At 37.1% G+C, this 288,358-nt stretch overlaps 1 protein-coding gene across 1 annotated transcript; it reads left to right on the top strand.

Moving 5' to 3' along the window:
- Nucleotides 1-112,712: 112,712 nt before the first annotated feature.
- Nucleotides 112,713-251,989, top strand: HS3ST2 (heparan sulfate-glucosamine 3-sulfotransferase 2). Its single transcript, XM_031945333.1, has 2 exons — nucleotides 112,713-113,222; nucleotides 249,448-251,989. The coding sequence occupies exons 1-2, from the start codon at nucleotides 112,732-112,734 to the stop codon at nucleotides 250,064-250,066; spliced, it is 1,110 nt and encodes a 369-aa protein (XP_031801193.1). The 5' UTR covers nucleotides 112,713-112,731; the 3' UTR covers nucleotides 250,067-251,989.
- The last annotated feature ends 36,369 nt before the right edge of the window (nucleotides 251,990-288,358 follow it).

Raw genomic sequence — 288,358 nt, 5'->3', positions numbered from 1 at the left:
CTCTTGGCTTATTCTCACTGATTTAGCTACCTCTCACCAAATTCTAGTAATACAAAAGATCAATCAGAAAATCTCTTTATCAAAGCAAGCAGTCTTGGAGATTTGATTATACCAAAAAATACATGAGAATAAAAGTGAGATAAAATCTTGACCTTAGCAAGAATAGAAAGAATAATAAGGACTTGAAGTGTGTGTGTGTGTGTGTGTGTGTGTGTGTGAGAGAGAGAGAGAGAGAGAGAGAGAGAGAGAGAGAGAGAGAGAGCGCCACAGAAATAAGGAAGCTGAGGAGAGTGGTAGTTGGGAGGAGAGAGAATAATTTCTGTTATGGACATGTTGAAAATCGGCAAGATTTGAACCCAGCTCTCCATCTGCTTGTCATGTTGCCTTTCAAAATGTCATGGGAAATAGAAATACTATCAATGATTATAAATGCATCACATGGGATAAAATCATTCACTTTGTAGCACACATTAAGGATGTAGTGAATGTTGAATTGAATTGCTTTGTGGCAAAAAAAATCACCAACAAAGGAAAATGAAATGGAGTAGTGGGAAGAACGGGTGAATCTAAGACCCCAGAGAATCAGAATGCTGGAGGGGGGATATGATGTTTCACATCACACCAAACACAGACATCTCGCCCCAGGAGCTCCAATTTGTTTCTTTCAGACTCCCCAGAAATGGGTCCAGGCCCCTTGGGCATGGCTAGTCTAGTTTCACTTGTTACCCTGGGATAATTGGTTTAAAACTGATTACTGGGTCACTAATTATGGTGCCTATTGACAGTACATTTCTGCTCAGGGATACAATTAAAAAGTTCACCCTAATTAATCAAGGGTAATTAACAGACCTTAAATTTCTATGAGAGATTAATTATCAGGCGGTCCAGAACAAATCAATGTGGACACTGGGACTGGGATCGGATACTGAGCATTCGGCTTTTGGGGCCATGTGAGAGCTTAGCTTTGCCCAGGGAGCTCCAGGGGACTTTTCAGTTGCTGACCTACATCTGAATGAAGAGTAGTGTATGCTGCAGCTGGGAATGTCCTCAAACAGGGAGACCTCTTCAAAAAAGAGCCTTTTTTCTGTGGGCACAGGGTTGGTTAGATAGAAGCAAAAAAGCCCTCTGGCACTTTTCAAAATGCCAGTTTTCTGATGGACAGAACAAGGAAAGGGAAAAATAAAATGCAATAAAAAATATTGTTGTTAGAGAGACAGTTTGTTCTATTGGAAAAGCACTAGACGATGTCAAACAATTTGGATTCGAATCCCACTCTATTTATTAGCTTGGGCAAATCTCAATCTATTTGAGCTTTAGTTTTCTCTCTCCCCCTCTCCCTTTCCCTTTCTCCCTCTCCTTCTCTCTATCTCCCTTTCCCCCTCCCCCTGCCTCTCTCCCTTCTCTCTCTCTCTCTCTCTCTCTCTCTCTCTCTCTCTCTCTCTCTCTGTCTCTGTGTTTCTCTCTCTCTGTGTCTATCTCTTTCTGTCACTATCTGCCTATCTCTTTCTGTATCTCTGCCCCTCTCTGTCTCTTCCTCCCTCTGTGTATCTGTCTCTTTGTCTCCTCTATCTGTCTTTCTCTTTGTCTCTCTATTCCTTTCTGTTTCTGTCTCCCTCCATGTGTCACTTTGCCTATCTCTCTGTTTCTCTGTCTGTCTGTCTCTATCCCTCTCTATATATACATATCTTTCCATATCCATTAAAAAGGATAATATTATTTGCTTGCTCACCTGAATCAATAAATCAATCAATGAGCATTTATGAAGTTTCTACTATATATATATGCCAGGCACTGTGTTAAGCAATAAGAGATAAAAAAATGAAACAGCCCCTGCCCTCAGGTTTATACTTCACGATCAAATAAGAAACTGCATTGCAAAAAATTTTGTAAACTGTGAGGCACTATGCAAAAATAAGTTAACTTTTCTGGAGTAGCTAGAGAAGACCAGAATTTAAGTTCTGGCTTTGTCGTGGACTGACTGCATGACTCTGAGAAAGTTACTCAAAGCTAGTTCCCTAGATAAGTAAGACCACAAATTGGGACTAGCTGACCTGCATTGGTAGAGAAAATTCTCTCAAGAAACTCCCATAATCAGCAAAATTTCAGGTCCAGTCTCTATCCTTTTTATCTTTAATGATATCTTAGCAATTTGAGTTGAGTAGCAAAAATAACAAAAATGATATCTATTTAAGGCATGTAGAAGTATAGTGCTTTTTATCATTGATTTTTCAGTTATTTCAGTCTTGTTTGACTCTTTATGACTCAGTTGGGGTTTTCTTGAGAAAGATACTGGTCTTGCTTGTCATTTCCTTCCCAGTCCATTTTGCAGGTGTGGAAACTGAGACAGAGAAGGATAAACAAGGATCACAAAAGTAGTATGTGTATGTGGCCACATTTGAATTCAGGTCTTTCTGACTCAAGGATAGATGTTCTATTCATTTCATCATCTAATTGACTCACCATCCTTAGTAGAAATGATGAACAAAAAGTCCCCATTTTCCCTTGCACTAATCCCAGGCTTATTATGTAAAGCTCTCAGTAGTATAATATGACAAAAGATTTTTCTTTTTTTACTTTAGATAGTGAAAGGAATTCAATGAGTGGCATTTGGGGCAGAATAAAAGCACTCCAAAAGCCAGACAATTCCTAAGGAATTCTAGCTTTCTGGCCATGGATTTGAATCAGAGAAGAGATGAACTGGCTCTCAGGACCTGAAGTTAAAAGTGCTAAGACTCCCTACCACTCAGGATCTATTTGGGAAATAGCTACAAATCATTGACAAACTGGCAAAGAATAGCTTATTAGAAATGCCAGCACATGGTAATTGTAGCTGAGAGAATAGAACAGCAGAGGACCCCTCTATCTACCCCAAACAGCATGGTATATCTATCTATCTATCTATCATCTATATATCTAAAATAAAAGTCTATTAAGGAATGCTCAAGCTTTTCACTCATCTGAGGGAAAGAAGAAGTTCCTGAAATGAATTTTTCCCTCAGAAACTGCATGAATGTGGTCATGTAAAGCCCTTAACTATAACACTCTCATTAACTGTTGGGAAGCATCAGGGAGCACATTTCACTGTTTCCATGTTCCTCTCTCTTAATTTCTCTGCGTGTGAAAAAAAACCAAAAACTGGAGATACCCATAAATGGGACTCTCCAGGAAAACTGGTGGCCACTACCACTATCTGTAACTGGCTTTGAGATTATCTGGATGCAAAGGTAATCGTATGATAGAAAATCATTACATATGGAATATCATTGTGCTATAAAAATGATGAGCAATATGCTCTCAGAAAAACTTGGAAAGACTTCCATGAGGTAAAGCAAAGTGAAACGTGCTGTGTACAAAGTAACAGCAATACTGTAAGATGATCAGCTGTGAATGACTTCACTGTTTTCAGCAATACAATGATCTAAGACAAATCTAAAGGACTTATGATGAAAAATGCATCCATGGCCAGAGAAAGGACTAATGGTGTCTGAATGAAGATTGAAGCATGCTTATTTTTTACTTTATTTTTTGAGGGGGGCATGGAAGTCTATGTTTTCTTTTACAACATGGCTATTATGGAAATGTTTTGCATGACTACACATGTATAACTTATATTCTTTTGCTTTGTTCTAGTCAGGAAAACTTCATAGGGATGGAAAGTCAGTATGGACTTTTGGTGTCACTTCTTGCAGATTCAGTCTTGAAAAACAAATCACCTCCTAAAATCAACTCTAACTATTTAGGTACACTGCCACCAGATGGTGCCATGGTCACCAGGTTCAAGAAGTTAAGCACAAGTTATATTTAACTGAGGTTTTATTATGTTTTTCTCTTTTTTATTGTCAAAATAAATTTTTTAATGAAAATTGTTTAACTTATTAACCAGTGTAAAATAGTTTTCATAGAAATTCTTAAAAAAAGCAAATCCGTTGAAGTGTTAAGATTTAAAAAGTGTTTTACTTACACTATTTAGTTCCAGCCTCCAAACAATCCAAGGAAATAGGTACTACAGGTTTTGTTTCCATTTTACAGATGAAGAAACTGAGGCCAGAAATGTTAGTGATTTACTAATGATCATGAAATTGGCCTTTCTCATTGATACTAAGAGCTTCCTTTTTAATTAATTAATCAACAAACTTTTAAGTGTCTACTATGTGCTCAAAGTACTGGATCTTAGGAAGACATCTCTTCCTGAGTTCAAAACCAGCCTCAGATACTTAATAGCTATGTGGTGCTGGGCAAGTCACTTAAACCTGTTTGCCTTAGTTCCTCATTTCTAAAATGAGCTGGAGAAGGAAAAGTCAAACCACTCTAGTATATTCACCAAAACAAAACAAAACAAAACAACCCAAATAGGGGAATGAAGAGTCAGAAATAACAACAACAAAAAACATGCCAGACACTGGGCTGAGGAGGGTTTTTTCAGCTCACTGTGAATCATAAATTGGAGTTAAATGTCCTATCAGGGTCTTTGCTCTTATTCTTCAGACTGGCTTTTAACAGAATACTTGGGATTGTGTATATAATTAAGAGATTTGGAGGCTTGAGTACTGTGCCTAAAGTCACAGAGACTCCCTTACTCCTTACCAACCCTAATCCATCTGCTTGCTCAGGTAATCCCATTCCATCCCATCTTCTCCAACAGTTTGCCCCCTCTATCACTCCTGAACTATCATTTTCTTTCAATCACTTCTCATCTAAACATTCATTCTCTACTGCCTATATACATGCCTATTTCCCCCATACTGGGAAAAAAAAAACCTTCACTTGGTTCTTTTCTTTTTTTGTATGACTACAATCTTTTTTAAAAAATATAATAACTTTATTTTCAAAACACATGCAAATATTGTTTTCAACATTCACCCTTGCAAAACCTTGCATTCCAAATTTTTCTCCCTCCATTCCCCCCACTTCCCTTCCCTAGACAGTAAATAATCCAATATTCTTCTAAACATTTTTCCACATTCATCATGCTGCACGAGAAAAATCAGGTTAAAAAGGAAAAAAATGAGAAAAAATTAAGTGAACAACAACAAAAAAGGTGAAAATACTGTACTGTGATTTACACTCAGTCCCCACAGTCTTCTTTCTGGATGCATATGGTTCTCTCCAACTTGATCCTTTTTTTCAGCTAACTATCATTTTATATCTCTTCTGCCCTTTTAAAACTAAACTTCTCAAAAAGGCCATCTACAATAGGTACCTCCACTTTCTTTTCTCCCATTCTCTTCTTAACTCCTTCCAGTCTAGCTTCCAACCTTATCCATTGAACCAAACTACTTTCTTGAAAGCAATTCAGTTATTTTTCAGTCATGTTCAGCTCTTTGTGATTCTATTAAGGTTTTCTTTTGTAATGCCGGAGAAACTGAGGCAAGATAGAGATTAGAAAGTATTTAATATTTTATTTGAAAGGGAGAGATTTACTGGGACCAAATGGATCCATGGTTTGGTCCCAGGCCTGAATGAGACTATCATCTCCAAGAATCCAGCAAATAATATGAGTTCTCAATGACATATATATATATATATATATATATATATCAGAAACAGGGGGTAGACTGAGGCAGGGGCGGAGTCAGAGCATTGAGAGCAGAAACTAACAATCCAGTTCTGACAGGGTGAGGGAAGGCATGGGAGATATCTGATAATTGGGATTACAGAATGGGGAGAGGTACCCAACATTCTGATGATCCTTGAATAGAGGGGGTGACAGAATCAGACTTAAACTTTGGAAAAATTACTTTGGTCTTGAATAAAGGAAGGATTAGAACTAGGAAAGACTTTAGGCAGACAGAACCACCAGAAGGCTATTGTAATAGTCCAGGGATATGATGATAGAAGCTGAATTAGAATGGTAGCAATGTCAGAGGAGAGAAAGGAAGGTCTTTTTCTAAAATAAAGGGTCTAAAATAGAAGGTCTTTTTCCTTATCTGGATCATCATGATTAAAAGGGAAAGGTAATTGAGAAGAATAATTAGAAACCTAGGCAGAACAATTCAGGGAAACTGAGGCATGACAATTAGGGAAACTGAGTCAGGACAATAAAAGAGAACTGTGGCACAACACTTTGTAGAGACACTGGAGTAGTCTGCAATTTCTTTCTCTGACTCATCTTGCAGATGAGGAAACAGACAAACATGTGAAATTACTTGCCCAGGGTCACACAACTAGTAAGTGTCTGGGGCCAGATTTGAGCTCAGGAAAATAAGTTTTCCTGATTCCAACACTCTATCCATTATATCATCTAACTGCCCTTCCAAAGTTGCCATTGATGTTTTAGTGACTAAATCCAGTCTTCCTTCTCCTTGACCTTTTTGTTACATAATTGACTGAATTCTCTTCCTTGATACTCTCTTCCCTCTAAGGTTTCAGGACATCATTCTCTCCTGAGTCTCTTCCTACCTAACTGATGATTCTTTCTCAGTCTCCTTTGCTAGATGCTCATCAAGGTCAAAACCAGAGGTGTCCCTCAGGCTTTGCTCTGAGCCCTTTTCTCTTTTCCCTCTATATCACTTTACTTGATGATGCCATCAACTCCTATGGATTTAATTGCCATCTCTACATGGAAAATTCTCAGATCTACCTATCTTGTCTCAACCTCTTGAGTGACCTCCAATCTTGCATCTCCAGTTTCCTTTTAGATATCTCCAACTAGATGTCTGGTAGACTTCTTAAATTCATCATTAATCAAACTGTCCTCATCTTTCCCCTAACCTGCTACCACACTTTCTTCATTATTGTTGAAGGCAATATCATCATCCTAATCCCTCAGAATCATAACATAGAAGTCATTTGGATTTCTCACTATCTCTTACCACCTCACCCCTTATCCAATCTGTTCTAAGGCTGTCAATTTCCCTTTTGTAATATCTGTTAAATACACTTCCTTTCTCTCCTCTGACAGTGCTACCATTCTAATTCAGCTTCTATCATCATATCCCTGGACTATTACAATAGCCTTCTGGTGGTTCTGTCTGCCTAAAGTCTCTCCTAGTTCTAATCATTCCTCTATTCAAGACCAAAGTAATTTTTCCAAAGTTTAAGTCTGATTCTGTCACCCCCTCTATTCAATAATTCCAAATGTTTCTTATTACTTCCAGGATCCAATACAAAACACTCTGTTTGGCATTCAAAGTCCCTTATTATTTAACTCCCTACTGTCTTTCTATTCTTCTGACATCTTACTGCTCAACAAATACTCTTTGATTTAATGACATTGGCCTCTTTGGATTTCATCAAAAAGATCCCTCATTTCTCAGTTCTAACCACCTTCTCTGGCTATTCTCATGCCTAGAACACTTTCTTCTGTTCTACTTGCTGTAGAAGCCAGAATTCTAATTAGCTCATCTGCCTCTGTTGCCAGTAACTCTAATCCATCCATCAGGTCTCCATTGTCAAAAAGATAGGTCAAACTCTAACCCTGTCTTGAGTAGTATGTCTTCAGACAAGTCTGTCATGTTGACAGGTTCTTCCTTGATCTCTCCTTGGTTTCTTTTCCTACCTCCTCTCCAATTCTTCCCTGGTTCCTTGCCTTATTCCCCAGATCCTACCCTTGTTCCTCCTCTTCTCTGAGAATTTAAAAGTCCCCTTATCTGGAAGTATGCAACTTAATCATCTATGATTCTGTCTGCCTTATTCATGTTTGCTTAAGATCAAGAACTATTTCATGTAATAAATGCCAAATCTTTGTGACCTGTGATAAGTGTCTCACTTGATTTCTTCATGTCCCAAATCATTATTCTCTCCCACAAAAGTATTGTCTTAATATTATACTACTTCATATTGACTATAGACTACTTTTGTTTCATTTAAGTACCAAGAAAAATACCATCTTCTGAAGAAAGCCTTTCCTTAACCTTTCTCAATTTTAGTGCCTTTTCTCTGTTAATTTTATCTATTTATCCTGCCTAAACATTCTTTGTGTATATATTTGCATGTTATCTCACCTATTAGACTGTAAGTTCCTTGAGGGTAGGCGTTATCTTTTGCATCTTTTTGTATCCCCAAAGTTTAGCACAGTACCTGGCACATAGTAGACATTTAATAAGAGTTTGTTGATTAATTTATAAATCTGGCCTCAGTAGCTTAAAAACTATCTAATTTTAAGTGACCCTGGGCAGGTTACTTAAAGTCTATCTACCTCAGTTTACTCAACCCTAAAATATGGATAATAATAGTGCTTGTGTCCCAGGGTTATTAAAAGGATCAAATGAGATAAGGTATATGAAGCACTTAGCACAGTTTCTGGCACACAGTAGATGCCTTATAAATGCTTGTTCACCCTATGCATTAGTAACTATCATTCATCAAGTAAAAGGAAAGGGTAATACGACTAATAATACAGTGGTATCTCAGAAACAAGTGCTGGGATATGCAAAAACTAAGGAACATAGTGCTGAAGTACTGTAGGTTTCTTGAGGTCCACAGGCTGAAGGCATGCCTTAAATCCATATCACTGTGACTCTCATTGATTAGTCAACAAGAAGTCTCAAGCCAAACCCCAACTGGTTATTGTTTGGGTCCTGACTGACTCAGAGTGAATGTAAATAGCAGTCATTTTTGTTGTGTCCCCAAACCCTGGGGATCTTCCCCTCCCAGATTTTTTGACTATGTGAAAGAGGACATTCTTTGTCTCAGTGGCAACCTAGACTTAATCACTGACAGGGTGCTGCCACAGTCAAACTGAGATCTGTTAAATACTTTAACTTAAAAAGGCAAAGGTCTCCCATAGCGTCCAGGACTATCTCCAGTCGTCCTGATCTATATCTGGCCACTGGACCCAGATGACTCTAGAGGGAAAGTGAGGCAGGTGATCTTGCACAGCCCTCCCTCACTTAAATCCAATTCATTAGCATGTCATAGCATCATTCCCTGATGTAATGGTACTCTTCAAGAATGAAGGACAAATAACAACTACAGTCCTACAAATAGCCTGTGATATTGCTTCATGACCAACATTTCATTTAAGTCCTTCCTAGGTTTGTCACCTTGATGGGGTAGAACAAAGCTTCTTAAATTATGGGCTGGACGCCATATGGGGTCATGTACCTAAATGTCGAGGTTGAGAAAAATTTAACAATAGTAGAAGGTTTCTGAATAAAATGACCTAAAAATAATAATAATAATAAAAAAAACAAATGGGCCAGGAATCCTGTAAAACAGGAATAAAGATATTTGCACTGCCTGCTTCACAATATTATTAACCAATCAGAATTGATTGTCACACTCAGGAACACCCCTGTTCCAAGGGCATATAAGCCATGAGTCTGTTGCCATAATTGTTTTTGACATTCTGGCAGCATTTGTCCATGTTGTATCCTCTCCATTGTAGCCTTGGTTGTGAACATAGAACATAAGCACTTTGCGCTGTAAATGCATAAATACTGCCAGAAACAACTCAACTCAGATTCAAGAGAGGGTCATGTAAAGATTTCACTGGTGAAAAGGGATTGCAAATGGAAAAAGTTTAAGATTGCCCTAGTCCAATTGACTAGTAGTCTCAGTCTCTCTCTCTCTCTCTCTCTCTCTCTCTCTCTTTCTCTCTCTCTCTCTCTCTCTGTCTTTCTCTGTCTCTGTCTTTGTGTCTCTCTCTTTCTGTCTCTGTCTCCCTTTTTCTCTCTGTATGTCTCTTTGTCTCTGCCTTTCTATCTCTTTCTCTTTCTGTCTCTCTATCTTTCCATCTGTCTCTCATTTGTTCTAACCTTGAGGTATATGTATGTGTGAGCATGTGTATACAACATTCCTCTAAATATGATAATAATAATTCATATTTCTATAGTACTAGCAGCTAGCAGTAGCTGACATATATAGAGAACCTTTTCTCTCAGTCTCTCTGTCTCTGTTTTTCTGTCTCTTTTCTCTGTCATTCTCTTTCTGTCTGTCTGATTGTCTCTTTCTCTCTCTCGTTTGTTCTTATCCTGAGGTATATGTGTATGTGAGCATTATTCTCAATATAATTTAAAAATTATTCATATTTCTATAGCAGCAGTATCTAGAAGTAGCTAACATTTATATAGAACCTTTCTCTGTTTGTCTGTTTCCCTCTGTCTTTCTCATTTGTTCTTACCTTGAGGTGTGTATATGTGTGAACATGTGCATGTAACATTCCTTTCACTATAATGATAATAACCATTCATATTTCTATAGTAGCAACAGTTAGCAGTAGCTAACATTTATAAAGAACTTCCTGTGTGCCAGGCACTGTGCTAAGTGTTTTCCAAATATCATTTCATTTGATCCTCACAACAACCTTGAAGATAGGAGTTATTATTATATCTACTTTACAAATGAGGAAATGGAGGCAAAGAGAGGTTAAGTGACTTGGCCAGGATCACTCAGCTAATAAGTGACTGAGGGTCAATTTGAACTCAGATCTTTTTGACTCCAGGCCTAGAGGTCTATTCACTATGCCACAATATTGTTTTCCCTTGGATAATAATTTTATGAAGAATGGTAGAATTTTAATAAAAGGTCAGTGATACTCTGAAATGCCAAAGACAATTATGGCAGCAGACTCATAGCTTGTATGTCCTTGGAACAAGGGTGTTCTTGAGTGTGACAATCAATTGTATTATTGATTAATAATGTTGTGAGGCAGGCAGTGCAAAGATCTTTATTCCTGTTTTACAGATGTGAAAACTGAGGGATGGGAAGTTACTCACATAGTAACTTCACACAACTGGTAAGTATTAGATCCCTAATTCCATTATTAGTGTTTTCCCATTACACACTACACTGGCAGGCCTCCTGTATCTTCACTTCTGACTCAGGTATTATGGAGAACTTGTACGCTATCCTTTTGGCACTGTGAGGTTGATCCCCTTTCCTTATGCAGAGTATCTGAATTACTTATCTGGCAAGTCTCATTCTAGTACTCACTGCTCACTACTGTCTTTCACCCCTCATTCTTAAGAAATGACAGGGAGAATTTCTAGGAGGGAGGATAGGGAGGAGGAGCTGGCTATATTTTCTCTGTCTCAGCCTTAGGTGGTCTATTCATCCTGCCAAGAAAAAACCTCAGTCTGCCTTTTCAACCTCCCGGTAGTTTGTGCTCTTGCCTTCTTTTTCCACATATTGTAGAAGAAAAACAGAAAGAAAAAAGTACCTCGGGCAGCTTTCTGATGAGAATATCAAACCTTCACTGCCTTGTTTTTCCACTTGGAGGGAGGTGCTTTCCACTTTTTCAGATTTTCTCCTCCTATTAGCTATTTAAAAAATCCAAACAAATAACCTTGAACTAGGTATAATTTAATTTGCATTCAATGTTTGTTTATTTCTCAGCAGCCAGCTATTACTATTCTAGTTTTGATAATGAATTAGCAAGACCAGAAAAGTTTTTCCAAAACTATTTTCTTGGAGAGTTAGTATTCCTTAGGCAGTAAGAAGTACATGAAGAAAATTTTTTGTTTTGTTTTTTATTTATTTAACATACATTAATTTTTTTTGAATTCCAAATTCTCTTCTTCCCCCCACCTATTGAGAAGACAAGTAATATGATATGCAAGCAATATGATGTCACTTAAGCATGTGAAGTCATGCAAAACTTATTTCCATGTTAGCCATATTGCAAACAAAACAAAAATCCAGAAATATAAAAAAAATTAAAATATGTTTCAGTTTGCACTCAGAGTTTATCAGTTCTTTCTCTGGATAGGATTTTTCATCATGAGTCCTTTGGAGTTGCCTTAGATAACCATATTGATTAGAATAGCTAAGACTTTCACAGGTAATCATCATTATAATACTGCTATTTCAGTGTACAATTATCTCCTGATTCTACTCACTTAACTATAATTCATAAAAATCGTCACAAGTTTTTTGAAAATATCCCACTTGCCACTTCTTACATCACAATAGTATTCTAATACAATCACACAACACAACTTGTTCAGTTATTCTATAATTCATGGACATCCCTTAGGTTTCTAGTTCTTTGCACCACAAAGAGAGCAGCTATAAATATTATTGTACTTATAGGTCTTCTTTTTCTTTTGATGGCTTTAGGATACAGATTTAGTGATGGTATTTCTAGGTCAAAAGGTATGCACAGTTTTATAGCTTTTATTTTCCAGAATGGATAGACTAGATAAACCAAAATTTTTAAAAGACTCTGATTATCTTTAAAGTAACCTCCTTCCCATGACCAGTCCCTGGTTTGACCCTGCCTCCTTCCTGCATTTGGCCATTTCCCAGATCTACAATTCCAGCCCCTGTCCTGATGAACAACACATCTTCTCTTTCTTTTCCTCTTCAATATCTAACTTGAATTGAACTGAATTGAACTAAAATGAAAAATTGCATGCAAGAACGTAACAACCTTTTCTAGTATCTGGGAGAATTAGATAGGAATCCTCAAATTTCTACTTAGTATCCTCCTCCTCCAGTTCAGTGTTGCTATAAAGGTTCATTAAAAAGCTGTGAAGACTATTTACCAACTTGTTTATTGAAGAGTCTTTAAAAGTCAATCAAAATAACTCCTCTCTATTTACAGCAACTGTGTCAAACTAGTTTCTTTTTTTAAAATAACCTCTTTCTGTCAAATACATCAGTATATTATAACATCAGTATAATTTCAATATGAATAAAATAGGATACATAATGAATAATGATATAAATAATAGATTGAGAAGTAGTATGGAACAATGGATAGTGAGCTGGCCATGGAGTTTGGAAGACCTGGCTTCAAGGTCTGCTTCCCATATAGACTGGATATGTGACCAGGACAGGTAGTACCTACAGCAACTCTCTCTACAGCAGACTGGGAGCATCCTGTACTAATGAAATAATGTTTGACATATATATATATGTATGTGTATATATATGTATACACAATGCAATATAAAATAATACATATATTATATATAATAATAATGCATAATATTATTAATTAATTATTAATAATGCATAATAATAAAATAATGCATATATGTGTACTTACACAGATGTACATGCATGCATGTACATTGGCAGCTAGGTAGAGTAGTGGAGAGAGCACTAAACTTGGAATCAAGAAGACTCACTAATTAAAATCCAGCCTTCAACACTTACTAACCATGTGACCCTGGGAAAGCCACTTAACACTGTTTATTTCAGTTTCTCATCTGTAAAAATATGCTAGAGAAGCAAATTGCAAACCTTTTCCAATATCTTTGCCAAGAAAACCTCAAGTGGGGTTACCAGAGTAGAACATGGCTGAAATGACTGAACAACAACAATATTTGTATGTAATGTACTATTTATACACATCCATATAAATACATACATACATGTGTATTTTACATATATATATTTCATAACATTTTATTTTGAGTAAGATATTTCATATGTTTCAAAATCCCTTAAACTTATTATCTTTTTTAATCCTCATAACAATTCTATAAGATCAGAAAGATAAGATATTAACACCCAAGGAAAATTGATGCTCAGAAAAGTTAGTGACTTGTTGAAAATTATACAACAAAATATATGAATTGGACACAGAAGTTTGCCTTTTTGCTCCCAGGCAAGTACATTTTTTAAACATTTTTTGAATGATTAAACAGTACAGTTTTCTGTTTTTTTAATTTTTAAAGCTTTTTGTTTTCAAAACATATATATATATACATAGCACAGATAATTTGACATTGACCCTTGCATAGCCTTGTGTTTCAGATTTTCTCCTCCTTCCTCCCACCCCCTCCCCTATATGGCAAACAATCCAACATATGTTAAACATGTTAAAATATATGTTAAATCCAATATACAATTCTCTTGCTGCACAAGAAAAATCAGATTAAAAAAAAAGAAAGTAAATGGTTAAGAAAACAAAATGCAAGCAAACAACAACAAAAAGAGTGAGAATGTTATGTTACCTTCAGTTACCACAGTTCTCTCTCTGGATGTAGATGGTTCTCTTTATCACAAGATCATTGGAACTGGCATCAGTTATCTCATTATTGAAAAGAGTTACATTAACCAGAATTGATTGTCATATAATGTTGTTGTTGCCATGTAGAATGATCTTCTGGTTCTGCTCATTTCCCTTGGCATCAGTTCATGTAGGTGTCTCCAGGACTCTCTAAAATCATCCTCCTGATCATTTCTTATAGAACAATAATATTCCATAGCATTCATATACCATAACTTATTCAGCCATTCTCCAATTGATGGGCATCCACTCAGTTTCCAGTTTCTAGCCATTACAAAGAGGGCTGCCACAAACATTTTTGCACTTGTGGGTTCCTTTCCCTACTTTAAGTTCTCTTTGGGATATAAGCCTAGTAGAAACACTGCTGGATCAAAGAGTATGTATGCACAGTTTGATAACTTTTTTAACATAGTTCCAAATTGCTCTCCAGAATGGCTGGATCCATTCACAGTTCTACCAACAATGTATCAGTGTCCCAGTTTTCCCACATTCCCTCCAACATTTGTCATTTTCTTTTCCTGTCATCTTAGTCAATCTGAGAGGTGTGGAGTTGTATCTCAGAGTTGCATTTCTCTGATCAATAGTGATTTAGAGCACCTTCTCATATGATTGGAAATTTCATTTGAAAATTGTCTGTTCATATCTTTTGACCATTTATCAACTGGAGAATGGCTTGAGTTCTTATAAATTTGAGTCCATTCTTTATATATTTTAGAAATGAGGTCTTTTTCAGAACCTTTAAATGTAAAAATGTTTTCCCAGTTTATTGCTTCCCTTCTAATCTTGTCTGCATTAGTTTTGTTTGTTCAAAAACTTTTTAACTTAATATAATCAAAATTATATATCTGATGTTCAATTATGAGTTCCAGTTCTTCTTTGGAAACAAATTGAATGGTACAATTCTCTACACATCCCCTAACTCCCCACTTTGACCTCTTCAACTTGATATCCTCCAGCTTAAACCCATTCATAATATTTAAAGCCAGCCACAATCTTGCTCCCATCTATTTTCCAGTCATTTCACATTATTGCATGTTCTTTGCTCCAGCTATACTAGCTTTTACCATTTAATCTCCTGCCTCCTTAACTTTGCTTGTCCTCCATACCTGGAATCCCTCTCATGTGTCTTAGAATCTCTAGCTCAGATGCTACCTCCAAAGTGAAGTTTTTCTTAATTCTCTCACTTGATGCTATCTTTCCAGTAATAGTATCTACCTTACAGGATTGTTGTGAGGATCAAATGAGATAATATTTTCAAAGTGCTTAGCACTTTGATTGATGCATAGTAATAACAATTAATGCTTATTCCCCTTTCTCTCCCCTCCAGTAGAATTTAAGCTTCTTAAGAGCTATTTCCTTTATGTTTTGTTCCATGCTTCGGTTCCTGCCCACCCCCTAGCACAGTCTCTTCAATATAGTAGGGATATAATAAGAATTTGTTGAATTGAATTATTAAGCTGCAATCTTCCCAACATTCTCCTAACTCTGATATACTCAACTCTAATACCGCCTCCTAACCAACAACCATCATTCTGAGCTGAGGGGTGAACAAAAGGGGGAAATAGCTGCCTGGGCTGGGAAATGGAATACATCAGAGCTTCTAAATCTGGTAAACAGACTGAACTTCATCTTCAGACCTTTGAACTCCCACCCCATGTATAAACAATTGCTAAATCATGCTGATTTCATGTCCATAAAATCTCTCCAATTATTTTTCTCTCCATCCAATCAGTCAATCAATAATCATTGATTAAACATCTACTACATGCCAGGATCTGAGAATAGAACTAGAGAAAATTAAGCAATTTCTAATCTCAAAGACTTTACATTTTATGTGAAAGACAACATAGATTCATGTGTGTACACACACACACACATAAACAAAACAAATGTCAAACAAATACAACATGGTGAAATGCAGGGGAATTAGTGAAAATAGGTGGTGGAAGTGAGGAGGATGAGAAGCTGAGCCTTGAAGAAAGAGAAGACAATAAGGAGACAATGGATTTCATCCATGAGACAGGAAGACAAAAAAAAATGAAATGGAATGTTCTGTATGAACAGAAGAAAGGCCAGTTCAGATGGACCACAGAGTATAGGATGAAGAGTAATATAATATTGAGACTGGAAACATAGGAAGACATCAGGTGCTAAAAGGCTTTAAATGACAAAAAAAAAAACCCAGTTTATATTTGATTCTAGTGACAATAAGGAACAACTTAAGTTTATAAGAAGGAGAGCGACATGGTCACATAGGGAACTGAGGAAAAAAATCTCTTCAGCAATTATGTGGAAGATAGATTGAAGCAAGAAAGACATGAGACATAGAAATCATTTAGGAACCCATTGGAACAATGTAAATGAGAGGAGATGAATACTCGAGCTAGGGAACTATGGCTATGAAAAAAAAAAGGTCAGACATGTGGGATAAGGAAAACTGAGGAGTTTAGCATAAGCCTGAGGTTAAGAATCTGGGAAACAGCAAGAATTCTAGTGCTTTTGACAGAAATAGGGAAGTCTGGAAAAGGCAGAAATCTGGGAAAAAAGGTGATTTCTGATTTTGGACATGTTGGACTTAAGATGACTCTGGAACATATGGTTTGAAATATCTAGTAAACAGTTTGTGATACAAAACTTAGAAGAGAAATTGGAGCTTTTGAATTTATAGACCTATAGGTCATTTGTAGCTAGATAGTGCAGTGAATCAGGAAGAAATGACTTTTTGAGCTCTTCTGGCCTCAGGCACTTTCCAGCTGTGTGACACTAGTCTAGTTATTTAACTGTTAGCCTCAGTTTCTTCATCAGGTAAAGATCACTTTAGTCTCTTTGATAAAATCCCAAATAGGGTCATAGAGAGTCGAATACAAAATGATTAAACAACAACAAAGGTTATATGCATCTAGGTGGTAATTAGGAGCTCATGAGGTCCCTGAGAGAGAATGTAAAAAGAGAGAGTGATATAAGAATCAGGATGGCATCCTGGCTAGGTGGTATGATATGAATAATGAGTTAACAAAAAAGAGTGAGAAACATGAAGATAGGTAGGAAGTAGTGTCACAAAACCCCAAAGTGGAGAGTGTATCTAAGAGTAATGGATAGAATGATGTCAAATGCAGCAGAGAGGTTAAAAAGGATGACAAATACATATTTTCCAATTAAGAAATCATTAGCAAATTTGAATATATTAATAATAATGGCTAATATTTATATATAATTTTTATGTTTACAACACATTTTACAAATATTTTTCTCATTTTATTTTCAGAACAGTTGTGGGATACCAGTATTACCATTATCCTCAATTTACAGATGAGGCAGTTTGGGTTTAAGTGACTTGTCCAGGGTCACACAGACAATAGATATCTGAGGCTGGATTTGAACTCAGGTTTTGTTCACTCCAGATCCAGTGCTTTACCTTTTGTATCATCTAGCTGGTAATTTCAGTTAAATGATGAGCCCAGAAGCCAGTTTGTCAAAGTCAAGGATTGAATAAGGAGATATAGTGAAGCAAAAAAGTAAAAGCAGTGTTTTCAAGATCCATTTACAACATTCTCATTTGCTCATGACTTTTCTATGGCTGTAGCCTTTCCTTCTTTCTAATCTATATTGATATGAATTGATATAAATACAATAGGCTTCAGACCAAAGGATATAGGCAAATTGGTCTATTTACTGTCCCCAAAGTTGTTGTTGTTATCCAGTTGTTTTTCAATTGTGCCCGATTCTTTGGGATTCCATTTGGGGTTTTCTTGGCAAAGTTACTGGATTTACCATTTTCATCTCCAGTCCATTTTACAGATGAGGAAACTGAGGCAAATGGTGTTAAATGACTTGCCCAGGTTCACATAGTTAGTAAGTATCTGAGGTACTATATCTAATACAAGATTTTAAAGTCCAAATCATAAAATTTTGTCATCTCAAGGGCTCTAAATACCAAGAAGAAGATATATTGCTATTACTAGAGCAGTAATTTTATCTGCCCTGACACAAATCTCTCCCTCCCTCTCTCTGTGTGTCTCTCTCTGTCTCTGTCTCTCTGTCTCTGTCTCTATCTCTGTGTGTATGTGTGTGTCTTTTTCTCTGTGTCTCTCTCTGTAATTTATTCTTTCTCTCTGTCTCTTTTGCTCTGTCTCTTTCATTGTCTTTCTCTGTGTCTGTGTCTGTGTCTGTGTCTGTGTCTTTCTCTATATGTGTGTGTATGTGTGTGTGTCTGTCTCTGTCTCTCTCTTTCTTAGGTACAACATATTTGTTGGCTGTCTGTCCTCATTGAGGCTCTGGGCCAATGGAAGTCAATGAATATTCTGGGAAAATCTAATAACCAGATGGTACACACTCATGCTGTTTTGTGTATATGTGTGGAGAAAAGCAATACTTTGATTTGGGCCTTGGAATAAACAAAGTGTCATTTGATATTTGGTTTTCCTTGCCTTGTTTTTGTCTCTACCTCTGTGCTTCCAGTTTTTTCTGTATCTGCCTTGGTATCTGCTTCTGCTTCTCTTTTCACCTACCTCTACCTTGGGAGTTAATATGGAGAGAACTTTCCCTTTGAACACAGCTTGTATTGTAGAAGAATGGGGCTCCACCATTGTCTGGAAACTTTAGATAGGCAAACAGGAATGAATCTTGTTTGAAAAGGGTTTCTGCCTCAGATACTTTAGTTGTTAGGGAAGAAAAATGAGATAGATTGAAAAGAGGAGAAAACTTGTAATTGCTCAGAAGCTATTCTTTGTGTTAATCGGATGGTATAGGAAGCCTTGATCCAAGGATCTCAGGGGTTATTTCTGAGGAAGAACTTCCATATACATCCTAAACATAGGCAAGGATTTTTCTCTTCTCCCCAGAAAGGTTGGGCATCCTATGTCCCAATCCCTCATTCTGCTATGATTTTCTCTGGGCTCTGACTTTTCCTCTTAGAAATTTTCTAGGATTCACATTGCTTGACATCTCCCTCTCCCTTCCACCTCCACTTGTACCTTCAAACAGAGAGAACGATTAATTAAACCATTATGATCCATGACTCAATGGTCACATTTGATTTCTCTCAATGTCACTGAGCATTTCTTCTCCCTTCCATTTGGTGACTCCACTTGGGGAAAATCAGATGGCTCTCCTTTACCTCCTCATCACAGTAAATAGCAACAGTTGTTTACCTACCTTATTTCTTCAGGAGGGGAGTAATGGTTCATTTGGGGTAATAGTAACTGACATGGGAAGGAAACTGGGAGAAAAAACTAGGAAATGCTTTGAATGATAAGAATAAGAGAAACTAGGTGATGTGTTGAGAGTAATATTAGATAAGATTGGTAAAGGAATAGGGACTGAGATTAAGGGAGAACTGACAGTGACATTGTAGTATAACTTTGAAAGAGAAGAATACTGAGAAGCACATGGATTCTACAACATCTCTCTCATCTATTCCCTTCTTTCTACTCACATCACATCCTCATCACCTGTAACAGCCTAGAAGCAGTAGCATTCTATTTGGTATCCCTTCCTCTGCTCTCTCCTCCCCACAATCCATCATTCACACAGCTACCAAATTGATTTTCCTAAAGCAAATCTGACCATAACTTATTTGCTATTACTCAAACATGACACTCCATTTCTCCTCTTCATCCCTCTGCCCTGACTATGTCCCATGTTTGCAATGCTCTTGTTCCTGACTTTGATCTCTTAGTTTCTTTGCTTTCTTTAAGAGTCAGTTCAAAGTCCATCTTTTGCAGGATGTCTTTTTTAGTCTCTTTACTTATTGTAATTCTTTTCATATTACATTCATTTATTCTGTATATATCTTTTATGTACCAATGTCTCCCTCATTAGAAAGTGAACTCCTTTAAGACAGGGACTGTTTTGTGTGTGTGTGTGTGTGTGTGTGTGTGTGTGTGTTGTTTTGGTTTTGCTTTCCTTTGTTTCTTGCTTTGCTTTCCTTTGGAACCCCAGAATTTTGCAGAATGCTTGATACATAATAATCATTTAATAATTATTAAGTGACTAAATGAATGACCAATTTCTAACTAAAAAATATTAAACTACATTTTCCTCTAGGTTAAAATACAAAAATCTTTCACAATTTTGCCTTATTCTATTTTTCCAAACTGATTTCACATTATTCCCTCTCACTACTACTTATATATTATAACCAAGATGGTCTAATGTTCCTTTATATGATATTCCAACTTTTCACAGGTTGTCCTCTGTGCCTACAAAACTTGCCCTACTCACTTCTGCTTTTTTGGAATACTCCCTTCCTTACAAAGTCCAGAATCACTTCCTTAAGAAGCCTATCCTGATCCAGTTTCCCCTTCCCTATCTATTAATGATTCCTAACTTTCTTGCAAAAATCACATTGCATTTATTCAATATTTATTTATTTTTGTTCCCTCAAATGAATATAAACTGCTTAAAGGCAAGGATTTTTTGTCTTTGTACTCTCTGCACATTCTAAATGCCTGGTACATAGGTAGCTAATTCCTCAGCATGGCTTGATGAATTGAATTGAACTGATTAGATTTCATTTCTGAATCAAAGGACATTATCCCAAGTGAAGAAACTATCTCAACTAAGTCAACAATATTATATCCCTAGCTCATCTCTAGTTGACTCTGGAGAATTATCCAACTTTGGTCCCTTGGGGGCAGCTCTAGGATTCCTACAGATAACAGGTAGGTTGTCTTTCCTAAGCCACTGGATAACAGTAACCCTTTACCCTTTAAATGCAAACATGTTTTAAAAAACTTGTTCAAACTAATGCATCTAAACTGCTTGGGGGAAATGGGTAAAAAGAGAAGCTTCTTGGAAGATTGGCAGATAACTTCTGGGGTACAGAATGAAGTGATGCTTTAGGGTGAATAAGCTCTTAGATTCTATTGTGCAGTGTTAGTACTACTGTGCTAAATAAATGGAATGTATACTTTAAAAAAACTCTGTACATGATACTCAGTTTCATATATAAACTTTATTTGTATATGGAAATGTTCATATTTGCTGATATTTCTAAGTTCATAATAAAAAAGAAAGAAAATGTGGGGAAGAAAATCTCCATTTGCCAAAGGATAATTAGCTTTGTGTTTTGTAAAACAGTTACTTTTCTTTATCCCTAGCTTTCATTCCTGGCACCTATTTTTCCCATGTTTCAGAGAATTTAGTGAATATTTATAATTTATTTCCCACACAGATTATTGAGGAGAATTGATAAAACTTTTTGGAGAGGCAGTTGGTGTTCAGAGTAGGGTATAAGAAGAGAGATGTCTATGATTTGGGCCACCTTTTTATCCATTTTATATTTATTAATAGCAATAATAATTCATTTTATGTAGGGTTTTGAAATGCAAAAAAATTCTTCCCAACAACTAGAAAGACAAAGTATTATCAACACTTTTTTATTTTTATTTTTTTGCAAATCAGGGAAGAGAAGCCCAGATTATATATAGACTATTATGATCTAGGATTTTAGATTAGTTTCCTGATTCTAATTTTAGTACAGAGGCTTGCCAGGCTCTGCTAGGCTGAGGCCATCAATGCTAGTGGCTGTTGCCAATCTCCATCCTTTATCTGCCCTCATAGTTTGTCCTGGCTTCATTGCTCTGTGATAAAGTAGTTCTTTAGTATTGAAAATTAAATGTACCCCAAGCTCAGATTCTTGAGAAATAATTCTACTTTTGGCTCTAGCCTATGAGGACTCTTCCATAGAGCAAGGGTCATGAGTAGGAGAGCAGAAGAAAGAAGTAAAAAAAGTATTAGATATTAATACCTTTAGATTATTAGAATTAGATAAAGAATAGATGATTTATTCCCACATAGAAAAAGAACAGTAAGCAATAAAGAGGTATAGAGGGATTACATTTGATTAAGACACAAACTTTACTGGGGCATGTGTAGCACAGCTACTTTGCTATTGTATTTTGTAACCTCTACAGATACACCCTCATCAATGCTGACTGTGTTCTTTTCTTCCAGGTAGTTTCTCTCTCTGATCTGTCACTATTTCTGCCACCATCACTCTTGATGCTGTAATTGATCTCTTAGCCAATGCCCCATTGCTTTCTAGGATGAGAGGAGATGCTAGTTGCTGCTGCCTTTCTAGATCTCACAAAGTTCTATTTCAAAGGAAAGAAAATGCAAAGAAGATAACTTCATTCCAATCACAATTGTGTCCAGAATTCTTGCTCTCACAAGTTACCTGATTGGAAGAAAGGTACCCTATGCCCTCCGTCAGTTCTCTGGAGTTCATAGAATCTTACATTTCATGGCCAGCAGGAAGGAGAATCTGAGGGATTGGTCCATTAGCAAATTCTCAGAGTTGTAGAACAGCAACCAGTTAAATGAGTTTTCATGGTCAACTAGATGGGTCCTTCCATCATATATCTCTAAGGGAGTGCTATGCAAAAATAACATTATTCTCTTATGCCATAAGGAAATATAAACTGAGAGCTGGAACTGGAAACTCTCTTCACAGTAACTCAAGAACAAGATTGTTTGAAGCTGGGCTAGTGGGATGGTCTTTTGGGAAAAACATTTCTTTTTAAACATCTGGGATTTGTCATCTTTTTCTTCATACTTTCTCACTTCTGACTGGGCTTAAAGGCTAAAGATCCATGCACTTAAAATCTAGCCTAAAAGGCTAGCTCTCAGAACTTTTCATAGGACTTCAACTCTCCCTCATAGCTATCAATATCTTTCAATAGATCTTTTATTTTTGGACATAAGTTCCTTCCTTGTCCTCTGATTTGTGTCTCCTAAATAGTTTTCCTGTATCCTCCTTCCAATCTATCCTTCACACAGTTACCAAAATAATCTAGCTAATGCACTAGTTTGATCAAGACACTTCCCTGCACAGGGCTTTCTGTTGCCTACAAGATAATATATAACACTCTCATTTTGTCATTTAAGACAATCCACAGTGTTCTTTTGCAGTACTTTCCTTTTTATGCCCTGTATTCTAGACACAGTGGGCTACTTCCTTCTTCCCTTCTTTTTCTCTGAAATTTCCCTTCTGAACAAGGGCAAAAATTTGTTCCCTGTACCTGGAACAGAATCCCACCAGTGCCTCTATCCAGTGAAATCTTTCTCTAATGTTTAGAAGACAAATCCTCTTTCATTAATTTTCCCAGTCCCTCCTATCTAGGAGTCACCCTCCTTGAATCTGATGATTCTATTTGGCATAGATCTGATCATATTCTAACTTTTATTTTGGCTATGTGTGCCCATGTCTTATTCCTCTTCCCACCACCCTCCACCGGACAGGAAGCTCAGAAGGTAGGGGCTGTATTGTTTTTCAACTTGGAAAAATAGTAAGGGGTCAGAGAGTAAAGAGCTTTAAATGACAAAGGGAGGGATTTTTATTTGATCCTGGAGAGGTTAGGAAGTCACTAGAGTTTATTGAGTGTAGAGGAGTGAGTGTCCAGGAGGGAAAGGTGATCAATAGTGTCAAATGCTGCAAAGAGGTCAAGAAGGATGAGGATAGAAAAGGTCATTAGATTTAGCGGTTAGGAGATCATTGGAATTTCAGCTGAGTGATGAGTTTGGAAGACTGAAGAGGGTTTAGAAAAGAGTTGACAAGCATTTCTTCTTAAAGCACTTAGTATAATGCTGGAACATACTAGGTGCTTAGTAAATGTTGTTCACTTGACTTGAATAGAAAGTGATACTGGGGTTAAGTGATCTCTTCCTGGTCCCTGGAAGCTTTGATTTGTTTCTAATGGCACAAATCCATGACCTTCTATCAACATTATCTAGCAAGTTTTAGGATTGATGTTTCAGGAATGGACTGGACAAAGTGACCTCTAACATCTCTTTCTAGAAGCAGAGAGTCTTGGAGATGAAAGGCTCTTAGACACCAAGTGCAATTCACCCTTGAAACCTGTCTCCTGAAGCAGATTTCCTGGGTGATTCCATTAGATACCTAGAGGGAGTGCAGGGGAGAAGCCCCATCTGATATATAGGTTTGGGTTTTGCTGGCACCAAAGCTGCCTGCGGGCTGAATAGTCTGCCTGGATAGATGCACATTCTCTTCCTTTAATAGCAGGTCAATTACAGCAAAATTACATCCCATTAAATACTATTTATTGCCTAATATATGTAGTATGGACACTTTAACCTTTTAAGTCTTTTTTATTTAGAATTCATTATGAAGCAACCAAAAGGACTTTAGAAGCCTCACTATTAGGTAAAACTAGACAATTTGATGTCAGAGACTGGCATGATTTCTACCCAGATGCTACATAAGGAAGTTAAATGTCTTTTGCTGTCAATCCTGGCACCATTGTTACTTCTAGACTATCATCAATAGATTCAGATAAAGATAGAAGATATCTCATCGGGCAGCTTAGCTTCTGAATGATGGAACAAAGGAAGAAGACACATTGAGGAAGTAGTTGTTTCTGCTCTATTTGTCCTTAGAGTTGGGATAGCTGTGTGGTGTGATGCATAGAATACTAGACTTGGACTCAAATTCTGCTTCAAATTCTGAGTATTAGCCTTTCTGAGTGTCAGTTTCTTTATCTGAAAAATAGATGAGTTGGATTAGATAGTCTTTATGGTCCTTTCTAGCTCTACATCTAGGTATTGATCCTATTCCATACAGGGTACAGTTATGGTATTCTGGAGGTACCCGTGGAGATTTGCAAGGAGGAGATGGTCCTTTGCTATTTTAGCTGTAATTTGTTCTCTGCTTCCCACATTAAGGTAGGCCATCTGAAGAAATTATATATACCAAACTACTCTTCCTTACTTTATAGCTCCAGGGAAGTATAGTCAGAATATTATAATTTCCCTTCATTTCCTCCCAGGACCTTGAGGTAACGAGAACCCATCCAGACTCCTTGATTGCTCAGACGACTTTTATGAAATGGGAGTCATCAACTCTATTCTTTCTAGTAAGAAAATCTCACCATTTGTCCTAGTATTATTGTGTTGTAAGGCACAATAGGATTTACTAGATTCCCTGTCTCTCTGCCCTCTAGACTCCAGCTTTGTCATCTTACCTATCGATATCCTAGGTGACCACCCCCCCACCCCAGGTCTTCCCATTGACTCTTCCATTGCCTCCTGAGGCCATCTACTCTATCCCTGTCTCTAGAGGCTATATGCTCTACTATTGCCTCCTAAAGACTTCTAGACTTTTCCATCCATCCTATAGATGAATTTTCTTTTAGGTGTTTTCTTCCCTTTAGCTCCTTGTTAATAGGAATTGTTTCCCTTTTTCTCTTTGACTCTCTAGTGCTTAGTATAGTGTCTGACATTACTATGATAAAGTACTTAATGAATGCTTTTTCACTAATTAATTAATTAAGCCTTTGACACAGGAAAGTGTTCAAGAGGTTCTATCAAGTTTGTACCTGTTGCTGAATCTATGAAGGAATCATCATTCATTCTTAAAATTCTTTCATCTCTGATCCCAAGATATAAGGCATCTTTTAACAGCCTGACACACAAAAATTTCTCAGAAATACATAAAATGCAAGTAAAACCTCTAAGAATTTTACCTTCCTTAGGGCTATAGTGCTTTGCTGCAAGGAGATCATAGTTCAGAACTACTAAAGAAACCTCCGAGGTCATCTAAACCTATTCTCTCCCATTTTACAGATGCGGAAATTTAGGGCTAGGAAAGTTGTGACTTGTCTAATATCACACAGGTGGCAATCATTAAGGCTAAGGGCTGAATCAACTCCTTCAAAAGCAAGTGCTCTTTTCATGGTACCATTCTGCTTTCTAAAAGGTCTCACGTAATTCTCCTGTTCTTTGTCCTTTCAAGACAATCTGCTTTTCAAGTTGCATGTAAAACCCTTAGCCCACAAGCTTTGGGTCTCCTTGCTTTTATCTGCTAAAAATAGCTGATTCCCTCACAAGGGCTGTTCCTGCCTTCCTACCTCTGCCAGTCAGATACTTTTTGCTAGCAAACAATAACAAAAGGTGAAAATACTATGTTGTGATCCGCACTGACTCTGGGTACAGATGACTCTCTCCATCACAAGACCATTGGAATCTGCCTGAATCACTTCGTTGTTCAAAAGAGCCACGTCCATCAAAACTGATCATCATGTAATCTTGTTGCTGCTGTGTACAGTAGTCTCTTGGTTCTACTCATTTTACTTAGCATCAGTTCACATAAATCTCTCCAGGACTTTTTGAAATTATCCTGCTGATCTTTTCTTATAGAACAATAATGTTGCATTACATTCATATACTATAACTTATTCAGCCATTCTCCAACTGATGGGCATCCACTCAGTTTCCAGTTCCTTGCTACTACAAAAAGGGCTGCCACAAACATTTTTGCACATGTGGGTCCTTTCCATTTTTTATGATCTCTTTGGAATTCAGACCCAGTAGAGACACTGCTAGATCAAAGGGTATGCAGTTTGATAGTCCTTTGGACATAGTTCCATATTGTTCTTAAGAATGGTTGGATCAGTTCACAACTCCACCAACAATTAGATACCTTGACTTCTTGATGCTCATAATAATTTGGTGTTTTCAGAAGGGTAAAAAACTAGAATCTGAAAAGAAGCTTTAAAAGAGACATATACAGAATGATATGCACCTAAGCAATTCTGGCACCAATTACAGAATCCTCAAAAGGGTAGAGGGAATAATTTACATGCTCTCCTCTACTTGGATCTTTCAGGAAGTGAGCCAAGGCTTACTGAGTTTAAAGGAAATCTGAGATCTATAGTCAATATAGGTGACTGACTTGAATGATCACAATCCTTCCATAGAGGAGAATGAAGAAGACAAAACCATAGAAAGCAAAAACAAACAAAACCAAAAACAAACAAAAAAACTCAAAGGGATTTCACAATGAGAAGATGCTACTTCCTTTTCTTTTCTCCTCCCCCTCCTCACATCTTGAAAGCTTAACATGTTTCTAAAGAAACCAATCAGAAATATGGGTTTGAGACTTGTTTCTGCTATTTACCTGTATGGCCTCTGACAAATTATTAAATCTCTATGAGCTTCATTCTTTTTTCCCCTGTAAAATGAAGTTAATATTTCTTTATAACACATAATTATACTTGTAATTACTTGTTTTATGGGGTTATTGTGAGATTCAAATGGTATGTTGTGTGTATAGGGCTTTATAATCCTAATGAGTTATATAAAGGTGAGTTATTCAGTCAGTTAACAAAAATTTATTCTTATTATTAGCATGGTCATTTTTTCCTCCTAGCTCTATTGGCCTTTGGGATCATTTTGAATGGTTTTCCCCCAACTCTGTGAACATCAATGTGAAGAGTGTAACTAAGTGAAGAATGTTCACCATGTGCTAGAGAAGAAATAATCTCTTACAAACCTACTTAACCTGCCTAGCAGAAAGCAGCTGTATATTTATTCACATGCACACTCAACTTAAAATTGATATTTGGCTTGCAGATGTTTGGCAGATGTGTGCTGCTGCTGAGGGAACCATTAGCAGCTTGGGAGGCTCCTTGCATCCAAAATAAGTGGCCTTCATTTCAGTTTTGCTAGTAATCACCATGGTGGTTATTACCAGCTAATTGCATTTCAGATTTGGAATAAATGGATTTCATTTTTTTCCCTCCATGCATCTTTCTCTATTACTTGAAGATTAACATTTTCTCTGGTTTTTAACTAAAATGTATGCATGACAACTTGTCATGCATATATTAGCCCTGATGTACTTCCACATACAAGTACCTTTTTTTTTTCCTACTTCCAACTTTCTCTTGTAAACACAAAAGGTTCAAGAGTATCCTCTAAGGAAGAATTATCAAATATAGTAGGGAAGAAGTGGGTCTAAGAAACTTCTAGATTGTAGCAATGTGTTGATTTCCAATGCCTCATCCTGTATGTGTATCTCAGAATATCTAAATAGCTCAGGATTATGTATTTCCATTGAGTGAAGGAGTCTCCACCTTCATATATCACAGTTAAAGTGATATAATCTTTAATTTTAACTTATCATGATATAATCTTTAATCTTCTGGTTTCTGCAATTAAAACATACATAAGAGATCATCTAGTCCAACTCCCTTCATATACAAGGTCATATAGATAGTAATCATCTGAATCCAAGTCTTCTGACTCCAGAGATAGTGTTCATTCGACTATTAATTCCTGATACCCAAGAAGTCTTCTTGAGAAGTCTTTCTCTAGTATAGCTGTCTTTGGAAAAATGGAAGAGGTAAGCAATAGTGAGTGAAGACAAAGGCAGATATTCTTTCATTGGAATTGATTGACACAGGGAGTTTTTGCTCTCTAGGAGCTTATTCTGTTATCAAAACATATGACATCACATTATGCATAGGTCCTGGAGTTTGTTCAGGTTGCTGTGCATAGACTTGGGCACTCTAACAAACTTTCCCTACTCTGCTTTATTATGCCTGACAGAGTTACATGTTCTTTATGTCTATGCTAAATGACTATATCTTATGTGTGGATGGGTAAACAAGTATGGAAAACCTTGAAAGTTCAACTCTAAGGCCACTTTATCCAGAAGGTTTTCCCTGATATCTTTAGATGACAATAAAAATGTATTCCTTAGATATAACATTTTGATTTGCACATGTAACCTTGTATTTATAATTAACTCACAGCACTTTTGAGCTGGAACAGAGCTCAGAGATTATCCAGCCCAATTTATAAGTGAAGAAGAATTCTCTTTACAAGATAACTGATCAGATATTGGATCCCATTACAACATAACTAATTATAAGTTCTTTGCTTGAAGACCTCCACTGAAGGACAACTCATTACCTTTCCGTAGCGTGGTCTTCTTTTGAATAGCTCTAATTGTTAGAAAATAATTTTTTTAAAAAAATATAAAGTTTAAATTTTCTCTTTGCAACTTTCATTTAGAGGTTTTAGTTTTTTTTCCTGTCTGTGTCTTATTCTCTACCAGCATTAGCTTCATAAGAACAAGGACTACTGCTTCTCTTTTGTAAACGTTAAATCTCATCTATCACCCACTTAGCCATCAATTTACATTCATAGAATGGTATTTCTAGTATAGATATACACCCACAAAAGTAGCAATCATATATGGCAAAAATATGAGATTATAGTGATATTTAACATTTTTAAAAAACCATATTTGAAGATTTACAGAATACATTTGTTATGAAAACCCTGTAAAGTACATGGCACAAACTTTATTGTCCTTATTTATCAGAATAGGAAAATGAGGCTATGGGAACCATGGTGGATTTATAGCATACAAATAGAAATTCAATTCCGTAAGCACTTATTCAATTCCTGTCTAGGTCTTGTAGGAAATGCAAAGATAAGTAAGGCATCGTGTCTATCCTCAAGGGAATTACATTCTATTAATAAAATTATAGCCCAAATCCAGGTTTTTGATTCTTTGTTCCTTTTCCATTAGAGTATATTACCATTATAATGAGTACTATTTCTTAGCAGTAGAGCTAAAATGAGTTCCTTTTTATATGCAGAGTTATTTTCTGAAATTCCATAGGGGTAGAATTAGTTTGTACATTCATTTGTATATTCATTCATCCATCTTTTTCATCTGTCCAAACACCTATAATGCCCAATAAACTCAAGAACCATTGCACTAAGTGAAAAATAGCTGACTGCTATAGGAAATGATAATAGCTAGCACCTATATTATCTCATTTGATCCTCACAATAACCCTGGTAGTTTGATGTTATTATTATTCCCGTATTCAGTTGGGGAAACTGAAGCAGAGAAAGGTTAATTTCTGATGACCTCTGAGGTTGGATTTGAATTCAGATCTTTCTGAATTCACTATCCATTGTACCACTTGGCTGCAGATAAATAAGACATAATCCTTTTTCTCAAGAAACTTGAAAGTGATGAAGAGGACAAGAGACAAAGATAGATGTGAAACAAACTAAAATATTATAAGTGTATGAGTACAAGGAGTAAGACTGAGGCTTTCTGACATAGTACAGTAGAAAGAGAGTTGGAAGTTAGAGTCTGGGTTTGAATTCAAGTTGTGCCATTACATAGCTCCTTAAGCCTTGTTTCCTTATCTATGAAATGAAGAAGTTAAGTTCTAAAGTCCTTTGCAGCCCCAAAGCTATGTCCTACATACTATGAACCTATGATCTAATGAACATAATCTGAGAGAATCTATGAAGAATTCATGGAGGATGTGGTTTTTGAATTTAAATGAGGGGTTAGAATTTCAAGGGAGAAACAGCCTTTCATGAAGGCTAAACTAGTTTCTTCATAATGTCATAAGGAAACCACCTCAGACACTTGATTGATTGGGAAAAGTGGCTTCTGGGTTGCCCAGAGCATCCTAGCCCATGAGGACTGCTCTTCAGGATGGATAGAATCTCCACTGCCTAGTGAGTCAGAGTATTTTTCTGAACAAGGGTTGCCCCTCATAATTAATGGGAAGGTGGAGAGAGCTGTATATATCTAAATCAGTACCATATCTTTATTGAGTCTCCTTTTTATCATTGAGTAAATTATTTGGGGATAGTATATGGCCCATGAGTGTTTTGTGACATTCCAATTCTGAATCTGAACCAATGGATTGACCTGAGTTAGGTCTGAACCAGATCAGCTGTCAGCAGGCATTCATCTTAGAAGGCCTTCTCAGAGAAGGTGAGGGTTTAGTCATGTTTTATGGAATGGCAAAAGCATAACTTGGCCAAGGGTAATGGCGGGGCGTTCTAAGAGTCAGGGACACCCAATATAATGAAGAAAGAAAGAGGAGGCTTCTTGTCCCACTGGCCCCCAGGGTCCTCAATGGATGGAGAGAGTCAGATAGAGCTATTGGGCTCCTGATTTAGATAGAGGTAGCAGGGTATCATGCCGTGTTCCTGTCATTGATTAATATGGAGATTGAGCAGAGAACCACAAGGTTGAGAGGCCAGCTCACCATCCAGTAAAGGCCTGTCTCATAAATAAACGAACATGTATTAATACGGAAATGTTTTTAGCATAATTGGTTGCAAAGAAAACCAGGGTCATAAATGGAAGCAGATTCATCATTTCAGTGACAGGTTGCAGGTGGAGCTTCCTTTAAAATAGGCACATGAGGCTAGTCCTGTCTTTTAGACTTGCTGTGATTTCCTGATTCCAGGAAGGGGACATCTTAAGACCTCTCACACCCTGAGAGCACCCTCCATCTAGGTATGGGGGTTCACACAGTAGAACAGTATTTTTGTTAACAATGCTGCCATTTCTTTCTCTGCACTCATTTATCTAATAATAACTTAATTTACTTTTGAGGATTCTCAAACACTTCCTTCACAATTCCATGAGATAAGTGTTGTTTTTTGCTTTTGGTCTAGAACTGTGTTCCCATTACTATGGGGAAGTCCTTGGTGAAGAAAATATTTTTATAATTCATATTAGGACCTGTTCTGCACTTTATACTTATACTTACTTATATGCTTATATTTATATATGAGGGTTGCCTGGAGGAACAGGGATTAAATGACTTACTTGTTCAAGATCACACTAGATGGCATCTGGACCCAGCTCTTCCTGCCTGAAGTTAACACTATTTGATGTGCTGTGTGGATTATTATTTCCATTTTACAGGTGAAGAAACAGAGGATTACAGAAATAGATAGGATCCTAGCTTTAGAGCTAGAAGGAATTTTAGAGGTCATCTACTACTATCCCCATTATTTTACATATGCAAAAATTGAGGTCTGTTTAAGTGAGTTGATTTGCTCAGCATCACAGGTAGTAAAAGATAGAACTGGGATTTAAATCTAGGTTCACTGTCACCAGGACTCCTAACTTCCTTCCTATTCCCTCAGCAATGGGGCTGAGGAGGATAGTTTTCCCCAGATGGAAAGAAGTACTGAGTGATCATGGGCACAGGAACTTTTGCCCTTGGGAGGGGTCCAGGACTGACTTGTACCAGTGATGAGCAGATGGCAAGGAAGTATATTTCTACCTCAAATTTAATACAATCACAGACATTTAGAGCTTTGTCTGGCTCCCTGACCCAATCAAGAAATGATCAGCCTGCACAGAATTTGCTGTTTGCTGGGATACGACTGTTTGCCATGCTGTCAGAGAGGGTAAAGTCTCCATTCACTCTTTCCAGACTCATCACTGCCTGGTCAACTGGATTTGCTACCCTCTGGAGTTTTATGCTTTATTTAAACCTTACTTATTTGCTATCTATGTGCTTCTCCTTTCCTATAACCTGCTGGACTGTGAGCTCATCCTCAAATATTACTCCCATAGATAGGAAGAAGGTCTTGGTTTTGGTGGATTCTTGGCATGAGAAGGTCTTGAATTTACAGCGTCCTACAGTAGAGAAGGGCACAGACCCCCTAAGCTATTCCAAAAAAATTGTCTCCTGCCTCTGGGGAATAAGGAAAGTGACGGAGGTTGGATCTAGATGGAATCTAGAAAGTCTCCTTTACTTGCTTGAACAAGTTACTCCACCCTCAACTCTTGGCTTTTCCCTTGACTGTCCCTCAAACCTAAAATCCTTGCCTCCTCACTCTGCTTCCTGATTTCCCTGGCTCTCAACCAAAACCTCTCAACCATTCTACAGGAACAGCGCCTCCCCTCTGTTTATTATTTCCAATTTATCATGTACATAGCTTGTTGGTAAAGAGTTGTTTGCATATTATCTCTCTCATTATACTGAACTCCTTGAAAGCAAGGGCTGTCTTATGCTTTTCTTTCTCTCCCCAGCATTTAGCAGAGTCTAGCACATGATAGGCACTTAATAAATGTTAATTGACTGACTGACAAGCACAGGCCAACTGATCCTAAAATACATCCTCAGCAGCCTACTATCATGCCTGAAATTCCATCTTTAGAGATTCATTCTTTGGAGGGCACACATTATCCCTAGTTAGAAAGCAAATACTTTCAGAGGAATAAACAGTTAAGCTATTTTTAGTCATTAACATTTTAGCTCAGATTAGTTTAAGTAATTTAAGAATATAAAAAACACCACAGTATATCAGAACCATATTCCATCTAGCATCATATTCTTTCCCTGATGGAGTCCATCTAGAGATGGGTCCCAATATCTATTTACCATTCATCATGTTTTCCTAAAGATTAATTTAATTTATTTTCATTCAAAATCAGATAGCTTCCTAGTGAATAACATTTATTAACTGCCTACTGTGTGTACTGTGTTAATCACTAAGAATACAGAGGGAAAAACCAAAACACTTCCTGCCATCAAGGGATTCACATTCTATTGGAGGAAACATGCAAACACAGAGAAGAAAATGTGAAATATATAGAAGTAAATAAAAGGTAATATGCAGGGGCATAAAAAAGAAGAGGCTTAGAATAGACTTTCTGTGGGAGGTAGCTCTTGAACTAAACTTTGAAGGAGACTCAGGGTTCTTCTCTGAGATAAAAGTCAGGAGAGAACATATTACAGGTACAGAGGATAACCTGTACAGGTGCACGATAACTTGCCTTCACAACTGGCTGTTTGCCTGGAAGGCAGTGATGCTAAATATTCCTGGGAAGGAAGATTGAATCAGATAGCCAAACAGGAGCTCCATTTAGTGACCTCCTTTAAGTCCCAACAAAAACCATTTGTTTTCCTGGAAGCCTTTCCCAATGTCTCTTAATTCTAGTGCCTTCCCTCAGTACATTTTTTTCCTCTTTAACCTGTATATAGCTTGTTTTGTATATATGTGTTCATGTGCTGTCTCCTCCATTCGATTGTAAGCTCCTTGAGGGCAGGGACTATCTTTGTCCTCTTTTTTATATCTCCAGGATTTAGCACAGTTCTGGCACATTATAGTTGCTTAATAGATTGATTCATTAATTGTATTTTATTCTATTATAAAGGGGGGAGATACGGAAGCTTCTTTTGAGCAGGAAAATGGCATGTTTAGAACTGTGCTTTGGAAATATCAGTTTGACAGCTGAGTGAAGGATGGGGAGAAACTGAAGAAGGGAGTGAGTTGCATTAAATGTGCCACAGTAGATCAGAACTGTATTTCATCTAGCCTCGTACCCTTTTCCTGACAGAGGCAGTTAGATATGAGCCCTATTATTTATCTACCACTCATAATTTTTCCTCAAACATAACACAGTCTATTTTCATACAAGACTAGGCTACTCCTTTAAGAATAATATTTATTAAGTAAGTACCTTTGGTATGAGGGAACAATTGCTTCTCTCCCCCCCCCCATTTTAAAGTTACTCTACTCAAGATACAATGTAACTTTTTATCATAGCTCCAAAATTTGGAAAGCAAATATGACCCTCTCTATCTCTCTCATAATGTAAAATAAGTGATTGATATATTTTGTTTTTACATCACTTTCAGCAATAAACCTATCCCTCTTTCTTTCCCTGCCCAGTGAATCCCCCCTTTTAACAAAGAATAAAATGGGAAAAAAGCAGGTGAACAAAACCAATGAACACTTCAATTAAGAGTGGGAATATGTAATGTCTTATAACAGAGGGTTTAGACTCTTTTACCTCTGCAAAGAGGGGAGGGAAGATGCAATTTCTCATCATGATGAATTTTTAAAGACTCATGTTTTTTTCTTTTTCTCCATCCTCATAGCCTCTGTCTGTTTGAATTAAAGAACCATCATGGCATGGTGAAAAGAGCACTGTGTCAGGAGTAAGAATACTAAAAATTCAAAATAATTAATACTAAAAATAGCTCTCATTTATATAGATTTTTATGGTTTACAAAGCAGTTTGCTCAGCACAATCCTGTGAAATACACAGTTCAAGTAATTATTGGTCCTATTTTAGAGATAAGGAAACTGAGACTCAGTTTAAAACAGAGACCTCAGAAAGGTGAAAAGACCCTTGGAATCATGAAATCCTTTTATAATATCCTTGACAAATGGCCATCTAGTTTCTGATTAAAAAGAATTCATTACCTTGCTCACAAGCAGCCATCCATACCTTTTAGATCATTTCCAAATCATGTCACCAGCATTCTAACAGTCCTTCTCAATCACCTCCCATGAACACCTGGACCATGCCTTTGAGGTCCTGGACTTCAATAGATGACTTTTGCCTTATAATGGCAGATGTTTAATGAATGTTTTTAAAAATCCATTTGTTCATCCATCCATCCATCCATTCATTCAATTCCTAGGACCTCCTATTTCACTTTTAGACAACTATTTGGAATTTATACTGAATTGAAATCTTCCTCTATGTAACTTTCCCTGATCATTCTAGCTTTGTATTCTGAGGCCAAAGTAAATGAGTCTAAACTTTCTTTCACAAGGCAACCCTTCACCTAGAGGAGTTTGAAGATTACTATCAAGGACCCATTAAGTCTTCTGTTCTTCCAGATTAAACCTCTTCAGTATAAAGATCAATGAAATAATGGTTGTGAAAGTGTTTTTATAAACTGTAAAGCACTATCTGGATGTAAGGTATTATTATCTTTATAATCTCTCCTCACATAGCAGCCCCCTCCCATGCCTATGTTCAGGCATTCTTCAACTCTATTATTTCTCTTCTGAGATGCAGGGTCAGAGTTATATGTGGAGGCCATGGACTACCAAAAGCAGAAAATGGTAGAAGGAAGTTTATTATTCCAGTTACCTTCCTGATGACTTTGCCAGCTTTTTTATCCATATAGTATACATGCACCATGGATCTACACTGATTCTCTGACCTCTTTCCTGGCGTGTCATGGTGATATTTTCATCCTGTGTAGCTATAGCTTGGGCTATTGTTAGAGACAAAGATTAGAAATAGATTAGGTTAGAACTAGATTATAATAGATATCTCATTCAAACTTTTCATTTTACAGATGAAGGAACTAAGGCTGAGAGTGATTAGCTGATTTGCCCAAGTTCATATAGGTAATAAGTAGCAGAATCAGATTTGAAACCAAATCCTGAATTCAAACTCAATACTCTTTCCATACTACTGAACCACACTACTTGTCCACTCTGACAGTTCAAGGGTAAGTTCCTGACTTTTTTTTCTCCTTCTACAACTGGAGTTTTTAATTCCTTTTGATCAGCTTAGTGAAATCTATAGACCCTTTCACAGAAAAATACTTTTAAATATGTAAGATAAAACACATCAGAGTACAAAGCAAACCTATTACATTGACACACAGTCGTCAAAATATTAAAAAAAAAAACAAGTTCGTGGACTCCAGATAAAGAACCCTTGATCTACACTCTCTTATACTTTTTTTTTCTTGATATGATCATTCATTTCCTTAGCTCCAAATCTTAACTTCTGTGTGGCCAGTTCCTAAATATCTAACACCAGACTTGGTCTTTTTCCTGAGCAACAAAGCTGCATTTCTAGCTTCCTGAGAGATCTTTCCACCTGGATATTGTGCCAATATCACCAAATAACTTCGTCATTTCCCTGCCCCTTCTCCAAAATAACTTGGCTCCACAGTCCAAAACTCAAACTTGTCAGCAGTGCCATCATTCTCTCAGTTTGAAACCTTGGTGTCATCTTTGACTCATTTCTCTCCTTCATTCCTTATATTAAGTCCTATAGGTTTTTACCTTCAAAATGTCTCTTAGATCCATCTCAGCTGCCAGATTAATCTTTCATCATGTCAAAAATAAAAATAAAAAATTTTCAATCGTTCTTCATTCCTAATAGGAAAAAGCCCAAACAATTTTGCTTGGCAATCAAACTCCCCTCTCCTCAATCTAGTCCTCTTCTGTTTATCCAAACAAATTTCCTCCTACTATCTTACATGTGTTCTTCATGGGTTCCACATATTAAATTCTCCCTCATGTGTGGCCTCCCTCTATTAGAATGTAAACTTCTTGGGATCTGTTCACTGCTTTCCTATTTGTAGTCCCAGTACATAGCACAGTGTTTTGCATATAATAAATGCCTAATAAATGTTTTTTTTCTACCCATTAATTCATTATTCCTTTTTTGTTAGTTCATTCTTCCATCCACTTCAACCAGGCTGATTGCACTCTTTATAGTCTACTTATTATAGTATTGTATTATATATAATAGACTATTTGTTTACTTATATAGACAAAGAAAGCCCCATGTGTATAATAAGGCTCATCTGTACGTAGGATTTTGACTTTGTGAGCTTGAAGGGAGACAGAATAAACATCCTTAGACTCTTCTCCAAGGAAGACTTTTATTTCTGCCAGGAGGGGAAACAGGAGGTTAGGGTTAGAGACTACTCTTCTTTCCTTAGAGAGAAGAGTACCAGACTAGAAGTCTATCTATCTGCTCTCTTTAATATCGTTAGTCTATGGGGATATTATCAGGTTCCATTTATTTAACTTTTGATCACTTTTTAATTTCTGGGAGTAAGGGGGACCCCATATCTATATCCAAGGCTTCTTCCTTTTCTCACGCAATACCAGTTTAATAATGAATATATGAAGATAATACCAAAGAAATCCATTTATTGAAGTTATAGAAAAACAAAAATCAGAGAAGATTTACATAGGAAAATATATACCAGTTAATATAGAGTGAAGAAGCTCTCTCCTTAGAAGAAAGATAATTTAACTCAACAAAACAGATTGTCCTTAATCTCACCCAAGGGAAATAATCCTTGAACTCTCCAGAGTAGGAAGCTGGAGATGGGTTCATTATGGAGACAACCAGATTCTCTCATGTCTTCCCAGAGTCTTTTCCTTCAGAACATATAGTGGAGTTAGCCTCTTCCATCTTCTCTCTTACAGCAAGAATCTAGAAAAATCTAAATGATAAGTCCTCAAAGCAGAATTGATTGAGAACTGGAGCTCTTGTCTATTGCCAATTTTACCCCTTCCCTCACAGAGATCAAGGCCTTCATCCTCATCAATAAAGAGAGTCCCATGCCAATGGGCTTTGTAACAGGGTTTACATTTACCTTATTTTCTTTGTTCATGCTGGTTTTCCTTCCTTCAAACATTCTTCCTCTTTGCAAAGTTTATACATCCTTCAAAGCTCAATATAAATGCCACTTCTTTGGTGAAACTTGACCTCTCCAGCCCATAACAATATCTCTCTCCTGATATCTAATAGTTCTTACTATTTATACTGCTCATATTCACATTCAAATACTATTTTATATTGTTATTTAAATGTATTATGTGTATCTTGTCTGATTAATAAGAATATATAATTATCCCTTCCACATCATGACTTTTCTCATTGTGGTTTTGATATATCATAGGTCAGCATAAGAAATTAAATGAGAATTTTTGGAGGATTGTGTGGAAATTGCAGATGTCACACAAAGTTTAGAAATTCAGAAATACACAGATTATATGTATAATATTGTATAATATCAACATATTTTATCTTATCAGACTTCTTCCCCGGAACAAAAGTGAGACAAAAAATTTTAATATGGATTTTCCATTGCAAGGATGCTGCACTCTTACTCCCACCCCATTACCCCAAAGTGGAAGAGATAACTGTAATTTTCTTTTAAGGCAAAGGGGACAAAACAGTATTGGAAGAAAGGTTATGAGACCAAAAATAGCAGTCTCTCCCATCAAAGTGCTTCTGGTTAACTGATGATAGAGATGGAAGTGAAGGGGTTATACCCTGAATACAGATTACTGTGATGCAGAGTAGAATATGATGATGGCAAAGGAGAGAAATGGGCAAGGTCCTCTAATAAATTCAAAGAGGAAGCATTTACTTTCAACTGATCAGGGAAGACTCTATCAAAGAAGTGGAATCCAGTCTGGGCCCTATAACCCTCTAGTATGGAATTGAATTGAAATCAATACCAAACCTAATGATGCACAAGGATATTTAATGTAAAGTCATTGAGTATTCATTCAAAAAATTTATTGAGCATCTATTCTATGCAGGGCATAACTCATAGAGCAATCATATAGGATTTCAGCTTTCATCCATATAAGTTTCCTTAGCTCAAAGCAAAGATGAAACACAATTCATCATGAGTTAAATACATCCAGTTCTATAGCAAGATGAGGCAGTTAAGTGGTGCAGTGGATAAAGTACTAGGCCTTCAGGAAGGAAGATTTGAGTTCAAATCTGACCTCTGATACTTACTATGTGACCCTAGACAAATTATGTAATCCTATTTGTCCCACTTTCCTCATCTGTAAAACCAATTGGAAAAGGAAATGGCAAACCATCCCAGTATCTTTGCCAAGAAAATCCCAAATAGAATTATGAAGAATTAGCCATGACTGAAAAATAACTGAATAACAATTCATGTCCTTAGCATCTAGAAGGCACATAAAAAATGCTTGTTGAATATTTGATATCGTTAAGATCAAAATCAGGGCTGTATTAACAGAGGTATAGCTACAGATCATTAGAATCACTGAAAAAAATCAGTCTAAGGGGGAGAAACCCCTTCCTTGTGTCTATCTAATTAAATGGCTGAGACAGGAATCCACACCAGGCTAGTCAGTGGCAGGACTGAGAACTGACAGGACCCAAAGGAGTGCTACAGGATGCTGACTGTATCCTCTCATTTTCTTTCTTCTCATTTCACTCAAGGAGAAGGGCTGGGCAATTAGAAGATAATCTAAAGTACCTACTATTGATACTTGTAAATTTCCAGGCAAAACATAGTGGGAAGGAAAGGAAAGGAAAGAACACCCCAAATGAGGTCATGAAGAATTGGACATGACTGAAATGACTGAACAAGTCTGCAACTAGCACATCTAGCTTCAATTTTCACCCCCCAGATAGGGGACTAAAGATAAATTTCTTCCTTTCTCTGAGCCTCAGTTTCTTCATCCATAAAATGTGACAATTACATTCAGGTTATCTAGCTTACAGTGATGTTGTTGAACAAAGTTACTTAGAAAACTAGAAGTAAGAAATTTGCAATTGGAACATAAATGTGATTTGCTATCCTATGTAAATTTTGTAATTAAAATAATTAGCCAGAAGCTATTACTTTACTTGGTTGGTCTCTATAACTCTAGAGAGGCATTTAGATGATATATACATAAGGGTCCTGGATTTGGAAACAGGAAATATTTACCCTAGAAATTACTTGCTTGAACTGAACAGAATCAAGAACCATTGTACACAGTGATATCAATATCATTCAAAGAAGAATTATGAAGAACCAAATTATTTTGAGTACTATAAATACTTAAATCAAGTATAAATGATCTTTGAAGCAAAATACTGTCCATATCCAGAGAAAGAATTGATGGTGTTACATATATTTATAAATCTCTGTCAAATTCTGGTCTTCTTTAATGCCAGGTATGAAGATAGTTCAAAAGTTAAAATGTAACAAAAATTTTTAAACTAAAAAGAAAACAAATTAACATTAAAAAAGAGAAATATGCTAGCTTTATGAAGATCTAGTAAACTGGAAAAGTTGCTTAATTTCTTCCAGTCTTAGCTATGCAAGCTGTAAAATGAATAATAATAGTACCTACTTCATAGGATTCTTATGATTATCCAGTATAAAATGATTTGTAAATCTTAAAGTACTATGTAAAATGTTAATTTTTTAAAAAAATGTTATTTAAAAAGAAATTAGCCTTAGGATTTTGATTATTGATAAAATGTGGTCACTTCATTCGATGAATAGTCTAAACAAACTTCCAAAATGACATTAAAGATGTATTTCAGTTAGTCCTTTTTTCCAGTTGATGCCAATTCAGTGTTAGAGTTTCTGGAGTGGGCAATGGCTAAGTGGTCATTTAAGTTCTGGGCCTCCCTCTGTTATTCATTGGTTTGTTATATGACCTTGACCATGTTATTTCTTGTTCCTTATCTATAAAGTGAAGGGAGGTTGAACTAGATGGTCTCTAAGGAACCTGTCTGCCTTATGATTCTAAGTCCAATTGTTTTGAGTGCTTAAGGGAAGAAGAATGTTTTAGGCCAATATTCTTGGTTCCAGCTTCCAACAGTTGGAGGGTTTGCATTTTCCTGAGTTAAAATTTTTGCCTTGGGCATTTAATGAGTGGCATGATTTCAGCTTTTAAGTCTAGGACCAATGGCTTCTTTGACTCCTTATAGCTGTTCAGCACGCTGGAAGTAGCTAGTCACTTTGAAATTCTGAGCATGAAGGTGCAGGATTAATTCAACTGGGTAGAGCTGTTGAAGAGCCATCAGACCCCTGATTACCCCTCCTCTCTGCCCCATGATAGTTAAAGTTTCTCTTCCAAACCCATTCTGGGTCAAAGTCTTTCTTAGAAGAATATCAACCAAAAATTTCACCTTTTAAACCCAAAGGCATATAAATATATATTCTCTCCTTCTTTTCCTCCTCCCTCCCTTCACCTTTTTTTTTCTCTTCTTCAGAAGCAGAAAGGAAGGCTAAGTTCATGCTTTTTAAATAATTGAAGGAAATAATACATTTCAATGAGAAGTTAGTGAAATTCAGTTTAAGATTAGAAATACAGATGTAATTTTCGAAAACTTTAGAAAGAACTACAATCCTGCCAAGCTTGTTAGACTTTGTATTAATGAGACTGCAACACATCTACTTTAATGAGAGTTAAAAAAATTTTTCCACCCAGGAATTTTTATTATCAGTGGATTATTGGTTTTCTGACAGATTGAACCCCACAAAATAAACACCACAATTTTGATTTTAAAAAATGGAGATATATTTATGGGAATAAGAAAGATGACTTGTTTCACATTTTTCAGCTTTTTTTTACATCCTTAAAACTTACCACAATACGAGTATGTTGTAGGCATTTAATAAATCTGCATTTCTTGATTTATCATCTAAATCAAGGGTTTTTAACCTGAGATGCAGAGTTCCAAAGTGTCTGTGGATAGAATTAAGGGGGTCTGTGAACTTGAATGAAAAAAATATTTTTCTACTAATTTCTATGTGAAAGCTACTATTTCCTTCAATTATTTAAAAATCATTAATATATGATTCTGGGTGGGAGGGGCAAAGCCAAGATGATGGAGTAAAGGCAGGGACTTATCTGAGGTCTTTCCCAAACCCCTCCAAAGATCTTTAAATAATGACTCAAAACAAATTCTAGAATACAGCACCCACAAAAAGATGGAGTGAAACAATTTTCTAGCCCAAGATAACTTAGATCAGCAGGACCAGAGCATATTGAACCAGGGGAGAATGGAGTGTAGTGTGGGCCAGCATAGTTTAGCCCCAGCCAACTAGGAGTGGGCCTCAGTGACTGAATCAGTGGCAGCAGTGGGAGTTTCCAGACTTCTCAGCCCATAGATGTCAAAGACAACTTAGAAGGTCAGTGAGAAAGATTTGTTACACCTGGGTGAGAATAGAACACAGGCTGTTCCAGCACAACCCTAGCCTAGCAAACCAGGGAGGGTGGAGTCAAGATGGAGGAGGGGATGGACACACGTTTCTTTCTGACCTTCTCCCACTACCTCACACTAATTACCAAATGCAGCTTCTGAATTAGCTCTGGGCTTGCAGAATCCACGAATATTGGGAGTGCAATAAATCACCAGCAGAAGATAATTTCAAAGATCACCAGAAAAGGTCTGTTTCAATTGGGCATGAAGAGAAGTGGTCCAAGTGCAAGCAGGCTGAACATAGATGCCAGTGAAGGCAGTGCAAAACAGGAACAAACCTTGAGAACTGCTGAATCAGCAATAACAATGGCTACTTCCAGAAGATAGTGCATATATAACCAGTAAGGGTGTTAAGTGGCTGATTACAAGGATATTGTGGAGATTGCTTTGCCAGCACTGAGGCAAGATTTGTTGCCTTGCATATACTCAGATTCAGGTTGCAGTTCTGTATGGCAGTGCTAGGATGAGGAGGAACATTAGCATACCAGAGCTTGCAGCTGTAGTGGAACGAGGACTCTCCTCACAGTTCTAGGATAGAAAAGAATGCTTATAAATCATACACAGGCCAGGAGATCATACTACCTTGGGAGTTATATTCTTTTCCCATTCCTTTTTAAAAATATCTCATTTCATTTCTCCATTTTTCTTCTAACCCATTTTTCAGATTCCTTTATCCAAGAAAGCCTTGTGAAATAGAGACCAGCTCATATCTCCCTTTGGGGTTTCATTTGAAGTTGATTTGCCTTTAGGAACTTGAGGATTTGAGGTCTGTTCTTCTCTTTTTCCATAAAAACTATCTATTGCAAGAGATCTTTTTGGTTTTTTTTGCTCATTTGGTAAAGTCTTTTGATCTGCTCTTAAAGAAAAGGAGCAATAGCTACTTTAGTTTGCCTTGGGGTAGTTCTGCTGATTGGTTTCCAGTGCTGAGTAATCGCAGAGGTCCTGCATTCTTCCAGGGCTCAGTGGTTTACAATTTGCCTTTTGTAGCAAATCTACCAAACCACCTGCTTGCAACCAGGGCAGAGTAGCCTAAGAGGTTTACGGATAATTTCCAGGTGCATGGAAACTGCAACACTCTGACTGCCCACCCCAGGTTCTTGCCTCATCTCCCTGTGCTGTGGTCTGGACTCTGCAGACTGCCCCCTTGCCTGTTTAAAACAGATCTGTTCTAAAGTTCTTCCAAAGTATCTTCTTCTGGAAATGGGCTGTACTCCAAATATTTGTGGGTTCTTTGACTCCAAAACCAGTTTAGAGGCTTAATCTGCTGTTGGTTTGAGAGAAGGTCAGAGGAGGTCACAGAAAGTCAAGTCTGCTCTCTGCCATCTTGGCTTTACCCCCCCCCCCCCATCATATCACCTTGGAAGAAATAAAAAATTACAGGTCCCTAGAAGTATCTCAGAAAATAAGTGCACAAACTCCTGAAGCTTGGTACAATGCAAATTCTACCTTGGAAGCAGAGTCTTACTTTAACAAATAGCTTTAAGTCAAGTAATGGCCTGGGAAAATGAGCAAACAATAGAAAAAGATTCTGTCCACTATAGTGACAAGGAAGATCAAAGCACATACTCAAAAGCTAACAAAGTCAAAGGTCCTATATCCAAAGTGTCTAAGAAAAAATATGGGTTGGTCTCAGGTCATATAAGACTCCAAAAAGATTTTTAAAATAAAGTAAGAGAGATAGAGGAAAAATTGGGAAGAAAAATGAAAGTGATACAAAAAAATCATGAAAAAACAGTCAACAACTTCTAAAGAAGACAAAATTGTTGAAGAAAATAACACTTTAAAAATCAGATTAGATCAAATAGTAAAGAAAGTACAAAAGGCCAATGAGGAGGAAAAATGTCATAAAAAACAGAATTGACCAAATGGAAAGAGAGGCATAACAATTTGCTGAAGGAAAAAAAATTCCTTAAAAATAGAATTGGCTTAATGGGAAAAAATCCACTGGGCGATGGGAATGGGAAGAAAACAATTGCTTTAAAAGTAGAATTGGACAAAAGCAAAAGGATGTACAAAAGTTCACTGAAAAAATAATTCTTTAAAAATTAGAATTGTGTAGTGGAAGCTATATGGGAAATCAAAACACGATAAAACAAAATCAAAAGAATGAAAAAATAGAAGACAATGGAAAATATGTCATTGAAAAAAACAAATGATCTGGAAAATAGATCCAGGACAGATCATTTAAAAATTATTGGTTTACTTGAAAGTCATGATCAAGAAAGAGCCTACATATTAATAAATTGGCAGCGATTACCTCCTGAAAGAGATCTCAAAATAAAAACTTCCAGAAATATTATAACAAAATCCCAGAACTCTCAGATCAGAGAGAAAATATTATAAGTAGCCATAAAGAAACAGTTCAAGTATGGAGCCACAGTCAGAATTACATCAGATTTAGCAACTTCTTCTTTAAAGAATAAGAGGGCTTGGAATATAAATCTAGAGGGCAAAAGAGCTAAGATTACAACCAAGATTCACTTACTCAACCAAAATAAGTATAATTTTTCAGAGGAAAAGATGGATATTCAATAGTTTCAAACATTCTTGATGAAAAGACTAGAGCTAAATAAAAAATGACTTTTAAATACTAGATTTAAGAGAAGCATAAAAAGGTAAACAGGAAATGTAAATTATAAGGGACTAATTAATAAGATTTTATTGTTTACATTTCTACATGGGAAGATGATATTTGTAACTCATAAGAACTTTCTCATTATTAAGGCAATTGGAAGGAGTGTATATAGACAAAGGACATAGGTGTTAGTTGCATGGGAAGGGATGATATCTTTTTAAAAAAATAATATAATAATAACATAATATAATAACATAATATACTATATAATACAACATATATATAATATAATAATAATATAATAAAGTAATAGATAAGAGAGAGATGTAAGAGTGGGAAGAGAGAGATAGAATGAAATAAATTATCACATATAAAAGAGGCCAAAAAAAAAAAGAAAAAGCTTTTATAGTGGAGGGGAGGAGGGAAGATGTTAAAGGAGAGTGAGTAAATCTTACTCTCATAAGAATTGTCTCAAAGAAGGAAAAATATACATACTCAATTGGGTATGGAAATTTATTTTACTTATAGTATAGAAGGAAGGGAAGATATGGGTGATGATAGAAGGGAGGGCAAATTGGGGGAATAATACTCAGAAGCAAAACACTTTTAGAAAGGCTCAGGGTGAAAGGAAAGAGAGAATAGAATAAATAGAGAAATACAGTTAGCAATAGTAATTATAAATAAAAATTTAAAGAAAGTTTCTCTGATAAAGGCCTCATTTCTCAAACACGTAGACAACTGAATCAAATTTATAAAACTAAGAGGCATTCCCCAATTGATAAATGATAAAAGATATGAAGTTTATCATAGCTATCTCCAGCTATTTGATGAATGATAAATGTTGGAGGGGATGTGGCAAAACTGGGAAACTAATACATTCTTTGTGAAGTTGTGAACTGCTCCAACAATTTTGTAGAGTAATTTGGAACTATGTCCAAAGAGCTATAAAATCATGAACACTTTTTGATTTAGCAATATCACTATCAAGTCTGTATCCCAAGAGATAAAAAAGGAAAAGACCTATATGCAGAAAAAATATTTATAGCATCTCTTTCTTGGGGGCAAAGAATTGGGAATTGAGGTGATACTCATTAACTGAGAAATGGCTGAATAAATTGTGACATATGATTGTGATGGAAGAGTACTGTGCTATAAAAATGAACAGTCATTCTGTTGATCAATAGTTAAAGGAAACAGACAATTTTCAGATGAAGAAATGGAAACTATTTGTAGTCATATGAAAAGGTTCTCCAAATCACTATTGATCAGAGAAATGCAAATTAAGACAACTCTGAGATACCACTACACACCTCTCAGATTGGCTAAGATGACAGGAAAAGATAATGACAAATGTTGGAAGGGATGTCAGAAAAATGGGACATTGCTACTTGTTGGTGGTACTGTGAATGCCTTTTGACCCAGAAGCGTTTCTAGTGGGCTTATATACCAAAGAGACCTTAAAAGTCTTAAAGGAGGGAAAGGGACCTACATGTGCAAAAATGTTTGTGGCAGCCCCCTTTGTACTGGCAAGAAACTGGAAATTGAGTGGATACCCATCAATTGAAGAATGGCTGAATAATTATGGTATATGAATGCTATGGAATCTTATTGTTTTGTAGGAAATGACCAATAGGATGAATACAGAGAGGCCTGGAGAGACTTACATGAACTGATGTTAAATGAAATGAGCAGAACCAGGGGATCATTGTACATGGCAACAATAGATTATACAACAATCAGTTCTAATGGGTATGATTATCTTCAACATGAGATGATTCAAATCAGTGCCACTTGGTCAATGATGAAGAGAGCCACCTACACTCAGAGAAAGAACCATGGGAACCAAGTGTGGACCATAGCATAGCATTCTCACTCTCTCTGTTGTTGTTTGCTTGCATTTTGTTTTCTTTCTCAGTTTTTTTCTTCCTTCTTGATCTGATTTATCTTGTGCAGCAAGATAACTGCATAAATATGTATACATATATTGCATTTAACATATATTTTAATATATTTAACATCTATTGAATTACCTGCCATCTAGGGGAGGAAGTGGGGGGGAAGGAGGGGAAAATTTGGAACAAAAGATTTTGCAAGGGTCAATGTTGAAAAATCATCCATACATATGTTTTGTAAAAGAAATGATGAGCAAGATTCTCTCAGAAAAATTGGGAAAGACTTCCATGAACTGATGCAAAGTGAAATGTAGTGTGTAAAAAATAACAATAATATTGTAAGATGATTGTCTGTGAATGTTATAACTATTCTCAGCAATACAATGAGCCAAGACAACTCTGAAGGACTTATGATGAAGAATGCTATCCATCTCTAGAGAAAGACGGTGTCTGAATACAGATTGAAGCATATTCTTTTTACTTTATTTTTCTTGAGGGTTTCTTCCTTGATCCCTCTCTCCCTGCCTCCTTGTTTCTCTGTCTCCCTATCTCCCTGCATCCCTCCCTTCTTTCCATCCTCCCTCCCTTCCTCCCTTTCTTTTTCTTTCTTTCTTTCTTTCTTTCTTTCTTTCTTTCTTTCTTTCTTTCTTTCTTTCTTTCTTTCTTTCTTTCTTTCTTTCTTTCTTTCTTTCTTTCTTTCTTTCTCTTCCCCCTTTTCTCTTTTTCTTTCTTATCTATGTTTTCTTTCACAACAACATAACTACAATCAAAGTATCTTGCACAGGCATAACATATCAATTGCTTGCATTCTAATGAGGGAGAGGTGGGAAGGAAGAAGGGGAGAATCTGGAACTCACACTTTGAAAAACAAATGTTAAAAATTGTTTTTACATACAACTGGGGGAAAATAAAATACTAAGTTAAAAAAAGACATGATCCTGAATAAAGATCCATATGTTTCACCAGACTGTCAAAGGGCTATATCACACACACACACACACACACACACACACACACAAAGATTAAGAATCTCTGATTTAAATAAAGCTTAAACAGACATTAAGGAAATGATTATGAATGATAGAGATGAATGCTTTCCTAATTTTCATGCCTCCTCAACATGTGAAAGGGAAGTAGAAAAAAATTGGCTTTAAAAAATAATAATTGCTTTTTATTTTTCTCAGTACATGCAAAGATAGTTTTTAACATTCCCCCTTGCAAAACTTCATGTTCCAAAATTTTCTCTCTACCTATCCCTCTTTCTCTACACAGCAAGCAATCCAATATAGGTTATAAAAAACAAAAACAAAAAAGATGAAAATACTATGCTTCAACCCACATTCAGACTCCATAGTTATCTCTCTGGATATGGATGGCATTTTCCATCTCAAGATCATTGGAATAGCCTTGACTCATAACATTGTTGAGAAGAGCCAAGTCCATAACAGTTGTTAATAATCTTGTTACTGTGCACAGTGTTCTCTTGGTTCTACTCATTTCATTTACCATCAGTTCATGTAAGTCTCTCCAGGCCTTTCTGAAATCAGACTGCTCATCATTTACTTTAGAACAATAATATTGCATTACATTTATATACCATAACTTATTTAGTCATTCTCTAACTGATGGGCATCCACTCAGTTTCCAATTCCTTGACACTACAAAAAGGGCTGCTACAAACACTTTTTCAATGTAGGCCCTTTTCCCTTTCTTAATAATCTCTTTGCTATATAGACCCAGTAGAACGGACACTGCTGGATGAAAGGATATACAGTTTGATAGTCTTTTGGGGCATAGTTCCAAATTGCTCTCCAGAATGTTTGGATCAGTTCACAACTCCATCAACAATGCATCAGTTTTCTCACAACCCCTCCAATATTTATCATTATCTTTTCCTGTCATCTTAGCCAATCTGAGAGTTATGAAGTGCTATCTTTCCTCTGCCTTTTTTCTTCACCATTATGACCTTCATTATTTCCCAGGGTTGTATTCCCCCATCTTTTTTTGGTAGAAAATCAATTTCTTCATTGATAGCGGGTAAGTACACATGTCTAAGTATTCATTAAGTCAGCACTCCAGAGCATCTGCTTCTTGGTAGCAATTGACCCTTAACCAGAAAGATGATCTGAACTGCCTTCTCTTTCCATTGAGCAGGAGTCACATTCCCTCCAGAAGTACAGTAAGGTATTAAGACCTGATGGGAATGTTTCCATGGACCAAGAGTTGGGAAAACCTAGCAACTTTTTCCTACTCTTGGTTCTGCCAGAGCTGGAATATGTGTGAAGATTATCACAGTGATTGTAGAGTAGTATTCCTTTCCTTTAGCTTTTTCAATTAGTGAAGCAGAAGTGCTGGGCTAGCTTATCAGTTTCTTTTTCCTCACCACTGGTTCTCCTGATTTCATTCATGCTTTGGCCTGTTTAAGAAGGCTAAGCTTCCCTCTTATTCATTTAAATCTAATCCTGAGCCTTGCTCTCATGCTAACTATAACCAAGCTTTCCCTAGGTTTCATCTATTTCCCCCTTCAAATTCTAAACGGAGGAGGGGAAGAAAGAGAACAATCCCAGAAATGAGGAACAGCCTGGGCAAAAGCGTAGAGAGAGGAAAGGGGATTTACCATACATGAGGAATAGCAAGAAAGCCTATTTTTTTTACTAGATTATAGAATTCATGAAGGAGAATAATCTATAATAAGATTGGAAAGCTAGATTGGAGCAAGATTTTAAATGTTTTTAAATGTCAAAGAATGAAGTGTTTATTTGGTTTTAAAGGTAATAGTGAATCATTGGAGCTTTGTGGATTTCTTCAATATAGAGATAAGAGAGTTAATATGTAACATTCCTTCCTCATTCATATATAAAAAGTTAAAAAAGAAAACAATTTTGATTTATCACAGCTATTACCATATAGTCAAAGAGTAAGAAATTTGTTGGGTGACTAGCCGTTGGTATGGTTTTGGGACCCTTCTATGTTGCCTACCATTTCTATAATATGCTTTCTTCTCACTTCTATCTCCTCTACCACCTTCTACCTCACCTTTAACTTCTTCTACCATCATTAATGCCCTTTAGTTGGTTAGTGGGTAACTTTATTTAATAAGAGATTTCCATGTGAAGGGCACTGTGCTGCTAATTAGCACTGAAAGCAAAAACATGGTCCTTGTCCACTAGGAGTTTAGAATTCCAATAGGAAAAATAATATGAAAATAATTATACATTTTAAATTGTTTGTCATTTGTTCTCAAAGAGGACCATGACATCAAGGACAGGATGCCATGAAATGGAAGTGAATTGGATTTAAGTGAGGGAAGGCTGAGCAAGTCACTTGCCTCACTCCTCTCCAAAGCCATCTGCACCAGTGGCCAGATATAGATCAGAATGACTGGAGAGAACCTTCAGGCTTCACCTATTCAGTAATAGGTAGCATTAATGCAAAGAATCTCCTCTTTCACCTAGATCCAATTTGTAATTTGCAATAATCCTTGATTTTTCCCTCTCCTTTATTCTCTCATCCAATTCGCTTCCACAATATCTCTTGCCTTTTTCCCTTCCTTCCATTCATGTCGCCACCACTCTTATTCAATTCTTACCAGGTCTATAGTGAAGACTTCTTATTTGATCTTTTCTCTTCTAATCCATTCTCCACAGAGTTGTTAGAATAATCTTTCTAAGACACAGGTCTGATTATATCATTCCCTTGTTCAAAAAGCTGTTAGCAATTTCTCATTGTTACAAAGATTAAAAAACAACAACAACAACAAATTTTTTCCTCTGGCATTTAAGCTCTAGCCATTCATCCCTAGTGGTTCTCACCCAGATTTCTAGTCTTACTGGAGGTATATTATAATCTTTCCCATATTTTATGTGCCTTTAGGCTACACACAATTTCCAATTGTGACCTTATTTCTCTTGCCTCCATGTGTTCATGCAAACAGTACTGAGGCTTGAAATACACTTACTCCCTAATTCCATTTTTCTGAATTTGTCTTTCAAGGCTTCACTCAAGTGCTGCCTCCTCCAAATTTTCTGATTTATACAGTAGAAATGGAAGGTCACATCAGAAATAAGCTGATACTAGTGAAGGGTCTCTTGCAGGAGGTAGAATATGAGCTGAATTTGGAAGGAAGTCAGGTAAAGAGGGAGAGAATTCTAGGCATGGGGGACAGCAAGGGAGTATGGAAATGGAGTATCATCTTCTAGGACTATCAAGGACAATATCCCTGTATTATAGAATATATAGAAAAAAAGCTCAAATGCCACCACTTCTAAGAAGTCTTTTCTGATTTTTTCAACTGTTGATACTCTCTATTATCCCCACTAAAATTATTTTATGGTTATTTATACATATGTTGGCAGAAGCCTGCACTTATCTGTGTACATGTGGTTTTCCTCTGAGAAAATATAAGGTCCTTGAGAGTAGGAATTGTTTAGTATTTTTATCTTTATATATTCAGAGTCTAACATACAGTATATGCCTAAGAAATGATTGTTGAATGGATTTCAGTTGAATAGCATAGTTTAAGCATTCATTTATATTTAAAGATGAAATTAATTTCATATTATTGTCTAGCCAACATAGACAGTCAGAGTGAAATGATGGAGTGTGTATTGAAAAGGAAATCAGAAGACATTCATTCTAGAATTTCTTCAGTTATAAATTCATTATATGAACTTAGATAAACTTTTTTATGAGCCTCAGTTTCTCTATGCAATGAGGAGTTTGGACTCATTGATTTCTGAGATCCCTTCCAACTCTAACATTTTATGAGTCATCTATTTGATGGGGACAAAAATAATTGAAAAGAAATTAATGTGACAGGAGATTTTAATAGTTGATTGGGATTGTACCTCCATAAAATTACTTTTAAAATCAACTAACCAAAAAGCCATAAGTATTATGATTGTCCAGATCTATCTTTAGATAAAAGGCCTGACTAGTCAGCCAGACAGAGTTAAATTCAATTGATTAATCAACAAGCGTTTAATATTTTTTTTTCTGTGTGTCAAGGAGAATGTGCTAAATGCTGGGGATTCCAAGAATAGAAAATGCACAGTCCTTGACCTCAAAACATTTCCATTCTAGTGAGGGAAACAACATGCAAATAATTATATACAAATAAGATATATACAGAGTAAATGGAAGGCAATTTTGAAGGAAAGGCAATGGAAGTGAAGAGAAGTATTGAAAGTTTCCTGAAGAAGGTGGGATTATAAACTGAGTCTTGGCAGAAGCAAGGAGAGTCAAAAGTCAAAGGTGAGAAGGTGAAATGGAAGGCCTGGCATCTAACCAATAAAAGCTATGTTAGGAGATGAATTGTTGTGTTTGAAGAATTTTTAAAAGGCTACTATCTCTGAAAGATAGAATCAGTTCAGTCATTTCAGTAGTGTCCAACTCTCTGTGACCCCATTTGGGGTTTTGTTGGCAAAAGTACTGGAGTGGTTTGCCATTATCTTCTCCAGCTCATTTTATGGATGAGAAAACTGGGGCAAATGGGGTTAAGTGACTTGTCCAGGGTCATACAGCTTGTACGGGTCTGAAGCTAGATTTGAACTCATGAAAATGAGTTTTCCTGATTCCAAACTCAGTGCTCTATACACTGAGTGTCACCTAGCTGCCATATGGGATCATTAGAGGGGGAAAAAATTTTAGAAGACTAGAAAAGTAGGTTTGATCCAGACTTGAAGATCTTTAAATGCCAAAAGCAAGTCTTTCCATTTTATCCCAAATATAATAGGGAAATAATGGAGTTTATTGAGTGGGAGAATGAGGATGTGGAGAGAGCCATCTGGCTATCATATCTTTTCCCAGAAGTGACTCAGCCCCCTTCAATTTGCCCTGCTTGCTCTTATTGGGTCTGTCAAAAGTGAGTAAAAAGCTTTATTTGGGATAAACAAACTTCCAAATGTCATTTCCCATAGATACTCATAGAAAACAGAAAACACGTAGTCATGTTATATCCATAACTGGCCAACCACTGACCTTGGGGCAATTAATCTGCTAGGCTGTCATTGGCTTTAAAGATCCAAGAGAGGATGGATCTAGTTTGTCTCTTTGGTTGATATGCACAAGAACTGGAGGTAGAGAATGTAGGGGTGAGATGAGACTTTCTATTTATACTATTTATAGTATATATAAATAGAATTATTTTATTTATACATGAAATGAAGAGTGTCTAAAATAGTACTGCTCTTAGCAAAAAAGGGAAAGATAGGCACTCCCCATTGCTCCAGTTTCCTCACCTATTTCAGGCCTTTGGCCTATAAAGAAACTTCATAATATTTTCATATAATTAACCATCAAAGATCATAGGTGGGAGAGTTTTAAGTTCCATACATTGTGTTGTGGCCTTGGTGAAGGTTCTCAATTCAAGTGTCCTCATGTGGAATCAAAGAATCAGAGATCCAGGACTGGAAGATATCTCAAAGGCCATCAAGTCCAACCTCTTCATGTGACTGATTAGAAAACTGAAACTAAAAGATGTTAAGTAGCATGCCCCAAATCACACAGATATAGACCTTAAAGGTAAAATTTTAACACAAATCACCTGATTGCAAATCAGTTTTCTCTCTCTCTCTCTCTCTCTCTCTCTCTCTCTCTCTCTCTCTCTCTCTCTCTCTTTTTTTTTTGCTATATTAGACCCCAAAGTCCAAGTGGAGTTTCTATGTGATCTTTAGCCAGGATGGGACTTATGAAGAAGCCTGTCAAATGAAGCTACCTGTAAGAGTTCCATTGTTGGTAAAGCCAATTAAAGTTGGACATAACTATCAAGTTTTATATTTCCATTAAATTACTATTATTTAATAACTATTAAATTACTAAACCAATCAGAAGAGTGGAAAACAAATCTGGGATGCCCTGTCTTCCCACAGGAATATTAATATCTTTTTTTTCACATGGTACTTCTCAGTCTATATAATCTTTTCAGTTCATTGTCTCATTTGTTTCTCACAATATGCTCTTGAGATAGCTAGGGCAGGTGTCAGTGTAGCCATATTACAGGGGGATGACGCTGAGAAATTTAGCGGATTGTCCAATGTCATGTGAAAAATAAGTGATAAAACTGAGACTAGAACCCAGAATCCATGATTTCTAGCCCTGTGTTTCCCCCAATCATGTAGATTCCTGCTAGATTTCCAGAGGAGTTGCAGATTTTTCAGGCATAAACAAGAATGGAAGAGATTTGTCATCTTGGCGGAGAATTATGAAGATGCCAACACATTCTCCCCTTATGACAAATCTACAGTTCATTTCTTTTTTATTTTTTTCTTTTCTCTCTCTCTCCTTCTCTTCTTTAGCAACTTCAGAATTTTTATGAGGTGAGAAAGAAATGTAGCATGATGTTAGCCAGGGTTAATATAAAGCAATTCTAGAAATCTGGGCCTGCAAATGTCACCAGCATGTGTTAAGTGGAAAATCCTTGGAGTTAAAAACACACATTCTTGAAATGTGTGGAGGTAAAAAGAGAATTTTCAATTTCAAGATGAAAAATCACCCTGATATAGAATATGTAACTTTGGCCATGAGGAGATTGGAAGTTTGTCATAATTTATGTTATTACCATGATATCAGTGAATGAAATGTTATCTCCCTTTATCATATTTCTGCACCATCATCATACTCAACAGCAGCTGCTAAAAGCACTATTAGCTACCTTTTATAGAATAAATGTGTGTTCTAGATTTTAATAACCCTATGGTTTGTCCTCTCCAATGAGCTAGATGTAATCTTCCTTAAAAGCTTAAGGAGAATTACATTACTTTTTAGGTGCTGTCCTTTTCTGAATATTTTAGGAACAAAGCAACATAAAGTCCCGGTCTTGTTAAACTTAATTTCACTAAACAGTCTTCTCATGAATCAAATATCAATGGACCTGGGAATTTTACTCAATTAGTGATAAAAAAAAAACATGACCTAGTGAAAAGAGTTTTGGATTTGGAGTCAGGGAAACTTAAGTTCAAACTCTGTCTCAGACAGTAGCTCTGTGAGTCTAGGTAAATAAGTAAATTATTTTCTCTTACTCTAATTTCCTTATCTGTAAAACTGGCAAACTAGTGGTCTACCTCACAGAAGATCCAGGGAGATACTGTTGCCAATCTGAAAGTGCTATGTAAATGTTAGTCATTCATTATTAAAATGGTAATCTAACCTGTACTGCAACAAAATATCACCAATCAACCTTGCCAGATTCCGAAGAGAATTTGTTGAAGACCTTGTAAAGGAATGAAAAAACTTCTGACATCAGTAAGGTTGGGATGGGAGGAATGTTTAATAGCAATGATATTGTTTGATTCTACTCAATCAGGGACCAAGTGAATGTGCAAAGGAGTAAGTGTACCTCCTTGTTTGGGAAGTAAAGCAATGTATCTCGATACCTTTGACATACCTCTTTAGTGAATTTGATTTTTATTGGTTAATTCATGTTGGAAAGATGTAAGCTGGTTAAATGATGTTTAGGAACCAACTAAATGAAGGTTCATGAGCAACAGGAGTAAGTCAAACTTCCTAGCCCCTCAGTGTTACCCTTGGATCTCTCTCCAAAAGGAGAAATAGCAGTCATTCTTTGGGAATGCAACTAGGCAATGTGAGCAGTGGATAGGAGAGTAAGGTCAGAATATGCACTACATATGTATTTAGTATTCACTTCTGCTTGAACATATTATTTCTCCGATAGAAGGTAAGCTTTTTGAAGGCAGAGATTTTTTTTTCTGTTTCTAGAGTATGTAGAATGTAACACTTAATGTTAGAAAATGTATACATCTTCCTCTGTATAATAGCCACCTAATGGATATAATTCTGCCAGAATGCCTAGCATTGGTCTAAGTATGCTCCACTTTAGACTTTTCTAGGCTAAATATCTCCAGTTAGATTGTGGAATTGTGGAAAAGCAGAATCTCAGAACCAGAAAGAACTCCAGTTGATCATCAGATCCACTTATCTGAGCATAAGTTTCCCCTATTCAAGTCTGGATATGTATTCATCTAGTTCCTGTTTAAAACTCAGAGAACTTGTGACTTCTCAATGAAGCCCATTTCACTTTGCATCAGATATCCCAGTTTGGAATTTTTTAATATTTAATCCAAATACACTCCTCCCTCTGTTATTCCTTTTGGGACAAGTAAAAATTATATAACTGTTCTTCATGATAGCTTTTCTAGTCCTTGAAGACTTGAGATAGATGTTTCACTCTTTCCCCCTCTAAATGTCTTCTCCAAACTAAATGTCTCCAATTTCTTCAGGTTTTACTTTTAATTTGCATACCATCCTGGAATCTTCTGGATATTCTCAAACTTGTTAATGTCCTTTTAAAAGGATATTAACCCCCAAAACAAACTCAAAACTCCTTTAGATGTGGTATCCCCGACTCCCAAGAAACTATTTTAATGACCTAGAAAAAATAACAACAAAATTCATCTGGAAGAACAAAAGGTCAAGAATTTCAAGAGAACTAATGAAAAAAAAAATCAGATGAAGGTGGCCTAGCTCTACTTAATCTAAAATTATATTATAAAGCAGCAGTCACCAAAACAATTTGGTACTGGCTAAGAAATAGAGAAGTTGATCAGTGGAATAGGTTAGGTTCACAGGACAAAATAGTCGATAAGTATAACAATCTAGTGTTTGAGAAACCCAAAGATCCCAATTTTTGGAATAAGAATTCACTATTTGACAAAAACTGCTGGAAAATTTGAAATTATTATGGCAGAAATTAGGCATTGACCCACACTTAATACCATACACCAAGATAACATCAAAATGGGTTCATGATTTAGGTGTAAAGAATGAGATTATAAATAAGTTAAATGAACATAGGATAATTTACCTCTCAGACCTGTGAAGGAGGAAGGAACTTGTGACCAAAGAAAAACTAGAGATCATTATTAATCACAAAACAGAAAATTTTGATTATATCAAGTTAAAAATCTTTTATATAAACAAAACTAAGGCAGACAAGATTAAAAGGGAATTTCCCAATAAACTGGGAAAATATTTTTACAGTTAAAGGTTCTAATAAAGGTCTCATTTCCAAAATATATAGAGAATTGACTAATTTATAGAAATCAAGCCATTCTCCAATTGATAAATGGTCAAAGGATATGAACAGACAATTTTCAGATGATGAAATGGAAACTATTTCTACTCATATGAAAAGATGTTACAAATCATTATTGATCAGAGAAATGCAAATTAAAACAGTTTTGAGATACCACTACATACCAGTCAGATTGGCTAAGATGACAGGAAAAGATAATGGTGAATGTGGAGGGAATGTGGGAAAACTGGGCCACTGATGCATTTTTGGTGGATCTGTGAACAAATTCAACCCTTCTGGAAAACAATTTGGAATTATGCCCAAAAAGTTATAAAATTGTGCATACCCAGTGTTAGATACAGCAGTATTACTACTGGGTTTATATCCCAAAGATATACTAAAGAATGGAAAGGAGCCTGTATGCGCCAGCATGTTTGTGGCAGCCCTTTTTGTAGTGGCTAGAAACTGGAAATTGAATGGATGCCCATCAATTGGAGAATGGCTGAGTAAATTGTGGTATATGAATGCTGTGGAATATTATTGTTCTGTAAGAAATGACCAACAGGATGAAAACAGAGAGATTTGGAGATACTTACATGAACTGATGCTAAATGAAGTGAGCAGAACCAGGAGATCATTGTATACTTCCAACAACAATACTATACGAGGATCAATTCTGATGGAAGTGGCTATCTTTGGCAATGAGAGGATACAAATCAGTTCCAATTGATCAGTGATGAACAGAACCAGCTACACCCAGCAAAAGAACACTAGGAAATGAGTGTGGACCACAACGTAGCATTTCCTCTCTTTCTGTTATTGTTTGCTTGCATTTTTGTTTTTCTTCACAAGTTATTTTTACCTTTTTCTAAATCCAATTTTTCTTGTGCAACAAGATAACTGTATAAATATGTATACATATATTGTATTTAACATATGCTTTAACATGTTAACATGTATGGGACTATCTGCCATCTAGAGGAGGAGGTGGAGGAAAGGAGAGGAAAAGTTTTTGCAAGGGTCAGTGTTAAAAAATTACCCATGCAAATGTTTTGTCAATAAAAAACTATAATAATAAAAAACATGTGGTATCCCCAGGTAAGAGTAAAACAGGACTTTAGCTTCCCTCCTTCTAGAAATGGAAACCATTGATGTAGCTCAAGATCATATAGCCTTTTTAGTGGCCATGTCACACCATTGACCCATACTAAGCTTGTAATTAAACAAAATGCACAGATCTTTTTCATGTGACATCAAGCAAGGAATTTATCAGGAAAATATATTTGATCCCAAATGTGGGCTTTTACATTGATACTTACACTGAAATAAGTATTTCTTACAATAGCACAGAACTTAGCCCCTTTCTGCCTTTTCACTCTAGGGACAGTTCTTTGGCCATTTTCTTCTGTTGATCTTTCAGAAGATGTTTTTAACATTTTAGAGAACTTTTACATGATATGAGTACCAATGTAGAACTTGGACTACTTATTTTGATATAATAGCCTCTCTTTTCTAATTGTAGGTTTCTTCTATTTTATATCTCATGCCATTTCATGCCTGCAGGTCATTCTTGAAAATATGTTGAAGCCTGCATATATGCATCATGCCTCTGAATTTACTTGAAGTTTGGATTTTTTTTTTAGTAATTGTGTATTCAAAGATTCAAAATGATATGTCAAAGAAATAATATTTGTGTTAGAGATTTGGGTTTTTGCATTGTGGAGCAGCTTGAGGATCACTGAAATCACTGTGAAACTTTCCAAATGTAATTTAGTTTCATCTTCTGTTCAGTCTTAGGTCCAACTTATCGTCCTTCTGTAGTGGCTGTCCCACATATGTGTCCTGATGTACTAATTTGGTGGTTTGTTCATCCAACCACATGCCATCATCTGGATAATATGCACCCCCTTTTTTCCTGTTTGTATTTTCTGGCTGATCTTTCTTAAATTATCAGGAATCTCACTGAGGAGGAGCTGAACTGGGTTAAAGGCAAACATCACAATGATACCTACAGAGAGAAACACCTGAGATGCTCACAAGTTATATAGGCTATAGCTTTCCTATTCTGATCTTTCATAACATATTCTTTATAGTGGTGATGATAATCATTAGTGAGAACACATCTCCCTGTTTTGTGCCTGATTTGACTAAAACAGTTTCAGGGTCATTGAACAATTATGTCTGTTGTGAAGTATTTCAAAAATTTTAGTATCATATTGGTATATAAATGTCCTCCTTTTTTGGAGGAATGCCTTCTTATACATTTTTCTACTGAGTTAAATGGTTTCATATATATATATATATATATATATATATGTATATAAATACTATGCACACACACATATACATACATATAAAACCATACATGTAGTAGGTTTGTATTCATCTTGACTTTTAGTCACTTGTGTGACAGTAAAGATGTAGTCAACTCAATTCAACAAACAGTTCATAAGCATCTCCTACATTCAATGCATTACCACTATAAATGCAAATAAAAATATTCCATGTCCTCATGGAGCTAAAATTCTATTTCAAAAATGTTTCATAGGGGCAGCTAGTGGCACAGTGGATAGATAGAGCACCAGCCCTGAAGTCAGGAAGACCCGAGTTGAAATCTGGCTTCAGACATTTAACACTTCCTGGCTATGTGACCCTGAGCAAGTCACTTAACCCCAATTGCCTCAGGGGGAAAAATGTTTCATGTACAAAAATAGGAAATGTTAAGTTATTTTGATATGCTACATGAAATCATTTGTTATCTTTTTATATTTTCTTCAAAGATTTGTATCCATATGTCTATATTTATATCTATCTGTCTATCATCTATCAAGCTAATGTATAGCTAATGTTTATATAGTATTTACTATGTACTAGGCATTACTTTATTTGATTCTCATAATATCCCCGGGGAGGTAGGAGCCAGTCATGTCTGATTCTTTGTGACCCAATCTGATGTTTTCTTAGCAAAGATGCTAGAATGGTTTTCCATTTCCTTCTCCAGCTTATTTTACAACTGAGGAAATAAATAAGTAGGGTTAATTCACCTGCCCAAAGTCATAGAGCCAGTAAATGTCTTCCTGACTCTGGGTCCATAACTCTATTCTTTGCATCACCTGATTTCCCCCAACTTAGGTGAATATTCTGTGTCTGTTTCCAAATAACCATTTATGGAGATTTTATGAATCTACTTTTAGCCTTTTGTGATAAAGAATGGGTCCCATGTGTGACAAAGAGTCTTCTGGTTATCTGTAGAGCCAGAAGGATTCTTGAGTTATGAATTACTAAGCTGGAATTGAGTGTGCATACAAAAAGAATAGTCTGACTCTCCACTGGCCCTTTTGCTCTTTTTCTTCCTGGTGGCAACTGAGGCAAAACATGCTCCGAGTTGGGTGTTAAGGAGTGGCAGGAAGCTTCAGTATCTCACCTGGCTGCCATATATCCATGTGCACATGGACCTTTCTTTCTTTTGTGTTTATTCATTCTTGTTCTCAGATGAGCCACTATTTAGAGATGGAATTTGACCACATTATGGCTTGGGGAGTTTAAAAGGTTGTAAAAAACCACCAAAGGAACTCTGAGGAATTGGAGTTATCAACAAAGTGCACAAGAAGCAGAAACAGTGGCTGGCAATGGAAGGAAAAGCCTATAGATGAATACGGAAAGTCAACAACCTGACCATGGCAGCAATTTCAAGAACTGTGAAGGGATCTTGACCTTGAAGAAATCTGGCCAGCTATGGATTCTAGGTACTGACCTTTGTGTATTAGCAGAGAATTACACTGAGGGAAAGCATGGGAATTCCAAAAAGGGGGGAAAATACCTCAGACTTCCAGGGCCAAAAGTCATGATTGATTCCATGACTATGCCTGTTCTCTATATATGTTGATCACTGTCTTTTCATTTTTAGTTTAAGCTCACTCTCCTCAGAGCCTTTGTATCTGTAAAGGAAAAGAGTATTTCCAAACAACTTGTTTTTCCTTTTCTAAAAGCTAATAGAGTTCTCTTGGTTGACAGAATGGAGAACATAGTACATTGGGGCTCAGGAGCTATAATGTTAAGAACTTTTAACTTTTCATAGTTATCCATTGAATTCTGGGCAAGTAGTAGTCATTCACTGTCTGGGAACTTAACTTGTCAGAGTAAATGGGAATTAGGAATTACTGACAATGACTTTTTATTTCCTTTCTTGAGTAATAATATCCTTATTTTTTTCAATTCTTTTAGTATCTTTCCTTCCCCAAATATCTTTTAAAATTACCTCTCTCAATGTTTTCAAGAATGTGATTCCTCCAACATGAATTTCTTTGGTATGTATTTATTTTGATCCACTTGATCTTTCTACTTTTATGTCACTTCCATTTTCTCATTCATCATATCAGGGACTATGGTGTTCAAATTCAAAAAACCAAGTTCATTGTAGGTGACATACCAAGTGAATAAATCCATGAGGAATATGCTAAATAGGAAAGCAAAATGGATCCAAGAGGGTGAGGGCACAGTTATTGGTTATTTTTAGAATTAATACATTCCTCTAAACTTCAGACATGGATTCTTGGAGCACCAAGGACATATGGGACATATTTGAATATATATAATTGGAAGTGAGCTGCCATAACAAGTTTCCAATGCTATCTGGTTGCTCTCTATAGATGTGGAATCTCAGGCAGCTACTTTAAGACTTATGCCTTTGGTACCAGAAGAAAATCATTGTTTAGCTTTTCTTGGCTCAGAATGAGTATAATAAACAGCAATTGTTTCTGTTCCAATCAAAAACTTGAAAGCCTTCTCTTCTCAGATTGATTTTTTTTAGAACAGGTAAATTTTTGACCTCTTTTCTTACTTATCCTTAATAACTGAATAGGAGTTGCCCCAGACAGACTGGGACCTGGAAAAGGACTTAGCTTAAAAAGGTTGTCCATATTTTGTATTGCCACTAGATCCAAATGGTTCTGGAGGAGAGAGTGAAGCTGGTGACTCTGAACAACTAATCTCATTGAAATCCAATTCCCTTGTAAGCCAAGACATCATGTTTCAGTTGTCATTGGCACTCTTTTAGAGTGAAGGACAAACAACAACACCCTTTGAGACCCAAATTGTTCTGTGTTGGAACAAAAGTGTTTCCTATATAACAAAGTGAATTTTGTAGCATGTAATGGTAACAAAAATAAAATAAAACAAAATAAAAACCAGATACAAAATGAGGACCATCAATTAAGAACTAGATGAACAAGGTAGGTTTAAGTATAAGAAACTATTATTATTCCATAAGAAACAACAGATATGAGGAATTTAAAGAAAGATGATATTTGTATGACTGATACAGTATGAAGAAAACAGAACCAAGAGAAAAATATACACAAAACTAGAGTAATGTAAATATTAACAATACTAAAGAGAATTGATAAGGAAATGTACTTTTTTCTCCTCAAAAGAGAGTAAAGGACTAGGAATGTGAAATGTGGTTAGTACTATCAGATGCAGTTCCTATTTTGAATTTATTTAAATATTTTCCTTTTTTTTAAAATGTCAGACAAATCACCTTTCTTTGGCTGCTGCTATTCTTTCTGCATGTGCTTCCTTTTCTTGTTAGACTGTAAGTTCTTTGTGGGAAGGGACTGTCTCACTCTCATGCTTGTAACTCCAATACTTAGCACAATACAATATAAATATTTTCCGGGGAGCAAGGCTAAAAGAGAAATGATTAAGAGGCAAAAACAAAAGGCTATATTACTTTTAAGGAAAGACATGTACAGAGATTCAAGCAAGGGTAAGTAACAAGGGATAGATAAAAAAAATATGGCATTCCTCTCCAGACTGTACTTCTGACCTTTCAGAAGACTTGGTCCACCATCCTGTAGAAATCTCTTCATCCTAGAATTTTTCCCACCCTAATCACATTGGAAGTATCATTTATTTCTGTCACCTCTTCTTCTGATTGTGTGATTACTCCCAGAACTTCCATCTTAAGGAAAAAGTCCAGGTTAACAATGTCTTTATTTCTCTTCAACCTATCCTCTTGATTCTCCACAAGACTTTGTCTACTGCATCCTTGCTCCCAGTATCTCCACACTCTGTCCTTGTTCAGTTCCTTTTTATGAGTTGTCCTGTTAGAATATAAACTGTCTTTATTTCTGCTTGCATTTGTATATCTTATGCTTAGCAAAGTACCTGAAACCTAGTAAATGCATAATAAATGCTTATTACTTGCTTGCTTTGTTTTTCAAAGGTTGAGTGAGGAGGGGGAAAAAATGCTCAAAATTATTTGAGAATGGCAAAAAAGAATCTAAAGTTAACCAAACTGTAGATTTGGTAGAGCTATTGAACGCTAATATTACTTCTCTTTTCACCACTAAGGAGAATGACTTTTGACATGGAGAGGAGAAAAAATAGCTAATAGGGAGTAAAAACTCGAGAAAAATTGAAAGATAATTAAGAGAGTACCTAATTGTCTTTGATGAGTTCAAGAGAAGAGAGCCAGAATTGCTACATCCAGATTTCTGAGAGAAATAAAAGGTATGTTTTCTGAGCCAGCATTGGACACATGTCTCTATTTTCAAGAGTAGAGCATGCATAAAGTCCACTGAGCTTCAATTCAATTTCAAATAACATCAGGTAAGATTTTAAATGTTATGTTGAACATCAATGTCCTGGAACATAACTCAGGGGAATTCCAATATGAAGAGTCTCTATTGTTGGCAATGTTTTCTGTATTCTTTTGTTCATACATCTAACATTGTATGGATTGTATCAAGTCCCAGAACATTGTAAGATTTCTTTTGTAAAGTACATTTACAGCACTGAAAAACCATTCTATCAACTTTAGAAAAATAGATTGGACAAAAATATATATTACCCAGAGTATATAGCTAAGTGGGCAGCCTTTTGAGTTAGTCCATGACTATGTGTATATGTATTTATTATACATGTGTTTATATCGTATTATATGTGCATACACATATATTTGTTCCTCTATATTTCTATATGATTTACATGTAAGAGGGATGTGAGATGGATTCAGAATTGGGTAGAAAAAGGTACATTTATATAATTCCAAAAAAATAAACATCTCAATAACCTATCTGTTTAATATAATGTTTTTCTGCTGTTGTTATATGACTGCAAAACACATAAAAACACGGACCATGAACTTGTAAGAGTTTAGGATTGCAAATGTCCCTAATGACAGTGGGGAGACACTTGAAGGTTAGAGGTCATCTAAACCTCACTTTTAATTTCCTTGCTTTTCAGATGAGGAAACTGGGACCACAGAAGTAAAGCGATTTGCCTGATGTCACACAGGCATGAAGGGCAGAACTAGGATTAAAATCCAGGTATTTAGATGCCATATGTAGGGGTCTTCTCACTCTATGATGTTGCCACCCCATATTATCAATAACAATATGTCAAACAAATGCCATAAAAGACTATTGAAGATATATGTTTAGGAAAGATAATAGAAAACAAATGGGAAATCTGGGACAATGGCACCCCTAGGTTCTATAAGAACTAGAAAGTCTTCAGTCTTCAGTATATTTTATGAATTCTTTGAGATTGCCCTCTATCTACTGTATATGTATCTACGCCTATAGAATTTCTTGAGGACAGGGAAAGTGTTTGTGTCTCTTTGTATTCTTGTTTCTTGGCACAGTATCTAATACATAGTAAGTATTGAATTTTTGTTGACTGATTGATATTGCATAGAAGAATATAGACAAGAATACAAGGGAAGATATGAAGAAGGATAAGATCTTTACTAGTAAGGAAAATGACCCTATGCTACCAGATTACCATGATGGTCCTTGCATGATGGCTCCAGCAAAAGGAATTGCCCAGCTTATACATTGTGCATTCCTCACACAGATGGTTCTCTTTGAAGATTAGAAGTTCATTTGGGTGACATATGACCATGAAAGCATGCTGAACTCATGGATAGATTGCCTACACATGTACTTAAAAGGAAAGAGACTATAAATCATGCACTCATTTCAAAGTCATATTTTAATACCACTATAATAATACTAATATATTTATAGTTACAGAAGATCTTAGAGGTCATTTATTTAACCCCTTCAATTATAAGATGAGGAAAATAAGACCCATGAAAGTTACATGACTTATCTGAGGTCATGTATAATAGAAGGGAGAGAGACAAGATTTAAATTGAGATTCTCTGATTTTAACTCTAGTGCTTGTTCCACTGTGCCATACTAATTATTTTCTATACTTAACACCGAAATGATACTCTTGACCTAACACTGGGAAGGCATATCTTTTTAAGACATCTTCCCCCAGTAATAATTTCATACTCCTCTTATGACACATATTTTTGAACCAGTCATGTATTCCTGATCTAAATCCCACTTGGTAATATCGTATCATCCAAGGGTTAAATTGCAATAATCTCTTTGCTAATTTTTTATTTAAAATTTTTGCATTGATATTCATTAGGGAAATTGGTGTACACTTTTCTTTCTCTGCTTTGGCTTTTCCTGGTTTAGCTATTATCATCATATTTGTGTCATAAAAGGAATTTGGTAGGATTCCATCTTCACCTATTTTTCCAAATAGCTTATATTATCCTGGGACTAGTTGTTTTTTTAAAGATTTGGTAGAATTCACTTGTGAATTCATCTGGCCTTGGATATTTGTTCTTAGAGAGTTCAATTATGGCTTGTTTAATGGCTTTTTTCTAAAATAGAATTATTTAAATATTTTATTTCCCACTTTGCTAATCTATATTTATATTTTATAGCTATTCATCTATTTCATGTAGATTATTAAATTTATTGACATACATTTGGAAACAATAGCTTCTAATTATTACTCTAATTTTCTCTTCATTGATGGCAAATTTACCCTTTTCATTTTTAATAATGGCAATTTTGTTTTCTTCTTTCTTTTTTAAATCAAAGTAACCAAAGATTTATCTATTTTATTATGCTTTTTCATAAAACCAGCTTATTATTTATTAGTTCAATAGTTTTGTTACTTTCAACTTTATTTATCTTTTGACTTTTAGAATTTCTAATTTGTTGTTTAATTGGGGATTTTAATTTATTCTTTTTCTACTTTTTTAAGTTGCATGCCCTATTCATTGATCTGCTTTTTTGTTATTTTATTTAGAAATATAAAATTTCCAGTAAATACTACTGTGACTGTATCTCATATATTTTGGTTTGTTATCTCATTATTGTGCATCTTTTTGATGAATTTGTTGATTGTTTCCATAATTTATTGTTTGAGCCACTCATTTTTAGGATTAGATTATTTAGTTTTCAATTAATTTTAATCTATATTTTCCTGGCCCTTTCTTACATTATTTTTATTGCATCATGATCTGATAAGAATGTATTTGATATTTCTGCCTTTCAGCATTTGATTATGATGTTTTTATACCCCACCATATGCTCAGTTTTTAATGTAGGTATATTTACTGCTGAGAAAAAGGTATATTCCTTTCTGTCCCCCTTCAATTTTTTTTCCCAGAGCTATCCCATATCTAACTTTTTTTAAAAAAGGGATCCACCTTCCTAACTTTTTTCTTGTTTATCTTGTGGTTAGATTTATTTAATTCTAAAATAATAATAATTTTTAAAAACGATTTATCTAGTGCTGAAATGGGGAAGTATAGTTTTGCTGTCTATTTCTTCTTGTAACTCATTTAACTTCTCTAAGAATTTGGATGATATGCTTGCTTGGTGCATATATGATTAGTGTTGATATTGCTTCATGTCTATAGTACTTTTTAGCAGGATGAAGTTTCTTTCCTTATCTTTTTAAATTAGGTCTATTTTTGCTTTTGCTTTATCAGAGATCAGTATTGATAGTCTTTTTTTTTTTTTTTAACTTCAGCTGAAGCTGAAAAATATATTCTCCAGCCTTTTAGCTTTACTCATTGTATCTCTGCTTCAAATGTGTTTCTTGTAAACAGCATATTGTAGAATTTGATTCATTCTGTCATCTGTTTCTATGTTATGAGAGTTCCAGTTAGGATAACTAACTATATATTCCCCTTCAATCTATTTCCCCCCAATTTATACTTTTCTCTTTCTTTCCTTTCACCTTGTCCCTCCTCACCTGTGCTTTGCTTCTGACTAGAGCCTCTCTCAATCTGCCATCTCCTCTACCAACTCTCCTCTTTCTTTTCTCCTTTCTCTCCTACTTCCCTACAGGGTAACATAAATTTCTTTACCCAACTAAATGTGTATGTTATTCTGCCTTTGAGCCAAATCCAATGATAGTAAGATTCAAACAGTGATCAATCCTTTTCTTTCCCTCTACTGTAATAGGTCTGCCAAACCTCTTCATCTAAGATAATTTATGTGATTCTGCATCCCCCTTTCTTTTCCCAGGACAATCCCTTTTTAACCTCTTAATTTTTTGAAAACTCATCACATTAAAGTCAATTTATACTCAAGATACAATAAAGCAAAACAAAAAAATATGAAACATCCCATTGAAAGAACAACTGATCTGGAAAATAATATATTTTTGAAAATCAAATTTTCCATTCAACTCTGGTCTTTTCATACTGAATGCTTAAAAATCCTCTGTTTCATATCACCTTTTCTTCTGAAGGATTATACTCAGTTTTATTGGATGGGTGATTCTTAATTGCAATTCTAACTCCATTGCTCTCCAGAATATCATATTCCAAGCCCTCCTGTCCTTTATGTAGAAGCTGCTAAATCTTATGTTATCCTAACTGTAGGTCCACTATATTTGAATTGGTTCTTTCTGAATGCTTTCAATATTTTCTCCTTGATCTGGGAATTCTGGAATTTGGCTATAATATTCCTAGAAGTTTTTATTTTGGGATCTCTTTCAGGAGATGGTCAGTGTATTCTTTTGATTTCTATTTTGCCCTCTGGTTCTAGAATATTAGAACAGTTTTCCTTGATAATTTTTTGAAAGATGATGTCCAGGATCTTTTTTTAATCGTTTCTTTCAGTTCAATAATTTTTTATTAAAGCTTTTTATTTACAAAATATATGCATAGGTAATTTTTAACATTGACTCTTGCAAAACTTTCTGTTCCAAATTTTCCTCTCCTTCCTTCCACCCACTCCCTTAGATGACAGATAGTCCAATATATGTTAAATATGTTAAAATATATGTTAAATCCAATATATGTGTACATAGTTATACACTTATCTTTCTACACAAGAAAAATTGGATCTAGAAAGAAAACAAAACCTGAGAAGGAAAACAAAATGCAAACAACAACGCAAAGAATTACAATGCTATATTGTGCTCCACACTCAGTTTCCACAATCCTCTCTCTGTCTAGATGGCTCTCTTCATCACAAGATCATTGGAATTGGTTTGAATCATCTCATTATTGAAAAGAGCCATGTCCCTCAGAATTGATCATCATATGGTCTTGTTGTTGCCATGTATAATGATCTGCTGGTTCTGCTCATTTCACTTAGCATCAATTCATGTAGGTTTCTCCAAGCCTCTCTGAAATCATCCTGCTGGTTGTTTCTTACAGAACAATAATATTCCATAACATTCATATACTATAATTTATTCAACCATTCTCCAATTGATGGGCATACATTCAATTTCCAGTTTCTTGCCACTATAAAAGGGGCTGCTACAAATGTTTTTGCACATGTGGGTCCCTTTCCCTCCTTTAAGATATCTTTGGGATATAAGCCCAGTAGAAACATTGCTGGGCCAAAGTGTATGCACAGTTTGATAACTTTTTGTTCCAAACTACTCTCCAGAATGCTTGGATTTATTCATAATTCCACCAACAATGTATTAGTGTCCCAGTTTTCCCTCATCCCCTCCAACATTCATCATTATCTTTTCCTTGACCAATACTTTTTAAATTATCTCTCCTGGATCTATTTTCCAGGTCAGTTCTTTTTCCACTGAGACATTTCACATTTTTTCCCAATTTTTTCCATATTTTGGTTTTGTTTTATTTTTAATCTTGATTTCTCATAAAGTCATTTGCTTCCATTTGCTCAATTCTGTTTTTTAAGGAATTATTTTTCTCAGTGAGCTTTTGAACCTCCTTTTCCAATTGACCAATTTTGCTTTTTAGGGCATTCTTCTCCTCATTAGCTTTTTATAGTTCCTTTTGCACTTCTCTCAATTCTTTCCCTAATTTATATTCTAATTCTGCTGAGCTTCTAAATTGCCTTTGTCTGGAAAATGTTCTACTCCATCTTTTGGAGTTTTCTGATACTCTAAAATTTGTTTAGAGTCATTATTTAAAAGAATTTTGAGCAGTTTGAGGGAGAATTTGAGCAAGTTCCTGCCTTTACTTTGCCATCTTGGTTCTGCTCCCATTTGACTGATTCTTGATGTCTCATAGTCATTAACTTCCACTTGCCCAATTCTAATTTTTAGTAATTATTTTCTCCAGTTATCTTTTGTACTTCCTTTTCCATTTCACCAATTCTACTTTTAAAGTACTGGTTTTCCTCAGTGGATTTTTTTCCCCATTTGGCCAATTCTATTTTTTAAAGAATTGTTTTCTTCATTCAACTTTTGTACTTCCTTTTTCATCTGTCAAATCATTTTTTCACAATTCTCTTGCATAACTCTCATTTCTTTCCTCAACTTTTCTTCTACTTCTCTTAATTAATTTTTAAAATTCTTTTTGAGTTCTTCCAAGAGAACTTTTTGGACTTGGGACCAATTCTCTTTTGAGGTTTTCCATGTAAGCATTTTCATATTGTTGTCCTCTTTTGAGTCTGTGTTTTGATCTTTCCTTTCACCATAGTAGCTCTCTATGATCAGGACTCTTTTTTGCTTTTAGCTCATTTTAGAAAGGTGAGTTATGCTCTTAGATTACAATCAGCTTTTCCCCAAACTTCTTGCACTTAAGACCAGGGGGTCTGATCACTGGCTTTCTGACTTGGGGTTTCTGAAGCTGACAGCTTGCCCATTGCATTAGGGTGGCCTGGCCTAGTTGCAAACATTCTATGCTAGGGGTTTGGGGCTGAAAGTTTGCCTTTTGCCCTGGGGTTGGGAGGTCTCACAGGTGCTCTGCTGTGCTATTGACCTGCAGGACTTCTGTTGCTGATCTGTAGTGTGGCTAGGAGCCTCCTGAACGCTGCCTATGTGCTGGCCTCTGCTTCCTAATAAAACATACCTTTCCTGAAATCCTTCTAAGTTATCTTGGGCTGGAAAATTATGTCACCCCTTCTTTTTGTTGATTCTGTCATTCCAGAATTCTTTTAGAGATTTGGTTTAACCTGAGAGAAACTGGGGAGTTCTCAAGGCAACTTCCTGACTTCTCTCCACCATCTTGTTCCACCAATGACTTTTTGAAGGAGTCCCATTAGCATTGAACAGCAGAATATGGTCATTGTTTAGGGTTATAGTCCATGGCCTGCAGAATTAGGGGGCCAATCTGCAGCTGGGGCAACAGTTTATTTTGTAATCAGTTTCTTGCCTGTCAGTCAATCAAATATTTATTAAGTGTGCCGTACACTGAACTAAGTCCTGGAGATAGAAAGGCAAAAATCAATCCCCACTCTCAAGGAACTTACAGTCTAATAGAAGAAACAATCTGAAAATAACTATTTGCAAGAAGCTATTGATAAGACAAATAGGGAAGAATCAACAGAAGGAAGACACTAGGTAGGACAAAGGGTCAGTGACCAATGTTAGTAGTAAAGTGCAAGGCTAAGATTAGTCCATTTTTGCAGTTAGAGATCAGCCTCTGGTCACAGAGAGGGGCCACACCTAGATCAAGGAATCAATCCATAGCTAGTGTGGGTGGGGACAATCATTTATTAAAGCTAAGCTAACCGTTTTGCATGGGAATTGAACACATCACGTTGGTCTCAGTGACATTATGTTCTGCTCAGCTGAGGTAAGCCAACAAAAGCAAAGAGAATGACACTATCTTAATATCAAGGGCAAAGGTTGGAATTCCAGATGATCATCTCATCCAAAGTTCCAGTGGAGAGAGAGAAAGACAGATAATTGTCCTCATAAATTGTATAATCATTGAGTTTTGGAAAGAAAGGGCCTTCAAGTACTCTTACTTGAATCCTCTGTATAACATCCCTGATAAGTGCTCATCCTCTCTCCCTTTGAATACTTCCAGGAAATAAGGGAACTCTTCATCTTGTTATCAGACTTTTATAACTCTGGAGGTGAGACTGAGGTTGACAACTTTGTGAAATTCTTAAACACTTAAATCTAATTTATGTAGAAATCAAGACATGATATCATTAGTCTTCTTAAAGAATGATGAACAAAAACAAGCAAACACTACTACTGGAACCCATTCCACTTGGGGGTAATTCTAGTTGTCTAGAAAATCTTCAAGCTAAATTCTGCTTCTCAACCATTCCCATCCTGTGCTTCTAGTTTTCTCCTTAAGAGTCAGGTAGAATATATCAAACCCTTCTTCCGTAGGACAGCCTTTCAAATCCTTGAAGACAGATGTCGTTGACCTCCCTCACTTCCAACCAAGTTTTCTAAAGTATTGAGCTTACCAAACATTTAAGTCAAGATTGAGTTAAAACTTCAATTTCTATCCTTTTGTGATAACCATTAATTTCTTTCCTTGGAGGTACTTCTGTACCTCCTTTAAATGGAGGTGGAATGGGGGTTAGGGAAAGTAAATAAAATAGTGAAAATGTTGAATTTGAAGTTAGAAGCCTGAATTTAAAGACAGGCTCTGCCTCTTATTACTCATGTGCCTTTGAACAAAACATTCCACTGTGTTGTACCTCAGTTTCCACATCTGTGAGATCCCTTATATCCAGGAATGTGCTGATGAATATTTAACAATCAGATCTTTTGGGAAAAAATACATGTGACACACTTTTAAGTTTATTCTGCATCATTGGAATTTTCTATATCACTTTCACAAATCTAGGCAATCATCAAAAATAATAATTCAAGCCCTGGTTTGTAGCTTTTTTCTGATTTCTGAAGTGTAAATGTCACAATGAAAATTTAACAATAGAGTCTGGTGAGTTAGTTCAAGTAGGTTCCAGGTTGCTTTCAACTCTAAATCTTTTTAGTAGCACCTTGATTTGGCCAGGATTGATCACATCACATGGAGATGAATTTGAAGCCAGGGGGACAAGGGTAGAAGCAAGCAAATAGAGGCTCCTTTTCATCCCTTTGCCCTTTTAGTAGGGACAGTATGCTAAGCTTTGGCAGAAAAAAAGCAATGGTGATAATAATAGAGGATCTGGACATAAATATTGCCTTTCTTGCAGAATAATTTAGGGTAATCAATCTACAAGCATTTATTCAATTCCTTTTCTGATCCAGGCACCAAGTTAGGTGCTGGGATTATGAGAACAAAGATGAAACAATTTTGGCTCTCAAGACATTCATGTTCTATCACTATCACTTAACCTTTCTAGGCCTTTTTCTTCATCTGTAAAATGAAAGGTTACTAGATGGTTCCCACTCTCCAACTATGAACTTGTGAAACTGTCTCTCTCCTGCGCTAAAACCTGGCCAGGAAGAGAATAGAGATGTAGCCACAAAACTTTCTTGGAGTAAAGGGTACATGGCTCAAAAAGCAATGAGACCAGATAAACAAGGGTGTTGAATTAAGCTACAGTGCTTCAAGCAATCAAATCAAAGAGTCTAGAAAGAGATTGGGAAATAAATTTTGTAGAAATTGTCCAAACTTAGGAAATTCAGGCAGGAGCCACAGTGAACCTAGTATGAGGGACAAGATCTGTGTTTGATGGTTTGTATCATGCAATGTTTTCACCTGGGACAGTGTGTTCTAAAGCAATGACATTCTAGTCATACACCCTACTTGTTTTATGGGATCCCTGGAATCCCCAATAAGATGAAAGGAGAAGCAGAATAAACAACAGATAATATCTCTAAAGTCAGAAGCAGCATAGGGTTGAGGGATGGAGAGGTTTCCTGAAAGAGACATAACTAGGACAAGACCAATAGAGCTTTGACTCAGAATGGGGACATGAAGGAGGGGCCCTTCTTTCTCATGCTAATTCTCCATTCAGGGGAATGGAGGAAGATTCCAGGTTGTTGGCAAGTTGTACTTGGGATAAGATTGGTAATAAGAACCACTAGAGGAAAGCTGATCCTATAGACCAGGTATGGCCTAGAGCAAGCAATACCCAAATTCTAGGGCAAACTGAAGACCAGTTGCACACTGGAAAGTAGTTCCCTCAATACCTTCTTCTTTGACTGAAGGGGTTCCTACTTTAGAGGAGCAAGTGCTGGGCAGCTAGCAAGGGATTTTCTTCCCCATACATTTCAGTTGAATGAGAAGGATAACATAGTTGCTTCTTTGCAGGACTGCTAGGAGCCACAGTCTGGAGTCAGGAAGACTCATCTTTCCGAATCAAAATCTGGCCTCAGATATCTATTAGCTATATGACCCTGGGAAAGTCACTTAACCCTGTTTGCCTCAGTTTCCTTATCTGTAAAATGAATTGTAGAAGGAAATGGCAAACCACTCTAGTATCCTTGCCAAGAAAACTCCAAATGGGGTCACCAAGAATTGGACATGACTGAAACAACTGCACAATGTTGCTACAGGGTTAACATTAGTCTGGGAAGTGATGGCCCAGACTACAATCCCAGATCTCTTTAACTTAATTGAACTAAGATATTAGAATTACTAGTTATATCTCTGGTCCCTGAATTCTATTGGCATATACTGCTAGCACCTGTTTGCAGAGCAGTCCAACAGAGAATCTCTCCCCTTTAACATGTACTGATGTTGCCCACTAGTTGGCTATTCACATTTGATGAAAAAACCTGGATGAACAAGGGTCCACCCCAATACCATCCCACCCTCCAATCCTAAATGCTCTGCCCCTGTTCTGGATAGGAGCACCTGCAGATCTCTTTTCCCATCTGCCTCTTGTACACACTTTGGGAGGCGGTGCAGTCCAAAACCTCCCATTGTTGTTTTTAAGTCATTTTTCAGTTGTGTCCAGCTCTCTGGAACCCCATTTGGGGTTTTCTTCGCACAGATAATGGAGTGGCTAGCCATTTTTTTCTCCAGCTCATTTTACAGATGAGCAAACCAAGGAAAACAAGGTTAAGTGATTTATCCAGAGTCACAGAGCTAGTTATTGTTTGAGGCCAGCTTTTAATTCAGAAAGATGAATCTACCTGACTCCAGCACTTTATTTACTGCACATCCAGCTGTTCAGAATCCCCTAGACCCAAGAGAACATATGACCCATTTCTGAGAAGACATTGTGGGTCCAGCAGAAATATCTCTGGACTGTGTTTGGAAGATGTAGATTCCATCTTTGCTTGGAATTCTTGCTTTTCTTCATCTGCAAAATGAAACGGGTTTGTACAATCTTCCAGTTCCCTCCTTATTCTTAAGATTCTAGGATTCCATCATAGTTGGATTTTCTATTTGTCACAATTGCATGTCTATTTGATCCCTACCACTGTGTGTGCTTGATCCCCATCATTCACTTTGACAATTTTACAAATGCCACCAGTCAACCCTTGTCAAGTCTGTGCCATTTTAGGGGAAAAAAAGGCAACAACTAAAAATAGTTTTATTTCCTATTTTTCAATAAAATGAAAAGCCTTTTTTCAAAAACAAACCTCATCGTAATTTTATTTTCAAAGTGGGTTAAATGGAGATTAAAGTTGAGGGGATGTTATGAATCAGTTAATACACCCCTGGACATAGGCTGCCTGCCTAAATGAAACCAGAAGGGCAAGTGATTCTGTGCTGACTCCCTTTTGCTCCTCCCACCCAAAGACAATGACCCCAAGGGGCTTCATCACAACTCCAGGCCCAGCCCTTCTCTTCCCCCCCCTCCATATTATCTATGTAATGCAAAGCATGGGGTGAGTGAATGTACCCCCCCTTCTGTTCTGTTCTTTGCAGTGTCAGTGACAGATCTACAAGGATTAGATAGAGGCAATCTTTGTAATCTACTTGTTAAGATCAAAATCTTTTCCCCTTCATCCTGAGGCTCTGGGAGTACTGATTAAATGGAGGGAAGGAGGCCAGAGATGCAGAACTGTGGCGTTTGAGGTTCTTAGCTGCATTCCACTCCACCCTATTTAAAAATATATTTTTAGAACCCACTCAGTCATTTCTCTGGGTCTAGGTTACCTGTTAGAATATTCCAAGCCTTCCCAATAAGGCCCCAAAACTTTGAGAACAGCACGCTGAATTGCCAGCCAGAAACTCTTGCCTTATAAGGTGGACTTGGTACTTGAAAGGAGCTAATGAAGTGGAGAGAAGCTCCCTTTGTGTTCAAGACATTCTTGGGGGGAGGATTCACTTTTTCAGAGTACTTTTTGACAAGAACCTATTTATCTCCAGATTTGGGGATTTTTAAGCCCCTGACATTTAGAACTAATCAACAAGCTGATTTGTTTTGCATGTGGTCAGATCACTAATTAAGTTGCCTGGCGGAAGATAGAACAGGCTGGTAAAAGCCTGGAGCTAACCATGCAGAAAATTTGCCTCTCATTGGCAACAGAAAATGCCTGAAAATCAGCAAACTCCCTTCCTCTGTCATGGTAGTAGACTGGCTTGCTGGCACTGCCTGGGAAGAAGGATCCAACAGAAAAGAATGAAGGGGACCCAAGTTTTGCTAGACTCATGGGAGAAGGCATTCAACAAATGTTTGGTCTCTATCTTGCACATTTAGCCATTTGGCAGAGATGCAATTTCAGGCCGGCTCCTACCCATTTTGGAAAGCTTTTCTCCAAGAATAAGAAGGAATGTATCTGGAAAAACTGAAAATCTTTCTTCAGTCAATAGAGTATATCATTAAACACTTCAAGGTCAAACACTATGACCTCCCTGACACGTATTATTTATCCCCTCAACACATCCCCAACAACTGCTTTTACTTGAACACTTCCAGTGCAGAGTTCTCACTACTTTACAAAGCCCACTGCCTAAAACTAGAAGAGCTCTAAGTGTTGGAATATTTATTCTTATATAGAGCCCAAATCTGTCTTCACATAACTTTTCCCCATGGTACCCACAGTGTTTCTTCTAGCATCTTTGAGTCCATTCTTTCTTTCATGGAAGCCTTTCAAATATTTGTAGATAGTAATTATGCATTTGCTTGCTTGTGAATGTGTTTTCATCTTTCTAGTAGAATGAAAGTTTTAGGGATTGTTTCATTTTTCTCTTTGTATTCATCCCCAGAGCTCAGCACAGTACCTTGCCTACAGTAGTCATTTGCTATTTATACATAAAATTGAGTCACACAATAATTCTATGAGATAGATATTACTATTATCTACATTTTACAGATGAGGAAACTGAAGCTCAAAAGAATTAAATAATTTGCTGATAGTCACACAACTAATAAGAAAGAGTTGAGTTCAGATCTCCTAGATTGCAATCTAGCATTCTATTCATTATATTATAGAGCAAGGGAAGCTTGCCTGAGACATAATGACAAACTTTGCATCAGGTGGGTCAAAATTGATTTCAAAAGGGCCATGTGGAAAAGGCTCTATCTGTGTAATGTAGTAAAAGAAAAATGATCAGGACAACAGAAGAAACCAAAAAGCAAAGCATCAAGTGATAGGACAAGAAATTTAAGGCCGGGGGGACCGTAGGGATTTCACAGAAGAGAAAATGAATGTCTGGAGAAGTGGTAACTGAACTATGAACTTTTAGTAAGACAACAATGTCAGGGTCAAGGCAATTGAGAATAGGGTTTGGAGCTTTGTCAGGTTATGACACTCAGTTCAAAGTGTCTGTGGGCTTAAGAACTGGAGCCTGAAGAATTAGTTCCATGTCACTGATGGAGCTCTGCTGCAGGCAGTCATAATTAACATGAGCCAACTGAGGGTGTTCTGAGGTGCCAACATCTGGTGGAGTTTACTTCTTTCTCCCATGGTTGTTGACTATGTCACCTTTTCATACTCCATCAGCAGCACTGTCCCGGGGCAGGACTGTTCATTCATCATCTCGAGGTCCCTTTTCCAAGGCTTTCCTTCCTCCTACCTCACATCCCCCCTACCTCACATCCCCTCCCCTTCCTTTGGAGGAAGGGCCACACCCCCCTTGGTATGATAATTCTGGGAGTCAGAATGTCTGTATTGACATAATCTTTTTTTTCTTGTTGATTTTTACCATTTATTTAATATTTTATTTTTCCCAGTTACATGTAGAACATTTTTTTTTACATTTGTCTTTAAAACTTTGAGTTCCAGATTCTCTTCTTTCCTCCCTCCCCATCTCTCCTCATTGAGAAGGCACATATGAAGTTATATAAAACATTTCCATAAAAGTCATGATGAGAAAGAAAACATAGATCCCCAATGCTCCCCCCCCCAAAAAAAAAACAAGAAAAATAGAGTAAAAAAAAAAGCATACTTCAGTCTGTATTCAGACAAAACCATTTCCCCCCTCTGGGAATGGATAACACCCTTCATCATAAGTCCTTCAGAGTAGTCTTAGATCATTGTATAACTGAGAATAGCTACATCAGTCATGGCTGATCATCTCACAATGTTGCTACTACTTTGTATACTGTATATCTCACTTTGCATGAGCTCATGGAAGACTTCTGAGGTTTTTCTTTTTTCTTTTTTTTAATGACTTTATTGACAGAACCCATGCCAGGGTAATTTTTTTACAACATTATCCCTTGCACTCACTTCTGTTCCGATTTTTCCCCTCCCTCCCTCCACCCTCTCCCCCAGATGGCAAGCAGTCCTATACATGTTAAATAGATTACAGTAGATCTTGGATACAATATATGTGTGCAGAACCAAACAGTTCTCTTGTTGCTCAGGGAGAATTGGATTTAGAAGGTATAAATAACCTGGGAAGAAGAATAAAAATGCAAGCAGCTTACATTCATTTCCTAGTGTTCTTTCTTTGGGTGTAGCTGCTTCTGTCCATCCTTGATCAATTGAAACTAAGTTAGATCTTGTCTTTGTTGAAGAAATCCACTTCCTTCAGAATACATCCTCATACAGTATCGCTGTTGAGGTATATAATGATTTCCTGGTTCTGCTCATTTTGCTCAGCATCAGTTCATGTAAGTCTCGCCAATCCTTTCTGTATTCATCCTGCTAGTCATTTCTTACAGAACAATAATATTCCATAACATTCATATACCACAATTTACTCAACCATTCTCCAATTGATGGGCATCCACTCATTTTCCAGCTTCTGGCCACTACAAACAGGGCTGCCACAAACATTTTTGCACATACAGGTCCCTTTCCCTTTTTTAGTATCTCTTTGGGGTATAAGCCCAGTCGATTTGGAACTATGACCAAAAAGTTATCAAACTGGTATGCACAGTTTGATAACTTTTTGGGCATAGTTCCAAATTGCTCTCCAGAATGGCTGGATGTGTTCACAATTCCACCAACAATGTATCAGTGTCCCTGTTTTCCCACATCCCTTCCAACATTCTGCATTATCTTTCCCTGTCATTCTGGACAATCTGACAGGTGTATAGTGGTATCTCAGAGTTGTCTTAACTTGCATTTCTCTGATCAATAGTGATTTGGAACACTCTTTCATATGAGTAGTAACAGTGTTAATTTCATTACTTAATTAAATTAAGTTAATTAAATTCATCATCTGAGAATTATCTGTTCATATCCTTTGACCATTTATCAATTGGAGAATGGCTTGATTTCTTATAAATTAGAATCAATTCTCTATATATTTTGGAAATGAGGCCTTTATCAGAACCTTTGACTGTAAAAATGTTTTCCCAGTTTATTGTTTCCCTTCTAATCTTGTCTGTATTAGTTTTGTTTGTACAAAAACTTTTCAATTTGATATAATCAAAATTTTCAATTTTGTAGTCAATAGTGATCTCTAGTTCTTCTTTGGTCATAAATTCCTTCCTCTTCCACAGGTCTGAGAGGTAAACTATCCTATGCTCTTCCAATTTATTTATAATCTTATTCTTTATGCCTAGGTCATGAACCCATTTTGACCTTATCTTGGTGTACGGTGTTAAGTGTGGGTCAATGCCTAGTTTCTGCCTGTATTGACATAATCTTGCCCCTTTCCCTTGCTGGTCAACTGAATTTTCCCTAGGCTCAAGAATCTCTAGTTACTTCTCTGGATTCAGATAATAACTGCTCTCCTTTTTCTTCTTTCATACAAAGGAAACTATTAGGGCCAGTGGTGGATTGTCACCCAGACTACTTGGAAGTTTCTTCTCCAACCTTCTTCCTAGGCCATGTTTGAAGTGTGTGTGTGTGTGTGTGTGTGTGTGTGTGTGTGCATTTTGCACTCCTTAGCATGTATGGGGTATTTATGGGGGAGTGCCTTGATGGTCTTCTGGTCCCATTCCCCTCACTGAATGGTGCTTTGAGTTTTTCCCCCCAGTTGGTCCAAGTGAGACTCACAGTTGTTAGGATAAATAACTATGTATTGAGCTTCTAAAACATGGCATAGGTTGATGTGGTTAGGAAGCTACATTCCCTATGTGAACTACAACTCTTAAAGGCTGTTTCTCCCCTGATTGGTGTTCTGTTATTGAGAGGGGATTCTGACTCATTGTTCCTGTGGTTATTCCATTGCAGAGAAGGGTGAGTGAAATCAGATGACCTATCACGCAAAAGAAGCTTGCCACACTCGTGCCATTTGGGAGCTCTATTTTTTATACTTTTACTTGGCCATAACTTTGTTCCGCATTTATGTCTCTTATCACTTCTCATTATCACTTTTTGTGCTGCCCCACCAGGCTCAGGCCTCCATAATCTGTGTAGAAAGAGATGGACAGAATAAGGGAGGGTTGTAAGAAACTAACAATCTACAAGTTATCCTTTTTAAATTTTTTATCTCATTTTAACTGGACTAGTGATTTCATTGACTTTAGGGAACACTTAGTGAAGAATGCCTTCTATCAATGTGAGTCAACTTTCAGCAACTTGAAAGGTTAAATGACTTGCCCAGGATCACTCAGCCATTATGTGTTATAGGTAGGATTTTTACCATTATTCCTGATGTGGAGGACAGCTCTATCTACTCTGCAATACTATCTCTCTTATGCTCTCATAATCAATTTTTAAAAACACTTTTGAAAAAAAGTTAATTGGTCATAGGCTGTTGGTGGTCATTAATGAATGAAATGGTATTGGGTTCTGTCACGCAGAAGCCAATTTCAATGTGTGTTAACAGTGTATTAATATATCTCTAAAGAGAATTTCTTTAAATTAGCTAACATTTAGCTTATGGAAGCTTGCAAAAATGATGAGTTATGAATTTTTGTATTCCAGGGACAGATTGATTGGACATAAGGAAAAAAATTTTCTAAAATCTGAGCTTTTCCAAAATATGGTAAGTTAAATAATTTTATAATAGGAATTGTTCAAATAGAAGCTGGATGACCAATTGTGTGTGTGTGTGTGTGTGTGATTTGAAGACTCTTCCAATTCTGAGCTATTAAGATTCTCTGATTCTGATAATCTACTAACTCTTTCTTTGGGCAGCATTAATCCTCGTTGGCTTTTGTCTATAATAGGGACTGAATGTGGGTATGTTCTGAGACACATTAAGCAAGTCACCAGGGATAATCAGTGCATGCCATTAGTAACTGTCATTAGTAACTTGTTTTTCACTAATTGGTAGCCTGCTCAGTCACTGGACTTGTAATATACACATTGCTCTCGGTCTTGCTGAGTTGGGGGTAAGGAATGGTCCCCGGAATAGGCAGCAGCAGGGTGCTTTTTCCTAAGGGTACTCCTTTCATAAGTATAATCAGCTCTGAATTTCCCCTTTGCCTCCTGGCAGCAGGAATCATTTGCTTAGGCATAGGGAGGAGGGAGAGGGCTGTCAGGAAAGCAGACAATCTTGCAATGCCCTCGTGGAGAAGCTCTGCATGAGAGTTTCTGGTCTTAATTCTTTAATTAGAAGCTTATTGGAGGCAGGGGAATGAATCCATGAGCCAGAGCTATTTTGAACTTTTCATTCCATTATTAAAAAGGGGGATGGGAGCAAATGTGGCTCAGGAGATAGTATAATGACTGTAGTCAGTGAAGAGATGAATGTGAGTGGGGAGCACTTCTAGAATTAGGGAAAAGGGCCACAGGGCATCTTCATGTGAGCTGTAGCTTATGTTTTGTAAATGTGTGACTGATGAAACTATTAAAGCTTTTCTCCAATCTCATAAAGGAGAAAAAAATGTAAGATGAGTAAATCCTGCTCTAATTAATTATGTGGTTACTCCCTGTGTGACCTTGGCCAATCTCCTTGGATCTCAGTTTCCTCACCTGCAAAATGATAGGATTAGACTAGATGACTTCAGCTCTGTGAACCTGTCATCTGATGATTTTATGATGCTCTCTTTTTATGTCTGAGGTCCTCCATTGAAGTCCTGTGATCATGTTTTATCGTGGTGTAGCAATGAGCATGGTTTCTCAAAGGCCATGTATGTCTTTATTTCATCTTTTGTAATCCATAACCTTATCTGAGACTCAGCCCAAATAACACCTTCTATCTAAAGCCTTTCCTGACCCTATAGCCCCAACAAATATTCATGCTTTTCTTTCTTAATAACAACTCATATGATGCTTTGAGGTTTGGAAAGTACTTTACAACTAATATCTCATTTTATCCTTACAACAACCCTAGAAGGTAGATGTTATTATCTCCACTTTATAGTGAGAAAACTGAGGCAGCTAGAGTGACTTGTACAGGGTTACATACCTAGTAAATTTCTGTGGTAGGATTTGAACTCAGCTTTCCTAACTCTAGGTTCAGTGCTCTATGTAATTACCTTGAAAACATTTTGTATGTATTTTGTATTTTCTTACTACAATATGTGAACTTAGGTTCTCCCAATAGAATGCAAGAATTCAAGGTCTGGAATTATTTTAATTTTTGGTGTTTTTTTGTTCTTAGTATCTAGCACAGTGTCTGAAATATTGTTGTTGTTCAGTCCCTTCTGTTATGTCCAATTCTCTCAGACCTCGTTTGGAATTTTTTTGGCAAAGACATTGGAGTGGTTTGACATTTCCTTTTCCAGCTTGTTGTACAGTTGGAAGAACTGAGATAAACAGGGTTAAATGACTTGCTCACAGAGCTAGTATTTAAGGCCAGATTTGCACTCCAGGCTTGGCACCCCACTGTGTCGCCTAGCTGCCCTGCTTGAAATATAGTAGGGGTTTGATCAGTTCTTGTATGATTCCTGGAAACTACAAGCTCTAGAAGGACCTGACAACCCACTGTGCATTGATCATCTGAGTACAAGTCAGGTTAAGTAGAGAATGACTTTTAAGAATGCTGGATACTGTGTAATTGATTTGTTTTAGTTCTTTTTTTTTTAACCATAACATTTTTTGAAGATAATCCACTAAGGAAAAGATGGCTGTGATCCGGTCCATATTCAGCTATCAAACCATACTCAGTTTAGCTTAAGTCTGACCTGACCACATTACTTCTCTATTCAAGAAATGCCAGTAATTCCCAATCACCTCAAGGATCAAATATAAAATACTCTGTTTGGCATTCAAAGCCCTGTGTAGCATGGCCCCCTCCTTTTGTTTCAGTCCTATGCCTTCTATATACTCTATGATCTAGTGACTTTGGCCCTTTGCTGTTCCTCCAAGAATCCATTCATTCTCTGCCTTTTCACCAATTGTTCCCTATGTTATGGGATTTTCTTTCTCCTCATCTCCATCCTTGACTTCTCTGGCTTTCTTCAGGGTCCAGGTAAATTCTCAGCTTCTTTAAGAAAACTTTTTCAGTCCTCCTTAATAGCAGTGCCTTCTCTCTAAGATTAGCTCCAATTTATTCCATAGATATCTTATTTGTACATAGTCATTTGCATTGTGTCTCCCTTTAGGGGGTCACTCTTGAGAGCAAAGACTATTTTCTCCCTTTCTTTGGATCCTTGGTTTAGTGCCTGCTACATAGTAGGTTGTGGACATGGCTTGACTTGTTTTGCTCAAAGTCAAAAAATAGGAAAGTAAGTAGTAGAGTCTTCGAATCAAGGTCCAATGATCAAAGGATGTTGATGGTCATTAGTGAATGAACTTGTATTTGATTCTCATACCATATTTGGTTCTACTGCATGAAGCTGTCAACCCAGAACAGGGAAGGGGGGGGGAAAGCAATTCATCAGGTTATCACAATTTGATGGAAAGAATATCAAAATCCCATTCTTCTAACTCTGAATTTATTGAGCATGCTTCTGAGCTGCAATTTAGTCTTTTGAGTGAACCTGCTCATAAGGAAGGAGTGTCCTGTACAAAAACTAAAAAAAACCCAAACAAACTAAAAACAATCTACTTCCAGTAATCCTACAAGATATATATATATATATATATATATATATATATATATATATATATATGTTGGCATTCTCAAATGTTGGTGAAATGGGTTAGAATTATTTTAAAAATCTGATAACTCGTGGCTGAATGATGAAACTAGGTGGGGAAAGGTTCACTTAGAAAATTAAGGCTCAGAACCTGAACCTTTAATAATGAGATCAGCAGCTGCTGGGGTTTGTAGCTCAGAGGAAGGCACTACCATGATAGGGATGCCTGCAGCAAGCAAATAAAGCAAGGGGAAACAGGGTTTACATTGCTGGTATTTATGAGACTGACCCTAAGGCTATTACTCATGTTGGTCTTGGAAGATAGATGGAGTGAGAGACAGACAGGATTTGGCTGCAGTGGAACAATGTCCCTGAGAGCTTGTCCATGGGATGGACTTGTCCAAGTGACTTTTTTGTTGTACTTGTAGGTGTTTTCCCGTTGTGGTGTGATTATTCCTCTGATAAATGGTCTTGGATATCACTCTTTGATCCTGAACTGTCCAACATCTTGACCTTAGAGAATATCAAAGAGAACTGTTATGATAAATCTGTGCCACAAAATCAGCAAAGGCGTCATTCTTTGACAGCTCTTTCTGAGATGTTTCCTCTCCTTTGGGACAATCTATATTAAAGATTGTTAGTATTGCTGGCCCTAAATAACTGATCCTATCATATACCTTTGAGTAGCAATCTAGCAATCTGATTCACCTCTGTCTGTTTTTTCTGTCTCTCAGGTTTTCCCTTCCCTCTCTCTTTTCTTTCTCTTTTCTCTGTCTTATATATCTGCCTATATATCTTCCCCTTTCTACTCTCCCAACTCTACTATTTAATATTGAGCCACATTTTCCCCCTTTCTACTCCTATTGGCTAAAATTTCACCTCCTCCAGGTGAATAAGGGAGGAAAAATATCTCCAGTGATCAGTTTTTATCAGGAATAGGTCCAATTTTTCTGTCTTAAGGTAAACCAATAAAAGGTTTTTCTATATGGTGATATGCTTCACCTATGTGTTGTAATCTCTGCTCAACTGATTTGGAACACCAGGATTCACAGCCCAATCTAGCTTTCTTCTTGCTCTTGGAGAATGATCAAATATAATCTAAAGAAGAGAAGGTATACTAGTAGTTTACTACTTAATTTTATGCCAGTGGCTTAATGCATTTTTATTATCTGTAAAATATATCTTAGATAAGTTCTATAAGGATAGGGATCAAGTCATATATATTCTTTTTTGATGAAAGAAAGACAAAATCTTATGTAATATGTATATCATGTATATTATATGTAATAACATAATGTCAAATACATATCATGAAATATGTTATATTATATATATATTTAAAAGATCATGTCTTTTTATATTCATCAATATATGACACAGGGCTGGGAACATGGCAGTCTCCTAATTGGTCTCTTCGACTTTACACTTTATTTATTTATTTTGTTAAGATTAGGTCTTCCTATCTCTTCTAGGCTGGAAGAACAGGGAAACTTAGGACCTGGTCCCACTCTGATTGGCATAGGAGCTTTCATGGACTCTATTTTCTGATCTCTGTTTATTCTTTCCCTCTTAGTCAATCTATTCTTATTCCTGAGGGCTCATCACATTGATGCCAAATTTAGTATGGATACTAGATTAATTTAGTTTAGTTTAGTGCAGTTTAGAATTCCTAAATTCAACAGTTTTGCTAACCTTGGGCTCCTCAGAAATAGGAATTTCCGGTGTATATTACCCCACTGGCTTAAAATTATTTTCCTAAAGTACAGATCTGACCATGTCACTTTTTTGCTCAAAAAAACCTCTTATTACCTCTGGGATCAAATATAGACTCCTCTGTTTAGCATTTAAAGCCCTTTGAAATTTGACTTCAACCCATTCTTCTAGCTTTTATATACATTATTCTCCTTCATACATTTTTGGATCAATCAAACTGGCCTTCTCCATGTTCATCACATATGACAGGCCATTTCTCATAAATACATTCCCTCTGATTCTTAGAATTTATATTTTCTTTCAAAATTCAATTCTTATTAAATGTTTTCCTTATGCCTTTACTTGCTAGTGTTTGCCATTGAAAATTATCTCATTTTCATATATTTATGTGTATATCTGTTGCTTTCTCCAATAGAATATTTGCTCCTTGAAGGCAGAGACTTATCACATTTGTCTTTGTATCCCCAGGACCTAGCATAGGGGCTGACACATTTTAGGTACTTAAAAAATACTTATTGGTTAATTGTTCATTTATAGGCATCATTTAAATATGCTTGTTGAAGGACTGATTGATTCATAGCTAGATGTAATGATGGTAAGATCTTCTAGGAAAAAAAAAACTGGAATCTCAAAACTAGTTTTATCCAAGATTTACCACTTCTAGATCTATGATATGGAGTGTCTCACCTTTCCTAGCTTCAATGTTCCCATGTGTCATATGGGAATAATAATATCTACACCAATTTCCTAAACAAAACCATCAAGGGGATCAAATTGGATCATACGGGCAGAACATATTGTAATTTTAAATTACTACATAAATGTCAGTTATTCTGATTGGATGTGAGCTTGATTTTCCCTTTTGCAAAAGTTCCTATGTAAGCTACTTCATTTTATCTTTGGCAATTCTGTGTGGTCTCTGTTTTGCAGACGCCATAACTATTTGCAGGAAAAGAGAAAATCAAACTCATCTGCTACTCCCTTGCTCCAGTTCACAAAATAAGAGAATAGCAGATAAAGTTTTAGGGAAAAAGGTCTCTTTATTCCAAGGACTCTTTCCATTAGACCAAGTTGCCTTTGGGCTATGAACTTACATAAGTGTTTGCAAATATGGAGTCTCACTCAAATATATATCAACTCATTCCATTAATAATGTATGATCAGTAACACCGTTTTACAATGCAATAATATAGGATGAGTCATTCATTTTCCCTTTACAATTTTAAATAAAGCTTGTCTTTTCCATCAGACACATGATGTGAGTAGAGGAGGAAAAGCAGACTTGTGCAGTATAAAGAAGACTGAATTGGGATTTAGCAGCTCGGGCTTCTTTGCTCACTTGGTCACCAATTAGATAGGTGACTTGGACTTAGTTTATCACCATTGCTATGAAGTGAAAAGGTTGGACCAGTTAATTGCTAAAGATTCTAAATTCTAAAGTCCTTCCCTGATCTAATATTCATATTCTGCATTACAAAGTTCCTTCTAGCCCCAACATTCTAGGTTCTAAAATCCTATCTGAACTGAGAATTCTACAGATCTGTCCTAAAGCTCTTTGCAGCCTATTAATCAATGGATCTGTGATCTTATTGATGTTGGTATTCCTTATAATGATACCAATTACAGCTCATTCATGCCTACTCAGCCTAAATCTGCAGTTAAATTATAAACAAACTAACATGGAAATAGCTGCAATCTATTCTTTTTATATTCATCATTTTCAAAAATCTTGGTCTCCTCACCCTTTCTTGCCATTTAAAACTATTTCAGGAAGTTGCATTGGCCAAATTGGCAACATGGCTGCTGGGCATTTATGCCATTGCTTTTGTCTTTGTAACTGGTGGTCTCTATTCAGACTGCTCTCTACCATTGAAATAAATATAATAAATAATAATAGATAATATTTATATAGTGTTTGCTATATGTCAGGTACTGTGCTAAGAATCTTACAATTATATTCTTATTTGAACCTCACAACAACACTGAGAGGTAGCTGTTATCATTGTCCCCATTTTGTTTATGAGAAATATAGAGGCATATAGAAGTTATGACTTTTCTAAGATCATACCTAACTAACGACTATCCTAGCTAGATTTGAACTCAGGTCTTCCTGACTCCAAACCTAGCATTTTGTCTACGATAGCATCTAATTTTCCCTTTCCCCTTACTACCAGTTGCTCTTTTTACTGAAATTGATAAATCACTGCTTACTGCAATAACTCTCTCATCGCTAATCTATTTAAAGAACTAAATTCTATTTCCCCTTTTTCTCTCCCCCTCCCCATTCTCCACAGTACTTTGAACCAAATGCCAATGAGTCACTACTCCTCGTGTCTTACTCCCAAGATAACATGGGGCTGATGCAGCTAACAGAACCTTCTTCAGTAGAAGACCTTTGGCAGAAAAATTAAGTCCTACAGAGTGGATGATTTTGGAACATGGATTCTGGCACTTGACACCCTCTGCATGCCAGTTGTGAGAATGACATTTAGGATATAGCCAGGAATGTGAAAACTGAATTCCCACAATCGGTCATACAATCATGGCAAGTGAACAGGAGAAAATCCCTTTTCTGTCCAGGTTTGCAACTTCAGGAGCATCCGTAGCTCTAGAGCAGAAATTCTTGGTGCAAGATCAACCTTTTTCTAAACAGTTCTGGCATTTTGGAGTCCTCATCTGGGAATATTTAATTGATGCTCTTTGAACCTCCCCCATGTACTATATTTGATACACTAAATCATGGAACCTAGGGTCAAAAAGCTTTGTAAAAGGTCATTTGGCCAATCCTTCTGTCTCTGATAGAACTCTAGGTGACTTATTGCTGATAGATGGATATCTTGTTTTTTGGGTGTCTTACAGATTAAGATAGATTGTCTGTGGCTGAATCTATTGGATGCCAGCAAAATAGACCACATCCTGGTCTAAACAATCCATGTGTTTTGAAGCTATGTTGACCTGATCAATACAGATTGGCCTCCAGTGGCTCCAGCAGAAATAAAATGTTACAGGGAAATCACATCATCACATGATGACGACAATGATGATGACAAAGTGAAGATGATGACAGCTCACATTGATAAAGTGATTTAAGATTTGTAAAGCACTTTTCATACATTATCTCATTTAATAATCAATATAACAATCCTATCTAGTAGGTGCTTGTGGTTATTCCCATTTTACAGATGAGGTAACTGAGACTCAAAATAGCAAAGTGAATTATCCAGCTGGTAAGAGTCTGAAGCAGCATTTGAACCTGGGTTTTCTTGGCTCCAAATACAGTGCTCTCTTTAGTTACTAATGTATCATGTTGAAATTCTTAGATATTTAATTGTATCATGGAGAGATTTTTCGGAATTTATCATGGTCTTACTGGTAAATTGACTATCCATGGTAGAGATCATCAGAGTCAATCCTGTATCATACAAAGGAAGAAATGAAAACTAGACAAAGTAAGGAAGCACCAAATGCTACAACAGAGTAGTGGTTGACTATGACTAGAACCTAGGTCTCAAGAGTCATTCCAGTGATCATATATTCAATTCAATGAGCCTTTATTAAGTACTTCCATACACTAAGGGCTGTGCTAGAGGCTGGGTCAAAAAAGAAAAATGAACCTGTGCTTGTTCTCAAAGGGTTTTTGTTCTACTTAGGGATTCTATATGCATACAGGTTACGTAAAAATAAAGGCTTCCCCACCACCAAAAAACCCCCTACATTATGAGTCATTTGAGGCAATAGTCTAAAACAAAAGAATGTGGATGAAGCTCATTTAGCTGAAAACGTCAAGGAAGAGCTGACCTGCTCTGTGTGCATGGACTATTTCAAACACCCAGTAACAACTGAGGTATGGCCATAGCTTTTGCCATATCTGCTTCTTCAGGAGTTGGGGAGAAGATGGCAAGCCCTGCTCTTGTCCTTTATGCAGGACACCCTTCCACATGAGAGACATAGAGCCTCAACCATTTCCTAGGGAAGCTGGCCAGAATAGACAAAACCTTGAGACCCTATTTATTACAATTAAAAGAGGAGAAAGTCACATGTGAGAAAAGCTAGGAGGAGAAAACTCTTTTTTGGCAAGGTAAAGCTGCTAAATGTTTAATAACCAATTCTCTGGAGGGAAAAATGCACATTCAATTTTATTTGTGTCATTAACATTTTCTTCATTCCTTTCTTAAGTCTGGGCAATCAATAACAACAACAGAAATAACAAAAAGCACAACGAAAATCAAGCCCTGATTTCTGGCATTTACTTTTGATGAAAATTTAACAACTGGCTCCCATCATTATGAGCATTTATATGTCAGAAATCAGCAAGTGCTAGAACAGCCAATATTTGTCAGAGGTAGATAGGACCTGAGCTATTCTTACTGACATTGAGGCAAGATCTACATCTACTCTACCATGTTGAGTCTCTATAAAAAGTTTAAACAAAGTAATTTCTAGAGGGAGAGAATAATAACAATTGGGAGGTTCAAGAAATGCTTTCTTTGGTTACCTATGCTTTAAAGTAGAAGTAAAGAGAGAACACTTTCCATGCATGGAGAACCAACTGTGCAAAAAGAAATACAGGGGTGACATGTTATGAATAGGGAAGAGCTAGCCTGCCAGTCTGGTTGAGTCCAAGGAGGCTGTTATTCTCAGACCACATAAGTGACAAAGCTTCTGGGCTGATTCAGGTACACAACGTCTGATTCATTCTCCTTATGTAGTTGGTGAGATTGGCCACATGGTTCAATTCTTGCAGGATTAAAAAACATAGTGGCAGTTTGCAGGCTACAGAATCAAAACGTGCTGAATGACATACACATTAGAAATAGAAAATTGGATTAGCAGTGACATTTTGGCCCTGAGGCTTTTTTTAGGCTGTGGAAATAAATTCTAACCTTGATCTATTCTACTCTGAACCTGACGAAGACATCAAGGCTAAAATATTGCCTCTAATCTTGTTTGTTATTTCCAACATGTATTTTATTGGCTCCTTTTCCTCCTCTAGGACAGGACTGTGTTGTATCTCTTGACAGACATTTTCTGCTGTTTCTATCACAACACCACATCTAAAGCTTTACTATGTACTTGTGTGAGCTGACTCCAAGTGCATTGTGGGTGGCAGTAGACAAATGTGATTGCTTAATGGAGAAGTTTGCCTCAGTTTTTTTGTTATCTTGTCCCATTCTAGGGCCAGAAGAAGGGCTTTTACATGAATGGAATGACAGGAGTTCAAATTAACAGGTGAATAGCCAGATAGGAGGAGCTTCAAATGGGGGCTCAGACATCTATGAATGGACCAATGCCTCAATATAACCTAGTGGTTATTCACTTATCATTCTTTGCCTTAACTTCAATTCAACCTGCCTATCCCAAAGACAAGCATATTACTTTAATACTGTTTTTACTGGGAAATAAAGAAATTCTACCTAGCACTGTCTCTTAGTATCTTTTGCTTCCTTCAGGACTCAGATGGTGGTGCCAAATAAGGGCTAAAAGAAATTAGGGCTAAAAGAAGACTTCAAAGAGAAGTTAAATGAATGCTACATAGTGTCATCCAACAAGCATTTATTAAACATCTATTGTGTGCAGAGAGCTCTGTGCCAGGCTAGTGGTGAGATACAAAGTTTACATACTCACGAAGACTATACACTGAGGCAGCCTGACATAGTGAATAGTTTTTTGGGGATTTGAATTCAGGAATTTCTTTCTTTGTTATTGAGTTGTCTCAGTTGTGTCTGACTATTCCTGACCCCATTTGGGATTTTCTTGGCACAGAAGCTAGAGTGGTTGCCATTTTCTTCTCCAGTTCATTTTACAGATGAGGAAACAGAGGTAAATAAGATTAAGTGACTATTTCTCAGGGTCACACAGCTAGTAAGTGACTGAAGCTGGATTCGAACTCATAAACATGAGTTTTCCTGATTCTAAGCTAAATGTTCTTTCCACTATGCCACCTGAAATTCTGCTTTGGACACAACTGTGTGAACCTGGGCAAATCATTGATCATCTTTGAGCCTCAGTTTCCTCATCTGTCAAATGAGGAGGTTAGACTTAATAGCCTCTTTCTGGTTCTAAACTTTCTAATCCTGTGGTCTCATAATTTATATTACTTGATAAAGACATTTGAAAAACTAAAAAAAACTTTAAAATTTGAAAAGGATGGTTATTACAGGAAAGAGAGCTTAGATGTTGCTTCATAAAGGGTAACATTTAATTCTACTGTTTCTCAAGAGAAAAAAACTGAGACCTTTGGGACCTCAAATCCTCTTTGATTTCTAAATTTCTCTATCCTGGTCCATATTTTATTATTCAAAAATGAGTGTGTCCTATAAGGATCAAGAACATTTGAATAATCTCCTCTATCCCACAGCCCTTTTAAGGTGTCATAACTACTTCTTCTCATTTTCTTCCCAAATCCTACATCAAATGACCCTTCCATACTTCTGTGCTATATATATATGTTATGAAGAAACAGAATCATAACAAGAGAGTAAAAGAACATTATCTGCATTCTGGCTCTGGCCCCTAAGTTGAACCTTATATGCTGTGTTATGTATGTAGGCACTATTGGGAGGCACTATTCTAGAATACAGTTTGAAAGGATATTCCATGGATAAGTCTATCTGCTAGAATGTCACATTTGATAGTCTTCAGCACCATAGCTCTAAAGCAGAAACATGTCCACAGACATGGATGCACTCTGGGCTAAACATTGTCAGGACCGTAGAAGACATCACCAGACTGTGAGCTCCATGAGGGCAGAGAACATGTCTTAAATAAACTTTGTTTCTCTTTCAGTATCTAGGTGCAGAATAAAAGTTTACCGATTTTAAAGAATATAGAACTCTGATCAATTTAATGATAAACTATTAATCCAGAAGACTGAAGATGAAACATGTCATTCACCTCCTACCACAAAGGTTATTAACTTAAAAGACAGAAAGTCATATACTTTGGGGTATACCCAATATGGGGATTGTGTTTTGTTGGACTGTGTATATTTGTAATGAGGTTTTCTTCTACATTTTGTGGTTGTTGCTGAATCAGGAAGGGGCAGTAGTGGAGAGGCAAATAAAATTAATAAAAATAATTTTAAATAAATGTTTTTTTAATTAAATAAAGGATCCTTTCCCTTAAGGACCTTGTAATGTGGTGGAGGAGACAAGATGTAAGTGTACAAACAATGAGAAAACTAGACAAGATTTTTTATGACCAAATGATAGCTAAAGTGCTAAGGGAATTAACAAAATAGAAGATTCATTAAGTCTGAGTGACAACAGTAATTTACATTGACTTAGCACTTTGTGGTTATCAGGTACTTTTGTATAGTAACCTATTTGATCTTTCTAACAATTCTGAGTTTGAACACAAGTATTTTACAGGAGAGGAAGCCAAGGTTAAATGGATTACATAAGGATTCATCGCAAATCACTTGCAAAGCTCAAACTTGTATCTAAAGCTTTTGACTTTACTACTTTTGCCATCACCCCCATATTACTTCTGTCCCATACTATCTGAGGAGCCAGAGAAGGCTTCTTAGAGAAGGTAGCACTTAAGCTGGATTTGAAAGATATATAGAGAGAACTTGGGATTGGACATCATAATTCTCAATTTCTACTTTAGGAAAATCAGGATTTAAAGGAAATTACAAGTTAATGCTTTTTGTTTAGATTCTGTGAAGAGGTTAATGCTGAAGTTTAAGTTGGGGTGAGGACTAAGAGTTGGTTTGAAGTCTCCTTAGTTGAATGTTGTTTAGTTAGGTTGAATTTTCCTTCCCTTTGTGTTTTATTGGTGCTCTACATAAGGAAAATAATTCTTTAAGGTGCACCTCTGCCTTAAGTTTAATAAGGGGGAGAAGTGAGGTTATCTGGTACCAAAGTTAGCCGGTAAAGGGAAAATCACAAATATTCATTTCTTCTTGAAGTATGTCAGCTGTCAGTATCCTGCTGTTGCTTCTCCCTTTCTCTGGCATGCTCTCTCTCTCTTCCCTTCTTCTACCTATGGGAGAAGGTCTAGGTTGGGGTGGTGGTGGTGCTGCAAGACCAGAAGGCAGCCAGCAGCCTTTCTTAATTGATAACCCCCCGTCAGAGAAATTGTAGGGATGGTTTATGGAAGCTTCATAGCCCACCTAACATGGCTGGCTGGTTGAGTATTCAACCCTAGGTAATCATACTTTTATACATGGAAGGGAAGTTTAAGGCTATCTATTCTCACCCCTCATTTTATAAAAGAAGAAGTTACAGCCCAGAGAAAGCAAGTGATTTGCTTGAGGCTAAACAGCTTGTTAATAGCAAAGACAGAATTTCAGGTCTTTCAAAACAAGCACTCTCTTTACTGCATCGGAGGGCCTTTCTAATATATATGCACATTTCTCTTTGGCTCAGTTTCTTTGCAGAGCAAGTCTAGTTGAATTCACACAAGTTAAAAACACATATGATAGAATTCCACTGTATCTATAATTCTCCACTCTTATTAGTGAGAAAGAAAGCATGGCATAGTGAACAGAAAGCTGGTCTCAAAGCCAAGAAGACCTGGGTTGAATTGTCATATGTAATACTTGTTCAGTCAACTCTGCAGGGTAGGCAAGGTTACTAAAATGGCAGGGGTATTCTGTCAACATATTTTACCCATATTTTTACAAAACATTTGATAAAGTCTCTCATGCTATTTTTATGAAAAAATTATCTACTTGACATTAACTATGGGATCTTGGACAAATCACTTAATTTCTGTTTGCCCCAACTGTATAATGGAAAGTTCCACCCAGCCAGCCAGCCAGCCATTGTCTATCTGTCTGCCTGCCTATCACAATTGTTAAGCTCTTGTTTTGTGCCAGGTGCTAGAAATATAAAAAAGTGAGCAAAGGGGCAGCTAGATGATGCAGTGGATAGAGCACCAGCCCTGAAATCAGGAGGACCCAAGTTCCAATATGACCTCAGACACTTAATGTTTCCTAGCTATATGACCTTAGGTAAGTCACTTAACCTCAGTTGCCTCCGGAAAAAAAAGTAAGCAAAAAGAAAGTCAATTCCTGCTCTCAAGAAAGTTACCTTCTAGTGCAATTTTACAAATTGCGTTTTTTAAAATTGCATTTTACACAATGTGTAAAAGGGAGCTGAAAATGGAGGGGTGGAGGAAAACCTAGAAGAATAGTCTAAAAGCCCAGAGAGTTAGGAGCAAAGCTAGGTTAGAAAATGAACATAATTGGCTAAGACACTTGCTCAAATGAAGGATTTGATTAGGAACTCACTCAGACAAAGGAACTGCAAGAGTAGATATAGGCAAGTTGATAATACAATTATCACTTAATTATTAATAATGATGAAAATGTTTTATAAGTAGTTAATTAAATTATTAATGATTATTAAGTTGTCATTTAATCATGTAATAATACAGTTGTTAGATTCAGAACTGGCTAATGCCTGAAGAAAAGAGAGGTTCAATGTCATCTTAGAAGGAGAGTGTCAATGGGGAGCATCAAGGTCTGTGCTTGGGACCATGCAATTTAAGTTTTTAATCTATGACTTATGTAAAGATGTTTATCAAACTGACAAATTACAAAAAGCTAGGAGGGTTAACTAAAGTGCCAGGTAAAAGTTCCAGGGATGAAAAGGGTCTGGACAGAAAGAACATTGAACTGAATTGAATAAGTTGAATTTTCCTCAAAATGTTCATACAAATGAATTATCTCATTGTTATGGATTCAGCTGCTCTCCTCAATGATGGAGCTTATTCTCATCCCTTCCCCTTCTCCCCCAAGCCTGCTTAATTGTCTAACTCTCTCCCTTGTCCTCTCTCAGTTCCCCACAGGAGGTCTGGCCGGTGTATTATGGTTGGGGGAGGTGTGCCTTCTTGAATTTCTCTTTAGATGTGAAATATTGCAATGTGACACATGCATCCATTGGTTATTCCTCATTTTCATCTTCAGACCAATCTGTCTTTTTTTTTACTCACATATTTATTTGATAATAAAATTGATATCTAGCATTTATATAGGGCTTTGTGATTTGCAAAGAATTGTACATATTTATTATTTCCTTTGGCTTTGAACTTGGTGCTAGTATGATCCTAATTTTTCAGACATGGAAACAATCTGGCAAAAGTTAAGTGACTTGCTCAAGGTCACATAGTATATAAGGCATGATTTGAATAAGGTCTTCTTGACTGAGTCCAGTGTTCTAGCCAATCAACATTTTCTTGGAAGCTCTTTGTTTTTATGGAGTATAGCCTGCTCACATTTGTACACATCTTTATGTGATAGAGGATGAAGCTGGGGTTAACATTAAGATCCTTTCGTACTTTGAAGTCTATTATTTTATGGTTCTATGATTATAAGACTATGTGATACAGTGGTAGAAATTCTAGTTTCATTCTGATAATGGGTAGTCTATGAAACAATGTAAAATTTAGTGCTTTGAATAGAACTTGGGGTTCCAAAAGAGTTAATGTAGCTTTGAATGGTGCCCACCATAGGCACTAGGCTGGAGTGAGGTCTAGGGAGATTCTAAAATTGTGTACACACCTCTTAGATTGGCTGAGATGACAGGAAAAGATAATGACAAATGTTGCAGGGATATGGGAAAACTGGGACACTGATACATTGTTGGTGGAATTGTGAATATATCCAGCCATTCTGGAGAGCGATTTGGAACTATGCCGTGCATACCCTTTGACCCAGCAGTGTTCCTACTGGGATTACATCCCAAAGAGATCCTAAAGGACCCTAAAAAAGGGACCCACATATGCAAAAATGTTTGTGGCAGCCCTTTTTATAGTGGCTAGAAACTGGAAAATGAGTGAATGCCCATCAGTTGGAGAATCAACTGCTGAATAAATTATGGTACATGAATGTTATGGAATATTATTGTTCTGTAAGAAATGACCAGTAGGATCAATACAGAGAGACTTACATGAACTGATGCTAAGTGAAATGAGCAGAACCAAGAGATCATTGTACACGGCAATAACAAGAGTATTCTGATGGGTGTGACTCTCTTCAACAATGAGATGATTCAAACCAGTTTCAATTGTTTAGTGATGAAGAAAGTCATCTTCATCCAGAGAAAGGACTGTGGGAACTGAATGTGGTTCACAACATAGCATTCTCACTCTTTTTGTTGTTCTTTGCTTACATTTTATTTTGCTTCTCTCGGTTTGTTTTTGTTTTTGCTTTTTTTTTTTTTGTTTTTTATTGGTATGATTTGATTTTTCTTGTGCGGCACAATAATTATATAAATATGTATACATGTATTGCATTTAACATATATTTCTACAGTGTTTAACACGTATTACCCTACTTCTCATTTAGGAGAGGGCATGGAGGAAGAGGAGAAAATAGGAAAACACAAAATTTTACAAGGTTTTAATGTTGAAGAATTGCCCACGCATTTGTTTGAAAAAATAAAAAGCTTAAATAAAAAATAATAAATAAATAAATAAAATTGTGTACAACATGGAAATACTAGAAACTGTTATGAAAGTAAAGCATGGAGTTAGTCAGCATAAGGCTCACATAATTCTGCTTTTAATTGCTGTTTCCTTCTTGAACTACAATGTAAAGGAATTGGCTTTTCTGGGCAAAGTACAATTGATTGATACATGAGATTTTTCACCTTAATTCAAGACTAACAGAATTCTGATCTTGTCTCAGAGTATGAAAACTCATCTCCTGAGTTTGCAACTTTCCCTTCCCCCACATCCCAATCCTAAACAGAAGTTTGTCTTTTCTGCCCTCCTTTCTCCCTCCCCCCAAACAGCCATATGTGTTCTACTCCAGTCCTCATGGGGAACTGGATTCCATTCTATTGTAGGCTTTATAATAGATTTGAGACTTGAGCTAAGATTGAACCTAAAGAATAGGCAGGGTTTGGCTCAGTAGAAAGGAGGAACAGATGAAGGGAAAAACATGAGCAAATCTATAGTGATTATTTTAAATTATGTGTGAGCATGATTTATAACAAATTGGTAGGTAAACTGAAGTACTGGTAAATTGAAATATTATCTATACAGTCATTCACGCCTTTTGGAAAATCAGTGCTATGGAAACCTGAACAGACATTGTAGCAATATGGTTATAAGCAAATATTAAAGGAAACCAAAGAACTGGCAAGTAAAGGGGCCCATCAATGAGCAGTTCATTCTCATTTCTCAGTCTAATGACACTTGCCAAGGCCAATTCATTAAATAAGGACTCTTTAGCAAAGATGGCTCAAAGATCATTTAACAATTCAGAGAATCATGGGATGTTAGAGCTGGGCAGGCACTTTAAAAATCATCTTGTCCAGCCTCCTCATTTTATAGGGAAAGGGAAAAAACCCCAAAGAGAAGAAATGTTTCAACTAAGATCAAGCAGCAATAGCTAATGACAAGTCCAGGACCAGAACCCATCTCCAAAATCTTACTGCAGAGTTTTCGGAAGTCACCATGCTTTTCTGGGTCCTCATTGTTTGTACTTGAAGGGATCTTGGTAGATAGTATTTCCCCATCCAATAGTTCAAAGCATCAAAACATCTATTCCATTTTTACTATGTTTCTGGAAATTTAGTAAGAAAGTACTCCCCCGTTGTACAGACATTGTCACCAGCATGTTAAGAGTTGCAATAATTCCTCTTTTGCCAAAGTTATGGCTTTCCCTGAACAGATTAGAAGCTGGTACTTGACATCCTGCAGACAGACAAACTATGAACTCTGGACACAACCCACTGCTCCCTCCTCTGTCCTTCTCTCCTTTCAGCTGACACTTACCCAGGGGGAAAAATTATAGATTTCATCACGTCTCCTCCATTGGCAAGTTAATAAATTCCCTGAAATGAGCTATGACCTTTCAGCTAATCATATCCTGAGAAAGGAGCTGGGGGTGGGGGAGAGAGATGGATTAGGGAGGAGGCAGAAGCTGATGGAAGTAAATTATCATGTTTTTCCCCCAGTAGCAGCGTTTCCCTGCAATGGTGCCAGCCTCCTATTAGCACCACGGCCAAGGCCCAACAGTACCATGTGAGCAGGGAAGTGCTAGAAAGCTGTTGTTTGTGTGAAATGGGGTGTAAACTGCAAACATGTTAGTGAGGTGGAGGCGGGGAGGAGGGAGAAAGGGAGGGGGAGAGCCAAAAGCAAAGGACAGAAGGCAAACCGACCCATTTAGGCAGAATTCTTCCCTCTGCAAGTGGGAAACTCTGGAGGAGTTTCTCCATCTTTATTTATACAATATCAGCTAATGTTGCCAATCGCATGCCATGTGTTTGCTGCCGAGGCTCTGTCAGCACATGGAGGTAATAAAGTGGCTGAAAATGGAAAAACCCGCTTGTCTGTGGCTTGGCTTTGGCAGTCTGTCACTGCACAGGCTGGATGCTCATGACTGATGAGACTGTTTCCTTTTTTCCCAACACCTTTCCCATCAGTGGAGATGATAAGTAGAGAGAGATGAACTGCAGAGTCATTCTTTTTTTCCCCGCCAGTAAAGACAAAATGCCAGGGTGGTCACCAAGCATTCCAAGGAATGTTAGGAGGAGAAAGTGCTATGGGCCACATTGGTGAGGGAAAAACTCCATCGACCCTCCTTGACTTGCCTGTCTCCCTGCTAGTGTGCCTGTCTGCATGACTTCCTATCTTGCCTATCTTCTGCTTGTCTTTCAGATGTTCTGTCTGTTTCTTTGCCTGACTTCCAGGCTAACTGCTAATTTACCTGACTACCTGTCTACTTGTCTGATATTTTGCCTGACATGTTGGCTTTCTGAATAGATTCTAGCCTAACTGTCCACCTGATCTATTTATTTTGTCTATCTGCTCTTCTGCCTGATTTCCTGTTTATCTCCCTGTCCTGCTATCCCTCTTCCCAACAATCCATCTGCTTGATTTCCTATTTGCCTTGACTGTCTGACTACCTAACTACCTATTTACTTGCCTGTCTGAAATGCTGTCTACCTGCCTGCCTCCTGCCTTCCTGTCTACCTGCCTGCCTCCTGCTTTCCCTGCATCTACCTACCTGCTTTATGTCTTCCTGTTTATCTGCTTCCTGGCTACCTGTTTACCTTACTTGTCATGTCAGACTAATTGTGTGATTTATTTAATGCCTATCTGCTTTCCTAAATGCCCACTTGCTTTTCTGCCTATCTGGCCAAATAATTATGGGAAGGTCTAATTGACTTGTGCTGACTAATTGCTTCCTTGTCTGCCCTTCTTTCAATCATGACTATACATATGGGTTCCTCTGCATGGTAGACCCAGGCCTCAGAAGTAGTGTTAAGAAATAGAGATTTCAGCTTTAAGGAGAAAATCTCAAGTGAGCACTTGGGTTCCCTGAAAGAACTTTTCTCTCTAGAGTTCTATAGACTGATACTGATCTGTAAAAGCTCAATGTGAATGCTACCTACAAGAATGAAGAAAGAAACAGGCCAGCATGAGGAGACAGACTCCATGTGGGAGGACTCTACATCTAAATCCTGAATTTGGAAGATATTAAATTCCCTCAAATGGTGATTCCATTTTGGGAACTCTATAAAATACTCTGTGTCCTTGGAATATAGCTAACATTCCTGGAGCATTGACTTAAAAAGATGGTTTTGAGGGTTAAAAACAGGCACAGGAAGGGTGCTACAAAATACACATGGATGTGTTCACACGTACTTAGTGAGACAGAATTACCTTTCCCCAAAAATGCAAAATGAAGTCTGGATAGCAAAGTAATCTGGATGATTCTCTCTGGATAGCAAAAAACTTGCTGTTATTTCCTGTGTCCTTATTCATATATTTAAAATAAAACAACTTTTTAAGAAAATAGATCAAAATCAGGGTGCAATAAATGTTTTCAGAAAAGACCTTGAAAATCATCAGACTTAGAATCAGAAGTGACCTAAGATATGATCCAGTTCACCCCGCTTAATTTTACCAATCAAAAAACTGAATCATAGGGAGTTTTAGTGGTTTGCTAAATTTTAGTGATAATATATGTATATATGTGAATTTTATATTGTAGAATACTTGGATATATATTATTTTAATAGCTGCAAGGGCTGGGTCTAGAATTTGAGAGTGACAAGTAAAATATTATTAGGTATTTAGGTATATCGATGTGTGTATATATTCACATGGTTAAATATGCAAGTGCACGTATTCCTTCTTGTGTGTATGTAAATATTCCTATCTATTTATATGGTTTGGCTAATATCTGTAATTTTCATTAGCCAAAAGAGAGATTGATCAAGAGATTTTCCCATCCTGAATGATAATGGCCAAACTCTGTACTCAGAGTGAGAAATCTCACCTGAATTTAACTATTTTAGATTCTGATCAACCACAATCATAAAAAAAAAAGACTTGAAGAACACAGTAAAAATGTGTCCATATTGGGCAACTAAAGACTTCTTTCATCATCTTTGCATTTTCCTTCTAAGATAAAAGATAAAAAGATCCTTTACTGGAAGTATCAATCATGGTAAACAAGGTCCCTCTCATTTGTACTTTCCAGAATGGAGATAGTAGCAATACCATATAATTTTGATGGCCATAGCTGGTATTTTGGATTCCACCAAGGGAAGGCAGGATGCAAAAAATGAGATATGAACTATTACTACTTCTAGTTAGGTAATGCCAAAACTGGCCAGTACCATAACTGATAATCTTAGATATATCTATAAACTGTTAGAACTATGAAATTAGATGCGCCATGTCCCCCAAAATTATTTTTCTTTCTTAGTAGGGATCACATGATTTTATTCCTTCAATAAGCATTTATTAAACACCTGTTGGGTAGCCAATACTATGAGAGTCACAAAGTCCCTGTGACTGAGTAGTTTGTAATTTCCTTATAGAAATGAAAATAGCACACAAGAGTTAAAAAGTAACACCATGCAGGAATTAGGCACTATTTTGAGGGCCAAGAATTTTTAGGAGGAAGCAGATAATATGAGTTGTAGTGGTCAAAGAAGTCTTCATGGAAGAAGCAGGATAGAAACATGGTTCTGCAAAGTAACAAATGAAATAAAATGAATGCATTTTTTCCTCCACTATTTTTCAATATATCACAATACGATCTGGTCCCTGGGATCAAGTGTCCACATAATTGATATTTAGATATTGTGAAAAATACTGAAAAATTAATTTTCCACAGAATATTGCAAGCTTCAAGATAGCATAAGAAAATAAGTATCACTGACCAATGAGTTTTCAGAAGGAAAAAGTAACAGCTACAAAATTCTGATAAAGAGGTCTAGCCTAGAAACTGGCTTAAACCAGCAAGGGTCAAAGAGCAGGAGAAGATCTTTCTTTATTGCACTTGCTTAATGAACCTCATGCATATAAGCCCACACACCCCATATAAAATTAGAGCTTCATTAACAGAACATGGGATGTATGACTAGGGAGGAGGAACATGTCTATGAGCAACATGTTAAGGGGTGATATAACCTGAAAGGGAAGGGACTACTATGAAGAACTAATAGTGTAAAGCTTGTCTTGTTTCTGTACCCAGTGATCCCTCTTCCTAGAGAGGAGTGGAACGTGATTCTGGCCAGAAACTTCTCTGTAATAAATTTTCCGTGATATATGACTTTCAGTGTCAAACTTTTTTCTAACAGACATAGAATGTGGACCATCTCATCTGATTTTCCAAAACATGAAGGAATACTGTGATCATTATGATTTGTCATTAGTGACCTTAGAAATTATTTTACCTCAGAAATTATTTAATCTAATTTAACCTAATACTCATTTCACCAATGAGGAAATTGAAGTCCAGGAAGGCTTTGTGATTTATCTGGGATTAAATGGCCATTCTAGATGCTAGTCCTGGAAGGAGCTAAGCCGCTTGATTTGCAGATTCTTTTTACTTGCCTCCCTCCCCAAAGCTTTCCATTTTTACTCTCAGAACTGTAATAAGATCAATACTACCATTTCCTTTAGAAGGGTAGGTCAAGGAGATGCCCTATTGTTCAATTTTGTTTTTCAATTGTTTTCAGTTGAGTGTACTCTTTATCATCTCATTTGTGGTTTTCTTGGCAAAGATACTTATGAGGTTCGCATCATTTTACAGATGAGGAAACTGAGGCAAACAGAATTAAATGACTTGCCCAGGATTACACAGATACTTGACACACACTTAATTGACTGAAAAATTGATTATATGACTTAGTTCTTGATCTCTTCACATTCTTAGATATTTTCTCCTGGGCTTTTTTCTAACTTACCAAATTCTCTCCTATTATTTAGTGACCAGAATATTAAACTACAATTCTGACATAAGTCAAACAGAGAAAAATATGTGTTTATCATTTGTTCCTACCTTAAATTCCTTTCTAGACAATCATTACCCTAATATAAGTAGGCTCCACAATAAAAATTGTAAACTCTGTATTTGGATTCTCAGTTCCTAGCACAGTGCTAAGTAAACATTTAATAAATGCTTCTCAATCTAACTGTAAATCCAATGATTTACAGTAACAATATTGTTACATATTTTGCCACAAAATGTTTTCTTATCCCTCCTCTAAACTCTGTGCAACACAGTTCATATACATGTATATGCACACACACAAACACTTACACACATCTCCAAAAACTCATGAGGAGAGGAGAGGAAACCACCTTTTAGTTTACAATAGCCCACTGCTTAGACATGGCCAGTCTGAAGTACAACCTTTGGTACTTTCATCTGGCTGCCATCCATTGTATAGCAGGACATTCCAAACCTCAAGTATGACATTGTAAAGATTATTGTTTTTTAACTTCAAAATGTCTGGCTAATACTAATGTTGACCAGAACATAGGTTTATGGATTTGGATTAGATGGATAGACAAATGTGAAAGATTAAAAACAATGTGTAACCCTAAGGAAATTAGCATAATTTTAACTATGTCTTCCATCTCCAGATCTTTGTGCTGGATGTCTCCCATTTTTGGAATGCTCTGACTGACTTATTTCTGCCTGATTTCCTGCAAGGATTAGTTCATATCTCACATTGTGCTAGAAGTCTTTCCCAATGATGAGATCTTGAGTAACTAGATGGGGTTGGCAGAGAGAGCCTGAAGTATATCACAGAGGTCATGAGTAGCCTTACTTTGCTATGCCCAGTCAGAAATCCAAGTTATATCAAACTTTTCAAGTTAAAACTCCCATATAAATCTGCCCATGGCTCACATCATCTTTGTTGAGTCCCATTTGGGTCAGTCTGCCACAATTTTGCTAAGTGGTCTTTCCTTTCCCCTCTCCCATGTCATGTGGTATATTTCCTCTTACTCCCCCATCATGTTTCATAGTGTATTTCTCCTTCTTATAGCTAACTTTTTTAAGGTGCTAAACTCCTCTATGGATTTAGTTTGTCAGTTAAGGGCAAACTTCCATCTCATGGAATATACCTTTTCTCCTAGTTAATTGTGAGTTCCACTACAAAACTTATCCTTTCCATTGTTAATTGTCAAAAACCCCTTTCCTTGCTAAGTATATGCTCTGCCACTCTATTTCACATTTACCATTTCTGGTGTCTATTGTATTTCTTCATTTTGTCTGTAATCTCTTCTCTTAAATAAACCTATCTTTTGCCAAAGAGAATGGCCATTGTGAATTCTTCTCGTGACAAACCCCAACATTTGGTGTCTATATCAGTCACATCACCAGGATTCCCTATCCCTACCCACCTCAAACTGCTAATGCCTTTGCCTTTTAACAACTTTCATCTTGTTGTTTGTCCTTTATTCTCAAAGAGGTTCGTGACATTGGGGAAATGATGCCATGACATGCAAGTGAACTGAAGTGAGAAAAGCTTGTTCAAGGTCATCTGCTTCACTTTCCCCTCCAGAGCTATGTGCCTTCATCTACTCTGTATATATCTCCTATGTACTTAATTATTTACATGGTTTCTCCCTTTTTTGAACGCTGTTTTTTGCTTTACTTTAAATACTTAGCATTTACTCCAGGGTCTATAACATAGTAAGCATTTAATAAATGCTTGCTGACTGCTATAAACACACAGCAAATATGAGATAAAATTTTGTGAATTGAAGCTTTCTAAATTAATATATGTTTAAAGCACTCTGTTCTATAGGGTCCTGATTCTAGGAGATGAATATATTGGATATGACTGTTTTGAAAGTGATTTTCCTTATTTAGGTCCATGATGCTGATGAAAAGAAGAGAGGGACAGGTACCAAGTCAGGTTTATAGAATAATGGCATGAGAAAGTGGATTAAGGGATTTTCTTGGGCTTACAAATAATCTACAATAGGTAGATAATATTAGCAATGGACTTTTTTGGAGATATATAGTAAAAATGAAACAACAAAAATTGAATAATACATCAAAGAAGTCAGGAATAAAAGATAAAAATAAATAATTTAATAGTAGGGAAAAATTAATCAATCAAAACAAACATTTTTATTAACAGTCAGGCATTACACTAAGCACTGGTTATATAAAGCAGAAAAAAATTGGTCTTGCTTGAAAGGTACTTATATTCTAATGATGGTAACAACATATGCATGTGTGTGTATATACATTACATATAATAAATAGCTACAAGGATGGGAAAAGTCAAGTCAAGTGACCAAGCATTTCTTAACTTATTTTGTGCCATGAACTGTGCTAAGCACTAGAATACAATTGTAAATTCCAGGTTAACTCCCTGGAGACCTCATGATCAGCCAGAGTCAGGATAAGCAAAAGTCCTTGGTCTTTAGGGGGAGAAATGAAGGAGATGGACAAAACTGCCACAAGCTCTCCACCAACCTCCCTTCTCCTGGTCCTGCTGCAAAGTGCTGGCTTGTCTCACACCACCTTCTAATCTCTCCTGTGATTATCTGTATATACCAAACATCAAACCAGCACAGAACAGTGAGAAGGGCCATTTTTCCAAACATATGCTAATAGTCATTGTCCAATAGGTAATTAGCCTTAAGTGCTGATTCAAGCACACCTTTTAAGAGTTTCATCCCTTTACATACAATTACAAGCATAAAGATATTTCCTGCTTCTAAGGAAAACCATCCTAATGGGGTAAGACATTACATGAAAGGTGTCTAAAAGGGGGATGGGAGCTTGAAAATGCCCTGGGGATATGGTAGAGAAAGTATTGTGATTCAGCAGGTTGACCTGGGACTCTTCCTTAAAGATGGAAAGTTTAGGGGAAATTAGTCAATCAAAGTAGTCTTGTAGGAGTTGAGGGTACTTTCAATCTGAGAAGTGGAGTGCAATGATCTTGGCATGGTAGAGGAAGTCTCCTGGAGTGGATCTAATTTTAAAGGAAGTGATACAATCAATAAGATAGTGATTAGGAGGGAGAGCATTCTAGGAAGGAGGCACCATCAGGAAAAAGTCACAGTGATGGGAGACAGAACATTGAATGGGAAAAGTTTATCAGTATGGTAGGATTATAGAGAAGGAAGCAAATTAGGTGTCCATTGATGGCTAAGAAAATAAAAGTACTATTACTTATTTAGGAGCTATTACTATTGTTTGTCATTTGTTATTGAAGAGGACTCAAGAGTTTTGGAGGTGGATGTCTTTATTTGCAAGTGAATTGGATTTAAATGAGGTGGAGCTATGCAAAGTTATCAGTCTCAGTTCTCTGGAATCATAGTAGTCTAGTGACAAGACTTAGATCAGGATGACTGGTGATGGCCCTGAATCAGTTGCCTATATAAAAAGGATCGAAAAACAAAGGGTTCTCACTGACAGCTCAGTACTCAGATGAAGAATTTGAAAACCAAATAATAGTGAGTGTGTGTGTGTGTGTGTGTGTGTGTGTGTAAAGAGAGAGATATCTGTCACTGTGTCACTGGGAATGATTTCATATGTTTAACTTTGTAATTTTAACAACCAAAAGGAGACTGAAAAAATAACATGCTCATGATGCACAAATTGTTGAATGAGTATGTTAGAACTTCTCTCAAAACCTTTGGATCATTGGTCCTTTAGCACTTCTTCACCACTTTGTTGAATGAATTTCATTGCTATGGGAAGGTACCATATTGTAAGTGTGAGGACCTATCATCTAGTCCTCCAACCAGATAGAGAGACGAACTCTATCTTAGGGCCAAGTCTGGAATCTGGAAGACATAGAATGCTGTGACACTGAGAGTAAATGACAAAGTTTCTAGTATACTTCAGGGTAAGGGGAGTAGCTAACCCCAAGCATAGTCATGGCCCATTTCTACACTATGGCCCTCCATGGATGGGTGTTTTTCACAGGATGAGAAGGTTATAGATCTTGAGTTACCAATGAGGTCATTTACTCTTCTCATAGATGTTGAAATTGAAGCCTAGGGAAGTTAAATCACTTATCCAAAGTCACACACATAGTAATTGCTAAAGATAAGATTTAAACTTATTGGCATTTAACCTTTTTTAAAATTATTGTTATTTGTTTTCCACTTGGACAATGAGGATCCACCGAAAATTCTGATTCAGGGGAACAATCTGGTCAGCTTTTGAAAATTATCCTGGTACTTATCATGTATTTTCCCAGAATGATGGTACTACTTTGTTGTCAGGAAAACTTGATTCAATATGATTCAGTTCAATAAGAATTTACTAAGCAACTACTATGTGCTAAGAAGTATGCTCAGGGTTATATTTTCACTCAGTTCTATGTGATATCATTTTATGATGATATTAAGAGGCAATGTTGACATAGTGGCCAGAGCAGTGGAATTTGAATTAGAACTCAGACATGAGTTCCACAGTCCTCAAATTTTTTTATCTATAAAATAATCTGGTTGGACTTGATGATCTCTAAAGTTCGGTCTGACTCATGCATGACCTTGTGATCTTGAGAAAAATATGTCAGTCAAGAGGACCTCTGCACTATGGAACCTGGTCAGTTGTCTCAGCTGTTAATATTTTTGATGCTCTGCCTGCATTTCTAAATTTCTAACCAGTTTCTGTTGGGAATCCCTGCCCTTAAGATTATAGTTCTATTTAGCTTTGTTGACTTACTACCTATCTAACCCACTTAAATCTGCCTCATGCCATCCTCATTCAATAATACCCTCTTCTGATGTTCCCCTTTAGCTTACTTTTTTTATTACAGCTCTCTACTAATGTCTCGCCATAGTTCTTGGTAATCCTATAAATGTGAGCTGCAGCAAATACCCCAGCAATTCATTGAGGCTACTGCTGCCCTCTGCTGGTTTTGCTATGTCCTGCTAACCTACAACACTGTCACCCATCACATAGTCTACAGGTAGCCCCATGTGCTTCAGTCTCCATGTTTTAGTCACCAGTCGTAGGGCATTAAAGAATTCCTTATTAGTTATTTCAGCCACAAAATAAATAGTTTCTTAAGTATACTGAAGGTTGATGTCAGATTCATATCTAGCTTAACTAACAACAGACTAGCCATTTCTTCTCTTACTGATTGAATAATTATATCTCAAACTTACTTTTGTATATTTAGATTTCCATTGAGAAGTCATATCACCAGCATGAATTAAAATCACAAAAGGATAAAATAGGAACCTTTTGGTTGTTAAAAATTTATTATGAACTTATGCAAACAAATCTATAGTGATCATATAAATAAATATATACTCTACATCATAGTCTTTTCAATAATGCCTAAGTGTGCAGGAAATTACTTTAATCAGTGTCAATACCAAGCACAAATGAGAATTATAAATATGGTCAAATTGTCAGTAAACCTTTGTTTTCCGTAGATAAGTTGAATTCCTTAATACATATTTAATAATACTAGTTTATGCTGAAATGAAAACGAGACTGGCCTAATTATCATCTTCAAAATCCATTCCCTGATATCTGTTGAATATGTGACATAGTAATCTATAGATATGGAATTGCTAGTGTCTATGAACAAATCTATACAATACACCTATGGCTTCTGTTACTCTATAGTTACATCTCTCCTGTATATCTCTTACCACTATCTAAATTTATTTCTTAGATTCTATTTAATACTTTTTTTTTCAGCCTTTTCTTCTATCTTTATATATATCCATTGATTATGCCTATTATTTCAATGGTTACCTTTGTAATCCTTGTCCCAATGTCTATCCCAGGGTATGGGATACCCTTCTTATTAGTGGAGAATTAGGGTGAATGCACTTCCCTGCATTAGGGATAAGATAGAATTGAAAGAGGTCAACAATCCTGGGAAGACACGATGAAGGCTGCTAGCCCATCTCATTTCTTCCCAAAATCTTTTCTTTCAACCCTCTGAAGTAGAGTTAGCCTGTTCCATTCTCTCTGAAAGCTGGAAGCCAGACAAGATCAAAATGATTCCTTGAAAAAGATTTGAAAGTTCAAAAATCCCAAATATGACTGAAGAAAGTTGGGGCTCTGTCTCAAGACTCAGAAAAAGTAGGGTATTCCTCTCCACCAATAAGAGGCTCTCCACCAATACTGGGACAGGTATTACACCATTATAAGATTGACTCATAAATCTAAATATCTTGCCCTACTATTTCTTCTCACCATGTTAGCAGTAATAGAGTTTTTTTTAAAGTCCTATTCACCCCCCTTCTGCTTTTCTTTCCATATGTAGTCACCAAGTCTGTTGATTCTAACTCGAATGTCTTTTATATTCACCATCCTGAAACTTTATTTTTTTCTAGCTACTTCTGCCTGAAAATGGAAAGACTATAATATATTAGTTCCTGAGGCATCTGGGTGTTACAATATATAGAGCTCTGAGTCTTGAGTGAGGCAAACCTGAGATAAAAACCAGCCCCAAACAAATACTGGTTGTGTGACCCTAAGTAAGCCACTTAACTTTTGTCTGTTTCCGTTTCCTCAATAGTAAAATGGGGACCATAATAGCTCACTACTCAGGGTAGTTGTGAGGATGAAATGAAGTAATATTTGTAAAGGTACCTTAGTACAAAGTACATGCTTAATAAGTGCTTATTTCTCCCCTTTCCCTTTCCCCTTCCACTCTAGCCTGAATTCAAACGTTGGCTTTGACCAGGTCTATCTGATTCAGGTTTCTTCCCTTGCTCTAAGCCTCCAAGTTAAGCACTTATTCCATTGCAAACTTTCCTGTCTCTGTATCCTCCTCATATAATTTTACCCTTCAGCCTATTTTCTTCCTCTAGGAATCTTATCCCCACCTTCAAGACTATATCTCTGGCTGTGATCTCTGTCTTTTTTTGGACTCCTATTGTACTTGGTTTGTATGATGCTCTTTATAATTAAAGAAGCCAATGCACTATAACAATCATCAGGCTGACCAATAGAAAAGAATGGAATTACTTTCAAATCTCAGCTCTTCCTTTTTCTAACTATGTAACTTGAGGCAAGAGTCTATGAGCCTCAGGCTTCTCATCTGTAAAATAAATGTTGTTGTGACAACTGAATGAGAAAATATGGGATCTGATACAAAAAGTACATTAGAAGTTATCTAATTCCTGAGCATGAATCAACTCTCTAGTATCTCTAATCTTTCTTCATTTCAAAGATGAAACCCAGGGAGGTAAGAGATTAAGTAAATTATTCAAGATCATGGATAGTTGGTGACAGAACCAGAATTTGTATTGAAGCCCTCCAGTGTTAAAATCAATGTTCTTTCCAATGTTCCAACTATTTTTGATAAAGGAAATAAAGTATTTTGGAAGCAGAAACTACATATACATACATATATATATATATATATATATACACATTTGTAACATAATCATTTGTGTAAACATGTTACCTCTCCTACTAGATTGTAAACTTCTTGAAGAGAATAACTAAATCTTTGAATCTCCTGAACTAAACATAGTGCTTTACACATAGGCATTTAATGATGAAATGATCATAGTAATAGCTAACATTTTTATAGCATTTCAAGGTTTGCAAAAGACTTTACAAATATGAACTGATTCTATTGTTAGAACAGTTTTGAGAGATAGGCGCCATTATTATCCCCTTTTATACAGAGAAGGTAGTCAAAAGCCAAATGACTTATTCAAAGTCACACAGATAATGAGTGTCTTAGGCATGATGTGAATGCAAGCCTTATTCCAGGCTAAAAGCTATCTGTTTCATTGTCTAGCGGGAGTAAGAAAGATGTCAGACTGATATACTAGAAAGAAGCAATTAGGTTAGTCATTGCACTGTAACAGTCACTGGAGTGGTCAACAGAATTGAATTGAATTGAATTGCTTTCAAAACCCCGTTCTTCCCTCCACTAGCTACATAACTTAAGGGAAGACACTTCAGATCTTGGAGTTAACATAGGAAACCTAAATACAAATTCTTTCTCTGCAAGCTTTCTAATTGTATGGTTTGGGATGTCATTTAACTTTCTTTTACCTCTATTTCCTAATCTGTAAAGTGAGTGGGCTCTACTAGATGGTCTCTGAGGTCTTTTCTACCTCTGCATTAGAGTAACTTTTGTTTTCTCATGTCAGTCAACAAGCATTTATTCACTAATTACTTTCTGTGTTCAGGCATTGTGCTAACCATTGGGAATAAAAATACAAGCAGAAAAACAAGTCTCCAATATCAAGAAGCTTACATTCTAATGGGGGAAGACAATATATAAAAAGGAAGCTGAAAAGGATGGGGGTATATAATACAAAGATATACAAGGCATTATATAGAAAATTAGGGTGCCCTCATTAAATGATAGTTCTAGGAGGAACCATTCAATGGGGGAAAGGTGAGGAAAAAGGGTACTTCCAACGTGTGAGTTCTAGGGCTGGCGTGAGCTTCTGGGATGTTGAGGTTTCTGAGTGATGGCTGGGAAAATTTCAAGTGAAGCCTGGAGAGGAATGAAAACTTGATTGTCTTGTGTGTTCTCCTCAAACGGAGGTTCAGAGAGTATCTGTATGTGTTTCATAGACTCCTTTAGCAGTCTGGTGAAGCATATGGACCTCTTCCCAGAATCATGCTTTTATGCATTAAAATAAAACACATAGGATCACTAAGAAAACCAAATTATATTGGATTACATTGAAATACAGTTAACAAAATATTTAGCAAACAAGTCCATCGGCCTCAGGTTAAGAGAACCTGTGCTAGATCTGTTTCTGTAAAGAAAGGAAGGGATGTGATGCACAGGATGTGCTTTTGTCCTATGGCTCTTGTTTTAGTATTGAATTTTTTTTTGACCAGGTATATTGTCTTGCATGTTTCTAGATTGAATATAAATTAATTTCAAAAGCATTTCTGAGATTTCAGCATCCTCTTGAATTATGGTTTTATCTTTGTGGGCATTGGCACCCATCCTAATTTGCTTTCATTGTAAAATGTAGATGTCTTCCCTTCCCCCAAGGGAGACCAAAATTCCCAGTGGCTGTAGTTACTTGTTTGGCCTCCAGCCCCACTGTCTCAGTAAAGAAAAAATGTACCTTCCTGGACCTAGCTAATAGAACGGTGGAGGCTATCATGCAGAAGGAAGAACAGACTCTGCTGCACTCAGGGAAGGCTGTAAGGAAGCATGGTTTTATTTGGTGGCCGCGGTAATTTGCTTTCATTCTGCAAACCTCTTAGAACATACCGTCCTCCTCGGAATTCCTCCCCGCAGCACCCTGACCCACGATGGATCCCCCAGATCACCACCAAAACACGAGAGAAGAACCCGCACCTGACGTTTCTAAGCATGAGAACCGGTTCCTCGCAATCCGTACCCGCCGCCAGAGGGCTCCCCTCTGAAACAAACTAGGCAAGCTTTTATTTTGTCAGTTTTGGGGGACAGGCAGGGGAACAGTGGCTGGGACCTCTAATCTTCTCGGTTCAGTAGGGAGAGGGGGTAAAGTTGTGTATGAATGAGTGAGAGAACGTTAGGGCCTCCGCGTGAGGCTGACAGCGTGAGTGTGGACGTCATAGCGTGTGAGAGACAGTCCCGAGTGCGTGTGTGCGCGCCCGCGTGTATGAGTGTGTGACTCACTGTCTGAGAGTTGGTGTGTCTCAGAGGTTCGCACAGGAAACTGATCCTCATTAATTAATGATCTCCGAGCTTCCCCGTGTACCCTTATCCAGACTCACTAAAAACCACCTAACAGGGTAGTGCTGGGTGTGTTGGATGGGGCGTGCTTCTGTCCCTGGAGGGTTTGTCTGTGGGTCTGTCCCGGGAACGCGTCCTCGTGAGAGGGCTGCGTGTCTTCTCCGAGTGTGTTAGACTCAAGTGTGTGCGTTTCCCTGCTCTGCCTGTCCTGTTTCCTATGTCAGGTGTGTGTGTGTGTGTGTGTGTGTTGTGTGTGCGCTGGAGCATTAGAACGTGTGTAACCTTAGGGTGTGTGATAGTTAAGTAGGTGTGTAGGTGAGTAGGCGTATATGCTACTTGGGTGTTTATTTGTCTACATCCCTGTCGGAGTGTGTGGGTGTCTGTTCTGGGCGTGTACCTCGTTGAGGGGTGTGTGTGTGTGTGTGTGTGTGTGTGTGTGCTTGTGTGATGTTCGTTTTTTAGCTTGCGGGACGAGGGTGGGGAGGAGTAGGAGGGAATGGAACCTCCTTGCGGGGGTGGCTGTCCCATCTCGGGAGGGCAGGCTGGGTTTGTGGGCTGGTTCCATGTGTGCGTGCATAGCTGCCGGCCCCTTCCCTCCGCCCTTCCCGACCCAGCCCCGCCCATGGATCCTGGGGAGCAAGGGGCGGGGAAGGGCTCCCCTCGGAGCGCACGGTCAAGCAGGGATTTCCGTTGGGGCGCACTGAGGAGCTCCAGGCACCTACGGGCATTTCGTGTGGGGGTGGAGGGTGAAGGGGAACAGGGTTGCTCGTGGTCCCCCAGAAAAGTCCAGGCTTTATAAAAGAAGGGGCCCGGGTCCCTGTTGGCGGGGCGCGGGCTCCAGGGACCCGGGCCGCTGACGTCAGGCGGCCCCTTTAAATAGAGCCAGCAGCGCGTTCAGCTCGGCATTTCCCGGGGAGTCAGTGAGCCGGCGCCGCCGCAGCCGGTGGCCGCCAGCAGCTGCCGCCAGCGCCGGGGTTTTACGCCCCTATCCGACCCGAGATTACCGGTTTGTGCTTCCCGGGCCCCTGGCCGCCTCAAGCACAGAAGGATATAGAGGCTTGCTCTAGGTTGGGGGCGGGTCCTGGGCAACGCGGGACTGGGATGCCTGCGCCGGGACACTCTGGGAGCCTCCTCAACTCCCCATAGCCTCTTCTCTTACGACTAGGAGATGCGGGAAGAGCCGCCGCCTGGTCCCAGAGCTGCCGCCGCCGCCGGGAGTCCCGGGCAGCCGGGCATGGTGGGCGCGCAGGCTGGCATCGCCCCGCGAAGAGGGCGGCCCCGACGCCCAGCCCGCAACTGTTGCTCCCCTGCTGGGGTCGCGCCCCCCATGCCCCAACAGGTCCGGAGCAGTCCCGCCGGCACCCCCCAGGAAACCATGCCCCCTGCTCCGGGCCCATGGAGACATGGCCTGTAGAGTGCTCGGCTGGGCAGTGCCACCTCCCCCCCGGCTGACGCGCAGGTTCCTCTTCATCTTCACGCTCTCTCTGTCCTGCACTTACCTGTGTTACAGCCTTCTCTTCTGCTGCGACAGCCTCATGCAAAGCCGTGGCCTCGGGGAGCACCGCTGCCTTCTCATCCAGAACGTGGGCGGCAAGAAACTTCTCCAGAAGTCCCCTTACTGCAGCCTAGAGGGGCCCGCGCCCAGCGCTGCTTCCCCCGGGGCCCCCGCCCTCAGTTCCGCGCCCGCACCCGCTCCCCGCCTGGCCACCACCAACCATTCTGGAACCCCGAAACTGGGCACGAAGCGGCTACCCCAGGCCATCATCGTAGGTGTGAAGAAGGGGGGCACCCGGGCGGTGCTGGAGTTTATCCGCGTACACCCAGACGTACGGGCTGTGGGTACTGAGCCCCACTTCTTTGATCGGAACTACGACCGGGGTCTGGACTGGTACAGGTAAGAAGACATTAATTCCTTCCCTTAGGGCTTCCTAGAGATGGGACTGGCTCAGCAGGAGGGAGCTCTGCAACCCACAGCCTTTGGGGCCCAGTAAACTACGGTCTCGGTCCCTGCGTGCCTTGTGTCCCCCATCTCTCCTCCACTGAGAGGGAACCGCCCTCCCTGGTTTATGTGCGCTCTGGAGAGTCGAGATACTTGGTAGTCTCTGCTCCCATCTGGATGGAGTATTTTCATCTGCGCCCCGCCAGTGGCAGACGGAATTGAGTGGGCCCGGTTGAGGGGAAAGGGAAGAAAGTGGCAGCCGGGTGTTGAATTGCAAGAGGCACAGACGTGGGTTTTTTGCCGCCTCTGCAGTAAGGGAAGCAGCCAAGATTGGGATCTCTGCAGAATATTAAGGGTTAATGTTATTAGCCATGGACTGAAATTCCAGGGCTTTGGTGGCTTCCACATTGAATTGTAGGCTTTGTGGTATCCTTCCACCCCATCTCCTATCGGCAGTCTCCTTCTCTGTGTTTCTAGGCAGTCCAGAGAGGTTTGCAAGTTCATTTCTATACCCATCAACCTTCCCTATCCGGTTCCCTAGGGCTGGATCTCACTCCTCCCAGAAGACAGGACTCTACTTTTAATTATGGTGGCAGCCCTCCCAGGAGAAATTCATGGGATAGCTGGGGCTTTTGTTAGCCTTTGGGTTTTGAACACAGGAGGCTTTTTGTTCTTTTTCTTTTTTCTGAACTTCATATGCTAGTGGAGAGTCTATAAAAGACTCACTGGAGCCAACTTCTTTGAGAAGAGTCTCTGAGGGAGCTCATTAAGGTGATTTGGAAACTTCACTATTAAAATGGAAGTGCACCACATACTCCTAGAAATTCAGAGTAATGTTGCTGGGAGGGTACCGAGTGAGATTCCTGTGACTAAGGAGTTTGGGGAGAGTGGAAAAGAGATTTGAGGCTTCCTTAGACTTGCCTCTTAGGAAACCTCAGTGGATTGAAATTGAACAAACTCTCTGGATTCAAGAGGAAGATAGTTTTCCCAGGCTGGGTTAGTAGAAGCTGAAATATTTAAAATTGGGGTTTCCTGGGGTTGGCCCCAGGGAAATGGGTAACTACAAACTGGCAGCAATCCTTTTCATGGTACACCCCAAAAAATAAAATCAGGTTTACTTTCCTTAAATCCCAACTATACATATCCCTATATCTACCAGAAAGAGACAAACCAAAATGAAAACTGATTTGGTAGCCTATAAACTTCATTTTGAACTCATAATGTCAAATGGGCTCTCAGCCATGGATGTCAACTAGTGAGATCAAGGATAGATGAGAATACTAGAATTGAAGGAGAACTTCAGAGATCATCTACTCTAACACATTTTAAAGTAGGAATCCCCTTCTTCATACCCTTGATCTAGGTTTTGGCTGGAAGACTTGCAGTGATGGATAATTCACTATTTCTATCTCTTCCATTCTACTTCTGGACAGCTCCAATTGTTAGGAAGTTTTTTCCTCATGTTTAGTTAGGCAGCAGCTCTCCAAGGTGGCATTGACAGCCCTGCAGAGTTCCATCTGGTGTTCCCAGGAATCTGCCCATCTGCCTGAACAATTAAGAACCTTCCTTCAGACTCTGTGGTGCTAGTCACTGCCTTCTATTTTGCTAAAGTAAAGGTTCAGGCTCCTAGTGTCTTTTAGGGAGGTTTCTGGCTCTTATCTTCAGGAACTCTAAGAATCAGAACTTATCAAACTTCCCTCCTTATCTCCTCTTTCAACCAGCCACTAAGTATATGGATTCTCTATATTCTAAAGAGTATTTCTAAAGGCTTATTCTGAAGGAAAGTCCTGCAACTTCTAAGACTTTTTTTTCTTGGTTCCAAGGTTTATTTCATATTCTTGAACATATTGTTCTACCAAAGGTTATCAGACTAATGTTAAATCAGTTTATCTCATGAGGTTTGAATTCTAGCCATTAAAATCACTCCTCTGTCATTTTTCTGGAGATATGTGAATTGTACCTGGCTTTAATTATTAATTTTGCTAGAAGAAATATTAGCAGGTAGAAGTTTATATGTATTGCTCACTATGGGCAGAGAGAAAGGGCCCAGGATTGATGTAGAAATCTGTATTGTAGACAAATGTTGTGCATAGTCCTGGAGATATAGTAGAAAGCATGCTGGGCCAAATGACAAGAGATATAAGTTTTTAGTCCTATCCCACAGCTAACTAGCATTATGTCCTTAGATATAAACTTCACCTCTCTAGAACTCATGATATCATAGAATAACACAGTAGGCAATTAATAAATATTTGTTGAATAACATTAAATATAATTTAAGTTCAATGAGGGCAGGGATTATTTGTTTTTGTCTTCAAATCCCTAGCAACTAGAATAGTGATAACTTTAATAATGAATTAATAGATTGAATAGAATATTAGAACTGACAGAGGACCTGACTTAGTCCAATTGTTTTGTTTTCACATATGTGGAATGGTGAGCTTCAGAGAGCTCAAGTGACTTTGTCCAGGCCTACATAGCCAGTTAGAAATAGAGCCAGAAAAAGAATCTGGTGCCCTATTTCCCTATGTCTATCCTTACTCAGTTTCTTCATTTGCTGAAAGAAGAATTGAGGCTAGATAGTCTTTTCAGTGTCTAATAGATATTCCATGATTCTATAAGGACATTGGATATGAGAATGAGGAAATTTGTTAGCATTGGGTTTGCCAAAAAAAAAAAAAAAAAAAAAAAAAAAACCCAGCTTTGCCAACTTTGATATTTAGTTGTACAATTACTGATACTAGACTTTTCTCTGTTCTCTGAAGGAAAAAAAAAACCCAAACATTTCTGCCTGGAGCTAGATAAAAATAAGGAAGTTGTAGAAGAGATTTCTGCACAAGTTGGGAAATATTTGGACCAGATAACCCCTAGGATCCATTGCAATTCTGAGATTCTGTAATTTGAACTAAAGACCAAAATGGCACAACTCTCCCTGACCCCTCCCCCACCCCCCACCCCTGGACAAAACATACCTTACTCCCTTTCCAAAACAGAGTATGGAGAATGAGAGCAATCACGATATTAGAGTAAGATTTCAAGATTAGTGGAAATTCTAATCAGAGGCAAAAACTGATAAGCAAAGGGGAAGGGCTACCAGATTGTAACTCCTAGCTAGGTTGTTTCTACTTAATTTTGGGGCAGTACAAACAATACCCAAATCTGGGAGAGAGATTGGATTGGCCGCTAGTGCTCCTTCCTATGGCTATAACCCAGTTCCCTGATAGAGGCTAGCGCTTCCTTGATGGAACAACTAATAAATGGTTGTGAAGCATGCTGCAAATGTAAAATAACAATAATCAATTATCCCTGTACTTTCAGATTAACACCCCTTATCCCAAACATTGATCCTCCTAAGACCCATACCATATCCATATACTAAGTGAAAAGGAAATGAGGTTTCTTTTCCACCTTCCAACCAGAAATCCCTCTCTTCCTTTTTTCTCCCTCTTTCTCTACCTCTTTTCCTCCTTTTCTTTCTTTCCTTCCCTCCTTTCCTCTTTTTCCTCCCTCCCTCTCTTTCCTTTCCTTTCCTTCCCTCCCTCCTTCTTCCCTCCCTCTTTTCTCCTTCCTTCCCTCCTTCTCTCCCCCCTCCCTCCCTTCTCCTTTCCCTTCCCACTCCCTCCCCTTTTCCCTTCCCCTCTTCCTTCCTCCCCTTCTTCCTTCCTTCCTCCCCTCCTTCCTTCCTCCTTACCTTCCTTTCTCCCTCCCTCCCTTCCTCTCTCCCTCTCTTCTTTTTTCCCTCCCTCCCTCCCTTCTTTCCTTCCGATCATTTTTATTTTTAACATTGGCATGTGTGAGTTTTAGCCTCCTATCTGTGAACCTTGGCTATGGGGGCAGTGTAAGTTTCCCCCCCCCCCAAAAAAAAAATTGCATTTTAATTCTGCTAAAATCTCAGCTGATTAAGAACTATAGTGGTGGTGGTTGCTATTTCTTTCCTGCCTCCTTCCTTTCTCTCTTGGGTATTAATTTTTCCCACCCACCAAATGATTCTCAATAGAAAAGATCAGGCAAACTCAGCTCCTACTAGAGAAACCTTTGTAGCAAACTGACCCCACACATACCTAGATGATGAATGTCAGGCGGGCCAGACACCCTGGGATCATACTTTCTGAGAAAAAGAATAACAATAGCTCGTTACTGACTTTCAGTTCTTTCAATTTCAGACTTAAACTTCTCAAACTATAGGTTGTAGTTGTGAAAATAATGTTTCAACATGCAATAATACCTAAGATATCTAAGATTATTTACTATTTTCAAGATACTTTGCCAATTATCTCATTAATTCAACAACTCTAAGGGAAATCTTTCCCTGACTGCAAATTGGTAGCTCAACTAAGACTAGGTCCAGGTTTCATTTCTGATATTTACTGTTTGTGTGACCCTAGGCAAATCACTTGGCTTGTTTAAGCTCCACTAGCCTCTTCTATAAAATGGGAATACTTTATACTCAAGGGAAGCTTATTGTGAGGAAATCACTATGTAAATCTTTAATTATTATATTAATGTGATTAATTATATATTAATGTGATTAGTCTTAATACTTTCCAAACTTCGGTATACATAACATCTTTTTATTTATTCTCTTTACATTTATTCTGTTTGTGCTTATATATTCTGTTATCTTCCCTGTTAGAATATAAAGCTCTAGAAGAGGAGGGATTGTTTTATTATATGTATTATGAGGTAGTCTAGCACAGGCCTAGCATTTAGTAAGTAGGTACTTAATAAGCGGCTGTTGATTGATTAGATGACTTTAACCATCTGGGGAAAGTTGGGTAGGGAAATCTATGAAATCAAGGGAAATTTTCACTTTTAGCACAATAGAAAAATTTCTCTATTCTCTGAATAATCAGACATTCCTAAAGTTTGGACATGAAATTGAAATAAGGTTTAGGAATTAGTGAAAATCCTATTCAGAGACCAAGATTGATAAACGGAGGGGAAGGGACTATGAGACTGTAATCCTTACATAGTCTGCTTCTACTTAGCCATGTGTATATATGGACATGAACAATACCCAAGTATCAGTCATTTGCCCTGAATCTAAAAGCACTGAGATTCCTTCAGAACTTTCTATCATCCATAGATCCAAATTCTTGGAGATCCTGAAGGGAGCAGCAGGCAGAGCCTTTTTTTTTTTTTTTTTTTTTTTTTTAACACTCAATCCTGTGGGATGTGATGTTCCCCTTCTTGGAACAAGAAATATTTCAGATTTTCAAAGAATCACAGACTTGGAAAATTGTAACCTTGGCAAAAGGGATCTTTCATGTCTTGAATTCCACTCCTTCTTCCCCAATTTGACAGACAATGTGAATCAATCTTAGAGAGATGAACAGATTTGCCTAAGGTCAAGTAGGCAGTAAAATAAAAAGTAGGGATTTGAATCCAAGTCCTCTGATTTTACATTAAAAAGAATTCTCTTCAGCTTTTCAGTGTCCCATTGACAAGAGTTTTCCAGAAAAGCTACCTGGCATTTCTCCCTTAGGTGGAAATTTACAGGTTTTTCTTTTTTTGGTGGGTGGTGGTGGAGGTGGTGAGTAGGATTATCATTGTAAAGGGCAGCTAGGTGATATAGTGAATAGAGCACCGGGCCTAAAGTCAGAAACTCCGGAGTTCAAATGTGACCTCAGACACACACTTAACACTTCCTGGCTCTGTGACCCTGGCAAGTCACTTAACCCCAAATGCCTCGGGGGAAAAAAAGAAGTAAATAAATGAATTCAAGTTGGAGAGGGGAAAAGGTATATGAGAGAATTCTGGAATGGGGAAAAGATTTGCTGGTATTAGACAAATAGCACTCTTAGTTCCTATCTTCATGTCACTTCCTTTTTTATTTATTTGGAGTCAGCTGTATTCTATCAGTAGACTATAAACTTTTGGGGAGCATGCACAATTTCATTTTTGTCTTTGCATTTTTAATATCTCGCATAGTGCCTTGTATGTAGTAGGCATTTAATAAACACTTAGTGAATCTCTACATCTATATCAATTCAAGGCAAGATAGAGATTGGAGTAGAAAATCCCATAATAAAGTCTGTCTAGGAAAGAAACAGTAGAGTATAATGGTATGAAAAAGGGATTTGGATTATTTGGAGAATTCAAGTTCAAATTCTACTTCAGCCAAATGATTATCACCTCTGTGATCTTAGCTAAGTCATGTAACATTTTCCTCATCTTTAACATAAAGAGATTGGACTAGATTGACCCCCCCTAATGTCCCTTCCGGCTCTACATTTATGATTCATGAGCCTATGATAAGCATCATGAATACTGAAAATGACACTGTTCTGGGAGTCCCAAGACTCAAGTTCTAATCTTCACTCTGTTCTTATTGTACAACCAAAACTGTTTCCTCACCTGTCATACAAAAATAATGTCCCACCACTGTGAAGATGAAATGACAGAATAGGTATAAAAGTGCTTTGAAAAGCTTTCATGCTATGTATAAATATCTCTGTCAAAGTAAAGGTTGCCCAGGGTCTCTGATGGGGTGAGCTGTGTACCACTCTGTAGTTTTAAGGATCTTAAGAAGCCTATCAAACTTAGACTACTCAAATTACTTACAAAAGATTTGACTTATTTTCATGGAGAATTTCACCTCTGATGACATTTTGCTCAACAAGATTATAATATACAAATGAGATAAAGATAATGGATGAAAATTGCGCACCTTGGTATGATGTCACCATATCAAAGGATGACTATGTTCTGTAACTCTTGGAATCTGGCTTTACTATTCAGGTTATTTATTATTTGTTGAGCACCACTGGTGTTCTTGGGGCTGCATAAAATGTCGAAGACACAGTCCCTGCCCCAAGGGCCTACAGTCTAAGTAAGAGAGACAATAAAAGGCGCAATAAAAGGTCCATTACATTATCCAGCTTGTTTAAATCAAGAAATCAAACTGTAAAAACATGGCTGGTCTTCTGTAAATCAAAACTTTACCCAATAATAAACCCAGAGGCAGAAGAAAAGAGGACCATCTGCATGGAGGCTTTAATGCAAAACACTTTTCTCATAATTTTTTTTATGCACTATTAAATATCTGAAACTCAGAGACTGAGCCAGGCCTGCTGTGCACAGATGTGCACGCAAGTATATACAATTACAGATGTGGGCACATATGTGGACGTGTAGTCTTATAGAGATACACCTAGACTTTTTTTCCCTGACCCTTGTCTCTCTTGACTCAGAATGAAATGACCGAGTTCATAAATCCACTATCAGCCTTGTAAGCTCTCAGTCACCCAGGCAGCATCCAGGAGATGTGACAGTTACTTCCAGCATGTGTACAGTCATTGTAATGCAATGTGGAAAATTAATTATGGGTGAGCAGAGCTGTCATAGCCCAGGGAGGCTTCCTTGAAGGGTGAGCTTGGCTGCCTTTTCTGCCTTCTTGAGTGGCCAGTGCTGAATCCCTGATAGGAAGGGTTAGAGAGCTATAATTCAGGAGTATGAGAGATGAAGGATGTGTTCTTTAATAGATGTTGGTGTTTGATGTAAGAGTGAAGCCTATTTGTCTTGCAGGAGAGCCCTGAAGGTGTGCTTTCCAGAAATAAGGTCAGGTCTAAGGAGAATGAAGACCTAACCATAGCCATGGGAAGAATTCAGAGTGATTTTCTTTCTAGGTTTTTCCGCTTGCTGGGATCTGACAAATCCTCCTGGGTACAGCCGTACCCCTGCCCTTCTTCATAGGTACAACCTTGGGCAAACCATTTAACTTGGTCCCAGTTTCCTGATCTGTGAAACTGGGGGGGATGGACCAGATAATTTCTGTAGTTCTTTTTTGGTTCTAAATTAATGATTGTGTGAACAATCAGTCAGTTAGTAAACATTTATTAAGTGTCTACTCTGTACCCGTCACTATGTTGGGAATACAAAGAACGACCAGCAACAGTCCCTGTTCTCAATAAGCTCACAGTCTAATAGAGAGATAACATGCAAACAGCCATTTACAGTTTAGTCATTTACAGGATCAGCTGGATGTAATCAGCAGAGGGAAGGCACTGGTATAAAGGCGATCAGAAAAAAGGTTTTTCTATCAGATGAGATTTTAGTTGGAATACAAAGGAAGTCAAGGCATTTAAGAGATGGAACTAAGGAGGGAAAGAATTTCATTCCCCTATCTCAGGGAATTCTTTCCCCACCTTCTTTTTCAATTGTAGGCTATTTGTTAGTGTTTAACGGAGGGCATAACACACAGAGACATTTGATCTCTTGTTGACTTGTAGACATATTCACTTTTAAAAATTTAATTTTGGTTGAGAGAAGTGGGAATTATTAATTTTTTGACTCTTGGTCCTATGACTTAGACAGGGATTATGTTGGTACTGGGTGCCACAGTAATTAGAATTCCCCCAGGGTAACCACCAAATTTCTGGTCACTCCAGAAGAGTCCATTTAAAGTTAAGCATCTTATTGTTGGTGGAGTTGTGAACGAATCCAACCATTTTGGAGAGTAGTTTGGAACTATGCTCAAAAAGTTATCAAACTGTGCATACCCTTTGATCCAGCAGTGTTACTACTGGGATTATATCCCAAAGAGATTATAAAGAAGGGAAAGGGACCTGTATGTGCACGAATGTTTGTGGCAGCCCTTTTTGTAGTGGCTAAAAACTGGAAACTGAATGGATGTCCATCAGTTGGAGAATGGCTGAATAAATTATGGTATATGAATATTATGGAATATTACTGTTCTGTAAGAAATGACCAACAGGATGATTTCAGAAAGGCCTGGAGAGACTTACACGAACTGATGCTGAGTGAAATGAGCAGGACCAGGAGATCATTATATACTTCAACAACAATACTAGATGATGACCAGTTCTGATGGATCAGGCCATCCTCAGCAACGAGATCAACCAAATCATTTCTAATGGAGCAGTAATGAACTGAACTAGCTATACCCAGAAAAAGAACTCTGGGAGATGACTAAAAACCATTACATTGAATTCCCAATCCCTATATTTATGCACACCTGCATTTTTGATTTCCTTCACAAGCTAATTGTACAATATTTCAGAGTCTGATTCTTTTTGTAAGCAAAATAACGTTTTGGTCATGTATACTTATTGTGTATCTAATTTATATTTTAATATATTTAACATCTACTGGTCATCCTGCCATCTAGGGGAGGGGGTGGGGGGGTGAGAGGTGAAAAATTGGAACAAGAGGTTTGGCAATTGTTAATGCTGTAAAGTTACCCATGCATATATCCTGTAAATAAAAGGCTATTAAAAAATAATAAATAAAATAAAGTTAAGCATCTTTAGGGTGGATTGTCCCTACTCTGGAGGACATGATGTCTTTCTCTCTTCTCTAGAGACAACTTTTACTGAAGATCCTGTTCAGCTGCCATGATATCCTGATGGACTGAACTAATGGTTTAATGGGGTCTGTAGTCTGAAGGCAGTTTGGATAGGTGGGGGAAAGCCATCAGCAAGTTAGAAATACCATTATGCTTCATAACTAATTTTTATCTGTCTAAGCTGCAGAGGCCTGGAATGTGTTTAACATTACACTGGTAGGGTCTGCTTTGGCAGATTGACAGGAAAGAGGATGAGGTAAAGTATTTTCAGTCAGTTTGTTGAGAGGGAATCAGACTAGCAGCACTTCCTGGGCGGACTTGGAGCTTAGAATCACTATGGATTTTTCAAATCATGGATTATTCTTTTTTTATGCTTAAAAATTAAATAATCACCCTTCTACCTAAGTCCTACTCTTAATAATCACCACTTCCCCACACTGGGCAATTGAACCCCATGTTTGGGTTTGTAAAATATAAGAAGTCCTTGACCAAGACCTTGAAGATGGGCCTGAATATTTAAAAGCTATGGCAATGGAATAAAAGTTCTTAAAGATCTTAGCAACCTAAAAAATCTTCCAGTTCAAGGATGGAAGGGACCATAGAGAATATTTAGTCTTGTTCCTTTATTTTATAAATTCAAAAATTGAGGCCTAGAGGAGTAAATCAATTTGTCCAAAATGACATGGAGAATGACATAGTTACAATTTGAGCCTATGTTGTCTGATGCTAAATTGAGAGCTTTTCATCTAAACCAGCGGTTCTTAACCTGGGATCTGAGAACTTACTGTAATTTTTTCTTTAAATCAACAAGTATATTTCAATTTAATTTGTTGGAAATTTTGAGCATTTTATTTTATTCATTTGAAAACATTACTCTGACAAGGTGTTTACAGGCTTCTCCATACTGCCAAAGAGGGTCCACGATATATAAAAGTTAGACTCTCTATTCAAGAGCATTGGAATGTATCCTTGAAGACTGGAAATATTTTAAATACTTTCTTCTTTTGTATTTCAAAAATTTTACATTTATTATTCCATTTCATCCTCACAAATGCCCTGTGAAATAGTGAATTTATTTTGTATTTCAAAAATTTTACATTTATTATTCCATTTCATCCTCACAAATGCTCTGTGAAATAGGAGTTTATTATCATTATCTTATTCAATATGAAGAATGTGAAAATGTAGCTAAATGGTACAGAGTGCTGGACCCCAAGTCAGGAAGATCTGATACCACTTTGAGCAAGTCACTTAAACTCTGTTTACCTTAGTTTCCTCAAGTGTAAAAGAGTGGTAATAATAGCATTCATCTTACAAGGTTGTTGCCAAAATCAAATGAAATAATATTTGTAAAGTGCTTTTCAACTCTTCAAGTGATAGCTAAAGGCTATTGATGAACAAATGTGTTAGGTGACTTGATGAAGGTCATACAACTAAGAAGTAGTAGAACCTGAGAACACTCATATTCAGGTCTTCTGAATCCAAAGTAGTATGGTACAGGCATTTTTCGATTTTTAAAAAATATATTACTATATCACATAGATATCAATACATGTCACATATTAATAATATATATATATATATATAATATATGAGCTTAAATTACAGGGGTCCTCAAACTTTTTAAATAGGGGGCCAGTTCCCGGTCCCTCAGACTGTTGGAGGGCCGGACTATAGTAAAAACAAAAACTTTGTTTTGTGGGCCTTTAAATAAAGAAACTTCATAGCCCTGGGTGAGGGGGATAATCGTCCTCAGCTGCCGCATCTGGCCCGCGGACCATAGTTTGAGGACCCCCTGAATTATTGATATATTTCCTAATATATCAATATATAATAAAGCTTAAAGATATTCACTGAGAAAAGTTAGCCTCTAAACCCTTAGAAAAAACAGCAGATGATTTTTTTCCTATGTAACTTCATTCATTTTCCAAATACTTATTAACTCCTCCTCCCTCTTCTCCCTCCCTCCCCTACCTCCCCCCCACCCCCAATATACCAGGCATTATGCTAAAGGACTGGAGATCCCAAGATAAAAAGAAAATAGTCCCTTTCCTGAGGGAGGAAACAGCATATATGAGTACATGCAATCTCACTTCTTGTGATCAGGGTGAGCAGTAGCGACCGAAGAAACCAGAATAGTCATCCCCTTGGGAAGGTAGTACTTAAACTAAGCCTTGAGATAATTTAGGTTTTTTAAGAGACAGAAATGGGGAAGGCGTGTGTGGCCGGGAGAACAGATTATGCGAAGATGCGGAGAGACGGTCTTACCACCTTTGCTGCTACTTCTCGCTCATTTCAGATCTTAGAAGCTCTGAATCCCCTTTGTCAAGCAAGGGTTTGCACGTTTGCAAGGACAATCAGAGCAGGTTCATAGTAGATGCATTGCATCTAATGAGCAGTAGGGGGAGCTTTGTTTCCACCTTCCTTTGGGGTTTTCCCAGGTAACACCATTTAAATAAATACAATTGTGTATTTTCAGCTCCTCAGATTCTTTTTTAATACTGTAATTAATGGGAAGGATGCTTTGATACCGTTGAACTGGGAGGAGAAGCTGATGTTTTTCTCTTGTAAGTCCCTTACTTGAAATGATGTTGGCAAGGTAAATGAGCTCTCCATTCAAAAGCAGTGACTCCCCTGCTTTCCACCTTCTTTTAATTGAAGCAAAGCAGTGGGTGTCTGCAATTGCAGAATATCGTCGTGCTAATCAAAACTGATAGTGATCTAATTGAGTTCCAGCTCTGAATGACTATCCTGGGCCTGTTTAGGTATCAGTGGTAGAGCCCAGTAAGTCCCAGATAAAAGCTGAGGTGTGGGGTTCCTCAGGCTGCCTAAAACTGGCGCCGCTGCTGTTGTCACTGCTGCTACTACTTCTGCCATAGAAGTTCTAATTATAGAGCTGGAGGTAATGAAACAGAATCCTGGGATGAGGGAGCTTTGGTGAGCAAGGGAAGGAACGAAGGTGTTCCTTGGAGGGTAACCGGGAGAGCAGAAAGGTTATGATGGAGCAAACCTGCAAATCAAAAATGATAAAGAGAGAGAGAAAGAAAGGGAAGAGAGAAGGATGGAGGGAGAGGATAAAGGAGGAAAAGAGAGATAAAGAGAAAGAAGACAGAAGAGGAGAAAGGGAGAAGGGGAAGGAGGGAAGGATGGAGGGAGAGAGAGAAGAGAGAAAGGGAAAGAGGTATGAGGGAGAGAGAGAGAAGAAGGGAGAGAGGGAAGAAGAGAAAGACAGAGGGAGTGAGAGAGGGTGGAAAGGAGAGAGAGAGAGAGAAAGAAAGAGGGAGGAGAAAGGAGAGAGAGAAGGGGGGATAAAGAGGAAGGAGGAGGGAGAGAGGGAGGGAGGGAGGAAGGGAGAGAAAGAGGAGAGAGAGAGAGAATGAGAATATGTGAATGCCAGGGAAATGCTCTGCATAGAAAGAATAAGAAAGTAAGAAAAATAGGTAGTTAATAGTTCATACTCTTTCATATATTGGTAGGTGTTTGGCCAGGTGAGTTCAATATTTAGGGGACATGGTAAAGTGACCATGGTCAAAGAAAAAAGGCAAGTTCTAGATCCAAAGACTAAACTTTTTTTTTTAATCAGCCACTATTCATATGGATCACTAGGGATATTGTTTTGAGAGTAAGAACGCTTCATCATAAACAAGCACCATTATTGGAAAAATGTTCTTCCTTCTAACTTTTGTCTTATAGAATCCCTGACTTCCTTTAAGAACTGCTCAAACCCCACCTTCCTAGAGGAGGCCTTTTCCAACATACTCCCAATTGTTGATGTCTTCCCCATAAGTCATCTATTCTACAGGGTATCCCAAAAGACTTTTTGTTCAGTCATTTCAGTTATGTCTGACTCTTCATAATTTCATTTGGAATTTTCTTGGCAAAGATATTGGAGTAGATTTTGTTTCCTATTCTAGCTCATGAGGAAATGGAGGCAAACAGATTACATGATTTGCCCAAGTAAGTATCTGAGGCCAGATTTGAATTCAGGGAGAGGAGTCTTCTTGACCAGGTTCGATACTCTAGCTGCTGTGTCAGTAAAAATTAAACTTTACCAAGACTTTTGGGACATCAAAATCATTACCACTTGAGCTTAAAACTGCAGTGAGACTTTTGGGATACCCTGTATATTTATCTTGTATGTAACTGAAGGGGATACAGATTCTAGGGGAAATATAGCTCTGAGGTCTCCTGACCTTAGAGTGCTATTGTTCTAACAATCTGTCTGTCCATGATCCTAAAATCTCCTGGCTTTAGGAATACTAGAGTAGAGTTTTAGAAACTTTGCTGATTGCCAGATAACAATCTGTTGGTCAGTGATAAAAAGGTTTCTGAGACAAATGGTGAGGTGCATGCCAAACCATTTCTCAGTTCTAACATAAAATTAGTGTATCAGTGACATGAAGAACCAAATCTCTCTATCTTTTCCTACAAATTTGTCTTCTTGCTCCTAATTCTTTGCTAAATCCTTTTGGAACTTAGCCTGCTTCAATTGGTGTTACAATTACAACAAATTTTGCTCCTTGACTTGGAGATGTATTCAAGCCTGCAAATTCTTTTGAGACACCACATAACACCAGTTTGCAACCCCAACCTTTTAGGGTCTTCTTTTGAACCTCAACATAACAATTTATGTATTGTTTATCTTCTGTGCTAGCAATGTAAACTCCTTGAGGACAGAATTAGTTTTTCTTGTATTCCCCTGCATTTAGCAAAGTGCCTGGTAAATAGTAAATGTTTAATAAATTAAAGTGAAGATAAATCAGGGAAGTCTTTATGCTCAAATACTCAACTGGATCTGTGATCTGATCATCGTAGGTTATTGCTTCCAAAATGCAGATCATAACCCAGCCATGCTTATTCAGCTTTTGCATCTCTTGTTCAAGTCATCCCTTTGATCAGTCACAGGAGGTCTATTGTGATACTGGGTGACTTCTTTACTTCCTTTGGAATATGCAGTCTAACATATGACAGACATCCATTGCATATAACAAGGAAGGTTTCTTCATGAATGGCTTTAGACCGTGTAAGAAGTATTAGACTGTCTTGCAACCAAGAGGCTTTTAGACTGGTTCATTTGAGGAAGATGAGCGAGTTGCCTTCTCTAGAGATATCTAATGGTCAGATACCTTCTTGTCTTGGATGAGTCAGGCAAGTTCTCTATGCTCTCTCTCCCTTTCACTCTCATAAGACTAAATATGAAGGTGCCCGAATTGAAGACATTATTTCAAAAGAGCTATTTGGTTATTACTTTTTTTCCTTCTAAACAATAGTAACTCTTGTTCACCAACCTTTCTTTTTTCTGAGATAATCTGGCCCCAAATATTTTCATATTCCCCAATGCTACTGCCGAGAGCCAGGAAAGACATTGTGCTGTGGTGGCATTTTTATTTTTATTATATTTTTTGCATCATGTTTCTGCTTTGATGGTTCTAATGCAGATATGAAATCATCTAACAACTTACATTTTGCCTGAGTGAGGTTGCTAAAGTGGAGGCAGCAGCATTTCCCAGGATCAATCCCCATCTCAGAAGTGGTTGGTTAAGCCCTCTGTCGGCTCTTGCTGCTTCCAGCTGAAACAGTGTGGGATCTGAATTATTAATTCCATGACAAATGAGTTAAGTCATTGCAAAGCCCTGTAGCTGCAGAACTCCTCATTTAGCTTGTTTTCCCCCCAAACTTTCTAAGCTAAATGGCAGCTCAAACATCTCCATTAACCTGAAATTCACCACTAAAATGTCCGAATCTCTGGATGCCACTAAGTCATTATACTTGGGGTGGGGAGTGCAGGTAGGAGATAAAGGGAGAGAGAAGCATAGGAAATGGTAGCCTCAATGAATGCCCCGTCTCCCAAGGACCAGAGGTGAAACTTAAATGAACCCAGGAGGGATTCATGTGGGGTTTATTGTATAGAGAGCATGAATTAGGACTATAGATTTAGGATTGGATGAATTGTAGAGGTCATATCACTTTTGGTTTAATGATAAAGAAATTGAGAGTCATAAACTTAGTTGACTGGCCCAAAGTCATACAGATGAGGAGGGACAGAATCACAAGAGTAATAAATAAGATCAAAGTTGGAAGCATTTAAGAGAGAGGAAAAGTGTGGGCAGAGAATTGTTCCCAGAACTTAGGTCTTCTTTCTTCTTAGAGAAGGAAGTCCTCTGTTTCAGTGACCACACTTTAAGATTTCCTCCATCTTGCAAGATATACTGATCTCACACTTATATCAAACAATGACATTGATTAAGAAACACAGTCAAACTAGACTTCTGTGTTCTTCAGATGCAGAAGGGAGAAATTTTGCTATTTGGTCCTTTAAATGAACACATTGTGATCTAAATGTGGAAATTTTTTAAAAGCACAACCCTCTCCCCCAGCTTTCATCTCCCAAACTCCAGAATTATAGATATAAAGACAGACAAACAGGTAGGTAGAGAGAAAGCTAGATGGATAGTTGAAAGATTTAACAGCATGCTCCATGCCAGGCACTATGTCAAACTCTATAGATATAAATATAAACTTACCCTCCAAGAGCTGTATTCTAGTGGGAGAAGACAGCATATATAGGTGTGCTAGAAAAGGAGGGGCTCCAGCCTTTCTTATCAGGGACTTACCCAGAGTCCACTCCGAAATACAGAGAAGAAAACAGCTAAGTAATTTTTCAAAGATCTTCTTCATGGACTATGATAGTTCTGCTTGCCTATGAATAATTAGTTCATAATGTTTAATTCAGTATATAAGCTAGCAAGCTTAGGGATAGGAGTTGAACATTAGTGTCCTCTGCCCCTGGTCAGGGACATCAGTGCTCCTGGCTGAAGGGAGAGCTATTAGAAGGGCCCAGGAAAGTATGGAGAACTTCTAAAGTTTATAGGTATTCTAAATCTGGTTCCTTTGAAAGACTGGAGACAACATCAACAACGGAGATTATCCTTTGTCTTCTTTTCTAATTAGCTGTAAGGGAAGCTTGGTCACCTTGGAATTGTTGAAGTTTGCCCTAAAGTCAGTAAGGCCTTCATCTGTTCAGTTTTCTCCCTATCTCTGTCTCTGTCTCTCTGATACTCTATCTGTGAGTAAGTAAAGTAAAAAAGGAGACGTAGAGAGAGACAGAAAGAAAGACTTTCTTTCTGTCTCTCTCTACGTCTCCTTTTTTTCTCTTTAAAAAAATAATAGCTTTTTATTTTCAAAATACATGCAAAGATAGTTTTTAACTTTCACCCTTGCAAATTTTTCTTTCCCTTCCTTTCCCTTCCTCTCACCCCCTCCCCTAGATAGCAAGTAATTCAATATATGCTAAACATGTACAATTTTTCTATACACATTTCCATATTTATTGTGCTGCACAAGAAAAATCAGATAAAAATGAAAAATGAGAAAGAAAATAAAAAGCAAGCAAACAACAACAAAAAAGGTGAAAATACTGTGTTGTGATCCACATTCAGTCCCCGTAGTCCTCTTTCTGGAAGCAGATGGGTCTCTCCATCACAAGTCTACTAGAAATGGCCTGAATCACTTTATTGTTGAAAAGCGCTACCTCCATTAGAGTTGATCATCACATAATCTTCTTGTTGCTATGTACAATGTTCTCTAGGCTCTACTCATTTCGCTCAGTATCAGTTCAGGTAAGTCGTGTCAGGCCTTTCTGAAATCATCCTGCTGATCATTTTTTATAAAACAATAATATTCCATTATATTCAGATATCAAAATGTATTCAGCCATTTCCCAGCTGATGGGCATCCTCTCAGTTTCCAGTTCCTTGCCATTACAAAAAAGACTGCTACACATATCTTTGCACATTCAAGTCCTTTTCCCCCTTTTTTATGATCTCTTTGGGATGCAGACCCAGTAGAGACACTACTGAATCTAATGGTTTGTATAGTTTGATAGCCCTTTGGGTATAGATCCCTATCGTTCTCCAGAATGATTGGATCAGTTCACAAGTCCATTAATAATTTATTAGTGTCCCAGTTTTCTCACATCTCCTCCAATATTTATCATTATCTTTTCCTTTCATCTTAACCAGTCTGAAAGGTGTGTAGTGGTACCTTAGAAATGTCTTAATTTGCATTTCTCTGATCAGTTGTGATTTAGAACAATTTTTCATATGACTAGAAATGGTTTTAATTTCTTCATCTGAAAATCATCAGTTCATATCCTTTGACCATTTATCAATTGGAGAATGGCTTGTAGTTTTATAAATTTGAGTCAATTCCCTATATATTTAGAAATGAGGCCTTTATCAGAACCCTTGGATATAAAATTTTTCTTCCCATTTTCTGCTTTCCTTCTAATCTTGTCTGCATTGGTTTTGTTTGTGCAAAAAGTTTTTAATTTAATAAAATTATCCATTTTGCATTTTATAATGTACTTTAGTTCTCCTTTGGACATAATTTCCTTCTCCATAAATCTGAGTAGACTATCTTTTGTTCTAATTTGCTTATAGTCTCACTCTTCCCCACCTCTTATTTCTCATAAAAATTCTTCCATCCCTAATTCTAGCTAAGTTGAGGGACTCCAGAAGCAGCTTTTCTTCTCCCTTCTCATTCTGATCTTATTATTTTCTGTACTATGAATCATTCTTATAAAATTTACTGGCTGCATAACCCTGGCAAAGTCACTTAATTCCTCTGTGCCTTATTTTCCTCATCTGTAAAATGTCAGGGGTAGACTAATAACTTATATGTTCCATTTTACCTCTAAATCTATTATCTATGAAGAATGTTCATGATAGTTTGGAAGAAAAGTTCTGACTAGACAATACTGGGTTGAAGTTCCCCCTTTTGGGTATCTGTGAGGAGATAGAATGGTTTCCTAAAACTCACCCCATTTTCTGCAAATGAACTTTCTGGGACTGCCTCCCTCTTAAGCCATTTTGGTATCATTGATCCTGTGTTGGTAGTGTGGTAAAGCCTATGGACTCATTCTCAAAATAATTCCTTTTAATAGCTATCATTTATATAGTAACTTAGGGTTTGTGAAGTATTTTACAAATATCTCATTTTATTTTTACAGCAACTCAGGGAGGTAAGTGCTTTTATTATTCCCATTTGTAAATGAGGAAACTGAGGCAATAAACTTGCCAGAGTTGCATAGCTAAAGTAGTTTAAAACTAGATTTGAACTTTGGTCTTCCTCACTTGACTCCAGATCTGTAATCTATTCCTTAAACTCATAATATGTGGAATAATGAAAAAGAAAAAAAAACTGTACTAGAATAGAGATACTTCAAAGTGAATTCATAAATAATTGAAAGAAGGGGCAGCTAGGTGGTGCAGTAGATAGACCACTAGCCCTGAAGTCAGGAAGACCTGAGTTCAAATCTAGTCTCAAACACTTAGCTATGACCCTGGGCAAGTCACTTAAGCCCAATTGCCTCAACAAATAACAACAACAACAATAATTGAAAGAAATATTAGATTTCAGTTAGAGATTGGTGGAACATAAAGATGTCATTCTGCCCTCATTCAAGTTCATAGAATTTCTCTGGGGTCCTGCATCCCAGGTTAAGGAACCCTCCCTCTAATCTTTAAAACTAGGGTTACTTAACATCCAATTTCACATTGGAACCCAGCCTTGCCTACATCTGGGATGGGGAAATGTAAGGAGTCCTAAGCCTCTGATTCAACAGCTCTGCCTTTGTGACTCACTCAGCTTTGACTTTGGACACTGATATCTGACCTTCTGCAAAGTGACTAAGTAACCCAGTCTTAGACTCCAGTTCCAATAACTAGGTTCTTTTCTTGTCTCCCAGTGCCTAAATCCCTGTCTTGTTTTCATATGGAGTCAGAGTACTTGCATTGTCCCTTACTGCCTATGGGCGTTTACATAAATCACTTAACCTCTTTGTGGCTCAGTTTCCTCATTTATAAAATAAGGGTCTTGGATTCTACCTCTAAGGTCTCTTCCAGATCCAAATCTATTCTGCTCAGATCTTAGTTCTCCAAGAGTGTGATCTTGCTTTTCCCTACCAGTTTCCTTGATTTTAACCTTAAACCCCAATTCTCTTCTCTGGATTCCCATTATTTGTTGCAAGTCTTTCCTAATTCTGACCACCAAAGCATCTTCCTTGTCCCACTATTTTGGGAGTTTGTAAGCAAGTTTTTTTTTCACATTCTCCATCTGTGTTCTTTATGATTTTAGAATTTCATTGTGTCCTTTATTAGCTTTTCTCTTTTCAGAATGAAGAATCCTAATCTTTTCTTTGGACCCTTGTTCTATTATCTGCTGTAGGGCCTCTTATAACCTCTTGATCAAGTTTCAGATTGTCTGGTATTCAGACTTCAGCCATCTCTCTACTGGTTGTTCCCACTACTATCTAAGCCTTAGTTATTCTCCTTTCCTTCCTTACACTCCACATCCTCTCTTCTACCAACCCATGGAAAGATATTTCCCTTTTAATGGCTTTCATTGAGCATTCAGAAGGAGCTGAACTACAGCAAAGCTTCCTAAAGTGTGAATCACAACCCCATATAAGGGGTTACATAACTGAATGTGGGAATCATGAAATTATGATTTATTATCAGTAAATGTTTGGTTTGCAAATCTATTTTATATACCTATATATCCAGATTGAAGTAAAATTTTTTCAGGCAAAAAGGGGTAGAAAGTAGAAAAAGTTTAAGAGGTCTGCGCTACAGCATGGGTCTACATGCTGACCTGAGTCCCCAGCTCTTGCCAGGACTGTAAGTTTAGGATTAAGTTAAATAATAGTCATTAATGAACAATACCACATAATGAGCCTTGCTCTGGATGGTCATGATGTATGTGTACATACATTTCTGTGTAGAATACACATGTTCTTAGGTGCTCATGCTAAAAGTATGGGAGGAGAAGGGTGCCCTGCTCCCAGTCCATCATGTACACAGACTCAAAGCACTGTGGGAAGACCTGACTGTCCTCCACGTCCTCAGCTTTTAAAGGTCAAGTGTATATCAGCTTCTCTCAGGAGTTGTTTATGATTCTGTCCTTCATAAATCTGTCCAAACTCTTTTAAAATCAATTTATATTTCCTGCCATGTCACCTCTTATAGTAATGAGTGCCATGGGTTTATCACCTGCTATATGAAGGAGCACTTCCTGTCATTTTTCCTGAGCTGACCTTCCTCACCTTTCTAAGGGTGCCCTTTGGCCTTTTACTATTTGGAGATGCTCTAAACAAGTGGTTATTCATCTTCTGGATGAATACGGGCTCTTCCCTATTATGTTTTCATAGAGTTTGATCATGGTTGCTCTCAATTTTCAACTTTTCAGGGAAAAAGTTCTAATTTTTAAAGTCTACCCTCATATAGCAGGACACCCCTCCCCCAGCCTATCCTCTTGAAGAAATGTTATTTTAAGGGAAATATTTTAAATTATATATTTTATTTGAAGAATATCAACAACTGAAAATATATTTAAAGGAGAGTGACTAAACTGATGTAGGCTTTGAAAAACACATGAAAAACATTTGTAGTAACTGGAATATTTAACCTAAAAAAATAATATTGGGAAGGGAACATCATTGTTGTCTTTAAATATTTGCTAGACTTTACTTATGTTGGAAAGAGTAGATATTTTCTGTTGCTCCAAGGACTAGAACAAGGACCAGTAATTAGTGTTTTCCTCCTTAACCCAGCTTCCTCAAATTATTTTGTAAATACTTTCTATTTCATTGACTTATCTGTATACACATTTTCTTTTGATAGAATATAGACTCCTTGAGGGCAAGCACTATTTTAGTAGCCCCCCCAGTACCTGGCAGAGTGCTTGGCATAGTGAACATTAAAAAAATGTTTGCTGCTTGTTAGAAGACCTGGGATCAAATCCTGCTTCAAACACCCAAAAGCTGTGAATATGGACAAGTCACAATCTCTATGACCCTCAGTTTTCTCAAATCTAAAATGATGATACTACTTCTACTGCTGCTGCTGCTCCTGCTGCTGTTACTACTCTGGCTATTACACCTGCAGTGCCAGTCTTTAAAGCTGTGAAAATTAAATGAGATGGATATGTGTTACGAAGTGATATATAAAGTGTTACATCTTTTTTTTTAGCTTATAAAGTACTTTATTATTTAAATAAAGTACTTTATAAGCTAAAAAAAGAAAGGAAGGAAGAGGAAATAAGGAAGGAAAGAAGGAAGGAAGAAAGGAAGAAAGAAGGATGAAAGGAAGGAAGGACAGAAGGAAGGAGAGATGGAGGAGAGAGGGAGGAACGAAGGAAGAGAAAGAAGAAGTAAAGAAAGAAAGGTAAGAATGAACTTTTCTAAAATGGAGCAGGTTGCCCTGCAAGTTAGTCAACTCCCTATCACTGGAAGTACTCAATGAGAGTTTAGAAAACCATTAAGAATGTGATCACTTGCTGAGGAGTTCTGAATTTAGAAGAGAGATTGGACTAAATGATCTTCTAGAGCTCCTTCAATCAAGCAAAGGACAGCATTCATTATGCATCTACTATGTGTTAGATGCTAGGGATACAAAGACAGAAATGAAATAGTTCCTGCCACTAGAAGCTGGAGGGAGTCAGGACAGTCTTTAGGACTTCTCATGTCCTTTACAAATGTGAGATTCTTTGATTCTATAATTCTGCCTTCCAACAACTCAATCTTTGGATAAATAACTATATTAAGGTTCTTCCTTCCTTCCAAGTACAAAAATTTTTCTTAGTGAATTATTTAAACTTCTGTTATGAATATAGATGTGTTTATTTAACCTTTTCTGTTTATGTTTTTTCCTCTCCTCTCCTCTCTTCTCTTACCCTTCTCTTTCTCCCTTATTTTCCTTCCCCACTCCTCTCTCTTTCTGTATCTGTCTTTCTGTCTTTGTGTCTCTGTCTCTCTGTGTGTATCTCTGTCCCTGTCTCTTCCTTTTTCAAAATAGGATGGAAGGGATTTTAGAAGTCTAAACATCTCATTTTATAGATAATTAGAGAGAAGAACTTATTTAGCCCAAAGCCACACAGCTAATAAGTGGTGGAGCTGGGGATTTGAAGGAGCTTCTGACTTTGAATCCAAGATCCAGAGCTCTTCTTCCTTGTGATTGACCTCCGTTCTACTTGAGTGTTACTTCCTTAGAATTGGGACTCTTTTCCCATTTTAGTCTTTCAATTACCCCTTGACACAACTTAGAGACAAGGGTGAGTGGGTTTTGGATTGAATGCATGAAATTTATTAAAGACTTGTTGTGTACAAAGAAGGCATTATGCTAAGTGATAGGGATACAAATAGAGAAATCATATAATCCCTGCCTTCCAAGGGCTCCAATTCTAATGGGAATGACGATTCTCCTTGTGATTGGTTTCAGATATAAATGAGATGGAAAGGCTTTCTAAATTTTAGGGTGTAGTGACAAAGCTGATGACAATGCCTTTCCTTTAATGTTAAGAATAATTTCCATTTCTGAGACTGAAGCATTTGCCATTTCCAGTATCTCTGATAGTGAGAATAGTCTTTTGTAGGTGTTCAGGGCTGTCTTAGAATAGCAGAAGCAATTTCTAAGATCCATCTCTCTATTCTCTCAAGTATGAGGACTGGCCTGGAAGCAGGACCAGTGGTCCAGGAGGAAATGGTATTGATGCTTGGGCTCTTGGGCTTACCTGCCCATTGGAACCAAGTCAGTCAGCAGTTGGTATTAGGGATGGCAACACTCTGACTATTCCCTTAAAATATGATTGGTGTGGGACAAATTTCAAAGGTGAAACTGCTATTCCCAAGGCTCTTGTTTTGGCTTCAGGTTCTGGCTATCTTCAGTGAGGTCTCAAGGGAGATGGTGGTGGTGGTCTGACTTTCCCAATAAATACTATCTTATATCTTTCTGTCAGGATACCTAGTTGCTTCAGATTTGATGAGCCAGAATCTGGCTGGTTTCCACAGTGGGGTTGGTTAGAGTATCTGAAGCTGGACAGAGCCCATAAATTGTTAATATGGAACTATGGGTCAAAGTGACTAGAAATTAAACCTATATTCTCAGAAGTACTAGAGAGCAAAGGGCTTGCAACCATGTGGGCATTGGGCTTAAGGAAGCATGTTATAGTGGAAAGAACATTGAATTTGGGGCCAGAGAACTTGGTTCAAATTCCAGTTCTGCTCCTTGCTAACTCTGTGGCCTTAGGTAAATCATAAGGAATCTCAGCCTCAATTTCCTCATCAATAAAATGAAGGAGCTGGACTAAATAATCCAAAGTTCCTTCCAGCTGGAAATAGGAAATCCCATACTGACAATGTGAAGATATGCAGAACAGAGTTATTGAGTCTGGAAGCCTAAGATGCTATATTACCCTCATTATCCATCTGCTTGACTGTCCCAGCTGTCCTTTCTGAGCTGGGCCTGGGGTCCCTAGCTCTCTCCTCTATGTCTGGGGAGCTTCTGGCTGTCCTTAGGCAGACTTAATTCATTCATGCCTTTTTTCTTTTGAAGCATGATTTTGCTCTCTGAGGTCAAGGAGATCTCTTTCTTGAATGCATGCATAGGAACTCTCTGCAATTGGTCTCTGCAATTGGTAGGGAGGCTCCCCCAGGATCGCTCAGGAAGATCACTAGGTCACAGAGCGTGAGATTGGACCCACCCCATTCCTTTGTGGTTCCTATGGAAACCAGGCTCTGGCCCCAGCATGGTGGTCTGGGCCTGTGCTCAGATCAATGTGTAGAGATCAGCGGGTAGCACCATGTTTAATTAGTACAGATAAAACAGCTCAATGCCACTTTCTCTCCATAACCTTGCTTGGGTGCCAAGTTATAAGAGCAGAGGGCATGAAAATATAAAATGCTGAATTGATTTTAGTCTCCTAAAGTGGTGCAATTAAACAACGCTGTTGGATGAGTTTTGTAACCTCAGCAGCGTGATGAGCTCCCATTTTCTTTGCCCACAGACCCCCAGAAGTCAATACAAAATTTGGTGTTGACAACCATATCCCAGAAAGCAATTGTGAGACCTGGACAGCCAGCATCTTTTATTTCCTTCATTTATAGACCCATCAAAAACTAGAGGGAGTTTAGGGATTTGGGAGAGGGATGGATGCTCCCAAGGGCATAGCTGCCTGGACCAGGATGAATTTTTGTAAATTCTTCCATTTTGATCTTCCTGTAACATGCTTTTGACCACATCACTCCCTTGCTCAAGAAGTTTAGGTTTTTTTCCCCACTTTCTCTAGAAAACAAGATAATTTGTGGAAAATAAGCACTACTTGGCATCTCAAGTCTTTTGCAGAATAGTATCAGGCTACTTTTTTTTTTTTCTTTTGCACTTTCTGTGCTCTTCATATACTCTTTTGTTCTAATCAAGCTGCTCTATTTGCTTTTCCACTCCACATCACTTTCCACTCCCTGGTTCTGTGTTCTTGTATAGGTTCTCTGTCCTTTCATGTTTAGGATGAACTAATCGCTTACTTCCACCTCTCAGAATCTTTAACTCAAGTGCCAAGTCCTCCATGAGATCTTTCCTGCCCCCCTCCAACTATCAGTTCCCTCTTTTTGGAAATTAATTAAAGTGTGTGTGTGTGTGTGTGTGTGTGTGTGTGTGTGTGTGTATGTGTGTGTGTAAATGGCAGTCATTTCTATTTTGGCCAGAAACCCTGAGAGTCTTTCCCTCTAGACTCATTCATTTATTTCTTTAGTTTTCTTGGACCAGGTAAAAGAGGAGATTCTTTGCTTCAGTTTGCTCCCTAGCCTTAATCATTGAATAGGTGCAGTTTCAATCAACTGAGACCTACTGAAGACTTTAGCTTAAAAAGGCTAAGGTCTCTTATTTCATCTACGACCATCTCCAGTTTTCCTGATCTCTCTCAGACTCCTGGACCCAGAGGGCTCTGGAGGAGAAAGTGAGGTAGGTGACCTAGCACAGCCCTCCCTCCCTTAAATCCAATTCACTTGCATCATGATCCTCTTCAAAAACAAAGGACAAACAACAGCCCTTCCCAGTAGAGTGTAAGCTCCTCGAGGACAGGAAGTGTTTTGCTTCTGTCTACATATCACCAGTGCCTAATATAGAATATGACTCATAATAAGTGCTTAATTAAATGAATAAATTTGCTTAGGAAAAAAGGAAATTTGGAGGAAAATATCTTTAATGAGTTTTCCATGAGGTTTGTAGATATGGGGTTCCTGTTTCAGGGACAATCAAACTGACAGTCTGGTAGTCATGTGAGCTGTTGAATCCATTAAAAAAATATGGCATTTAACAGAGCATCTAGCAAAGTAACTAACCATAGATTGAGCCTACAGTGACTATCTACTTTTGATAATCCTTGTCAAAGGATTGTAGTTGCCCTTGAGGTTTGTCCTGGAGTCATGTTTTTGTTGTTGTTGTTGGTGGTGGTGGTTTTTGTTTTGTTGTTGTTGTTTTGCCTCAGGATTACCTCTCTCCTCAATGGGGAACTAGGATTCCCAGTGCTTTCTTTTAACCCCACCTCAAATGGCTGAGGAATAATTCTATTTTTGGTTCTAGTCTAAAAGGTCCTACCCAACAAAGAGGAAGGAAATAAAAATTTTAAAAGTATCCTTAGTACAAATCTGAATCAAATATGGAACAAAGAGTTTTATTCCCACTCAGAAAAGAGAATGCTAAACAATAAAGAATCATAGAATAATAGCAGTCAGTTGAGAAGCTAGTCTTTAAGCCTCATTGGGACATGTAACAGGGTGGCTAACAGCTATTTTTCACATTTTACCTTCATTGAGAATAGCTCACTTGGTCAAATCTTTCCAATGGGTGGATTCTCTCTTCCTTTTTATCTTTCCTCTCCTTTAAATTCCCTCTCTTACTCTTTCTTCTCTTCTAGCCTCCTCCCCCTCTCTTTTCCATTCCCCTTTCCCTTCTTCCTTTCCCTCCCAGCTCTCTTTACCTCTTCTCCTTTCCCTTCCTTTCCCCTTCCCTCTCCATGTCCGTTCCTTTCCCTTTCCCCCTCTTTCTTTATCTTCCTTTCTTCTCCATACCTTCTCTGACTCCCTCTCAGCAATCTGCCTCTGCTGCTATTGCCACTGCAACTGCTCCAATAACTGATACCCTGTAGCTTGAATGCTCTGGAAGAGGAACACCAGCTGCATTTTCACATCTAGCAAGGCCCCTTTCCAAAGGAAAAAAGACAAAACTGAAAGTTGCCCTATTCCAGACACTAGCTTGCCCAGGAGATCTCAGCTTGTGGCCAGGACACAATTCTCCTACATGATCCTCTAGAGCTCAGTTTCATTCTTACACTTCAAATCTGCCATAAAGAAGAGGGTCCAGAAATGGGGATCAATCACCCTTTTAGTATAAACAGGGAATTCTGACTCATTATCCAGTTAGGGGTTATCATGACTAACAGGAAACAGGACCTAGACCCCTGCTCTGAATTGGGAAAGGAAGAGAAGGGAAGGAGAAGGTGGAAAGGACCCCTCTATTACATATACCCAAAGGGATGCTACAACAGTATTTGGTAATAGTTGAGGGACTACTAGGAAAGCTCACTTCTTAACCAATTTAAAGGGTAAGCCATTTTTCTCCATTGCTGTGAACCAGCCTCTACTTCCTCCCTCTCTATCTCCTCTCTCTCTCTCTCTCTCTCTCTCTCTCTCTCTCTCTCTCTCTCTCTCTCTCTCACACACACACACACACACACACACACACACACACACACACACACATTCATGGAATTCCTAGCTTTCTTTAAGGATCAGCTAAGTTACCACCTCCTATATGAGACCTATCTTAACTCACTCTGCTTCACTTTACTTCTGAAATTATTTCACATTTACTTTTTATTACCCTATTTGATATTTTGTATTTATTTCTCTGTAAATTTATTTTCTTATTAGAATGTTAGCTCCTTGACAGATGGGACTATTTCATTTTTTTAAGTCTCTGTATACCTAGTATCTCCCACAGTCCCTGGCACATAATAGACACAATTAATGTTTGTTGAATGAATGGTGACCAACATCATCCCTAACCCCGCACAAGTCTTGAGAGTGGTAATGATCAAAATTCTGTATATCAGAGAAAGGCAGGACACTTACCCCATCCAGTATTGAATGACCCTGCCAAGCTCTGAGTTTTATAAAATGAGGAGTACACAATGTAGGCAATTTATAGGATATATTAGACATACTCTGTCAGGAGGAAGACAGGGTCTTTGAAAAGACTCAGAAAATTTCTTTGCCCTCGTATCACCCAATCTCTTCTTTTTTCTCTTTGTCTTTGGAATCTCTGCTTACTCCCTCTATTCCTCTGTGAGGCACTGTGCTTCAGCCTTTTATTGTCCCCAGAGGCAATTAAGTTCATTTCCACTTGCAATCCCTTTTCATTCAAAAAAGTTTTAGTTGACCCCAGGTATATAGTTATATGAAATAGGTATACAAATCAAACATTTACTGATACTAAATCATAACTTTTGTGACCCATATCCAGTTAGAAGTGAACCATGGTTTAAGAAGTTGGGGTCTAATCTATTGATGGTTATTTCCCCCATTTCTCCTCTCTGGGTTTTTCTTGACTTAGACACTGTGAATATTTGCAACTCCTGGAACATTAGGACAAATAGATAGCTCATCGTCTTTGGCAGGCTTTTAATTAAGGAATAATTGTGGCAGCTGTGGCTTATTATGTGATTTAAATTTTTTAAAATGGGCTTTAATTTTTTGGACGAATAGGATCATATTTAACAAGGTGGAGTCATGAAGTAGGGAGAGCAGCCAAGCACCAACTGCCTGTATGTGGCATTCTCCATTTGCTGAGGGCTCTAGGCTCTTACTTACTGGTAAGTTCACGTGTTTGATAAGTGGTTATTGTACTCAGACCATTCCTTTGCCTGAAGCTCTATCAGTTGCAAAGTTAGCCCCGCTCAGCCAGATAGGGAAGTCAAAGGACCTGTAGACCTCCTTTAGATTAGTCATGGTGTGACAAATGCCTGGTGACTCCAGAACAGATTCTGAAGATGAATAGGAGGTCTTTGAGCTCAACTTTTGCTTCATGTAGGAATCCCTTTCATAGCTACTCTGATGGATGTTCATCCAAATTCTGCCTGAATGCTTCCAGTAACAGAGAACTCAGTGCCTCAAAGGACCCTTATTCCATTTCTGGAAAATCTAAAAGCTCTTCCTTAAAGTGGATTAAAATAGGACTTCCTATAATTCCCATACATCGATTCTAGTTCTGCTAGTTATAGCTACACAAACACAAACACAATCCATATTTCTTATGATTGTACTGCAAGTATTTGATAGGGCTTCCTGGCTTTGATCAAATAGACTTGCTTCTTCAGTAAGCAAGGGAGAGAGAAGGAGGGAGAAAGGGAAGAAAGAGGGAAAGAGAGGGAGAAAGAGAGAAAGGGGTTAGGAAAGGAAAAAGGGAGAAGCAGAGAGAGGGAAAGAGAAGACAAGAGAAAGAAGAGGAGAGGAAGGGAAAAGGGAAGAGAACAGAAAAGAGAAGATAAAAGAAAGAGAAGAGAAGGAGAAACAAAAGGAGAGTCAGAAGGAAAAAGAAAACTAGAGAAAAAGAAGAGGACAGAGAGGATCATGATGTCTCTTTTACACATGAGGAAACAGAGAATTATTTGCCCAAAATTATAGTATTAATAAATCAACAAAATTCAATGCTTGTGTGTTAGACAATGTTGGCAATGACAAGGCCAGGAACTTTAACCTCCTGCTCAAATCTTTCAAAAAAAAAAAAAAAAAAAAAAGGTGCAATCTGGACTTGACATTGAGATGCTCCAGGAAATAGCAGGTGGCAAATGAACAGATTCAGAATGTCTTCTGCTATTGGCTCTATTATTCTACCTGGTCCAACAGGAAATGCGTCATTCATATGGCTCGTAATGCTGGGACAGGGATTTAGGGACTGGGGGCACTATGCTACCTACAGCTCAGGTCACATCTTCTCCTCATTAAAAATGCAAGTTCAATGTGTTAAGCACTTGCTTCATGGGAAGACATGATGACACATCTGGCATAGATGCAGATTGTATGTTCATCCTGTAGGAGAGCTCATTTTTCCTCCCTCTAGACTGTGATACAAGTCAAGAATGGATGATGGCCCCTTGGACAGCAAAATTCTAAAATTTACTCCATGTAATGAAGACTCTAAACTGTATTGAGCCTTCTAAAGTTTCCTGTCCCTCTTTGGAATATGGTCATATGTGAGCCTTCCTTTAGCAGTAACAGAGGACTTCATTTATGTAGTCACAAAGTGGTAGGAATGCCTTGATCACTGTAGCTGTGTTTCAGAGAATGTGGAAAGGGGAAAGGAGGTGGATTCTTTAACTCCCAAAAGCATGGTTAGTTTTTTAGATCACAAAACTAGATAAAGCATTCATGATATATGGCCCCAAACAAGCATCCTTTTTTATAGTTCATTCTGGGAGTTTCAGAGCTGGATTGCCTGTGCTAGAAGCATAGCCAAGGAGAAGAATGATGAAGAACTATTGATTTGTAATCTTTGGATGGTGTGCCCCAAAACGGGTTGCTCTGGGGAGGAAGACAAGGAAGTATCATTTATGGCAGGAATGAAAGGGAAGGAGCAAAAGAAAAGGAAACAAGGGAGAGGAGGTCACATGTAAAATTGGCAGTGAAAGAAATGAAGATGTAGCTCTTGAGAATGATTTGGAGAGGATGGTTTGTTTAGCTCTTAGATTCAATGTGAGTAGGATTTTGGAGAGATCTTACTTGCTGGAGTGGTACTCATTGCAGGCACTTCTTTTGTGTTCTCAGGATATTTCTGCTAGATCCTGTTGATATCAGAAGACAAGAGTTTGGGGACATTTCTGTTTCTCTGAGGGAATATAGCTGCTCATTGTTTTAATTATTTAGGTTCATACTCTAGAAATCATCTTCAACTCTTCATTCTTCTCTATCCCTGCTCCACTGTCCAACTAGTTATTAGGTTTTATCAATTTCCCCTCTTCAATATCTATTTCATTTTCTTCATTCACCTAGTCACTATCTCAGTGCAGCTTCTCATTACATATCACTTGGACTATCTCTGCATCAATATCTCTCCTCTCCATTCCACATTCCACAGAAATGACAGATTTGTACTCCTATAGTGCACATTTGACCATGTCACTCTCTGCTCAAGAAGCTTCAATAATTGCTCATTACCTTTAAAGTAATATAGAAATACCTTTACTGACATTAAAATATCTGTCTTTTAACTCACCATTTCCCAGACAGTCCTCCCTTGTAACGAAGAATAAAAAAGGAAAGAAAAAAATGCAGTTCACCAAAATTAGTCATTTCATCAACCAATTCCAAATTTATCCGCAATGTTCCACAATCATAGCTCCCCACCTCTTTGAGGGAGGTATGTTTTCTCCTCTCTTCTTTGAGGCCAGATGACATTTAGTCTCTTTTTTAAAATTGTTGTTATTACTTCAAATTGCATTGCTGTAATTATTGCACATATTGTTTCTGTGGATCTGCTTACTTCAAATTGGATCATATCTTATTGAACTTTCTATGCTTTCTAAGACATTTTGCTTTTATTTCTGTAAATATTCCCCCCCCCCCCATTTATTTTTTTTTACAGTGTCTGTCATTAAAGTGCTTCACAATTTGTCTCCTTTCTTTCCTGGTTTATCATCCTCATCTTTAGGAGATGGCCACTCAATCACATGGTCCTGTTTACCTCATATATGCAACATTGCATCTTCCTGTGCCTTTGTATAGTCTGTATCTCCCTTTCACTTTCTTCTTTCCAGCTCTAGTCTGGAATCTTCTCTCTCCTCTTCTCTTCTCAAGGCCTATCTCCTTCAACAATACTTTCCTGACTTCCCTACTTTTCAGTATTATCCTTGTTTTATTGATATCTGCCATTTACTAATCTGTGAATGTGTTACACACTTGAATATAAGCTTCTTGAGGGCAAGGATTGATTCAATTTTCTTTACTTCCCCATGGATTTATCCAATGCCTGGCTCATAACAGATGCTTAATAAATATTTTTTTATTGATTGATTTCCCCTTGATGATCTGTACTGCATGGACGCAGTACTTGATCAGACTGTCTCTTTATTGCAGCAACTTAGCACATAGGAGGTGCTTAATGAAAACTAACATTATGACAATGCCTAGAGTATTGGACTTGGAGACAGAAGACAAGTATTTGAATCCTATCTCAGACACTTAATAGCTGTGGGGTCATGGGAAATTCACTTAATTTTGGAAAGAACCTCAAACTATAATATTAGGATAATAATGCTAATAATAATGGGAAAGTGCTTTGCAAACCTTAAAGTACCATGTTAATGTGAACTCTTGTTACTGATTTTTGTCAATATAAACTTGAGGAAGAGAAAGTAAAAGGCATGGGGTGAGGTGGGGAAAGTATTTTTTACCAGTAAGGGAGCATGTGTATGCAATGTGATCAAGCTATATTGTTTTCATTGCTATTCCTGATTTATGAAGAACTTATGTTCCTGAAAAGTTTATCAATCAAAGTTCATGTATGAAATTCTATCTTATACATATTAGGAGAACTTGGCATTTCAAGTAATACTATTCATATGCTTTGATTAAAGGAACTTGCTATTAGGTATATAACCTCCAATATTCAAAGGCAAAAGGAAAAATATATGCCAAAATATAACTATTAGTACTTCTGTGGTAGCAAAGTAGTGAGAATAAAGTTAGTGGCCATTTTTTGAGGAATGTCTGAACACATTATGCTTATGAGTACAATGGAATATTGTAGCATAAGAAACAATGAATATGAGGAATTTAGAATATTAGAAAGATTTGTATGAAGTAAGCAAAACCAAGGAAACTATATATATCATGGCTATGATAATTATAAACAAAAAAGAAGAATAAAATAAAGCCAAACATTATGCAATTATAATAACAAATCTTAGGCCTAGAGAAAAGATGAAGAAATATACTATTTTCTTTCCACTGGGGAGTTGGGGGACAATGGATGTCAAATGCTGAATGCATCACCACATGTAGTTACTGAGTTGATTGGTTTTGCCAACTATTCATTTTGTTATGAGAGAAGGCTCATTGATATATGTGTGTTACATCCATAAATGGCTTATTTAAAAACAAAGTCTATCAATAGAATTTTTTAAAGCAATCTTCTAGTGAATTCTCCTTTAATGTTACTAATTCACTCTCTGCCTCCTCCTGGTTTATCTCTTTTGGCAATACTGAATTTTTTTTTTTTACATATTGGGTTGGATAAAAGGGAGAATACGAGATATCTTTTTATATGAATGAGGCTTCTATTTTTCTTCTCTGTAGTTTTTATCTTTAGCTCATCTCAACTGGATTCAGATTTCTCAAAGAAACAGAAAAAGTACCTCTGAAAAAATCTAAAAACTAAGCAGAGATGGTTCCATTTCTCAGATTTGCTGAAGGCTTTGATCTAAACATGAAAGGACCTCCAATATCTGCAAGAGGAATTCTTATATGTCTATGTTCTTGGGACTGGATATTCTCTGAGTCACTTTAATACTGCCCCTGTGTACTACCTATTAGTAATGGTGAATGGAATGAGATTAGGTAAAATCAGGACCATAGACAGAGGCCAGTGCATATATAAATAGGTATGGCTGAGAAGATTAAAATACCTGGAATTCCTGAGTCAAATGCAGCACTGGTTTCAATTTTATTCATTTTAATTCAAGAAGCATTTCTCAAATACCTATTCATATTATGTTGGGTCTTGGGTACAGATTAAATTTGCATAGTCCCAGCACAAAAGTTAAGTATGATTGTGAATTTGTGTGTTTATGTATACACATATGTATATTATAACAATTAAGTGCAATATAAAATACAGTGTGATGAGGAAACTGAGGCCCAGAGAGTTTAAATCACTTACTTATAGCCTAGTGTCAATAATGGGCATAATGATATTTAAGGTTAAATACTTCAGTTCCTCAGTTTCTTATAGGACATGATTTTTAATCTTTACACTTTCCTGAATATGCTTTTTTGAATTCTTGGTAGTTCTTAAATTTTGGCTCCCAGAACTAGAAGGACTACTTCAAATGTGGTCTAACCAATACAGAGAATATAATTGCTACTTCCCTTTATTTGTTCATCCATTGCTTATGATTATATCTATCTGTCTGTCTCTCAGTCTCTTTTCTGCAGAATGCTGTTGTCTCTCATGAATCTTATGACTAATCCCACTAGTGTTCTCCCTCACCTCATATTTGTACAGTCTTTTTTATTTTTGCCTCTCAGGCACTGATTGAACTTGAAATTCATTCTAAACTTCAGATTTTTTATTCATGAACTATAGCCTATCTATTTTTCCTATTCTGTACTTGTAGAGTCAATTTTTTGAACCTAAGTAAAAACTTTATACTTATTAATATTAGATTTTGCTTTATTACATTGTGGGTTAACTAGGTGACACAGTGATAGAGTGCTGGGCACTTAAGAAGATTCATCTTCCTGAGTTCACATGTGGCCTCAGACATTTAATAGCTATGTGTTCCTAGGCAAGTCATTTAGCCCTGTTTGCCTCAGTTCCTCATTTGTAAAAAAAAGGCAAATCATTTGAGTATTTTTGCCAATAAAACACGAAATGGCATCAACGAAGCTTTGGACATAACTGAAATGACTGAACATTATATTACATCTAAGCAATGGTCCTTTTTGATTTACCATTTGTCTCTTTAAAAAAGCCCTTTTTTATTGTATTAATATTTATAGTCACCTTTACCTTATTCTAGGTTTTAGTCTTCCTGATACTATTGCCCCATATTTTAGCCTGTTGTTTCTATATTCAAATTGTATTTTCCCATATCTCTCAGCTTTGTGAGATTTGCTGAGCATGTTTTCTGTGCATCAATCCAAATAAGTGATAAAAAATATGGAATAGAACAATGCCATAGATGCTTGAGGTATTTCCTAAAAGAGATTTCTCTGTTAATCCATTAATTATCACTTTCGTGGTCAGATGATTCACTAGACTCAAAACATTCATCTCCATGTCCTGTTTTTCAGTCTGTACTTCTCCACCTTATTCATAGGAATCGCATTAAGAGACTTTGTAGAATGCTTTGCTAAAATTCAGGTATACCACATCTATTATATTCCTCTGATCAGTCAGCCTAGTAAGTGTATTGAAAAAGAAAATTAGGTTAGTCTGACTTGATTTGTTCTTAATGAACCCATGCTTTCCCAAAGTGAACGCCACATCCCTTTCTAAGTGCTCACAAACTATTTCCTTAATAGTGAGTTCCAGAATTTTGCCAGGAATCAGAGTTAAGTTTACTAACCTATAATTTGGAGAATTCACTTCTTATTTTTTATTGGGATGTTTCCTGTTTTGATATTTTATTTGAAGCTTCCATTTTTTTTAAAGTGCTCACACTTCTTTATTCTTCTCTAGACTTTTTTTCTGACTCTACAGACATTTTTATCCCTCAAATTTTCAGCCTCATTTTATATGATGTCTTCCTACATTAGATTGTAAACTCTTTGAGAACAAATGGCCTTTCATTTTGTTTGTATTTGTTTTGCTAGCACTTAATACATTGTCTAGAATATAGTAAGTACTGAATAAATTCATCTTGACTTGATTTTCCCTGCTGCACCTCCCATGATTTTAACCCTGCTACCCTTCTATGTGATTAACAAAAAAACAATTAAAAAACAAAAAAAAGAAAAACCCAAAACTATTGACCCTCTAATCCAGGGGTCCTCAAACTTTTTAAATAGGGGGCCAGTTCACTGTCCCTCAGACTGTTGGAGGGTCGGACCATAGTAAAAACAAAAACTTTGTTTTGTGGGCTTTTAAATAAAGAAACTTCATAGCCCTGGGTGAGGGGGATAAATGTCCTCAGCTGCTGCATCTGGCCTGCGGGCTGTAGTTTGAGGACCCCTGCTCCCATCCACAGATCCTGCCCCAGCCTATAATATTCTAGATTAGTTCATCCAGGACTGATGCCTCACTGATGGCAGTCAAATATTCTCTTATGCCTCTTCTTTTATTTGTATTAAAGTTTCCTATTAATTGAATTTGTTCAATACACACACTCATGAGGATAATCTCCTTTGGTAGAGAAGCAAGAGAGGAGTTAAATAGTTCTACCTTCTCTATGTCATTCCATCTCACATATTCTTAGCAATGATCCTGTTTGATCTTTCCCTTGCTTTGAAAAAAAGCCCTTTTTTGTTGCAGTTAACATTCATGGCAAGATTTATCTCATTCTAAGCTTTACTATTCCTGACATTATCTCTATGTCACTTTTCTATTTTTTTTTTTTTTGTTTTTTTTCCCTGACTTTCATCTTTTCTATATTTTTCTTTTTAAAATCTCAGTTGGTCAGTGAATTACACCTTTGATGCCAAATCATCCTCTTTAGGATACCCTTTTTCTTCCTGATTGGAATCATTTGTGCTTATGTCATCAGAAATTTATTTTACTGTATTTCTCATTCTTTTTGAGTTGATTTCTTCTGGACAATCTTAGCCTGTGGGATCCCACTTATCCTTTCTTTGACTTCTTTGATATCTGTTCTCTTAAAAGTCTTGAATGAAACAGTTACATTTTCCTAATGTCCCAGTCTCTTCTATTACAGCTTCTGACTAATCTTTATTGGTCCTAATTATATCCAAAATGAGCATCCCCTTTCCTCCTTTATCTTTAAAAAACAAGCTAATCACTCCTCAGTTCCTGTGATTTTGATAAAGAAATCTAGTCAATATATAGCTAATTGAAGTTTCCTTTCTCTCTACCCCATCATTGATATATATAGTTCCCTTGCACCAGCTTTGTGATCTGCTTATAGAACTCGTCCTTTTCCTCCTTCTGGCATAGAGAATATGGAATATACTTTCACTCTCTTCTTTCTTTTTTCATTGATTTACCATACTCTTCTAATGCTTCTCTCCAGTTAACAGATTTTTATGAAAGGAATATGTCTTTTATTTTTTCCAAAGTTATTCCACTATTCCTTTGTATCCATTCAGTTCTTTTTTAATAAGGAATAACAACTGTACATTGATACATTCAAATTGTGGATAATACACATACACATACTTACATACACACACACACACATTGTTTCTGATGTGAATTTAACTCATTGCCTTGAGATTTATTATTTGATTTATTATCCATTTTCCTACTGATTTATTTCAGTGATATTAGGTTTAGCAGTCATATGTGGGTCATTTTTACCTTTCTTATACATTTGCTGTTTGAAGCTTTTTAGATCAGGTTTTTAAATCTCAAAGTAAAATATTCCTGACACGTCTCTAGTCAAGAGCCCACCATTCCTATAACTCAAATGCTGACCCAGAAAGCTAATTAATTCCCTTCTTCTGATAGCAAGTATTCATTTCCTGTATCCTCCCTCCTTTCCTAAAACCCCTACCTTCAGTTAATATCAGCAGTGAAATCTCTCTCAGGTCTTTGTTTTTCTATCTATCTGTTTTCTCATGAGAACATCATGAAAAAGGAACTGATGAGCAATGGATAGAACAGAAAGTTTAAGTAAGACATGATCCCTGCTCTCATGGATTTTTGTAGTGCAGTGGGATGTGGGTTGAGGTGAGGAAATATGACACATACAAACTACACTTAAAATTAATCCATAGTGGATCTAGGAAATACATTCTTTTGTTGATGGTGTTCTTAAGGGAATTGGGGGTTGTGACTTGCCCATGATCACATAGCTAGTAAATCTCTGAGGTTGTATTTGAACTCAGATCTTTTGTCTTCAGGGTGGATGTTCTATCTACTGAAGTGCTTAGCTGCCCTTTGGTGAAATTTGGAGATTTTTGCTGAGAAGGCAGATGACAGATAATGAGGTTAATGTTGTTCATGCTTCATTTTCTTTTTTTTTTAAGCTTTTTTATTTTCAAAACATATGCATGGATATTTTGACAACATTGACCTTTGCATATATAACCTTGTGTTTCAGATTTTTCTCTTCCTTCCCCTCTACCTCCTCCCTTAGATCATCTTTCATTTTCAAAAGGGATCAATGACATTATGGGATAATATCTTGACTTGGGCATGGCCTTTAAGATTAGATAGAAGGTAATTCTCAACCTCAGGAAATGTAAAGGGATGATCAGTGAAGGCAAAAAGCCTGGTGCTTTGTGATTTGAGTAGAGGATGGAAAGATTGGGAGTGGGAATAATATCTTAAGTCTAGAAGAACAGGAGAAAATTAAGGGAAAGAAGAATTTTAGTTGAGGAAAATTAGGACATGGAAGTTGGTAAGAAACTTATACTAAAGAAAGATATGGGCTCAGATAATGAAATCTAGTTAGAGAGATCCACCAAGACTGAATTCTGACTTTCTCTAGGGCACTTGTATTACCTAAGCAGTAGTTTATTCCCTGTCTTTAGTGCAGAGTCTATAGAGCAGGAAAGGAATCTCTGGGGCCTCCTAAGAGACTTAAGTTTTTCAGGTAGGTTGGTAAGGAGGTCAAGAATTGAAGTTGTATTCTCTAGAATATAACTGCAACCAATTCTTTGACTCATCCTATTGGCAATGGAAGTGGATGCAAGATCCAGCAGCTATTTTTTTTATCTTTCTTTTAAAAATTTCTTTTGTTATTTATTTAAAATAAAAACATCCATACATTTCCATATATAAATAAACAAAATATAAGACATCCTTTTATTTTTAAATTTTGAGTTCTAGATTCTCTTCCTACTTCCTGCCCTTCCTCTATTCACTGAGAAGGCAAGCAATGTGCTATGAGTTTTATATGTGAAATCATGTAAAACATATGTCCATATTAGCCGTATCAAAAAAGCCCTCCAAAGTGAGAACATTATACTTAGATTTGCACTCAGAATTCATCAGTGCTCCCTCTGAAAATGGAAAGCATTTTTTTCAACATGAGTCCTTTGGAATTATCTTGGATTATTGTATCAATCAGAGGAGCCAAGTCTTTTGCAGTTGACCATCATTACAATATTGCTACCAATGTTCAGACTACTACCTTGGGACCAGACTTAAGAAGATCCTCTTATCCTGGGTGCCTTTTCTACTTATTTTCTAGTTAAAGTTATGTATCATGCCAAATGTTTTTGACCCAGTCTTTCATTTCCGTTTCAATATTAATGAGGCTACCTTGGGGCAGGGGTGAAGGGGTGCAGTAGGGGATAGGAGATTACTTTGAAAATTGCACACCTCATTTTGTTTTTCTTTCAAGGATACACAACTTCTTTTTCTGGTCAGGTGGATACACTCCTCATCAGGCTTGTTCTTAGCATGGGGAACTCATGGACAGAATCAAATAACAATTTCCAAACTATATCTTCTTCTTGGAACATGGCCTAGCCCCTGGGTTCTGATAGGTGAGGTTCATCTTATTTTGCCCCATACCAGGTTTCCAGGCTCTCTCTTTCCTAGCCATTTCCAAACTATGGTGCTATGTTTGTACCTCGTCCTTTTTCTTGCTCCCTTTTACATGTGGTATTCCCTATTGGAATACTAGCTCCTTGAATGCAAAAACTGTTTTGTTTGTACTTTTATCCCCAGGTTTTGTTTGTTTCTAGCATGCTGCCTGGCAAATTGCAAGGCTTAATCAATATTTTTCATTTACTCAATCAGGTGGTTGGGCAATCAGGTCACCTTAGCCCCTGTGGACATATTTGTGTTCATGTCCCTAGGCAGATGAGGGTACCTGGATATGATATTTTAGTGGGAGTGAGAGAGAGAAGGTATGTTAAGCAAGGATTATGCATCTACTTAGATGGAAAAGCCTGCATGGAGTACCAGAGCTGCCAACTCCAGAGATTAGAGTTTGCAGCTTAGTTGAGCCAAGGAAAATGTGGTATAATAATGCCATCATTATCTGTATTGGAATCTCTGCCCTGGCAGATGCAGCACCAAGTCTTGCTATATCAGGTTCAAGTTCATTCTCCAGAGAGTGTTGTTTTTTATAGATTTGACATCAAAGGGCACAGAGCATGTGTCTCTTTAATGTGCAGGCATTATCAGGACTGCAGGGTGCTGGAGGGCAGATTATCAGGAAATGAATAATTCAGAAAATGGGAAACTGGCCTGAAGAGTAAACTTGTTTTCTATGGCCAGGCAGGGCCCAGGACAGGGCAGGGCAGGAAAAAGTGAAACATGTTTAATCTGTCTATAGATGTGATCAAATACACAGGAGAGAAACTCCTCAAAATCACTTCTCTTTGCAACCAAGTCTTACTCATAAAGCTTCTCCAAAGGATTCACTTCTGTTGTCAAGGTTGGTCCTTCCCAGAGCAAAGTAGGTAGTTAATGTGCCTGTTGTGGCTCAAAGGACTTCACAAGACCTTCCTCCAAATTATCCTGGGTACTAGCCATTTCCAGAGCCCCATATCACATCATTAGAAATAAATTACTTTGGATTAAGGCATTAAGGATAAGGATAAGGATCCTTATCCAATGGATAAGGATTGATGGTTCTCTAAAAATGTAAAAATTTTATGAGGTGTTAACTATGGAACTGGGTACATACCTTCATCATGAAATCTCATTCATGATGTATGTATGTATGAATCAATACCTAGATTGAATGTATGTTCCTGGATGGTAGTGGTTGTTTCATTAGTTGTATTTGTATTTCTAGCACAATGCCTGCATAGTAAGCACTAAAATGCTTGTTGATTGATTCAGTGCACTGGAAAAAGCAAAAGATTTACTAGAGATGCTACATAAAAAGGCATGCTTACATAGTCCCACATCTCAGCAATCCTCAGGACTAGAGGATTTATGTTTTTTGAGGGGAGTAGATGGGACTCAGAATTTGGAAGTCCACATATAAAGTGTCTTCCAGGTATGCTTCATTCTCCCCCATCTTAGAACAAGGCTGTGGGAGTGTGAATTCAATTAACCAATTATTACAGTCATTTACTTCTCTGAGAGTGGGTCTTAGAACCATTATCTAATTCAAGTTTTGAGACCCAGAGCAGAAGTCCATTGCCAAAGAGCAATGATGGGATTATAGTGATTTAGTAAAAATTGTATTGGACTTGGAATCAGAGGGGACCTGCATTCAGATCTTGCCTCTAACTCTCACTAGCTGTGTGACTTTGGGAGTATCCCTTTAACCTCTGAATCTGTTTCCTTTTTTTTTTTTTTTTTTTTTTTTTTTAATAAAATGGAGATACAGCTCTAGAATCTATTTCGCGGCACTGTTGCAAGTATTCAGTGACATACTGTATGTAAGGTGTTTTGTAAACCTTCAAACCCCAAATAAATTTCAGCAAATATTACTACTATAATAACAATATGTTAATATAACTACAATACTAACATATTTATATAGCATTTTAAAGTTTGAAAAAGCCTTTCCTCACAACCATCTTATAAGTTAGACAATTTTGTCTTATTTAATATCAATTGAGCCCTCCCTGCTGCGGAGTAACTCTTTTTCTTTACCTGATTATCTCTTTATTACACTTCCCACAATACTATTTCAAACTTTTTTTCTCTTCTTCTGTTCCCTGTGTCAGACCTTCCCTCTTTCTTTTGGTGGATGATTTCCTCTATTATTTTACTGAGAAAAAAAAAAACATCCATAGTGAATTCCTTTTTCTCCCCTACTCCACATGTCAAACCACCTCTATATCATCTTCCATTCTCAAATGTTATAATCTTTGAGAAAGAGGTAGTCCTTTTCCTTACCAAGACTAATCCCTTTCCTTGTATTCTTGACCTCCTCATTTTCTCCTTTGAAAGTATAGACCCCACAGACTCTCTCTTTGTCATCTTCAATCTTTTCTTCAAGAACTTTCCCCCTTGCTATCTACAAACATATTTAAGTTTTTCTCATCTGTAGAAATGCATCACTTACCTCTTCTAGTCCTTCAAGCTTTGATCTCTTCTCTCTTTTATAGCAAATTCCTAGAAAGAATTGTTTGTACTTGTAGTTTACGTGTCTTCTACTATAATTCACTTCTCAACCTTTTCAAGTCTAGCATTGACAGAAACAAATTCCCTTAAGGCTTCCAACAATTGCCTAACTGATAATTCTTTTGACCTTTTTTGTTTAATTTATTAAAAATTATATATGTATAACACATTACAATAATTTCCTAATACTTCTCATATCACTTTCCCTTAGGAAGAAAAAACCAACAAATAAGTGAAACCCTTTAATACAGTCACTGCAATTGAAAAAGTATGCAATATTCCACACTCACAATATATTAATTCTTCAATGAGAGAAATAATAACAGCAACTCATATTTATGTAACAATTTAATGGGGATTTTTTGGATTTAATTTTTGAATAATATTTTATTTTTCCTATGCAAAATAATTTTAAGATTCATTTTTTAAATTTTTGAATTCTAAATTCTCTATCTTTTTCCTTCCCCTCCCTTTTTTCTGAGACAGAAAGCAATTTAATATACATTATACATGTGGAATTGTGCAAAACATAATTCCATATTATGTTATTGTTAATATTAGTCAGCCTGTAAAAAAAAAACACAAAAAAAACATTAAAATAGAGTAAAAATATTATGCTTTGATCTGCATTCAGTTTCCGTCAGTTCTTTCTCTTGAAGTGGATAGTATTTTTCACCATAAGTCCTGTGGAACTGATCACTGTATTGCTAAGAATAGCTAAGCTACTCACAGTTGATCATCATACAAATATTATCCTTACTATGTACAATCCTCTTGGTTCTGCTTACTTCACTTTTCATTAGTTCACGTAAAGTTGTCCAGGTTTTTCTGAATAATCCTGCTCATCATTTCTTATAACACAATAATATTCCATTACAATCAAATACTACAACATTTTCAGCCATTCCTTGATTGATGGATATCTCCTTAATTTCTAATTCCTTGCCACCATATAAAAGTAGATGTGAATATTTTGCATTATTAATACTTTATTATGTAAGACCTTTCTGTGGTTGACTTCTGATGATTTTTGCATACTTCTCCTACTTTGGACCTTCCTGCACTATTTAACACTGTTTGAACATCACCTTTTTTGTACATTTTCTTGGCTTCTGTAATTCTGCTCTTTCCTCATTTTTGTCCTTTTCTGATAACTCTTCAGTCTCCTATGCTGGATCAACATCCACTTTCTGCCCACTGAATGAGTATATGTTCTATGTCCTTATCTCTTGCTTGTATATTCATTTGTTGGCATAATTTGCACGAAGTAGCATAAATCCTGGCCCATAAATACTCCTATCCTCCTCTTCCCCTCCATCTCATTTTCTCTGTATCCCCTCACAATTTCTCTGTCTCTGTCTATCTTATGAGATCATGCAAAACAAGTTTAATCCCTTTTTCACATGACAGCCTTTCAGGTATTTAAAGAGAACTTTCACATCCTCAGATATAGAATGGCATTGAAGCTCTTGCTGGTGACTATGGAGGAATGACCCATGGTTCCCTTCCTGTGGGATGAAATGAACTTTACCTATTGGCCCTTAATCAATAAAATTATGTTCTTTTTGGAACATATTTTTTAGCATAATAGAAAACTCTAAAAAGGTTAAAAATGGAAGTTTCTCAGGAATAGTAAGAGTGTGGTATCTTACTAGAAGGGAAGAGGCCCAAGGGATCCAGCACCTATGGAGTATAATTGCATAAGTAAAATTATAGGAGAATCTGGGAGGGTATCTCTGCTACTCTAAAAAACCTGTAATATCTAGCTTATAAGAGTTTTAGTCATAATTTTGTGATCTTTGGATTTTACCCCACTGTTCACTGTTAATTATGTAAATTAACAAATCCTGAGGAAACATTGAAGGGTGTGAATTAATTTGGACTGAGGATGGTAAACATTTCCCCCTGCTGCCATCAGAAAAGTGAATGAATACAGCTTTACTTGAAGTTAGGGGTGATATGTTGGATCATATAGTTAGTTTTTGCATAAAACTATGTACTTATCAATGCTAGAACTTCTTGGGTACTATGACAAGAAAGATAAAACTCAGGGGGAAAGGGATGAGATGGTGTGTCAATCCTTTTTGGCAATGAAACTCTATCCCTGGGAACAAAGAGGTCAAACCCAAACTAGTCTTCCTTCCCTCTAAAAGATAAAGCCTGAAATTATCTCAAGTAAAGGTCATTTTAGATTGTGTGAAGGGATTAGGCCAAAGATTAAAGGAATAGCTGCAACAATTGAGAAGCAATATGGTTCAGTAAAGAAAGTGTCAAACCTTATGTCAATAAGATCTGGCTGGTTGTGAATCTCATCTATTACACAGGCTATTTATATGACTCTGTATATAATAATATACTTGAATAATATTCAAATAAACTTCACTTTTTTGAATGTCAGTTTTGTTATTTGTAAAATTGAAACAATATCTGTGGTTCCTACCCCAAATACTTGTTGAAAAGATATGAGAAAATTTACATAAAGTGCTTTCTAAATCTTAAAGTTTTGTGTATATGTAATCTCAGTTACTATTGATAGAAGAGATATTTTGAAGAAATAGCCTAAATGACAAAACTGCATTTGAATAGGAAGATTTTCAAAAAATATCAGTTTAAACATTTTCTTTTCTTTAAATTATGGGTCATTGAAAAAATGAGGATTTCACTGACAGATACATGAGACTTGTGAAGGTGTGTGTGTTTCCAGGAAGATAATGAGTTTGATTTTGGATATGATGAATATCAAGTGTTAGTAAGAAATCAATCCAGCTGAAAATGTTAGTCTAGAAATGTGAAGGTTGCACAATAGTTTTCCATTTTCTTCTTGGGTTCATTTTATAGTTTAATCTTTAAGGTTAAGTGACTTGCCCAGGATTACACAGTATGAACCTTCCTGGTTCCAGGTCGTGCCACCTAGCTGCCCAGAAAATTATAGAATTAGAAAGTGCAATGACAAAAAAAGAATTTTTAGTAGACTTTTGGTGGTCAACAACATGGAACACAGCAGAGACATGAGGAGGGATGAAGAACGGGAAAAGACTTTTGGACAGTGATTAGGCAGATACTCTTGCTTGAATTGGGAGAATAGAATATCAAGAGAATGATGGTGATCAAAACCAACATGTAGATATCAAAGAAGCAGAGGCAGCAGCCCCTTTCTCTGAGTTTTTGTTTCCTCCCAGAATCTGCATTTTAAGGAAATCACTGAAGCCTTTATTCCACTCTGAGTTTTTTTCTGATTCTCAGAACTTTTTCTACTACTCTCATCCACGTCCTCTCAAACCTCAACACAGCATATTGGGTATGCTATAGACCTTTCTCATTTTTATCATTATCATGAGGGTACCAGTAGAATAGTTGGGTCAACTACCTACCAATCATAGCTGTTGTCACATGGCCAGCACTTTTTCTTTTCTTGTCACAAGTTATTTCATGAAATCCTTTCCCCATGTTCTCTGGAATTTCTCATTGGTTTTATGTTATAGCCTCCACACATACTCACATTGTGCCTTTCCATTTTCTTCTATGTGGTGTGTTCATTTTTAGTTCTTCAGAGGTATAGAGTTGTAAAATAATTATTCTCATATGATAAATGTAAACTTCACATTTTGCAAAATCATTCTTCTTATCATTTCTCTCCATCCTCATATATATTTTGCACAGATTTCTCATCTTCCTCTTCCTTCCTTCCTTCCTCTCTTTCCTTCCTTCCATCCTTCCTTCCTTCCTCTCTTTCCTTCCTTCCATCCTTTCTTATTTCCTTCCTTCTTAAGATCCTTTGAGAATTTTCTGCCAAGAGACCTTCCCTAGGATATTTTTTCCATTAAAGTAATTTCATGACCATTTTAATGATTTAAAAGAGAGAGGAAATGGATTAATGCCATTTCTTTTGAATCTTATGGTTCATAATGAAAGAAGTGTTTGTGAAAAATAAGATATGCTTACCTTTTGGCCCAATCCCAAGCATTTGGCAAAATTTAACAGACACAAGAGATCTGAGTATGACTGGATTCCTTTAATCCTAATTGAATCCTCCAAGTCTTTGGCTTTCCATTGGGGAAAGCTCATCTAAAGACAGTATTGTTGACAATATTCCAAACATCAATAATTGAATCTGAAAGACATTTTCCTAATCGATTATTTTTTTCAACTGATTTAGATTAAAGAGTAAAAAATATAATCTACTATTTAGACCCAAAGCTCCATCTGCTTCTTCTGTGACTTCTGGGAGGCTGGAGCCCAATTATGGCTGCTTTATCAATTTTTAATAATCTACTCATGATAATGCAAACACAGGGCATGATTATACCAACATCAACTTCTGTTTCAGTGCTTCCATTTCCATTTATAATTAATAAGTCACTCAGAACCCCTGAGAAGAACAAAAGGAGGCCTAGAGATATGGGAGATTGTTGGTGATGCATATGTAGTTTTTACATAAAGTGAAAAGTCATTCATATAACATGAAAACCACATATTCAAATATTCACAGCCTACTCCTAACTTCTGAGACTTAGGCTGCTTTCTTTTCTGATAGAAGAAGCAGGAAAATCCTCAGCACTACTATCAAACAGACCGTAGTTAGCTTAGTTGGGGACCAGTTCTCAGTAGTCTCAGCTATGACCCTTCCCATTTGACAAACTGGATCTGGTACTCAGTTTCTTTTTTGTTAGAAACAGACACAAACAGACAAGTCAACTATTTAGGGGTCTCAGGATAGGAAAATCCAGGGTATGTTTTCCCATCTAGTATTAATGGTAGATAAGAAATTTAGGAATAGGAATGTAGGAAAATTGGGTGAGGGATCCCAGAAACTCAAGGCAAAGAATTCTGAGGTTTACATGATTCTGTTCAGATACATCAATTAAGAAACCACAGAGTTTTGATCTGAAACAGCTTGTTTTAGTTTTGCTGAAACAACTGTTTAGAACAGCAATTATTGGAGGTTTCCATCATCCTGGTTCTTATAGCCCAAGAATGGAGAACATCTGGCCTACGGGCCTTATATGGTTGACAAGATAGATCATTTGTTGAGGCCACTACAGGTTTTGATGAGGTGAGAGCCGGAAATAACAACTTCCTACTGCTTGAATTCTATAAATTGATGATTTTAAATAGCCTGCGAATGGTATAAATATCCAAATGACCCTTGGCAGAAAAAATGGTTTTCCACCCCTGTTATAGGCAAAGCTCTAATTGGCCCCAATAGCTTTTCCATCTCTGCCATTTGTTAGATTGTCACTTACACTTATTATCATTGTACAGTAGATATTTTTGTTTTGCTTTGTTTTTTATTTTTAAAAAATTTGACATACATGGACATATTTACCTGCTATTGAGTATGTGGAAACTGAAAGTTTAGAAATTTTCTGATTCTTAGTCTTAAAAAATGCAAGCTCTTGAGACTCTTTTCTCATAGGTAAAACCCCTCAAAGCAAAGTGAATCACATTTGCCTTCCAAGCAATGGCTAACTAGCCCCTCAGTTCAAACCAAAATCAACCACTAATACTAATAGCAACTCAAGCACACTGTGTTGTTTAGAATAATAAATTAGACATGCCTAGCATAGCAAAAACTATGACAGTTTGAGAACTGGTACACGTTTTCATTTTGATGAACTGAAGTCAAGTGCTTCTAGGAACAGCCATCGTCTGTCCGTAAGTCCCTACCCCCACCCTATGTTTTCAGTTGTATTGCATTTTCAGGCCAACAAAGGCATTGGTTGCTACTTCCATAAAAGATTTTCACTTTCCAAGATCTTATCTGATAGAGATGCAACACCATATAGACAAACTGGACATGGAGTCTGGACATGTGGATTCAAACTCCAGCTTTGTGGCTTATTAGCCGCATGGAGTTAGAGAAATCATTTAATTTCTTGGTATTTTCATCTGTTAATTTAAAAGATTTGACAATAATGCTTGCAGTATGAACCCCATAGAGTTGTTTTGGGATTCAGGTAATATAACATGCAAAGCACAAAAGTATGCAAATTGTAAATAATAATAATAAATAATTGTATCAATTATAACTGATGTTTTGAATCTATTAGCTTTGATAGGAACTGAGGTTGCAGAAAATCTTCAGGTGCTTGATTACTTACTCAGATGTTTAATCATCTCCATTGCCTTACCCCTTCATCTCTTTACTCTTGATTATATGCTTAGCTTCGCCCCTCTTAATTCCTAATAGCTGATGGAACCAGGACCATGAGGAAAGTTTAGAACATAATTAAGGTAGGCTGGTATCTGATGATTATTGTTAGACTTCTTGACAGAGAAGAGATATAGTAAATATCAGGAGGATACAATTATAATTTTGGCCAAAACAGACTGGTATCACAATCCAGGTGAACAGATCAGATACATTATCTGAGATTTGGGACAAGACAGGTGGTCTCAGACAGGATGCAAATTTTGAGTACTCATTGCTGTGTTTAGGCTATGGAAGTTTGTCCTGGCCAATGGGTTACAAATCAGAAATAGATTTTGAATATGAAAGCTAGCTTTAAAATTCAGGAACTTGGAACAGACAGGAATTAGTATAAGGGAAACTAAGTGGATTGTGGACAGTGGATAGAGTACTAGTGCTGAAACCATGAAGATTCATCTTTGTGAGTTCAAATTTGACCTCAGACACTTATTAGCTGTGTGACCCTGAGAAAATCACTTAACCCTGTTTGCCTCAGTCTCCTCATCTGTAAAATGGGCTGGAGAAGAAAATGGCAAACTATTCTAGTATCTTTACCAAAAAGAAACCCCAAAAAACAAATGTGGTCAGAGCACAATTGAAATGACTAAAAATAATAAAGAACAAATGCAAAAGGAATGAGTGTACAGAGAACAGAAGCCTAATGAGATTAATCAGAGTACTGATTACCTATTGAGGATTGGATACTAATATAAAGAATGAAACAATCTCTAATGGTAAGGGACAAACACTCTAAAGGGGCAAAGAAATGCACATTTAACTATATATAATATATATATATATAATATAAATATAATATATATATAATTATATATAATCATATAAATTTAAAGTGAATAAAGATAGGCATAAAGTAGTTAAATACAAGTAATTCGAGAGGAAGTATATTAGCAATTGGGAGGGGGAATTAGGAAAGCTTCATTTTAGAAGATGGTTACCTGCACCAAGGAAGTGAGAGATTTCATGAGATGAAAGTAAGGAGGAAATGCATGCAGTAATGCAGAACAGCCAGTGAAAAGATACCAAGACAGATGGAGTGTTATCTGTGAGGAACTGAGAGAAGATTTGTTTTGGCTTGTGATGTATGAAAAGCCTAAGAGACATAATTTCTGTGTAATTAATCATTTTATTAATTTTGGCTACTGAATAATTAATAAAAGGATGGTCATTTAGCTTTTTCTCATAAACCAAGACAAATCTTGGGGTCTCTAAATGCTTAAAAAAAGACTTTGGAAAAGGGACTGTATCTGAGGCTGGAAATCAGCTCTTAATGGTTAACAACCAGTGAAGGAGTGAGCATATTAATAAGGAGGTGGGCATAAAGTCTTCAACTCCTGCAGAGAGCATGACTTAATCAATGAGACTCAGCCTCTTCCAGCAACTAGGGCAAAACAATCCATTTCTACCCCGACTTTACTGATTGGGTTTCCCCTTCATAAGCTGTTATCCAAAATTCTAATGGAAGGCTCCAAGGACAGATGGAGCTTATTTCCTAAGGGTAAGATATTGCTTATACTGGATTCTATTCATAAGGTCTTCTAGTTGGGTGGAGTCCTACCAAAATTGAAAAGCATGTTCCCTGAGGATTTGGGCAATCTCATTTATCAGCAGTGTCCTTCAGCTGCTGACTGAATAAGCTACAAAGGACTTATTTTTAAATGAAGAAATGGAAAAGGAAAATCTTTAACTCAATATTTGGTTATTAATTTAAGAGAGAAATAAATAAATAATAATTTCTCTCAGGCTGGATTACAGAGTACAGGAAGGGAGAGTAATGTCCAATGAGACTGGAAAGATAGTTTGAGGTCAAGTTGTTTAGGGCTTTAATGAAATAGGCAAATTGCAATAAGAGGTGGGCAAGACTACAAAACAGGGCAAGAAGAAATGCATGATTAAACTACAGATTGTATTTGAGAGTCCAAGAGATCAGCAAAAGCAATGAATATTTGAAAGACAGCAAAAGTTCAAATTGGCTGAGTATGAGAAATCAAGGATCAATAAGACAGGTAGATAAGGAACAGGGATTGTAAGCCAAAGGCCAGGTAGGGACTAAGGCTGCAACACTAACCAACCTGACTTTCCATGAAGAATCAAGTTTCTGAGCAGTGGCTCTTTGTCTTGTGCTAGACTGGATGCCCAGATGAAAGTGGGACCATTCCCACTGGTAAGGACAAGCTGATGAATCTGAACATAATAAAAGAAAGAAAGGAGCAGACTTTCTCCAGGATTAATAAATTTGATTTTGCCTTGATTTTCCACCCTGTGCTTTGTTTTGTCTTCTGGTGTTTGTGTCTTTTTTTTTAAGTTCTAATTGCCTAGCTGACTTCTAAAATATCTTCCTTGCTTTTAGCAAGGAACAATTTGAAAAATTGTTTCCCACTGACCTTACCCATAAAGTCTCTTGATGATCATTTTTAAGCATTCACATAGGGAATAGATTAATTTCTCTTGAAATTCTTCAAAATAAAATGAGAAAGTGTGACTTTTGCTGTTTGTGCCTTATTTCCAACTGCTCTGCCTAATCCTGACCTCTTCACTACTCTTTTCTCCAATAACTGTCTGATCCACAAAAATCTTGAAATTTGTATCCAACTTTCTTAAATCTATCTACTAAGCAGAAATTTGGATCATCTTTCATGGTCCTGGTTAGTTGTGGATATTCATAACTCACTCTCATTCATGTGGTCCAGGGAGACCAATGCTAGAACCAATGCTAATTTTCCTGTTCCCTTTAAAAAAAAATCTTCCTTCTAGGAAATAAACAGTGTAGGCAGAGGAGGTGGCAATTAAGAACAAAATGATATTCATTTTGTTCATTTCAGGTAATTATTACCAACAAAAACAATAGGCAGTTCTACTAAAGGGCAAGATCATGAAATTATGAAACAATGAATGGTATCCACCAGAGAAAAATAGCAGATGTAAGTCTGATCACAGTGATCACATTACTGAAAAGGACTCCCAAACCATTTCCTAAATGTTGTACTTATTTGACTTTTTAAAGAAAGTTTATCTTATGACCATTCTGGAGAATATTTAGCACATTAGCCAAGGCTATATTTCTTTTGGCAGGCAGCCTTTGGCCTTCCCAGTAAGACAATCCAAGGTCTACATATGCCACTGAAGTCTAGGAAATTGATGTGTATTGGAAATTTCCAGTTCCTATTCACATCTTTGCCCCTCGATTGATCAAAATCCTTTTGAGTTTTAAATTTCTCTGTAGAAAAGTTAATTACCAAAAGAAGTCCAGGCATCCAGTTGGAGCCAATACCTTTCTTCTTATTCTTCTTATCAATTCAAGAATCTCAAAAGGTTTCCCTATTGAGGAAAGCATATCCTTTAGGGATGTAAGAAAGGACCACAACATCTATTTCAAGGTCATGAAGTCTAATTGTCATATGTCCCAGATTTCCTGTGATCATCCCATGACCTTGGAAGCAATTCTTCATCTACTTCAGGAATATTTTAAAACATATTGTCAAGGGGATGTGCAGTACTCAGTGTCTCCAGACCATCAACAATAAGACTTTTCTCATTCAGGGCATGGACTTAGCATGGGAAGAACATTATCCTGCAGCAATATCTTTCTCTTGTACTTCAGCTGTCCTTCTAATATAGATGCCACGAAAGTCTCAACTAGTTCTTTATGAATTTCAGTTTTCCCCAATTGGAATCAAAATCTCTCCTACAATTGGTTGACCCAATTCCAAATTAATTAATTATATACTCAGAAAAACTTGCAAATTCCAAGATGGTGCTAACATTGGCTGGATTGATGATATCCATGAATTGTGTCCCCTAAAAGACTGCTTGTAATTGATGACTAAAAGGTTTAAGAAAATCCAACACTTGACTTGAAATCATGAGATAAGGCGTGATACAATAAGCAGCATATAACTTTAGAAAACTGATTCAAAACAGATCAGAATCCTACTGCTGGGAGTTTTTCAGACATTATTCCAAAATCACAGATCTTGACCATATGTATATGTGTGTATGTATAAAAATACATATATATCCATGCATATAAAAATATATATATATATACAATATAGAAATAAATACAGAATAATCAGATTATATATACAGATATTTGCAGAAATATATATAGAATGAACAGATTATATGCAGATAGATAAAGAATAGCCAGATTATATATACATATGTGTTTTTAGAGACACAGAATAAGCAGATTATATTTACATGTGTGTATATATATATTATTTCTATATCTTATTCTATGAGATCTATATTTTATATTTGCTTATTCCATATCTATTTCTATATGTGTGTATATATACACATATTTATATATAATACACACATGAAATTTGCTTAATATAAAATTATTTTTCTACATTTTAGTAGGACCAAGCCTGTGAGATTATTGGTGTAAGGGTACAAGGAACCCCAGTGAAGAAACTTCCCCTACCACACAGCTACTGAATTCTAATTCTGCCACTTTGACTATCTCTATGATCTCAAGCACATTATGTGACTTCTCTGGATCTTAGCTTTCTCACCTTTAAATTAAGACAGTTGGGCTAGATAACTTCTAAGGTCCTTAGGGAGCTAAATCTATTGTCCCATGATTCTTGAGCTGACCAAGTTTTAAATAATCAATTCATGGGTTACTCCTTTTAGAGAATGTATTCATGTTTTTCACAGGGACTTTCAATGTCTTAACATAAAAGGGAAATTTTTGAATCTTGAAATATAAGTTGCCAGGGGGGAGGAAAGGCTGTAGATCTATTTTAAGCTCTTTGTTTTAAGATGAGAAAACTGAGGTCCAGGGAAATAATATGACTTTCTTAAGATCACAGATCAAATTAATGGCATAGCCAGAACTAGAACCTCAGTCCCTAGAAGTTTAATCCAAAGCTCTTTCTACTACATGACATATTTTCCAATCAGATCTTCCAGGGAAAATGTTTAAAAGGAAAGAATGTCTTCTTTTTAAACTAACATCCCCATTAAATCACATTACAGATATGAAAGCTACTGATTTAGTTAGGTTGACTGAATTAATAAGTTGTGTATTTTGTTCATTTAAAATAGTACAAGTAGCTAGTATTGTATGGAATTCATTATGGCTGCTCATGTTTATGGGGCCCTTTCTATTAAAAACTCCAAAAAAGTTGCTGCAACTGCTCTCAAATATGGATTTCTCATTTTATAAAAATATTTTATTTTTCCAATTATATGTAAAGACTTTTTAAAAATTTGAACTCCAAATTTTCTCACTTCCTCCCCTTAACCTTTTATAAAAGGGAATAATTTTAAGTAGATTATATATGTATAATCATGAAAACATTTTCATATTAGTTTTGTGAAAGAATAAATAAACCAAAAGAAAAAAAAAACAAAAAAGATAAAGAAAGTTAAAATCGTATACTTTGATTTGCATTTAGACTCCATCACTTCTTTCTCTGAAGATAGAATTTTCCATCATGTCCTTTGGAATTGTCTTAGATCACTATGTTGCTAAGAAGAGCTAGGTTATTTTTAGCTGATTGTTGCACAAAGTTGCTGTTACTGTATACAATGTTCTCTTAATTCTGTTTACTTCATTTTGTATCAGCTCATGTAAGTCCTGTTTTTTTTTTTGAAATCTGCCTGTTCATCATTCTTATTTTTAAAAAATGATAGCTTTTTATTTTCAAAATATATGCAAAGATACTTTTTAACATTCTCTCTTGCAAAACCTTATGTTCCAAATTTTTTCTCCCTGCCTTCTCCCCACTCTCTCCCTTAGACGGCAAGCAATCCAATACATGTTAAACATGTGCAATTCTTCTATATATATTTCCACAATTACCATGCTGCACAATAAAAATCAGAGAAAAGAAAACAAAAAGCAAACAAATAAAAAAAATTTACAGTGAAAATACTATATTATGATTTACATTCAGTACCCACAGATCTCTTTCTGTATACAAATGGTTTTCTCCATCACAAATCTATTGGAATTGACCTGAAACACCTCATAGTTGAAAAGAGCCAAGTCCATCAGAATTGATTATTCCATAATTTTGTTGTTGCTATGTACAATGTTCTCTTAGTTCTACTCACTTTGTTTGGCATCAATTCATGCAATCTCTCCAGGCTTTTCTGAAATTATCCTGAAGATTGTTTCCTATGGAACAGTTATATTTCCATAACATTCATGTATCATAACTTATTCAGCCATTTTCCTATTTTTTATTTATGATAGCTTTTTATTTACAAGTTATATGCATGGGTAATTTTACAGCATTGACAATTGCCAAACTTTTTGTTCCAATTTTTCCCCTCCTTCTCCCCACCCCCTTCCCCAGATGGAAGGTTGACCAATACATGCTAAATATGCTAAAGTATAAATTAAATACAATATTAGTATACATGTCCAAACAGTTATTTTGCTGTTCAAAAAGAATCGGACTTTGAAATAGTGTACCATTAGCCTGTGAAGGAAATCAAAAATGCAGGAGGACAAATGTAGAGGGATTCGGAATTCTACATAATGGTTCTTAGTCATCTCCCAGAGTTCTTTTGCTGGGTGTAGCTGGTTCAGTTCATTACTGCTCCATTGGAACTGATTTGGTTCATCTCATTGTTGAAGAGGGCCACTTCCATCAGAATTGATCATCATATAGTAGTGTTGTTGAAGTGTGTAATGATCTCCTGATCCTGCTCATTTCACTCAGCATCAGTCTATGTAAGTCTCTCCAGGCCTTTCTGAAATCATCCTGTTGGATATTTCTTACAGAACAATAATATTCCATAATATTCATATACCACAATTTATTCAGCCATTCTCCAGTTTATGGGCATCCATTCAGTTTCTAGTTACTGGTCACTACAAAGAGACCTGCCACAAACATTCTTGCACATGCAGGTCTCTTTCCCTCCTTTATAATCTCTTTGGGATATAAGCCCAGTAGTAACACTGCTGGATCAAAGGGTATGCACAGTTTGATAACTTTTTGAGCATAGTTCCAAATTGCTCTCCAGAAAGCCATTCTCCAATTGATGGGCATGCACTCAATTTCAAGTTTCTTGCCACTTCAAAAAGGGCAGTTACAAACTTTTTTGAACATGTGAATCTTTCCCCCCTTTTTATGATCTCTTTGTAATATAAGCCCAGTAGAGACACTACTGAATCAGTTTGAAAGCCCTTTGGGCATAATTCCATATTGCTTTCCAGAATGGTTGGATTAGTTCACAACTCCACCAACAATGTATTAGTATCCCTCTCCCCCCCCCCCCATTTTCCCACATCCCCTTCAACATTTATCATTATCTTTTCTTGTCATCTTAGCCAACCTGAGAAGTATGTAGTGGTACTTCAAGTTGTCTTAATTTGCATTTCCCTGATCAATAGTGATTTAGAGCATTTTTTCATATGACTAGAAATGGTTTTAATTTCTTCATTTGAAAATTGTCTGTTCACATTCTTTGACCATTTGTCAATTGGAGACTGACTTGTATTCTTATAAATTTGAGTCAGTTCTCTATATATTTTAGAAATGAAGCCTTTGTCAGAACCCTTGGTTGTAAAAATTTCCCCCAGTTTTCTCCTTCATCATTCTTATTTCTCCTACTACTGATCTCTTATGTGAGCAAGGCAAATGCAAGCTTTCTGCTGCCATAGGTAGTTGAATCTGACAAAGTGCTAGAACTGCATCATCAGGAGATTATTGTTATTTGTGTGGTTGTAATTTAGACTTTTCATCCCACTCTAGATAAGAAAAACTATAAATCAAAGATCTTATTCTATATCTTTCAAATGTACAAAGTGTTATGCTAGGTGGTATGGGATATAGAGGGAAAATATAGTCTTGCCCTCAAGAAGCTTAAATAATTTAATTATTTGGGGAAGTGATCCAGAGATAAAAAAGTATAATACAAATTATTATATGATAATTGCATGAGAGGTACAGACATTTTCATTGGAAAATGAAAAGAACATGTCTTTGTGACTTACTACCTGTAGGTGTTAAATCACTTAACTGAAATTAGTCTCAGTTTCTCCCTCTGTAGAATGAGAACCTTGAACCAAATAGCTTCAAACCTTCTTCCTCCGACTGGAAGTATAATACAAGACTTCTTGAAGGGAGGGTCAAGTGTGCTGGATCTTGAAATATGCATAGAATTTTAACAGTTTAAGATAACTAAGAGTACCAGAAAATCCTACATCAGGAAGTAGTGTGAGCAAAGTCACAGAGGCAAGAAAGGACAAGAGGGACAATAGAAATCATCATGTATATGACTTATCATGTTATAATATAGGAGAAAAAATACCGTCCTCAATCTTCCCAAATTGCTGCCCTCTATCACTTTCAAATCAACTCTGGCCTTGTTTCAAAAGCCATTCTTAGAAACTGGTAATCAAATGCAAATTAAGACAACTCTAAGATACCACTACACACCTGTCAGATTGGCTAAGATGACAGGAAAAAATAATGATGATTGTTGGAGGGGATGTGGGAAAACTGGGACATTGATTCATTGTTTGGTGGAGTTGTGAACGAATCCAACCATTTTGGAGAGTAGTTTGGAACTATGCTCAAAAAGTTATCAAACTGTGCATACCCTTTGATCCAGCAGTGTTACTACTGGGATTATATCCCAAAGAGATTATAAAGAAGGGAAAGGGACCTGTATGTGCACGAATGTTTGTGGCAGCCCTTTTTGTAGTGGCTAGAAACTGGAAACTGAATGGATGTCCATCAGTTGGAGAATGGCTGAATAAATTGTGGTATATGAAAATTATGGAATATTACTGTTCTGTAAGAAATGACCAACAGGATGATTTCAGAAAGGCCTGGAGAGACTTACACGAACTGATGCTGAGTGAAATGAGCAGGACCAGGAGATCATTATATACTTCAACAACAATACTATATGATGACCAGTTCTGATGGACCAGGCCATCCTCAGCAACGAGATCAACCAAATCATTTCTAATGGAGCAGTAATGAACTGAACTAGCTATACCCAGAAAAAGAACTCTGGGAGATGACTAAAAACCATTACATTGAATTCCCAATCCCTATATTTATGCACACCTGCATTTTTGATTTCCTTCACAAGCTAATTGTACAATAATTCAGAGTCTGATTCTTTTTGTACAGCAAAATAATGTTTTGGTCATGTATACTTATTGTGTATCTAAGTTATATTTTAATATATTTAACATCTACTGGTCATCCTGCCATTTAGGGGAGGGGGTGGGGGGGGTAAGAGGTGAAAAATTGGAACAAGAGGTTTGGCAATTGTTAATGCTGTAAAGTTACCCATGTATATATCCTGTAAATTAAAGGCTATTAAATAAAAATAAAATAAAATAAAATAAAATAAAATAAAATAAAGGGCTTTTTGCTAAGTGGAAAAAAAAAAAAAAAAAAAAGAAACTGGTAATCAGAAGGTTTTCTCTGCTGTGAATGGTCCCCTTGACCAGTTGATCATCTTCTTTCATATCCACCAAGGTAGAATTTGGATGATCTGGCTTCCCCAGTTATTCACCATCGCACACATAGATTCCAAGAGCTAAGACCCAAAGGGGCTCTTGTAGTACAAGGCTCTGGGTCAGTCTTTGTTGGATCTCAGAATAATTGGATACAGGAAGATTTCAAAGCAACAAGAAAAATAGGGCTTACAAATATGTGACATGTTATTTGTATGTAAATAAGTTAGAGAATGCAAAGTCGGGAAATATCATTTTAAAGTCAACCACAATTAAATTTCCGATCCATTCCTAAGCCTGTTCAGTCCCCAGTATCCGCTGTTCACCTGAAGATAAATGTGTTGATGATGAAGCCCCACCTTGCCATTCCAAGTGTTGATTTATTTCCCTGTTTGGAGGTGGTTCTGTCGCCTCAGCATTCTGAGGAGCTCTGAGCTGGGGGAGTCTCCTTAAATACCAACCTCTTGTCTCATGGCTCTAATTTATTCAGCAGTTATTTGGTATTTTTCATAATTGATTAGAACCTGTAATTTCATTTTTAAAATACGTAGGCCTATTACCTCTTGTAATGAAACTGTAACAAACCTGAAGATGGGTCATTAATGAAACAGCAGTTTTACGAGGTGCCACCGATATATCCTACTCGGAAATCACTTATAAATGCTGCCTCTCACTGATTTATGGTGGAACCTGTTTGTGATAGAGAGATAAAGGCAGTGAGGCCCACAATGAAATTAGCATTTTCCTGACAGATATTAAACAATGGGAACTGTAATCGGGATTTATATTGTCTAAAGAGCAGTGAGGAAGCCCAGGGAAGCAATGGTGAGGCAAATTAATGTTTGCTTCCTAATGAGAAACTCAACTGAGTCTGGTTCAAGTGATCAGTGAAGATGAGGGTCACATAATCTCTACATTTGCCATCTAGGTCAACATGGTTTATGAATAGTAGACAAGGCAAGAATAAATGAGAGCTAGAAGCCTAGGTTCATCACCCAGGATCAGGACAAGGTGAATGAGTGAATTAAAAAGCACTTATTAAACATTCACCATCTACAGGCTTTGTGGTGGCATGAAGAATCACAGACTTTAGTGATTCAGGAAATGCCTGGGGAGTTTGTAGAGTGGTGTCAATCCTGAAAGACTAAACACATTAGAGCAACTAGAAGGCTGTGGTCATAGTAGCCAGGAGTGGCCAATGGCAATCATTGTTTTGATAGCTACCAAAGAACCTGTGTTTTTTATATGGAGCAACTCAGCACCATGGACAGGTCCTAGATAGTGTCTATGGACTCTCTCACTGTTAATAATTCTCTAGCAGTAGCACCTTCTTTGTATGGATGAAGAGGATGCATCCATCATTCAAATATCTTGAGATTTTATCACTTCTTGAATTGTGAGATATCAAAAACCTCTTGTAGTTTTGGATGAAAGATACTATCTGAGATCATCTAGTACAATCTGAGAACCAGGAGGTAAAATGATTTTTGTGATGGCATTGGTAAACAATCATGGATACAGGCCATTGAGCTGTAGGAGCTGGAAGGGTGCAGCTGTTGCTAGTAGCTCTAACAATTACATCATTCTCTTTTCCACTCTGAGGCTGCCTGTGGGCAGCATTTAAAAGCAGTGAGTGCTTGGATGGTATTTCCTAAATTTACTAAGTCTGTAGATCTGATTGTGTTGGTAAGAGGGAAAGCAAGAGAGCCAGATGAGACCTCTTTGTGTCAGGGGAGTAGAGCTCTAAGAAGTCTAGTTACCTGGGAGTATTTTTCTTGTGTGTTTGTGTTTGTATTTTCCCTGCTGTCTGTGTCCTTGAGAAAAATCATGTGCTTTTGGGCTCTAAAAGAAGTTACTTCAAGTCTTAAAGACTAAGTATAGCAAGAGGTCAATTGATGTTTTTGTCGCATAAAGTCAGCAATAGCTGCATTTTGGGCAATATCTTCTGAGCATTTCTTTCCTTAATTTCTTGGCTATGTCTGTGTCAAAGGACATAGATCCTGATATTAAGGGCCAAATAATCATTTCAGTTAGGGAATTCATAGACTAATAGATTTAGAACTAAAAAGAACTTTAAAGGTCATCACTTCCTGACCCATCTGTCACTCTCTTTTTTTCCCTTTATTTTTTAAAAAGCAATCTAAATCCCCCCTGGGAAAGCAGAAAGTCTAAGTATATGTTTTAATTTCTTAGTTATAAAATCTCAGCCTTTGGTCAACTGGGATATGGCTAGAATTTGTCTATGATTGGGCTAGGACTGACATTCACAATCATTGATTGAATTGAGATTGGATAACCAGGAACAAAATGTGGAACTAGGGCTGGATCTGTCACGATGGTGCAGGAACAACTTCCTGGAGCAAACAAACTAAGAATTTGAAGATAGGGAAAGAAGAAAGTCAACAGAGATAGGTGGGAGCATCTCACTTTGTAGTCAGCATGAGATGAGGCACAAGTTAGGATGCTTCCTAAGGGATTGATTTGCTTATGTGGGAACTAAATATCAGTGACCTCTAGTTCTTGTGCCTTGCACATTATAGTAGTCTAATACATATGAATTTAATTTGATGTTTCTAGAATTTGGGTCTTCCCAGATTATCCCATTCCAGGACAGATGTAAAACTAAGATTCTTTGGAATTTTATTATCCTTGGATCATGGCTCATCAGTGAAAGTCAATTTAATGTGATATTTGTGATTGTTATAGAATTAGAAAAGCTCCCCCTCTCTCCACTGCCTTTTTTGTCTCTCAGTAAGCACCAAAAATGCTTATTGGGTAAGGCTATATTTGAGATTGTTAATGGTAAAGTCCTGGAAAATCCCTGATTCTGGATTTAGAAAATGATTATGTGTTTCCCAACAGAGCCTAGATGTCAGACATATTTTGACAGTCCAGTTTGCCAAGAGGGAACACAATTCAATTAGGCAGAACACATTTCCAGTTCATGCTCAAGGTCTGGACTGGGACTCTCCCTTAGGAACAGATCTGGACTGGGTTTGGCATGTTGTTTGGCATCTGAAAAATGAAGAAAATAGAGAACAAGGCTAAATTTAGACAAGAGGCAAGTGCAGAGAACCACACAGTAACATTTTCTTAGAGCAAGTGGGCTAAAGAAGAGGTTAGAGATAGGGAAATGAATTGGTTCAGATATGGGGACAGGCTATGGTGAAGACAGGGAAAAAATCAGCAGAGGCATTCCCATGCTGTGGCTGAAGGAATAAACTCTTAAGTAATTCCTCTTTGGGAAGCCCAAACAATGTAGTTGTGCCCTTACTAAACCCTAGAGGTTCATCTAAGTCTTATTCTTGTTCTACAGATAAGGTATTCTAAACTGCCAAACGGTACATCAATGTGCCAATTTAATTAATTCTAACGGCCCCCATAATTCCGTTCTTTCTCCTAAAATAGCCTTGATAATGCATAGTTGCTTTAGTTAGATTTTTAGGATTGGGGCTTGGGGCTTGGCACTTTCTCCTGCTTTAGTGTTGAATCAGCCAGTGAAACTGTTCTGCTGCAGTTGCTGGTGATGATGCCAAAGCCTCTCTGATCAGACCAGCACTAAGTCTGTAGTTTGTGGCCTTTCCTTTGGAGTATGTATAGCTGTTTTTCTTCATAAGCTTATAAAAAGTATAAGTTCCCCTTTAGGCAATAACTCACTTAATAACACCCACTCCCCTGTTAAACTATTTCCAGGATTTCTTCATGGCCAACAGATAGTTTAGAAATCTCAATTCAATAAAAATCAACAAGTATTTATCAAGTACCTACCATCTTTCATGTAGCTGTGCCAGATTTTGAAGACAAAAGTACAAAATAAAGTATCCCTTATTTCTAAAGATCTCAGAGACAAGAGACATTGGACATCATAGTACTGTCACACCCTGATCCATTCTAAAATATGCTTTTTCTCTGGTTGCTGGCCCAGTTCCAAACTAGAAATAGGCTATCCTCATCAAGTAATTCCCCCCAAAAGGGATTTTTGGAAGCAGTTGAGCTGAAGCAAGATGGATTGGTCCTTGACTGAAGTACTTATTCTTTAGACCCATAGTGGGCATTATAAAGGCATGGGAAGAGTTCTGCGTTTGTAACCAGACTATCTCAGTTCAAATCCTTGCTCTGTCCCATATGGCTTTGGATAATTCACTTACTATTTCTTAAAATGAGTTTTCTCACATGTAAAACAAGGATATTGGCCTAGATGATCTTTAACATTCGTTCCAACTTTAAATCTATGATCCTATGATACATAGTCACCTTCTCCCTTGGCCAAAAGAACTCTGTCACTTATTGCCCATATATGTTCCTTTTGTAAGGATTGAAACAATAGAAGTAGGATTGATAGAAGTTGGTTGACCCTGGAGGAATGGAACTACTGCTCTGCTAATATGTATTGTGAATAGAACAGACATTACTGGGTCACCTATTCTACCCATTTCTTAATGTTATTTAAGATAAGAAACTCACAATCTCATCCTTAGAAGAAACACTCCATGGCTAGTCCTATATCAAGTGCTGTTACATCTTATTCCTACATACAGATAATGATAGTACCTTTTACAAGTGTTATTGTCTTTTTTTCTTTTTATCTTGGGTGCTTCCTGTAATTTTGCTGATAAGGTCTGTGGAGCCCATGTCAATATGCAAACAATGGGTTTATTATGGTCATTGTTGACTCACCCTCAAAACTTTAGGGATCTTTGGTAGATGTTAATCTTCAGTGAAATGCTATTCTCCTTCTTACTCTATAGATCTGAAAATTAAATGAAGTAGTGAACCAGAAAACCCTTCTGAGACTATGTAACTAGTTTATATTCTAAATATTTTCTCTACTCCAATTTGTCCCTAACATCCCCATCATTTTGGGGGATCTTCTATAACTGGAATTTTCCATGCTAGGAACTTTAGGGTTGCATGATGAGTTAGTGTTGCCAATGGGTGGCATTCTCTACCTTTTTTATTATCCCCAACCTAAGCATCTGTGCATATGACTTCATAGATGGAAGCCAATCAGAAATGCCTATTAGAAAACCAAAACCTTCTTATAAAATCTATGATTTCAACTCATTTCATTCCCTTAAGGAATCGCTAATGACACATCCCTAATGTGAAACCTGTCCCACTCTCAATATGGTATGAAGTGACTCATCAGCTCAGTTTTGGAGGTGTTAGCTATTGCCTTCATTATGGAAATTTATAGGATTGTTCTGATGGAACAGATAAGATCACAATGATTTCCCATATCAATAAGGAGGAAACTCAAATACCTTATATTTAACACACACACACACACACACACACACACACAACACACACACACACACACAACACAGACTTTTTTTTTTATTTTTTATTTTTTGATGTCTCATGGAGTCATTAGCTTCCACTTGCCAATTCTAGTTTTTAAGGAATTCTTTTCTTCAAATAGCTTTGGTACCTCTTTTCCCATTTGTCCAATTCTGCTTTTTAAGGAGTTATTTCCTTCAGTGAATTTTATGCCTCTTTTACCATCTAGCCAATTCTGTTTTTAAGGTATTTTCTGCAGTATTTTTGTGCATCTTTTGCCAAATTATTCTCTTTGCATAATTTTCATGTATCACTCTCATTTCCTCCCTAATTTCTCCTCTAACACTCATTTCTTTTTTGAACTCTTCTAGAAATTCCTGTTGGGTTTGTTTTTAATATTCATTTTTCCTAGGTTTTTTTCTTACAGCTTTTTTTACATTGTTTTCTTCTGAGTTTGTGTCCTGATTTTCCCTGCTACTAGTAACTTTTTGTGGTCAGATTTTTTATTATTTGCTCATTTTCCCATCCTATTTCTTAAATTTGAACTGTATATTAAGGTTGGACTCACTTGGGGATAGAGAAGTCCTGTACCAAGCTTCAGACTTTTTTGGGCTGCTGTTTTCAGAGCACGTTTCATAAATCTACAAGTTTTTGGTACTTCCAAGGTGATGTTATCCTGGGAGAGCTAATCTATTGGTATTTAGTCAGAAGAACCTCCCCATCATCCATAAACATTGGTGCTTTTCTTGACTTTGTGACTGGGTTTCCTGCTCTTTTGTAGCCACAAGTGCTGATGCCCTCTGCCCCTGACCTGTGATAAGGGATTCTGATAGTCTTGTGAGTGACCACAAATGTTCCTCTCCACCCTGGAACTGTTCCAGAACTGCATTCCAAACAGTACCCAGTCCTCCTCTCAGTGTCAGCTCAGGGTCCCACATTTGCCCATCTTCTGTAATCTCATCCTGACCATTTGTCCAGTCTTCTTACTATTTCTGGGTTGAGAACTCGCAGAGCTGCTGCTGCGTCATAATCATCTCCAAGGCTTATTGTAGTGTTACCACTATGTGCTTTCTGGGCTGGCCCCACCCCAATGTCACAGACCTCTCCTCCTGATCCTCTAAGTTGTCTTGGACTAGAACAATCTCATTTCTATTTTTATTGGTTATACTGCTGCAGAGTTTCATTTGATCTCTTAGTTTAAAATTGTTGGAAGGTAATGTTGGGAGAATTTGGCTTGGTTATTGCCTCTATTCTGCCATCTTGACACTTATGAGGCATATTTTTGAACATAGTATATTGTGTTCATGAAGGAACAAGCAATCTTCACTTATGGAAAATGCATCCACACAAATGAAATCATAAATTACTTTTTCCTTGAGGCAATTGGGGTTAAGTGACTTGCCCAGGGTTATACAGCTAGGAAGTGTCTGAGGTCAGATTTGAACTCAGGTCCTCCTCAGTCCTGAAGACTGGTGCTCTAAAATCATAAATTCTTTAAGCAAGTATCAAATTTGAACAAAACTGTAAGATCAAAATATCCTCATTCAGTTCAACTTTCTGTATTAGAGTACCCAATGTACTACTGGTCCTAAGGGCTTCTTGCTGTGCAGTGGACATCTTTTTTTCTTTAGATTCAATTTAATAATCATGTATTAATCATCTGCACTCTGCTAGGCACTGAAGATACAAAGGGTTGGGAGAAAAAAAAGATATAGATCTTGCCCCTAAAGAGCTTATAGTCTTAATGAACTGTCAGAGTAATCATTTCCTCTGCTTGACAAACTGATTCTTCTCTGTTACCTTGATGGCTTAGAATTTTCTGACCTTGAATCTTGCTTAATCTTCTGCTGTTGTGGCCACATTGATGGTAACCATGACAACTTTTGCCTGTGAATCCTGCTTAGCATTGCTTTTCTACCATGACTTGTGTCACCCATCACTTCAATGCCACTTGCCTGCCTGACATTGAATCTTATCCATCTCTCACCATCATACCTGTGTTTGCCCATGTTCTTATGATCATCTTCTGAATGCCTTGGGATTTTTTCTGTTTTATACCATTGCTGTGCCCATGACGCAGTATCATATCATGAATCATCCTTAGATCTGAAGTCAGGAAAAGATACTTAACCATACACTGCATATGTTGTCCAACTTGATTAAAATATTTGTCACTTTTGCTGAAATGCTTTCTTTTGTCTCTTTCTGTGATACAAAGGATTCTCTCTGAGGAGGGGAAAGAGATATATTTGGAAATGAAGGTAATGTAAATCTCTATCAGTAAAAAAAAATAGCTTCAGGTCCCAATTCTTACACCTACTAGCTTTTTTTTGTTACCTTAGGGAGGACTTTACCTCTTTTAAGTCCTACCTGCTTTACCTGCCAAAAGAAGGCAGTTATGTTTATACTATTTGTTAGTATAGTGGGTTGTGCACTAGACTTGGAGTCAGGAAGACCTAAGTTCAAAATCTTGCCATAGACTTTTTAATAATGTGACCCTGGTCTAGCAACAACCTCTTTGCCTCAGTTTCCTCATTTGTAAAAATGGGAATAACAGCCCCTACTTCTTAGGGTTGTCATGAGGATCAAATGAGATAATATTTGTAAAGCACTATGCAAACCTTAAAGTACTATATAAATGTTAGTTATTATTAATAGCTATTATCATAAGGTTGGCAAGAGGAAATCAGTTTAGACAACTTAAAGCAGGCTGTCATTGTGAGTGTGATTGCTTGTCCTTCTCTGATATGCTGTAAATGGCAGTATGGTTCAGTAAATTTTGCTTTTTCTTTCTGTCCCCAGAACTTAGCAGAATACCTGTCATAGAGTAAACACTTCATAAATGTGTGTTGTACTAGAATTAGGAAGATCCAGGTCCAAGTCATCCAACTGGCCTTCACTCTCCTGAATGCAATAGGTTGGTTTTCCTTACTTGTCTCAATCCAAAGTGAGATAAAAAGAACATCTTCTCCCCACACCCTGTGCCTCTTCTTTGAGAATATATGTTAATATATGTTAAACATGGTAGAAATATATGTTAAATCCAATATATGTGTACATATTTATACAATTATCTTGCTGCGCAAGAAAAATCAAATCAAACAGGAAAAAAATAGAAAAGAAAACAAAATACAAGCAAACAACAACAAAAAGAGTGAAGATGTTATGCTGTGAACCACATTCAGTTCCCACAGTCCTCTTTCTAGATGTAGATGACTCTCTTCATTGCAAAATCATTGGAGCTGGTCTATCTCATTGAAGAGAGCCACGTCCATCAGAATTGATCACCATATAGTTTTGTTGTTGCTGTGTACAATGATTTCCTGGTTCTGCTCATTTTACTTTGCATCAGTTCATGTAAGTCTCTTTAGGCCACCTCTGAAATCATCCTGGTGGTTGTTTCTTACAGAACAATAATATTCCATAACATTTATATATCACAATTTATTGGGTCATTCTCCAGTTGATGGGCATCCACTCAGTTTCCAGTTTCTGGCCACTACAAAAAGGGCTGCTACATTTTTGCACATATAGGTCTCTTTCTCTTCTTTAAGATCTCTTTGGGATATAAGCCCAGTAGTAACACTGCTGGGTCAAAGGGTATGCATAGTTTGATAACTTTTTGAACTGCTTTCCAGAATGGTTGGATCCATTCACAATTCCACAACAATGTATTAGTGTCCCAATTTTCCTATATCCCCTCAAACATTCATCATTATCTTATCCTGTCATCTTAGCCAATCTGAGAGGTGTGTAATGCTAATGAGATATAAATATAAAGCATTTTGCAATTTAAAAAATGCTTTTAAAAAAATCATTGTCAGCTATTGCTGCTTCTGCTAGCTTCTTATAGACGAACAAGAAAACACTGTTACTTGGGGGTGACTAAGGTAAGATTCACCAAAGACATGGAATTTGATTTGGGCCTTGAAGAAGTAGGATTCTAAGAGGTAGAGTGGGTGCAAGGAACTCATTCAAGGAAAGAGGAATGGAACAAGAAAAGGTACAAAGGACAGAAAACATCAGTAGATAGAAGATTAATTTGGCTAGAATGATACCTAGCAAAGCTTGGGAGGAAAAAGTTTGTGAGATTAGACTAGAAAGTAGTTTGAGATCAAACATTACAGGGGCTAATGAGTTTATGCCATATTCTATAGGCAACCCTGAAGGATGCTAGTAAGGTGATATGATCAGAGTAGCATCTTAGGAAGAGCCCCTTCATGACAGTGTACAGGGTGTGGAACAGGAAGGGAAACTGGAAACAAAGAAAGCAGCTAATTGCCTATTATAGTGATTCTGATATGAATCAGTGAGGTGCTAAACAATGATGTTGTAGAAAAAATTAAAGAGGGGAAACATATGCAAAAAATGCACAACTTGATTTTAGTTCATTACTATAGTTTCAAGTCATATAGTTGTTGATCATCATATCAGCCAATAGTTATCTATTAAGTACCTAATCTGTGCCAAGCACCATGCTAAGAATTGAACGTATAGAGAATGTTGAAAGACAGTCCTTGATCTCAAGGAACTCATATTCTAAGGAGGGAGATGACATTAAAAAAAAACAAACATGATACACATACGCTATATGCAGGATAAATTGGAGACAATCAACAGAGAGAAAGAAGGTAACTAGCATTAAGAAGCTCCAGGAAAGGCTTCTTTTGCAAAAGGTTTAGAAGTGACTTTTTGTTAGCTCATCCAAAAGTGACCAGACTTTTGAAAGTTTTTTCAAATCATGAAACCGACCAGAATGGAATGCCAATATGTTCATTTACAAGAGGGAAAGAGGAAGTGAGTAATAAATTCCTAATGCTTGTTTCTCCCAGCAGAGCAGAATAATGCTTTCTTGCATTATCTTGTTGTTTTTTATACTATACTTCTTCCAAAAGGATCTGGAGATGATTTATAAAATTAAAATATATTAATATAATAGAAAATATAAAACAGAAATAATATAAGACAAAACATTTGAAAATAAAATTTGGACACACCAATTAAGAAAAGTAAAAGGAATAGAATTTAGCAAGCATTTTGAGATGACCTAAGTACTAATCTCAATTCTGAGTTTCCTGGCATCTCAGGCAAAAGGAAGTGGAGGTTGAGTTAAAGAATGAATTGTCTGACAAAATGAAGTCATACAGATTTATCCACAGAGACAAATTTTATCCTAGATCTAGGCTCAAGCATGAATTTTTCATGAGGATCAGGACATCCTAGGCCCCTCACAATCTTGGGCCATCTTGCTTTTCCAGGCCTATCTCATATAATCCCCCATCACACATTTTCTATTTCAGCCAAAATGTATTATTTATTTTTTTCATCCCTGAGGTCATTCTATACTTTCCTGCCTCTTTGCAGTTCTGTCCCTTTGCTTATTTCCATCCTTATGTCTAGAATGTCCTCATCTTTCTCTCTATTGTCACACTCCTCTTTTCTTTAAATCCCAGTTCAAGTGGCACTTCTTTGCTGGAACCTTTCCTGTTACCCATTGTTGGTCATGATCCCCCCCTTTAACTTTATGTGACACTTCATGCCATTTCTCTAGAATGCAATCATCGTGCAATATTATATATTATAGCTATTTATATATTTATCTCATCATATCTTAAAGATGAACCTGAATTTTCAAAGGCAATACAGAGAGTAGGATCTTGGAAGTCCTACTGAGCTTGAAAAGCTTTTGAGTTTAGATCTAATGATGATTTAGATGCTAATGAGTTTAGAGCTATCAAAGGAGCAGCCAAATTGCACAGTGGATAGAGCAAGGATCTTCAGTCAGGATGATCATCTACCTGAGTTCAAATCTGGTCTCAGACACAAGCTATGTGACCCTGGGCAAGTCATTTAACCCTATTTGCCTGAGTTTCCTCATCTGTAAAATAACTTGGAAAAAGAAATGACAAACCACTCCAGTATTTTTGCCAAGAAAATCCCAAATTGGTTATAAATAATTAGACATAACTGAAGTAACTGAACAACATGATTTCAAAAGACTGGACTTTCTAAATTCAGAAAGGTTTGTCATCAAGTTGGCTTTAGTATGACAAATTTTTCTGTCATAACAACTTTTGAAGACTCTGAAATTATTCATATGTTCTGTTCTGCATTCTTGGAGGGAGGAGACCTATTGATGAGAGGAAGAGTTGTAACAATGAAAAAAGCAGTGTCTTTGGAGTCAGAGGCCCTGGGTTCAAATATCATACACATCACTTACCTATATGGCCTCATTTATCCTCCCTGTTCTTCATCTGCAAAAATGATAGGTTTATATTAAATAGCCTCAAAGATTGTTTTTCCTTTGGACCTATGACCCTTGAATCCACAGATCATTAATGCCTGTGTTTTATCTTCTCACTTAGAATATAAACTTCATAAGCACTGGGACTAGGACTTTGTGAAATTTTGTATGGGACTAATACAGTGCTTTACACATGGAGATAATTAATAAATATTTTTGAATGAATTAAACTATATTAAGGAGCTTAGACACCATAAGTCAGTATCCTCCATTACATTTTTCTCTGACTTCAAGTGCCCAATTCAGCATATTCACAGGTATTGTGAGCTCACCAATTTCGTGTCTCCCCATTACACTTTAGAATGGCTAATGTCTGGGGAGCCTTCCTGCTGATAGATAGTTAATCTCCTCCATGATTTGTGACACAGACTGTAGTTGAAGATGGAGAAAAGCTCTTTGAATGGACGATTCTTGTATCGACCCCCAATGTAGAGGTTAAGGAGATAAGAATAAATTGTATTTCAGCAAGGGCAGTTCTGCAAGGGATTGAGATAATATGGTCCAGGTGTTTTGCTTTCTGATGGTTTAAGTCCAGGACCATAACTCAGGGAATCCATATGAATAAATAGTTAACATGTCCATTAGATTGCCTTTCTCAAATATCAGATGCCTTAAGTGAACCTCTTCACTTAAGTTAGCAGTAACCAATTTATCAGTAAATTATCTTAGCTCCAGATCAGCCTGGATACGTTTTAAGTTGGTCCAAGCAAGAATTGTACACTTTGGAGCCAAGATGTGAGTGATCATTAATGCTATAACTGCATCTCAGTCAGGCAGTTACCAGCTGTGTTATTCTGGACAAGATCCTTCACTCCTCTGAACTTCATTTTCCCTATGTGTCATATACACACACACACACACACACACATACAAAAATAACTATACACACATATACACATAAACATGTATATATAGATACATATGTTTTATATATTGTCTTTATTTAGATGTACATATATAACCACATGAATATATGTATATATATACATATGTGTAAGATTCAGAACTGGAAGAGGAATAACATAATGCTGATTCCTTCTCCATATATACATGCACATACAGATATGTATGGATGTGGATACATATGTGTATGTAGTGTCAAAGTCTGACATGTCCTCACTCATACATATATATTTTGAGGAAAGTGCCATAAACATGTGTATTTATATACCCATATACATATACACATATGCACACATGTTGTTTTTCAATGATTTCCATTGTATTTAACTCTCTGTTATTCCAATTTGGGGTTTTCTTGGCAAAGATGCTGGAATGGTTTGCCATTTCCTTCTTCTTACAGATAAGGGAACTCAGGCAAACAGAGTTAAGTGATTTATCCAGGGTCACATAGCTCCTATATGTCTGAGGCCAGATTTGAATTCAGGTTTTCCTTACTGCAGATCTAGTGTTCCATCCACTGTGCTACAAAGCTGCTCCTCACTGTTCCCCACTGCCATATGCATTAAAAAATACAAAGTGCTTTCCTCACAACAGAGATAGACACAGACACAGACACAGACATAGATACGTATGGGTGAGGATTTTCCATCCCTCTGCATAGTCTTACCTTGGAACAGACATCAGCCCTTGTGGCCTTCTTAAATTGGATTATCTCTTTCCAATGTCAGTCCCCTTCTATCATTGGGAGTTCCTGTGGTGTCCTCCATTTTGGAGATGGGCCCAGGTCATCCAAATTTCTTTCCCCTCCAGCCTTTGCCTCTGACTTTCTGGACTTCAGCCTCATGGGTCCCGAGGAATATCTTCTCAATCTCTCTCTACTCCATGTTCAGATCCCTTCTGTGTTTTATCTTTCCCCATTAGATCTTAAGTCCTTCAGGAAAGGGACAGCCTTCTTTTTTGATTGTATCCTTCATAGTTAGCACAGTGCCCAGCACATTCTGAGTGAATGCTTTTTGCCTTGACTTGTTATGAAAGTTAACGAGATGACCTGGTACTATCCCTGAGATATAAGGGCACCCATCTTCCATATGGACATATACAACAGGGGTGCTTATTGGCAGAATTCATGTTTTCCTCTGAAATGAGATTTGACTCTTTTCTAGCATAGTATTTAGTTGTGATCTCAGAGAGAACTTTTGCTTGAACAAATTTAAGGATAATTGTCGGCAGTAGTCTTTTTCATACATGTAATAGCTGTTGATAACTGCACATGTCATAGATATATGTATGTATGCATGAGTACATTTGTGTGAATATATATATATATATATATACACATGTATATATGTATGTGTGTATGTATATATACATATACATATTTTTTATATGAATTCTGGAGGTCTCACTCTGGGGAGTTAGCTACAAAATACATCCCCAAGAAGCTGAATGAGTGAATGGATATCCCCTACCCTCATGGACCTTATAGTCTAGTAAGGAAAGGAAATACATATGTTAATACTCTTATATGTTAATACCCAGTTAAAACTCTGGGGTTCTTTTTTCTATTTAACTTGAATTTAACTAATTTTCCAAATTGATATTTCCTTTTCCTCCCACTCATCTTCATCCAAATGAACAATTTAAAAATTGATAAAGAAAATTCTCAATAAATATGCATAGCCAAGCAAAACAAATGCTCACATTGGTCATGTAAAAAGAAATGTCTTTTTCTATAAAATAAGTAGATGGTATTCTTGAAGGCTGTTCATTTCAGTGTCACCAAAGCATTACAATGAAGTGGAAAGGGCTCCATGTTACCAGAGCTGAATTTGAATCTACATTTTGACTCTGTGTGTGTGTGTGTGTGTGTGTGTGTACATGAGGCATGCACAACTAAATGGCGCCATGGATAGAATGCCTGGCCTGGAGTCAGGAAGACTCAAGTTCAAATACAGCCTCATTCACTTACTAGCTTTATTAAACCAAAAGCTAGGATAACCAATTTAGTAAAGCAAGGAATAGTCAATGGCTGGTTTCAACTTATGTCTTTGCTGGTCTGTAATTAGAAAGGAATCTACTTCTAAAATAGAGTGTGAAAAAAGCTGATGTAAACTTCTTACAACTTGCATTTACAAAGGGCTTTAGCATTTTCAGACAATGGGTTGTAACCATATTGTTGGAAGTAGTACCTTCAAAGACAAGATCACATATCTTTTGAGTGTTTTGGAATGTACAAACCCCAAAGGATAGGTAGTGAACATATTATGATGTCCATTTTATAGACAAGGAAATTGATGCCAAATGATTTACCCAGGGTTACCCAACTAGCAAATGTCAGATTCAGAATTTGAAAGGAGGTCTCTGGATTTTAGGTCTAGTATTCTTTCTTTTATACTATGCTCCCCTTTCTTTGTATTTGATATTACAATATTTCCTTCCAATTTTTAAAGTTTTGATGACATATTGTAAACAATCCCGTTTTTAATTTTTTTAATTTAATTCTTTTAATTCACTGACATTTTTCATCTCTTTCATTTCCAAATTATACCCCTCTTTCCTAATGCAGAAAGACACCCCTTATAACAGAGAATATAAAGAAAGAAAGGGGAGGGAGTAGTTCATCAAAACTTACCAACATATCAACTGAATGACAGTTTTCATAGTGTTCCACAACCATCTGTTTCTTTGAGGGAAAGCTTGCTCATTATAATTACATAGTGTCCAATACCCTATTTTTTTTTTCTTTTCTCATTTGCAGTATTATAGTATATTTACTGTAATATACACATGCAGATACATATATAGTATATATATATATATATATATATACCATATACACATATATGTATATATACTGTATATGCAGATACATATAATAGTTAAATGTATATCTATGCTATTATATATAGCATGTATACATTTACACACACACATATATATGTGTGTGTGTGTATGTGTGTATATATATATATATATATATATATATATATATATATATATGTAGATACTGGTTGTCCTTATTTCACTTTTCATTAATTCACATAAATCTTTCCATGCTTCTCTACATTCTTCATATTTATCATTTCTGATGTCAGTAATATCCCATTAGCTCTATGTATCTCAATTTGTTTAATCATCCCTAAATAATGGACATCCATTCTGTTTTGAGTTCAATGCTACTACAAAAAGTGCTGCTATAAATATTTTGTGTAAATGGGAACTTTCTATCTTTGACCTCCTTGGAATATATACCTAGAAACAGGATATTGGAGACTAAGGACATGTCTGTTTTTGTCATTTTCGTGGCATAATTCCAAATTACTTTCTTGAATGTTTGAGTCAATCCACAGATCCACTAACACTGTATTGGAATACCCATCATTCCCAGCCCTTACAATATTGACTACTCCCATTTTTAAACATCATTATCATTTCATTGGGTGTAAGATTACAGATTATTTTTTATTAATTATCTTTTGGCTTAATAGTATAAAAGAATGAATGTCACCACAATTTTAACCAAAGTATTGTCTAATGGGTCAGATTTGGAAAGATTTCCTATTAACCAACAATATACATGTTTTGCCCTCTGACTAGGCTAAAATGCAAACTCTCTGTAGGAATGAACTTTTGTCCTTGAATTCTGTAGCACCTAGCACTTCCTTCTAGCAGGGAAAGCATTCATTTCAAATTATGTTTGTAGCCAATAGTGGCTAAAAAGCTCATGGAATTATTGTGGTTTTCTATGTCTCAAAGGCTGGCGTCCCCTTGGATTGGACATTCCACTGGGAATTCAGGAAGTGCCTGATGCTTACTTCTGCTCTTTAGTTGGTCAGAACATATTTACTGAGCAACTTCTGTGGGGATGAGGTTGATGGGAAGCAAAACTACACGCTGTGTAATTATTTATAGTCCTAAATATGAGCTGAGAAGTGTACCGCACTCCCCGGCTTGCAGAGTAAGAGACTATGTGGAATATTACATATATTGTCTGACACAATTGATTTATTGATTGGTTTTGCTCAATTGCTTCTTTTCTTCTTCTTTTTTAATATTGTTAGAAATAGCAGCTTATTGAGTAAGAGAATGAGAGAGATATATTCAGAAACAGATCTGATGTAAAAACAAAAAAAAAAATCAGTAAAAGTAAGATTTTTAAAAATCTCATTGTCTGATTGACCCTAAGGCTGACCACCTATACAATTAATCACCTTTGCAGCTAAGCTTCTTTTAAAGCAAACCTGGAGGATTAAAGGAGTCAATAAAAGCAACTTCACCATCTGCCTGATATAAGTAGTATAAAGGAAAAGACAAGTTGTCATTTGCCAGGTTGGAGGCCCAGATGTTTTCTTTTGTTCAGCAAATCATTTGTCCTGAAGGTTCTCATATATTTCTCCTATCCCACCCCACCTTTTATCTATTTCAGAGAAAAGATATATTATGTTTCTCCCTTAGGCTTATCATTCAGGGTATATGCCCCTGGCCTTTATTCAAGCTTCCATCTACATAACACCAAAATTGTTCTCAAAAATGAAAAATGTTATCCACAAATCTGTGCCCAACAACTAGCTCAGATGTGTTTTTCACTAGATTTCTGTTTTTTTTTTAATCACATTGATGAATTTGATGAATAATTTTGTATTGTCTTAGGACTAGTCTTAAGGTACTCTTTCCCTAGAATAGGGATTCTTAATTTAGGATCTACAGACCCTCCAAAAGATCCATGGAAAGATTTCAGGGGAGCTATGATTCTGAATGGGATAAAAATGACATCTTTATTATTCTATTCTTTAACTAAAATTTAACTTTTCCTTTAATTATTAAAAAAAATACTTTTATGAGAAGATAGTTTATATATTATACCAGATTCTGTCATTAGAGTCCATGACCCAAAGAAAATTATAAGCCCCTGCCTTAGCAGATCAAGGATGCAAAGGACAATCCTTAATCTCATCCTTCACATGTCTCCCCATTACAAAGTCCACTGGGTTATGTCTAAGAAGTTTTCCTTTTGACTGTTAATCCTCTACATGGTGTGTGACACAGATTGCAGTTGAAGACACAGAAAAGCTGTTCAGATGGTTGATTCTGGTATTGACCCTACTATAAAGGCAGAGGAGTTTACATTAGATTGCAAGTTAGTGAAGGTCATTCTGCAGTGGACTAAAGTAATGTGGTGTAGGTGCTTGCTTCCTGATGGTCTAACTTAATGTAAGGATTGCGACCTTGGGAATTTACTAAGATTCACTTAGTCTCAATTTCTTCATCTCTAAAATTAGGATAATGATACTTTTACTATTTACTTTGTAAGGTTATTGTGCTCAAAATATTTTGTAATTAATTAACCAATCAACTAGCAAGTAAGTAATACTTACTAGAGATATGCATATGTTTTTCAGAATAAATTTATACAAAATAAATGTGAGATAGTTAAATATAAAGTGAGAGAAGGAAAACAATAGAAGTTGGGATTAGAAAGATAGAGGATTCTTAATCTGGAATTCACAAAACTCAAAAACAAACCGTCTTTTTTATAAATATATTTTAATATAATTAGTTTCCTTTGTGATCCTATGGTTCTTACTTTATGTGCTGAAAGACCTTATTTTAAGGATGAGTCTATAGGCATAATCAAAAAAGTTAAATATTCACTGTAAAAGTTAATGCTTGAATTGAATCTTGAAGGAAATAAGGGATCTTATGGGAAAGAACTTAGGAAGAAGTGAATTCTAGACAAGGAGGAAGGTCCAGCACAAGATTCCAGAAAAAAAGAACCTGTTGAGCTGGATTTCAGAATACAAGAATATATCCCTCTCATTCTCTTACTCAGTAAGCTGTTATTTCCAACAATATTTAAAAAGAAAGAAGTCTAAAAAGAATGAATCTAAAATGATAGACTCTAGAATTCTTTGATTCAGTAATCACTGACACAACATTTCAAACCTTTCTATTCAGTTAACTAAACAGAACAGAACAAAATACAGAACAAAAAATGTATCAGGTCATCTCAACAATAGACAAATTGGTTAGACAACCAAAGCAACTGCACAGAACCATTGACCAAAACTAGTTTAAAAACCCCAAGATTTGTGAAAGCCATTGGGTGTTAGGAGCTAGCCTAGGGAGAAGGAGCTAGCCATGGGCAAGAGTCAAGAGACCTGTATTTTGATTCCATCTCTTCCCCGTTTCTTGTGATCCTGGGCAACTTCCCTTTCCTCATCTATAAAACAAGGGGGCTAAATCATTGACTTCCAAAGAACCTTCTGATTCTGACAACTTATGAGTCTATAAAATCAGACTGGATGTAGGATCCCACTCTCCCTCCTGAATCTCATTTTTTATCAGTCCCCATTCTCTCAGAAAGCCGAGGGCAGAAGGGCGGCAAACCTGGAGGGAGCCCATTTTGCTACGGTCAGCAGACTAGCCAGTAGTCTGCCTCAGGGATGGCAGTTAACACCAGTGGTGCTAGACACTGAGACATGTTTTACTTGAGACAAACTGTTTACGAAGTGTGGATTGTAGGGGCGAGTGCCAGCAGTGCCGCTGCTGGGCACCCAGCAGGCACTGCCATCCATCAGGCTGTCAGGCTCTCTGGGGCTGCTAGAGTGTAAATTAATCTGGAGGCAGACACTCCACTGCCTAATTCTCTCTCATTGCTCCCTCCAAATATGTTTGTGGTTGAAATATTGCTCCAGGCCCCTGGGGTAGCAAGCCAGGGAATGTAGTCGCTGTCTCCTTCTGGCTTCAAAGGCACATAGACTTTCCTTTATATATATGGCCCCGGAACTAGACCTATTAGTTCTGGCAAGTGTTCAGATGCTATTTGGGGCATTGGGCCAATGGGGAAGACACTGTCTATGGCCTAGCTGAGCCTTTAGAGAAGAAGACTGGAAGATGGAGACCAGACAGAAGTAATCAGTTCAGAATGGTTTCTAATACAGTCCTGGATTAGGAAGCAAAAGACCTGAGTTCCAATCTCATCTCTGATATTATATACTATGCCATTAGCCTCAATATAGACCTTTTCTGAGCTTTGGTTCTCTCAGTCATAGAAAAGGAATACTATTGTTTTAAATAATGTAGATCTTATTTTTTATCATATTTTTAAGGGATCTTAGAGGCTGAGTCCCCCTCATTTTACAGGCGAGAAAACTTGCCAGTAAAACTGCAGTAGGGCAATACAGACAATACCTCCCTCATCCTCTCCCCAAGGAATTTGGATCTTCTATGTCAGGTCTCTATATTTTGAAAGCCTTTTATTTCATTTGAGTTAGAGATTATGAGTTTTTGTTATGTTAACATTTATTAAATATGTTTCTTAGTATTTTTGTTTTTTTTGCTGAGGCAATTAGGGTTAAGTGACTTGCCCAGGGTCACACAGCTAGGAAGTATTAAGTGTCTGAGACCAAATTTGAACTCAGGTCCCCCTGATTTCAGGGCTGGTGCTCTGTCCACTATCCACCTCACTGCCCCCATTTCTTAGCATTTTTATGGATTAATGCTTATCGTTGAATCATTAGAAGCAAAATGTCAATGGCTTCCTTCAAATCCCAGCTAAGATCCCACTTTTTCTGATTTCTATTGGTTTCTGTTCCCTTTCAGTGCCAGTACTTTTCCTCTATTGATGATTTACTCTGTATGCATCTTATTTATATATCGTTGTTGTCACATTTTTCTCCCCATTAAACTATGAGCTCTTGGAAAGTAGGGATTATTTTTTACCTCTTTGAATCTCCATTGCTTACAATCTGTGAAGTGGTAGCCAATGCAAATGCTAAAGTGGTTCAGAGGGAAAAGCTGGGGATTTGAAGTCAGAAGATTTGGCCTCATATTCTGCTTCTAACACCTGGCAACTTTTTAAATTTGAGAAAGTCATAACCTCTATGGCCTCAATTTCTTTACCTGTAAAGGGAGGGAGTGGATAAAATGATGTTTGATATCCTCAAATCTATGATTCTATGGCTTTAAAACAGAGACCAGTCCCAACCCTGCCCAGGACAAACACCAAGAAATATATCTTTGGAATTTCTAGAGAAGAGGAGATGGGAAGATATGGATAGGAGAAGAGCTACAATTCTTTCCCTAATATTTTAGACTTCACTTTATGCTATAGTTGTATTCTAGAAAATGAGAACATGAATAACTATTTCAGAATCATAGAATATCAAAATTGGAAGAGACTTTGGAAGTTCTCTAGTTTAAAGACTCCATGGGGGTCACATAACTGAATGTGGGGGTCGCAAAAGATTTGGCAACAGTAAAAGGCATTAGATAATCTGCTGAGATTCAGTTCTTTATGTAAACATAAAAAGAACATCCATCTCAGTATGAAAATTTGCTTTTTGTCTTTAATAAGTGATAAAATAACATCCATACCAAAGAATTGTTTTAAAATAAATTTCTTTATGATTTATTATCCATAAATGTTTGATTTGTATACCTACTTGTTCTATACCTGGGCTTACATAAAAAATTTTCAGACAAAAAGGGGTCACGAGTTTAAGAACCCCAGGCCTATTCTCTTCCCTTTATAGAGAAGGAAACTGAGGTCCAATAAGATGGATAAATTTTCCTTAAGTCACACCCCTACCAAGTAGCAGGGATAGACAGTGCAGCCATTTAAAATGCACAAAAAAGCTTGCTATATAAATGATTCTACTGTAAATACATTTTAAGGTAATGATCACTCCCATTTGAGTCTAAAGGAAAATTCAGACATTTATAATCTGGGGTATTCCATTCCAATTAAATCAAACAATTTAGAGGATATTTAGAGTCACTCAACATATTGCCAAAATCATCTTTATAGTAACTCAACATGCATGGCTTCTGGTCTTTGTCTAATGGTCTCAGTGAGAGGGAGCCCATTTTCTTACTAAGCAATGTGACCCAGTAGTTGGATAGTTCTGATGGTTAGAAAGTGACTTCAAATATTGAGCCAAAATCTATATCTAGGTATCTAGATACCTACCCCCTTCCAGACAATTTATGACTTCTTTTCCTTTTCAAAGCTGCTCATCCATGTCAAAATGGTCTTGGGAATAGCCCTGGATCCCCTGGGAATGAATGGGCACTGTAATCTCTGGCTCTAGGGGCATGGCCCAGTGATCTTCATGGCCTGTTGCACATCCCAGAAAAAGTGCCTTGAGCAAGGGGTCATAGTCTCCCATCGGCAGTACAGATATTGCTGTGTCCCACCCCTAACCTGGTCTGCCTATTTAGCCTCTTTCTGAAATATATCACCCAAGAATCCCCTTCTCTGCCCTCTCCCGAGGTAGAGGAGAAGGCACAAGGTCCTGCAGAGTTTTATCATTGTATGTACACCACGTATAGGTCTGCTCAGTTAAACATATGGATTCTCTTTTAAACAAAGCATTCCTAGAGGCATAGTTCCTTCACTCCCTCCAAAACCTTCCCAGGCAGCCACAGAGTCCACTTTATAGCATGAGTTTAGCTGTATAATTAAATCCAAAGCTGCAAGTTTATGAATCTGAATCTCCATGTTTCCCTGCAAGGGTGGGAAATAGCAGATGCTTTGGAGCAATAAACAAATTGAATATATAACCTCCCCTTTTGTTGCTACCCTGCAGAACTAGTACCTGTCTAGGGAAGCCTTATTTGGGGTTTACAACTTCATCAGAGTAAGCATTGGATCATCTTTTTCATTTTTTTATTTATCACAGTGCCTAACATACAGTAAGCAATTAATAAAAGTTTTATTGATTGACTAACTTCTAGCATTATTATATTGTTCTGTTTTGGATTTTAACGACCACTCTAGAAATGCAGAAAAACATCATGGGCATGAGTTGGCTACCACACATTATAAATATAAGCTTAAGAAGTAATGTAAAGGAATTTGTCACTCACTCTCTGTGCAACCCAAGAAGAGGAATCATTAGACCCCAGCAGTAGATCTTGGAGACTCATACACACATACTTAGACACAGATTTGCCATGGTTCTGATAGTTTCCACATTTTGCACCTTGCCTAGGAAAGGCTTCTGCTTTCGCATCAAAGGCCTGACACACTTGATTTTCAGAGGGAATAGCAGAGAGGAGGCAATCCTGCAGCTGCTAAAGGCAACTTTCTTTGTGAGTGTTACATCTTTAATTTAGGCATCCTTTAAGAGAAAATGAGCAAATCATCTTTCATTCCACATAAAAACACATGTGCATAAATATACATCCCCATACTTACTCAAGTGGACACATGATCTCACCAGTGTTGGTATCCCTTCCAACCATGAAAATCTCAACCCATGCATGGTTTTCAATCCTAGGTAGCTCTTCCTGTGGGTTCATCACAAGGAGCCTATCCAAAGTACTGATACTCTTCTTTGTTTCCTCTAGATAGAAGAAGGCTAATTATCCAAGCACACTAATGGAGTTTGGAAGCAATCCTTCTAAACAGGACCATAGTGATAAAGCTAGAAAGGACTCTTAAGGACAGCTTCCCCAAGACCTCAGTTTTAGATGAAAAAATTGAGACTTAGAAAGACCTGCCCAGGGCCACGAAGCTGTTATGTATTGAAGATGTGGCAGGATTTGATCTCAATTTTCTTGACTATAAACCCAGTACTTTAGCCAGTGAGGCAATTAGTTACCTGTATTGCACAGGTAATGAGAGGCAGAGGCAATTATCTCATCCTATGATCAGTTCAGTTTCTTTTTCACTCAAACATATCTTGGATGACATTCTTACATTACTTCTTTTTCTTAGATTTAGGCTTATAATGTGTGGTAGGCAATTCATGATGTTTTTCTTCTACATTTTTGAATGATTTTGACTTTGGACTACTTGGAGACTGCCATGTTACATGTTTTATAATATGTAAATAATACTAGAAGTTAGTGAATCAATAAAAAATTATGAATTGCTCATTATGTGATAGGCATAAGCTCTATTCTAAGTGATAGGAATAGAAAGGAAAAGAAGGAAGAAAACCTGGAAGGAAGGAAGGCCAGAAGGAAGAGAAGTAGGAAGGCCAGAAGGAAGGAAGGCTGGAAGGAAGGAAGGAAGGAAGGAAGGAAGGAAGGAAGGAAGGAAGGAAGGAAGGAAGGAAGGAAGAAAGGAAGGAAGGAAGGAAGGAAGGAAGGAACGAAGGAAGGAAGATAAAGAAGGAGAGAAAATGGAAAAAAGAAAGAAAGAAAAAGAAACAGACAAAGAAACAAAGAATGAACAAAGACATTGCCTAATCTAAAAGAGGTTACAATCTAATAGGGGAAAGATAATAGAGACAAGGAAGCTGAAAGTAAGGAGTATGTGGAATAAAAATGATGTAAAATGCAGAGGAGTGCTACTGGGTGGGAAATGAAAAGAGGGCTGGTAAAGGGGTTCTCTTTAAATAGAGTTTCTGAGGAAAATATTGATCTTTGTTTTAAGGAGACATGTATGCAATAGTTACATGTATATATGCCTAGTCATACATGCATATGTGTACATGCATGCACAGACACACAAACATACATTTTCTTTTACCTTTTCTTTAGCTAGTACCTTAGGGGATAATAGTATTCTTAGAGCCACAATTATGAAAGATATTTCTAGACTGAACAGAGGTAAAAGAAGGTGGTGTTTCCCTTCAAAGGTAGTGTAGGTTTGCAAAGGTGCACCCACCTGAAAACATCTCTAAGCTTCCTAGAAGACCATTGGACATATCCTTGCCCAACACAAATCCTTCTTAGCTGGCTCTCACTGCTATAATTGCTTTTCATTTTTTATATTTCCCCACATATCAGAGCCTTCCATCTACACCAGATGCCTATGGAACCATTAAGAAGAGGAAAAGAAAGGTTTCAGATACTTTTCTCTAAATAGAGAATCTGTTCAAAATATTTGTAGTATACTTCAATTCAGGATTCAGTACAACTAGCTATATTAAAACAACAACAGTTCACAAAAATATAGCACTTTTGGCACTCACTCACTGGATGCCCAGGATTATTTGACCTGGGTCTGTTTCCTCATCTGTGCAATAATAACCCATAGCACTTATCTGTTAAAAGGATCAAAAAAGATGATAATTTTGTAAACCTTAAAGCACTATATAATTGGCAACTATTGTTGTTATATGTAAAATAAATTATGGGAAGCAAGGTGTTTTCATGGAATTGCTGGTAAAGCAAAGTGGTAACCAAAGTAGCTTTTTACCTGATTATATAGAACACATCACATAAAGAGATGGATGAAAAAAGCCTCACTTCTCTACCATGCTTCTCTTGGACACTACACCACGAGGAGGAAGGGAACCAAAGAAAGTAAAGAGGAACCAACAGGTTTAGTCCTAAGATGACCGACACATAGAAAGAAGCAATGAATTGACCTTTTGCTTCTATCCTCACCATCAGAAGGAGACAAAAATTATGTCTCGCTCTAAGAAAATGAGTGGCTAGATAAAAGCCATCCTAGAGGCTTTTTCAGTGTGGAGTAAGTCCCTAAATTACTGAAGCACACTAGTTACAGTGAGGAGAACAAATAGAGACAGTAAGTGTTCAAGTTATAGCTCCATAGCCTTAAAGATAAAGAGATCAAACAAGCCTAATGAATGCCTACAACTCTTGACATTAAGGGATTATGCAGAGTAATTGGTAGCCAAAGATTGTTTAGAACAATTGATAACGAGTAAAATTGGCATGAGCCAGATATCACAATGTGCCTAGATTTTATGTTTCTTAAAAATCTTGTAATAAATTCCATTTGTGAATTTGTTCATCTCCCAAAGAATAGAATTAACTCATCTTTAATGTTTTCCTAATAAAATTACTGTAAAAATGGAAAAATTCTATTTTTATGTTTCATCCATCACTAGCATTGAGGGATCTAGGGTTCTCAAAAGACTGTTAAACAGGAAAAAAAAGCTCCACTGAGTCCTACCAAAATGGAGTTCAAATCTGGCCTCAAACTTTTACTATCTGCATGACCTTGAGCAGGTCACTTAATCCTGTTTGCCTCAGTTTCCTCATGTGTAAAATGAGCTGGAGAAGGAAATGGCAAAGCACTCCAGTGTCTTCAAAAAAAACCCCTAAATCATGAATAAGTCAGTTATGATTGGAACAAGTGAACAACAACAAACTAAATTGGAAAAGCCTTCAATAAGCTTTGGGTCATGGACTGCGTCACTCTTACCTGAGGACTAGTCCAGCAGAGTTAGGAGAAGTTCTTCCCTAAAAGGTTAATTATTAATAGATAAATATTTTAGTCATTAAGATTACATTATGAACAAACATTTATTCAGTGCCAACTATTTATTGTACCCTCTGCTAAATGCTGAGACATAAGAAAATAATGAAATATGAAAATAGTCCCTGTCTTCAAGGAACTTATATTTGATTGAGAAGATAAGATAAGATAGATAGATAAACAAATAGATAATAGATGGATAGATGGGTGGATGGAAAGAAAGATGATATATAAGTGATGGATAACTAGGTATATAGACAGATGAGGGATGGATTCATAGATAGATAATTATGTACTTATAGAGTAGGTGGAAAGGGAAAAAAAGGACCACACATTTTATATAGCTCCAACTGTATGCCATGTCCTGTGCTAAGTGTTTTTACAAATTCATTTGATCTTCACAAAAGTCATCCTATGATTAATGCCCATTTTACAGCTGAGGAAAGACAAACAGAAGTTAATGTTCACAAATTACTAAGTCTGGATTTGAATTTGAGTCTTCCTAGCTCACTGTGCTACCAGCTACCTCTGGTAAATGCTCTTATTGGAGAAGTCATTGAAGTATCCATATTTTAAAAATTTGAAGTATTTATTCAAATATTGGCCACACTTTCCAAACTTACTTGAGCTTGGTGTCCCATATCTTTATTGGCTTTTGTTTTCCCTGATCCTTTCCTTCCATGGTCAAAAAGCTAAAATGTTGATTTTTTTTTAGATAGTCTTTACTGAGCTCTTACTGAGCTCCTTTTTATTTTGCTTGTAACTTAATGCAGATCTGTAAATTTGCTGACCAGGCCCATTTACAATCAGGGACACCATCATTAGCATCATCTTGCCTAACATAGTTACAGGACAAGTATAAAAGCCCTGCCTAATCCCTATCTCCAACTGTTAATCCCATTTTCACAGAAAATACGTTTATACAGCAATTGTATTATTATTTTTTCTTACTGTACCTATTTTTTCCTTTGGAGTTTTCATTTGGGGGCTTGGTCTGTATTCAAAGATGGCCTGTATGTTAGCCAATATGGCATAATTCTTTGGAAAAAGCCTGTCTGACCAGATTGTATGCACTAGGCATGCATGCCTGGAGTAAGGGTACTCACAAGTCCTATACAACTCTCAATAGTACCACCACCCATCTAGTGATGACTTCTGGAAATCACGGTGAGAGTTTCAGGGGGAAACTCAAGGGCCCATGCCTTACACACCTTACCTATTAGTAACATCATATGTTTCATGTGGCAACAATAGTGGGATTGCAAAACCTGAGATTTTACTGATAAAGCCACCCTGTTTCCTGGGAAACATTTCTTAATAAGAAATCCATAATCAATTAATAGCTTTGAAGCAAAACTTCTTTCTCCACAAGCTTAATACCTAATACCTTATATAATAGGTAATACTTAAATAATGAATAACTAGTTCAGAGCCATGTCATAGGATCATAAAAATTTAAATTTGGAAGAAGCCTTCATTATCATCTAGTTGAACCTTCTTATTTTAAAGATGATGAACCTGAGGGACAGAGTAGAGAAGTGACTTGTGCTGTAGAGCATACAAATTGTAAAACCTAAATTTAATACTCTTTCAACTTTCCATTTTTATGAATTAAAAAAATAATTGCCCAATCGGAAACACATTTTTCAAGGATATCTTTTAAAGCTTCTTATTAACTAGGTGATACATTGTATAGAGAGCTGGAATTGGAGTCAAGAAGAAAGTTTAAATTTCACTTGAGACACTTATTTATCTGTATGACCTCAGGCAAGTTATTGAACTTTTCTGTGCCTCAGTTTCCTCATTTGTAACAAAAAATAACAGTATCTAATCTGCAGGGTTGTACAAATCTAGGTACAAAATCCTGTAAATAATAATGTACTACATCATTATTGTTATTGTTAATGCATTATTATGGTAGGATAAAAGTTATTTTGCATATTATTACTTAAAGTTACATAGTAGTAATGATGATGATCATGATAATGATGATAATGGTGATAACAATAATAATGGTGATAGTGATAATGAGAATGATGATTGTTAAGGTGATGATAGTGTGGTATAATGGTGGTGGTGGTGATTGCAGAGATACTTTACACTTACTAAGTGTTCTAATGCTTGATAAAATTCTTCCATATCTGTCATCTCAGTTACTTATCACATCATTTTAACATTTTTCCCTTTCCTTCCCAGCTTTTTTCTAAATGTGCTTTCCATTAAATATTTCTTCCGGATCTTTATATTTTAAAAAAAAGCAAGAGAAAACAATATCTCTTAACTACATTCTTTGAATTGTTCCCATCAGTTTCTAAACAGGGAAATTTAAGAAAAAATTCACTAGACTGTTTGTGAGCTTTTAGTGCTGAGATAATGACAGTAAGAATACAAATAATTCTGAAACTTCTCCTGGTCCTTTGTAGACTTGAGTGAGATACCACAACTCCCTCCAACTCCGTGATTGATGTACCAGGTTACCTATTTTCATTTCCTCAGCCCCCTCCCCACGCTGTCACACACCACAGCCCCCATCCAGCCCTTCCAGAGCAGAACATCTGTTCCTGGGTATAACATCCACCAAGGTTGGCCTGACTACATAGAGAGGGAAATGCCTTGGATTGGGTTCAATTTGGCTTTGGATATTGTCTGACTCTTCCTTTCCCCCTACCCTTGACAACACGTTCAGTTTCTTGTTAGAGTCACTGGTCAGTAGAAGGGTCTGTGTTGAACAGAAAACATGTCATAGCTGGATGATACATTGAGTAAGGCTGCATGGGAATTTTTAATGAGCATCCTGGGTAATTAGTTGGGGATTTTAAAAAAATGAACAGATGTGCCACAGTAAAATGTGTTTTACCTCGCCAGGCCCCGGGGAGAGAACGTGTGTATGTTCTGCGGGTGTGCCTGTGCTTATATATCTTGATTGAACATCCAGCAGCACATTTTGCAAGGCCCAGGTATCCTGGCTAGGTTCCAGCTTGGGTAATGACATTCTGCTTGAATTCCCCCTGCAGTGTCATTTGGTTACAAGGTTCTCCCTTCTTTCCTCTTCAGATTGGCTGTATTAAGTTGTTCAGGCTCTGTTATTAAAAAACTCTGGTGGAGGAAACCAGAGGGAACTATGGCTCTGAACTAAGTTGATTCTTGTTCACATGCTATAAAGTGCTTTGGGATCATAGGGATGAAAGATTGTATTTGAATGTCAAACAAGAAATGGATAGGATAGCCCTTAGCAACTACTCCAAATACCCTTAGCCATGGAAAGTGAAGTGCACCTTCTTCAGCAAAGTTGGCGAAAGGAAGCAAATGGCACTATTGTGCATCATAAGGAAATGGCTGCTGCCTCCTTTTCAAGGATCCGTCTCTTTATCAGCCATGTGAAAGTGATGTGTTAAGCACAAAATATTCTGGACTTTTGAATGTATCCTCTACATATTCTTCTGCAAAAGAATCCCAGAAGAAGGAACAAAATAAGGATAGTGACTTGGTATTGGAGATAGACTATAGGACTTAGGTTCAGAACTAAAACATGGGTAAGTCATTTGATCTCATTTACTTCATCTGCAAAATAGGGACATTATGAGGAAAGTGCTTAGTTAACTTTGTAATCCCGTATTATAATTACAAGAAAGAAAGAATGAATGAGAGAGAGAGAGAAGGAGAAAGAGGAATGGAGAGAGAAAGAGAGGGAGGGAAAGAGGAAAACAAGGAGGGAGAGAGAAAGTCAAAAAGAGAGAAAAGAGAGGAATGAAGAAGAGGAGGGAGGAGAGAGGGAGAAAGAAAGAAGAGAAAGAGGAGAGAGAGAGGATTTAGAGTTTGAAAGGACCTTTACGATCATCTCATCTAAATTTATAAGTGAGAAAACTAAGGCCCAGAGATGGGTTCTTGAACATTCTGGGGAGAGGGTCCCTTAGCAAGACACAAAGTCAGAGCTACCAAGTTATGCCTCCCTTCTGTGGAGTGATGACCAGTTATTCCTTTATTATAATCCTATGTTCAGCCTCACTTTAATTAGAATTTGGAAAAACAGGCAAGGATCCAAAAAAAGAAACAATAAAAATGATGAAGGAAATGGTGGGTCTCTAAATTACTGGTCTTCACCACACTACACACTCCAAGTCTACCCTGCATATTGCCATCAGAGTAATTCTTCTTTTATAGCAAAATTTTTATTCTATCACTCTCCTGATAAGCAGTTTTCAATGGTTCATTGTTACCTAGTCATTCAAGTCCGATCCTTTAGCATGACCTGTTAACTATTTTATCTCAATCTACCTTTTCAACCTTGTTTCTCATAATTTCTATTAACCCTGATTCCAACCAAGCTAGTATTCTTATTTATCCAGAATGCTCCCTACTTCTTTCCACTGTGATGGATTCCCTGTTGAATGAAACCGAGGGCTAAGCTTGAATTCAGAGGATCTGGATTCAAATTCTGTCTCTGCCAGTTACTTCTTGGGTAATCTTGGGCAAATCATTTCACTTCTCTGGGCATTGGTTTCTTCATTTGCAAAAGAAGGGAATTGGACTAGATGTACTTTGTTGTCCCTTTCAACTTTCTATTTGCGATATGACTCTCTGACTCCCCCCATCTAGAATGCTTTCATACCAATTCCAACTCCAAATTTTGAAGGGTACTGTAATGCAGAAAAAATAGAAATGAACTTGGAGGAAAAAGAATTCAAATCCAGGTCTTACCATGAAATAACTAATTTGAAGCCAGGCATCCAATCTCTTCAAGCCTCAGTTTCCATATTTGTAAAATGGACACAAAGATTTTATACTGCAATCTCATAGTGTTGTTGGGAACATCATATAAAATACTAGGGCATAAAGTATTTTGGAATTATAAAGCATTATGATTATAATTATATATATATAATTATAAATAATTAATTTCTCAAGTTTAGATTCAAAGGATCTAGAAATTAATTCTCTGCTCTGTTTCATTTTTCAAACCATATTTTCCTTAAAAGTTAGGATAGTTTTATTGAAAAATTCAACATATGTCTTAGGTGAACTAAGAGGAAAGAAGGCAGCATCCATCTAAGGCCAATAAAATCTGGGAAGCAATCAGGAAATCTAAAGACTAAACTGGGTTAGTGACACTAGGAAAAAAGGCAGGTAAATACAGGAAGAGATACCGCATTGTAACTGTGAAATATAAACCCATTAGATATTAAAAAGAGAGAACAATCCAGTTCTGCTCTAAGACTTGATCTTTTCCCTTCTTTGGAAAAGATACTCCTAGGAAAGCACCAATGGTGGTTACTTTGAATATATCTAAATCTCAAGGATCATTCAAATTGTGTCCTGGGTTACTAAAGAACTTGCAGATATGAGCATAAGAACTACTGTTGGAAGTCTTAAAAGAATCACGGAAAATGACAGGGTTGCCAGAAGACTGGACATAAAACAAGTAGCATCTTGATTTTCAAAAAGGGGAAGTCTATAAGCTGGCAAGCTTGATACTGATCATTGGCAAGATTTTAGAACAGATTGCTAATTGAATATCTTGTGACCATTTAGCAAAGAAATGATCACCAGGAGCCAGCATGGGTTCATTAAGAAAAAGGCATGCCAGACTAACTTCATTTCCTTTTCTGATAAGGTTATTAGACTAGTAGATCAAGGTAATGAAAATCATTGTGAATCAGCAAAATAAGACATCTGGCCAAGTCTCTTATGTCATTTCTGTTGACAATATGGAGAAATGGAGGCTGGATTATAGTTGGGTACATTTGTCGTTGATTGAATACTATCAGAAGAATATTAATTAGCAACAGTTCACAGATGGGAATAGAGGTGAGGGATAGAGTACAGCAGGAACAACCTCAGGATATACTCTTCCCTATATACATAATCCAATTAAATGTCTTATTGTGATCTGGAAGTACACCTTGGTCCAGAATCTTGGAGCTAGACTCCCATTCTAAGTGGTTTTCCATTTCCCAACATCCATATCCAATAGGAATACCTTAGAATACCGCTCACCTCCTTCCATGTCTTTTTCTTTTCTTTCTCAGTTTCTACTATCCCTTTTCCCTTCTCTACTCCTCTTTTTCCTTTTCCTCAATCTCTTTCCTTCTTTATTTTCTTTAGCTCTCCTCTTATGTTTTCTTCCCTAATCTTTTCTTCTTCAGTTTTTCTTTATTTTCTCTCCTTTTTTGATTTGGCCTCTTCTCCCATTTTTACTTCTCTTTCCTTTTTTCTCTTCTTTTTTCTCTTTCTTAATTCCTTCTATCCAAGGAAATGCCATATAGAAGAGTTTGGAACCTAGAACAGTAACCTCTATATGATGTCACTCAACTCCCTTTTCAGTTAATACCTCAATTGCCAAAGCAGGGTTTGGAGGCTCTGATGTGGGAGAGCTTAATTATAGGTCACAAGACAGATTAAATCTAGATTCATATGAATATAGAAGACTATAAATTGAACACCAGAGTCTTCATGAATTTTTTTCTATGATAGAATAAATATCAAGTTTAATGCTCCTTAGAACATAATTTGATCATTAGCAGGTCACTACCTTATTATTTTTCCTCTCTCTCTCCTGGGTGTTTTTCCTCTCCTCAAATAACTTTTATTAATGCCTTTTGATTTTTCTTAATAATTATTTCTGGAAATATCCTTCTCTCCATCTTGAAGATTTCTAGAAGGATGGGATATTAAGTAAGGTAACAGTAACAGGCACTGTAGACAATATCTTCAAAATATTTCACAGTTAAAGGAAGGAGAAAACAGAACAGAAATTTGAGTACGTAGCAGAGTTGATCAAATGCTTTTTTGTTTGTTTAAATGAGGGGAAACTGAGTATGTTTGCTGGCAAGAATCAGTGGAAAGAGCTAAAGACTAAAGGTATTAGAGAGGAACAGAGCAAGAATGTGGGGAGCAAAACACCTTGGGAAACTACTAGTTTGAACTGTTGTGTGTATTGTCAGATATAGTCACCATACTGTATGTTTTTACTTAATGCTTTCCTTTGTTATAAGAGAAAATTTAATCTGGAGAGGAGGGCATGCAATGATTATAATGTCAAGAAAAGAGCCATCAATAGAATGTGTATGCTTCTTTATGGCAAAAGCAAAGTAAAAAGTCTACCTTCTTTAATGTTACCAGTAATTTTGTCATTAACATTTTTCTTACCTTTGGGGATTTAACTTTTCCCCCACAATGTATCTGACATAAGATTATAGATTTAGGGCTGGAAGGTACCTTAGAAGATATTGAATCCAGTCCTTTCATTTTTACAGTCCATCAGTCAGTAAACAATATTATATGCTAGGCTAAGAGCTGTGAATATAAAAACAGACAAAAGATTCTATCTATCATTGGGGAGCTTACAATCTAATAATGGAGATAATAGAATAATTTTATAGATGGGAAAATGGAGACAGAGAAGGAAAGTGATTTGTCTATGGAATACAGATGGGGACTGAGGCAGAATTTGAATCCAGATATTTCTGACAGCAAATCCAGTGCCCTATCCACCATGCTATGTTGTCATCCAAAATGCTTAAAATTGAAAGGCATCTTTTAGATAATATTTCTTTCCTCTAGGTTATTTGGGGTTTTTTTCTTTTAACTAAGTATAATGATTTTAATGAAGACTGAGAGAAGTTGAGCTTCCTTGCATGTTGCTCTTTTGCTTTAAGATTTTCCTGGATACCAATTTATAAAATCTTGATATAAATCTCAACAGCAATCATTTTAGATATACAGAAAACCAATGCAGCATTAAAAAGAGCAGTGAATTTGGAAGAAAAAGTCTGAGTTCAAAGGAAAAAGTCTGAGTTCAAGTAATGGTGCTACAATTTACTAGCTATGTGGCTTTGGCTAAATGGCTTGACTTCTCTGGGCTTCAGTTCCTTCAGCTATAAGTAATGAGTTTGGGATATTCATTCCCTTCTATAATGGACATTCTATACATCCATGATTCTAAGGTGTATAATAGAAATTGTCTATGGTAGTAATATTTAATTTTTTTTCTCTTTTAATATAAAGTAGTTTAAATCTCTACACTTTCACATCGCTATCATTAGAATACCATCCAATTCAATCTCCTTGGCCATTGAAAATACTCTCCTGGTAGTGCTAATTGTTTTCACACATTCATGATCTTTGTCTTAAATACCTCTATTAAAAGTGGCTTCGATGAATACATAACATTCTCTCAAGCCAAAAGACAGGCAAGAGAGAAGAATGAGAACCAAAATAATAGTTGGAAGGTTTAAGTCACCTTGTGCCTTTGGGAAGTTGGGTCTCACCCTCTATATTTTATCATCTATAATATAAAAGGACTGGACTCGATGCTCACAACTGTTCCTTCTAACAGTCATATTGTGTTAGTTGAAAATGAAACCAGATTTGTGAATCAGCTTCCCTGGCTTTTCTTTGTTTGGCTTACTTATAATTGGGTTAGGTTTGGACCTGTTTCCAACAAATTATTTTATTAATTACTTTGCTCTTTGCTTTGGGCTCTGGGAGGCGTTTAGGTGTCCCAGAGAGCTCCCATTCCCCTGTTTCTGGCTAGCCACACCCAGATCAGGAACAGATGGTGTTGCTTCTATCGTAGACCAGCTGTGAACACTTGTTTCACCCAGTGCAAATCCTTTTTAAATAATCCTGGTTTCAGCTGATTTCAGCTCTGTCCATCTTCTCTTTACATCCCTTTATTCTTCTCCTTGTTCCTTCTTTCTCTTTCCTCTTCCCTCTTCCCCCTCCCCTTTCATCTCTTTCCCTTTTCCCCAATTCCACCTCTCTCCCTCTCCCTTTCCCTCCTTTTTCCTCTCTTTTCCTCTCTATCTCTCCCTTAATGTTCTCTCCCTTCCTCTCTCTTCCATTTTTCTTCTCTCCCATTGCTCTCCCCTTTTCTCTCACCCTCTTTCCCTTTGTCCTTTTCTTCATTTAGTCTCCTCTCCCTCTTTTCCTATTGAACACCTACTAGTAGAGAGCAGGGCACTAAATTGGGCACTACCTAGAAGAGAAAATTAAATCTCAGGTCCTATCTTTAAAGAACTTAAACCAAAGAGACAGACACACACACACACACACACACACACACACACACACACACAGAGACAGAGACAGAGACAGAAACAGAGACCAGAGATAGAGACACAGAGAGAGAGACACACACACACACACACACAGAGACAGAGAGAGACACACACACACACACACACACACACACACACAGAGAGACAGAGAGACCAGAAAGAGAGAGAGACCAGAGACAGAGAGAGATGAGAGAGAGAGACAGAGACAAAAAGAGACACAAAAAGAAAGAGACAGAGAGCGACACACACAGAGACAGAGGGGCACACACACACACAGAGACAGAGAGAGAGATGAGAGAGAGAGACCAGAGATACGCACACACACAGAGACACAAAGAAAAAGAGACAGACACACACACACACACACACAGAGACACACAGAGACACAAAGAGAAAGAGAGACACACACAGAGAGACAGAGAGAGAGAGACAGAGAGAGAGACAGAGAGAGACAGAAAGAGAGAGAGACAGAAAGAGAGAGAGACAGAGAGAGAGAGAGACAGAGACAGAGAAACTGAGACAGAGACAGAGAAACTGAGACAGAGACAGAGAGACAGAGGGACAGAGACAGAGGGACAGAGACAGAGAGACAGAGGGACAGAGACAGAGAGACAGAGGGACAGAGACAGAGAGACAGAGGGACAGAGACAGAGGGACAGAGGGACAGAGACAGAGGGACAGAGACAGAGGGACAGAGACAGACAGAGACGACAGAGACGACAGAGACGACAGAGACGACAGAGACGACAGAGACGACAGAGAGTCAGAGACAGAGACGACAGAGAGTCAGAGACAGAGACGACAGAGAGTCAGAGACAGAGACGACAGAGAGTCAGAGACAGAGACGACAGAGAGACAGAGACGACAGAGAGACAGAGACAGAGTGAGAGAGAGAGAGCAGAGAGAGATCGAGACGGGGAGAGAAAGGGGATGAAGAGAGGGAAGAGAGAAGGAGACAGAGGGAGGGAGGGAGGGAGAGGGACACAGAATTCACATCATGAAAAGATAACTAATAATACAAAATAATATTCTATAAATTTCCTCCCATCATAGATATGGGAGTTGCTCTGAGGTTTCAACATAGATGAAATTTGGATAGGTAAAGAGCAGGAGGGGGAACAGAAATTTCTGGCATGAGGAATATGGTGGACAAAGATACAGAAGTGGGAATACAGAAATCATGATTAGGTAAAGGAAATAAATACTTCTCTCTCATTGGAGTAGGAGGTTCTTGAATAGAAAAAGTGGCAAATATATATGGAGAGATATAAGGGCTTCATTGTGGAAAGCCTTGAATGTCCTATTAAATAGTTTCAACTTTATCCTTTGGTCAAGAGGAAGCCATTGAAGGTTTTTGAAGACTGGATTGTGTTGTTCAGTTGTTTTTATCATTCCTGTCTAACTCTTAATGACCCTATTTTTTTTTTTTTGCAAAGATGCTAGAGTGGTTTGCCATTTCCTTCTCCTGCTCATTTTACAGACAAGGAACTGAGGCAAAATGGGTTAAGTGTTCAGGGTCACACAGCTAATAAGTGTCTGAGATAAAATTTGAATTCAGGAAGACAAATCTTCCCAACTCCAAGCTCAGCACTCTATCTGCTAAACCATGTAAATGTGTTAGTATTGGATAGTTGCACCCTTTTAAAGAAGTCTTTCTCTGTTTCCTTTTCTCTTCCTTTCCTTCTTTCCCCTCATTTCCTGGTCATGCATAGCGATCATAAATAGAACCTTGAAAAAGGAGATAGGCATAACAGGACCTCTAGCTGGAAGAAACCTTAAAAATCACTTGCCCTAGACTCCTCATTTTTACTGCTCAAAAAACAACTAGGATCTATGCAGCATTTTAAGATTTACAAAGCACTTAATAAACATTATCTCATTTTATCCTCACAATAACCTTATGAGGTAAATACTATTATTATTCTCATTTTACAGATGGGAAAAGTGAGGCAACATTTCCTAGAGTAATAGATATAGTAAGTATCTGAGTTGAAATTTGAACTCAAGTCTTCCTGACTCCAAGGTTAGCACTCACCCATTAGATACCTGGGTGCCTCATGGGACAGACATTTGAAACCAGATTCTCCACTGTTGATTCAGTTCTACCATGAGATAGATTCAGAGAAGACCATTCAGATGACCTCTCCAAAGACTTTCCAGTCATAGAGATTCTTCTGTGAAGAACCAGCTACTAGAAAGACTTGTTTCTGTCACTTATCACTTATGTAATCTTAAGGAAAACATTTCACCTCTTTGAAGGGACTGAATGATAAATTCTCCTTCAATCTGTGACACTCCTGTGATTTTCCTGAGCCTCAGCTTTCCTCATCTTTAAAATGAGCGGGTTGAGCTAAATAAGTTCTAGGTCCCTTTCTACTCTAAATCTAAGATCCAATGACAGACCAGAATTCAAGATGACCTCAAAGAGTCAAGTCACAACAATTGACTCAATGTAGTTATTTTTTATCCATAAGGTAAGAAAATTAAAATATTCAAAGTTAAAAAGTAAAATTATAGTATCTGCTTGTAATTATTTATATTTGAAGTTTACACAAATAAATAGGAGAAATTATAAATTTTAGTAAAATTATAAAAAAGAAATGTGTATCAGTTGAGGTGTCTAGTCCTTCTAGTGTTTTTAAGCTGACAAGACAAAGTAGTAAGGATACTAACTCTGGATATAGTTTCCATCAAAGTTCCCAGCCCAGTCATATATTGACTTGCTGGACAATTGTCAACAAGTCTTTGAACCCTCTAGACTCCCAGATGTACCACTGCAGATACACATTTTCCCAGTAACCAGAGAAGTACTAAGCTATTTTTTTTCCTTCTCCAGGTGATTTTTCTTTTTTCTTCCTGACACATCTCTAGCACAGCAGATCAGCTCCTTGTTTTTGTGGGCCTTTTCTTTTGCCTTATCATGGCCCCTATTTCCAAGGCCACCATTGGGCTAAAGCAGGATTGATTTACACCAAGGTCCCCTTGTGGATGTCAGCTGTGGCCTGGATTGGCAGCCATCGATATTGCTTTCCTCTAGCGTGGTCCTCATCCTTGCTCATTAGCAGGCTCTGCACAGCCTTTCCTAATGGCCCAGACCCTGAGCAGGGAGCATTCCCGCGTCCCTTGCCTCAGAGCTTCCTCAGGCAGAGACAGAAACCCACACCAACAATTAGCCTCTTGTCCACCTGGGGAAAATGATAATTAATTTTCCAGGGCAGGATTCTAAGGAGGAACCAAGTGGCTAATCAAGTCTAAACTCACTGCTGAGCATCTAGTCAGTCAGATAATGGTAGTGAGAAGGATCCAAAGCCATAGGCCTGTCAGGCCTCAGGGTAGCTTCCATGTCTGATTTGGGGGAGTCAAGGTTTTTTCACTTAAAGAGAACAAAGGTGAAGGAGTGGAAGGCTGTGGGTAAGGGGTGGAGCTGCAAGATAAAACTTCATTTATTCTGGTGTTGTTCCCCCAAACATCCCATATCTTTTTCATTGGTTATCCAGAATTCTAACTAGGATGGAGAAACTGAGGCTGTTCTAAGGTACCACATTGAGAGGATATTAACAGCACTTTCAGTTTTTCCATAGCAAAGAAATAGCTAATCTTAGCAACTGGTTGGCAACAATGCCAATTAAATAGGAAGCAACCTTTCCCTAGTAGCTGCATCTCTGATAAATATTCCCTTCATCTGACCTTACCTGAAATCTGTAAAGTGAAGAGTTTACCTAGATTGACTGGTTTGAATACTAAATCCCAGGATTCTACCATCTCCCATTGGTGACAGTTGGTAGCCAGTGTAATAGATTAAAACCTTGGAGTTGAAATCAAAAAATGTGGGTTCTGTGTCCTGGTTTTGCCACTTAAAAAGTTGTAACTTTTAGTAAGACACACTTTCTGAACCTTATTTCTATAAAGTTGGGACATTAATACTTGTATCACAAAGTAATTGTGAAGAAAGCATTTTTTAACTCCAGAATGTGATAAGAATAGAGGCAGAATGCTGGTGCAATAGAATTATCCCTGGGATTGAAGCCAGGAAATCTGGGTTCAAAATCCTGGCTCTGTCACTTACTATATGACTCTGGGAAAAATTTACTTCATCTCTTTAGGTCTCACCTATGTCATCTAAAATTGTTAAGGCATATATTTTAACATGCTTGACATATATTGGTTTACTTGCCATCTAGGGGAGGGAGTTGAGGAAAGGGGGGGAAATTTGGAACACACGGTTTTGCAGGGGTCATTGTTGAACAATTATCCATTCATATGTTTTGAAGCTTTAATAAAAAATAAAAATTGTTAAGGTTGTTGCTAGCTTAACCTATCAACAAGCATTTATTAACTATTTACTATGTTCTTGGTGCTTAGAATATAAAGAGGAAAAAAAAACAGTACCTGTCCTAAAGGAACTTAGGGAGATGTTGAACACAGATGGATAATTTTGTGGAGGGAGAGGAGCAACTAAGGAGGAAGAGAATCTTAAAGGAGAGGACACCAACAGGGCTTTAGAGGAAGTGAGAAGATGAGGAGGGAGTGCTTGGAAGATAGATTATATAAAGGCTGAGATGGGAAGTGAAATATGTCATATGCAAGGAATGACAAGAATGCTATTTTGAGTAGACCGTGTAGGTGAAATAACTTGGCTGCGTGAAGGGGATCGTTAAAGGAAGACACCAGACCCCAAAATGGGAACCTTGAATGAATCAGAGTTGGATCATAGATTACAAAGTGTTTACTGTCTGAGAAAATGTTGCATGGGAAGAGAGCATCCTGCAAGAGAACAGAATGGGAGAGAGTTCTCACCTGCTCAAAAGGTGGGGGGGGGGGGAATGAGATAATATAGTTTCTAGAGGCTTTCAGGTGGGGAGATGGGGAGATTAAAGGAGAAGATATCTGTAAACAAATTAAGACAAGCAGCAGGATATTTGGAAAGTCCCAAGCAAGGTTTTAAGTCTGCAGTTGCTGTTCAAGGTTCTTTTGAGCTGGTCAAAGCTGGTTCTGTGGTTTGTGGCAGCTGGGGACGTCTCCAACTTCATTCACAAAGGATCACTGGTATGTCAAGCAGCTCTGAACCTCAGAAATACTTCTACTTGGCTGGTTGTTGTGTAACTCTGTTGTTTTTCTCTGTAAATAAGGAAAATTCTAACATATATCATGTGTATTACAGAGATCATTTTAACTGGAAGAAAGAGTAAAGATCCTGGAAAGTTGGGTCAAATTCAGGTTATAAGCATCCTAAGAGTGAAAACAAAGGAGTTTGCATTTTTTCCTAGAGGCAATAGGGAACTATTGAAAGTTACTGACGGAGGAGTGACATAGTCAGACTTATGCTTTAGGAATAGTCTTTCTGTAGCTATGTGAGAGATTGTATTACAGAGGGAGGAGATTTAAGATGGGGAGATGAATTAGGGGGCTATTGTATTAGGCCAGGCAAAAGGTGATACAGACCAAAGAAAGGTAGAGGCTATAGCAGGAGAGAAGGGGCAAGACCATGGTAGAGTCAGCAAGATTTAGCAAGCGATTGCACATGAGAGATAAGGAAGAGTGAGGATGACACTAAGGTTTGTGAATCTGGGTGATTGAGAGATGGCCTTTATTAGAAAATAAAAAGTTCATGAAGAGGATGCAATTCTGACCTCCTTGCCCTTCACTCAGGATACTCCGTTTCTTGACTCAAGATATTTTCTCTGACTCTCCCCCAAACCAGGAATACTTCCCTGTCTAAAGTCTTACCTACTACAAGAAACTTTTTAAAATTCCTCTTGATTCTAGTCCTTTCCTTCTCTTCATTATCCCTAACATTTCTAGTGCCTTCCTTCTCATCATTATCCCCAACATTTCTAGTGCCTTCCTTCTGTCCATTATCCCCAATATATCCAGTTGCTTCCACACGGTCTCCCCATCAGACTATGAACTCCTTGAAGGCAGACACTGTTTTTGCCTTTTTATCCCCAGTGCTTAACTTAGTACCTGGCATATTATAAGTAGCAGTCACTTTGTAAATATTTGTTGTTGACTTGACTTGAAAGCAATCTATAAATCTTTAAATGCTACAGCAAACACCAGCTTTTGCTGCCATTTCTCCTTAAGTTCACTTCCTAGAGCTAGCACAGGAAAAACAACTCTCTCAGGACTGTGAAATGTGGGTCAGAGAGAAGTGGAACAGTTTGGCCATTTCTTACACTATTTCTAAGCCAACATTTTCAGCTCTGGAGGGAAACTAGGAGACTTGGGGCTGGAGAAATTGTGACTTGCCCAGGGATTGACTAAGACATTGCAAAATGGGTGAGGGTGTTGGGGAGACCTTTCGGGTGCTAGGATTCCTGGTGCCTTTAATTCTGACTCCTCTGGGCCCAGCTGTAATATATAATATAGATCCCTTCCGTTTCACCTTTCCAGGATTGTTTATTTATCTGTCATTTTTATTGATATCTTTTCCTTTCACATCACCTCCATTATTAAATATACCACCTCCCTCCCTTATGTGCATTGAGCCATCTCTTGTAACAAAGAAAAAAAGCCAAAAGAAGTGGCAGTAAAACCAACCACATCAGCCGAGTCTGATTATACCACACCCTCAGTCCTTCACCTCTGCCAGGAAGGGAGAAAGATGCCCCAGGTTTATTTTAATGAGTTGACTTGATTCATGCTTTGAATGGCTTGAGAAATACCTGTTTTATCTCTTTAAGAGAAAGCCTCCAGTTGCTCCAGGCAAGCCTTCCCACTCCTGAAGCTACCGAGGTTGTGCAGCATGTCGTACTCTCAGACTTAATAACCTCGGGCTGGGGAAGTGATTGAGGGCTCAGGCTGCCTCTCCAATATCCACCCCCACATCCCCCCAAAAAGCTCTACCTGGGCTTTATAGAGAGAGAGAGAGCATTGATTTCTCCAGAGTTCCTTCCGCTGTGGAGGATGAGGCTAGAGACACTTTATACAGAGTATTGTGTTCCCTCTCTGAGATTACTGGTTTGGGGCGTGTTTATATGTGTGTAGCATCTTAGAAGGATGAGGGAAGATAAAAGCATTCTTCATATGTGGAAGGGAGTTGTCTGTGTGATAAAGCATCGTCTTCCACAGCTGGTTTTGGGTGGGATTGAGGAGACTGTGTGGTATTTATTGGACCACGGGTACCTGCGTGTTTGTATGTATTGGAGTGCATTTCTGAGTGTGTTACAGTGGGTTGGGGGGAATTTCAATGTGTACATGTGGTTGCATGTCAATACATGTGTATGTATATATGTATTACTCCCCTATATGTGTATGTACATATGTTATATAAAAAGTATGTGTGCCCATGTATAAAGATGTGTGTCTGTTGGGGTATGGCCCTTCCATTAGGAATCCAATTAATAACAAATAAAATGTGGTGTGCAAAGTACTTTATAAATCTCAAAGACTCCTACAAATATCATAGTATTATTATTATTAGTTATTATTATAGAGTATTTGGTTCCTTGAGTTAAGAGAACAGATTTCTGGACTGTCCTTTTGGGCAGCCTGTTCATATTCCTTACACATCCTTCCATGTTCTCTTTTTCCTTTCTTTTTTCTTAGTCTCCTTATCTACCAGTTTTTTTCCTCCTCTCCTCCACCTCCTCCACGCTTTGCTGATTGAATCCATCCATAAAGACTAAGTGGCCTTTACAAATTCACTCCTTCCTCTCATTCCCACTGCCACCGAGCAGGGTCTCATTGGCTCACTGTCACACCTCCCCCTCTCCCACCATGACTCATCCTGACAATGATAGCCTTCCACAATTAGGTAGGAGTCTATATCTGTAAAGTTATGTTGCCCTGATTCTTGGGATCTTAAATTTAGAGATGAAAAAGATCGTAGAAACCATGGAGTTCAACTTCCTATTTTACAGATGAGGAAACTGAGGCTCCTTTCTTTGTGATTTGTGCAGTGTCACACATCTATTAAATGTCTCAGGCAGGATTTGAATCTAGATCTTCCTGACCCTTAGCACAGTACTATTCCTATCTATCTCCTTTCCAATCTAGACTGGTACCACAGCTGTCCCCCACACAATGCCACGTTCGTCCCCTTCTCCAAACTTTTGCTTCCTTTCCAGGAATGCCCTCCCCACTCCTATCTGTCTGTACAAATTCTGTATTTCCTTTGGGTCCATCAGCAGCCATTGCTCCTCCGGGAAGTTTTTCCCTGAATGTTCCAGCCTACACTGATCTGTCTCTAATTGTGTGTCCTGCACAATGGTGCATTTACTCTCAAGATGTCTCTCCCATGATATATGAAACATTTTTTGAGGGCAGAAATGAAGCCTTTTTTCTTGCCCCCAGAACTCCCCTCCCCTTCTACATAAACTTGTTAATTTTCAATGCTTGCTGAGTGACTTTCCAAGGATCATTTCTGAGCAGCCTAAAAGAAAATAAAAGGTAGTCAAAAAGCCTAAGCAAGAAATAATAATAATGCCTCACATTTCTATACTATTGTAGCATATTCTTGTTCTGCCAAACTGGCCTTGCTGGTACTTGCTGTCGGATGGGGTTCCAGGACCCGCAGCATCTCCTGCCTCCTCTCTAGGTCCACAGAGATTAGGTCCACAATATTAGGCCTTGCTATACTTGCCACAACTCCCAGGACAAAGATCTTTATCAGACTCCTAGAAGCCCTCACACCACAGTTCTCTGCCCATCTCTGGACATCCCTAGGACACAGTAACAATTTCCAGGCTGTGCTGAAGCTTTGTGTTCCCTCCCTTCCCTGGCAAATCCACTGATATTTAGCTTGGATTTATTCCCTCCTGGATACCTTATTCTTACTCCTTTTGATGCTCCCCATCCCAGTAACATTAACCAGCATCTACCTACCTCCAGTTAGCCCACCTGTCTGCTCTCACTCCCATCTACTTCAGCTGTACTTCTACATTGTCTAAGTCTGCCTTCCCTTTCTACTGTCCCTCTGGAACTTGTTCCATAATTAGAAAATATAAATCTTCTTCTTTCTTGTTCCTTCCATCTTTTGGCACTCACTGAGGTTCAGCTTCCCTGAGATGACACTGCCTTTCGGTGTATCCTTTCCAGTACTGGCTACAATTTTTCTTCCGCCCAGTCTCACATCACTCACTCCAACTCACTGTTGCCAGTGGGTGAATTGGAATCTTCTTCCCTCCCTCTGCTACTCCAGACATTCTACTTCCATCATTCTTCCTGTCTTCCTTTGAAGTTCACATTATCCAAATTTACGACCCAATCTATTTCCCTGGTGGTCATTATTTACCCAATCCTAGGACATTTTCCCTCCTTTCTCAATGAGTCCAGTGTCCAATTCACAGACTTCTTCACCACCCCAACTCTTGCCCTCACACTAGGGGAATTCATTATACATATTGATGTTCCCACAAACCTTAAATTCTCAATCTTCAAGCTATTCAACTTCCATGACATTCCTCCCTTCCACATCAGCTACACATAGGGGTGTCTCATCCCTGTGGTTTTACCATCTCCTATAAGTGATATGTTTATATTACATTCCATCTTTTGAATTTATAAGACTGACCTTGATTAATCTCAGTGGTTTTCAGGTGACTGTTTATAGAGGACCATGGATTTCATGGAAATTTGAACTTATTCTTCATTGAGATTGCCTAAAATGATGTTTTTGTTGTGGAAGGCAGATGTTCAAGATATTGTCCCCAAATCTCCCTGCTCCACACATCCAAAAAAAACAGACTTTACTGGGCTATCCTCTCTCCCACCTTGCATATGGTAGGTGGGAAAGGCAGAGCATTCTCTTTTTTACTTGCTGGGGTTCCTGTGCAACTCCAGCTGAAAAATCAGCTTCTCCTAGCATTGCCCTTGACAAGACATTTTAGCAACTGTTGTATCACTCTATTCCCTATAGGGAAAGCCAAAAAAAATATTCTGGGTATTTTCTTCTTTTTTCCTCCCCACTATGAGGATTGAGACATTCAGAAGCAAGAGGGGAATGTATATTTTCTCTCTCTTATCTGATGGGGAAAAGGAGGGCCAACTTAACAGAACGGCAAAAACTCAAACTATTAGGAGAGAAAGAATATTAGACAATCTAATTAGCTAGATGACACAGTAGAGACAATGCTGGATTTAGAATCTGGGAAATCTATATTCAAATCCAGCTTCAGATACTTCTAGCCATGTGACCCTGGACAAGTGACTATCTACCTCAGTTTCTTCATCTGAACATGAAGATAATAACAGCACCTTCTTCCTAGGTTTGTTGTGATGATTAAATGAGTTAATATTTGTCTTTTTAAAAATGTATTTAATATTTTCCCCAGTTACATTAAAAACAATTTTTTTTACATTTGTTTTAAAAATTTTTAAGTTCTGTGTTCTCTCCTTTATCCCCACCCTCGATTAAGAAACCACTTGTGAAATTATGCAAGACATTTCCATAAAAGTTAAGTTGTGGGGGGAAAAACATAGATCTCCCACCCTAATGCAAATTAAAACCATGAGGTAATATTTGTAAAGTGCTTAAAGCACAATAAAAAATGTTAGCTATTAGTATGATGATTTAATCATTTTGATATGAGAAAACAGAGTCCAGAGATGAATAACTTGCTGGGATCATCCTAGGTTCTTTTCTCATGCTTTTCCCAAACACAGTCTTTATAGGCTCTGTGCACAGATATTAGCAAGATAGACTCTCCATTCAATCTTAGGCAACCCACACAATCTCAGGGAACCTTTTGTCACTTTCCCATGTTTGTCACGTTTTTGGTTTGAAAATAAGTATTTAGTTTTCATTAAACTAACATCTGATCCTTCCTTTCCAATCTTTTTTAAATTCATTTTCTTTCATAGTATGTGAGGCATGATGCTTCCTATCCCCTTCCCCCACCAAACACACAATCAGATACAGCTTCTAAGAATACGAGTCTCTCAAGCCCCTAAGGATAAATAATGGTGACACTAACAACTTTCCATATATAAAACTTATTTCTCCCTAGGGACTGAAAGGACTTTTCCAATAATGTTCATCTTTACAACCTCCTGGAGAAAGGAAGATTTTATTATTCCCATTTTATAGGTGTGGAAACTGACCCAGAGAGATTAAAATGACTTGCCCCAAATCACACAAGGAGTCAGTGATAAATATTTCCATCTAAGTCATTTGTTTCCCATGCAGGCTGGGTTCTGTCCTTTGCAGGATCATAGAGACATGACCTTTCTGTTTCAGCACCAAAATCAGTGGAGTGATATAGTATATGGACATATAAGTAAGATGGTATCAGGAAGACCTGAATTCTAAACCAGGTTCTGGTATTAACAAATTGAATAACCTTGACCACATCATGAATTTTCTTCATTTTTCTCATCTGTAAATTTAGAATAGTAATTATAGCTGTACTGCCTTCTTTTCAGAGGGTTGTCAGGATGGTCAATTAAGACAATGAATATGAAGTGTTTGGCAAACTTTAAAAAGCAATAAAAATGTCAGTTATAATTATTTGTGTCTACAAGATTGGCCTAGCCACTGGTTGGTTAAGTCTCCATAGGGGTATATATCTAAGTACCTTTGATTATCTCCCTTCCATAGAAGTTAATGGCCTGTGGGATAGGCAGTTGGAGAGAAGTAAGGGGAAAAAAGCTGAAACAATTTTACTGATGATTAGATGAGTGGGCTCTGAGTTGTTCAATCTCAGAGAAAGCCAAGTCCCTCTCAACTAGAAACAAGACCACTTTATCTTTGCCCATTTAAATACTCTTTCTCCTCCCTGCCCCATTCTGTGACTCCTAAACTAGCCATAGAGGTTAAAAACAAAAACAAAAACAAAACCTTTCCTAGTGGATCTTTTCAGTTGGCAAGTCCACTCTTTTGGGGGGAAAAATGTGCAACAGGATTTCTGTTACCACTGTAAGTAAAAATAAAGACTGATAAAACTCTTTCTGTCCCTAATACCCCCACCAAAGTAGGTAAAGTGACTTTCCCAAAGTCTTTTAATGTAGTTATCTAGAACTAGAGTTCAGTTCTCTTACTCCTATTATAAGAAAGTTTCTACTACACTAGATTGCCAAGGCTTCATTTTTAAATTCATTTTTTCCATTATTGATCATTTTTGTCCTCCCCCCCCCCCATGAAAGAAAACAAAATCCTTATAATAAAGTCAAGCAAAACCAATTCCCACATTGGCCACATCACAAAATTTGTCTCATTCTGCGTATTAGTTTTGTTGGACTCTTAACCACAGCAGGGTAGCATGTATTACTATCCTCCCTCTGGAATCACGATTCATTATTGTGTTGATTGGAGTTCTCAAGTCTTTGAAAACAATTTCTTTTCAAAATATTATTGTTATGCTATAAAATGTTTTTCTTGATCTGCTCATTTCACTCTGTATCAGTTCAAACAAGTCTTCCCAGTTCAAATAATTGTTCCTTTCATCACTTCATATAGCACAGTACTATTCATGATATTCATATATTGTCATTTGTTCAGTTATTCCCCAACTGATGGGTGCCCTACAAGTAACCCTTGTCCTAGCCTATCTGTTCTGACATTCATGTTGTCTCACCTTACCAAGCTCCTAAATCAGCTCCTTTCTTTGATCCATGAACTGGCTGATTATTCATGTTTTGTGGATATTCTTACAACTCCCACATGTGACAGTCCAGTTCCATTGCTGGGTTTATGCTGTCTCCCAAAATCTCAGAGATGGAAAGGAGGACATTTAATCCACCACATATTTGAATGAAAAACTACTCTACAATAGATCTGACTAGTGTAATCTTTCTTGAGAAACTTCTAGTGAGGAGAAATCCACTATCTTTCAAGACAACTGAATCCACATTTGGATAGCTCTTGTAGTTAAGAAGTATCTACATCAAGCCTTAATCTATTTCTCAGAGACTTTCACCATTGTTTCCAGCTCTGACTACTGAGGTTAAGCAGAACAGCTCCATTCTTTTTCCATACGATGGCCTTTCAAATATTCAAGACATCAGTCAAGTCAACTTAATCTGTCTGGACCACTGGTTCATCATTTGTAAAATGAAGGTTTACATTTCCTTTTGACTTTAAATCTATTCACCTTGATTTTATTTTTATAAGACATACCTCTGCTCAAAGTCTTCTCCACAATAAACATGTCCACTTCCTTTAACTAATAATCCTACAGGATGATTCTGAGGCCCTTTATAATCCTGACCATCCTCCTTTACTTTCTAGTTTATTAATGTCATTGCTGAAGTATATTAGCCATAAGTGAGTGAACATAATATTACTGATGTGATCTAAAGCAAAGCATAATGGAACTATTGAGAGAAGGCTACCAGATGACATAGTGAATGAGGTCCTGGGCTTGAAATAAAAAAGAACTGAATTCAAATTTAACCTTGGACATTTACTAGCTGTGATCCTGGCAAGACACTTAACTTCTGTTTATCTCATTTTTTTCATCTGTAAAATAGGGTTAATAATAGTACTTACTTTGCAGGGTTGTTGTGAGGTTCAAAGGAGTAGTATTTCTAAAGTGTTTAGCATAATGCCTGGCATATAGTAATTGCTATAAAATACATATCTCATTCTTTCCCCTCCCCTCATCCAATTATTCTAGAAAACTCTGCCTTTGTTAATACATTAAAAAAGTCTCTTTAGCATTTAAAAAAAAATTTATCTTGCACACCACTGACTTATATTGATCTTGTAATCCTCTGAAACCTCCAGATTATTTTCAGATGACATTGTTGTTTACTTTTTCAGTTATGCCCAACTTTTCATGACCCCATTTTCTTGACAAGATATTTAAAGTGATTTGCCCTTTCCTTCTTCAGCTAATTTTACACTTGAGAAAACTGAGACAAATAGAGTTAAGTTGCTTGCTTAGGGTCATAAAGCCAGTAGTATCTGAGGTCAAATTTGAACTCAGATCCTCTTGATTCCAAGTCTGGCATCTATGTACTACACCACTAAGCTGCCCTTCAGATGACCCGTGGAGCCACTACTTTCTTTCCTTTATTTGTGAAATTGAGTTTTTTGACTCAATTGCAAGACTTTTCATTTATCCATATCAAATTTTATCTTAGGAGATTGTGTTGAACAGCTCAACATTCCAGACTGATGAAATCTTTTTGGAATTTGCTCATCTCTCAATGAATTTACTAATCTTCCCACCTTTTGATCATCAGCAAATTTAATGTGTTTTTAATGCCTTTTCTGTATTTAGTACTTATGTAACTTTAGCAAGTTTATGAAACTCCTTGGACTTCTGTTTCTTCCCATGCAAAATTAGGAGGTTGGATTAGATGGCCTTTGAGGCTTTTTCCAACTCTTGAGCTATGATTCTTTGTCGTGGCTTAGGACCAAGGACAGAGCACTCCACTCTTAATTTTCCAGACTACATTTTGGGTCTGGCTATTGAATTAATTCTGAACCCTTATTAGAGTTGTCAATTGGAATATTTCTGCCTACAGCAGAGCAAAACAAACAATAATCATAAACAAAAATTTACAAAACAAGCGAGTCAAGTTGAGACATGGTAAGATGTAAAACAGAAAACAGTCTAAGAATGCAGTTGTTCCCAGAGAAGGAATAGTCCAACTTTTGCCCCAACAATGATTAAGGAGGAAGGAAAGCCCTTTGAACTACAAAACTAGACTAGACCCAAGTAACTTGGGATAGAGGAAAATGTTTGCATCACATGGCCACCAGAGGGCTATAGGGTAAGATATGGAGAAGGCAAATACTCTGAGGGATATGAGAGGGGATGCATGCCCTACTGGAGAAGAAGTATACCCCAGTATGTTAGCACCATAGGGCAAAACCCCATTCATTTTATACAGGTTACCACTCTTATCCATATAAATATATTATTCTTTATCCTATTGTTCCTATTGTATTGTTCACAAGGATAACATAAAAGACTTCAGCGAGATGAAGGATCATTAGATCTTATTATTTGTCCTGCTGCAGTTTCCCAAGGTCATCTAGTTCTTTCCATCTCTTCTGCAACTGGGCTATCTTTTATGTTTTTCCTCCAATTAGAAGGTGAATTCTTTGAGAGGAGGGATAGTCTTTCTTTTTCTCTTTGTATCCCCAGCACCTAGCATAGTGCTTTGCAGATAGTAAGTGCTTGATAAATGCATTTATATATTCATTGTCAAATTATTTGCTAAAATCCAGGTAACTGTACCTGTAGCAATCTCCTGCTCTCCCAGTTTAGTTATCCTTATCAAAAAAGGAAATAAAATTATTTTGTAATAACTTATTCTTTTTTTTAAATTAAATTAAATTAAATTTTTATTTTTATAGCTTTTTATTTAGAAGTTATATGCATGGGTAATTTTATAGTATTGACAATTGCCAAACCTTTTGTTCCAATTTTTCCCCTTCTTCTCCCCACCTCCTCCCCCAGATGGCAGGTTGACCAATACATGATAAATATGTTAAAGTATAAATTAAATACAAAATAAATATACATGTCCAAACAGTTATTTTGCTCTACCAAAAGAATTGGACTCTGAAATAGTGTACAATTAGCCTGTGAAGGAAATCAAAAATGCAGGTGGACAAAAATAGAGGGATTGGGAATTCTATGTAATGGTTCTTAGTCATCTCCAAGAGTTCTTTCACTGGGTGTAGCTGGGTCAATTCATTCCTGCTCATTGGAACTGATTTGGTTCATCTCATTGCTGAAGATGGCCAGGTCCATCAGAATTGATCATCATATAGTATTGTTGTTGAAGTATATAATGATTTCCTGGTCCTGCTCATGTAATAACTTATTCTTGATGAAATGCTGACTCTCTATAATCATGGCTTCCTTTTCTGGATGTTCATTAACAATTGCATTTAAAATGCTCTTGGATTTTACCAGGAATTGAGGTCAATTCTAGTGGCTCCATTCTCTTCCCTTATTTGAAATTTATCTGCCCTTCTCCAGTCCTGAGGTACCTCTCATTTTCTCTGCAGTTTTTCAGTGATCACTAACAGTGGCTCAGCACTTATAATATCCAGTTTTTTTAGTATGCTGGATTGTAACCTGTTTTTAGAGAACTCAATAACAGTTAAATTCTCTTTTATTATCTACCTATTTATTTAGAGTTTCAACCATCTCTAATACTAGAGTAGCACAATCCCTGCCTTGCCTTAGATTCTCATGTCATGTCTCAGCTACAGGTTCTACTGATAACAACATTGTCAATAGCTGCCTTAGAAGTTACCACCAAGAGAGAAGCCAAGTTAGTTTTGTCAGGAAAAATATTATGATTACATTGATGTTTTTCTGTACAAATGAATTGAATACCTTTCTATAGCAATGGCATACTACTTTCCCATTGAACTTATTTCATGTGCCCAGGTTTTAGAGATCTGTATATCATTAATCTCCCTGGAAATCTGACTTTATTAGACCTGATTTTTTGTTTTTTGTAATAAGAACAATAAGTAGGTGATATCACACCATCTTTATGATGGTCACTGGATTTGACTGTTAGCACAATATGAAAACAATAGCTCTGATTCCTAACCCTAGTTATCTTGGACCATTTTCTCCTAACTGTAAGAATAGGACTAGACTTTAAGGGGCATATAACTAGCCTTGTCTGGCTAAAAGTATGTAAATTGAAGATGACCTTCTATACCTGATACAACAACTGAACATGCAATGATATCATATAGTATAAAGAACAAAAGACATGTTCAAGTTCCAGTTTTGACACTTCCATTGTGATCTTTGGCAAATTGCTTAACCTCTCTAGGTCTCAGTTTCCTCACATGCACAAAGTTTGTTTGCAAAGGATCACTATGGAAGTGTTAGAACTAGAATTTGAACACATGCCCTTCATTCTTATGACATCATTTATATCATAATTTTTATTATAGCTTTTTATTTACAAGATATATGCATGGGTAATTTTTCAGCATTGACCCTTGCACATCATTTATAACTATTTGAAAACCAATAGAGTATTTTATGGTTCACTATTGTACATGAATTGTTGTACCAAGTATAGAAGGCCATCTTTAATTCACAGTGTTTTTCACCCTGATATCTCGCTGCAACTTTATGGCTATTTATTCATAGCTTGAACAGATGATCATTATTCTCAAGGCTATTAATTTGCCATTTATATGGCACTTGTAGGTTGCCTAAGATTATCCTTAAAAAGCAATTTGTAAGAGAACATCTAGAGGTATGCTTGTTTCTTAGCCTAATAAAACTCTTTGTTATTAACAATATCTTTGCATAGGGTTAGAAGAAAAATGGTTTCTCTCATATCTTTCTTTTGTTTCTCTCCTATCTTTTTTGTTTCTCTCATATCTCTTTTTTGATCATAAGCTGGTCTTTATAATTTCTTAGCCTTCTAGTTCCGATTGTTTTACTGTGCTATAGTTATTGTAGATACTGTTCTCCTGGTTTTGTTCACTTTGTATCAGTTCATATGTGCTTCTCTGCATTTATCACAATCAGTGATTCTTACAGCCCAGTATTAATCTTTTATCTTCATATACCACCACTTGCTTAGCCATTGCCCAGTGGTTGGGCATCTGCTTCCCCCCATTCAACTCTTTGCTCTTACCAAAAAATGTGATGCTCCCTTATAAGAAATGATTTTATAATACTAAATTTTTATTTTTGAAATTACACACATAGTTTTCAACACTTGCCCTTGCAAAACCTTGTGTTCCAAATTTTTCTCACTCTCTCCCCACCTCTATTCTCCCTTAGACACAAGTGATCCAATATAGATAAATATGTGTAAATCTTCTAAACATATTTCAACATTTATCATGCTGCACAAAAAAAAATTTGGATTAAAAGAGAAAAAAAAGAAAGAAAAAACAAACAAGCAAACAACAATATCAACATAAAAAGGTTATAATACTATATTGTGATCTATATTCACTCCCCATAGTCCTCTCTTTGGATGCAGCTGGTTCTCTCCATCATAAGTCTATTGGAACTGGCCTGAATCACCTCATTGTTAGAGCCAAGTCCATCACAGATGATCATCATATAACCTTGTTGGTGCTGTGTACAGTGTTCTTTTCAGTCTGCTCACTTCAATTAGCATCAGTTCATGTACGTCTCTCCAGGCCTTTCTGAAATCAGCCTGCTGATCATATGAGAAATAATTTTAAAGATGAAAGAAAGCTCTCAGCAAAATTAACCTAACACATAATTGGAGTTGAATAAAATGTACAACATTCCCTACTTGTTGTCCCATGCCTCTCATATAACTAGTTTCTTAATAAATGTGAGGAATTTATATAGATATAGTACAATTTGTATAAGTAATCAAATACCAATTATCCACAAGACCTTTTAATTAACTGTAACTTTTTCTGTCAAAGTTACCAGCTGTTCACTTAGCATTATCTTCAAGCTTTGCAATGATCAACTCTTGTAGGTCAGTCATTTCAAAGTATCTCTCTCTGTTTGGGTTTCTATTTTTCTGTATTGCTGCCTACTAACTTTTACAATTTGCCCCGAAGCTAAGTTCTCTTCATTATCTAATTGGCACTTGTTCCTCAAATTAAATGGTTTTGAACCTAATGTGAGTTAGCACAGAATGAGAAGTGTCTCTTCAAATATAAAACTAAACCAAAAACATGGCTGCCTGCCCCATCCTGTCTCTGTCTCTCTCTCTATCTCTTTGCTCTCTCTGTCTCTGTCTCTCTCTTCCTCCCCCCTTCTCTATCTCTTCCTTCCTCCCTCCCTTCCTCTCTTTCCCCTTTCCTCTCTCTCCACCTCACCTCCGTATATACACTTTTGTCCAATTGACTGATTAAGCAGATCAAAAGAATATTAAGATTTAGGTTTAGATCAAAAGAATTTGGAATTTATTTGGTCAGGCATGGCTAAGCTGCTGGTCTTGTAGGATGGGGAAGACATGCCTAGATAATAATTCCTTTGAAAGTTAGCTGGGAATTTGTGGGGCTGCAGTTCAATATGAGTCAATAGTATGCTGTGACAGCCTTGAAAGCAAATGTGGTCTTTGTCTACATTAATTCTATATCCAAAATTAGGGAGGAGACCATAACACTGCATTCTGCCCAATCAGATTGCATTTAATATATTGGGATCAGTTTGACGAACCACATTTTATGAAGAACATGGACAAACTGAAGCCCATCCAGAGAAGTATTGTAAGGGATATGAGAACTACACCATTTAAGGACTGCTGGAAGGAAATGGGAATAATTGCAGTGTAGAATAGAAGTTTTTTAAGGGGAGAAGTGGGCACAATATAGAAGAATTAGACTTACTTTGCTTGTCCTCAGAAGGTAGTATTAGAAGCAGGAGATAGAAATTGGAGATTAAAACAGATTTGGGCTCCATGTATAAACTTAATAAATTAAAAAATTAATAAACAAATCAACAAGCCTTTATTAAGTGTCTACCAAGCACTAGGCTTTGTACCTAATTATTAGAACTATCCAGAAGTAGACTGGCTAGTCCCAGGAGTTAATGGATTTCCCCTCCCTCACATTTGATTTCTTTAAGTAGAGGCTGGATGACTCTTTGTCAAGGGTATTGTAGAAGAGGTTGTAATTTAAGTCCCACCTGGGCTTCTGATGTCCCTTCTAATTCTGAGTCTATGAAAATTGTTCTCTGAGTTACTCATTAAGTCAGTTCCTTTTGAAAACCAATAGTCAAATTGATTTGTTTGAAACCCACACTGTTTTCTTATGACCTACACATAAGTACCCATAAGCCAACCATATGTAAAAGCATACTACATTAATTGAATGGATAAGATGCCATTTTTTTTCCACCTGCACACTTTAACTCTCTCTAGTGTGGTTAGCTATTGATTTACATTGTGAAACCTAATGTGCTTTAAACATTTACCCTTCTCCACATTTTCCCAGTGATCCATCATTCAGGTATAAGAAACTATGACCTCTGGGGAGAAGTGGCTCTGGAGGCTCTGTTGTAGCTATTCAAGTCCTAATGTGGTTACTCAGCTTTACCCTTTGAATTGAAGATTCTGAAAATATTTCCAAAGCCATAACCCCGCCTATTCCCAACTAAGAATTCTGCTACAACATCCTTCTAACAAGTAGTCATTTATCATCTGCTCTAAGACTACAGGTGTGGAGGAACCTATGACCTTTTAAGGCATTCCATTCCATTTGGGAATAGTTCTAATTGTTAGAAAATTTGTTTTCCTTACAAGAAGGCTCAATCTGCTTCTGAAATTTTTGATCATTGTTCCTCATTCAATCCTTTGGGGGTCAAGCAGAACAAATCTAAATCTTCTTCCCCATGTGATGGAATCTTTTTCTTGTTCCGAGCTCCTCTTTTCTAGGCAAAATATCATATCCCAATTTCTTAAACTGATCCTCAGGTGGAAATATTCCAAATTTTTCACCATCTTAGTTGTCTTCTTCTGGAATCATTATTCTGTTGTCCTTCCAAAAATGTGGTACTTAGAACTACTAATACGTTTAAACCAAAGCAAACTGTTGTCGAATTTATATTTTCTTCCTAATACACATCATAACTTTCTTAATTTTACCTAGCCGGGCAAGTATTAGCTTTTTAGTCTGCCATATCATTCTACTGCCTCATATGAAGTTATGTGCCACAAAAAACCCTTATCTTTTTCATAAGAATACTTGTCCAGACACAATTATTTTATATAATGTTTGTGAAATTGATTATGTGTACACAAATGAAGGGCTTTACATTATTCCCTATTAAATTTCATCAAATTAGATTTAATCTATAATTTTAGCTTGTCAAGATATTTTTGGAACCTGAAACTTATTCAATATGTTAGCTATCACTCCTAACTTAAAACAATCTGCCAATTCTACAAGCAGTTCTCCACTTCTACCATTCTTTTATATATTTCAAATTTCTGATAAGAATATCATATCATAAGAACTCCAACTTCTGGGGCATTTCACTGGAGAACTCTTTCCTAGTTAAGGTTGATCTATTAGTAAGTAAATGCAATCTTTGTATTAGTCATTTAACTTGTCCTCTAGCTCCAAGTCCAACTAATTTCATTAACATTTAGCTTATGTTTCTCCCCCTTGGTCATAAAGATAGTGTGAGGTTTTGACAAATGTTAATGCTAAAAACCTTAAGCATGCTGTGTCTGTAACATTCCCCTGATCTTGTTGACCAATCAAAATATGACAGATTGGTCTAAATGACTTTTTCTTAATTAAGTCATTCTAACTTTTAGTAATCACTGCTTTCCTTTCAATGTGCCAATAAACCTCTACTTTAAAATGTGTCCTAGATTTTTATAAGGAATAAGAAGTCAAGGTCATTGATCTATTATTTGGAAAATGGGTCTCTTCTTTTTGAAAATTAGGTCACTTGCCTTTTTCCTGTGGTGATTTACCCCTTCTTCAAGTTTTAATTCAATTAAAACCAAGAAGCATTTATTAAGTGCTTATATAGGCTAGGCACTGTGCTATTTGTTAGAGATATAAAGAGGAATAAAAAACAATCCATTCCTTTGAGAGACTTACATTCCACTAGGACAAACAGAGAAATGAGTAAAAAACATATACAGGGTAAATACAAAAAGATCTTGGGCTAAGAAAGCAAGCTATTAAGAAGGGATCTTTCAAAGACCGTAAGATACAAAAATCTAAGGTTGGAAGCGGCCTTGGTGTCCATTTAGTCCAATCCTTCATTTTAAAGGTGAGGAAATTTAGGCCTGGGGAATTTAATTGACTTCCCAGAGCACCAGAGGTGGGATTATCAACTCAGCCATTTCATATGACAATTAATTTAGTATCCTTTAGTATATGAAGTTAGTATCCAATTAGTATATAATGAGTCGGGGTCTTTTTGCAGAATGGGAAAGGAAGGGAACACACATTAGTTAAATGCACTTGCTAAGCATTTTATAAATACTATCTCATCGAATCTTCATAACAATGCTGGGAGGTAGGAGCTATTATTTTCCCCATTTTATAGTAAAAGAATCTGGGGCACAGGGTAAGTGATTTGCTGAGGGTCACACAGTTTATGAATATCTGAGGTCAAATTTGAATTTAGGTCTTCCTGATTCAGGCTCATTGCTTTTTATTTGCTATGCCACTTAGTTGCCTAAGTGTCTTATCTTTTATCTTGGTTTTCCTTTTCCTACTATCCTGGATTTCCTATTCTCATTCTGTCTTTCCCAATCTAATGCTGATCCTTGAAAGATAGAAATAGAAGCAAAGTATGTATTGAGTAATTCAGGATTCTTTGTAATTCAGGATTCTTTGTCATTCATTATCTACTCAGAGCCTTGATCCTAACCTTTTTTCTCCTCCTCTTGTCCCAGTCTTGAAACCCCTTTTCATTAGTTTTTCATTCATGACCAACCTCAGTTCATTATTTTTGTTTAGTAGTCCTTGACACTCTTCTTACAGGATTGACCTACACTTTGGAATTCATCCTCAGTTAATTGCCTTTGCCTTCATCTTCCATGAAGTCCCTTTAAAACTCTAAGTTGGTTGGTGAATTCCATATACATAACTACATCACTCTCTTTAATAATCCTTCCCTTCAGGTCTTCTTCCCTTTTGGATCATTTATCTTTGGATCTCAGAATTTCATTCTTGAAAGTATCTAATTTTTCTTTAGCAAACTTCTTCCATAAAATATTATGCCAATGAAATCTACTATCCTTTTTCTACATCCTTTTATATATGCTCTCCCAAAGCTTAGGGTGAATTAAGTCCAGCTTTTCTTTACCTCTCTATCATGATCTCTATTATCACTTACTTATCCCCAAGGTCCTGTCACTTTCAATTTCATCAACCAGTTCTTCCTTGTTGGTCAGTGTTACATCCAGAATAGCAATTCTCCTTTTTGATGGATAAGATGCTCATTATAACAAAATTTATCAGCAGAGCGGCAAGAGAAAGTGAGAGTGGAAGAGGAAGAGGGAGAGAGAGGGAGGGAGGGAGAGAATGGAGAAAGTTAAGCGGAGACAGAGATAGAAAAAAAAGGAGATAAAAGGGGAGAAAAAGGAAAAAAATAGATGTCCAAATAGGCAAATTTCCATCACAACAATATAACTAGTGTCATGTATATGATCTGCCTTTATCCTTTTATAAGGATATTACATCTGTTTTAGGTGTGTAATACACACCTAAAGGCTCTCATCTTTTTCACTTTGATCCCCTTCATTTCCTCATCTTTGTATGAAATAATACAGCCAGAGTATTTTGTTGCTGTTCGATTGTTTCATTCATATTTGACTCTTTGTGATGCTGTTTGGAATTTTCTTGGTAGAGAAATTAGTGAGGTTTACCATTTTTCTTCTCCAGCTCACTTTACAGATGAAGAAACTGAGGTAAATAGAGTTAAGTAACAGGGACATATAACTAATAAGTGTCAAGGCCAGATTTGAACTCAGGAAGAGGAATCTTCCATACTTGGGCCTCTGACTTTATTCACTATACTACCTAGTTAACATAGTCAGAGGACCTGGATTCAAGTTCTAACTCTGCTACTTTCTACCTGTATATACCTTTTGTCTTATTTGAATAAATTATATACTTTTAGAATTATAGTTTAGTTTTGAGTCTCTTTCTACCAAATCCCAGTGATACTTAATGAAGTCAAATGGTTTCTGAGGTCCTTTCCAACTCTGAGACTCTGTGAGATTCATCTCCTTGAATTAGAATTTTAAGCTAACCCTTATTTTGTTCACTTGTACAATTAAGGTCATGATTTTTACTCTCTGATGTAATGATGTGATGCAGTAATTTCCCCAATCCACAAAATGAAGAAGCTGCTCACAGGGAGGCTGAGTCACTCTCTCAATGTACAAATAGTAATAATGGTCCAAATTCTTTTCTTCTGGTAATAAGTTTGAATATCAACTAACCTCCATTTCTTCAGGACTCTTCCTCTCCCCACTGGTATCAATAAGCAAAAGTTCCCAGGTCTATATTCCTCACTCCCTTTCTCCAATAACGAATCCTGTTAAACTAAGATAAAGATCCTATAAAAATCTAGCAAACTTTGTTGTTAAGAAGAGAATGCCCTATTTTCCCCAGGGCTTCAGTGTGGTAGTCAATTCCACTCAGGGGCACATCAGATCTGTTTCCATTCTTTTCTCTGATTGCCCTTCATTTTGTACCTCCCTTAGATAAAGATTATCTGTTTTACTGTCTTATGAACTCCATGTTTCCTCATTACTGGACTATTGCTATTCTGAACCATCTTGAGTTATATTGAGATAGATTTTTTCTTCTTTGTTGCTTTCTATATATTCCTGATCATCTCTTCTGCTATTCTTCTTCCTGTATTGTGCTTGCTACTCTCTACTGCATCAGGTTCATCAGGTATGTGTGCACGATTTCTCTTTTCCTCTTGTGTATGGCTTCTGGTGCTCTTATGAAGGGCAAATAATCCCCTACATTCATCTCTGGTCTCCTGGCTGCTACTGACATGATTCTGTGAATTTGTCCCTTCAAGACTATGGATTTTTTCTGATCTTTTGTTGTTCATATGATTTCTAGGATTTTCCTTTTGTTTTTGCTTTACCTAGGGGGTAACCTTTGATTAGCAGAGGGAAGTCACTTGATTGTCATGATTCTCTTTTTGTTTTTCATTGACCTAGAGGGTAACCTTAGATAAAAGAACCTAGTACTTGAATGGTTTCCTCATTTTGTGTTTGGATGATTTCCAGGGGAGCCAAATGCTTTTCTTCAATAGTGTTTACTTGAGTTTGTATTGAAATGGCTCAGCTTCCAGCTATGCTCCACAGGGAGTGACTACCCATTCCATCCATGTGCCCCAATCAAAAGGGACTCATCTGCTCAAAACAGAGCAACTTTCAATTCTAGCCACATGCTCAAGTGCCCAGAGGCTACTCATTTGCTTAGCAAGGAGGAAGCTTTCCTTCAAGTATTGTTCAATTCCCAGATTGGAGCCAATGAAAGTAGCTGGAGTTGAAAAGGGAGAAATTAGGTTCTTTTGTGCATGTATGCATTTTCAGTATAAAAGAAGACCTTTCTAGAGCAGCTTCCTGATTACCAGAGGGAGTTCATGCTAGTAAAATATCACCACATTGGGTATCTGATACCTTCTAAAGAGCTCTTGTTGTGGGATTTGTTCAGCTACAAGAATGGGATATGAAGACTAGGACTGGGAGTGTGAGAAGACCCTTAAGGTAGAATTCTACACAGAGAGGCAGAGCCTAGAATCATTTAGCTAATGGACAAGGCAGGGAATCAGGGATCTGGAAAAGCAAATCCAGGATCTGTCTATGAAGAACAGGTAGGTAAGACTCAAGTACCATAATCCAAATCTTTCCCCTGAAGTATGATCCAAGATCTGGAGCATCAATCTGGATATTTAGTGAGTCAGATAAAACGCAAAAGTTAAAACAACTGTCACAGTGGAAATACAAATGGGCAGGTAACCGGCTCAGACTAGACAATGTCATGAAAATGAGAAGGTAATACAACTTGAGCACAGAGGCCCAGGATGGGTGGGTTGGACTATAAGAACAGAAACCTAACCTATGGGTTTCTGCTACAAATCCCCCCAAGGTTGGCAATGCTGAGCCAGAGGATTTTTGAGGCAGGTTACTCATTCCCATTCTTTTGTTCTCAGTTGAGGTGAAATTCTCTTTCCCTGATGATTGTTTATTCTATCCAGAGAGCTCTAAACACAAGACAGAATAATGATTTTTTAAGGATTTGACCAAAGGCAATATAAAAAAAAAATTTTGATTCCCTATTGATAATCCAACTTGAAGATATCTTATGGGTACTCTGCCTATCCACTGGCCAGTTAGAAGTTTTAGGGACACCCAAAGCTATTACTGTTACCTTCCATATCTGCCAGTATGTGCCCAATTAGTCAATACAAATGTGTTCTGCTTATAATTGGTTGTGTTTTATTTTTCATTGGTGATGCTTTGATATCACTTATAAAATCCCTTTAAAGATTCATTGGAAGAGAATCCATATGAAATCACTACAGAGCAGAAATATTTACAATGACTGTACTCTGCTAGAATGCAGTAAGGGTGAAACTATTCATCTTTCCCTTTTAGCTACAATGGTATAGTGGAAAGAACATTGAATATAGAGCTAAAGCTCCTGCTTTTAGTTCCATCTCTGCTGCTTTCTACCTGGGTTAGCCTGGGCAGCTCATTTCCTTTCTCTAGAACTTAGTTTCCTCATTTTCAAATTAAGGACATTGAATCAGATGATCTCTAAAGTCCAATCCAGTTAAAAATCCTATTATACTAAATACAGCTCATGAAATTGACATGATAGAACATGTAGTAGTTTCACAACATGATTTATAAATTACCAATTTGTGCCAAAAGATCTAAACATTTTAGTACAAATGCAAGAGACTCAAAGAATGAAAACAAATAGATGCCCGGCAGTTGCAGAATGGCTGAATAAACTGTAGTATATGATGGTAATGGAATATTATTGTTCTATAAAAAATGATGAACAAACTGATTTTAGAAAGTCCTGAAAAGATTTACACAAACTGATGCTGAGCGACCAAGCTGAACCAGGAATACATTGTACACAATAATAGCAAAAATGTGCAAAGACCAACTAGGAAAGACTTGGTTCTTCTCAGTGGTTCAGTGATCCAAAGCAATCCCAATAGACTTTGGACAAAAAATGCCATCTGCATCCAGAAAAAGAACTATGGAGACTGAATGTAAATCAACACATGTTATGTTTACTTCTTTCTGTTTTTTTTTTTCTCCTTTGCCATGGTTTTTCCTTTTTGTTCTGATTTTTCTCTCCCTACATGATTCATAAATAAATAAATATAACACCCCCCAAAAACAAACAAACAAACAAACAAACCAAACAAATAACAACAACTACAAAAAAAAAAAAATAAAGAGACTTCTGTACAAAATATGAACCACAGAGAACAAGCTCAATTTTCCCCCGGGTAAGTCTACCTTCCTAAATGATAGACATTATAGCATCAATCATGGAATAGTGGAAAGCGTGAAACTCTTGGAGACAAAAAGACATGAATTCAAGTCCTGCCTCCAACACTTGTCAAGTGTGTGACAAATCGCTTAACTTTTCTCAGCCTCAGTTTTTTTATCTATGAAATGGGCATAAAAATATCTGTAGTACCTCCCTTACAGAGTAGTTGTGAAGCTTAAATGAGATCCTTTATTTAAAACACCTTGAATCATGTGCTGTGTGAATTTCAGTTATTATTACTAATGACCTTTTTAAATTATGGAAAGGTGACTAGGTACAAAAGTTAGGTTTGGTTGGGAAGAAGAGGGAGAGGAAGAGGAAGAATAATTCTTCTGTGTCATTAGGACACATTTAAAATCCCTGAATCCTCAATCTCTTCTCATTTCTCTTCTTTTCCCCCTTCCCTTTCCTCCTCTTCCCTTAACTTTTTTTTTAATGTCTGTCTCTCCCATGTTCTTATCTCTCTCCCCTTCCTCCTCCTTTTCCCTCTTTCTCCCTGTCTTCTTAACTCCCTTTTCCTCTCCTCATTTCCTTCTCCCCTTCTTCTCATGTTTTCCTTCTCCCGTCTCTCTATTCCTCTCATCTATTTTCCATTTCCTGATCTGCCTCTTTTTTTCCTCCCTATTCCTATTTCTTCACAAGTTCTTGTCTCCCTCTTGCCCTCCTTCTCATCTTCCTCTCCCCATTTCCTCACCTCTCTCTCTCTCTCTCTCTCTCTCTCTCTCTCTCTCTCTCTCTCTTTCTCTCTCTCTCTCTTTCTCTCTCTCTCTTTCCCTCTCTCTCATTTGCTGATCTTCCTTTCCTTTTTCCTTGTCTCTTTATCACTACCATCCTCATCTATTTTTGGAGCACTCCCATCACACTCCAGTTTGCCATTTAAAACCAGCCTCTTTGTCTTAGAGTTCTTATAGGAAATGACTTTCATGTAACTATACTTGCTTAACTGATGAAGAGTCTTAACAGGAATCTGCTGCTTTCTCCTATTTGTAGTTGGTATTATAGCAGACTAAGCCTAGTGCTGCCTTTACATTTTATCTTGGATACTAGAAATATAATATTTTCTCTGTTAATCTTCTTGTGTTTTTGAATGATTGATCTTGGATTATAAGCTTTTAATATTCCTTTTCTCAAATTCATATATTTAAAGTCAACCTGTGTCACAGAACCCCTGACAGAGAAAGGGATATCATGCTCATATATATCATTTCTTGTTGATCTTTTACCAACTTGCCCTCTTTCCCACTTTTTCCAGCTTTATAACCTAATGATTTCAACCCCTACCAAGCCTGACCAGTAGAATACGTCCTGACATAGGCCCCTCTGGTCAACCAGAAGCTGTTCCCCTGACCCCTAAGTCTACATAAAAACAAGACTGAGGTTTTGAAAAAGCAGTTATGGGTTTTTTTAAGTGTTACCTTAAAAACAATTATACAGAAATGAATGTGGTTTTTATTGGGCTTGATACAAAGTAGTCTGGATCTGGATGCTGTCTCCTACTAAAGGTATTTGGCTAGCCCTAAGTTCTTGGCCATAAGTACTTGGCACCATACATTCCACAATCCCCATCCCTCTGCTGTTTTCTCCTACTTTCCAGCTAATTCCTTCTCTTGGCTTTGCTTCTTAAGTGAGATCAGCTTTCTTACTTTTATCCCATAGGGCACTGAGCTGTTTCCTCAGCATCTATTTGCTTGAGATGGAAGTTACCATATTGTCCCTCTTCCAATCACGTGCTAATATGGCTAGACAGTGGTTCAAGTAAACCAAAAACAACAACAATGGGATTTTAGTCAGTTAAAAACCACAATGAATCAGCAGCATTTCAAGGATACTAAAATTAAAAAAAAAAATTTATGAAGCACTTACTGTATAGATTATTTTAAAAAGCTAAAACGTATTTTAGGTTTAATGAATAAAAGCAGTGTTTAAAATGTAGGAGGTACTAGTTTCCCTTTGTCCCATTCTCATTAGAATATAAATCTGAAATATATTGAGTTCTTGATTCCATATGATTTGAAGGAGAGAACATTAAAAACTAGGTGCTACTTGTTGGATGCTTCATCTTATGGGAGGAAAATGATTTCTAAAGTCTTCCAATTCTGCGTATGAGATTTTAGCTCCCTTCCCACTCTTCCATACCTGTACTACTAACCATTCTTCAAGCCCCATTCTATTCTCCCTTTTTAGCAAGAGTTTTGTTTTTTTTTTTTTTGTTTTGTTTTGTTTTGTTTTTTTTGTTTTGTTTTGTTTGGATAACTCTAATCTTCACTGGTCTTTTCTCTTTCTGGCCACCCATAGCACTTACTGTAAATACCACCCATTTTTTTATACTTGGTCTGCTTAAAAAATCATTTGGTAACTAGGTGGTTTGATATACAGGACACCAGGCCTGCAGTTAGGAAGAACTGAATTCAAATCCAGCCTCAGACATTTATTAGCTATAGGCTCTGGGCAAATGATTTAACCTCTCTCTGACTCAATTTCCTCATTTGTAAAATGAGAATCATTATTATAGCACCTATTTCCCAGGGTTGTTATGAAGCTCAAATGAAATAATACTTGTAAATTTTTTTACAAACCTTAATGCTAGCCATTATTATTATCATCATTATATGCTCTATTATCCTGTTTCAAAGCTAATTTTTAGTCAGTATGAATTTAATCAGTGCTCATTTCACTGGTAATAATAAGATATGGAAATCTTGTGACCTCCTGTGATAGTCATGCACACATACACATGCAAAGTTAATTCTTACACAAAGGTTCATATACAGACACATTCTCACATATTATCTTTCATCTTAACCCAGATTCTCAAGGGCACATTTAATGCCCCCTTTTTATTCTCCGTCTCTACTAGGTTAGGTTGGCTTAGCACATACCTGGGTCCATTATAAACATGTTCACTAAGGCTCAATGTACTCAGTAAAAATGAATGGGGCCCTTGGAATAGCAGGTGATGGAGTCCATCACCAATGGGTAATTCAGTCTATATGCCTCTCATGTAATGTTTAAACATATGAATACCTTTACTTCTCTACTCCATACAAAGAAAGAAGAAAATAAACATTCTCAATGCTCCAGGTGATTTCAAATTATTCACTCAGTCATATTTTCCATCCCTCCAGTCAGCAAACATTTATTAAATACCTGCCATGCTCAAGACGCTGTTCTAAATCCTGGAGATATAAAAACAAAACAAAAGAGTCCTGCCCTTAATAAAAGAAATTCAGATAAGAAAACATAGAACAAATAAAAATGCAGTTTCTCTGTAGGAGGACAGGGGCACCTGGGAAAATTTAGATAGTCCTTACTATTGCAATCTAATGGTTCTTAGAAGGCTCAGAAGCCAGGTCCAGAGTCTAAGCCTGAGTAGAAATATTGTAGTTTGGTTTCCAGAGGGACCAGTTTGAACCCTTCCAGTGATAGTTTTGGCTGTTTCTTCTTTTAGAACCAGGATGCCTGAGAAACCTAAAACACAACTTAAGATGTAAAGGACTTTTGGAGGCTATGAAGACCAGCTTCATCATTTTAAAGATGATGAAATAACGTCTAGGGAGTGCCATGGATAGGACTTTAGACTTGACATCAGGAAGATTTGAGTTGAAATTCCACCTCTGAAACTTGATTCTTGGAAAATTTCTTACTCTCTCTAAGCCCCCATTACTTCATCTTTAAAATGATGAAGTTGGCTTTTATAGTCTCCAAAAGTCCTTTCCATCTCTAAATCTGTGATCTTTTATATAATCCAAACTCTTTCATTTTACAGATGAGGAAATAGACATTTCCACACATTAAGTGACTTGCCATGGGTAGCAATAGTCATAAGTTTCAGAGGAAGAATTTGAATCCAAATCTTCTAACTCTAATCAACTTTTCATTGTATCCCACCTGCCTCAAAGGTCAGGAGACTCAGAGCTAGGTAAAAAAGTCAGGATGGGGCAGAGAGCCTGGGATTTTTTAAGGAGCTTTCCCCAGGTCTGTGTTACTTTCTGAGGATAGCAATTTGGGGAAATTTGACCCATTAGGAGAGATGGCTTTTCCATTGCTATACTCCATGGAGACCAAAACAAGCCAGATTAACACAAGACTTATTAAGAATAGCAATAATTGTCCCAACTCAGGTTCCCCTCCTCAGCATTTTGAGGTCTGAAAACTTCAACTTTTGTGAACTAGTTTCTTACAAAAAAAAAAGACTTGCTTCCTTACTCCCCTCATATAATTGTCCCTCTAGAGACTAAAACTATCTTCAAGGAGCAAGCAAGCTCAGCCTGGCTCTAATATATCACTGGGGCCCCCCAGGCAGCCACATCTTGCAGAACATATAATGATATCTTACAAATTTAGCGGAAAATGAATAGTTTTTCCAGTTAATTTCCCTGGTAATAATCAGAGATATGAAAATTCTGTGACCTCCTAATAATAGTCATGCACATGCACATATTCAAAGACATATGTTTCCACATACATTTACACACACGCACTCTTATACATCGTCACACATCTCCATATGGATATTCTCATATTCAGTGCAAATGTTTGTGGACACTCTCCTCTCTCCTTCACTTCCTCTCTTATCCTTCCCTGCCTTTTCTTCATCTCCTCTCCCCTTTCTTTTTCCCCTTCCCATGCTCCTTTTCACGCATACATACAATCTGTTTGGGGAATATAATGGTCATTGTGGTTTCTCTACCACTGTCATCAGAGCTGAATGAAAAATAGGGTCCTCCTTTCAACCTAAGCACCCTCTCAGGTTTCATTCCTTAAAGACCAGCTCCCTGTGCTTTCCCCTTCTGTCTCCTGTCTTGGGACCAAGTTTGCTCATGGATGAAGCTTTGTTTTTGCCACCTATGTCTATGATACAACTTATCAGCAGGCTTGAGTCTGCACCTGTTCATTCACATGCATGTTCATATGATATATGAGAATCTATCTCTTTTATCTCAATTTAATTTGGGAATAATTAATAGATGGAGGAGTCCCAAGGGTGGGGACTTTGAGTCTGACTCTGTGAACAGACTTGGGGCAGGAGCAGGGCTATATAGGAGCCTGATTAACTACTAAGTCCTCTTGACTTGGAGTTGATCAATCTGGGGAGCTAGAAATTAGGACAAGGAGCTATGAAGGAATTTTTCTTCTCCTCACCTTAAACTATGGAGCCTTAATAAGGCAAAATACTTCCCCTTCCTCAAGATAGTTTAGTAAATACAGACTTAGCAGATTTTACCTCCACCTTACCCTTAGCTGGGAAAATATTTATAATCCTAATCCTGTATCCTAGCATGAAGAACTCTAACCAATGGATACCCTGGCTTTTGAGTTCTTGTTGTGCCAAGCACTGAAAATACAAAGAAAGGCCAAAAAAACCAATCCTTGCTGTTAAGGAGCTAGATTGAAAGAATCTAATAGACAACAAATATCCACACAAATAAGAATACTAATCAACTTTCCAGCTTTCTCAGTAGTTTTGAGAAGTAACAAGACAGGGCTTACCTTTACTAGTACCCAATAAGTCTGTTAATTTTAACCTCTAAATCATATGATCACCACCTAATGAACAAGCTACAAGAATCTAGGAAAGATCAGTATTATTCACTTCCAAGCAAGGAAGCTTTCAAGATATTTTTAGTCAGCAAATGACCACTTTTATTGTTAATAGGACTCAACACTGCATTTGGGATTCTACTAATCTTCCTTATGCTGAACCTGTCAATATACTAGAAGCTTTTGATAGAATGTAGTATTGGGACAAATTAACTAGTATAACATTGATGTCATTAATTTTTAAAAAGAGAGGGGAAGGGAGGGAACAAGTATTTATTAAGCACCCACTGTTTGCCAGGCACTGTGCTGAATACAAATATTATCTCATTTATCCTCATGACAACCCTGAAAGATAGATCTTCATTTTACAGTTGAGGAAATTGAGGCAGAGATTAATTAAAAGACTAAAATGGAATTTTATGATGACAGGTGTTTTTTATTCTTAACCATGGAAGCTTCTCAGAGACACTATTTTTGGAATTAGAGATACTTGATTTCCTGATTAAGGTGATTTCTATTGAACAATGGGTGAAACAAGTATGTCTGTTAATCTCTTTTATTTAATCTTTAACTCAATGACATGATTGAAAGACTTTAGAATGATAGATTCCAGAAGTCAGGCAGGCAGGCAGACAACAAGCATTTATTGTGTGCTAAATGCCAGGAATCAAAATACAAACAGAAAGATTGTCCTTGACCTTGAGAAACTTGTATTCTTTTTTAAAATTTTATTTTATTTTTAATTATAGCTTTTTATTGACAGAACATATGCATGGGTAATTTTTACAGCATTGTCCTTTGCACTCACTTCTGTTCCAACTTTTCCCTTCCCTCCCTCCAGCCCCTCCCCTAGATGGCAGAGAATCTTATACATATTAAACATGTTAAAGTATATCCTAGATACAATATATGTGTGCGTATCCATATAGTTCTCTTATTGCATAAGAAGTATTGGATTCAGAAGATAAAAATAACCTGGGAAGAAAAACAAAAAGGCAAGTAGTTCACATTAATTTCCCAGTGTTACTTCTCTGGGTGTAGCTGATTCTGTCCATCATAGATTAATTGAAATTGAATGAGATCTTCTCTTTGTCGAAGAAATCCACTTCCATCAGAATACATCCTCATATAGTATCCTTGTTCAATTGTATAATGATCTCTTGGTTCTGCTCATTTCACTCAGCATCAGTTCATGTAAGTCTCTCCAAGCCTCTCTGTATTCATCCTGCTGGTCATTTCTTTCAGAACAATAATATTCCATAACATTCATATACTACAATTTACCTAACCATTCTCCAATTGATGGGCATCCATTCATTTTCCAGTTTCTAGCTACTACAAAGAGGGCTGCCACAAACATTCTTGCACATACAGGTCCCATTCCCTCCTTTAAGATCTCTTTGGGATATAAGCTCAGTAGTAGCACTGCTGGATCAAAGGGTATGCACAGTTTGATAACTTTTTGAGCATGATTCCAGATTGCTCTCCAGAATGGCTGGATCCATTCACAACCCCACCAACAATGCATCAGTGTCCCAGTTTTCCCATATCCCTTCCAACATTCATCACTATTGTTTCCTGTCATCTTAGCCAATCTGACAGTTGTGTAGTGGTATTTCAGAGTTGTCTTGATTTGCATTACTCTGATCAGTAATGATTTTGAACATCCTTTCATATGAGTAGAAATAGTTTCAATTTCATCATTTGAAAATTGTCTGTTCATATCTTTTGACTATCTATCAATTGGAGAATGGCTAGATTTCTTATAAATTAGAGTCAATTCTTTATATATTTTGGAAATGAGGCCTTTATCAGAACCTATACCTGTAAAAAATGTTTTCCCATTCTATTGCTTGCCTTTTAATCTTGTCTGCATTCGTTTTGTTTATACAAAAGCTTTTTAATTTGAGATAATCAAAATTTTCTATTTTGTGATCAATAATGATCTCTAGTTCTTCTTTGGTCACAAATTCCTTCCTCCTCCACAAGTCTGAGAGGTAAACTCTCCTATGTTCCTCTAATTTATTTATAATCTCATTTTTATGCCTAAATCATGAACTCATTTTGATTTTATCTTGGTGTATGGTGTTAAGTGTGGGTCCATGCCTAGGAAAAACTTACATTCTTATGGGAAAGGAAAGAATACAACATACAAAAAGAAGTTGAAAGGTAGTAGAAAGTACCCACATAAAATATGGTAGTGAAGGCTGGAAGATCGATGAAGATTGACCAGTCTGGAACCCTTCCTGAAAATGGAGATTATAGAAGGAACTTACAAATGAGAGGAGGTTATCATGAGAGGAGGTTTCACAGTGTCTGTGAAATTCCAGAGTTAAAAAGACAAAAGGGTGGATGAATATCCCAGGGAGAAGAATCCCTAGGTTTCAAGGGAGGTTCCAGGGTAAAATGTTCAAGCAAAATCTAGCAAGAATTCTGTAGAAAAAATTCCCATAATAGATGGGAAGTTAAAAGAGATGGCCTCTATGTGTCCATCAGATACAAAGATTTCTGATTCTACGATCATTAGCTCAACTAGGTATTAAAATTCTACTTTCTACCTAAACTCAGCAACTCTTACAAACGTGATACACTAAATGTTAATTATTCCCAAACTAAATTGGAAAAGAAACCCAGCAAAATTGGACAGGCTATAAATAATCAGCCAATTGACCTATGCAAAAAGTCCAAATAGGTAGGTGTTTATTTATTGAAGTACTCTCTTGGAAAACTCATACCACAATAATAAAAGCCACCCACAGGCATTAAAAACCATAAGAAACAAATTGAAATTTTATCACCTCAAAGGGTAACCTGGTCCCTCCTGCTTTAAAACTCTTTCAAAGCAAAAGCGGTGATTCAAATTCTTAATGGCACTTATGCGATTGGAATGACTTAGGGATATCAAAGCTAAAAGAGTTTTTAAAAATACACATACATATTTTGTATATAAATACATATACATATTTATACACACATATGCATGCATGTATATATATATATATATATATATATATGCATGTTGCCCCAAATATATAAACATGCATATACATGTTTGTATGTGTGTGTTTTAAATTCTCCTTTTGCCTTCTATCATTCTATTATCTTTAAGCAAGGTAAAGAAGTTTTGTTTCTTACAAATGTAGTCCATGTATATGTACCCATAATTAAATACAAATAAAAAATAAAAATAAATTCTGAAAGCCAACTCCTTTTCCATAAGCTATTTCTCACAATTGTTATAAGAATTATGCATCGAATGGACAGAATTGATAATTATCCCTGGGACTTTCAACTCTCATTACTGATATTTCATTGTTGTTTTTTCTTTGTTAACCTTGAAGAAGATAATGACATCTTGAGAGTGATGTCTTGACTTGTGCATGCATTTAGATTTGTGAGTCAGAGCTGCACAAAATTATCAGTCCCATTCTCTCCTGCAGAGTCATGGACGTCCAGTAGTGAGACAAAGGTCAAGGCTACTGGCAATGGTCCTGGGTGCAGTGGGTGAAGTTGGCCTTTTTAAATTAAGGTCTTTCCCAGATCTGTTTTATTATATTATGTTATATTAAGCAGGAACTTTTCAAAATGGCATAAGTATAAGTGACCATAGTAAAGTGCTATACCTAATCATTGTCACTTTTCCCAAAGTCAGAGAAGCTGAGCTTCAAAGGCATAGAGATAATGAAGACTCCAGCTTTCTGCATGGAGAAGAATATATAAAGAGAATTATAAAGAGAAGAATATTTGATAAAGTCTTGATTTGCCTTGCTGACAATTTCTTCTTTTAGAAAACAAAGGAGGTGACCAAGGGCAAGACAGAGGAGGTAGTATGAAATCAAGCAATGACCAAATATTCTAGAACAAATTCTGATCAATAAAGAAGGAGTGGTTGACAAAATAGAAATATCTGAAACTTTGATAAGTAAGGATAGAGAGCCAGGCCTGGAAACAGGCAGACTTGAATTCAAATATAGCCAATAAATATGTAATCCTGAGTAAATCATTTAACCTTTGTTTGCCTCAGTTTCCTTTTCTGTAAAGTGTTAATAACACCTACTTCCCAGGATTATTGTGAGGATCAAGTAGGATAATAGTTGCAATAATATAGTAAGTACTAGATAAATATGATGACAATGATGATGATAATGATGATGAAGATGTTCATTATGTGAAATGCTCTTGTTTAGTTTGATTGTGTCCTGGGCTTTAATAGAAGAAATTTATAAGATACGTAAGGTTCTATGGCCTGTGACTTTACAAAGAAAGTCATCCTAAGAGGTTTAAGAGTCTTTCAAGAATGAGATTCTGAAGACTCATACTCAATTTATGCCAATGAAGGACATAATTAAGTAGACTCATGTATTTGCTAAATGTTTCCTGAGTGGTTGTTGAGTTGAACGTGATGGGAACTCAATCATGAACAAAGACTGACAAAGACACACAGGATACAGAAACCAGAGCCTCCCACAGGAAAAGGCTGACAGGTGCAATGGACCCATAGGAGGACAACCTGAGTGTCCCAGAGACTAGAAGCACAAGGATTATGATGTTCATAATCCTGGGGATTTTTAGATTGAAGAAGAGAATACTTAGGAGTTAGAACATGATTGTTGTCCTTATATATTTGAAATTCTATCGTACAGAAGGGGGATTTGATTTATTCTGCTTGACCTTAGAGAATAGAATTGGAGACAGTATGTTGACATTACAGAGTGGTAGATTTTGGCTCAGCATAAGGAAAGCTTCCTTATAATCCAAGCTATTCAACAGTAGATTATGTAGGTAATGAATTTCCCATTTATATTGGATGGCTTATGATAGGGGTTTGTCAAAAAGAAGGGCTTTTTTTTTCCTTCTGTTTTGTTTTGTTTTCTATGGGTTAGATAGGTTAACTATAGGTTGTTTAGTTTGATTTGGTCATCACTAATCAGATAACCTTTGTGGTTCCTTCTGTATTCAATATTTTAGACCTTTAGAATAATCAATTTCTACACTGAACCTATTGCCATGATTAAAACAAATATCATGAAACTCCTCTAGCCCAAATAAAATGAATCTGAGGAATCCCTAAGGTACAAGATTTTTTCTATTGTCCTTTATTCTTGAACCCCATTAAAAGTCACTCTGAGTGATTTATTCATTCAACTTAAAGGTATTATGTGCCTGTGCTAAACAAAGAATTGTAACTATAATTTACATTTTTTCCAGCTCAATTCCAGAAGAAAATGTTACTTACTATTGGAGTCAAATATATACATAATTTATAGAACCCCTTATTTTGTTTTGACTCCTTGAAAAAATTTTAGTTTGCTTATAGCTTCTAGTGATTATCTGAATGGTCTAATGATTTCTATAGGGAAATTATGTCTGAAATGCTCAAAACAAAACAAAAATACCTTTCATACTTAAAAATGCTAGAACAGTAAATCACACCAAAAATCACACTATTCCTGGCTCTTTCCTCTGTTAAGTCCTGCTACAACCTTTTGCTGAAAACATTAATTTCTAACATAAAATATCACAAAGAGCAAAGTTTGATTTGGTCACTATTAGGGCACTTAGGTAGCACAAAGGATAGGCCTAGAAACAGAAAGCAGAAAGACTCATTTTCCTGACCTCAGACACTGAATACTAGGTGACTCTGGGCAAGTTATTTAACCCTGTTTTCTTCAGTTTTCACATCCATAAAATGAACTGGAGAAAGAAAATGGCAAACCACTCCAGTATCTTTGCCAAGAAAACTCCAAATGGAGTCATGAAGGGTCAGATGTGACTTAACAACAACAATAACAACCAGTCTGTTATATTCTTAGACTTGGGTTACTCACCAGGGACACCAAAAATCTTTAGGTTCAGCTGGAGACACAACAAGAATAGGGTCCTCTGGACTTGGTCTCTAGTAGGAACATCCAGAGGGTGATTTTTTCCCCCATTTGATTCATTCACAAAGAAAAAGGGAGAAATGGGAGACTCCAGGTGCTTGGCAGGCAGGAGCAGATGGTATGAAGTCAACTGAAGAGAATCTGGTCCTTCAAACTTACCTTGAAGGTATAGCAATTGGTCAAGCCCAAGAGTGCAGTATATTAAACCATTTTCTATGATAAACTGTTGGCATTTCAGGACAGGACAGGAATCAGTTCAAATGGACTCATGCCTACTCTGTACATATACCTTGTACTTTCTTGCCTCTACTCCTTTGCTGGTACTGGCTCCCTATATTAAGGATACCCTCCCTACCCTTCAGGATGTTGAATTCCAACTCGTTTTTAAAGCTTAAATCAAATGGCATCTTCTCAGAAAACTGTCCCTGACACCCTCTCCACCACAGCAGTTATTACTTGTCTTCCTTTCAATGTCATATAATCATTACATTTTTCTAATAAAATTAGTCAAGTCAACAGGTATTTATTAAGTACCTATTATGTGCTAAGTGCTGGGAATACAAAGTCCCTGCTTCCAAGGAGCTTATAGTCTTAATGGTAGACAATGTACAAAGAATTAAGCCCCCACAAGATACAGACAGAATAAACTGTAAACAATTTCAGAGGGAAGGCACAAGCATTAAAGTAAGGCTCTATCTTGGTTGCACATGACTCTGTGAATCACCAGAGGAGAGAAGGAAGATATACTTTCTTGGGAAGGCTAAATTGGGGTTCAGAAAACATGTGTGAGTAAGGAATGACTTTTGCAAAGCAGCAAGGATATTGACAAGGGGAGTTCAACAGTTGATAACATAGGTGCTGATGAGGAGCAGGGCCAGGTGCTGCTGACAGATGCGCTATCTCTAGCATCCTCACTGCTGCAGAACACACCCAATCCCTAGCAAACTGCCTGCTCTGTCACTGTGAAGGTGACATCCCCCCGCTTCTTACAGTTAATGTAGCCCCCATGGACAGTCTTCAATATACCATGGCAGAGAAAGAGAAATGAATCCAGGATAAGTTGCTGGAGCAAAGCTAGTAAACCTCAGCCCTTACCTTCTGTTCCTCTAGCCATATCCCTCTTCTCCTGAATAATAAGGCTGAGATTATCCCCTGACGGAGCTCTTGCTCCCAGTCCCCCTCAATGTGATGACCAGGATCCATTCACCAACATTAAAACCATCCTGGTCCCCAGGCAAAGAGTAATACTAATTAGATGAAAACACAACATGAATCCCTGCCCCAATGTGTCTTCTTATTCTAACCCCTTCATATACATTATAACTAGACACATGACCATCAGTCTACTCACTAACAAATGAAAAAATTTGTACTTATTAGACAGTTTATTAGTATCCTATTTCCATTTTTTTATCATATTACTTTGTAAAAATCAATTGGTAGTTTTCAGGAGATCATTTTAGGGGTGGGACCTTAATGATCCAGCAATCTCTGTTTAGTAGACTTTTGGTTATTATTATTTAGCTCAATCAAATTAACAAAAGATTATTTTATAGAACTAGAAAAAGTAATAATAAAATTCATCTGGAAGAACAAAAGGTCAAGAATATCAAGGGAAAGAAATACAAGGGGTGGTGATTTAGCAGTACCAAAACTAAAACTATATTATGAAGTAGCAGTCATCAAAACCATTTGGCACTAGCTAAGAAATATTGTGGGGAATCAGTGGAATAGATTAGATACACATGACACAATAAGTAAGGCCTATAGGCTTACTTACTATAGCCTAATCCTAGTATTTGATAAACCCCCAAACTTCAGATTCTGGGATAAAAACTTAATATTTGACAAAAATTGCTGGGAAAAATAGAAAATAATATGTCAGAAACTCAGCATATTCTTACATCTCACACCCCGTAATAATATAAAGTCAAAAAGGATACATGATTTGGGCATAAAGGGTGATATCATAAACAAATTAGGAGAAGAAGGGATAATTTACCATCTTTGGAGAAGGGAGGAACTTATGACCACAGAAAAACTAAAGAATATTATAAAAGGTAAAATAGATAAACTTTGAGTACATTAAATTTGACATATATTCTTTATATATTTTAGAAATGAGACCTTTATTAGAAACACTGGCTATAAAGATTTCCCCCCAACTTTGTACTTCCATTTTAATCTTGTTTCTGTTGGTTTTATTTGTGCAAATTTATAAGAATACAAGTCATTACCTTGTTGACAAATGGTTAACGGATATGAACAGACAATTTTCAGATGATAAAATTAAAGTCATCTATAGTTATATAAAAAATGCTCTAAATCATTATCGATTAGAGAACTACAAATTAAAATTGTTCTGAGGTACCATCTCACACCTCTCGTTGACTAAGATGACAGGAAAATATAATGATAAATGTTGGAGGGGATGTGGGAAAACCAAATACTAATGGATTGTTGGTGGAGTTGTGAAATGATCCAACCATTCTGGAGAGTGATTTCTCCAAAGGGCTATAAAACTGTGTATACCTTTGGACCCAGCAATGATATTACTGGATCTGTATCACATGGAAATCATAAAGGTAAAAAAAAAGACCTACAGGTGCAGAAATGTTTGTAGCAGCTTTTTGTGGTAATAAAGACTTGGAAAATGAGCACATGCCCATCAGTTGGGGAATTTTTGAACAAGTTGTGGTACATGAAGATAATATAATATTATTGTTCTACATAAAAATGATGATTTTAGAAAGGCCTGGAAAGAGTTACATGAACTGATGCTGAGTGAAACAAGCAGAACCAGGAATACATTGTATATAACAACAGCAAAAATTTGCATTCATCAAATATGAAAGACTTGATTCTTCTAAGTGGTTCAGTTATCCAAAGCAATCTCCATGGACTTTGGACACAAAATGTCATCTGCATCCAAAAAAAGAACTAAGGAGCCGAATGTCAATCAACACATGCTATGTTCACTTCTTTTTTCTTTTTTTTTTTTTAATCTTTCCCATGATTTTTCTCTTTGCTCTGATTTTTCTCTCCCAACATGATTCATAAAGCAATGTGTGCTACAAAAAAAAAAAAAAAAACAATTAAATTAAAATTTTTTTTAATGATTATTTAGCTCATCCAGTGGCCATACTAACTTTTCATCCTACTTTTTGAAGGGAATCCATTGCAAAAGATCTACAGTTCTTCATAGGATGGTTCTAATGTCACTTGCCCAGCCACATGAGAAAGAATATGTAGCCAGTATTTATCATATTCTATTTTGTTTTATTCTTAGTCATCTATATATCTTATCTCCTTTAAATGACTGTAAACTCCCTGAGAGGAGGGACTGCAAATTGTTCTTCTTTCTACCCATCCTTGATCCCTAGAATCACATTCTACAAATAAATATTTAATAATTGTAACTTTAATAGAACAGATAAACATAAATGTTAAAAGGAATTTAGATTATTGTATTAAAAAACTTTGAAAACATATAAAAAGTTTATTTGGTGTCCATTTCATCTTAATCTAAACATGGTCTTATCCCAAGGCTTGATTAGAGGAAATTCTTATTCATCCTAAATGTCAATAATGGACTCAAGCCTCTCCCAACATTAAAACTGGGTTTCAGTACAATAGTGCCTTCAAACTTAAGACTTGAGACCAGCCTGGCATCAAATGGTTAATGATGTTGTACCTACATGACAATGATAAGATTTGTATTTCCTAATTAGCTGTTTAGAATTCATTAAAAGATATCTATCCTTAGTAATCATTTGCAGCTCAAATACATCATCCATTCACTATGATCCTCTCCCCCCCTTCTTCATTTCCTCCTTCTGCTCCTTCTTCTGCCCCCCCCATCTCTTTCTCTATCTCTCTATCTCTTTCTGTCTTCCCTGTCTCTCTGTCTCTATCTCTCTTTATTGCATTTACTGTGTGTCAGTTTTAGACACTGGATATATAAGTATATAAGTGAGACAGCCCCTGCCCTCAAAGAGCTTTTACTTTTAATAGGGGAAAGAGGATAGAAGATAGAGAAATATAAACACAGAGACAGAGAAATACACAAGAGAGAAAGAGACAGAGAAAATGGTATAATTGATCTCAGAGTTGGAAGTCCCTATTCTAACAGTGTGGAAGGGATATTGAGCAAGTCATGTAACCTCTGTGACTCAGTATCCTTATTTGTAAAATCAGGAGAATAATAGTTGTATTAGTTACCTTTCAGGATTGTTGTGATGAGGAAAGCTTTTTATAAGTGCTATAAAATTTAAGTGCTTAAAGTATTATAGAGAGATATTTTCCACGGCCAGTTTTCAATGATTAAAGACAAAAGAAATATAATTGTTCCCATAAAAATAAACAGGATCAGCTGCTGGAATAGATTGAATGGAATTAAGATTTGGTTACACCATCCCCTCTTCAGATCACCCCTCACAACCACCTTTTTCCACAAACACAAGATCAGATGCAGACAGCTTTAGCAAAACCAATTTCCAAAAGAGTTTGTATCCTGATCAAAAAATGAATAATTCAGAGAGAAAATAAGGGTTTGAAAACAAGGATATTAGAATGATGGTTACCTATGTAATAAAGCGAAAAAAGGTAAGTGGAGAGGCTAGGTATGTGAAAAGACAATTTTTTTTCCTGTATTACCATCACTTCCCAATAACACTTAGCTCCCAATTTATTCAATTATCAAGTGTTTATAAAATGCTTACTATATGTCACATATTTTGCTAGACAGTGGAAATACAAATACAGAAGTGAGATAATTCCTGCCTTCAAAGAAAATATGTTCTAATGAAGCATTTAATAAATTCAATAAGTGTGAAATATATACACAATGAATATGAAATGATATCACATTGGGGGACCCTAATGATTTGAAGGAAGCAGAAAAGAAGAATTGGCATTTAAACTATTCCCAATCCTAAAAAGTAGCTAGGGGATCCAAAACATGGAGTTGAGCAGGGAAAATATTTTAAATATAGGCAATAGCCTGGGTTACAACAGAGAAGTAGAAATTTGAATGTCTTGTCCAGAGAAGGATAGGTCACATTAATGTATGATGGAAATTAATGTGTAATTAGTATCACATCCCCCAAGAGAAAACTGGAGCCAAATTGGGAAGGGCTTCAAAAGCCAAAAAAGAGGAGTTTGTATTTTATCCTACAGACATCTGGAAACCTCTGAAGTTTCTTGACCAAGGAAGTAGAATATCAAGAATTTCCCTGTGCAACACAGAGGTGTAATTAAGCCAAACTAACCTTGAACTTATCCAAATTTCACAACATATATATTCACTCTATATCCAAATTCCTCTACCTCTTTCCCAAAGGGGGAGGAACATTTTACCATCAGTATTTTGGAGTCAAATTTTCTTTTTATTGAGTAGAATAAAGATATACTGCTGATTTCATAATTTTGTGCCCTTAGGCTGGCCTTAGGCTGGTACAAGAATCTGATCAAATAGGTATCTCCATTCCCAGAAGAGGGAAAAGGATCTTTTTTTTTTCTTTTTTCCTTCCTTGATTCCTAGCTTCCTTCCTTCTTCCCTCCCTCCCTCTCTCCTTTTTTCTTGTTCCTCGTCTCCCTCCCTTCCTCCTTTTCTTCTCTCCCTCTCTTCCCTCCCTCCTTTTCTTCCCTCTCTTCTCTCCCCTTCCTTCTCTCCCCTCCCTCCCTTCTTTCCTTCCTTCCTTTCTTCCTTTTTCTTTCTTCTTTTCCTTTCTTTCTTCCTACCTTCTTTCTCTTCTTTCTTTCCTTCTTCCATTCTTCCTACTTTCTCTTATTCTTCTCCCCTTTCCTTCTTTTTCTTTTTCCTTTCTTCTTTTTCTTTCTTCATATCTTTTCCCTTTTTTCTTTCTTTTGTTCCTTTCTCTGTCTGTCTCTTTCCTTCTTTCTTTTTCTGTCTGATAGGGAAAAGATGTTTTCTACTCACTAAGAACTAAATAGACCATACTATGATCTTTCTTCCTCCCCCACTTAATAACATTTTTTTCTAATTACATATAAAGATAGTTTTCAACATTTACTTTTATAAGATTTTTTTCCTTTTTTCTTTCTCTCCTCCTCTCCCCCCTCCCCAAGACAGCAAACAATCCAATACTGATTATACATGTACAATCATATTAAATAAAATTCCACATTAGTCATGTTGTAAAAGAAGAATTAAAACAAAAGGGGAAAAACCATGAGAAAGAAAAAAAAGTGAAAATGGTATACTTGGATCTGCATTCAGACTCCATAGTTCTTTCTGGTTCTTTCTCAGGATATGGATAGCATTTTCCATATGATTGATCTTTTTTAAGAGTTCTAGAATCTCAAAAATAAAATAGCTAGGTTGAGCATGTATACCTCCAAGGATCTGACTATGTGTATCTTTTCTTTGCAGAAGCCTCATGCCCAGGACACTTGAAAGTCAGATTACAATGGAGAAAACACCCAGTTACTTTGTGACCAAGGAAGCCCCAAGGCGCATTTTCAATATGTCCCGAGATACCAAACTGATCGTGGTTGTCCGGAACCCCGTGACACGGGCTATCTCGGATTACACCCAAACGCTTTCCAAGAAGCCAGACATCCCAACCTTTGAGGGGCTTTCCTTTCGCAACAGGAGCCTAGGACTCGTGGATATGTCTTGGAACGCTATCCGCATCGGCATGTATGTGGTGCACCTGGAGAGCTGGCTTCAGTACTTCCCATTGGCCCAGATCCACTTTGTCAGTGGGGAGCGCCTCATCACAGACCCTGCCGGGGAGATGGGCAGAGTCCAGGACTTCCTAGGCATCAAAAGAGTCATCACAGACAAGCACTTCTATTTCAACAAGACCAAAGGCTTCCCTTGCTTGAAAAAGACAGAGAGCAGCATTCTACCGCGCTGTCTGGGAAAATCCAAAGGGAGAACTCATGTACAGATAGACCCTGAGGTGATAGACCAGCTCCGAGACTTTTATAGACCTTATAATATTAAATTTTATGAAACTGTTGGGCAGGACTTCAGGTGGGAATAACAGCTTGTGACGGGAGTGTGCTCTCCAGGCTTCATTGAGGACAGTTCTTGAGTACACATGCCCCACTCCCTGCCACTGCCATCCACATGCCCATGATTCCCATGTTACCTAATGCCTCATATCACCTCATTCTTCCTTCCCCTCACCCTCAACACATCCATAGGACAGCCAACACAAAACCTTTCTAGGGCTAAAAGAGCCAGGGGAAACCAACCTGGACTTTTCTGACCTGTCAGAAATCACAAATCAAGGCTTGTCTGTCCCTAGTCCAACCAGGTTCCTATTTACCTTTGGACTTTGTTTCTGCCACATGGCAGTCACCCACAGAGCCCTTTAAAACAGGATAGAGTATGACTTCCCTGCAATGGGGCAGCCCTGGACAACCTGCCTGTGAAGAAAATGAATTTTCCCAGAGATTACAAATATATTGCTATGTATACACCAGTCTATCCCTATTGCTGTCTACACAGAAATGGGCTCTGTAAACTCAGTTCCTAATTGTCATGTGCCTACCCTTTATGCCCATGGAGAGTTCACTGGCTCAGACCTCCCAATACAGTCTGGGGGAAGAGAAGAGTCCTTCCATCATACGCCCTCACACCCTCCAGACCCCTGAGAGCAACTTTCCCACCCTGTCCTCCACCACCAGAAGCTAGAGAAAGGAAGGACTCTCCTCATTCCCAGGAAGGCTGAGCCCTTGGTCTCTAAGAGAAAGCTGGGACCATGAAGATGTCGATGGATATGTCTGGGAAGCAATGTCTTTGAAAGCCACATTGGGATGATAGCTGGTCCTGTGAATAAAGCACAGATTTTTGTGGTTACGGGTACTTCACTGGCACTAGTATTCTTGTTCAGCATGTAATCCATGCTTGTTCATGTGAAATAAAGATGGCTCTCTCTTGTCCTTAACAATGTGCTTTTTTTCCTCTTCAGTACATGTCTTGGTGAACTTGGGCATGCCATCATCAGTAATAATCCAGAAAATGGGTAGGTAACTTTGCCCCAAGAGTCATGCCAGAAAGCAAGGGTGGGGCTGGCAAAGCTGATAATGAATGTAGTTCTTGGTTGACAAAAGTAGGATTGGAAAGATCGACACCAGAAGTATCACTGCAATCCATGGCCAGGCATAAGAAGGGTATGACCAAGCCACAGACCCACAGTCTTCCTTCCCCCTCTTTTCCTTTCACTACTTCCCTCATAAGAGACCTCTGTGCATCTGTCTGTTTTTCTCACCCTCTGTCTCCATATATATACATACGTGTGAATACAGAAATAATACACACATAATATAGATTGATACAGGTATATATCCAACCCTTGACTTTCCCTTCTTCTTTCCTGGCCAAGGAAAAAGCCCAAGGAATTTTAAGATCTGACTTGATGTAAGAGGGAGAAGGGAGGGGAAATCTTCAGACATTAGTCCCAGAACCTTTCTTGGTCTCACTGAACCAAAGAACTGTCAGGAAGTCAAAGAACCAACTGCCTTTCCCTAGATAATGTAACTTAATACAGTTTCACCCCTAAGGACACATTGATCTCTGTAGTCCATTTTAATAGAATTCAAGGAGGTGTCAGAGATGATGATGGAGAGTTTTGGATTGAGGAGCACCCCCCTCATTCCCTAATAGAACAGTAGACTGGAAGTTAGGGATTGAAAAGAAGGTAGAGAAAATTTGAAGATTAAGGAGTTTCTCTCCACTCTTGGGACTATTTTATCCCCATGGAAGAGAAGAGACACCCTAGGATGATTATACCTATTCTTTTTGGCCTCAGAGGTCAGAATTAGGACCAATGGGTAGAAGTTACACAGAGGAGGGTTTTGGTTCAACATAAGGAACAAATTCTAGACAAATAGAGTTGCTCAAGAATGGAGTAGTTACTATTTATACAACAATGACAATGATGACACAGGTAGCACAGGGAATAGAAAGGAAGATTTGAGTTCAAATCCCATCTCTTGCATTTACTAACTGTGTGACCCTGGGCAAGTCACTTAACCTGTCTGCCTCAATTTCTTCATCTGTAAAAAGGGAATAATAATAACATCTAATTATCAGTGTTGTTATAAGAATAAAATAAAGTAGTTATAAAACACTTTGAAAACTTTAAGACAACATATAAATGTTAGTTTATATTGATATTAATTCATATTTACAAAGTGCTTTCCTCATCCTATGAATTAAATAGTGCCTATCTTGTTATCCCCATTTTGCAGGTGAGAAAATTGAGGGTTCATAATTATGTTTGATTTGTTTAATGGGGTCATGAAAATCAAACCCGGTACTCCTATTCTAATTCCTATTTCTGTTACATCATAGAGGATAAATTATTTCATATATATATGTGTATATATATATATATATATATATATATATATATATATATATACTATAATGCTCAAGTAGAAACTGGTTGACCATGTGATGGCATGGTTGTATTGGAGATCCTCTTGCTCAGGTATGGGTTGAACCAGATAGCTTTGGAAATTCCTTCTAATATGAAATTTTACATTTCTGAATCAGTGGGAGTGCTATCAGCACATTACAAATGTGGTATTCTTAGGGGCAAGAGGGAATTATTTCCAGAAAATCCAGAATTACACACAATAAACAATGAAAAGAAATGGGGAAAATTAAGAAGACTGGGTCTGGTTTTATTAGAGAGAAGAATAGGTCAGTTTGAATTAAAGACATTTGCAAATGCAGTTTTGCTACTTGCAAATACATACAGTAACCTCTACTAATTACCATCCAAGGTCTCTGAGGTTGTAATTATTGAATTAATTGAGTACATGCAAATGAAAGATGCTAAGCACTTAAAAAAAAAAAAAACTTCTTTAAAAAGTTTAAACAACAGTTATTAAACTGTGGTCTACTAAAAGATATTATGGTAGGAGTATGGAATAAAAGGTAGAATTACTCAATTCTTTATCTACCAAGGCAGAGAGATAATCTGTCAAAGGAGAATAGAAAAAAAAAGGTTAATGATGAGCTGAAATCCAAGACATTTGGGAAGATTGGAAAAGAACAACTACTTATTTCAAATGCATTTAGGTTACAAGATCCAGAGGAAGTAAATCCCAGAATATGGAAAGACCTGGTAGATATAACCAGAAGTATTCTGATAAATGTTTAGCAACTGACTGGGGTGAGGTGAGGTGGAGAGGGTGGAGACATGGAGAAGTATTACAGGACATACTTTTTTTTTTTTTTTTTTTTTTTGCAGGCAGTTATGGTTAAGTGACTTGTTCAGGGTCACATACATAGGAAGTGTTAAATATTTGAGGTCAAATTTGAATTCAAGTCATTTTAACTCCAGAGCCCACTGTGCTTTCTAGCTGCCTCTACAAAACACATTTTTAAGATTAATCTGCATTATTAGTGTTTTGCTCTGACTTTTTTTAAGCCTAGACAATCAACTAAACAATAAATCAGTCCCTAATTTACAGTTTTTGCTGATTCTGAGATGTTAGTGCTCACATTGAACATTTAACAATTAGTTCTCATATGCCATTCCAAACTGGCTTCAACACACCCATAGATATAACTGCTAAACCAGTGTCCAGTGATCTTTGAAAAACCATATTGAATTTTAATCTCACTGCAGAATTGGAAGCATTATGCTTCAGTGGAAGTGTTAGGACTTCTCTTTCTGGAGTTTGGATTTGCCTCTAGATTCTGCCATTTGCCCTTTATTTCACTTTGAGGAAGTCATTGAATCTTTCTATGGCTCAGTTTCCTCATCTGCAAAATGAAAAGTTTACATTAAATAACCTCAAAGGTCTTTTTCAGTTCAAGTTTATTTTCCTAAGGGCAAATTCCTAATTTTTGAAAAAGAGAAAAAGGAAGGAGTCTACAAAACTTTAGCAATGATTTTGATTTTGATTTCTAACAAAAATCTAGAAAGTAGAAATGCCTATCTAACCTCATTTCCCTTTTTGGCAGGATAATTTTATAGATAGGGAAATGATGTACACACAGTATACCTAGATTTTGGTGCAGCATTTGATAAAATTGTTCTTATTTTCCTTTTGGACAAGATGAAAAGAGCTAGTCTAAAATATTGTATGATTAGGTACATAGGGAATTGTGAAAAGATTGAACCTACAATATAAAAAGATCGAAATCAATGACATTAATGAATTGATAGCAACTTTGAGAGAGTTCTCTTGGTGAAGTTTTAGCTCTTTAGCTCTGAGCGGTTTAAAATTTTTATCAATCATGGGAATAAGGTCATAGATGGCAAAACTATGAAAGAATAGCTAATATATTAAATGATAATGTCAGGGTTCAAAAAGATTTCAGTAGACTAGAATGACAGATTGACTCAAGATAAACTATAATAGAAATAAACATAAAATCCTTTACTCTGGTTAAAAAAATTCAGCTTCAGGAGGAGACTTGTCTAAACAACAGTTGATTTGAAAAGTGGTTTGGGTTTTTAATGGATTCAAGTATAACATGAGTCAACATTATGACTAGGCAGTCAAAAGATGCAAATAAAAATTTAGGTAATATTAAGAAGAGAAATATTCAAACCAGGAAGGTCAGATTTTTGTCTAAAGTGTTACATTCAGCTTTGGATTTCAAAATTTTATAAAAGACATTAATAAGTAGGGATGTATCCAAAGGAGAATAGCTAAGATAGTTTGGGGACTGAAGTCTTTGCCATATCTGGACATTATAATTGAAGGAACTTGGGGTGCTTAGCTTAAAGAAAAGGTCCTCCACATAGTGCCTAACCCAAAATAGGCACTTAACAAATTTTTGTTCAGTGGCTGTTGAAGTGCTTACCAATAAACACTTATTTAGTGCTTAGTATGTGCTCAGGCACTGTACTAATCATAATATCTAAGCTGAAATAGACCTTGGAGAACTTCTAGTTCATTCTGTTTGTTGGTCAGTTTGTTTTATTTGCAGATGAAGCAACTGAAGTCCAGGACTTAGGAGCAGGGATAATTGTTTTCAAGTATACAAAAAACTATCCCATGTTAGAAAGCTTTAGACTTGTTCTGATATAGAAGTAGAAGCCAAATGATGTGAGAGAAATAATCCATTTGCACCCCTACTCTATTCCAATCAGTATAAATTAAGCTGCAGATTCTAGGTTTACTTGATTAATTATAGGAAGTCAACTAAACATCTTCCTTTTTTTAAAAAAAATCTTTTTATTTTCAAAACATTCATAGATAGTTTTCAACATTCACCCTTGCAAAACCTTGTGTTCCAAATTTTTTTCTCCTCTCTTCCCCCACTCCTCCCCTACCAAATAATCCAATTTATGTTAAACATATTCCACTCTTGTTTTGCCTTGTCACTGTGACCAAGACCAGCATGGCAGAGATCACAACTTCATGGAAAGTTCCTCAAAATATTCTTGTATATCTAGACCAATCCCTTGTCCAATAGTACCAGATGACCATTTTATTACCACTTAAGTCACTACCTGTGATAGCTTGTACCATAATTGCCTAAATTAAGGAGAAGCCTGCCCATCTCGTATGGAGATATTCCTTTCTTCAGCCAACTTGTGACCCCTGACGTATTGTTTATTGTAGCTTATGCATCACATGTGAATCAGTGATTCTGTATTTTGTACAGCTGTTCCAAAATGATTGGACATCTAGCACTATAAAAACAAGGCCCAAGAAAGAGGTGACATCTCAGATTGTGAAGAAGATATTAGAAGGGACCATTGAACCTTTAATAAAGTGCCATTGACTCAGCTCTCTACTCAGTCTCTCTTATTGTAGTTGGGATAATTTTAATCCCCCCACTGGAAGGTGCAGAGAAGCAAAGAGTAATTAAATAGATGAAATTTCAGAGAGACTCGATGTAAGAAAAAACTTCCTAACCATTAAAGCTGCGCAAATGAGGAATGGGCTACCTTGGGAAGGAGTGAATGTTCCCATAGTGGAGGAGTTCAAGCAGCATCTGAGCAACCATTTTGTTACAGTGGGGAATTCTTGTGCAATTATAATATGAGCTAGATGGCCTCTGAAGTCCCTGCCAAACCTCAGACTCTGTGAAATGATTTATTTGCCTACTCCATGTAATCTGCTAGGTTTCATTTCCTGATAGGATTTTCCAAGCTTATGCAGAGCTCTATTCTGTCAGAACTATGCCCTTAGCTTATGCTCAGCCACACTTTCTGAGTAACTATATTGGTTTAGTTGCCCGGTGAACATCCCATCCACCTCAAACACAGACTTCCCAGTTTCCACTCCTTCCCAACCCTTTCTGACTTATAGCAATATAACCAGTTCCAGGAGTTCCCCTTTTGGCCTGTCATTTCCTTGAATGACTCTGACAGACAGCTCACTGCTTTCCTCCAAATAGAGAATTATTCTATTAGTTTCTTTGAAAAGCAGATGATTTGGAGAGCCTGAGTTGGCATATTATAGTGCTTAAGTCTTAAATTTAGCTCTGCATTTTTGGGGGTGGGGGGGGACTAAGCAAGAAGGGAAACTTATTTTCTGACAACAGAAATGATCCAACCTGACCTGCAAAAAAACCCAGAGCATTTCCTATAAAAAACCATCATTATTAAATTCAACAATGATGATTGTGGTAGTATTAAATGCATTTAGTCAACAAATTCAACACACATTTTAAAAATACCTAGAGTATATATATATATATATATATATATATATATATATATATATATGGAATTTTATATATAAATATATATACACAATAAATTATATATAAATGCCTACTAGGCACTGGGGACACAAAATAAAAATCAAATTTTTAATATGTAATATCATTTGATCAACACAACCTGTGAGGTTGATAAGGTAAAAATTATTCTCCCCATTTTACAGATGAGAAAAATTAATACTCAGAGAAGGGATAAGGTGTTTACCTGTGGTTATACAACTCCTAAATAGCAGAGCTGGCATTGGAACCCAGGTTTCCTGATTCCCAAACATGGCAACAAGCATATTTCATTTCATTTTTACCTGGTATGAAGAAAGAAATTATCCTTAGGTAAAACTATTTTGTAAATAAGTAAAAATAAATAAAAGCAAAAAAAAAATACCAACCCATCACATCACCAACATTTTCCCATTCATCTTCAGAAATATTATTCATTTGAAAACCATTCTGTTGTCTCCCCTCACAAGTACACCCATCCCTTCCCAATGTTATATCACTAAAAGGGTGGAGCAGAATTCTTCCAAAATCTCAATTTTGCAGTCCCTAAATCCCCACCCCTACACCAAGCGCCTATAAATACTAATCAAACAGGGATTATCAAGGAAGAAAAAAATTTTTATTACATTTCATTGAGTCTGTAAGGTGAGTATTTACATAGCTGAGTTTACTTTAGAACCTGGGGACAAGAGATATATTTTAAATAATTTGTCCACTTTCTTTCATGATAGTAAAAGTGTGGTATAGTAGAAAGCACTACTTGAATTGGGAAGTAGGAGATTGAGAATCTAATCTCAGTCCCTCCTCTTATTGGATCTGTGGTCCACAGACAAATTCATTCTTGCTCCGTCTTCATTTACTTCCTCTCTGTAAAATAAGAATGGGTTAGATCATCACTTAAGGTCCATCCTCATTTTGAATCTTTTGTGATTTTAAAGATTTGATCAGTCTATCAACTAAAAAGCATTTATTAAATGTGTGCTATGTAGTTCCGGGATACAAAGGGAAAAAAGTAAACAAAGAAACAATCCCTAACCTCCAAAAATTTACATTGTATCAGGGAGACAACTTGAAAAGAAATAGGTATTTTCAAAGTAAATGTAAGACAAATTTGGTGGGAGGGTGGGGAGGTATTATTTTGATCTTGATCGATATTTATCTTTGCCCACAGCTATGCCGAGAAAGGAGTTGAGGATGAAAGGTCCAGCCTCTGGTTTTTTAACATTTGACCCTGAATAAAGAGCTACCTTCCATCTTTTCCATCCTCCAAAGTAGGCAACAGGCTAAACTAGAGAGAAAGGGAGTGTCAGGTGAGGTAACTGAGGTACAGGGAAGTTGGGTACTCTTAGTTTTCCCACCAGTCTTTTATGCCCCATTTATTACTGGCAAATATAGAGCAAACGTTCCCTGAGAAGGTCTATTTTTTAAGTCGCCTCCTGACTGATAGATGGTCAATAGCTTTGGTCTGACAAAGTATGTGTCCTGATTGACACATGGCAACCCCTCCCAAATGGTATTGTTTTCAGCTGGGTGCCCTGCAGAGTGACTTCTTACTACACCTGCCTATAGACCAAAGGTTTTTTGGTGTTGTAGTAGATCTCTGGGACTGTTAAATCTGCTTTTCTAAGTTAAAAGAAAGGGGATTCTGGGTATACACTGAAAATGGTTCAATATTCCCTCAAAAAAACCTGTTATGATCACCATGCTCATCCCTGTTAATCAAATACAATATCACAGGTCCATGAGACACGTATTGCAATTATTTGTTGTGTAAGAGAAATAAACATGCATGTGGAACCCTATGCAAGTGCAGAGTTTGCAATCCAAACAGAAGCTTGCATATTTATGACAGTATAACAAAGGAAGAAATAGAAACTCTCCTAAATGAGAGTGTCAGGGGAAGAAGAAAGGAGTAGTAGTAGAGATGGGGGAAAAAAACTGAATCCCTCCCAAAGGGAGGAATAAGGTGATGATAAAAGCTGCATTCTTTTGCCTTGGAAAGTGCTAAACCCTGAAGATAGAATGCTTATCTACAAGGGTCCCAGCTGCACAAGCAGTTTCTCACTCATGCAAACTGATTGATTGGCACTTGTCTTGACCACCAAGAACACACAGAGAGTCCGGCTTGGGGCTCAGACAACAAATTATGTCAGCTTAGAGCAGAAGGTGAGGGGTGCTATGTCTCTGACACATTTAGGGTCTTTGCATACTCTGGGTCCAGTGTTTCTAGAAAATATGGCAACTCAAAAAGACAAGTCTAGGGGACCCCTTACTATTCCATTCTCTTCCTATATGCTATTTCTTTCTGGCTTTCTCCCCTTCATTAGCACTGAGGTCTTTACCCTGGCTTAGACCCTTTGTTGCATGGATTTGTGAGCCGTGTGACTTGAGCTGTAGTGTATGTGAACCCCTGGATTAGTGAGTTCTGTTAGAAGAGGGAAGTTGTATCTTTGAATATCTCTCTGCCATTTAAGGTATTTGTTCCAAACTAGACTGCTCTTTGTCTCCTGAAGATCTCTTCTACTTACATTCTACTGATGGGAGCTGTATATATATATATATATATATATATATATATATATTACGTAATTAATATATAGTAGATAATATAATATATATATATATAATATGTGTATGTGTGTATGTATGTATATACACAAAGATATATGAGAAGCAAGATTTGAGTTAAGGGAGACAAAAGGGAGACCCAAGGTATGCTAGACAAATTTGAGAATGAAGAGAACACTTTCAAGTATTCTTTCAAGGAAAGTACTTAAATAATGAAGAATGAAATGAATAGAAATGAGAGAACATTGTGTACAATAATAGCAATATTGTTTTAAGAACAGCTTTGAGCAAATAAGTCATTTTGACTATTATAAATGCACAAGTTAACTATAAAGGACATATGAAAGAAGATGCTGTCTGCATTCAGAGAAAGAACTGATAAATAGAAGTATGTATGGAATGATTTTACATATACATAAATATTTGTGTCTAATGTTAACCATCTCTAGAGGAGGAAGAGAGGGGAAAGAAGGAAAAAGAAATGTACATGATAAATTTCTTATACATTTAAAAGAAATAGCAAGTAGTGCATACTAAATTTGCAGTTTCCTGTACAATCATCTTTTTAAAATTAGTTATGTATGAAAATGTTTGTTTTATTCCACAAATTAAAAATAAAATAAATAAAACATAACCCCCCCCCAATGAAATATTTTAAGTGATTTCCATGAATTGTGTTAATGAACGATTGGTACTAGGGAGAAAGAGGGGGACCTTGTTAGATCCTAGAGAACAGGGATCATGTTTTTTTTTTTTTGTTGTTGTTGTTTTTTTGTCTTTGTCTTTTTTTCATTGCCTAGCACAGTTTCCTGTAAATATTATGTGCTAAATAAGGTTTTTTTAAATTGAATGACATGATGATTTGGTGTGTATATTGTAAACGATACACACTTTTGAATGTGTATTTGTTCCATGAGACGTGTGTAAGTACATATGAAAATTTATCTTGGAGATAGTTAAAACTTTAAAATCAGCTAGACTGGTCAGTTCTGAAGTTTAACAATTCTTTTCCTTTTTTTCCTTTCCTTCCTTCCCTTCTTCCCTCCTCTCTCCCTCCCTTTCTATTTTTCTCCCTCATACTCTTTGTATATAGAGCTGTAACTTGTATGCCAAAAGGAAAGGGACAACTCAGGAATTGGATCTGAGGTACAGAAATACATAGTACATTCCCCAAAGATAATGTGCTGCTATTTGCCAATCCTCCAAGGAACAAGGGGTGAGGGGACACAGAGGCATATTCCTTCCTGTTAATAATTGTCATTATCCCTGGCATGAGCTACTAAGCGAACAGTATATTCCACACAGCAATAATAATTTATAGTTGCAGTTAATGGCCTGTTTTATAGAACCCACAATTATAATTGAATGTCAAGTGCTGTGAATCTCAGCGGATGGAATCCTCCAACCATTCGCACCTGGTGTTTAATTTTTCAATTTAATTATTAGATTCCTCATCTCTTCCCGCCCCTGCCTTCTTTCAATGCAGCTCCCAGCTGCTCAGAGCTTCTACCCATCACTCTCAACTTCCATTGTCCCCTCCAGGTCTGGGACCCAAGTACTCAAAAACATTGATTCACAGAACACTTGACGAGGTCTGCAGAATGACTGTTCTTGACCTACTCCTGCTTAGCAAAGGCTGGTTTGTGGTCCAAAGTCTTCTCGCTGGTAAACCAGGAAAAGATCCTGTGGCCAAGATAGCAGAGAAGAAGTTCTTAGCTGAGGTCTCCCAACATTTCCCATCAAAAAAAACCTTAAAATAATGCTTCAAAGTGAAATCTGAAGTGTCAAAGTCAACAAAAGGTCAGAGTGAGACAGTCATCCAGCTTGAGTTAATTTAGAAGGTTGGAGAGACCTGTGACCCAGGGATGGAAGCTGATCCGGAACTCATGTGGATGCAGCAGCATTGGTGGGACTGGGAAGTAATGAAGAGACAGCAGCAGTTTCAGAAGCTCTCAAGCTAGCAAAAGTAAGGGGACCTGGCAACTGGTCAGAGAAATATCATAGCAGATTCCTGTGCTAGAACTGGATAAAGACCTGGAAACTGTTTGGCAACTCCATTGCCTATATCTACTTCTGGGTCACAATTTAAGGGCCAAGAAGAGACTGTGACTTTTGGTCACAGAAGGCAGGAGCCCTAAGGACCAGTATTGCTTCTGGTCCCAGAGAATAAGGATCCTTAGAAACAATATAAATTGCAACACTAAGAGATCCAGGGCCCTTCCTAAAAAACAACCAGAACTCAGACCAGGAAAGCAGTGACTACAATTTTCCCCAGATCACACCACATTGGAAGCACCTAAAATTTTCTGAATCCCAGAACTAGCTTTGAAAATAGCATTGTGAAAAAGCGTGAAGCTTGGGAAACTGCCCCTTTTCCCAACACTGAGACTAAAACTCAACTTTAACATAAATTCAAAGTAAAAAAGAAGTAGGGTTAAAAAAATGAGCAAACAACAAAAAAGAATCTGGTTATGCATAAAAAGTTACTGTAGTGACAGGAAAGATCAAGGAAGGAAGGAAGGAAAGGAGGGAGGGAAGGTGGAAGGGAAGAGGGACAGAGGAAGGAAGAAAAGAAATACAAGTTTTGGCAGAATAGGCAACAGGAGAAAAATAATAATTATAAAAGATTAGAAGCTCAAGGAGAGTTTTTTCCCAATTTGTAAGGAATACTTCATAAAAGAGTAGCATTCTAAGAGAAGGTATAATGAAGATGATGATAAGGGGAAAGTCTGATAAATTGGAGTGAGGAGTATACAGACCAGGAGACAGCACAAAAGAAGTAGCTCTCTAAGTGTGTGGGAAAACTGGGATAATGCATTGTTGGTGGAGTTGTGAGCTGAGCCTGCCATTCCAGAGAGCAATTTGGAACTATGTCCCAAAAGTTATAAAATTGTGCATACCCTTTGATCCAGTAGTATCAGAACTAGGTCTATATCCCAAAGAGATCATAAAAGAGGGGAAAAGACCTGCATGGGCAAAAAAAAAAAAAAATGTTTGTTAGCAGCCCTTTTTGTAGTGGCAAGGAACTGGAAATTGAGTAAATGCCCACCAGTTGTGGAATGACTAAATAAGTTATAGTATATGAATATAATGAAATATTATTGTTTGACAAGAAATGATGAGCAGGTTGATTTTTAAAAAGCCTGGAAAGACTTCCATGAATTGATGATGAGCGAAGTGAGCAGAACCAGTAGAACATTGTACACAGTAACAGCAACACTGTGTAATGATCAACTATGATGGACTTAGCTCTTCTCAGAAATACAGTGATCCAAAAAAATTCCAATAGACTTGGAATGGAAAATGCCATTCACATCCAGAGAAAAAACTACAGAGACTGAATATAGATTAAAACTTTCTATTTTCATCTTTTTGGGTTTTTTCTCATTGTCTTTCCCTATTGTTCTGATTTTTCTTTCCCAACATGACTACTATGGAAATATTTTTAAATGGTTGTACATGTATAACCTATATTAGATTGCTTCCTCTCTTGGGGAGGGGGGAGATATGGGAAGAAAGGAGAAAAAAATGGTCCTCAGAATCTTACAAAAATGAATGTTGAAAACTCTTTTTACATATAATTGGAAAAATAAAATAATAAAAATAAGAAGTAGCCCTCTAGACAGTTGGAACACATGAAGAGAAGCAGCTTAGTGAGCAGAGGGCTTGAAAATTAAGGGAGACAAGAGAGACTACCTGTTATGCCCTGAATTGTGTGAATTAATGAAGGATTAGAGGAGCAGAGGTCAGAGTGAATAGAGGAGGAGGAGGCAGCTTCATTTAGTAGTTAGTATCTAGGGGGTGGCAGGGTTGATATTCAAGAAAGGGAGTCTGAGGAAAGAAACATTAATGGAGAAGGTGTGAAATGACCAGAGTGAGTGAGTGCTTTCAGCTGTACAGTTGGACAGATTCTATTCCAAGGTGCCATATTATCCCTCTGTAAGGTCTCTTAGGAGACAAAGGTGATTATCCTGAATAAACCCAAAGCTGATTGCCTTGGGGAAAAGCATCACCACCCCATTCACCCCCTTTGTACCAAGTATTCATTTTATTTTGAAAGAGATAAGCATAGGACAAATAACAGGAAGTTATTTCATACAGCAGGTAATAAGTGAATAGGATTCATTATCCCAGGAGGAGGTACTAGGAGGAAATATGGGTGAATTTTCTTTTTTTTTTAGTCCATGAATGACAAAGCCATCAATGGCCATTTAGAGAAATTGTTCAACACACATAGTAAAAAGAATGTTGGAAATTTGGAGTTAGAAAATCTAGGTTATGAACTAGGGAACAGGTTCTAGGTCCCTTCTCTGGCCCTCAATTTCCTCCTTAAGGAAATGAAGGCTTAAATTAGAAAGATTATCTCTATGGTCTTTACAACTCTATTTCTTTTTCTATGCATTTTTCTTTCTATATCTTGTTATATGCTATACTACTTCCTTAGAGCAACATTGTTCACATTAGACCTACAGAATCCATGGCCTCAGTCTCTAGTCTGTTCGTCTTTATAAATCTAGCCTTGGAGCTCAGCTGTCCTGATTGGTGATTGAGTGAAACTAGCCTATTATTTATCCCACTATATCTAGTTGGTCCCAAGCCCCACAGGAGGCATCATTTTCATATACTATGCAGACATTTATCCAGAACATCTTGTTACATGCCTCATGTCATAAATATACATTCCGGTCTTTTCACCAATTGTTCTGGGAACAATTTCGCTATCAATAATGTCCTTGCTTCTGGAAAAGCTGTCGGTGGACTATTCTAGCGTTCCACTCCCCGTTAGCTGTTTCCCCAAACCTAAACACCACTTTTGTATGTCCAGTTACAATGTGTCTAACTGTGGCTAATCAGACCATATGAGCTCTGAGTGCTCTGCCACAGGTCAGACATAAATAGTCCCTACAAACATTTGGGATGGACTCTCTAATTTTGCACATCTTATGTTAGTTTTGGGTTAATTCAATTCTGTTTTGCTCATAGAGCAAAGCCCTCTGATGAGGGTGCGCCATGCTGGGCAGTCCTGTGCCAGTATCTCCATTTAATATAATCAATTCTGGAATTCTTTTTTTTTTCCTGAAGCAATTGGGGTTAAGTGACTTGCCCACGGTCATACAGCCAGGAAATATTAAGTGTCTGAGACCATATTTGAACTCAGGCCTATCCACTGCACCAACTAGCTGCCCTAATTCTAAAATTCTTGAGAGAGACTTTGAGAGTGTCCTTGTATCATTTTTTTCTGACCATCTTTTGATCACTTGCACTGTGGAAGTTCTCCATAAAATAATTTTTTTGGCAAGCGTACATTTGGTATTCGAACCATGTGACCAGCCCAGTGGAATTGGGCTCCCTGCAGTAGAGCTGGAATGCTTGGCAGTTTAGTTTGGGAAAGGACCCCAGTATCTGGGCATAGCTGAACACAGCAAGATGGGGCTATCTACAATTTCCCCAGAGGGTGAGACTATAAGGTTGAACTAATGCCCATCACTGACCTTCTCTGCTTGCCTCAGGGAGTAATCTTTTCAGTACTACAGTCTTTATCTGCCAGCCCCCAAATAGATACTCAGGATCTCATCACATAATGCCTAGTAAATTATTTTTATTCATTTATTCATATTCTTTTAAGTCTGGCCACAAGAGGAAAATCTGGAATCCCTCCTTGCTCACGTCTACTTCTTAATTTCCCTGGCTTTCTTTTAAGACCTAGCTCAAATCTAATCTTCTGTAGATCTTTTAAGTTCTCCCATCTATAATAATTTCTCCTTTCAGATTACCTTCCATCTTCTCTGTATATATCCTTTATTTACCTAGTTATTGACATGGTATTTCCTTGATTAGAATACATTAACAAATAATGCATTTGATAAGCATTTTGGGCAAAGCACTATGCTAAGCACTGGACACAAATAGAAAAGTTTTCAGTGAGATGTAAAGCTCTGATAGTTTTTAGCATGCAGCAAAGCTACAATTAAAATAATAATAAGAGGCAATACCTCTTATTTATTGTAATTTCCAATTGAAAACCATTATCAGTTTTTGATGTTGAACCACTTGAAACACTGTTAAAGATTTTGGTGACAAGAGCTTTTTTCTTTTTTTGATTCTGTAATCCCATCTGCAGAAACAGTTGGCACTATTTCTACAGGGGATGTTTCACAGAATGATGGAGTTGGAAGCATTACTAGCTCAAAGTTCAGGATCCATTAGAATGTGAGTTCCTTAAGGACATGCATCATTTTTGCCTTTTTTTTTTTTTTTTGTATTCCCCAAACTTCGACTAATAAGTGCTTACTAAATGCCTATGGAATGATTGACTTATCAGTCATTGCTTGAACAATGGATCTGATTCTGTGTTGTCATTCTTGCTTTTCTAGGACAAATGACCTTGGTTCCTGGAGGCCAGAGGATTATCCAGTGTAGACCCTTAGATCCAGAGTGGGTAATGAAGGAAGAAAAATGTAGGAGAAAACTAGTCTTCCTCTGCCTAGGGCCTCAGGTTAGGGCCGTCTCGTTTGTCTAAAATAAGTCTTGGAGCAAACAATGAAGCAAAGCATCTCCAGAGCTTTAGAACAAATCACACTCTATTCACCAGCAGAATCAAACCAGTATTGGGGAACTCAAAACAGCCACAACCGACTTTTTCCTTTCTGCTTCCGAACTCTGTCCTCCCCTCCCAAATAACTTATCTATGAGGGGGATTTATCAAGGAATTGCTGGGTTTTGGTTTCCTTTGGATTGTATTTTATTAAAAAAGTTAACATTTACATAATACTTAATAAACATTTGTTCTTCACAGCAACTCAGTAAGGTAGGAATTATTATCCCAGTTTTAAGGAGAAAAAGCTGAGGCTGGGGTAGTTGATTTTTGTTATTGTTCAATTGCTCAGCTGTGTCTGATTCTACACGACCACATGAACTTTATCCATGAATTTTTCTTGCAAAGATCCTAAAGTAATTTTTCATTTCCTTTTCCACTATGTCCCTATTTTACAGAGACTTGGCTTGAGTCTCCTAGCTAAAAAGTCTCTGAGGTCAAATTAGAACTCAGCTTTTTGATGAGATTCTGGGTAACTAGGTGGAGTTGGCAGAGAAAGCCTGAAATACTGATAAGATTTTAATATTCCCCTATACCCAAAAGCTGTTCATGCCCTTTGACCCAGCAGTGCTATTACTGAGTCTGTATCCCAAGGAAATCATTAAGGAGGAAAACGGACCCACATGTACAAAAATGTTTGTAGCAGCCCTTTTTGTGGTAGCAAAGAATCGGAAAAGGAGCGATTGCCCTTAAATTGGGGAATGTCTAAACAAGTTGTGGTACATGAAGGTAATGGAATATTATTGTTCTATAAAAAATGATGAATAAGCTGATTATAGAACGTCTTAGAAAGACTATAATAATAGTCTTATAAACTATTGCTGAGTGAAACAAGCAGAACCAGAAATACCTTGTACACAAGAATGTGTGAATCAGCTGTGAAAGGACTGGTTATTTTCAGTGATTTAGTTATCCAAGGCAATCCCAATAGACTTTGGACAGAAAATGCCATCTGCATCCAGAAAAAACAAAACTAAGGAAACCGAATGTAAATTAGCTCATAGTGTTCACTTCTTTTTTTCTAGTTTTTTTTTTTTTATCTCTCCCATTGTTTTTCCCTTTTGCTCTGATTTTTCTCTCCCAACATGAGACATAAAGCAATGTGTTAAAAAATAAATAAAAAATTAAATTAAATTAAATTCAAAAACAAAAACAAATAAAAAAATTGTAATATTCTCTGAGACAAGCAATGCAGGGCACTGATGAGGATCAGCTCACAGACCGGGATCAGCTCAGCTTTACAGTCCCATCCTAGTGGAGGTCTTAGGAAACCTCACTTTAATGCACCTATTTAGAAAGCCAAGTCATGATTGTTAAACCCCGGGAGTTAAATTTCTCTTATAATTTTGCCTATAGGCTATGTCATCTTTGCTGAATCCCCTTTGGGTTAGTCTCATACTGTCTTATGTCCAAATAACTTTTGGAGTTATTTTCCCTCCCTCTACCCCATACCTCATGGCATCTTTTTCCTTATTACAACTAACTGACTCTTTTATGGTGCTAAACTCCTCTATGGATTTAGTCTGCCAGTCAATCATGTACTCACTCCTCATGGCATATTCCCTTTCTCCTAGTTAATTATGAGTTCCACTAGGGAACTTGTCTTTTCCCTTGTTAATTGTTAAAAATCCCTTTCCTTGCTAACTATATTCTCTCCCAAATCTATTTCATATTTACCATTTCTCGTACCTATTTTACCTCTTCATTTTGTCCATTATCTCTTCTCTTAAATAAAAGTAGCTTTTGGCGATGAGAAAGTCATTGTGAACTCTTGTGCCTTGCACCTCTTATTTCGAACTAGGGAACACTATCCAAAGCCCATCATATGGTAAACCACATAATTTGGTGCCAGATCTTAACCTCATCATTATAAATAATGAATTTAATTTCATTTAAATCCAATTCACTTGCATGTCATAGAATCACCTCCCTAATGTCATAGTAATCTTTGAGTACAAAGAACAAACAACAACATAAGTAATGAATTACCAGATTAGTCTTTGAATCCAAGTCTTATTGATACCTAACTCCAGTGCTTTTTTGAGAACTTTAATGCTTTTTCTTTAATCATCCCATATCTATAACCTGTGTTTGGGCTGTCTAGACTCATAGATTTAGATAGAATATGAAGGGAACTCAGAAGTCATCTAGTCTATTCGTATTCGTTTACACATGAGTAAACTGGGGCCCATAAAGACCCAAAGTAAACATCAGAGGTAAGATTCCACCCCTAGTCCTCTAACTCCAGAAAGTGGCCACTTAAGCTTGGAGTAAGGTGATACAGTCCAAAATCCCATTCTCAAGCAAAGGCAGGAGATTGCCTGGGATAATTCATGACTGCTTGTGGTAGGCCAAGACCCCACCTCATTTTGACTTTGAATTATTCTTCCTCAGGGATATGCTTTGCATATAAAGAATTTAAGTGTTTTCCTAATTAATTTGTCAAAACTTGCCTGTGACAGATGGCTCATTCTCCCTAATCATTCAGTTTCCCCTGGGGACTTCTTACAAAATTAGCCAAGAAGAGTCCTGTTGCTTCAGAAGGACATAGGGCATTCTGGCCTCAAAACCCATCCCTGCAAGCCCAGCCTGACTGAGCAGACTGACGGAGCCACTTGCTCCTAGCTATATCCTGGGGACTCACAATCCATGGACAACTTCCCTCAGACTATTGTTCCTTACAGCTCTATTAGTTGGTTTTAACTTTAATAGGATCTACCAAGACCCTAGCTTGGTGCCCAGAGCTATCAATTTTAACTTTAGGAAACTAGATTCAGTATAGGCCAGGTAAATCTTGAGCCCCAACTGTTGAGGTCTGGAACCGAATGTTGAGGTGTAGACCACATGTTGAGGTCTACATTTGGGGTACCTAAATGAAATTAGGGTTTAGTTAAGGTCTAGTGGCAGGTTTGGGGTACAGGGAGTCAAACAGAGTTCCCCTCTAACCCCCTTGGATTCGGCGCAAGGATACGGCGGTATATGAGGTCTAGAAGTGGCGCAGATTCCCAATAAAAGCATTTATTAGCCCAGAGAGCTAGATTAATAAAAGAGGTTTATTATTGAGTTTAGAAGTAGGAGATAGGTGAAGGTAGAGATAAGGAGGGCACTGGACAGAGGGTCCAGTGGACAGAGGGTCCTCACATGGCGACCATGTTTGGAATCTCTGCAAAGAGGGGTTCCCAGTGTGGTCCTTTTAAGTCGGAGACTTAGCTCGAGGGGCTTTGGGGTGTAGCCCCAAAGTTGGCTCAGATCCGGGTGGGGCTGGGATAGGTCCGGACCTTCTATTGGAATTCAAAGGGACCAGGATTTGTGAGTCAAAGGGTAATTTACATTAGCTAGGGGGGTTGGGAATCAAAGATTGGAATCTTTCCCGCATCACAACCAAATCATCCCTTAGCCCACTTCAGAATCCCTACTCTAGCCCAGAGTCTAGCTGAGTTTAGCCTTTAGCTGAATCCTATTCCATCCCAGACAGGCCTAGAAACCAGCCCAACCTAGCTCAGAGTTAATCTAGAGTTCATATCAAAATTCACTTTAGGGCAGCCTAATTTGGTCTATACTCCAGCCAGTTCAAGACCAGCTCAGCCAAAATGTGGGGATGAGGACGGAGGACTTTCCTGCTGTTCCCTGTGGCTAGAAATCAACCAAATTACTTGGCTGTTTTTGTTTTGTATGTTTTCTTCCTTATTTATATGACATTTATCCTTTTCTACAAAGAAATTTATTTTTTTGTATTTTTATGATCTAACAGTGTCCAACACATTGCTCTTTTAGTTGTTTCCTTCTCTATCTCCTTTTATAGATGAAAAAACTGAGGCAAACAGAGTTAATTGGCTTGCCCAGGGTCATATAACTAGTAAGTATCTGAAGCTAGAAGATGCGTCTTCTTGGCCCCAGACCTGAAATTCTATCTAGTGTACTATTTAGCTGCCCTGTCTGACACATATTAAGTACTTAATAAATACTTACTAAAGAAAAATTAAAGGAAGAAAAACAAGAGAGAAAAGAAAGAGAAGAAAGAAAGGGATGGAAGGAGAGGAAGAAATTAAGTAGGAAGGAAATGATGAAGTGCTGGGTAGTTAGGTAGAGCTAGCAGAAAAAATCTGAAGTATTAATAAAATTACTCCCTGAGGCAAGTAGGAAAGGGCACTGATGGGGATCAATTTAACCTTATGGTCTCACCCTCTATGGAGATCACGAGTAGCCCCATCTTGCTATGTCCGGTCAGAAATCCAAGTTATGGCAAACTCCTGAATCTGCCTGTGACCATGCCATCTTTGTTGAATCCCTTTTGGATTAGCTCACCAATGTGTTCTGCCTCTTGGTGTCTATCTCCTCCCTCCTCCCCCATGCCTCATGGTGTCTTTCTTCTTGTATCTAACTAATTCTTTTAGAGTAAATCCCTCTATGGATTTAGCCTGCCAGTCAATGGCAAACTCATACCTCATAGCATATTCCTTTAATCGATCTTACAAAAACCTTTCCTTGATAACACAATTGCTCTTCCAATTCTGTTTCATATTTACCACTTCGGGTAAATGCCGAAGTGCCTCTTCATTTTGTCTGTAACTTTTCTCCTGAATGAACTTTCCTTTTTCCAAGGAAGGAGGGAAGAAGGGAGGAAAGGAGGGAAGGAAGGAGAGAGAGAAGGAAGAAAGTAAAGGAGGGAAGGAAGAAAGGAGGAAAGGAAGTAAAGAAAGGCAAGGAAGGAGGGAGGAAGGGAGGGAGAGAAAAAGAGGGGAGAGAGGGAGGGAAGGAGGGAGGAAATGAAAGAGGGGAAGGAAGGAAAGAGGGAAGGAGAAAAGAAGAGAAGGAGGAAGAAAGGAAAGGAAAGCAGACAACTGTTGGACATCATGTACTTGTTCAGTTTCTAAGTGGGAGACACTCTTAAATCAATGCTTTTAGTTGCTCTTCATTCTCCATTGTCCTAGTAGAGCTGCTCACTGAAGATTTTAGGGCATAATGATTTTCTTAGAAATCATCCTAAGTAAAGCGTGTCCAATATCATAGCTCCTGAGTCCCCGTCTGAGCTCCTGCTCAGGTGTTTTGTGGTATTCCGCCCCCCCTCAGCATGTCTGAAGCCCTCTGTCTTGGCAAGGCACTGAACAATCATTTTTACTATTCATCACTCTAACAATCTCTCTTCTGCTCTTGGCTCCCTCCTCTAAATCACCTTTGCTGAGCCCTAGCTCACTAGCTATTTGTCTTTGCCAGGAATTGAAAGGCAGAAATGCAGCCTTCAGGCTTCTTTTTCTAACAGTTCCACTGCATTCCCAGGGGAATCCCTGACTTTCCTTCCCCCTACTTCCCACTGCCTCAGGAATATAGATACCTTGAGAAGTCAAAAATTTGCTTTTCTGAGGCACCAGAGGGACTCCAATAGCCACAACTCAAATATAGGACAAGGACTTGGCCCTTCTCTTCTTGTTTCTTTGGATCATAGAGTAAGGGACTGGGAGAGTGAGAGTGATAGGGTACAGCCTGTAGAAGAAATATAGCAGTAATCCTGAGGTCCCCTGACCTTAGAGTGCTATTGTTCTAACAATCTGTCTATCAATGATTCTGAAGTCTTCTAGCCTTAAGATAGTCCTACAAACATTGCTGACTGTCAGATAATCTGTTGGTCAGTGATAGCTAAGTTATCACTTTTGAGGGGTGGCAACCATCCTTCAAACCTACCTGTAAACCATAAAATTAGCAAATAAATAACATGAAGCTCTGGTCTCTCTAACTTTGTCCTATAAATTTATCTTCTTTCTCTTGGGTTTTTGTTAAATATTTTTGGAACTTAGCCCACTTCAATTGGCATTACAGTTACAATCAACTTTGCCTCTTGACTTAGAGATGAGTTCAAGCCTGTAAATTCTTTTGAGACACCTTGTGACACTGGTCTGTGGTCCCAACCTCTTGGGGTCTCCTTTTGAATCTCCACAAGAGGATCAAAACTGGAAGGGAACTTAATCATTTTCAGATGACTTCAGAATCATCATTTCAGAGATTCAGAAATGTTCATTGTTATTTGAAGTTGGATACTTACTGGAAGAGATGGAACTCAATCATGTTCTTTGCCCAAATCCTATGCTCATTATCATTACTCTGGCTCCCTCCTTCTTAGCAGAAGCCTAGCTTTGACCCCTTGGCTGACAGGAGCCCAGAGAAGACCTTCATTTTCTTTAATTTCTTGAGTTTGACCTGTTTCAATTTTGTCTTTATTTCCCTACTGATAGCATAAGACCTAATAACATAGTAGGTGCTTTATTGTTGTTGGGTTATTTCTTGGTCAAATCTGACTCTTTGCGATCCCATTTAGGACTTTCTTAGCTAAGATACTAGTCTGTTATCTTCTTCTCCATCTTATTTTTTGGATGAAAAAAAACTGAGGCAAACAGGCTTAAGTGACTTGCCCAGGATCATGCAGTCAGTGAGTGTCTGAGACAAGATTTGAACTCAGATCTTCCTGATTCCAGCCTCAGTGCTCTATCTACTGCACCATCTAGCTGCCCAGTGTGCTAAATATTTGTTTATTAAGTTGAATTTCCTAACTTCACATTTCCATAGAAACCCAAGGTGACCAATATTAAAAAAACAAAGCAAAAATATAATCAGAATGCAGAGTATCCTAGGAATCAACTAGTTTGAACCTCTTGTTTTTACAGGAGGAGGAAACTAAGGTCTATACAATTGAAACTATTTATTCATTTTTATGGCAAGTTAGTAGCAGAAGCAAGAGTAGACTCTGGATTTCCACTTACCAGTTTAGTGCACCTTTTCTCTACCAAATTACCTATCAAATATAGATAACAGCAAAATGTTCATTAGTCATAACTCGACTTTCAACAAGGGTTGGTTAATCTTTAGCTAACCAGAACATGTAATTTTCCAGACTTCTTGATAATGGAAGCATTCAGCCTATTCAGGGTTGGTTGGTATTCTTCTTGGTTGGTTGCTATTCTACTTAAGGAAAATAAAAAAATCACTGACTTTTCCAGCAAAACCATATAAAAATGAATTCCCTGAGGGAAGAACTAAAATAGACTCTGATACTCTAAAAGATGAGCATATTCCAATGACACCATTTCCCTCAAAGTTTAGCATGCCAAAGTTGTCATATAGACCCTTTATTTCATCTCCACTTCCCCCTCCAGGATAACCCTTCATTCTTACCCCCCCTCCAGACTCCCTGCTTTCCTCTTACTCTCAGGAAGGACTCTTACTTCCCCTCTTTTCCCCAATGGTCACAAGCCAAGTCCCTCCAGACCTTCCCCCATGGGAACATTTTTGCTCATATCATTTGAACTAATAGGGGGTCACCAACTACAATCTTTCTAGAAGATTACTAGGTCTTGCCGTCTGCCCCACAGTTACATCCTTCATATCACTCAACCTATCAGTGTATCCTAACAATCTGGAAGCCTTCCTGAGAGAAATAGAGGTAGTTACTAACCCTCCTTTTTTACAGATGACCAAACTGGAAACAGGCTTAGTGTTTTGCCCAGGGTCACATAGTGATTTAATGGTGGATTCTGGATTAAAAACCATCTCCTCTGATTCACAACCTAGTCACAGTATTATGTTATCCAGGGATGGAGGAAAGAAAACCAGGACATCAAATGAGGGTGTGATAAACAACTCCCAAATTATCTATGTATTCTCAATTCAGCCTTGTTTGGTTGAAGCAAGAGTGCTCTGAATGTGAATGTGGATGTTTTGTAATTGTAAATCTGTATTTGGTAAAAGATCACCTGGAGATTTGCAGGCTAGAGAGAGAACAAAGAGAGACAGATGGAAGGGGTCCCAGCCAGGTGTGGGGACCGGGATGGAAAAAGAAAAAGAAATGTGACTAGAGTGTTGGGGAAGAGGGTTAAAGGAATACAGGGGATGAAGTAAATGCATGAATGGGAATAAACAGCATGTAGCACAACAGCTGATAAAGGCAAAAAGCAGGAGTCAAGGTTAAAGATGGGGGAGAAGGTCCACATGAAACATGACACATGAAATATGGGGTGAGAGCAGCCAGATGAAAAGGGGGACAAGAATCTACCTCCAAGTTAGGTGATAGGGAAGGAGGTTTTGACCTAAAAATGGAGTTGCCACCAAAGTCCAGTCAGAAAGGACTTGAATTCCTCAGGAAAGAATCTAAACTTGTTTAAAACTGACTGGAATTGGAGAAACGGTCCACAGGTTAGTCATTCTGAGAGAAATCTATGGCCTGGGAAGGGGTTCCATAGTCCAGGGAACCAAAAGCTTCCACAACTACTCAGCTCAGCTTAGGTATATAAAGGGAACTTTTCCAAATAACACACTTTTTTATAGTAGAAGACTTTATAGGCCTTCCTTTCCAGAGTGACTGTCAATTAGTATGATGCTCCTATGGAAAATACAGGGAGGGTTTTTGACATATAGAAAGGGAGATAGTGAGTCAGAAAATTGTTTTCATTCTAGAACCAATCATTATCCTAGGTGTTATTGTTCAACTAATTTTTGTTTGTTTAGAGTTTAGAAGTGGTAAGAAGAAGAAGTAAGAGGTGTTGGAATGTGTGGGACAGGATTATCAGAAATAAGTGATGTAAAAACAAAATATTTTAGAAACTATTATTTTATTACACATACATATGTGTATGTACTATACATACACGTATGTATGTTATACATACACACATATATGAAAATGCTCCCCACCAACACTCAACAACCACCAGGTTTGGATCCAATTCAAGACCAAAAAGAATTCCATGTCCATAGATGTGGAATCAATGCAAGGGGCTGGGAGTGCTAGTAGCAGAAAGGGCATGAAAATAAAGCAGGGACAGACGAAACCACAATGCAATATATTTTGATTGTAGCTAGATGGAATATTGCTATAAATTGGTCCATTTTCTCCCTGGTCTTCAAGATCCAGAAAGATTTCATTAGGGGATTGCTAGAATGGAATAGAATATAGATAATATAAAATATAGAACAAAAATATAGAGTAGAATGGTAGATAAAGAAAACCTAAACACCACCCTATCTTTTGCATGTCTAGAGGAAGATAATTCATATGACATGAATGAGTGATTTTTGGACTTTTCTGCATTTTAAGGAGATTGACTTTGCAAGGGTCAGAGTAAAGACCCTTGGAGGGTTTGCACAAAGATTAACGCATCCAAAGAAAGTTGGGGTTCCTTTAGTGCCTGACATTTCCCATGTTCCCTCAGAACAATGTAAGAGCTCCCTATTGGAAATTATCAAACATAACTACTCTGTGGCATATGGGAATGCCTTAGCTCTGAGTACATGATCCTACAATAAAATAGAGTAAATGCCTCAGCTATTCTCCCTTTTTTATTTCTGTCTCAGAGGAAGAAATGATCCTCTTCATCTCTAAATCTTACCTTCATCTATGCTTTTGGTTCCAGGTTGCTCATGTATCTTGCACCATCAGTCACCCTTTTTCTATCTAGAATTTTCAAGTTTTCCCTCTTTCAAGTATAATGACTCATTTCTAGTTGTCCAGAAACATATTCACAAAATACCTATATTGAATGGATTTTGTATTGGTTCAACTATCCTTTCAAAGTACCATCCCATCTCTTCTCTTCCCTGTACCTACCAAGCTTTGCTAATGAATGACCTACACTTTTAGCCCTCACTTCCTGTGGGCTTCCTCTCTCCTCAACTTTACTTCAACCTAGCTCCTCCTCCCAATACTGTCCTGAACCTGTACTCTTCAAAGTCTCTAATGCCAGTGCAACTCCTCTCAAAACAGCATCTTCATAAAACTACTGTAAGTTCAAGGCCTTCTTTGGGGTTAGATACATATAAAATCATAATTTATGAACTCAAAATTTTTCCTTTATAGACTAACCCGAGGGTATTGTTATTTGTTCTTCACTCTAGAAGAGGATCGTGACATCAGAGAGAAAATGCCATGACTTGCAAAGGAATTGGATTTAAATGGAGGAGGCCTGTGCAAGGCCATCTGTCTCACTTTCCCTATAGATCCATCTGGGTCCAGTGGCAAGATAGAGATCAGGATGACTGGACATAACTCTGGATGCAGGGGAAGACCTTGGTCTTTTTAAAAAACTAAGGTCTTCATGTGGCTGAGGCCGCCTCATTCAGTGATTAAGGTTAGATAGCAACTGATAGCCAAAGAATCTCCTTTTTCACCTAATCCTATATATATATATATATACATACACATATACATATATATACTCATAAATAACTAAATGAATGAATAGATAGATAGATAGATAGATAGATAGATAAATTGAGAGTGGGCGATCCTCAAGGTTTCTGACTAAAGCAAAAATGATTGCTATTTATATTCAATAAGAGCCAATCAGGACTCAAGCAATGACCAATGGGGGCTTTGCCTGGAACCTATTAGTGGCCAATCAAGGAGAATTGTCTTGGGTCTCCTATAGCTCTAAATCTATAAGCCAAACACTAGAAAGCAGCCTGTGAACCTCTGTGTAGTGAAGCAACTTTGCTGCAAGTTTCCTGAGGGACTTCTCCTGAATCTCTGAAATCTTTTGTATTGTGTGTCCCTAAGGAAATCTTGTGTATAGTTTCAGATTTTATGTTCAGATCACAAGACACTAACCACAAAGACTTGTTAATTGACAGGTGAAGGTGTTTTTCTCTAAGGACAATGATGTTGTCATCTGCCCCAATGTTATCAGTGTTTACCCTCTTCCAGGAACCCAAAGCAAAAAACATTTAATTAAACAATATAACACAATACATTGATGGATCAATCAATATTTATTAAATACCTACTATGTGCTAGCCACTGTGCCAAGCACTGGAATTACAAACAAAAGCCTAAAGATAATACCTGCACTGAAAGCGCTTTCAGTCTAATGATGGCAAGGAAAATTCCCCACACACTCACAGGAGTATATTCTTCCACAGAGAATATTTTTAAACATAACCAGGAAATGTAGGGAACACGCATGGCCGGTGTAACACTAAGAAAGGGCTCGGAAACTATAAATAGGACTGAGTAGCCATAGCATTGAATACTCCCATGGAGTATCCCCATTGCAATATGTCTCTGCTTCTGTTGCTGCTACTTACTTCCCTACAGTTGCCCAAGTCATCTGCTGGTCAAATGACATTATTAGGTTGTGAGGAACTTTCTTGGGTGCAAGATCCTGATGGGGGATGAGATGGGGATGGGGCCTTGTAGTCTATTTTCTCTCCTTCCTGCCCATCTGCTAATGTTCCTGCTGAGTGTCTGTTTTTTTTGGGGGGGGGATTGTTTGTTTTTGTCTCTGTGGCTTCCCTCTTCTGGCGTTTTGCTGAGCTGCAATTGCTCTTCTGTCTGACTTCCCCACCTCGTCACCCCAAATCACTATACCAAAATAGCCAGGTAACTCTTCAGGTATAAAGCATATTTTTCTAACTTATTTTCTTACACCTCAGATGTCGCTCTTTGAATCCAAACTTCACACATTGCAAAGGAATTTTGTATGACTCCATGAAGGTGGAATAGGATAGGAAAGTAACCATGGAATGTGAAAGAACAATTACCAAGCAGAAGTGGAGTTTAAGCTCAAGATAAGGACACTTCTCACGTGTCCCTGGATGATTTGGGGAGTCCCTAAACCAAACTTCCTTCTGGGAAAAGATGACTGGGGAAAGGGGACCCCCTCTTATTGTAACTGTTTTTGTTTTAGTCAGAAACCCTGAGGGTCTTCCCCTCCCAGATGGATTTTTTTTGACTAGGTAAAAGATGCCATTCTCTGCCTCATTTCTTACCTAGTCTTACTTATGAACTGGGAATTGCCTCAAACAAACTGAGACCTGTTAAAGATCTTAGCTTAAAAAAGTCCAAGAATCTCACTGCATCCAGGGCCATCTCCAGTCCTCCTGATCAATATCTTCTCACTGGACCCAGGTGGCTCTGAAGAAGCACAGTCCTCCCTTACTTCAGTCCAATTCCCTTACCTGTTATGGCTTCACCTCCCTGATGGCATGGTGCTTTTTATAAATAAAGGACAAAACAACAACAATAACAACGACTCTTTAAGTTAGAATGTGAACATTCCTTTCAGTTCCCATCATGCTCCCAGTCACTACTTGAGACCATGTAAATAACTTCAGAGACTTGACTTAAAAAGGTGGGGGAGCAGGAAGCAGCTAGGAAGTTGTTGTTCAGCATTCCAGCCTGTAAGAAAGTTGTTGCTCTTCCTTTGGCCATAATTACCAAATTCAATGCCCTTTTCTTAACCTTCATTCTCTTTGAGTTCCCGTTACATTTGACATTGTTCAATATCAGGTTATCATTTGAAGTAAAACATTTAGATTATTAGAGTTCAAGCTCTGTTGAAGTCTAGAGAAACATCCCAAATATCTCATGAATTCTCATTCCTGTAACAACTTCTTTAGATAACCAATGAAAAAGAGGGTCTTTCTGTCTGACACTATCCAATTTTTAGTACTTCTCCTTCTCTGGGACAAGGGTACACAAACATTGCCAACTTTACTTTCTTCCAAGATCAATCATGAATATTGCCCACTATTTTAAATATTTTCTGTGCCTGTCAAGCCGGTTACATCATTGCTCCTTTCTCATAGTCAGTGGTAGACTTAGTCTCATACGTTTATTTTTTTTTTATTTTTAAAATTATAGCTTTTTATTTTCAAAATACATACATGTATAATTTTCAACATTCACTCCTACAAAACCCTATGGTCTAATATTTCCCCCACCTTGTTTCCCAGTTGGCAATCTTATACTTTTTTAATAAATATTTTTAAAATTAATAATCATTTATTTTCTTCTTGCTCCTTTTACCCCTTACTGAAATGAAAAAACAACTTTTAACAAAAGTGCATAATCAAGCAAAATAAATTTCCATGTTGCCCACATTCAAAAATTCATTTCTCATTCTGCAGTCTGAGTTTAACCTTTCCATAAGAAGGTAAATAATATGCTTCTTCATCAGTCCTGTAGAATCATGGTTAATCATTGAGTTGATCAAACTTCTCTACAATGTTTTTCAAATTATTTTTATGATGTTGCTATTACAGTATAACTTGCTTAGTATCAGTTCATACTAAGTCTTTCCAGGTTTCTTTTAAACCATCATTTCATTATTGCTTACAGAATAATAATATTACATTATATTCATATCTCACAATTTGTTCATCCATTCCTTAGTGAACTAGGAAATAGTTTTAAGTTCTTTGCCACCACAAAAGGGCTGCTATAAATATAGGATCTCATTTTCCCAAGGAGAAAAATCATCAAGACGTGAGTTCCTTCAGCTTACCTATTTCCCATCTCAAGGCCTCTGTAGTCCTACTCTCTCCACAAACTTAACATTTCCTCTCCTCTTTTGCTCCAATCTCTGAAGAAACAATGTTCTTCTTACCTTTCCAGTATGATTTTTCCTGATCTGTACTCTTGTTGTTGCATTCTCTCCCACCTCCTTCAGGATGTGGTTAATTTAATTCAATAAATATTTATTCATAATCTACTTTGTGCCAGGCACTATGCCAGAGAGGGGGGATAAAAGGCAAAAATAAAACTGTTTCTCTCTCTTAAAGTGCTTACATAGTACTAGGGAGGCAAGATCTATAACATGTACATGGCTAAGTAAATAAAATGCGACTTTAGCAGGCATAGAGCATTAATAATGTTCTCTATATAATGTCCCCCTGGTGACAGTGGGATCAAGGAAAGCATAATAGAAGAGGTGATATCTAAATTGAGCCTTAAAAAGTCAATATTCTGAGAGACAGGAAACAGGACAATTCAAGCATGGAGAAAAGTTTAAGCAAATTCTTGATGGTGGTAGGTGGTATGTCAGCTCTGAAATTAGCTAATTGTCCAGACTGGTTGGGACACAGATTTCATGCAGAGTAAAAACATGCTGAGTTTTCATAAAAGAAAACTATAGAGAAAGGACAGAACCAAGAGAGTAAGGAACCTGCCTGAACTATCCCAAATTCACCTCTAAACAACTATAAAATAATGCTAAAAACGTATTTTGGAACAGCAAGACCAGCAAAAAAAAAAAAAAAAAAAAATGGAGTGAAACAAATATTCCAGCCCAAGATACCTTAGAAGGTCAGTTAGAAACATCTAAGATACTCAGGTAAAAGAGGAGTATAGTCCAGTGCAAATGGTACTCAGGTAAGCCAGAAGCCCAGAAAGCTGATGGTGAGGTCCTGAGCCCAGCAACAGGCAGTGACTAGAGTCCACAGCCCTAGGACAGCAGGACAGTGGCCTGGCTCCTGGCACTACTGGTCAGAGTTCAGTCCCTTGGCATCATAGACTAGCAATGATAGCCCACACCCTAAGTTAAGACATATGGGACAGTGGCTTCCAATCTCAGGAGCAGAATCCAACTTTTAAAAATCACAAAATAAGATGGGAAATGAGCAAAAAACAAAAAGAAAAAATAATCTGACCACTATAGTGACAGGAAAGACCAATACACAAACAGAAGAGGACAATATAAAAATGCCCACATTAATGCCTTAAGGAAAAACATGAATTGATCTCAATCCCTAAAAGAATTCTAGGAGAAATTAAAAAAAAAAGATTTAAAAAATTAAATAAGAGAAAGAGAAGAAAAGTAGGAAAAAATAAATGAATAATGCAAGAGAATCATGAAAAAAACAACAGCTTTTTTAAAGGAAGAACAAAAATTGGAAAAAAAATGTACAAAAATTCACTGAAGAAAACAACTCTTTTAAAAAAAAATAGAATCAGACAAATTGAAAATTGAAGAAAATAATTTCATTAAAGAAAATAATTTCTTAAAAATTAAATTGGATGAATGGAAGCTAATAACTCCAGGAGTCATCAAAAAACAAAAAACAAAAAAAATCAAAGGATGGAAAATGTTAACTATCTCATTGAAAAAACAACTGACCTGGAAAATATGTAAAAAATAGGTCATTTAAGTGGAATCACAAGTGAATTCTACCAAACACTTAAAGAAAAATTAATTCCAATATTATATAAACTGTTTGGGAAAATAGGCAAGGAAATCCTACCAAATTTTTATGATACAAATATGGTACTGATACAGAAATCAGATTACATAAAAACAGAGAAAAAAACATAGACCAATTTATTTAATGAATATTTAATGTAAAAATCTTCAATAAAACATTAGCAAAAAGATTTTTGTAATATACCATCAGTATCATACTCTATGACCAGGTAGGATTTATAATAGGAATATATTGGTTCAATATTAGTTCACCATAATTTACCATATCAGTACCAATAACAACAAAAATCATATGCTTATTTCAATAAATGCACAAAAAGCTTTTAACAAAATATAATGCCCATTCCTATTAAAAATATTAGATACCATAGCAAATCAATGAAGCTTTTCTTAAAATAATAAGTAGTATTGATCTAAAACCTTAAGTAAGCATTATCTGTGATGTAGATAAGCTAAAAGTCTTCCCAGTAAGATCAGGGATAAAGTTAGGATGCCTGTTATCATTAGTAATATTAAATATACTAAAAACATTAGTTATGATAATAAGAGAAGAAAAAGAAATTGAAGGAAATAGACTCTTCTATGAGAAAACAAAACTATCAATTTTTGTAACTGATATGATGGCATACTTAGAGAAACCTAGAAAATCAACTGAAAAACTAGTTGAAACAACTGGCAACTTCATCAAAGTTGAAACATATAAAATAAACTCATGTAAATCAGCATTTCTATACATTTCCAACAAATTCCAACAGCAAGTGATGGGGGAAAAATTCCATTTAAAATAACTGTAAACAATATAAAATACTTGGGAATTTATCTGCTAAGACAAACCCAGGAATTTTAAGAATACAATTACAAAACTTTTCACACAAGTCAAATGTAAACAGTTGGAAAAATATCAATTGCTCATGAGTAGGCCAATCCACTATAATAAAAACGACAGTTTTACTTAATTTAATTTACTCATTCAGTTTCTCACCAATAAAATGACCAAAAATTCTTTTATAGAGTTAAAGAAGTAATAATAGGATTCATCTGGAAGAACAATGGTCAAGAATATCAAGGGAATTAAAGGGGGAAAAAATGTGAGGGAAGCCTACCTAACCATACCAGATCTCAAATTGTGTTATAAAGAGCTGATCATCAAAGCAATCTTGCACTAGCTAAAAAATAGAGTGGTAGGTCAGTGAAACAGATTAAGTACACAATATATAGTCCTAAATAACCATGCTAATCTAATGCTTGATAAGCTAAAGACCCCAGAAATGGCTAAAACAACTGAAAAACAGTATGGCAGAAATTAAGTATTTTGAATTGATATAGAAGGAAAATTAGCAAATTAAAAGATTCATATAATGAAAAAACTATAAAACTCATGAGAGCTCTACAAAACAAGAACATAACTTCAAGAAAGGATCAAAAAAGAATCTAAACATAAGAAATGGTACCATTCTTTTCATATGTGATTGCTAAAAGTTGCAGAAAGAGAACATATATACATTATAATATAAATATATATGTATATCTGTATATTTATATAATACCTGGGTATGTGTATAAAAGTAAAAATCCATTTATAAATAAACCTAATCTTGCAAATAAATTGTGAAGGAATGTCATAGGAGGCTCTGAGGATGAGATAGAGAATTATTTATAAGATGAATATATTGAAAGGAAATATTTTACAGCAGAGCAATGACGGACATAACTATAGCTACAGAGCACTGTGGTCTATCACTTCCATTGCATATGGTTGTTTTTTGAGTTTTGAAGTTTATGGCTGAGAAATTATAAATCAAATATCTGCTTGGAGGCTTTGAAAAGAAAATATAAGAACTGTTGGATTCATACCTGACAGAAAGATGTATTTCTCATATTAAAATCATGGTTCTTGATCTTGTGTGATGAGGATCCCTTTGACAACCTGATAAAACCTATGAAACTCTTTTCTGAATAAATTTTTTAAATGCATGAAACAAAATAGATAGGGTTTTAAAGAAAACCATTTACATTGAAATAGTGTTGACAAAATACTCTTTAAAAAATTCACAGACCCAGGGTTAATAATCCTTGCAATTAGAGGCAATTTTTTTTAAAACAGAGGAAGGAAATTAAAAAGTCTCAGGACAGTAAATTGAATGCAGGAGGAATCACAAAAAAAGGTTTAGCTGAGACAAGTGATTTTTCACTTGAAAGCAGACAGACTGCTTTTCTAGAAGCTTGATGATTTGGGAAAGATATGTTGCTGACTGACTAGAGAAAAGCTGGAGCAGATTCTGGAAGCTCATTGGCTTAAAAATGATTTCTGCTGCTTTATATGAAACTTATTGTTCTTGGTACCATTTAAATCCTGATAGATGTGTCTATATTGCTATCTATTTCCATATAGGCTCTGAGAAGGAGAAACATAGGAGTAAAAGCAAGAATTACACATGCTTTGCTGTGAAAAAGAGGGCATGGAACTGATTGAACAAAACGGAATTCCCTGCTATTTGCAGATCAAAGGAATTTGACAGTTTTCCAACTTAAGAGAACTCCTTGACACTCACTATGCTTTTTTCTCCAGGATTCTCATAATGAGAATGACTGTGAATAAAAGGAGCTTGCCACTGCTGTATTCATTGGTGAGAGAAAAGGAGAAACTTTGTTGAGTATGAAAATGGCACAGATTAGAAGGAAAACAGCACAGAAATGATTTTCTTTGGTGTAGACTGTTGTTAAAGGGAACCAGGACACAAAACCCAGAGTTTGAGTTGCAATGGGTACAGTTTTTTCCATTTATATTTCTCCCTACTGAATTTGTATAAATATGTGCTTACTCTCCTTTAAGTATATTATGTGTATTGATGGGAGAATGCTGCCAAGGTTCATAAGTAGACAAATGTTTTGATTACTTCTCTTGTTCCTTTTTTGAGTAACTATGATGTTTGATTATTCTGATTTCTGATAAGTAAATTTTATAACAATTTCTTCTTCATTCTAAGGAGAGAGAGAGTGAGAAAAAGAGAGAAAGAGGGAGGGAGAGAGAGAGAAAGAGGGAGGGAGAGAGAGAGAGAGAGAGAGAGAGAGAGAGAGAGAGAGAATTAACTGGAAAAATGTCAAGTTCTGGAAAAGTGACATGACTCCCTCTAGAAGTCTCACTTCTGACAAAATGAGTTTAGTTTCAGTGAGTGACCCAGTCTAGAAAGCTAGACTGGGTTTCTATGCCATGTATATTTTAGATATTTCAGAAAAATATAATTTAGAAAAATACTAAATATAATATTTTAAGAAATAATGAAGGGAAATTACCCAGAAAACTCACATTAGATGTCATAATATAATATAAACCTCCCAGAACACTAACAGAAAGAAACCACAAGTTTAGTTTACCAAAAAAACACTAACACGAATTGGAACATCAATTGACAAATATTAAAGGCAACCAAGAAAAACCTTTCTCATCACAAGGAAAAACAAGCTCAGGTCCATTTTTTTATTTATAAGAAATAAAAGCCAAAAAAATGAAACATGATACTGCAAAAAATAAAGGAGATCAGTTTATTTCCCTCCAACAATATAGTCTGCAAAGCTATTGATTAATCAAAATTTTTTAAAGGAGGGAATTTTAATCATTCTTTTAAAATAAACTAGAAATGAGTAGAATTTTCAAAATGCCAACTCTTCAAACAAAAAATAATGTTTAACTAGCTTCTAATAGCAATAAAGGATTAAGGGATGAAATGAATATTTTTATATGTCTAAGACTAGACAAGGTTTCAAGTATGGGATTTTAAATGTTTTAAATGTTTTTCTTAAAAATGAGACATTGGGAGAATGAAGGGAAGAAATCTCTACGGAAAAGATATAAGGAGTAAATAAGGAGTAAATCAATATTTTCAGCAGTGGAATTGCTGATGGATGAAGGAGAAAGGTCTGAGAAGAGATTGGCTAAGACTCAAAAAGATATATGGAAGTAAAGTTTGCAATTGTGTTCCTTTGCTTGGACAGTGGAAAAATAGGGAGACTACTGTGGGGTGAGGTCATAGAGGAAGAATTAGAAATTGAATTCCACGTGAATGGAAGAAATATTCTGCAGAATAACCCCACAGAGGCAAAATGGACTATTCTATTTCGTGGGTTTGGACATTTTAGAACAGTTCCTCTAAGCATTGTGCCATACTTCTTGGAGCAACCTCTACCTAAGGGAAAAATTACTGGGACCTTATAAACTAAATGTTGGGAGAGAGACAAGCAAGGGAATAATAACAACAGATTTCAAGCTGAAATCAACATATAGTTATAGTGATCTCATTTTATATATAGGGAATCTAAGGGTCAGAGAGGTTAATGATGTATTCAGGATCACACAGCTAATAAGTGTCATACCTGGGACTTGAAGTAAAGTCTTCCTCACTCCAAGTCCAGCAATCTATCCACTATATCACCTTATCTCTCATAGAACTAAAGGGAGAATGTTATGACACAAAATAGAAGGAGTAATAAGGAAAAAGACAAAGAAAAGAATCCTCAAACTCAAGTCTTAGAGGATTCTCTTTTTATAGAATTTCTGGGAATCAAGTTCTTCAAAAGTAGCTCCTTTGAGGGGGAAAAAAGAGTGAGAGATGGAACACTGAGGAGGATAACTTTAATCATGATTACTGTGGTCTGGTCAGAAGTAAGGGCAAAATATAGACCCCCCTGGAGACCCCAACTGACATAAAAAACAGAGATAGTAAAAAATGAACATACAAGCACAAAATCTTTAAAAGGAAGATTAGAGTCCAGCATATCCTAGAAGCATTCCCCTAGAAAGGGAAGGAATAAAAAAAAGGAAAGGTAGAACTGAAAGATTTATTTGAAAGGATGTTACAAATGAATGTCATTTAAATTAATGGAATTATGAGGCAGTTTACATAGCAATGGAATGGTGCCCTGAAAAATTCAGTACTGCACTATTATCTGAGATAGGGGAATGAAAAAGTAAGAGAACCTTGAAAAGAGGTAGATAATAACACCCTCCATACTCCTCACTGTAAAGGAGAACACAAGACATGATTTTGCATTGGTAACCAGACGCTTAGGTCACCATGAAAAAAAATGTGATACCTCCTGCTCCCCTTCTCCCTGAAGATCTATGAACAATTATTCAGAACTAGAAGATTCACGAAATAGATCTGGGACCAGTCACTATCAGGGTCACAAATGGGAAATGGCATTTCAAACAAATTATAGGTAATTCTGTTGATATCATTTAATACTCTGGATTTCTTTAATGTCTCAGTAGCCTTCTACCACCTCATCCATGATGTCCTTAGTAGACATATCTTAAACTCACAACAATTCCTTTTATGGAAACTATGCCTTTTTTACTTCCACCTCCTACCTTGTATCGATCCCTTAATCATTTCCACTACCATTAGGTGACCATACCTACCACCTGAACTGGCAGTTTAACGCCAGTAAATCTCAAAAAAAGGTGTTGTATCTCTACTGAGCAGAGCCTCTATTTTCCATGAGAGTCAAATTCTGGCCATTTCTTTTACATTATTAAAGTGGTAACCCTTCTTTAAAGTTTGATTGCCAATATTAAGAACCTATATCAATTTTGATCATTGAATTCCATTTCTTAGTCTCAGGCTCACTTTGGATTTATTATATGGTCTTTTGTATTTCCTTCTCTGTTTAAATTTCTTCTTTCCTGGTAAGAGTTCAGAGGCAAGAAGAAAGTCATATTGATTTGAAGAATTTGGGATGTCATTACCTTTATTTTATGATATGAGCACAAATTGAGAGCTGGAAGGAGATCATTTAGTCCAACTTCCTTATTTAAGAAATGAAGAAATAGAGGTAATTAGAAATTAAATGATTTGGTGCATACCCTTTGATCCAGCAGTGTTACTACTGGGCTTATATCCCAAAGAGATTTTAAAGAAGGGAAAGGGATCCACATGTACAAAATGTTTGTGGCAGCCCTGTTTATAGTGGCCAGAAACTGGAAACTGAGTGGATGCCCATCAGTTGGAGAATGGCTGAATAAATTGTGGTACATGTATATTATGGAATGTTATTGTTCGGTAAGAAATGACCAGCAGGATTATTTCAGAGGGGCCTGGAGAGACTTACATGAACTGATGCTGAGTGAAATGAGCAGGACCAGGAGATCATTATATACTTCAACAACAATACTATGTGATGATCAATTCTGATGGACATGGCCCTCTTCAGCAATGAGATGAACCAAATCAGTTCCAATAGAGCAATAATGAACTGAACCAGCTACACTCAGCAAAAGAACTCTGGGAGATGACTATGAACCATTACATAGACTTCCCAATCCCTCTATTTTTGTTTATCTGCATTTTTTATTTCCTTCACAGGCTAACTGTACACTATTTCAGAGTCCGATTCTTTTTGTACAGCAAAATAATGGTTTGGACATGTATACTTATTTTGTATTTAATTTATATTTTAACATATTTAACATGTATTGGTCAACCTGACATCTGGGGGAGGGGGAAAGAGGGGAAAAATTAGAACAAAAGGTTTGGCAATTGTCAATGCTATAAAATTACCCATGCATATAACTTCTGAATAAAAAGCTATTTAAAAAAAAAGAAATTAAATGATTTGACCAAAGTCAAAGTGAATTAAGTCAGGTGAAATTTAGCTACTTAAACCTATTATTTTGCTGCTTTCGGGGGATTCAGCCTCAACAGGTACCCATTGGTAGCATCTATAATTTTTGACCTGTTGTCATAGGTGCCCTGATATGACATAGACTTGTTTTCATAGGATCCCAGGATCTTAGATTTTAGAGCTTGAACCTTTGAGCCTATCACTTCTCACCCCTTTATCTTACAGATGAGGAAACTGAGGCACAGAGAAACTATGCGACATGTTCATAGTTGAAAGAGTCTGCAGTGAGATTTGAATCCAGATCTTCTTGATGACTCCCAAACCAGTTCTCTATTTGCTACACCATGTTGGCTCTTGTAGAGGCACAAAAGGTAGGGAGCAGGATAACAGAAATAACTCCAAAACTTCAAATTTACTGGGTACTATAATACTATAGTGGCTACTCTGTGTGGTTCATCTCCCTTTATTCCTCTTTACCTCAGTAGGTTCTTTTGGAGAGTGAAAATAATGATATTTGCTCAGAGGGATGGAGCAAGCTATTATAAAGAAAGTTTTGGAGTGCCTCAGCTGCATTTTGAATGTAATGATCATTCAGGATATTTCTCCAAGGAACTCAGTGCACTTACACAATAATATCTAATTCTTCTTTCCACCATTAAGTGCACAGCTATCAAAGAACTCTCAGATTCCTGTAGCTGATATATGTGCCTGAAAGGAAACATCACCCATTCAAAGCACTCAGACTAAGACAGCTCAGAAATGTGTCCCCAGGGTAAGGATCTGTTGCACTTTATAAGATAAGATCTCTAGTGTGGGAAGTTCCATATCTTTTATCCATTTTTGATAATCTCTTGTCAGGAAGTCCTTCCTCATATCTCACCTA

Source organism: Sarcophilus harrisii, chromosome 1, assembly GCF_902635505.1.
Source record: "Sarcophilus harrisii chromosome 1, mSarHar1.11, whole genome shotgun sequence".
Lineage (NCBI taxonomy): Eukaryota > Metazoa > Chordata > Mammalia > Dasyuromorphia > Dasyuridae > Sarcophilus > Sarcophilus harrisii.
Note: the sequence above shows the minus strand (reverse complement) of the source record. Positions and strands in the feature narration are given on the sequence as shown.

What these genes read in the sequence shown, in the direction of transcription:
- HS3ST2 (XM_031945333.1), top strand. Translation starts at nt 112,732, where the DNA reads ATGGCCTGTAGAGTGCTCGGCTGGGCAGTGCCACCTCCCCCCCGGCTG. An exon ending in CGGGGTCTGGACTGGTACAG is followed by an intron (nt 113,223 to 249,447) that starts GTAAGAAGACAT and finishes TTTTCTTTGCAG; the next exon opens with AAGCCTCATGCCCAGGACAC.